Source organism: Acinonyx jubatus, chromosome A1 (assembly GCF_027475565.1).
Source record: "Acinonyx jubatus isolate Ajub_Pintada_27869175 chromosome A1, VMU_Ajub_asm_v1.0, whole genome shotgun sequence".
Lineage (NCBI taxonomy): Eukaryota > Metazoa > Chordata > Mammalia > Carnivora > Felidae > Acinonyx > Acinonyx jubatus.
Window position 1 is genome coordinate 135717290 of NC_069380.1, and position 288358 is coordinate 136005647.

At 36.8% G+C, this 288358-nt stretch overlaps 2 protein-coding genes across 4 annotated transcripts in view; both read left to right on the forward strand.

The window, feature by feature from the left end:
• The first annotated feature begins 48981 nt into the window (after positions 1-48981).
• On the forward strand, positions 48982-139231 carry TNPO1 (transportin 1). 3 transcript variants are annotated; one of them, XM_027040182.2, is made up of 25 exons: positions 48982-49136; positions 85895-86008; positions 88752-88827; positions 92938-93087; positions 96879-96985; positions 98987-99120; positions 102827-102908; positions 106215-106337; positions 108475-108593; positions 114931-114991; positions 115539-115707; positions 119044-119196; positions 119912-120137; positions 122233-122404; positions 123787-123873; positions 124544-124651; positions 124784-124942; positions 125023-125110; positions 127377-127475; positions 127686-127781; positions 130635-130710; positions 131589-131688; positions 134096-134170; positions 135196-135338; positions 137595-139231. In XM_027040182.2, exons 1-24 carry the CDS (start codon positions 49122-49124, stop codon positions 135301-135303), a joined length of 2697 nt encoding a protein of 898 aa, XP_026895983.1. In that variant the 5' UTR covers positions 48982-49121; the 3' UTR covers positions 135304-135338; positions 137595-139231. The 3 variants fall into 3 exon arrangements, with proteins under 3 accessions (XP_026895983.1, XP_053079812.1, XP_014927627.1); XM_015072141.3 differs by lacking the exon at positions 48982-49136 and adding an exon at positions 85625-85761; XM_053223837.1 differs by lacking the exon at positions 127686-127781.
• Positions 139232-175140: 35909 nt separating this feature from the next.
• FCHO2 (FCH and mu domain containing endocytic adaptor 2) overlaps positions 175141-288358 on the forward strand; it is a 120864-nt gene continuing 7646 nt past the window's right edge. Inside the window, 23 exon segments of the mRNA XM_027040156.2 lie at positions 175141-175854; positions 175856-175948; positions 191713-191804; positions 208922-208996; positions 212338-212479; positions 212571-212723; positions 222658-222762; positions 226461-226559; positions 227614-227710; positions 240735-240779; positions 242452-242524; positions 245841-245865; positions 256288-256345; positions 256625-256800; positions 258267-258278; positions 258749-258773; positions 260397-260439; positions 262840-262934; positions 267690-267793; positions 272151-272280; positions 276418-276529; positions 280214-280369; positions 280702-280834. Of these exon segments, the coding sequence (XP_026895957.2) occupies positions 175690-175854; positions 175856-175948; positions 191713-191804; positions 208922-208996; positions 212338-212479; positions 212571-212723; positions 222658-222762; positions 226461-226559; positions 227614-227710; positions 240735-240779; positions 242452-242524; positions 245841-245865; positions 256288-256345; positions 256625-256800; positions 258267-258278; positions 258749-258773; positions 260397-260439; positions 262840-262934; positions 267690-267793; positions 272151-272280; positions 276418-276529; positions 280214-280369; positions 280702-280834 (2208 nt within the window). The 5' untranslated portion in view covers positions 175141-175689.

Sequence of the window (288358 nt, forward strand, 5' to 3'; positions counted from 1 at the left end):
TCTATATCATTGAGCAGAATTTCATCACATAAGCACACTGACACCTAGTTGCAAGGAAGGCTCTTTTAGCTGTGTATATTGTTCCCATCTAAATGCAGGGTTCTGTTACTGAGGAGGAGACAGAATAGATATTGGGGTGTGCCATGAGCAGATTCTGCCACAAATGGATAAATGATGAATATAATTATAACAACAACAATAAAAGTAATACACTCTTTCACTCTACCTATCTCCTCAAAGACACCCACAACAGGATATTCCAAATGCCTTAGGTAAATTGGCACCATTGGACAATTTTCTATTTAGAAAAATTTTAAAGCGAAATCAATTTAGATACTTTTATAGCAAGAACAATGGGAATGGATTGACTATAAAGCCAAAAGTGAGAAAGCTTGAGTTTTGTATTATACTAAAATCATAATATTCCTCTAATCTGGCGGTTGGCTTTTGTCCTCAGGCTGTGATGGCTGGAAGCCTATGATAAGAAACCCTTTTACATTCAATGTCATCTATATTCTCACGTTGTTGCACTGCAGATTGCTTACATTGAACTTGCAGCAGCCCTGTATCCTGCTTAACTATATTCATATTTCAAGCAAACACCACTCACATTTCAAAGGAAAATTCTATTGAAAATGGTATTTAACTCCTATACATTCAAAATACTCTAGGGGTGCCTGGGTGGCTCAGTCTGTTGAGTGTCCCACTTTGGCTACAGTCATGATCTCATGGCTTGTGAGTTAGAGCCCTGCGTCGGGCTCTGTACCGACAGCTCAAAGCCTGGAGCCTGCTTCAGATTTTGTGTCTCCCTCTCTCTGCCCCTCCCCCACTTGTGCTCTGCCTCTCTGTCTCTCTGTCTCTCTCTCAAAAATAAAACATTAAAAAAAAATACCACAGAGAAACTAAATGCTCACCTCTTTCTAAAATTGTATAGAAATAAGCAATCAAAGTAAAGGAGATTATGAAAAAAATAAGATGTCTGATGCATTCCTGTGCAAAAATAAGTGTTCTCTTAAATGTATTTTTATTTCCAGTAATGATAATAATAGCTAACATTTACTGAGTGATTATTATGTGTCACGAGCAGAGGTGAGTACATTATTTTATTCATTCATACACTGTAAGAAAAGCGTCAGGGTATTTTCTTAAACTTTGGCTCCTTAGGCACTATCATTCATTCATCCTTCCATTAACATTTGCCAAACATTTGTTATGTATCTAGCACTATGCTAAAAGATAGGGAGACAGAGATTTAAAAAATATAGATACTATCCTAAGGAAATTCACATTTTTAAAAAGTGAACAAAGGGAGAAGTAAAATGAGTACATTTTAATTCCTACGTGCACGGATTCTGGAACAGGCCTTTGGGATTCACATCCTGACTCTGAACGCCTAGCTGTGGGACTTCAAGCAAATCACATAACTTCTCCAAGTTTGAGTTTCCTCACCTGAAAAATGGGAATACCAAAGTACTGAATGAGATAAACCATTTAAGTACTTAAGTCACTGTTTGGCACACTGTAAGCAGTCAATAAATGTTATTATTATTTGTGTAATAGCACCCAGGGTGTTGAAGGAACAGTAAGAAAGATGCTGAACTCAGACACCAGGCTGAGCAAGCCTTATGAAGATACCTGAGTTGAGTGTTTAAGACTATACAACTCAGGGGTACCTGGGTGGCTCTGTCAGTTAAGGTCTGACTCTTGATCTCAGCTCAGGTCTTGATCTCAGAGTCATGAGTTCAAGCCCTGCACTGAGTTCCATGCTGGTGTGGAGCCTACTTAAAAATAAAAAATAAAAAAAGACTGTACAACTCAGACACTCTCCTAAATTCTCAGCTCTTTGGGGTCAAACTTCTCTTATGCCCAAATAACTCTGACACACATGCCTATAAAAGCAGAAAGTCTCATCTTTCACTGGGCTACCCCTCAGGGGTAGCAGTGAAAACTTGAGGAATAAAGACATATTCCACAAATCCTCAGGCTCCCCCAGCCAAACACTCTCTCTAGACTATTGCTCTACTTTGTGCACAGGTTATCTGCTCACACCTAACCATCCTCCCACCCCCACCCCCCCACCCCCCACCCCCCACCCCGGGCAGTCTCTGCTTTCAGGTTTTACTTCCTCCCTAAGTGTGGACAGAGCTGCCTCCATCAGTGTTTCAAAGCACATCTCAAAGAAGCTGTCCCTTTAAATAAGGCTTCGCTGAAAGATGAGGGAGAACAGAAATACAGTAAAACCTTGGGTTACGAGCAACTTGTTTTACAAGTGTTGCACAAGATGAGCAAACCTTCTAATAACTTTTAATTTGATAAATGAGCAATGTCTTGAAATAAGAGTAGTACCTGACACCGTAGGTCACATGATCACAAGTGAGACACTGGTTATTGAAATTCACTTTGATATACAAGTCCTTTGGATTACAAGCATGTTTCCAGAATGAATTAGACTCACAAACCAAGGTTTTACTTACCCCAAAAGATAGCCCACAACTAGGGCTACAGATGGTTGCCCTGAAAGTCACAGCCCAAACCTAAGTTGACTATCCCTGCCTTGCTAGCCCCCACAGGTCTTTTCCCGATGTGGGGAGGAGCCAGCTGCACCCTTTCCGCAGGAATTTTCAGGTACCTCTATATTCCAGCATCCAAGCTCAATCCCCTTTTTGCCCCCAGGGAAGATGCAAAGCCTCTCTTCCCAGGCTAAGCTCCTTCTCTTTCCCACCTCAAGATGGCAGGTGCACACTCAGGGTGCTGAGGCCCTCATCTCTGGGACAATCATGTGAATCCTCAAACGTTGCCCCAAATCAAGGTTATCCATCTTAACTCTTGGGTACGACACCAGTGGTCCAGTCCATCTAGTGCTGCTTCTTGCTGATCTACACCCACATCATAGACTTCCCTTGGCCTTCAGGTGAAAGAAGGTCCAGGCCTGCATGACCTTCCTGGTGGTTCCCAGTCTTGAATGGGCACTGCTTGGATAAAAATACACATAACTTCACCAAGGCATCATTTCTAGGCAAAGGACAGTACAACTTCAGATTTAGGAATTTTTTTTTTCAACGTTTATTTATTTTTGGGACAGAGAGAGACAGAGCATGAACGGGGGAGGGTCAGAGAGAGAGGGAGACACAGAATCGGAGACAGGCTCCAGGCTCTGAGCCATCAGCCCAGGGGCTCGAACTCACGGGACCGTGAGATCGTGACCTGGCTGAAGTCGGACGCTTAACCCACTGCGCCACCCAGGAGCCCCGTGATTTAGGAATTTTTTATCTTGCAAATATACTACATTTACATTATTAAACAGAACATTTAGTAAGTTACCCTGAAGGTTTTGCATTTGGGGTTATTACACTACTTTCTGGGCTTCCCTAAGAAAAAATGGATAGGTATTTGCCTTACAAATACATTACTAAAAGGATTCATTCAACTGGTCCATTCTCAAACAAAGGGAAGTCTCACCCCAAAGACAAATGTTTACCTGTCAGATGTCTCATTTCCTCAGAGTTCTGCTCTCAACCCGATTATCTGTTAGGTATACTTTGCTTTATATAAGTGTATTCCATCGTTTAGAATGGGAATAGCCCAGAGCACTTTACAAGCAATAAAGAAATGTCTGATTAAAAGGCATTTTAGTATTCTATGACTATTGAACATAATAATACCTCTTGGCCAGACACTCTTTTAGGGATATTAGACCTATAAGGTAAAGTCCCTATCTAGAAACCAAGGAGAACGACTTTTTAAATAGTCAAGAATCCTTTGGCATTTGAACATGTACACAAAAAGATTTTTATTAATATTACTCAAGCAATCATTTAAAAGTTAGTGACCCTAAGGGCACCTGGGTGGCTCAGTTGGTTAAGTGTCTGACTTCAGCTCAGGTCCTGATCGTGTGGTTCGTGGGTTCGAGCCCTGCATCAGGCTCTGCACTGATGGCTCAGAGCCTGGAGCCTGCTTCAGATTCTGTGTCTCCCTCTCTCTCTCTGCCTCTCTCCGACTTGTACTCTGTCTGTCTCTCTCTCTCTCTCTCTCTCTCTCTCTCTCAAAAATAAATAAATATTAAAACATAACTTAAAAAATAATAATAAAAGTTAGTGACTCTTACATTCCTAGAATCATAGCACCCAGGGCACAATTCAAACTGTCTTCCATCGTCTGTTCCCTGACATCTCCCCTCTGCTTTACACAGGCGAGTTTAGACAAGCTTAGCCTTTCCCACCAATATGTCCAGTTTCTGTCTTTCCTTTCTGCAGAAGGGAATTTAAAAAATATTTTTGTTACTATTAAGTGTTACTATTTAACAGAAATTTTAAAAAGAGTGTTTTGCCAGGTATTTCAATGGATTGTTGGAAGAATCAGCTAAAGGAATAGGGTAATGCATAGAACAATTTTTCGGAAACTGTAGACCATGTATAAATGATTATCATTATTGCTGTGTTAAGGTAGGAGGAGGGTAGATAAGTCTTAATTGTACAGATGGCATTTAATACATGGCCTAGAGAGCTGAAAGGAAGAGGAGCTAACTCATACCTAGACCAACTTTGTAATCACTTAGTCTTTCTTAATCCTCACAACCAATCTCTGAATTAAATATTTCTATTTTACTATAAAGGAAAGTGAGAATACGAGGGGTTAAGTGATTTGCCACACAACTAGTAAAAGCCTGAGTGGGACTTAAACTCAAAAGGGAAGGCTCACAAAGTGTTAACAGAAAAGTAGCAAGAATGGAATTGTCCAACCTGAGTCTCACTGTTGCCTGGTCCAACCTCACCTGATTTCCCTGGTAAGTGAGAAATGTGATGGCCTTTCTTCTCCAGCCTTTCCTGCTTAGCCTCAGCCCCTAAGATCACCCAACCAGGCCAGACCCTGGCCAGTCAACAGTGAGAGGAGGACCAGTACCTGGAATTGGTGTGTGGAATTGGTGGGCTTGTTCTCAAACCCCAAGCATCCACAAACCCTATATTGCTATAGTTGTCTCCTGCTTCTCCCATATTGTCCAGGTTGTAGAACTGAGGTTCTTCCAGACTTTCCTACCTCCCCATTTCCCTGCTGAGGTTAGAATCTCGTCCTGAGTTTCAGTACCCTAACTTTTCACAGGTTGAGAACTTTTCCTTTGGATTCCAAGGCAAGTAGATGGGCCATCTTGAACCCATGCATGGCCCCTTACCAGATTTTTAATACTGCCACGAACCAGAAACTCCTGTTATGCTGCCTTACCAATTACAGCATCTCTCTGGGCAAGGATTCCTGGTTATATCAGTTCTGAATTGTTTGCTTTGGCTTTTTCGATGTTGCATGTTGGCCAACAGCTAACTCCTTGGGGTCCAGGCCAACCCTGCCCTTCCTTTACTCTCTCCCCTGGCTCAAGAAGACTCAATGTGCCTCATGGCTAAGCCTTCTGAGTTAGGGAAGGATGAGGCATTGCCTCACCATGAAGTCCCTATAAGGCTTTGCCATAAATGAAAAGTGCCCAAGCTGAAAACAGGTGACCTGCTGAAAACACCCAGGAGTGTCACAATTTGTCCAGACATAGCTTGACTGGAGAGTCACAGATTAAGAACAGACATCTGAAAACAAGTAGGAATGAGGAGTTTGTTCCACTTACAAGCTCTGTGACCTTTAGCCCATGTCATTAGTGTCACTGTGCCTTGTTTTCTTTATAACATAAGGGCAAGGATACCTGAGTCAGTAGGTTTTTATACGGATTAATTGAGAAGGGTCCCTGAATGGCTCTGTCAGTTAAGTGTCTGACTTCGGCTCAGGTCATGATCTTGCAGTCTGTGGGTTTGAGCCCCACATCGGGCTCTGCACTGATGGTGTTCAGTCTCCTTGCGATTCTCTGTCTCTGTCTCTGTCTCTCTCTCTCTCTCTCTCTCCCCCTCCCCCACTTGTGTGTGTGTGTGCACTCTCTCTCTCTCTCTTAATAAATAAATAAACTTTAAAAAAAGAATTAATTGAGAAAATGTTTGTCAAGGCGGGAATAGAACCTGGTATACAGTAGACACTCAATAAAGGCCATATGCAATCGACTGTAAAATGCACATTCATTTTCACATTTTAACAGTCTGAAACTGGAATGAACCTTATATTGTGTCACAGTTTAATCAACAGGGGCCTTTGTCTTCTTTTTTAATGGTACATAAAATAACAGTACGTCTTACAGTCAATGACATCGTAAGTTCTATGAAATGCAGTACAGATGGTTCCCAACTTACAATGGTTCAGCTTACAATTTTTTGACTTCAGAATGGTGTGAAAGCAATACGCATTCAGTAGAAACTGTACTTTGAATTCTGAGTTTTGATCTTTCCCCTGGCTGGCAATAGGCAGGGAAACTCTCCCGTGATGCTAGGTGGCCGCAGCTCTGTCAGCCCGAGAGCACAGTGACAGCCACTCTGTTTCTCACTTTCGGTGCAGTATTCAGTGAATTACATGAGATACTCAATACTTGATTATAAAATAGGCCTTGTGTTAGATGATTTGCCTAACTGTAGGCTAACGTAAGTGCTCTGCCTGTTAGTAAGGCAGGCCAAGCTAAGCTATGATGTTCCGTAAGTTAGATGTAGTAAGTGCATTTTCAACTTACCTTGGGTTTATCAGGATGGAACCCCATCACAAGCTAAGGAAGATCTGCAATACCTCTCTCGTACTACAGTATCCACAACCACATTTTACTCCTTCCCAGACCTGACAAGTCACGTAGCAAAAATAAAAGCAGTGCTATAATGGATGGTGACTTATAACCATTGAGAACAATTTTTTTCCCCATTTCGCCTGACAATTCCACTGTGAAAAGAGCAACTGAAATTTTTGTGAAATAACAGGATCTTTAAAGAGGGCTCTTCATTTTTGCATTTTTCACAGACAGGCTTTGGTTTTCCAAAAGTTTTAATTGCTACCTCTGGATAATGTGACTCTATGAGACGAAATACACTCTCCTTGTTTAAAAATGTCGCACTTAGACTGTCCTGGTCGGTTCTGTCAAATCATCAAACATTTCTAAACAGATCGAATTGTTTTTGTCCAAGTTCTGGTTTTAAAACTGATTCAGCCATGAGCAAATGAGCCCCGCAAATGCACCCACTCTCTCACTGGTCACCGGTCCCTTTCTTCTTGGGAAGCCCTTTCTCCTTGCCTCCCCTTCTGCTGAATTCATACTCAGAGCCAACTAATGAAATAAGAAACCACAGAACTTTAGAGTTGAACTGAAGCATTCGCAGCTATCCCCAACTCAAAGCCAACCGTTCTTCTACTGGGTTTCCTAAACACTTCAGCCTTATTTCCACACCACTACTTATCTGCCACAATTATATTTTTAGGAAATCTGTGTCTCTTTTCGTTTCTCCTCATTGGCTTTGAAAGTCTTCAAGGGCAGGGGCGCCTGGGTGGCTTAGTTGGCTAAGCATCCGACTTTGGCTCAGGTCATTATCTCACAGTTTGTGGGTTCAAGCCCCAGAAGCAGAGCCTGTTTTGAGTTCTGTGCTTCCCTCTTTCTCTTCCCCTCCCCCACTTACACTATGTCTCTCTTTCTCTCTCAAAAATAAACATTAAAAAAATTTTTTTCTCCACATCCTCACCAGCATCTGTAGTCTCCTGATTTGTTCATTTTAGCCACTCTGACTGGCGTGAGATGGTATCTCAGTGTGGTTTTGATTTGTATTTCCCTGATGAAGAGTGATGTTGAGCATCTTTTCATGTGTCTGTTGGCCATCTGGATGTCTTCTTTAGAAAAGTGTCGATTCATGTCTTCTGCCCACTTCTTTGCTGGATTATTTGTTTTTCGGGTGTGGAGTTTGGTGAGTTCTTTATAGATTTTAGATACTAGCCCTTTATCTGATATTTCATTTGCAAACATCTTTTCCCATTCCATCAGTTGCCTTTTAGTTTTGTTGATTGTTTCCTTTGCAGTGCAGAAGCTTTTTATCTTCATGAGGTCCCAATGGTTCATTTTTGCTTTTAATTTTCTTGCCTTTGGGGATGTGTCGAGTAAGAAATTGCTGCAGCTGAGGTCAAAGAGGTTTTTTCCTGCTTTCTCCTCTAGGGTTTTGATGGTTTCCTGTCTCACATTCAGGTTCTTTATCCATTTTGAGTTTATTTTTGTGAATGGTGTAAGAAAATGGTCTAGTTTCATTCTTCTACATGTTGCTGTCCAGTTCTTCCAGCACCATTTGTTAAAGAGACTGTCTTTTTTCCATTGGATACTCTTTCCTGCCTTGTCAAAGATTAGTTGGCCATACATTTGTGGGCCCAATTCTGGGGTCTCTATTCTATTCTATTGGTCTATGTGTCTGTTTTTATGCCAATACCATACTGTCTTGATGATTACAGCCTTGTACTAGAGGCTAAAGTCTGGATTGTGATGCCTCCCGCTTTGGTTTTCTTCTTCAATATTACTTTGGCTATTCGGGGTCTTGTTTGGTTCCATACAAATTTTAGGATTGCTTGTTCTAGCTTCGAGAACAATGCTGGTGCAATTTTGATTGGGATTGCATTGAATGTGTAGATTGCTTTGGGTAGTATTAACATTTTAACAATATTCTTCCAATCCATGAGCATGGAATGTTTTTCCATTTCTTTGTATCGTCTTCAATTTCCTTCATAAGCTTTCTATAGTTTTCAGCATACAGATCTTTTACATCTTTGGTTAGATTTATTCCTAGGTATTTTATGGTTGTTGGTGCAATTGTAAGTGGGATCAATTTCTTTATTTCTCTTTCTGTTGTTTCATTATTGGTGTATAAAAATGCAACCTATTTCTGGACATTGATTTTGTACCCTGCGACTTTGCTGAATTCTTGTATCAGTTCTAGCAGACTTTTGGTGGAGTCTGTCGGGTTTTCCATGTAGAGTATCATGTCATCTGCGAAACCCCTCTTGCACTGCTGGTGGGAATGCAAACTGGTGCAGCCGCTCTGGAAAACAGTGTGGAGGTTCCTCAGAAAATTAAAAATAGACCTACCCTATGACCCAGCAATAGCACTGCTAGGAATTTACCCAAAGGATACAGGAGTGCTGATGCATAGGGACACATGTACCCCAATGTTTACAGCAGCACTTTCAACAATAGCCAAATTATGGAAAGAGCCTAAAGGTCCATCAACTGACAAATGGATAAAGAAGATGTGGTTTATATATACAATGAAATACTACTTGGCAATGAGGAAGAATGAAATCTGGCCATTTGCAGCAATGTGGATGGAACTGGAGAGTATTATGCTAAGTGAAATAAGTCAGGCAGAGAAAGATACCATATGTTTTCACCCATATGTGGATCTTGAGAAACTTAACAGAAGACCATGGGGGAGGGTAAGAGGGAAGAAAACGTTACAGAGAGGGAGGGAGGCAAACCATAAGAGACTCTTAAGGACTGAGAACAAACTGAGGGTTGATGGGGGTCAGGGGAGAGGGGAAAGTGGGTGATGGGCATGGAGGAGGGCACTTGTTGGGATGAGCACTGGGTGTTGTATGGAAACCAATCAGACAATAAATTATATTTTTTAAAAATTTTGGCATACTCTTAAAAAATTTTTTTAAGTTAAAAAAAAAGAAAGTCTTGAAGGGCAGGACATATCGATTGCATGTCTGTATCCCCACAGTAACTTATAAAGTATCTTAAATATATTAGTTGATCTATTTTGGCTGAAATGTATTGAATTGAAATGGACTAAGTACAAGTGCTTTTCACCAAATACAATGGACTTTTGTCAGTATCCTTATAATATGAATAATATCAGGGAGCCCACATGATCACAAACAACTGTGTATCCTGATTAAGGAACTGGACCTTCCTTGAAACTTGGTTGGTCTTACCTGCAAGACCATTCCCAGAAAACCCAAGACCCTCCGTAAATATTGAATGAAGGAACATCTACTCTGCCTTGCTTCTCACTGTCATCCTATTTTTCCAAATATTCTTCCAGGTAGTTATAGCATTTTCCTTTGTCTACTCAAGCAAGAGCAGACTTTCTTTAATCTCCACATCATAACCACTGTTGCTATGACTGTCTGAGCCCGACACCTGTCTGCAGTCCTCCTTTTTCCTTCTCACCCCCAGGTTCTACAGCTTCAGGTTGTCACAGCTACTTAAAAATTTTCCTAATGACCTTGACCAAGCTATACACAGGTAGATGACAGATGATGATAGATGATAGATAAATGATAGGTAGATAGATAAATAGACAGATAGATAAGATACATATTTTTTAAAACACTATAACTAGGAAAAACTGGAATAATAAACCCCAAACTAACATTTTTAAAAAATGATCTATGGGAGGGGCACCAGGATGGCTCAGTCATTTAAACATCCAACTCTGGATTTCGGCTCAGGTCATGATCTCACAGGTTCATGAGATCAAGCCCCATGTCTGGCTCTTCACTGACCGTGCTGAGCCTGCTTGGGATTTTCTCTCTCCCTCTCTCTGCCCTTCTCCCACTCACACTCGCATGCACTCTCCCTCTGCCTCTCTCTCAAAATAAATAAATAAACATTTTTTTTAAAAAATTATCTATGGGTGAGGGAGAAAACAGAGACAGAAGCAAAAGTTACACTAATCCAAATATATTTTATTTTGTATATTAGAATTTGAGGCCCTGTATTTTCTGTAATTATAAAACAGTATTAAATTTAAAAACTCCTAAAAACAAAGACAAAAGTTAAAACTTAATCAAAAATTGTTTCAAGTGAGGGGCACCTGGGTGGCTCAGTGGGTTAAACATCCAAGTTCGGCTCAGGTCATGATCTCATGGTTTGTGGGTTCGAGTCCCACATGGGGCTCTGTGCTGACAGCTCAGAGCCTGGAGCCTGCTTCAGATTCTGTGTCTCCTTGGTCTCTACCCCTCCCCCACTCACACTATCTCTCTTAAAAAATGAATCAACTTTAAAAAAAATTTTTTTTAATTATTTCAAGTGACTTTACAACAAATAATTTGATTGTGCAACGCTAGTAGGATAAAGCCTAGAGACGAAAAAGACCTATACAAACAATTGTAAAATTGTTTTCAGTAAACATATTTTTGGTATAGTGGTGATACCATTATTGTATTAAGTATGTTTTGTGGGACAGAACGGATGGGTAATGATGTTGGTATCACTGGGAACCAATCAATTGTGGCATGGGAGAAAGGAGATAGAGGTGATGTGAGACTGACAGTGTTAAATAAAAACTCTGTAATCCTGAGTTTGAATTGTAAGTATCAGCATGAAGTCACCATGTATGTTATCTTAAAAAAAGTTTTTTCCTAGTTCTGTGCACTGAAAAAGACTAGAAACCTGATTGTAGTTCAGGAATACCATTTTCACTTAAAAGCACAGAGCTTCTTGTAGAAATGGCTGATTCCTGGTGTAGGGCAGAAAATGTGCCAAATGAAGCTGGACTATCACATCGTACCACAAGCAAGGAAGTCATAAAAGAGTAATAGGGTCCTGTCAAAAGGACTCAGAGCCAACCCGAAGATGCTCCCACTGGCCAAAGATGGGACATTTCAGCATCATCGGCAAGGATGGAAACACATCAAATAAGTTTGAATCCAGAAATTCAAAATGATGCTTTACTCACTGGTCACTTTGGAAGGATGCTGGCTAAACAATTCATTATTTTGAAAACTGCAAAATACAGGGAAAGAATCAAGCACAAATTTTCTATTTTACACATATCGTATCTCAGACTACAAGAATCATCTTTTATATAGAGAAATAAGTAAAGAATGATATAATGTAAATATAACCATTTTATAACCCCTCATTAAATAATGGGCCTGAAAAAATGTTATTAATGACTGTTAACATCATGCAAAAAAGAGACATTACTGTGCCGATTTGGAAGTACCCAAGACCACTTATGAAGCAGCCACATACCAAATAATCAAACCTAAATCTCTCAAACCTCTATACTCAAATACCAGGTTACAAGAATACAAGGAACAGCAGAACATGTTAAACAACACCTAAGGAAGCAACTACCAAAATCCAGACCACAGATAATTCTACAAGACAAAAAGACCCAACTTCTTCAATAAATCAGTTGCAAAGGACAAAAGGGGAAGTGGGGCGATTCTATTTTAAGAGGCTTACGAGGCATACCAGCCAGGGAGTAGTACATGGACTTTGTTTGGATAGAGATTCGAACAAATTCTGAAAAAAATTTGAGATAGGGAAATTGAAATAACTATTTCATAATGTTAGGAATTGTGGCTAGATTTGTAGCTGAAAGAAGGGTACCCAAACTTTTCACCATACGTATTGAAATATTTGCAGATAAAATGATATAATGTCTGGGATTTGTTTCAAAAGAATCTAAGACTGAGGAACGTGGGTGGAGGTACAGATAAAGTGAAACTATTGAAGCTGAGTAATAGTTACATAAGGAGAGGTTCATTATACTCTTCTCTCCACTTTTGTCTAGATTCGAAATTTTCCGTAAGAAAGCATGCTTCTAACCTACCCCTGGAAAAAGTGCTACAACTTATTTCACACCCAAGGTGAACGAATCGTGTAGAGGCTTCAAGAAGTATTCGAGATGGCATGCCTGCATATCAGTAAACGCCTGTTTCTTCAAGGAGGTCAGATATTTCTAGATAAAGGACACCACAGCCTGAAGGAAGTACACATTTAGGTCAACATAAACTCATTCAGCTCGACTTTTTATCCAAAAATGCACCTTTGGATACATGTGGCTCCAGACACACCGGTTCTCGTGCGTGATCACTTCCAGAAGATTATCGGTCATCTCCAACACCAATTATGTCATTGCAACATCTTGGAAACAATCGCGGGTCTCCTGGCACTACTAAGGTTTTTCACCAGCGTCCGTAGCCTCAAATGCGAGGCTGCAAACATCTCTTAGGTAATCTCATAAAGAAGATAAATATCCCTGGACCCTCTTCTCTAGTATTTTGCTCATCTTTTCAAGGCCTTAGGCACACAAAATTATTTTCTTCACCCGACCGAGTCGGCTTGGCCGGCACACGGTACCGAACTGGCAGCAGTGATGGTCGCTGCACAGAAGCATTGGCGACGGCAGCAACGGCTGCAGCCACCGGAGGCAGGAGGGGCTCTCGAGGCCGGCACCGCGGGGACCCAGGGTGGGAGGCTGGCTTGCCCATCAGTCCCGGGAGCCTGGCTGTGGCGTCTGCACAAATATTAACTCTGGCCAGACGACAACCGACCGGACAGGAACTGCTGGAATGCGGGCAGTAAACTTGGTCAGTAAATTATTACAAAATAAAAGTTTCCACATCGACACTGCAAGAAAACATGTCACGCGTTCGTAATCCTTTGAAGACTTTAGGATCTCAGTTTTTAAAACTGCTTCAACGTTGCAAAGCACATATCCACAGACTTAGAAACAGAAAATAAATTTAAAGACAGAAATTTAAAGAAAGAGAAAATAAATTTAAAGACATTTGCCAGCAAACCGTGCTACATTCATCTTACCAATTACTAATGTGGAATAATAATTTTACATTATTTTTTCCTTGTAGCTGAAAATTCATTGATAGAATGCATAAACCAGGGTTTTGAATTCTGTACAAATCATGAAGGCACATTTGATTTCTTGTATAACCTCCACAAGTTACAGGAAATGTCGGAGGAAACATTAAAATACCATTGCATAAATTTACATTTAAAATTAAATTTTAACTTACACAAAACTGATTTGTATGAAGAATGAAATATTTTTAGAAAAGTTGTTCCGTGAGAATTATCAGCTCTACATGTACTAAAATTTTTATTTCAAAATAATTTATCAGACATGTATCCCGAATGTTGTCACAGCCTATGAAATACTCTTAACAGCTTTGATAACAATTGCATCAGCAGAAAGATCCTTGTCAAAATTTTAAATTATCAAAAATTATTTGCAATCTTTCATGTTTCAAGAGCAACTAATGTCTTTTTCAATTGCATCAACTAAAAATAAAATTGCTAAAAGTAAATATTTTAATGATCTAGTACATAAATTTGAAGAAAAGCAAGCCACGGAATAGTGATTAATCAAGATATCACATTAATAGTCTTATTTACTTACTATATTATACAGAATTATGACACCAAAAATATTTTTCACACTTTGTAAGTTGTATTGTTACTCATAAATCACTATTACCTCTGTTGTATTTTATAAGTAAAATAGTTTAAAAGGAAAAGCTTTATTTCTAATGCTCTTAATGGCACCGTTTTCCTGCTTTTTCAGCAAGGACCCTGCATTTTCATTTTGACTGGGCTGCTCAAGTTATGTAGCTTGCCCTGTTCATAAAAAATGGTGATTTTATATGTTTCATTTGGTTGGTGGGGGGCAGCTATATTTATAAATGTAAACATGGCCTTTAAGGCAGTTTCTAAGCACTATTACGTGGGAGAAGGGAAAGGTTATAACTGTTACAAACGTTCAACCATTTCTTGCCGAGCCCAGTATTACAGAAGGTGGGCAGGGTGGGGAGACCTTAAATATCAACAATTCCATCATATCTAGCAAAACTGAGGCACCAAACTGTGATTGTTTTGAAGTCACAAGTGATTTAGAAGCAGAGTTGGAGGGGGCCCTCGGTGGCTCAGTCGGTTGAGTGTCTGATTCTTGGTTTCAGCTCAGGTCCTGATCTCACGGTTGGTGGGTTTGAGCCTCACTCTCAGCACGGGGCCTGCTTGGGATTCTCTCTCTCCCTCTCTCTCAGCCCTTCCCCTGCCCTGCTTGTGTACGCGCTCTCTCTCTCTCTCTCTCTCTCTCTCAAAATAAATAAACTTAAAAAAGCAGACTTGGAACTAAATCTAAAATCTCTCAAGTCTACATGGTACAGTTTGTACCAACAGTTCTTTCTGATTATATCATTAAGGGTTCAGGAAATCAGAAAGCACTCTAGGTTATTTCAAATAGAATAATATGAGTGGTGACCACCAAGAAGTATGGCGTGTTCAAAGGGGCCAGAACAACAAAAGGAAATACAGTTATTTCCAGAGCCACCACCAGCAGAAAGGAGAGAGGCACTCTGCCTTCTCCCTTCCTGTCTCCCTGCCATTCATCTTTCCCTACACATTCCCATTAGTGGAACTGAACTGGAAACCCGCAGACAGAAGAGCCTGGAAAACTCAGTCTGTAGGAGTCAGCCTCCCGTGATTGAGCAGTGAAGGGCAAGGGTGAGAAGCGGATTTGAAAGCCAACAAGCAAATGACTGACACTCTGAATAAGCCAGGGAGAGTAACTTCTTCAGGTCTGAATGCCACCTGAAAATCTGAAAAGTGTTGGCAGCCAAATGTCCCTGGCAGGTCTCAACACTGACGATAATGTACATAAAGCCCTTAGCACAGTGCATGGTACGTGGTGAGTGGGGGTTAAACTTGTCATTGTTGTTGTCATCATCTTCATTGCTGTCACTATTAGGACTATTAAATGGGAAGAAGCTTAAAAAATGATAAAAAGAACCAGGAAAGTTTGTCAAACAGTGATGAGACCACCATTCAATGTCTGAAATAAAAAGTTGCAAAGCTTGATTTATTGATTACTATAGCAAGGGGAGCTGTGCTAGTCAGGCACAGTCTTTCCAAGCAGAGCAAACTGCTGACCTTATAAAAGGTCTTTGTGTGGGGAAAGCATGGAGTGCCAGGAATTGACAGACTTTCAGAGGTGTAAGTGGATTGACCTCATCTGTAGCCCATGGTTACTCAGGTGAGACTGTGGTTGATTAGTCGGCCCTCAGAGAGGCGTTTATTGGAGCGAATCTGCCCCTGATTGGCTAACTTACACGAGGGGCTTACTGAGGCAGTAATCTTGATCAATTGAAAGGGTTTAAAATTGGTTCTCATGGCTATTTGTTGCCTATGCTACAGCAAAAATCAGGCTTTTTCTAAGTTCATGGGAACTTCTTTATTTCCATTTTTTTCTTTTGGTCCTTATCCAATCAAAGCTGCAGGAAGGGGGGCACCCGGGTGGCTCAGTGAGTTAAGTGTCAGACTTCGGCTCAGGTGATGATATCATAGTTTGTGGGTTTGAGCCGCGCACCGGGGTCTGGTGCTGACAGCTCAGAGCCTGGAGCCTGCCTCGGATTCCGTGTCTCCCTCGCTTTCTGCCCCTCCGCTGCTCATGCTCTGTCTCTCAAAAATGAGTAAGAGTTAAAAAAAAAAAAAAAAATCTTTTTTTTTTAAAGCTGCAGGAGAGACCTTCAAGAGTTGTGCAGATCTTTACCACTGTTGATTTTCCTTGGAGGGAGGTTTCATCGAGTTTACAAGTCTATTGGCCTGATTCTTTCTGGGCTTGTTTTTTGTTTGCTTCTGTCTGTTTTGTTTTGTTTCTATCTTTAAATCATTGTTGACTCATCCATCAGGACAGTGGCTGCACAAAAGCACTTAAGACTGGGAAACACGCATTGAACAACAGTAAGATAAGTAAGTAGAATGCAAGGAAGTAGAAGATATTTTAGAACCCTGATCCCAAACCTCCCAGACCTGGTAATGAAATAAGTCTCAAAGGTTCTGTGAGTCTCTTTTTATAGCTAAGTCGCCTTTTCTTTTAGCTTAGATATAGATTATCCCAATTCACTTGTAATGTGTAGGTATAATACATAGTGTTAGCAATGGTTCAGAATCCTCCGATTGGCAAAAATATAAATAAATAAATAAATAAATAAATAAATAAATAAATAAATCCAAGGCCATTTTATCTATAACTACTTGGTTTAAGGAATTATAACTGATCTGTTGTACACCAGAGTTTAAGCTGCATTGTTTACAGTGTCAGCCAAAGCAATGGTACAGATTTTTGATGAATGCCTCTCCTAGTTTAACTACTATGGGTAGGATCGTTATCCAGAAGGGTTCTCTTTCCCATAAAAGGTTTATAATTTTGTGCTCTCTGAAAGGAGATCTAGTCCATTTAGGATGTTAGGGAATTTTATTATCTGTTGTCCGTAAAAAATCATCTCAAACCCGGGTAGGTTGAAAACAAGAATACTGAGTATCTCACATGGGTTCTGAGGGACAAGAATCTGGGAGCAGCTTAGACAGATGGCTCTGGTTCAGTATTTCTCTTGAGGTTGCAGTCATGATGTCAGCCAAGTCTGCAGGTCTCTGAAGTCTTGAATAGGGGTGTAGCGTCTGCTCCCCAGAGGGCTCATTCACACAGTTGTTGACTGGACGCTTCAGTCTCTCACTGGCTATTGGCAGGATGTCTGAGTTCCTTGCCACGTGGACCTCTCCATAGGGTTGCACATAACATGGCAGCTAACTTCCCCTAGAGTGAATGATGTGAGGGTAAGGCAGAAATCACAGTGTCTTTTTTAACCTAAACTTGGAAGTGACATACCCTATTACTACATTCTATTGGCCACACAGATCTATCCTGATAAAATGTGGAGAGGTGCTGTGTAAAACGGCATGAATACCAAAAGGCAAGAATCATTAGAATCTATCTTGGAGACTACTCATAATTCAACAGAATAATTCACCTTGGTCCCAGATCGGCATTGAAATGCCTGATTCCTTTACAGGAAAAGAGCAAAAAGCTATACATGAGACACTTCAGTTTTGATGGAGCTGCAAATATATGGTCTCTAACTATTGTGTGATAAACCATTATTATTTGCATTTTGAAATTTCCCGGGTGCAAGGACATTTTCGTTCAGTTATGTATTATATGCAAAGAGTATCATTACTGGTAAAGTTTTTGCCAGGTCTTATTTTCATGGATCCCATAACCGATCATTCCTAGTGTTCCTTTTAAGAATTTCAGGATCCAGGGGCACCTGACTGGCTCAGTCAGTTAAGCATTGGACTTCAGCTCAGGTCATGATCTCACAGACCATGAGTTCAAGCTCTGCATCAGGCTCTGTGTTGACAGCTCAGAGCCTGGAGCCTGCTTTGGATTCTGTGTCCCCACCTGTCTCTGCCCCTTCCCCACTCATGCTCTGTCTCGCTCTATCTCTCAAAAATAAATGTTAAAAGAATTTCAGGATCCAGGTTTTGTGTATCCATCATGGAATTCTTGAACTTTCCCAAAGCACAATAGTGTGCCATTTTGCTAAAATATTTCAGTAGTATTTTTAAAGATCTATGACATGCTGTACTAGCTTCTAGAGTACTTCTTTTACTGTGAGTCTCGACTTTTATCACAGCAGTTATTTCAGATATCAAGAAGCCATCTGGTAATTAATGTATTTATTGTTTATTTGCTTTTTTTTAAAAAAAGTATCTAAGATCTTAAAATCTCTTTTTATAGCAATTTTTTTCATTTTTTAAAATTTATTTTATTTTTAAATGTTTTATTTTATTTCTGAGAGAAAGAGAGAGACAGAGCATGAGCAGGGGAGGGGCAGAGAGAGGGAGACACAGAATCCGAAGCAGGCTCCAGGCTCCGAGCTGTCAGCACAGAGCCTGACATGGGGCTTGAACTCACGGACAGCAATATCATGACCTGAGCCAAAGTCGGATGCTTAACCGACTGAGCCACCCAGTCGCACCAAAAAGAATACTAGCTATTAATTTATATACTAATTACTTTATTTTAGTCATTTGAAATGCCTTAGAAAAGACCACACTTTAGTCATTTGCACAATTTGAACAATTGGTAAGGAATGGGATTTTACAAGACAGCATGATCTACTTATTCTTTGTGGTAACAAATGCATAACCTAGACTTTATCATCTTAACCATTTTTAAATATATAGTTCAGTGGTGTTAAGTACATCCACATTGTTGTGAAACAGATCTTTAGAACTTTCTCGTGGTGCAAATCTGAAACTCTGTCCCATTGAACAATTCCCCACACCCCTCTCCCCATAGCCTCTAGTAAACACCATGCTACTTTCTGTGTAAATTTAAATCATACGTGAAATCATACAGTATTTGTCTTTTTGTGACTGGCCTATGTCATTTAGTGTAGATCCGCAAAGCTCATCCATGTCGTAGCGTGTGGTAGCATGCTGAATAATATTCCATTGTATGTACTTCTTTTTTAAGGCCGAATAATATTCCATTGTATGTACACACTGCATTTTGTTTATTCGTTCATCCCTCAGCGGACCCCTGGGTTGCTTCTACATTTTGGCTATTGTGAATACTGCTGCTATGGAAATGAAGATACAACTATCTCTGTGAGATCCCGCCTGCAATTCTTTTGGATATGTACCCAGGAGTGAAACTGCGGGATCATATGGTAATTCTATTTTTAATTTTTTGGGAAATCTTTATATTATTTTCTTTAGCACTTGTACCATTTTACAGTCCACCAACAATACGCAAGTTTCAATTTCTCCACCTTCTCACCAACACTTGTCATTACATATTTATATAAATTATATATATTTAGTATCATATATATTATCATAATGGATGTAAGGTAATATCATGTTGTGGTTTTGATTTGCATTTCTCTGTGCTGATTGTAAAATTATTTCCTGTGCTTGTTGGCTATTTGTGTATCATCTTTGGAGAAATGTCTGAGTCCTTTCCAATTCTTTTAAGTTTATTAATGTATTTTGAGAGAAGGGGGGAGGGGCAGAGGGAGAGGGAGAGAGAGAGTCCCAAGCAGACTCCACACTCAGTGCGGAGCCCGACCCAGGAATCATTCCCACAACTGTGAGATCATGACCTGAGCTGAAATTAAGAGTCAAACACTTAACCAACTGCCCGTCTTTTCACGAGGTTATTTGATTTTTTGTTGTTGAATTGGAGTTCTTTACATATTCTGGATATTAACTCCTTATCAGATATACAACTTGCAAAATTTTTCTACCTTTTTACTCTGTGCTCTTTGATTCATAGAAGTTTTTAGGTTTTTTGTTACTCATTTGTCTATTTTTTCTTTCGTTGCCTGTGCTTTTTTTTTTTTTTTTTTGCATCATATCTGAGAAACTATTGCCAAATCCAATGTCATAAGGTTTCTTCCCTGTGTTTTCTTCTAAGAGTTTTATGGTTTTAGCTCTTACAGTAAAATCATCAACTCATTTTGTGTTAATTTCTATATGTGGTATTAGGCTTCATTCTTTTGCAATATGGATAGTCAGTTTTCCCAACACCATTTGCTGAAGAGGCTGTACTTCCCCTATTAAGTAGTGTTAGCAACGTAGTTGAGTATCGTTTGACCATATACCTGAACGTTTGTTTCTGAGGTGTCCGTTCTAGTCCATTGGTCTGTTTGCTGGCTTTCTTTTTTAGACCCATCAACAAACAATAGTGTCAGCATTTACTATTAGAGCAACGAAGAATACTAAGTCAGCAGTTAGTAGTGGAGGGTTCAAATATTCTATTCTAAGCATGAAATTAATTATCCTCTATTGGATAAAGGTAATACAGGTGCTGAAATAAGAGTATTCCACTGGTGGCTGATAATAGGAGAAAAAGCATTCACATCTTATAACTAGTGAATTGACTAGCATAAAAATGCTGAGTGTTTTTCATTAGCGATAAGGACTTACTATATATAGTATGAGATATCCAGGTTATCATGGTACAAGATCTGAAGATGTTTTAACATATTTAGTTAAGGCCCATAATTGTTCTGAGGCAACTGAGCTAAGCTTTGGCTACTGAATTAAGGGATCAGCTTTCATAGGCAATAGGTCTTCGCCATGTGCCATGTGGGTGAGTTAAGACCTTTAGATCATGGCCTACCTTTCTCATGTTTGTACAAAAAAATGAAGAGTTTATATAATCCGAGAAGACTTTTAAGGACTCTGTTCTAATTACTCTGCCTGTGTTCATGGAATCTTTTGCCCATTGGCATTCTGGACCATAGTTATTTCTTCAGTGATTTCTTGAATCATACATACTATAGATATATTATTAGCCATGTAAGCTATAATTTTATCGGATATGAGAAAATTTCCGAGATTTGAAAAACGTTGTCTCTTCGCAGTACATTTTACGTAGGCAGTTCCACTTGCAAAGTGAATCCCTAGCCATGAACTTTGCAGGAATGGTTTCACAGGGAGGAAAGGAATGTCCCGATAATGATTTCAAAGTGTCCGCTACACGTCGGGACCTGGGAAATGACTTCGGATTTTTAGAAATTTTCATTATTTTGGTGCTTCCATGAAACCGAGGCAAAAAAAGTCTTGTTTTTCCTGACACCTTCTTCGATGTACCATATACCTTCAAATGTGTCTTTTATTATCTTCTTCTACCATCTGGCACGACGGGTCATTTTTACCGTAAGATGAAATTTCGCTCTTTGTTCTTACTGGAAGTCTTTCTCAGTTTTTAAACACCTTTAAAATTTTGCTCTGAGGGATCTGGTGTTCTATAGTAAAGAGATTAATAGTAGAGTTAGTGACTCCCATAGCAACAAGGAAGCCACATTTGCTCCCCCGAAAGTTGAGAAGGAGAAAAAGGGGGTGTCGGGGCTTAATGTCACACTCATAGCAGCATCAAGGGACATGCGCGGGACACCCTCCTGTTTCTTAGCCAGCATGGAACATCAGTTCTTTCAATTACCATTCTATTTAAATATCCACAGGTATCCTTATCCATAGGCTCCCAATTTTTAGAGGACAGAAGTTTTTAGTTATTTTTTTTAACTAGAGAGACAAACAGTCTTTTGAGTTTCAGCTTCTGTACCTCCAAAGGCTCTGGAAATATCCAGCCACACACTGAATATTTTCTAACTTGACAATTTTACATTTCAATTTCTTTTTTATCATCAAATTTTCTTTTTCAGATTTGATCCCATTTACAAGAGAAGACACATCTCCACTTTAGCTGTGGTTTTCCTCCAGCTTCTAGAATATTTACTAAAGTCTATTTTTCATCCTGGTTTTATTTACAATTTGAACCTTTTCACAATCTTTCTCTTAAAATAATTGTCTCTGAAGTTGTCTTATCTTGCCTTAAGTCAAGTTTTTAAGACGTTACGTAACTGAGTGCTTTAAATCTTTTCTTTCCTATCTTACTGCTTAAATCCTTAAATTTAAATCCTTAAATTTAAATCCCCTTAAGGATTTTTCCTATCTGAGAAGCTAAGTGTTAGCTGAACAGTTCTGCAGTACAGGAAATTAAGAATACAACAAAATATTAAAATCTGTAACAAAATTATGCATGTATTGTGAAGGTTTAGGAAAATCCTTAAGTATGTCCCCTAAGTTGGCTTTAGACAAGAATTCAAATTCAACCTTCTGGTCTAGAAATTTTACAATATCATTGTTCCCCAAATAAAACCCTGAAAAAAGAATCGCTCATTTAGAAGGTCTAGTAAAGCCGAGTAAAAAACAAAATGCAAAGTGAACAGTTTTCAAAAGATCAAAAAAGTCTTTGAGAGAAACTGTCTTGAGTTAGAATTTTTGGAGGGCCCTTGCATATCAGTTAAAGAAACTGACTACTGATTATTTGGTATTTTGTCTCCTATTATTTTTAGTGTTTCTCTTAAAGATAGTAATGTAGAGATTTGGACACTTCCTCGGAAAAGTACAAACGTTAAAATTGCAGCACTTATTTTTTTTTTTAATTAAAAAAAATTTTTTTAATCTTTCTTTATTTTTGAGCGAGACAGAGTGCAAGCAGGGGTGGAACAGAGAGAGAGGGAGACGCAGAATCCGAAGCAGGCTCCAGGCTCCGAACTGTCAACACAGAGCCCGACGTGAGCCTCAAACTCACGACCTGTGAGATCATGACCTGAGCTGAAGTTGGCCCCTTAACAGATGGAGCCACCCAGGTGCCCCAGAGTTGTAGCACTTCTTAAAGGGGATAGAATGCGTTAGCGCTTTGGGGCTTTTGAAGGGCTCTGGGTTCCCCAAGCAGGCAGAAACTAGAAAGGAACTATCCGCTCAATAACCTGACAATCCCTGAGGCTTGAGTATGGACAAAACAAAGTGAGCTTCTTTCACAAATTAATGAGAAAGCGGGCACCTCATGAAAGTTTGGTGGAGGACCCTACACAATGGTTGACAAACCTTTTTGCGCAAATGGATTTCTGATCTATCAGACCTCCAGTCATCAGCCTTCAACACTGGCCTGCCTTGAGCCAGAAACTTTTCAGGCTTATGTTTCAATCTGTTGCCTTACACATTCAAAAGAAGGAAACCAAGCCAGGACAAAACAAAAACACATGAAAGAATAATCTGTACATATAGACGAGCAGCAGCAAAAACAAGGTAAGCAGCAGAATACACAGGTTAATGGCAAAAACATTCCTCAAATGGCATACCTCCAAAACAAAGGCCTGAGGATCTTGTACGAAGAGGTAGGTCTAATCAGTCACCAAATAGTTTACCTATAAACCAAATGGTGTGATTGCTCAGCACAAAGATCTAGGCCAACACAAAGAGCTATTTGGTTACAAATCCTAGACTAACAAAAAACGTTTAGGAATATGAACTCAATAAAACTAGCCAGAGATCATATTGTTATTGAGACTGACTCACTTGAAAACACATCTGAAGAGTAAGGAGAATTTTGGCACAAGATGCCAGTGAGTGCACCTGGAATGCTGGAATCCAGGCTTCCCCAGAATGCCACCAAATGAGGGTCTTTAAAACAATCTCGGTGAAACCTCCAAAAATGTCCAATGAGACCATCATTCAACACATGAAATGAAAAGGCTAAACTATTTGCTTCTTATGGTAAGAGATGCCAGTTAGTCTATTCAAGCGGAACAGATTGCCGGTCTTAGGTAAGAGGGTCAGGAATGGGTAGACTCTCAGAGGCGTAAGTGAGTTGCCATCATCTGTAGAAACATGCCTATTCCGGGGAGGCTTTTGTTGGTTGGGTACCCCTCAGAGGTGTGCTGTTGGAGTGAGTCTGTCCTTGACTGGCTGAGTTTCAGGAGTGAGAGACTGACAGAGTGGTTGGCTTATGAAAGTGTGTTTACCAAAGTGACTTGTTTGATGGAACAGGTTTAAAAGCAGTGTGATGGGGACTTGTTACATGACTTCAGGATCATCAGCCTTTCCTACATATGTAAGAACTTTCTTAGTCTCAAGTTAAAAAACGAGATAAAAGAAGGAAGAGAAAGTAAGAGAAATACTGGAATCTACTCATGATATCAAAAATGGTCCAGCTTACCACTGTTGAACAGGTGCCAGACTTGGAGTTAGACAGCGAAGTCTTTGGTATGAGCAATACTGCTGTGTTTGGGTACTTTATGTGGTTGAGCTAGTAGAAGGAAAAAAAAGGGGGTGCTTTTGGAAAAAGAGTTACGATTTAAATTGGTACATATTTACATAATTTCAAAATTCCATTCCCTACTGTCATCAATGCTTATTGTACATAATATTCCTTTTTGTGAAATATATTTGTAAAAAAAATACATAAATTTTTAGAAAAGAGGAAGAAAAGACAGCATCATTATGATTAACATCTTGATCTTTGGTTTCAGACAGATCTGGGTTTAAGTCCTGGCTCTTCCATTTATGAATTGGGTAACCTGGGGCAAGTTACTCAACTTCCGCAAGCTTCTGTGTTCTCATCTGTAAAATGGCGATAATAAATAACACCGACTTTGCGTGGCTATTGAGAGGATTAAAAGCAGTAAATTATGTAGAGAGCTTCGCATAGTTCCTGGCACAGAGTAGACATCTAACAAATGGGATCTATTATTTTTGTAATTAATAGGAAAAAATATGAAGAACCGCACTAAAATAATTTATGTGTTTTTCTTCTCTTGTTTCAATTTTGTTACTGTGTAAATAAAAATTACTTTTACTACTTTGAAATTTTTTTCCTAACATTTATAACACAAAACACTACTTAGATCTTCATAGCTCTTTAAGGTAAGAAATATGTTGATAACTATGTTAATATATTAATAGTAAGAAAGTGCTTTACTTGGGTAAGGTAACAAGGGTGTGAATAGGAGGTCAAAGAAATGTATGAATTCATTAAATGTAGCTTAAGTATCCAGGGCAGATGGTAATTTATACTCCTAAAGGACCTTCATTCCAGCCACACTTAGTCCCTCTAATGACATAATATGTGGAGGCATGGGCTTCTGCAGCAGAAAATAACAGAGTGGCCAATTAGGACTTGGCCTCCTGATCCTTACGAATGGCTCTAAGATATAGGGACAGTGAGAAGGTTTGCAAAAGGACAAGTAATAGTTTTGTGAAGTTGGTGGCTCGTTCCATTGCCCCCTGGGAGAACAAAACTTCTGCACAGCTCTGGTTGAATAATTATCGATTGAATGAATATACTATAATGTGTTTAATCATTTCCCTTGTGGAATAGGTAATTTTCCCCTAACTTTTTTATATTATACATGATAATGCTGCAAGCATCTTTGTGTATAGAACTTTTTCTTCCATTGAAGCATCATGTTGCCCTGATGATGAGTCCAAACCCTGGAGCTTCAAATCTCAACTCTGCCATTAGCCAGCCATGTGATCCTAAGCAAATTTTTTTTAACCTGGGGCATCCTTCAGTTTCCTCATCTCTAACATGACGAATAATCAAAGTATGTACTTTATATGGCTACTGTGAAGACTAAATGAGTTAATATATATGAAACACTTAGAAACGTCCCTGGCACAAAATAACATTCTAGGTAGTAATAACTACCAATGGTGATATTTTGTCTTGGGATGAATCTGAAGTTGCAAAGGCATTTATATTTTTATGCTCTTAATATTTCATGCTAAGTCACTTTTTAAGAATTCCTGTTATTCCATCGATTTAGGCCGACATAATTTCTTTTTATTTTTCTACAGCCTTTTTATAGTTTTATGATTTTCCTTATACTTTTAAGTTCATTAAATGTGAGATAGTACCTTATTGTTGTTGTTTTTTAATTAAAAAAAAAATTTCTTGGTGTTTTTTTTTTGAGAGACGGAGAGAGACAGAGCACAAGTAGGAAAGGAACAGAGAGAGGGGGAGACAGAATTCGAAGCAGGCTCTGGGCTCTGAGCTATCAGCACAGAGCCTGATGCAGGGCTCGAACTCACGAACCACGAGATCATGACCTGAGCCGAAGTTGGTGCTTAACCGACTGAGCCACCCAGGCGCCCCGTTACTGAAGGTATTTTTTAAGTTTTCCCTTGTTTCAATGCTCCTAGTGTCCTTTTTGCTCTTAGGGATTTGGTGTTATACTTTAGCTTTGACTAAAGACTGACATATTTAAAATGTTATTAGCTTACCTGTCATATTTAGCACAACTCTCTTAGTTTGTTTTCCTCTTTAGCTTCCTTTATTAATTTTCATCTTATAGAGATTTGAAATGTTTCTATAGTCATATAGATCTATCTTCTATTTTTTTCATTTCTGTTTCCTCTCCTATTTTTCTTATTTTCTTACACTTTGACTTGTTAGTATTTAACTTCCTGGAGTTTTCTCCTAAAAGGTAGAGACTCACTTAGTCATCATTGTATCTATATACCTAGCCCAGTCCCAGCACAGGGTGAACAACTGAAAAATACTTGTGGAATGTATGAATAAGTGAAGGGGCAAGTTCACAGACTACACAAAACTACGATTGCTTAATAAGATCACGTTTCCTTCCTCTTGGAGTCCAGAGGGTCCAACCATCTGATGACCAGGTTCTCCAGAATGCCATTGTCCCCACCCAGTGTCTCTCCCAGGACCGGCACTGATTTCTCCCTCAATTCACCAAGGCACAGTTAAGACAAGAGTAAAACAGTTAGGAAAAATGTACTGTAGATTCAGGGACGGAGTAACAGCACAATACGGTATAGGTTACAACCACTTCTAGGATGTATTACTTTCAGAACACCCAGTATGGCAGTGGCCAGCTTACCTCCACCCACAACAGAAAATCTCCAGGCATCTCCAAGCACTGGAATACTGGCCCTAACAACCCATATAGCGGCAATGGGAGTGTGACTGAGTACGTGTTCATCGTTGTATGCATGTGGGTGGGTGTGTACTTGCATATGCAGGAAAAAGAGAGACAGAGCCAGAGATATTCACAGAGAGATGTCTCCTCTCAAAATCCATGCCCTGCTTCATATGATGCTTGTGAAGATTCAGTGAGTAAAATAAATTATACAATTGACAGTGGAAACACCCATTCATTCAGAGTGTAATCTGGTTCCCATGGCTCACACAAGGCAGTGATAAAGGTCAGCAGTGTGTTTCCCAGATCAGAGTTTTTCCATCTTAAATAACACTATGTGAAAGGCACCAATGGTCCAACCCAAGTGTTACTGTACCAACTTCAATCTTGCTGATTCCTTTTCACACTTTTTATCTCTAGTATAAAAAGATCAGGCCTACCCAAAGGTCCAGTATCACAGTCTCCTATAAGCAATCAGTTAGCCAAAACACACACACACACACACACACACACACACACACACGCATGCAAACTAGCTATCTAGCTATCTAGCTATCCAAAAAAAAAAAAAAAAAGTACTTGCAAGGACAGGTCAGCCTAAATCCACATTCTAAGGTGCTATTGTTTGAATATTTGCATTCCTCCCCACCAAAATTCATATGTTGAAGTCCTAACACCCAATGTGATGGTATGGAGCAGGTGGGACCTTTGGGAAAGTACATAAATTAAAAGGTGGAGCCCTCATTGAGGTGCCTGGGTGGCTTAGTCAGGTAAGAGTCTGACTTCAGCTCAGGTCATGATTTCACATTCCGTGGGTTCAAGCCCCACACCGGGCTCTGTGCTGACAGCTCAGAGCCTGGAGCCTGTTTCGGATTCTGTGTCTCCCTCTCTCTCTCCTTCCCTGCCACCACCCCCCCCCACCACGCCCATGCTCTGTCTCTGTCTCTCAGAAGTGAATTAAAAAAAACATTAGATAAAAATTAAAAAAAAAAAAAAAAGGTGGAGCCCTCATGAATGGGATTAGTACCTTATAAAAGAGGCTCCAGAGATACTCCTGGGCCTTTCCACCATGTGAATATACAATGGGAAGTCTGCCACCAGGAAGAGGGCCCTCATTAGACAGGCTGACACCCTGATCTTGGACTTCCAACCTCCAAAACTGTAAGAAATAAATTTGTCTTGTTTATAGCTACCTGGTCTGGTGTTTGGTTATAGCAATGTGAACAGCCTAAGACACAGGGACATATTTTTCCCCCTTGGTTTCAAAAGGACATACACCAGTCAATACAAACAATTTATGCTTCAAAATTAAACTTTTCAGCTTACTGGAGACTTCCGTCTCCTCCAAAAGCAACAATCATGTCCTTGTTCTACATTTATGTAATTAAAAGGGTTTATTCTGATGTTTTTCTCAAAACTAAGAAAGTCTTCCCCAAAAATGAATAGATGACTCCATCTCTACAAGAAAAAAACTGGAAACTTTTCAATAATGCCAGCTTTCAAAAATGGTAAAATCCTGATAGGCAGCCTCTTGAGGAAGGGATAAAAATGCAGTTTGAGGTGAAGGCCTAAGTTGATTTTTATTCATATTAATATCTATTATTCTTGTGAGTTCTTAAATCATCTCCTTTCGCCACCATTTGAGAAGACTGGGTTTATGTATTAAGCATATGTACAAGCTAGGTTTTCTATTCCTTTTGGTTACCCTTAATTTCATTTATGAACTCATATCATATCATTTCCATTCATTTCCTTTAAAATTCTAGTATCTACCAAATATTGTTCCTCCTCATTGTTCTTTTTTTATAGAGAGAGAAGGTAATATAGTTGACCTTTGACCAATGTAGGGATTAGGGGCACTGAACCCCTGCACAGTTGAAAATCCACATGTAACTTTGGCTTCCCAGAAACTTAACTACTAGTAGTCTACTGTTGACTGGAAGCCTTACCCATAACATAAACACTCAATTAACATGTATTTTATATGTTGTATGTATTATATACTGTATTCTCACAATAAAGTAAGCTAGAGAAAGGAAAATGTTAAGAAAATCATAAGGAAGAGAAAATACAGTTATAGCACTGTACTGCATTTAATTTTTTTAAGTTTTTACTTAAATTCCATTTAGTTAACATACAGTGTAATATTAGTTTTAGGGGTACAATCTATGTACTGTATTTATTTTTAAAACTCCATGTGTAAGTGGACCCACCCAGTTCAAACCTGTGTTGTTCAAGGGTCAACTATATTTGATAATTCTGTTCATTTGTTTTGCCAAAACAGTTCTGGAGTCATTTTATTGAACTCTCTAAAATATTCTTTAGTTTTTAAAAAAAATTTTTTTTCAACGTTTATTTATTTTTGAGACAGAGAGAGACAGAGCATGAACAGGGGAGGGGCAGAGACAGAGGGAGACACAGAATCTGAAACAGGCTGCAGGCTCTGAGCGGTCAGCACAGAGCCCGACGTGGGGCTCGAACTCACGGGCCGTGAGCTCATGACCTGAGCCGAAGTCCCAAAGTCAGACACTTAACCGACCAAGCCACCCAGGCGCCCCTATTCTTTAGTTTTTAATGGGAATATGTTAAATTTATATATTTATTTGGGAAGTGCCATCTCTACTATCCACAGTCACGGTATGTCTCTGTATTCATTTGGTTTTTTGAATTCTTTTATTAAAGTTTTTTTTATAATTTATTTTATGTGTCTTACATTTTCCACATTAATATCCATATATTTTACAATTTACTGCCATTGTCAATAAGATCTTTTTAGTTATCTTTTCTAGTTGGTTTTTACTGATTTTTAGGAAAGATATGTGTGTTTATAGATTTATCTTGTGTTTTCCCATCTCATTAAATGCGTTAGACATTTCAAATAGTTCTGAGGAGGGTGAGAATGGCTTAATTTGGGTCTTTTATTTCTTCAAATAACATTTCTGTCTATTTCTCATCCCCCACCCCACCTATATTTAGTTTTCATTTCTTTTGGAGATCCTTCCATAATAAAAATAATTTTGGGGTACCAGGGTAGTTCAGTTGGTTAAGCATCTGACTTTGACTCAGGTCATGATCTCATGGTTCATGAGTTCAAGCCCCACATCAGGCTCTGCACTGACAGTGCGGTGCCTGCCTGGGATTTTCTCTCTCTCTCCCTCTCTCTCTGCCACTTCCCCACTCACCCTCTCTCTGTCTCTCTCTCTCTCTCAAAACAAATAAATAAACTTAAAAAAAAATAACTTTGAGGGGCTCCTGGCTGGCTCAGTTGGGAGAGCAGATGACTCTTGATCTTTGGGTCATGAGTTTGAGTCCCACATTTGGCACAGACATTATTATATATATATATATATATATATATATATATATATATATATATATATAATATGATATATTATATACATATTATATATATAATATGATATATATATGATAAAATAAATTTTTTAACATTATATTGGCAAATACTGAAGACAATTTCTTAAAGGAAAATATTGCTAGATTTGCTCTACATTATAAAATTGACTCAATATTAAATTCTTTTTTTAATGTTTATTTATTTTGAGTGAGAGAGAGAGAACATGAGCAGGAGAGGGACAGAGAGAGAGGGAGAGAGACAATCCCAAGCAGGCTCCATGCTGTCAGTGAAAACCGGATGTGGTACTCAGTCTCACAAACCATGAGATCATGACCTGAGCCAAAATCAAGAGTCAGCTGCTTAACCGACTGAGCCACCCAAGGGCCCCAATATAAAATTCTTAATTTTTCCTTTTTTATGTCAAGAAAGAGTAAGCCTACATCTCACTTTTAAGGTGTTTAAGTCTGAATATTGAATTTTATCAAATATCATTTGGGGCTTTTATTGCTGTGACTGTATGGTTTTATTACTGAAATTATCAATATGTGGCTTTTATTTTGATAATTTCCCTTTGATTGAATCATTCATTAATTCAGAGAGAATGTCTTTGATTCCCCAGTCTTCAGTAGCCTCCCACCTCTCTGTCACATTTCTCACTGTATTCTCTTCATGGCAGTTACTGCTATCTGGAATTATCTTGTTTATATGTTTATGCATTTATTGTCTATCCCCTACATGTAGAGCCCTAATTGGCACTGCTGCTTTGAAATCCTGACTGGTCAGACCATCATGGCCACATTACATTGTCACATACCATGATCTAGCATTACAGTGCCATCTTGGAGCTAATGAAATCCAAAACTGCTTCCTAAATCCTGGCTTTTCCTGAAGACCTATTTGCAAGGCATCTCTGTGCAGAAGTGGCCTTTGACTCAGGAGACAGCACTATGTAGAACTGACAGTTTTCAATTTCTGAGCTAAAGTTCTAAGCTGCTGTTAAGTCTTGCTGCCACTGGACACAGAAAGATCCAGAATTTATATATACACTTTTATTCAGAGATTGTACAAATAAGAAGACATCATCCTTAAATATTTTTAGCAAAATAGAAACCATTTCTAAGCCAATAATAAGATCAAGATATCCGCACTGGATAAGAAGTAACACTTGGATTCCAGCCCAGATATTTTCATTTATTTACCATGTGACCTTGGTCAAGTTATTTATCCTCTTAGATTTCTCCTCTGTAGAATGAGGGAACTGCATTAGATTTATCAATGCCTTCCAGCTGCAATTCGAAATGAATAATTCATTAGAGAAAATTTATAAAATTAATATTAATAAACTACTCTTTTTAAATCTAAGAAGTTAAAATAAACCTTGGTAAACCTTCAGGTACTGCCATCTTACCAGAATATGATGGTAGCTTTGTGGGATTTTTATGCCCAAAACCATCAAATCATCTCTTCAAATTAAATCACATGAAACAAACGATTTAGAGATATATTTCTGCAGTGAAAAACTCTGGTCATCGCCTGGGCCCTAATGCTTATTCTAGAAACTGCTCCTCCCTCTTTTGTCCCCCCTCGCACCGCAGTGCAGTCACAGCAGGGCAGTCCTATTGCAACATGACTCTTCCTTCTGGCCACAGTTAATCACCTGTGGTCCAAGTTGGACACCTCATTCCTAAAGGCCAGGAAGTCCCATTCGCAGGAATTTGGGTCTTAGGGAGGAAAGAAAATGGAGACTTGGTCCCTAATGCTTGAAACCATAAATGTACACCCTGGGGATGCCAGGCAGGCATGTTCTCCATGGGAAAGATGGTTTACAGAAACAGGAGGCAAGCAGAGGATCTAATATTTCTGGTCCATAGACAAACTGTATTACTATCCCTAGAGTAGACTGTTTAATTCTTTTTTGAGAAATACCCCAGTGTACTTTCAGTAAGTTATTTTTGCCTTAGCTGGTGAGAATCTGCTTTGTTGCCCCCTACCCTCACCAAAAATCTAAAGTAATACAACTTCTATCCAAATAGATCTGAATCTCTTGTCTTCAGATAATCTCGCTGCCAGGGATGACTACTTCTCTCATAGCCTTGTTCATCTCTGTGACTTCTCTAATACTGCCTTGAGTTATCTGTTCATGCCACTTCTTTTAAATTGAAGGATTCCCATTAGCTTAACTAGCAAAAGATGTACTTTCTGAAGTACAACTAAAATTGACCTGTATGATTTCGAGATATCTTCACCTTGTTTCTTTCACTACTGAGTCCTTCTCCTTCAGATTATGTTGCATAGAGCACTATAGTTTCCTTAAAAGAAAATTCTATAGAGCAGATCAGTAGATGGTATTTATATCTGCTATCTATATATTTCTGTTGCACTTGTAAGAAGGGCCTTAACTTCATTTACTTAGATCTTGAGGTGAAAGAAAAAAATAAAAGATGTGTAAGAAATCATTATTGAGGGATGCCTGGAGGCTCAGTCAGTTAAGTGTCTGACTTCAGCTCAGGTCATGATCTCACCACTCATGGGTTCAAGCCCAGTGTCGGGTTCTGTGCTGACAGCTTAGAGCCTGGAGCCTGCTTCAGATTCTGTGTCTCCCTCTCTTTCTCTGCCCCTCCCCCACCCATGCTTACGCACGCTCTCTCAAAAATAAATAAACATTAAAAAATTAATAATTATTTGAAGCAAAACAATTCAAGATATACTAGAATCATGGTAAATCATCAAAATAGCACTGTGGTGGCATCCTGCCTCCTCAGCAATCCAAATTCCAGTAATACATCCATTTTTAACAGTGTAATTATGCACTCCATCTATTGGAACATTCTTCTGAGGAGGGAACACAAATTATTTGAGCAGAAATATTACTAACAGGCAGAGAAAAAAGGTTAATGAGGAAATGGGAAAAGTGTTAAGGGATATAAATTAAGGGCTTATCCACAACTATTATTGAAATTTTCCTTTGTTTTGATTTTTTAGACGTATTATCAGCTTACATGGTCTTCATAATAATTCCCTAATGGTTTTCTTTCTAATTGATGTGAATATGCATCCCCTCAGAAAAATCCGATTCCAAGATTAGAAAGCTTTCCTTCTGTTTAGTCCTTAGAGACCATGAGATATGTTTTCCCCCATAGGCAACACACGTCCTGTGAAATGGAAGCAGAGCTTTTATGCCTTAAAATTCATTTATCTGAATGTACAATCATGACCAGCGTAGGCAAAGCAAATCCAAATTACCACTTCCACTTTAAGCCAACAAAACAAGAGATAGCCCTCATTTTAGAATTCTCTAAATGTTCCCCGTCAGGGGCACTAGGAAGCATAACATACGGAATCACAAATGGGTCTTCTGACAAGCTGCCAATCTAGTGACTCTTATAGGAAGAACAACAGTGAACACCAAGGACGAGACAAAAGTAACAGCTGAAATATGCGGTTGAAAATTGAACTAAACAGCCAGAGAAAGGTCGAGGTGGGAAGAAGCCAGTCCAGCATAGATGTAAGTTTAGAGCACCAAGGGAAAATTTCATAAGGAAATCTTATATTGCTTTAAAATTTATGAATAAAAAGAGCAGAAAGTCTCTGTGGTTTGGTGGAATGCTTAGATATTATAACCCCTGAATTGCTGGTGCAGAAATTAAAAGTTAGAAAAAGATTTTCCTATTTTCTGTCTCCACGGAAATGATTTATTCGAACAGATGTGTGTATGTATTTAATTTGTAAGTTTTGCTATGACCGTCTGTGTTTAAAAACATAAATCTGTCTGTGGCCCCCCGGGTGGCTCAGTCAGTTAAGCACCCGACGATTTGAGTTCAGGTCACGATCTCATGGTTCATGGGACGGTCTCCCAGGTCGGGCTCTGTGCTGACGGCACAGAGCCTGTTTGGGATTCGCTCCCTCTCTCTGACCCTCCACGGCTTGCTCACTCTCTCAAAATAAGCAAATAAACATTTTTTAAAAAACATAAATTTGTCTGGATACAATGTCTTCCTTGTATGAAAGGTGAGGATTCACTTGTAAATTAATTTTGAGAAGAATTTTCATGACATACAAAACATGAAAAATTCATTGGGATTGATTTAATGTAATCCCCGATGGGCTATAATACAATCATAACACTGACTCCTAAGATATCAGTGGAATTAAGCCTAAATTTTATTTTCTTAATATTTAATTCTCAGTTGCTAACCTAACCTGACTCAAATTATATACACTGAAATACTTCCTTACTCAAAATATTTAAAAAAAATTTTTTTTTAACATTTACTCATTTTTGAGAGTGAAAGAGACAGAGCATGAGAAAGGGAGGGGCAGACAGAGAGGGAGACACAGAACTGGAAACAGGCTGCAGGCTCTGAGCTGTCTGCACAGAGCCGGATGCGGGGCTCAAACTCCCGGAGTGTGAGATCATGACCTGAGCCGAAGTCGGGCGCTCAACCAACTGAGCCACCTAGGCGCCCCAACCTTACTCAAAATTTAAAATGAAACCATGTCCAGTATCTCATTTAACATTTACTTTTTAAAAGTAGGATCAAACATTCTGAATTAACCTGTTAGACATATTTTTCTCCCTCTTAGGAAATCTCCTAAAAATGGCAGCAAGGGAAACTTTCTAAAAGGTCTATTAAATCCACTGGCACAAAGAGAGCTGGAAAGCCACTACCGCAGGCAAGGAATGTTAACAAATGCGTGAAGATGGAAAGCAGATGAAGAAGTAGAAACCGGCTTAGAAGAACGGAGAAACCTCAAATCTAAGTGCCGAAATACCAAACTGAAGCATGCTGACTCTCCATAGAGCCGAGGAAGAGCTCAAGAATTGGAGGTAGTGAAACAGGCAGAGATGCAGAGTCTGAATGACAACAGGAAAGCCCATTGAAAAGAACTCTGGAATCCTCTCCTGGGAAGCCAGATGACAACTCCTGTCTTACCTTAGAAAAAGGGGGAGGTTTATTCTCTCTAGTAATTGAACTAGAGAGGTCCTAGATTGGGGTATTCTTTTTATTTATTTGTTTGTTTATTTATTTAACTGTTTATTTTTGAGAAACAGTGAGCACGAGTGGGGGAGGAGCAGAGGACACAGAATCCGAAGCAGGCTCCAGGCTCTGAGCTGTCAGCACAGAACCCGATGAGGAGCTCGAACCCACAAACTGTGAGATCATGACCTGAGCTGAAGTCACATGCTCAACCGACTGAGCCACCCAGGCACCGGTAGACTTGAGGATTCTAGAGACAGTAGAGGGCAGGGATGAGGCACCAAAATGAAAATAAATCTGAGTTAGGGTTAATGAACAATGCAAGCTCCCACGTCCATCCCTGCAATCCTTCCCAGGGCCTGGAACACCAGAAACCACGCTTATTCCTCCCAGTCAAGACATCAAAAAAGCTGTCAACGTACAAGTTGTCTCAGAGCCCCACCACCCAATGAAGATGCCCACTTGTCTACAATTTCTCCAGCACAACGAGCTTCCAATTTGCTTTTCAGTGCCTTAGTCTTAAACATGCCTGAATGGTGAGCAAAGTCTCACCAGACATTTGAGGAAAGCTCTGAAGTGAAAAGCTGAAAGGCAGAGAGAAAAATAAACAAAAGGAATCAGGGCAGGTGGTGGGGGGGAAATGCAGGCAGTAGAAGATGATTTCATTTTTAAATTTTGATTAATATCCCTTAAGAGATAAGAGAAGACTAACCCAGAATTTTTCCTACCATGCCCTCCATAAAAGAGCTGGGTTTGAGATCCCTTTAGGTACCACTGTCACTAATTCTGCCACTCTTTGCCACTATTTCTGCCTCGTTGGGACTCGACAATCTGCCCAACTCATCTTTATCTTTACTAGAGTAGAACACAATTACTCAAAACATTTATCAAAACAGAGACATTTAAAAAAAAAGTTTGCATCCCTCTATTATGTGGTTAATAATATTAGTAGAATTAGCATTATTTTCAGTTCACTCGGCAAAGATCATTACCCATTCCAAGCAGTAATAATGATGATGATGGTGATGATGGTGATAGCTGGCATGTAGCGAGTGCTTACTTGTGCCAGGCACTGTGACAGACTGTGTACAAGGACAGTCTCTTTTCATCTTCTCCACAGCCCTAGCAGGTGGGTACCTACTATTATTCTCATCACACTGATACAGAAACCAAGGTTTCCAAAGGTCACTCGACATCTTCAAGATGACAAAGGATTTGAAACCACCTATTCTGGGCATTAAGGCTTTGCCTTTAACCTCTATGTGCACTACTTTTTAAAGAAGAAAAAGAAAATCAAAGTTATATCGTGAGGGAACAAAATGGGGGGGGGGGTTAAATGGTAAACTGGTGATATATGTCATGTATTCCTCAAAATTTTTACAAGTTGAGGATAAACGTAAACCTAGAAATGTTACAGAGGAAGCAGAGCTGTTCTCCTAGGCAAGGCCTCACACGGGCCTCTTCCTTGATATGGTGTTGATAGGTCCAATGTTGGCGGTCCTGACTGCTGTTCTAAGAAAAGGTGTCCAGCAAAATCAGGGGTCACCTGGCAAGACTGTAAACCCAAAGAGAGATCTGCCTCTCGGGAGCAAACTCCCATTAACCAAATGCAGGGAAACCTATGCATTATGAACCAGGATGTCAGTCAATGTCCAAACCTGCCTAGAATGTTTCTTTCTTCATTAACCAAATTTGTGTGGAAAGCTAGGTTATAATCAGAAAGTTGCTTAGTGAGCATGGAAAAAAAAAGCCAAAGAGTTAGATTCTCTTAATACCTAGTTTCACCAAGTGTTAGAAGGTGGAGACGGGGACAGTAAAGTATCCTCCAGACTGAGAAGGCACTTTGAGCCCAAGAAATGAAGCAAGCCATTCCATACCATTTACAAGGAGTTTTACTCAAGGTAACTTACTGATGAAGTAGGGGAGGGGATAGTGTGGACAACAATCTAGCAGCTACACAGCTATTCTCTGGAAAATTTGGACCTTAATCCACATATTTATAGAGCAAAGGGATGTAGTTATCTAAGATGGCATCATCCACGTGCCAGAGGAGAAGGAGGGGAAGCTACCTCTATGAGCCATCTAAACTTTACACAAGATCAGAACAAGCCTTCTTGTATTCTGGTCAAGGCATACATTAACCTCCAAGGAGCTTGGAACATTATAGCCCAGAGGGAGGTCATTGAAAGCACATGAACAAGATGGAGGGCCGAAGTTGGAGACAGCATTGTCACCACTCCTACACCAACCTAGTCATCCACTCATCCATTCGTCCACTCAATTACGATTTACTGAGTACTTACTTTATGTGAGGACGTGATTGTTCTTAATGCTGAGGATGTGATTGTTGATAAGAGAGACAGAAGTTCCCATTCTAATGAAGTCCACAATTGAGTGAAAGAGAGGGACAGTCTCAAACAAGTAGAGAATGCAATTTTAGATACTGATAAGTGCAATGCCTAGAATTTCATGGTAAGAAGATAGAGGTTTAATAGGTTGGTCAAGAAATATCTAACGGGATATTTGGCATCTGAAGAAGTAAGAGAGATTAATTGTCTTAAGTCCTGGGGGACAGCAATCCAGCAGAGAAATCTTCAAGTATAGAGAGTCGAAGGTAGAGGTGAGCTCAGTATGTTTAAGGGACAGTGTAACTGCAGGCAGGTGAGCAAGTAATGGACAGGTGGGAGCTGAGGTCAGAAAGTAGGCAAAGGCTAGCTCATGTAGGGTTTCATGATTATCATAAGAATTTTATTCTGGGAGTTATTGGAGGCCATCGGGGAGGTTTTCAGAAAAATGACAGAATGCAATTTCTGAGAGATAAGCCTTGGACTGGAGTAAGAGATAAACTTGTACTTTCCTTTGGCAGTGGAGTTAGGCCTAGATGCCAAGCTAGGTATGTGACATGTGACAAGTGACAAAGTTTTAGCTGATAACAAAGGAAAGTGGTATGTGCAATTTTTTAAAGGGTGGGTCATGCACCTCTCCTTATTTTTTCTCCTTCCCAGTGGCTGGGATGTGGTTGTAAATCGCTAAGCTGAAACCTAGGAATTCACACTGAACCGTGAGGAGGGAGCTTATTATTAAGGATGGAAAAGCAGCAAGATGGAAGAGCCTACACCCCTCATCAGATTATTTTGAACCTTCTAGACCAGCTGTGAACTGCCTATATTTACAAGAGAGATAAATTACTATCTTGTTACTAGTTTTCCGTCACTTGCAGCAGAATCTAATCCTAACATGCTTTGTTCTTAGCTTGCTTGAGAGTGCATAATGACTAGAAACTTAGGGCCAAGACACTTACTGGAATCTTCCCAGCAGCCCTGATGGAACATACCGAGCCCTATTTCTAGTTTATAATAAAGAGGCCATAACTTGGCAGAGTGCTCATTGGGACACCCAAACTCCACTTAGTAAGCGGCCCTGATCTATTCTATTCTGGTGAACCACTTGAAAGACTGCTGTGTCTCTTTGACATAAGATTTGCAAATACAATCTCTCTCCAACCCTAGAAAGACTTTTGAATTTGATAGAATCTCCCTCTCTTTCTTAATGTAGGACTCCACAACTCTTGAAATATTAAAATATATCCAGTTTAAATTTGGAAACATTTTAGGGGTGCCTGGGTGGCTCAGTCGGTTGAGCGTCTGGTCATGATCTCACAGCTTGTTAGTTCAAGCCCCACGTCAGGCTCTGTGCTGACAGCTTGGAGCCTGGAGCCTGCTTCAGATTCTGTGCCTTTCTCTCTCTCTCTGCCCCAACCCACTCGCATTGTGTCTCTGTCTGTCTCAAAAATAAATAAACATTAAAAAACTTTTTTTTTAATTTGGAAACATTTTGGATCCAATGAAGAAAGATAGGTTGAAGATAAAGGAGAGAGAAGCCTGGAAGGAGATCAAGCAGAGGGGAGTGGTCTTTGCTAGAAGAAACATCAGGTTGTCTTTTCTCACTCACAGTTCTGTGGAAATTCTTCCACGTTGTTGTGCGTATCAGTAGTTTGTTTCTTTTTATTGCTGAGTAGTATTCTATGGTAACCATTCATTCACTAAAGAACGTATGGGTTGTTTCTAATTTGGGGCTGTTACAAATAAAGCTGCTATCAACATACAGGTTTTGTGTGAAAATAAGTTTTCATTTCTCTGGGATAAATGCTCAAGAGTGCAATTGCTGGATTATATGGTAATTGCATGTTTAGTTTTTTTGTTTATTTTATTTTATTTTTATTTTATTTTTTATTTTTTAAAATTTACATCCAAATTAGTTAACATACAGTGCAACAATGATTTCAGGAGTAGATTCCTTAGTGCCCCTTACCCATTTGGCCCATCCCCCCTCCCACAACCTCTCCAGCAACTCTCAGTTTGTTCTCCATATTTATGAATCTCTTCTATTTTGTCCCCCTCCCTGTTTTATATTATTTTTGCTTCTCTTCCCTTATGTTAATATGTTCTGTATTTTAAAGTCCTCATATGAGTGAAGTCATATATTTGTCTTTCTCTGACTAATTTCACTTAGCATAATACCCTTCAGTTCCATCCACGTAGTTGCAAATGGCAAGATTTCATTCTTTCTAATTGCCGAGTAATACTTCACTGTATATATACCACCTCTTCTTTATCCATTCATCCATCGGTGGACATTTGGGCTCTTTCCTTACATTGGGTGCATATACCCCTTCGAAACAGCATACCTGTATCCCTTGGATAAATGCCTAGTAGTGCAATTGCTGGGTCGTAGGGTAGTTCTATTTTTAGTTTTTTGAGGAACCTCCATACTGTTTTCCAGAGTGGCTGCACCAGCTTGCATTCCCACCAGGAATGCAAAAGAGATCCTCTTTCTCCGCATCCTCACCAACATCTGTTGTTGCCTGAGTTGTTCATGTTAGCCAACCTGACAGGTGTGAGGTGGTATCTCATTGTGGCTTTGATTTGTATTTCCCTGATGATGAGTGATGTTGAGCATTTTTGCATGTGTCGGTTGGCCATCTGGATGCGTTCTTTGGAGAAGTGTCTATTCATGTCTTTTGCCCATTTCTTCACTGGATTGTTTTTTGGGTGTTGAGTTTGATAAGTTCTTTATAGATTTTGGATACTAAGCCTTTATCTGATATGTCATTTGCAAATATCTTCTCCTATTCTGTCGGTTGCCTTTTAATTTTGCTGATTGTTTCCTTTGCTGTGCAGAAGCTTTTTATTTTGATGAGGTCCCAATCGTTCAATTTTGCTTTTGTTTCCCTTGCCTCCAGAGACGTGTTGAGTAAGAAGTTGCTGCGGCCAAGATCAAAGGGGTTTTTGTCTGCTTTCTCCTCCAGGCTTTTGATGGCTTCCTGTCTTACATTTAGGTCTTTCATCCATTTTGAGTTTATTTTTGTGTGTGGTGTAAGAAAGTGGTCCAGGTAAATTCTTCTGTATGTCGCTGTCCAGTTTTCCCAGCACTACTTTCTGAAGAGACTGTCTTTATTCCATTGGATATTCTTTCCTGCTTTGTCAAAGATTAGTTGGCCATACGCTTGTGGGTCCATTTCTGGGTTCTGTATTCTGTGCCATTGATCTGAGTGTCTGTTCTTGTGCCAGTATGCATGTTTAGTTTTTTAAGAAAGTGCCATACTGTTTTCCAGGGTGGCTGTAGTGTTTTATATTCCCAAAGGCAATGTGTGAGTGTTTCAGTTTCTTTGAACCCTCACCAGATTTTAGCGTTGTTGCTTTTTTTTTTCTTTTTTCACCAGCCATTCAGATAGGTAGATAGTGATATCTCATCTCTTGTGGCTTAATTTGCATTTGTCTGATGGTTAATGATATTGACTACTTTTTGAATAGTGAATCAGCCTTGCATCCCTGAAATAAACCACACCTGGTCATGGTATACTATTCTTTTCATATGTTGCTTAATTTTATTTGCCAATACTTTGCTAAGAAATTTTGAGTCTATGTTGAGCCTATGTTTGCATCTGTAAGAGATACCGGTTTATAGTTTTCTTTCTTATGCTGTCTGTCTAGTTTTGGTATCAGGGTAACAGTTGCTACATAAAATGAATTGGCATGTGTTCCCATGTCTTTTGTTTTTCTTGAAGAGGTTGTGTATAATTTGTATTAATTCTTTAAATGGTTGGTAGAATTCTCCAGTGAAACCATCTGGGCCTGGAGATTTCTTTTTGCAGACTTTTTAAATTATAAATTCAATGTCCTTAATAGTTATAGGGCTACTCAAATGATCTATTTCATGTTGGGTGAGTTATGGTTATTTGTACTTTTTAAGGAATTTGTGTATTTCATATAAGTTCTCACATTTATGTGTGCAAAGCTGTTCATAACATCCCCTTGTCATTCTTTTGATATCTGCAGGGTCTGTAATGATATCCTCTGTTTCATTCCTGAGTTTGATAATTTGTGTCTTTTTTCTTTTTCAATCTTGCTAGAGGTTTATCAATTTTATTGATTTTTTTCCCCCAAGAAGCTTTTTGTTTCATTGATTTTTCTCTAATGTTTTTCTGTTTTCAATTTCAGTGATTTCTGCTCTTATTTTTGTTATTTCCATTTACTTTTAACTTGCTTTTATCATTATATTTGAAGTGAGTTTCTCATAGACAACATACACTTGAGTCGTGTCTTTAGATCCACTTTACCAGTCAAAATACAATGTTTTAGACCATTTATATTTAATGTAATTATTGACATGTAAAGGCTTTAAGTCTGTCACTGTACCTTTTATTTTTTGTTGTGTTTTTTATTTTTTTCCTGACTTTCTATGGGTTACTTGTATATTGTTTTGAATTCCATATTGATTTATCTATATAATGTTTTTGAGTGTATCTCTACATAACTTTTTGACTTGTTGCTCTAGGTCTTTAGTTATAGTTGTTATAGTTAGTTATATAAATGTAATATACATGTTGTATATATAATATACTTTATGAATGTATAACTTATCCCAGCATACTGGTAGTGTCATTTTACCAGTTCAAGTGAATTGTAGAACCCTTATCCCCCTTTATGTCTCTTTACCTTTTCCATTTAAATACTATAATTGTCTTAAATATTTTTTCTTCATACATTTAGAATCACATTGGACAATGTTATAATTTTTGTTTCCACCATCAAACATAATTTAGAAAACTCAAGAGGAGAAGAGAAGCCTATTATATTTACCCATATTTTTGCTTAGCCTATTCTTCCTAACTTCCCAATGTTCCTATACACTTTCTTTTATAATTTTCTTTATGTTTAGCCATCCTTTTAGGAAAAGTCTGCTAGTGACAAAAATCTTTTAGTTTTCCTTCTTCTGAAAATGTTATGATTTCCCTTCCATTCCTAAGGATATTTTTTCCAGGTACAGGATTCTGGGTTGATAGTTCCTTCCTTTCAATACTTGTAAAACATAGTGTTATTTCCCTTTGGACTCCGTGATTTCTTATGTGAAATCATTGTCATTCAAATTGCTTTTCCCTTATAGGTAAAATGTCATTTTTTGCTCCCTGTTTTCAAGGTTTATTTCCTTTGTGTTTAGTTTTCAGGAATTGAACAGTGTGTCTTGGCATGGATTACTTTGGGTTAATCTTTTTTTCAGTTTCATTTATTTTTTTTAATTTTTTTTTTAATGTTTATTTATTTCTGAGACAGACAGAGACAGAGCATGAGTGGGGGAGGGGCAGAGAGAGAAAGGGGGACACAGAGTCCAAAGCAGGCTCCAGGCTCTGAGCTATCAGCACAGAGCCCGACGCGGGGCTCAAACTCACAGACTGCGAGATCATGACCTGAGCCGAAGTCAGACGCTCACCAACTGAGCCACCCAGGCGCCCCTGTTTATCTTTTAAAATAACAGTTATATTGATATGTAATTCATGTACTATGCAATTTGCCCTTTTAAAATGTACCATAAAGTGGTTTTTAGTATATTCACAGGATTGTACAATCTCTACTATCTAATTTTAATTTTTTTTTCAACGTTTATTTATTTTTGGGACAGAGGGAGACAGAGCATGAACGGGGGAGGGGCAGAGAGAGAGGGAGACACAGAATCGGAAACAGGCTCCAGGCTCTGAGCCATCAGCCCAGAGCCTGACGCGGGGCTCGAACTCCCGGACCGCGAGATCGTGACCTGGCTGAAGTCGGACCCTTAACCGACTGCGCCACCCAGGCACCCCTCTACTATCTAATTTTAAACCGCTTTTGTCACCCCCCAAGAGAAACCCTGTATCTACTGGTAGTCACTCTCTATTTTCTCTCCTATAATCCTTGGAAACCACGAATCTACTTTTTGTCTCTGTCTTTGCCTATTCTGGAGATAGATGGAGATTTAAGTACATCTGTATAGATATATCTATGGAGATATATATTTTACATATGAAAATTATATACCCATATATTTTTGTATATCTCTCTCTATATATTATATATATATATCTCTATAGAAATATAGAGAGATATATAGTAGTGTCACATAAATATAGTCCTACAGTATGTAGTCTTTTTCAACTGGATCTTTTCACTTGGAATGATGTTTTTGAGGTAGCATGTATTAGCACTTTATTCCTTTTTAGTATCAATTAATATTCTGTTATATGGATATACTATATTTTGTTTATTCATCCATCAGTTAATGGACATTTGAGTTATTTCCACTTTTTGGCTCCCACAAATAATGCTGCTGTGAACATTTGTGCACAAGTTTTGTGTGGACACATGCTTTCATTTCCATTAGGAGTGGAATTGCTGGGTCATATGGTAACACTATGTTTAATCGTTTGAAGACTTGCCAAACTCTTTTCCAAAGCAGCTGCAGCATTTACATCCCCACCAGCAATGCATGAGAGTTCCAATTTCTCCCCATTTTTGTCAATACTTGTTATTATCTGTCCTTCTTACTATAGCTATCTTAGTGGGTATAAAGTGGTATCTCGTTGTTTTGATTTGCATTTCCCTAAAGGCTAATTGTGTTGAACATCTTTTCTTATGCTTATCAGCCATTTGTACATCTTCTTTAGAGAAATACAGATCCCTTGCCCATTTTTTAATTTGGTTATTCATCTTTTTTATCATTGAGATGTAAGAATTCTTTATTCCAGACACAGGTCTCTTCTCTGATTAAGTTCTTTGCAAATATTTTTTCTTAGTCCATGGATAGTCTTTTTACTTTCTTCCTTGATAGTATCCTTTGAAGCACAAACATTTTAAATTTTGATGAAGTCCAACTTATCTACTTTTTTCTTTTGTTGTGTGAGCTTTTGATGTCATATCTAACAAGTCCTTTCCTACTGAAGGTCATAAAGATTTATTTCCATGTTTCCTTTTAAGAATTTTCTAATTTTAGCACTTATATTTTGAAATAATTTTTGTATATAATATGAGGTAGAGGTCCAGATTTATTCTTCTGCATTTGGATACTCAGTTGTCCCAGCTCTAATTGTTGAAAACCGTCTTTCCCAATTTAATTGTTTTGGCACCTTTGTTGAAGCTTTGCTCAACTTCTTAAGTCTGTGGGTTTATGCCTTTTGTCAAATTTCCGAAGTTTTCAGCTATTATTTCTTTGAGTCTTTTTTAATGTCACTCTCTTTCTTTCTCCTTCCAGGACTCTGAGGACATGAATTTTAAACCATTTGTTAATTCCATGAGACTCCATCCATTCATTTTTTCAATTTACTTTCTCTCTGTTGTTAAAATGGGCAATTTCTATTGCTCTGTCTACAATTTCACTGATTCTTTCCTCTGTCTCCTCTACTGAGAGAGTTGTTGAACTCATCCACTTAGTTTTTTATTTTGATTATTGTATGTTTTAGTTCCGAAATTTCATTCGGTCCTTCTTTATGTCTTCTATTTCTTTGCTGAGACTTTCTATTTTTTCCCTGTGTTTCAAGTGTTTTTGTAGTTGCTCAGACGTGTTTTATGTCTGCTTTAAAATCTTCGTCAGACAATTCTAACATCTCTGTCATCTTGGTTTTGAAATCTATTAGTTGTCTTTTGTTTTTTTAAGTTTATTTATTGAGAGAGAGAGGCAGAGAGAAATGGAGAGCGAGGATACCAAACAGGCTCTGTGCTGTCAGCATGGAGCCAGACCCTGGGCTTGATCTCACGAACCATGAGATCATGATCTGAGCCAAAATCGAGAGTCAGATACCTAATCGACTGAGCCACCCAGGCACCCCAATTAGTTGTCTTTTTTAATACAGTTTGAGATCTTTCTAGTTCTTGATATGATGAGCAATTTTCAACTGAGACCTAAACATTTGGGGTATAATGTTATAAGACTTTGGATCTTATTTAAATATTCTGTTTTAGCTGGCTTTTTCTGACAAAGCACTGGAAGAGGAAGTAGAGGTGGGCAGCAGGCTCCACCTCATTACTGCCAGGTTGGAGAGTAGTCTAAGTTCCTCCATTGGCCTCCACTGACACCCTAGAAGAAAGTCTCTGTCTCTGTCTCACATTACTGGCCAGCAGGGATGAAAGTCTGGGCTGCCTACTTAGCTTCTCTGACAGCAGAGGATGGGAGGTAGGGTTGGGGCACCTTGTTATATAGTCTGGTGAGGGTGGGAGTCTGGGCTTTCCACTAGGTCTTTGCTGACTTGAGTTGGGGAACGAGGGGAAGGGGGATCCATGATTTTTTTCTGTAGTTTCCACTTTTCCTTAGTTTTAGCAGTTACTGTCTAAATGTTTTTGTTTTTGTTTTATCTCTCATACTGCCTCTTTCCTGGTTCTTCAGCTAAAGAGAGCAGTATTTTGTGGGGGATTTTTTTGGTGTGTCTGAACCATTGGCATTTCCAGGTTACCAGCTCCTTCAGTTTCGAGTCTGGGATATATGAGGCAAAAACAAAACCCTGGGGAACTAACTAGCGTGTTGTTCCTTGAGTCCTGAGGGCACCGGCTGGCCTGCCTTCTCTCCATCTTTCAGAGTCTCCTTATGTTTGTTTTATATGTAATGTTTAGAGTTTTTAGTTGTACCTACAGGGAGGAATAGGGCGAAAGTAGGTCTACTCCACCTTCCCAGAAGTAGAAGTCTAAGTAGACCTTTTCATAAATAGAATCATATTTTAATCAGTAGGGGATATTAATAGTTAAAGGAACTTTGAAGTTAATCCTTTTAACTCCCTAATAACTCTCTAATTTATCTTTTTTGTACGTTCAAACTATATAGGGGGTTTGCTTCAAAGGAAAATGCCTATAGATTATTTACACATTTCTAACTATTGACTATCACTGTCCTCTTTTGAAATTTGAATTACATTCTTCTAAATATCACTTAAAAAAATTTTTTTCCCTTGATGTCAGTCTAAAGATGTTTCAATGGAAGGCAATTCCTTAAACTGTCTACTATTAAAGAATATAATGAGAATTCCCACATCTTTCAGAAGTGTAAGGTGGGAACATTACTCAGAAGCATTCTGTTTTTTAAGATCACCTGTATCTAAAAGATTATTTTACTTCTTTTACTGTGTTTCTATACGCTCACCAACAATTGCCTATTAAAGATATTTAACAATTTTTGGACTTTCAAACTTGTAATTTTTATTCAATCACCGTTCCTCCTTCTCAAACATCTGTTCTTTCATATGTATTAACATCTAGTAATAGTATCTTTTATTGTCTTCTAACTATCTGCCAGGCACTCTGCTAATGAGCTCTTAATATACTTTATCTTATTTAATCCTGTTTAAGACAAGGAAGTGAAGCTCAGAAAGACTGAATTGGAAGCATTCAGAAGTGGTGAAGCCAGTATCAGCATACAAGCCCTGTGCCTCCCAGTTTCATGCTTGTTTGACAATGCTACGCCTGACAGACTGAGCATCTTTTCCTTCCGAGGGGAAAGCTTATAGGTAGGTTTCTCAATGTATTTTGTAATTTCTACCCTTCTTTGATTTTTATCCTCACCAATTTGTTCACCTAAAAAAAGAATTAATAAAGAAAATTTAAATATAAGGTATCTGTAGTAGGGTTGGGGGTTAAAATCTAAGGCATTTACTGTTTTTAATTTAAGTGTACGTCCTTAAAAAATACGGACAAAGTTTTACTACATGAGCTTTGCTGCTTTGTATTCGGGTCTAAAGAGAAAACACTGCTGGGTAGCTGCTATTTCATGTGCACACTGTGCAAAGGATTAACAGGTAACAGGAAAAGTAAAATAAAATAAGCCATGTTAATAAGCCCTTCTTAATGGTAAGAAGATTTACTGTTTAAAACATGTATTTTTAATCTAACCTAGAACGTAGAGACAAAAAGGCTATATGTACAAGCAGCTCTTTATTCAATACAGAGCAATTCATACTAAATTTTAATGCACTTTCATTTAAGTTTCATAAAAGTGTGGATATTTAATTTTCTTAGTCTCAATTTCACAACATTTGATGATCAGTATTTTTTTATTTCAAAAGATTTTGGTCAATAAATCCTCTTACATACACTAAATAATACTTCACCTTTTAAAATTAATTTCATTTACTTCCAAGGTATTATTCAGGTGAATTCCTGACTAATTGCTTTGTCAGTAGTTCTTTACATCTGTCATTATTTGCTAAACCTTTACATTTAAAAAGTATTCCTGTTGTTTTTCCTTAGCAAAGTAAATTGCAGAAACCACACATCCCCTGATTTGCAAGGATCAAGGCTCCCTTGATGTCCCAAAAAAGTCCCATGATGGGACTTTTCAAATGCAGAAATAAGCTCTTTTTGTTATTTGGATAAATATATGTATTCTGGGTAAATTTTCCTGCAGATACACTAAACTACATTTCAGAAGGTTTACATTAAGTTGTTTTCTTAGTAATATACTCCTGTTAGGAGTATACTCCTGTCTGGTGCGTGCTCCTGTATCTAACTGCTATCAAATTAACATTAGAAAATGTTGGAATCCTAATTATGAGTGTCTTAGTTATGTAAAATATTTTTTCTTCGTATGTTCCATTTCCTAATGATAAAAAATAGTCCTTCTAGATTCAAAATTTAAGTGAAATAAATTGTTTTGTAAAATGACTTGTTGCAAATGAAAACTATTAGCAAGTTTGTTACCAAATAAGCTTTATCAATGTAAATAAAAAAAAACTTTCTAGTATTGGTACTATAATTTTACCTCCAATAAGCCTGGAAGGCAACAACTGCTACACATTTTCAAAACATAATATATACAGCACTTACAAATAGGACAGTAAAAACTGCCGGCATTTTACACACGTTGATCTTATGAGGAAGGATATTATCAGCAGCATCATCACCATGGGTTATAATGATCATCTAGCTATGCAAATTTAAAATAATAATACATAGGAAATTTATATATAAGAATAATGTGGGGAAGGGAACTGTTATTTATCAGTTCGTTACCATTATTATAATTGAGTATAAAAACATCTATGTCTCCCATTTTGGATTATGCTCTGTTTAGAAAACAGAAGGCATTTTAATTTCTCATGATGGCTGCTTACAAAGAGGAGGGCTTCTTATTTCTAAAAGGAAGACACTGGTTTTAACATACACCTGGACATGTAAAACTTAATTTTATAAATCCTTTAATTTTGCATAGAAAGCAGTTGACATGCTAAATACAGCATACCTCAAAAGTCAATCATGCAACATTCGCAGGCAGCCCTCTGCCCATTTCCATCTACTGAAGTCGTTCCTGTTTTTTACCAGCAACGTTGGAACTGTATTATTGGGGGATATGCGGCATGTTCCGTGTTAAATAGGCTCCCGGGGCAGGGCTGTCACTTCGGAGATTATCCGGAAGTATGGAAGTTCGTCTAGGGTAGGGTCGTCACGCTTAGGAGGCCCTGGACAGCTCCTAAGCGTCCACACTTGCAGGGCCATTTTTGGTCGAGGCCTCACGGCGCAGAGCCGCCGGCTGCAGCGCGGCTTGAGCCACCGCTGGCGCGCGCCGCCGACCGCAGGTCAGCGGACCTAGCAGGCCCAGGCCGCGGTTTTCCCCGCCGCGCCGCCGTTGCCTAGGCGACCGCCGCCGAACGTTCCCGCGGCGGGCCCCGCCCCCCGGCCAATCGGACCAGCGCTCGTCCGAGCCCAGATTCTCTTTGTTCCGCAGCCATTTCAGGCCCCGGACGGGAGGCAGCGCCGCTTCGGCAGAGGGCCCGAGCGCCGGAGGCCTCTGGGATGGTGTGGGACCGGGTAGGTGGCGTGAGGGTGCGCGGCCCCTGACTGGAGGGCGGGAGCGGAGGCAGGCTGTTCCGAAGCTGCCTGAGGGGCCGCGGGAAGAGGCGCCCGACCCGCCGCCCTCCCGGCCGTTTGGAGCCCGGCGGCGGCGGCGCGGTTCTAAGGCCAACAGCTGTGCGGCGGGACGCCGGCGGCGGTCGGGCAGCGCCTCCTCAGGTGTCCGAGGTCGGCCTGGGGGCCAGTAAGAGCGGCGAGGAGGGGAGCGTCTTCTCGCCGGGGAGCTGTTACGCCGCGGCGTTTGAGGGCCTTGGTGCCGCAGTCGCTGCGCCAGGACGGCTGCTTCTGCCGGTTCTCGGCGCTTTGGGGCACTGCCTGCCTCTGCCCCGGATGGCCCGTCTTTGTCCCCCGCCCGTTCCCCTTTGCCCGGGTGTCCCAGGCCCGCACACGCCTTCGTCTCCACACTCCGCTCGGGCGGATCGCTTTCTCTGGGCGGTTCTTGCCCCTTGTGGCCTCTTGGCCTCACGACATATTTACATAACTTTAATGTTAGTAACTGCACGGGCTTTGCGTGGGCTTGTGTTTTTTTCACTTCCACCCTTTTGTACTTCTCCCACGCGAACACGCGACAGGGAACAGCTGCCGAGGAGCAGACCAGCTACCGCAATTAAGCAAAGGCTTTCTTCCTTTAAAAACGATCGCCTATTTGTCTACTGATGTAAAAACCAGCTGGATGTGGCAAGGACTGCTTGCTACCTAAATCGAAGTCCGTTTTCTTAATCACTAATTAGTTTGGTCCATCAACAGATTTGGATGTAGAAATGTAAACTTGGCGGGATTCACAAATTGGTTTTGACAGTTGTTTTAAGAAGCGTCATAACAATCCTACCTTGAAACAGTGATGACTTCATTGATGAGTTTATAAATGGTAATTTTTTTAGCCTAAAGAAAAGATGTCTATAAAAAAACAAGTTGTATTGTCTAATCGGTATTTGGAAATATAAGGTGGTAAAATGGCTATCCTTGAAAGGCTTATTTTCATTTAGGGTAACAAAAGTTCCTTTTAGATTTTAACTTTCCCTTTTGTATCAAAGCTTTCATACTAGAATGGCAAGTAAGTTCCACTTACTGAAGCAGGGAAGTATTCAGTCTTGGGGGAGAAATGATTTTGTTTTCCACTTGAACCCTGCCCTGCACACCTTTCTTCTTGAACAATGACTCCACCAAGTTGAAAACTTGCAGCCGCAAAAGGGGAATGTTAGTTTGAAGGTGCAGATTTCTCTTTTACTCCCCAGCATATGCATTCATAAATGCCTAACAGTTTACCACACCTGAGTTTACGTCACCTGAGTTAATGTTAGCCTAATGAACTACTAGTGCTCCATTTTGTTTTCCTAAAAGGGCCCCACCTGGGTCACCCTTGAGGTTACTTTTTTGTCCCAGGCATTCAGGGAATTACTAAATTCCTCCCACAGAAATACCTATAAAAATGTTTTAAAGTAATCAAGCTTATTACCAAAATATGTTATGAGCAGGGTAAGGTTTTGGAAAAAAATACACATGATTCTGGTTGTAAATATTTCCATTATCAACACTTGATACTGTATTCATTGTTTTTATGACTAGTTTTTCTTTTTTATATAACGTTAAATCCATCACATGAGCTCAAGTTTTCTAAATATTGTAAATGAACTTCACTGAAATGTAAATGTACTATATTTAGAAGAATTGCTTGCTTTTATCCATGTTGGAATCTGCAAACACTGTTTTTAAAAGAAATTTGATTAATAAAGGAAGGCAAAACAAGTAACAAGTCATGAAATAAATTTATCAAATGTAAACCGCAGAGAGGAACACAGCAGTAAGTGGGAGTTACATTTATTGCCTGGAGTATAAATTGTGACTCTTTTTTCCTGGAGTTGATACTTGAATTTATACTGGTGCCAAAAAGGTCTTTTTCCCAGAAAAACAATTTGGTCTACCAGCAAACGGGTGAGAAAGCTGAAAGAATGAAAGTGATTGATAAACTGATGATTGTTTTCAAAAACTGGAGAATAATGCCATCTTCAAAAATCGGGATCAGAGACAAAAAATTCCCCAAATGTTGGGAGTCTTTCTTAATTGGTCCCGTTCAGCCAGTGTCACGGCAGATATCCAGTGAGTGTTGGCAGGTGAAAGGAGTCTCCTGGGTTGCAGGGTGAACTTTATGATGGAGGACAGGTATAGTGGTAACTGTATAGATTTGTAGTTCTGTGGTTGGGTGTTGGTGTAGGAGAGTTTCTAGAAGCCTCCGTTCATTTGGTTGCCTCGGGACCTCCTTACTAGAATTCTTTGAAGTAGTGAAAGTGGGTGTAATAACTAAGAATGGTTAAATGAGTCTCAGTGATTAAATGAGATATTGGAACAGGGAATAGGGATGCAGATTTGTCTTGGAATTTTCTGGAGTGGATAGAACCCATACAGGAATGGTGGCTACATCTTGTTCCAAAATGGCACCTGATGGCAGAGCAAATAGTTGAACTCAGAACTAAAAGAATGCCTAGAGCTAAAAGAAAGCTGTTAACTGAATGACCACAAGATTGGAGTTGACATTTGGCTTTTTAATAGTTAAAATTTAAAAGCAAAGCAAATCTTCAAATGTAGCGGTTAGGAACAGGAGCTCTAGAGCCAGACTCCTTGGATTCAAATGTTGGCACCTTCTGAAATCATGTGTGGACTTGGGCAAGTTACTTCATTTCACTGTGCCTCAGTTTTTTCATCTCATAATGCTGTGAGGATTAACTGAATTAATTTGGTAAACTCTTAGAACAGGGCCTGATGTGGTAAACACTCCATAAATAATAAGTGCTATTATCATCATGATCATTGATATTTTAGAAAATAACCCATCAAATTATAATCACTAATATCTAGACTTTGAGATAATTGCTGTAAACCCATTGATATATTTCCTTTCAATATTTTTTCTCAGTTTATTTGATTTTTACATAGTTGAGACTTTACTATATGAATAGCTTTTTTTTTAATGTTTATTTATTTTTGAGACAGAGCATGAACGGGGGAGGGTCAGAGAGAGAGGGAGACACAGAATCGGAAGCAGGCTCCAGGCTCTGAGCCATCAGCCCAGAGCCCGACGCGGGGCTCGAACTCACGGAGTGTGAGATCGTGACCTGAGCTGAAGTCGGACGCTTAACTGACTGAGCCACCCAGGCGCCCATGAATAGCTTTTCATTCTGCTTTTTCACTTAGCAACATTAGCATTTTCTCCTGTTAATTTGTTAGCACTTAAAATTTTTTTTTTATTTTAAATTTTCTTTTTTATAAGTTTATTTATTTATTTTGAGATAAGAGTGCACATGAACGTTGGAGGGACAGAAAGAAGGAGAGAGAGAATCCCAAGCTGGCTCCTCACTGTCAGTACAGAGTCCGACACGGGGCTCAAACTCATGACCATGAGATCATGACCTGAGCCAAAATCAAGAGCTGAACACACTCAGCCAATTGAGCCACCTAGGTGCCCCTGTGAGCATTTTTTAAAAATGACCTCATAATGTGATTTTCTCATAATTAAACAATGTCCTAGTGGACAGTTAGCAAGTTTCTAATTTTTTTTTTTTTTTGGCAGTCTAAGAAATGTTACAATGAACATCCTTGTACATCAAACAGCTTCTGTGTTTTAGCTTATTTCATTAAGATAGATTCTCCAAAGGGAAAATACTGGGTTGGAGTATATGAATATCCAAAGCTCCCATATTGTTTTTACTTAAGAAAATTTAATAATGGACTTAAAACTGAGGAGAACAGCATTTATTGCCCTTATTGCTTGAGATGGGAATGAAGAGGGAGTGAAATAACATTTTTTCCATATACTATACCAGGCATTATTTGTAGGTATTTATCATACTTTTTTACTTTTATATACATGCTGCTGGGTATCATAGTTCTTTGTTACACTTGGGAGTTACCTGTAGATAAGCAAGTACTTTGCCCATGGACTCAGAATGTTCAAGGCTGAATCTGAATCTAGATCTACCTGATTGCAAAGCTCATATCCTTTAATTGTAAAATTTCATGTAATATACATATTCAGAATCTTATGAATATGTACACATTGAATAAATACAGAACCTTGTGATGAATCTTATAATTCACTATAACTTAGTGGATCTACACGTTATGAAGATAGTAAACTTGAGCTGGAGGTAATGAATGGGTAAATTACAAAGTTAAACCAGAGAGGCCTTAACTATCTGCATATATTTTACAAAAGGAAAAAATATCCTTACCTGAAAGAAATGTAATGAGGTGTACCTGAATGGTTTCTAAAATGAATGCAAAAAGTATTTGTGGTGAAACACTCTTTGTAAAATGACCTCAACACAGATAGGGGAAGAAAAAACAAATCCATCAAATTTGTGAGATCTGTATAAAAAGTGACAATGGCCTGGGTGACTCAGTCGGTTGAGCGTCTGACTTTGGCTCAGGTCATAATCTCACGGCTCCTCAGTTTGAGCCTCATGTTGGGCTCTGGGCTGACAGCTCAGAGCCTGGAGCCTGCTTCACATTCTGTGTCTCCCTCTCTCTCTCTCTGTCTCTGCCCTGCTCACACACACTTTCTCTCTCAAAATAAATAAAACATGAAAAAAAAAGTGACAATGGCCTATTAAGAAACCAAATTGAAAAATAAACTTAGTAAAACCTCTGCCAAACTAAAGTCTTAGTAGAGAAATAACAAAAAAAATATAATAAAAGATACTCCAGTTAAGGAGAATAAGACTACAAGCTGTAGGGAATTAATTATATGCTAAAAAGTGAAGGGAAAAAGTTAACTGCATTTTATAGTTGACCGTGAAGGACTCTGAAGCCTTTAATAAAATAATATTCAGCAGAGCCTCTTAATCCTCAGGTATAGAAGTGGCTGTCATAGATAAAATGGTCCATCCCAGAAAGGCCAAGTTTCCATTGCTTTTGTCTTTACTAAGGAAGGGATTAGAGTAGAGAAAGACTTCACCAAATCGTGACCGTACTCAATAAATAAACGATTAGGAATAGGTGGTATCCACTAAAACTATAAAGAAACACGTAGAAAATTGATCACTATGCTGTCATTAAAAATAGTATTTTTGGGGGCGCCTGGGTGGCTTGGTCGGTTAAGCGTCCAACTTCGGCTCAGGTCATGATCTCACGGTTCGTGAGTTCGAGCCCCGCGTCGGGCTCTGTGCTGACAGCTCAGAGCCTGGAGCCCGTTTCAGATTCTGTGTTTCCCTCTCTCTCTGCCCCTCCCCTGCTCATGCTGTGTCTCTCTCTGTCTCAAAAATAAATAAACGTTAAAAAAATTTAAAAAAATAGTATTTTTGAAAAATAATGACATAAAAGTAAAAATAGTTACTTTTAGCTGGAGCATAGGAAAACAGGAAAATGATGAGAAAGATGGCAAATTATGAAGGATTGATTTTGTGTGCCATTTATTCATTTACTAAACTTTTTTTAGTGCTGGGATTGTCCCTTGTCGTTTAGGGATTTACATACTACTGGAGAGAGAGATGTGAAGAAAAAAGTGTAACAAAGTGTAGTTACAGCTTTACCGTATAAATCTGTGGCCGTATCTAGCAGGGCTAGTAATAGGGTTCATGCAGGGAATAGGAGCAGCGCTTCAGACACTGTCAGCAACGATAAGGACCTACTGTGTTCTTGAAACTGCAAGCAATTCAGGGGCCCTAAAAGATACAGAGCAGGAGCCCATGAACTTTTTCTGTAAAGGACTAGACAGTAAATATTTTCTGCTCTGTGGGCCAAACCACCTCAAACGTAGTGCAAAAACAGTCATAGTATGGAAACTAATGGGTTTGACCAGTAAGACTGGTGGGCCTTAAATGTCTCTAGTAGATAGTAGAGGGATTTGAGGAAGAGATAACCTACTGGGCCTAGCATGAGCCATAGGAAGATTTGAAACAAGGAATTTGTAACATTTGTGTGAATCATTAAGAGCGGAATGAATTACAAGAAATTTCTTTCTAAGCACTATAAACCATTAAGAAAAGAGAAGAAGGGGCACCTGGGTGGCTCAGTTGGTTGAGCGTCCGACTTTGGCTCAGGTCATGATCTCCTGATTTGTGAATTCGAACCCCGTGTTGGGTTCTGTGCTGACAGCACGGAACCTGCTTTGGATTCTGTGTCTCCCTCTCTCTCTGCCCCTCCCCCAGTCACTCTGTCTCTCTGTCCCTCTCAAAAATAAACAAACATTAAAAAAAAAAAAAGAGAAGAGAAGACAACTTCGTTTCTTAACAGCCAAATTCACAAAAGAGGGGCGCCTGGGTGGCTCAGTCTTGGTTAAGCGTCCGACTTCAGCTCAGGGCATGATCTCGCGGTTTGTGAGTTCGAGCCCCGCGTCAGGCTCTGTTCTGACAGCTCAGAGCCTGGAGCCTGCTTCAGATTCTGTGTCTCCCTCTGTCTCTCCTCCCTCACTCATGATCTCTCTCTCTCTCTCAAAAATGAATACACATTAGGGGCGCCTGGGTGGCTCAGTCGGTTGAGCATCCGACTTCGGCTCAGGTCATGACCTCGCAGTTCGTGAGTTCAAGCCCCGCGTCAGGCTCTGTGCTGGCAGCTCGGAGCCTGGAGCCTGTTTCGGATTCTGTGTCTCCCTCTCTCTCTCTGACCCTCCCTCGTTCATGCTCTCTCTGTCTCAAAAATAAATAAACGTCAAAAAAAAATTTAAAAAAAATGAATACACATTAAAAAGATTTTTTTTTTATTTTCACAAAAGAGAATCTCAATACAGCTAATGCTCTGCCCCACCAGTAGAGAAGTGCAAAGTAAAACGGCGATATTTTGTTTGCCGTCATACTGGCAAAAGTGAAAAAATTTTGCTAGTGTGTATTGACAAGGTTGTAGTGGAAACTCCTACGTTGAGTAAGTCAGTAGAGCCATTTTAATTTTAAAGCAAAAACATTTTGACACAGCAATTTCCATTTCTTAGAGAAGCATGGGAATGAGCGTATCAGGGGTCCTGTGTGTTCGAGAATGTCAGTAGCCACAGAACCTCCAGACTTCCAGCCCACCTTGAATTGCCTGCACTCCAGTTCATAAAAGGGTCTATATATGTCTTTTTAAAAAACAAAACACTAAAAAATCCCTCCTAACTCTTTATACCCTTCTACTGTGCCCACTGGAATTTACAGTCCTTCATCTGCAGAGTCCGGTCTCAACCTGTTCTTAAACATTTCCTTCACTTCCTTGCTCTTCTGGAAAGCTGACTTTTTGCGCTGTGCAGTTGTGGGTGTTGTTTTCTATAGCCCTTCTAATCAGTGTTTCTAGAGGTGGGAAAGATGTCTGCCGTGCAACTCCTTGCTGCTTTCAGACTCTTCTCCCTTCATCCTCCCTAAAAATCCTCAGATTATATAATCCATTACCCCTCATGGTGGTTATTAACTGTTGATAGTGTAATTGCTATCCGTGACCTCCAGATCATTCCTCTTCATTTTTCAATTATTTTAGCTCCAGGTTCATTGCCCCTCTCTTCAGTACTGCCTCAGTCTTTATATTGAAATTGAAAAAAATGTACATAACTGATCTTTCCAATATCCTGGCCTCTCATTCCTAGACCTTTCCTCCAGTGCTCGTCTATCCTATCTCAGTCACTCACTCCCATAGTGACACCCTTCTGCCTTGTCAGTAACTACAGTCCTTACATAGTTACAATTTTATGTGTTCTATTTTGTGGCCCCACTTTCTGTTTTTGTAGTTCACTCCTTCTGGTTAATATCTCAGCCCCAACCATCTTTTGACCCCAGCGTAATCTCCATTGTATCGATCCTGTTATTGTTTCCCTGCCACTCATGCTCTTGATATTTTCACTCCCCTTCTTAACCCGGCTGAAATTTCATGGTTAATCTTTTTTAATTTTTTTTTTTTAATTTAGTTTTGAGAGAGTGAGCGCATGCACGTGAGCAGGGGAGAGGCAGAGAGAGAGGAGGACAGAAGAGAGAGCCTGATGCAGGACTCAAAGTCAGAGAACTGTAAGATCATGACCTGAGCCGAAGTCAGACGTTCAACCAACTGAGCCACCCAGGCACCCACAGCTTATCATTTTAATCACTCCTTTGGATCCACTTCCTTGCTCTTTGCTTGTTTGGTAGAAACACAAGCCTACGTAAAACCAATTCTCTGCTTTGTACCTGCCATTATGCAACTTAGTATAGCTGGAAGAAAACACACAACCATACCTGACCACTTTACTCAAGGGGACCCTTGATGCTGCCTGTTGGTTGCACTGTGTTTTCTTAGTCTGTTCACTCTCCTATTCCCGTATGACTATTTCATATCTTTTCTTTTTCAAACCTTCGAATCTCTTTTCCCATCCTCACTTTTAGCTCATACGTGACCTTGCTTCCTGCTTTGCTAACAAAATAGAAGCAATCAGAAAACGTACACAGACTGCCAGCACCCTGTGTACCTACCAACATCTGTGTCAGTACTTGCTGTCTTCCTGCTTATTACTTAGGTTAACTGTTCATGTTCTTGTGTCTGCTTTTGTACTAGATCCCATCCTTGCCCATGTGCTCAAGGACATTAATTCAGCTTCTCTCCTTCCACATCATGTTTTTCCTTTATTGAATTATGTCTATCAGCAAACAGACATACTATTATTTCTCCCAGTATTTAAAAACAAAAATCTTGATCCACTCCTCACCACCTGTTTCCCCATTTTGGGGGTTTCCTTTGCGGCATTATTCCTTGAAAGAGTTGTCCGTACTTGGTAATGCCAGATTCTTCCCTTTCGTATACTACACCAAACCCACTCTGATCAGGCTTTTGCCTGCCCCATTCCTGCTGAACGGCTCATGTTCTCCAGTAACTTCCATGTTATCAAATGCCATATGCCATCGATTCTGTTCATCTTACTTGGTCTATCAGCAGCATTTGACAGGGCTGTTTGTTCCCTTATCCTTGAAACACTTTCTTCTTTGCTTTCCAGTATACCACACACCCCCTGCTTATCTTCTACCTCCTTCCTGGCCCCTTGTAATTCTCCTTTCAGACCTCGTTTATTGAAGAACCCAGGGCTCAGCCCTTGCTTTCTGTTGTCTTGTTTTTCCTATCACTTCATTCATAATTTTACTCAGTCTCATGGCTTTAAATACCATGTAAATGCCAGCAACAACCAAACTAATTCTAGTCTCCTGTGTACAGCTGCCTCTTCAACATCTCTACCTAAATGTCTAATGATACACATCAAACTCAGCATTTCCAAACTAAACTCCTAAACGTCTCCCCAGTGCCTACTCTACACATAGACTTGCCCCATTTGTATCTGTCAGTAGCCACTCCTCCTTCCAGTAGCTCAGGCTGAAATCTTCGCATTATCCTGGACTTTGCTTTTTCTGTGACTCTTCACATCCATAGTTTCAGGACAGCCTGTTTTTTCTATATCATCAAAATATATCCAGAATTTTACAGTGCCTCGTCCTCTCCACTACTATCACCTTGATGCAAGCTACTACTGTCATAAATACTGTTTAAATAGGTTACTCAGGTGTCCCCATTCTACCCTAGTCCTTCCCGATAGTCTTTTCTTAATACAGTAGCGAGAGCTAGTCTTTTGCAAATTAAGACAGTCCCAGTCACTTCCTTATTCAGAGCACTGCAGTGGCTCTTCTTTTGATTCAGAGAAAATCTAGTCTTTACAGTAGCCGACACAACTTTTTATAATCTGCCCAAACCACTCCCCTTTGTCCCTTACCTTCTTGACCTTATTTCCTATTACCAGTTTCCCTCTTTGCACACTGGTCTCCTTGCTCTGTCAAAAACATACCAGTCATATTCCTACTTTGGGACTTTTGCTTTAGCTACTGGTTCAGCTATCTGGAATCTGCTTTTCCCAAATATCTACTTGGCTCACTTGCTTTACTGTCTGGTCTTTGCTCAGATGTTACCTCCTTTGAACACCTTCTTTTTTTTTCTTCTTCTTCTTCTTCTTCTTCTTTTTTTTTTTTTTTTTAATTTTTGAGAGAGAGAGAACAAGCATGAGCAGGGGAGGGGCAGAGAGAGAGGGGGATAGTGAGAGAACACCGAGCAGGCTCTGTGCTGTTAGCATGGAGCCACATGTGGGGTTCGAACTCAGGAACGGTGAGATTATGACCTGAGTTGAAACCAAGAGTCAGACACTTAACCGGCAGAATCCCCCAGACACCGTTTTTAATATGGTATTCTACCTTCTCCCACCTCCACCCCTTATCCTGGATTCTTTTATTTTTTGCATAGCTCATACTACCTTTTACACTGCTATATCAGGAGTCAGCAAGTTAGAGCCCCACTACCCTCTGGCTTGTTTTTGTACAGCCTGTGAGCTAAGAGCAGTTTTTACATTTTGAAGTGCTGTAAAACAAAAATAAAGAATCTACAACAGACATGTGCTCTGCAAAACCTAGAATATTTACTATCAGGCCCTTTGCAGGCAAAGTTTAATGGTATATTCTGTTTATTTTCTTTCTCTTCCCATGCAATTGTAAGCTCCAAGAGGGCAAAGGTCTTTGTTTTGTTTATTGCTGTATTTACAGCAGCTAGAACAGTGCCTAGAATACAGTAGGCATTCAGTAAATATCAGTTAAATGAATGAATTGCTTGTAGTGGTACAAAATTATAAATAGGTTAAGTATTCAAGAACTCATACTGCAATTAGTAATGAAGTAGTTATATATAATGAGTAGGAAAGCAAAGGCATATTTTAAAAGAATTTTTTAAATTATTTATTTAAGTAATCTCTGCACCCAAAGCAGGGATCATATGCTCTACCAACAGCCAACCAGGCACCCCTGAGTTTTATAAAACAGAAAACATTACTTCTATAGAAACATACGTATTTAGATGCACAAAATAACCGCTCTATAAGCTTATGCATCAGGTGAATATTAGAATACCTCTGGGGAGGAGATCAAGGTTAGGAGAGATACTTGAAGGGAGCTAGAATTTCATTCATATTGTTTCCTTTTTTTGTATACAGTGTGAAGCAGTCACATGTCTATTTTTCATTTAAAGATTTTTTTTTTTTTGAAGAGAAAGGGAAAAAGAAAGAAATAGGTACTAACTAAACCAGTAAGAGGAAATAGTAATGCAGTGGAAAGGGAAGAAAATGTTGCCTTTCTTAAATACTGTATTTTGCCAACAATCTGAATTAGAAGGAATGAGCATTCTGAATACTGAGGAAAACATGCAAAAGTAAAGACTCTTGGGTAGGGATAAGCATAACATCAGGGAACTGCCAGAAAATCAACATGGAACATAGTGAAAAAGGATCAGAGACTACTGGGAGATTAGTTCAGAGAGAGGCAGGAGATCAAATTAGTTACAACTATGTAGCTGTGGTAAGGATATGAGGTTTTATTTTAAGTGTGATGAGAAACCATTGGAAAGTTTTGATGGTCAGAAGATGTGATTTAATTGCAGCTTTAACATGGTCATTTTTGCTGCTTTGTCTCAGAGAATGGGCAGTAAGGGAACAAAACAGAAACGTAGGGAAATCTATTGTAGTAGACCATTCTCTTGTAGAACATGGTGGTTCCCAGACTAGGGACATGAGAAGTGGTCAGACTCAGAGTGTATTTTAGAATATATTCTGATACCCCTGGCTGATGATTTGGATGTGGGATATAAAGGAAATCAAGGATGGTCTCTTAGTATTTTGGCCTAAACAACTGGATGAACACTTACTATAGGCAAGTGGAGGAGAACTAGGTTTGAGCAGGATGAGGAAAAGAATCAAGAGTTGTGTTTTAGCCAGTGAAGTTTAAGATGCCCATTTCACAAACAAATGAGTATGTCTTATAAAATATTGGATGTTTGAGTCTGGAGTCCAGAGTGCTATTTAATGGCACAGACTGGATGAGGTTATGTATAGGTAAAGAAAAGAAAGGGATATTTAGGGGTAGGAGAGCCAGCAAAGAGACTGACAAAGAGTAGCCAGTGATACAAGAAGAAAACCTGGGAGATGTGAGGCTGGGAAGGGAAAGAGTGGTTGCCTGTGTTCAGCACTGTGGAGGGATTGTGATAAGGCCAAGAAATTGTTGGGTTTGGCAAAAAGGAAATCTCCGTCTCATTGGAGTGGAGTAAAGATGGGGAGATGGTGACTGTACACAACTTTCAAGATGTTTCTGTGAATGGAAGGAAGTGGATCAATGGAGTAGTAGTGGAGGATGAATGGAGTCAAAGCTGTTTTTTTAAGACCTTATTTTAAAATAATTTTAAACTTAGAGGAAAGTTGTGAGAATAATTTAGACAGTTCCCATGTACATACAGCTTACCTGGATTGACCGGTTGTTTACATTTTGCCACATGCTTTCCTCCCACTCCTACACACACACACACACACAATTATTTTTTTGATCATTTCAGAGTAGGCTTTATACATCTTGCACTTTTACCCCTTAAGTACTTTGATTTGTGGGTCTTAAGAGCTGGGATATTCTCTTCTAAAACCACATAATAGTTGTCAAATTCTGGAAATTTAGGGTTTTTACAGTCTGTATTACAGTTTTGTTGCTTGTCCCTATAACATTCTTTATAACATTTTTTCCTCCAGTACAGGATCCAGCCCGTGGTTTTATGTTACATATAATTGTCTTTTTTAAACAGAGAGAGTTTTGGTTTGTTTTTTTTTTTTTTTTAATGGAACTTGACCGTTTTATCCTCTTAACTACCCCTTGGTTAATTATTCTTTCTATGACTAATAAGTGGCAAGACAGGAGCTCAAAGTCAAGTAGAGGAACTCCAGGGTTTGTACTCTTAAGCTCTGTCTTAAAATGCCTCTCAAGTGATGCACAGAAAAATGTGAAATTCCCTGTTTGAAGTGGACAAATAAGTCAAAGATACAGATCAGAGGCAATGATCCTTATATTGAAAGAGTGATTGTAACTTTCTAGATCTGGATTATACTGTTTTAATGGTGGATCAAAGTTTAATATATCACCCCGATGAGCATTAGGACAGAGAGAAAAGCAAGAAAAGTGAAGATATTTAAACTTTGTATGTGAAAGTTATCAGACTTTGGTATAAATTACATGTTTTCAGAGTTCTTGGTGCTAATGTTTAGAAAGGTAAAATAAAATGCTTGGATTAATTATTTTGTAATAGAATTCAGTTGGCACTGTCTGGTTATAAAGAGTTCTGATCTGTGTTTCAGAAAGAGTTTATCTAAGCTCATAAAATGCTACCTGTCAACCTTTATTAGAAAATATTATGAGACGTAATTTAGGGAAAGAGCATTAAACAGTGAATCATTGAAACCACAGGTGCTCCAGAACAGGAACTAGAATGCTCCATTGGCTTTTTAGTTGAATAATGCTTTTACATAGTTTCTGTTACAGTTTTAAGGAGATAATGGGTAAAAACTTGTGTGGGATAGAAACCCAAGTTATGGTGAAAATTTTTCTTTGGCATTTTCAATTAAAGATTGTTCTTACTATTGAATGTGATTTCTGTAAGAAGTGACCTAAGCCTGACATGGGAACCCAAGTATTTGCTGAAAGAATCAAATGACATGTAACTTAGTAATCCCGCAACTACATTTGAACAGTTGAGTTCAATACAAGTTTCCCTGAAGGCTTGGAGAATTTCAGTAGCAAGTATAAAGGAAACAAGAAAGTCTGGCTTTTGTGTGTGGAATATGACCAGACTGATTGTTTATAATCAACTAAATGTTTCATTTCTAGAAGCTGAAAGGACCACAGTCTTTAGTTGCTTTATATGTGAGGAAATGAACGAAATGAGTACAAGTGATTTGTACAGGGTGGTCCAGCCAGCTCTTCTTTCTGCAGAGAACTGAGACAAACATGTCAGATCTCTACCACTCCTTTTTTTTCCTGATATTATCTTGGCTCTTCATGGCACAGAAGAGTTAAAAGACCCATGGTCAGGGGCACCTAGGTGGCTCAGTCAGTTAAGCGTCTGACTTCAGCTGAGGTCATGATCTCACAGTTTGTGGGTTCAAGCCCTGCATCAGGCTCTGTGCTGACAGCTTAAAGCCTGGAGCCTGCTTTGGATTCTGTGTCTCCCTCTCTCTCTACCCCTTTCCTGTTCATGTTCTGTCTCTCTCAAAAATAAATTTTAAAAATGTTAAACAAACAAACAAACAAAAACCATGGTCAGAAACAGTTTGTCCCCAAACTCCATGGAGTTAACAGTGGTTTTTTGTTAGCTCCAGAAGGGCTTTGGCTGTGATTCAAGTGTCTATCGCCCATCCTTCTCCTGACCCTTTATCCTTCCATAGGTCAAGGATGAAATAGTGGAGAAACTGTAAAGGTTAGGAGGTTTCTCTGGACTCTTACTTCAGCGTAAATAGTAAGCTCAGATTCAAGAGTGTGGTATAGTAGTTTAAGGTCTGAGGTAGGAATTTGATGGGGAAGCTTAAAAGCCTGTAGAGAAATAAAATGCTGAAGCATAAAAAGGAAAAGACTGTAATAAAAATCCTAGCTTTACTTGCCCCTTACATCCTAGTGGGCTAGAGGCTTTTGTGTTGGTGTCAGTATTTGCTGATCAGGGACACAGCAGGCAATTTTTATTTATAAAACAGATTTGGTACAGTCATACTCCCATGAGATTCTAGTAGAGTTTCATTTGCTCAGCAGGCAGGACAAAATTGTGATCTCAGGTAAAAGTGTCATTTTCTGAATTGTGGAAATACAAACTCCTGGCCATCTCAAATGTTTTGGGTCATGTTCCTCAAATGCCCCACCACACATTGAATTATTGAACTTAATAACATAAAGAAATCTTAGGAATTTTGTTTTTGTAGTTTCCAGCTATAAAACCCTGCATATATCAGTGGTTAGTAAATGTTGGCTTATTGATTTCATTTCTGGAGTTCCTTTCTTCTAGAATATGCATACTACTCCTGTAAGAATACATAATGAAGAGTTGACTGGAGATTGTGTATTTTATTAACTGTAAATAATAATATGGATCATTTGCTGTATGAAATTTTTTTAATTGTAATATCATTTCATGTGACTTAAAGATTTGGTTTCTGTGTACCTAACCCTACTCCAAGGAAATTATGTAGGAAAAGGTTTTTTTATAATAAATAAATAATTTTTTTTTAAGAATCACTTTGGTGTAGGGGTGCCTGGGTGGCTCACTCAGTTAAGCGCTTAGTCTGACTCTTGATTTATGAATTAATTTTAATGTTTATTTATTTATTTTGAGAGAGAATATGCACATAGGAAAGGGGGAGAGAAAGAGAATCCTAAGAAGGCTCCACGCTGTCAGCCCAGAACCAGACACTCAGCTCATTCTCACAAACTGAGGTAATGACCTGAGCCAAAATCAAGAGTCATGTTTAACTGACTGAGCCACCCAGGCATCCCGTGAATTATTTTCTTAAAGAGTAAAATAGTATACGACACAAATGATTGAATAGCAAAGTAAAAAGTACTAGAACTCTAACCTTTATCAGTTTAGTATATGCTCAGTGACAAATTTATTTGTAGAATGTATTTATTTCTGCAGTTAGAATTTTCTTTTTTTTTAATTAAAAAAATTTTTTTTACCGTTTATTTATTTTTGAGAGAGACTGAGACAGAATGTGAGTGGGTTAGGGCCAGAGAGAGAGGGAGACTCAGAATCCACAGCAGGCTCCAGATACTGAGCTGTCAGCACAGAGCCTGACGCCAGGCTCAAACTCACGAGCTGTGAGATCATGACCTGAGCCGAAGTCGGATGCTCAACCAACTGAATCAGTCACCCAGGAGCCCCTGCAATTAGAATTTTCTTATCATACATTAGTAAATTTTGCTTGTAATATTTGTAGTTATGATTAGTGAGGGAATCTATAGAACTTACTGCCACAGAATTTTTAAGAATCATTGTAGAAGAATTATAGACCCTCTTTTCTGAGCTATATTTTAATTTGCTTTTGGCTTTTACATTTTCATGAGATTTTTTTCCTTCTAGTTCAGTATAAGGTTTAATCAAGCTATTCATTGATTTTTTCTTAAGTGGTATTTCTGGAATTATGTGCCAGTGTTTTGAAAAATTATGAAGTTGATGAGAGGTGATTGGAATTTTTTTTAAGGAGTTTCTAGGTCCAATGTGGGGCTTGAACTCACAACCCTGAGATCAAGTGTTGCATTCTCTACAGAGTAAGCCAGCCAGGCACCCTGAAACTTTTTTTATATTAAGCAAAATTTTGGTATTCTTGTTTTAAATTTTGTAGTAGTCTTTTCTGTATATCTTTTCTTAGTATTTAAACAGTTAAAAAAGTTCTAATATTAATTTATCATAACATAAAAAATTTTCCACACATATAAGATATTTAAACTGTAATCAAATTAATTACAAATGTAGAAATCATAATAATTTCCATTATCTAGGTAAAAGTAAAATTTCCGTTTTTTCTCTGAAACTAGGTGTCTGGGGTTATAAAACATCTTTGTTGGTATAATTCTTTTGCTTTGCAGAAATTGAGTTTTTTTCCATTGGTAATAAAGATTTTTTTCTTAATTTCCAATATCCTCTTTATATCATTGTGTCTACTCATTTTAAAGGCATAATCTGGGGGAAAGTTCTGCGAGTACATCAATTTTCTGTAACTAAGATTTAACCCTTTAAGTGCCACAACCTTTAAGCATTTTCATATAAAACTTTCTAAATTATATTTCACACGTTTTTGCCTTTTTAACAAGTAAAAAAGGTGTAATTTAAGCTCTTTGATGATTCTTTTTTTATTATGAATAGCAAGCACTGTATCATAATATGGTAACATTCCCTGGGATCTTTTGCCCTGTCCTATTTATGACTTCCAACACTTACACTTTCGGAGATCATTATTATTTATTTTCATTTTAAAGGTAATTTAACCACAGTAGTGAATTTTTTTTGAATAGAAAGGAAAAAAGGCTTATAATCTTAACCCTCTAATCTGCTGCTAGCTTTTCATTGTTTCCTTCTGGTCTTTTTCATTTAACAATTCTGACTTTATCTTATACATATGTTTTACTTATTTGTTATTGTTCTCTACATACAACTTTTGATTAGTTTCTTTACTTCCTAACCATAAACATTTTCCATGTCATTACAGAAATTAACTTTTTTTTGAATGTTTATTTATTTTTGAAAGGGAGAGTGTGAGCAGGGGAGGGGCTGAGAGAGAGAGGGACAGAGGTTCTGAAGCAGTGCTCTGTGCTGACAGCAGTGAGCCTGACGTGATGCTCGAATTCACTAATCGCGAGATCATGACCTGAGCTGTATAGTTGGATGCTCAACTGACTTGAGCCACCCAGCTACCCCCTGGGATTACTTCTAATTCAACAATAAATATATGGGTAAACATTCAACTGTTCGGTTATTATGCAGTTACTAAAAAGATGACTGGGGCACCTGGGTGACTCAGTCAGTTGAGCGTCCAACTTCAGCTCAGGTCATAATCTTGCTGTTAGGGAGTTCGAGCCACATATCAGGGTCACTGCTGTCAGCACTGCTTTGGATCCTCTGTCCCCCTCTTTCTCTGCCCCTCCCTTGCTCACACATGCTCTCTTTCTCAAACATAAATAAACATTAAAAAATAAAAGAATCCCAGGATTAAATCTTTGGGAAAAACTTTTTTTCCTTTATTTAAGATTCTTAGGATATAGTCTAAGAAGTATAATCATGAGGTCAAAGGTTATTAAAATGCACATGGCTCTTGATACAGGTTGCTGAGTTGATTTCCAATAGGTTATATTAGTTTACCTTCAATAATCTGTTGGAGGTGATTCATATCTTCAGCACCATAGGGTGTTATAAAATTATCTTTGTTAATTAGTCTAAAATTTTTACTTCATTACATTTATTGATTATTAATAAGATTCAGTATTTTCCAGGGTTTGTTTACTATTATATTCTGTGAATTTTCTTTCATGTATTATCTGTTTCTTCTAAAACAGTTTTCCAGATAAATAATTAATATATTACTGTCTTGTTGCATCATCTCACTTTGTATTTCTCTAACATGGGAGGAGCTCCCTTTATATTTGCTCATATAAGACATGTGTTTATCTTCCATACTTGTAAATAGTGGTGCCTCTGGAAATGTTTAAGAGATATTGTAAGTTCTTTGACATGTGGACTGTCTTAGTCTTGGGAAGCCAGTATTACTTGAAAGCTAACATCATAGTGAGGGTAAATTGCCACTATTCCTACATCTCTCACAGGTATAAATATGAATGAAACAAATATGAAGCATTTTTTCCCTTGATGACAGCAGAAGCAGTGATTGCTATTGTTCAGAACCAAAATAGTATAATTTGGAATAGGCAAATTATAGGCAAGGGAAGGGTAGAAGTAGATGAATAAGGAATTCTGTGTCTGGAAAGAGGATGTACACCTGAACTGGCAGCTGGCTTTATTGGTTTTCTCTGTTTTCCTACTCAGTTTATTCTCCACCCATTTTGGTATATTCATTATACTCAGTATCTCCCAGAGACTTCATGTCAGCTCTCAAGTTTACTCTCGTCGTTCAGTCTAAGGAAATTGATTTCTACGATAGTCATCAGCTTCACTATACCAACCCTACAGTTCCTAGAGAACTCCTTAAAAAGTTTAGTTCCTTCCACTTAAGTACATTTTGGGAATAGCTTGTTATAATATAACATTTAATATATAATCATGTGATTATATCTATAACATTTAATATTTCTATTATAATTAAGCTCTTTTGGTTCCAAGGAAGAGAAACTCATTCGGATTGTCTTAAGAGAAAGGGAAAGGTTTAAGTCATTTGTGGAAGTCGAAAACCATCAGAAAACACGACAGCTCCCAGGAGCAGTTACTTCTCACTCTGGTGGACCATGTAATCTTGCTCAGTGCGTCCCTCCTCCTCTGTGTGCTGTCTGTTCTCCTTTCTGCTCACTTAGAATTTCTGCCCCTTTATAATTTTGTCTTGGCATATGGAATCTAATGATGGCCACATCACTGACATTTTAGCTTCTTTGAGCACTGGTAAATGATCCTAGTGCTTTCTGTTCATTTTTCTGAGAAAGGAAATCCACTTGATTGAGCTCACCTTTTTATGCCAGGATTCATCATATGGAAGGTCACGTACCCAATCTTGGTTTAATCAGTTGCATTTAGGAAATGCAAAGTGTCAACCTTGCCTTAGACCCAACACTTAGGCTTGGCCATGGACTATCCAGTTCCCTTTAGAGAAAGGGTTTGAGTTTACTGGTAGATACCTATCAGAAAATTGGTGTAGTATGCAAAAATGAAGGAGGAAAAGAACTTCATAATATAGAACTGAATGTTCTATGTTTTTATTTATTTTATACTTTTTTTTTTTTTTGAGAAAGAGGGAGCAAGTGAATGAGGGGCAGAGAGAGAATCTTATGTGAGAGAGATAGCGGGAGAGAAGCAGGGCTCACCCAAAGTGGGTCTCAAGCTCACCCTATGTGGGACTCAGACTCACGATCTCTGAGATCCTGACTCACGCCAAAGTCAGATGCTTAATGACTGAGCCACCCAGGTGCCCCTGTAACTATGTTTTTAAAAGTTGAAGTTAGGGGCGCCTGGGTGGCTCAGTCCGTTAAGCATCTGAATTCATCTCAGGTCATGATCTCGTGGTCCGTGAGTTCGAGCCCCGTGTCGGTCTCTGTTCTGGCAGCTCAGAGCCTGGAGCCTGTTTCAGATTCTGTGTCTCCCTCTTTCTCTCTCCTCCCCCACTCATGCTCTGTCTCTCTCTTCTCAAAAATAAATAAACGTTAAAAAAAAATTTTTGTTGAAGTTAAATTTTTTCCCTTAATTGAGTTGTAATGTTTCTAGGTCTTGATTTCCCCATTTTTGTAAATAAAAGGATTGGATATAATGTTTGCATTCTGAAGATGTTATGATTGCTATTCCCTAAGGACAGTTAAAGTTGATGAATTCCAATTTCATGGGATGAGGGGGATGGATGGTGATTAGGACATGATATTCAGTTGGCCAATAACTCAGTATCTCTGTTTGCAAGAGGACAATAAGCTTTTTAATACAAGATTCACTTTTAAGGGTATATTCTTATAAACCAAACACTTTCTTAGTATGTATAGTAGATTAGCATTATTCTTTGTGTGTCCAGTATGATCTCAGATTCCCTTAGCTTCGCACATTTCATTCTAGATTTCTATATTCATTAATTTGTTTATGTCTCAATCTTGGTTGAGTCTTCGCTGTCCCAGTAAGAGAAAAACAGACTTGAACACACAGAATATGTGCTACTGTTTTTTGTGCTAAATTGTTAAGTCATATAGTACTATTTGTCATACAACATTATTTCTTGCTATTTTTTTCCATTTGTGAACTATCTCTATAGAATTTGTTTTGTGATATTCTTTTCCTCTCTCTTTTCATACTGCGAAGACTACCCTCAGTCAACTACTTAATTTTTGCCCTTATAAAATTTTTGCAGATTGATTACGTTCATGTCTGATTTAATATTCAACATTTGAGGGGCGCTGGGGTGACTTAGTCAGTTAAGCGACCGGCTCTTGATACCAGCTTAGGTCATGATCTCACGGTTCGTGAGTTCGAGCCCTGCATCGGGCTCTGCACTCACAATGCAGATCCTGCTTGGGATTCTTCTTCCCTCTCTCCCCCTCCCCTGCTTGCACTCTCTCTGTCTCTCAAAATAAATAAGTAAATAAACTAGAAAAATATGTATTTAGCACTTGATTTCTGATACTTTTATTTCTCCTTCAGTATTTCTATTTTGATCTTTACTTCTTTAGACTCTCATTTCATTTAAGTGATTCAAGCAGCCCATTTTGTTGCATATTCTTTGATAATACAAAAATAATTTCATCTTTGGCGTGCCTGGCTGCCTCAGTTGGTGAAGGATGCAACTCTTGACGTCAGGGTCATAAGTTCAAGCCCCACATTGGGTGTAGAGATTACTTAAAAATAAAATCTTAAAAAAATGTCATCTTCATCTTAATGGGTATCTGGTGGTACAAACTGCTGTCAGTAAATCTGTTTTACTGATAATTTTAGTGGGAGGTGAAGTGAGAAGGGAATGAACATTACCTACTATTGCAGCAGTTTCCATTACTCATTTAATCTTCTCTTCAACCCATTTCACAGAAAACTCAACTGTGGCTAAGAAAGTTAAGCTACTTTCCTAAAAAAGACAATGAGGAGGATTGGGATTTCAACCCCTGTGTGTATGACTCCGGAACCCATGCTTCCTGAACTCTATCTTCCTGCTTACCAACAATAAATAGTGTAGAACAATATTCAGCATAGGAACAAAAATTGTAAAAATTGATCTCCTCTCATAAATTGTTTCTCCTGTCTCTGACTTCTCACACTTGAAATCTGAATGATATGTGCCCCTGTTATATGTGAGAAAGATTTCAATCTTTCAGGCTAATAATAATCAGCCTACCAACCACTTTTCTATTTTATTGGCTAAAGGACTCTGACCCTTTTCCACTTCAACCCTTGCCAGTGAGCATACTGCTATGTTCCTTTTTCTGTTTACACTAGAAAATGTGAAATATTCAATCCACTCATTGCCCCATAACAATCAGGGATAGTTCTAGACATGACTGAGAAATTCCTAGGGCCCTGTCACTTGAGAACTTTAGGAGCAATCTAACCACAATGAAACAATATACTTGTAGTTACCATAATGATCTGTAATGGTTGTCCTAATGTGCTCGCTCTAATTTTTCTAAAATTTATCAGCTTAGATTTCTATCAACTGTACAGTCAGTGTCTCACTTTATGAACACATAAAGTAGGGGCACTTGGGTGGCTCAGTCATTTGAGCATCTGACTCTTTGACTTTGAGTAGGGGAGGGGGTGAAGGGAGAAAGAGAATCTTAAGCAGGCTCCCACTCTGCTTGGAGCCTAACCCAGGGCTCATTCCCACGACCCTGGAATCATGACTCGAGCCAAAATCAAGAGTAAGATGGTCAACTGACTAAGCCACCCAGGCACCCCGAGCAATGTTATTATTTTTATTTACTTATTTATTTTTTAATTTACATCTAAGTTAGCATATGGTGCAACAGTGATTTCAGGAGTAGATTCTTTAATGCCCCTTACCCATTTAGCCCATCCCTCCTCCCAAAACCCTTTCAGCAACCCTCTGTTCTTCATATTTAAGAGTCTCTTAACCAAGCAATGTTATTTTAAAACAAGCTACTCTTTTAATTATACTTACATATTTGTGAACCATGAATTAAAGAAACAGTTTAGAGTGGAAGAAACATTGAAATAAGAATAGGAAGGCCTACGTTCCAAACCAAAGTTGTTTTTGGGGGTGGGGGAACAGTGGTAAAACTTGTTTCTTACTCTTATTTCTTATTGACTTATTTATTTAAAAACAGTTTTTTTTTAGGGGCATCTGGGTATCTTAGTCATTTATGTGTCTGACTCTTGGTTTTGGCTCAGGTCATAATCTCACAGTTGTGAGATTGAGCCCCACATCAGGTTCTGCTCTGCGCTGTTAGCACAGATCCTGCTTGGAATTTTCTCTCCCTCTCTGTCTCTCCCCTTTTCACACACTCACTCACTCTCTCTCTCTCAAAATAAATAAACTTACAAAACATTTTTTGAGCTTTATTGAGATAAAATTGCCATATGACATTGCAGAAATTTAAGATGCACACATAATGATTTATGTATGTAAGATGAAATGATTACCACAGTAAGGTTAGTTAACATATCCATTATCTCATATGGTTACAATTTATTTTTGTTATTATTAATATTATTTTGGTGAGAGCTTTTAAGATTTACTCTCAATAACTTTCAAATATAATAATACAGTATCGTTAACTGTAATCATTATGGTATACATTACATCCCGGAACTTGATCAGTTTAGAAGTGGAAGTTTGTATCCTTTGACTATCTTCACTCATTTCCCCTCCCCCCTTTTACTTCTGGCAACCACCAGTTTGCTCTCTGTTTCTGTGAGTTTGGTGGATTTTTTTATTTCTTAAATATGTGATACTATTTTTATATATATATCTATATACATAGATATATATACACACACACATTTTATGTACACACATTTTATGTGTGTATATATTTATATATACACACACACACACACACCCACACATAATGTGTATATACAGTTAACTTTTGAGTAGCATGGAGGTTAGTGGTGCTGACCACTGTGCACTCGCAAATCCACGTATAATTTTTGACTCCCTCAAAACTTAGTTATCAATTGCCTACTGTTGACCAGAAGCCTTACAGATAACATAAAAAGTTGATTCACATATATTTTATGTTACATGTGTTATATACTTTATTCTTACAATAAAGTAAGCTAGAGAAAAGAAAATGGTATTAAGAAAATACACTTACACAGTACTTGTATCAAACAAATTTTTGCATCTAAGTGGACCCATACAGTTCAAACCCAACATGTTGTTCAAGGGTCCAGTATATATCACATTTCCTTTATCCATTTATCTGTTGATGGACACAAATTTATTTCCATGTCTTGACTATTGTAAATAATGCTGCAGTGAATATGAAGGCACAGATAACTCTTCGACACAGTGATTTTATTTCTTTCTGATAAATACCCAGAAGTGGAATTGCTAGATTATATGATAGTTCTATTTTTAAGTTTTTGAGGAGCCTCCATCCTGTTTTTCCATTCCCATCAATATGAGTTCCCTTTTCTCCACATCCTTGCCAGCTCTTGTTATCTCTATTCTTTTTGATAATTGCTATCCTAACAGGTTTGAGGTGTTAATGTTATTGTGGTTTTGGTTTGCATTTGTCTGATGATTAGTGATGTTGGGCATCTTTTCAAGTACCTGTTGGCCATCTGAGTATCTTCTTTGGAAAACTGTTTATTCAGGTTCTTTGCCCTTTTTTTTTTTTTCAAATTATTTGGGCTCTTTGCTATTGAGATGTAGGAATTTCTTATATATTTTGGATATTAGCTCCTTATCAGATACATGTTTTGCAAAACTTTCTCCCATTCTGTAGGTTGCCTTTTCATTTTGATGATGGTCTCCTTTGCTGTGCAGAAGCTGTTCAGTTTGATGTAATCCCACTGTTTATTTTTGCTTTTGGTGCTTGCGCTTTTGGTGTCATACCCATGAAATCATTGCCAAGACTAATGCCAAGGGGATTTTTCCCTGTTTTTTTGTTTTTTTTTTTTAGGAGTTTTTTTTGTTTCAGGTCTTAATGTTCAAGTCTATGTTTAATCCTTTTCGAGTTAATTTTTGAGTGGTGTAAGGTAGGGGTCCACTTTCATTCTTTTGCATGTAAATATCCAGTTTTCCCAACACAAGAGAAGAGACTGTCTTTGCCCCATTGAGTATTCTTGACCACCTTGTCAAATATTAGTTGACTGTACATGCGTGAGTTTGTTTCTGGGCTCTCAATTCTGTTCCATAAGTCTGTGTGTCCATTTTTATGCCAGTTCCATACTGTTTTGATTGCTGTAGCTTTTTAGTATACTTCAAAATCAGGAAATATGGTAATTTTAGCTTTGTTCTTCCTTAGGATTGCTTTGGCTATTCAAAGTCTTCCGTGATTCCATATAAATTTTAGGATTCATTTTCCTTTTTCTGTAACAAAAATGCCATTAGAATCTTGATAGGGATTACATTATCTCTGGATAACTTTGGGTAGTATAACATTTAAATAATATTAATCCTTCCTACCCATGAACATAGGATATCTTTCCATTTGTTTGTACCTTCTTTAATTTCTTTCATCAGTGTCTTACAGTTTTCTGGTGTACAGATCTTTCACCTCCTTGTTTGAATTTATTTCCAATTATTTTATTCTTTTTGATGTTGTATATGGGATTATTTCTTCTTTCACATAATTTAGTGTCACTGTATAGAAATGCAACTGGTTTTTGTATGTTCATTTTGTACCCTGCAACTTTACTAAATTAGTTTTTTTATAGAGTCTGTAGGATTTTCTTTGTATAAGGTCATGTCATCTGTGAATAGAGACATGTCTGTTTTACTTCTTCCACTCTGATTTGGATGCCTTTTCTTTTTTGTTGTCTGATTGCTTTGGCTAAGACTTCCAGTACTTCGTTGAATAGGAATGGTGAGAATGGGCACCATTATTTTGTTCCCATTTTAGAGGGAAGGTTTTCAGCCTTTCACCACTGAGTGTGATATTACCTATGGGTTTGTCATACATGGTCTTTAGTATGTTGAGGTATGTTCCTTATATACTAAATATGTTGAGAATTATCATGAATGGAAATAGAATTTTGTTAAATGTTTTCTCCACATCTCTTGAAATCATATGATTTGTATCTTTTCATTCTATTAATATGATATATCACATTGATTGATTTGTGTATGTTGAATTGTTCTTGCATCCCAGAGACTAAACCCACTTGATCAAGGTGTATGATTTTTTTAATATGCTGTTGAATTCATTGTGCCAGTGATTTATTGAGAATGTTTGCATTTATATTAATGGCCTGTAGTTTTCTTCTAATGTCCTTATGTGACTTCACTGTCAGAGAAATGCCTTATTAAATGAGTTTGGACGTGTTCCCCTCTCTTCAGTTTTTTGTAAGAGTTTGAGAAGAATTGATGTTAATTTTTCTTTAAATGTTTGGTAGAATTCACTAGTGAAACCATCTGGTCCTATGCTTTTCTTTATTGGGATTTAACTTGATTTAGGCTCCTTATTATTATTGGTCTCTTCAGATTTTCTTTCTTCATGATTCAATTTTGGTAGGTTATATGTTTCTAGGAATTTATCCATTTCTTCTAGGTTGTCCAATTTGTTGGCGTATAATTGTTCATAGTAGTCTTTTATGATCTGTTGTATTTCTGTAGTATCAGTTGTAATAGCTCCTCTTTGATTTATAATTTTATTTATTTGGTTCCTGTCTTTTTTTTTCTTGGTTTGGTTAAGGGTTTGTCAATTTTATCTCTCCATAGAATCAACTCTTTTCTATTGTTGATCTATTGATCAAAAGATCTATTGATCTTTTCTATTGTTTTCTTAATCTGTATTCCATTTATTTCTACGCTAATCTTTATTATTCTTTCCTTCCTTTTTCTAACTTTGGTCCTACTTTGTTCTTCTCTTTGTAGTTCCTTCAAGTGTAAAGTTACGTTGTTTGGTATATTTCTTTTCTTGATATATATATGTGCCTATGTCTAAACTTTCCTTTTAGAACTGCTTTTGTTGCATTTTCTAATGTTTGGTATGTTGGATTTCCCTTTTCATTTGTCTTAAGATATTTTTTATTTCTCTTTTGCTTCTTTGATCCATTGGTTGTTCAGAAATGTGTTGTTTAATTGCCATGTACTTGTGAATTTTCCATCTTTCTTCCTGTTACTGATTTCTAATTTCACCATTGTGATCAGAAAAGATACTTGATATAATTTCTATTTCAAATTTATTGGAACTGTTTCAATGTCTAACATATGATCTACTGTAGAAAGTGTTATATGTACTCTTGAGAAGAATATGTATTCTGCCTCTGTTGGGTGGAATGTTTGTTAGGTCCATTTGCTTTATAGTGTTGTTCAAGTCCACTGCTTCCTTATTGATTTTCTGTCTGGATGATCTATCCATTGTTGAGAGTGGGATATTACAATCCCCAACTATTATTGTATTGCTGTTTACTTTTCCTTTTAGTTCTGTTAATATTTACATTATATAGGTGCTTTGATAGTGGATGCATAAATATTTACAATTAATGTATAAACTTTTGATTGACTTTTTTATATTACCATAATGAAGTTATTTGTTTAGAGCATTTTTAGTTAAAAATCTGTTGTGTTGGGGTGCCTAGGTGGCTCATTCGGTTAAGCATCCAACTCTTGGTTTTGGCTTAGGTCATGATCCCACGGTTCTAGGAGTTTGAGCCCTGTATCGGGCTCTGCTGATGCCTGCTTGGGATTCTCATTCTCTGCCTCCCTCCCTCTCTTTTTCTCTCTCTCTCAAAATAAAGAAATAAACCTTAAAAAAATAAAAATTAAGAAATAAAATCTATTGTGTCTAAGTACTGCTGCCCTGCTTTATTTTGGTTACCATTTGCTTGAAACACCTTTTTCTATCTCTTCAGTCTCTGTATGTGTGTGTTCTTAAAGCTAAAATAAATCTGTTGTATGCAGCATACTGTTGGATCTTGTTTTTTTAATACATTCTCCCATTTTTTTGTCTTTTGATTAGAGAATGTAATCCATTTAAAGTAATTACTGATAGGTAAGGACATATTGCTGTCATTTTGATAATTGTTTTTTGACTGGTTTGTAGAGTCTTTGTTTCTTCATTTCTTCTTATGTGAGCTGATGACTTTTTGTAGTAGTATGCTTTAATTCCTTTTTCATAATCTCAGATTTTTCCTCTGTGGTGACCACGAGGCTTACATACAATATCTTAAATTTATAACATCCTATTTTAAGCTGATGAAAATGATGTGACCAAAAGTTAAGCATATGGGAAATATTACTGCTATCAGTCTTTTATTTGATTAAAAATAAAAAGTTTAGGGGCACCTGGGTGGCTTAGTCAGTTAAACGTCTAACTTTGGCTCAGGTCATGATCTGACAGTTTTTGAGTTCAAGCCCCGTGTTGGGCTCTGCACCGACAGCTCAGAGCCTCGAGGCAGCTTCAGATTCTGTGTCTCCCTCTTTCTCTCTGCCCCTCCCCTGCTTGTGCGCTCTCTCTCTCTCTCTCAAAAATAATAAACCTTTTTTTTTTTTTTTTTTTTAATGAAAAGTTTAAACCCTCTGGGCCACCTGGCTTGCTCAGTTGGAAGAGTATGCGACTCTTGATCTCAGGATCATGAGCTCGAGCCCCATGTTGGGTGTAGAGATTACTTAATTAAATAAAACTTGAAAGAAAGAAAGAAAAGTTTAAACCCTGAAAAGGAAGGTGCAGTTATCACACTTGCACTGAAGAAAGTAAACACTAATCAAGAGAGTTGTTGAATTTTGGTGATGCTTAAAATAGAGAGAAGAGAAATCTACCCAGGAATTGTGTTAATGGTTAGTCACATACTCATGAAAGTAGCAGAATGAGAATAATACGACAGACAGCATGGTTCAGTGCACAGGCTCTGGAGTCAGGTACATCGGGGCTTGGGTCCTGCCTTTGTTCATTGTGACCTCTGTGACCTCGAACACTTCATTTAAGCCTGTTCTTCTGTAAAATGGAGATGATAATAGTCCCTATTCATGAAATTAAATGAGATCATGCATTTAAGGCACTTAGTAAATAACTGGCATATAGAAATGCTCCATAAATGATAACAGGGTTGCTGTTATTGCTAGGCACAGTATAGATTTTGAAAATACACAGATTTGGTTTTGAGTGCCTATATCTGCCACATATTGGCCAGGCAAGTACTTAACCTCTCCCAACCTCAGTTAATATAAAATGGAGTTAGTATCTACCTCATAGTGCTGCTGTGCATATTAAATGAGCAGAAGTATATAGGAAGTACCTAGTTGTAGATTGGATTGGATTTTGGGATCAAGTTTTCCTTATTACCACCTGCTTACTGTGATACTAGACTTTTTTTTTTTTAATATTTGTAAACTTTAGCATTTGAGTCAGATGTCTAGTCGTCTTTAAAGGTCTTCTTGAGGGGCGCCTGGGTGGCTCAGTTGGTTGAGCATTCAACTTTGGCTCAGGTCATGATCTCACGGTTCATGGGTTTGAGCCCCATGTAGGGCTCTGTGCTGACAGCTCAGAGCCTGGAGCCTGCTTCAGAATCTGTGCCTCCCTCTCTCTCTCTCTGCCCCTCTCCTGCTTGCGCGTGCTCGCTTGCTCATGCGCGCGCTCTCTCTCTCTCTCTCTCTCTCTCTCTCTCTCAAATGTAAATCAGCATTAAAAAAAATGAATAAAGGTCTTGAAAGAGCACTCTAAGAATATATTTAAGTTTTCCTTAGCGCCCATTTTCCATTGTCTTTTGTTATTTCTTATTAATCTTTTCAGTTTTTAGATGACAATACTTTGTGCTTGAGGATTATAATTTTAACTTGTTTTTTTTAAAGATTTTTTTCAGGTTTATTTTTAAGAGAGAGAGAGAACACAACCAGGGGGAGGGGCAGAGAGAGAGAGAGAGAGAGAGACAGAATCTGAAGCAGGCTCCAGGCCCTGAGCTGTCAGCACAGAGCCAGACATGGGGCTCAAACTCACTAACCATGAGATTATGACCTGAGCTGAAGTTGGACACTTAATCGACTGAGCCACCAGGTGCCCCGATATAATTTTCCCTTCTTAGCATAATTCTTCAGAGTGGTAAACTAGATCATTCACCCTAATCAATCAATCAAGGATGATTTAAAACCAGCTCAATGCCTTCCACCTTGTAACAGCAGAGGGTCCATAAGCTGTGGTCCCTACCCTTCCATCTGAGCTTGGGCTGAACAGTTGGGTTTTGCTTTTTCCGCTTTTCTTTCTTGAGGCTTAATCTCTGATTACTTTATAAATCTCTTAAAGGACTTTCTAGTTTCACTGGTAGCTATAATTTAACAAGCCTGTTGACATTTTGATTCTTTGACATTAAATGGCTTCATTTTTTAAGTTATTATTAATCGACTGCCTTTAGACTTTGTCTTTTTTCCTTTCATACCTGAGCTTTGATTCAATTTCTCATAAAAGTTTTATTAAGTAACTTTAAAAGAAATAGGATCTTTTTCGCCTTTTGGATTATCTCTGATTTTTTTCTTCCTTGTTCATCCTAGCATCTTTTTGTAAAAAGCCGGTGTAAGAGACATTTTCTTCGGAAGTCTACAAATCTGATTCACATTCAGCAAATAACTTAACCTGTATTTTGTTTTATTTGTTGGTCAAATGAAGATAATACTTGCCAACTAGTTCCTGTAAAGGGATGTTCTAAAGATTAGATTTAGGATGTTTTGAACTCATGTACTCAGTGCTATTAAAATATCTCATTTTTATTATATGTTCATAATATACATACTGCTATATTTACTGTTTTATTTATTTTACAATAGTGAAATAGGATTTTTTAAATTTGTTTTGAGTGAGAGAGTGTGGGGGAGAGGGAGAGAGGGAGGGAGAAAGAATCCCAAGCAGTTTCCATGCTGTCATTGTGGAGCTCATCATAGGGTTTGATCCCACGAGCTGTGAGATTATGACCTGAGCCAAAACCAAGAGTCAGATGCCTAACAGACTGATTAACCCAGGCGTCCCAGTGAAATGTGATTTAAAATTTTGTCTTTTACCTCACTACAAAGGTATCAAATACTTGTCATTCTTTTAGAATACAAATGGTTCTATTTATGGTTAGTTTCCTAGTTTACAGAAATTGATGGGTTTTTTTAGAAAGACAGTAATATCAGGTGCTTAGAGACTGGACTCTAGAGCTAGATTAGTTGGGTTTGAATGAGGGATTCATTTATTATGTGAGTAACCTTGGACAAGTAACTTCTGTGTGCCTCAATTTACTGATCTGCAAAATATACATAATATTAATACATGATAAAGTTCTGAGGAATAAATTAGTTGGCATATGTAAGTGCTTAGGACACTGCCTAGTACCCAAAAACATTAGCTGTTGCTATTATTGACAAAATAATAGATGTGTTTATGCCTTTACTATTTAGCCAGATTTTTTACTGGTATTTTTGGTAGTGAAATATGGCAGACTTTCCCCTAACAAACTGGAACTCCATTTTAAATGCAGATTGGACAGTTAGGTCTTCTGTGGCTCCTGCCCCTTCCAGGGATTTCCCACATAGCAGTCTGATGGGTTTTATACATAAGTTATTTTTGTTCTGAAAATATTATGCTTACTGTGAAAATAAACAATCCTGAACAGCAGAAGATTAACCTCTCCTTCCTCATTTCTACTTCCTAGGAAGAGTAATTATTTTCCATATTTTTATTTGGTTTTGTCATCTATTAATTTATAACCCCCCTCACAAGCTCTCTATTAGCTTCAGGATGAATTCCAACTCTTACCTTGGTCTGTGAGGTCCTCCTAGCTCCTGACCTCCTCATTTTTACTTTTTGGTAATTCCTGTTAGATTCTCAGGTAAAAAGTCACTTCCTCAAGGAGGTTCAGCTTAATGTCCCCACAGCCCCTGTACTTTCTCTACCATAGTGCTGTCTGGTGGGGCAAGGGGGAGGGGTCCTAGAATTTGGGAGGTGCTTTTGGTCCTAGAATTTGGGAGGGCAGAGAGATTTTAGATGTTCATCATTTAGAATTGTCTTAAACCCTGAACGACTTTTGAATGCTCCACTACATAGTCACATAGGGGAAAAAAATATCAGCCTAAAACCTCATATAATTTTACATATGCACGTGGAATTTTTTGCAGGATTTTAATTAAATATTGAGGTTTCTGGGAATAAAACTTTTGTATTATTGAAGGAAGAGTATACCTTGTTTTGTTTGGAATTGCTCACTATTTTGGGAAATCATGTCAATGTTAACATTTACCACATTCATAGTAATTCATCATGTCGGTGGAAACATCTGGCTACTCAGTAAATATTTTTTTGAATGTAATTGAAATTAGAAGGAAAAAAAGCTCTGAACCAAAGGGGGGTAAAGTGCTTTTCTCTTTCCTGGCCGAATATATTTGTGTTCCTCTCTCTTCCTACTGTACTTTATTCATACGCTTCATTCATAGACCACACATCTGTCTCTCTCACTAAATGAGAGCGTGGGGCGGGGGGGGGCAAGAACAATATTTTACTTACTTTTGAATCTTCATTGCTCATTGAGCACATGGTAGTTACTCACCTTAATATTCAGTTGAATTAATGGCAACAGCAATAGTATTTGTTCAACAAATATTTATTGACTCAGACTCTTCTGGGCAAAGAGGGCAAAAACACACTGTCCCTCTTCTCAAGGAACACATGATCTATTGCTAAGACAGCCCTGGAAATAATTATAATATGATAGTTTCTGAAATGGAAATAGCTATAAACTTTGGATCTCTAATGAAAAAAACCACTTAAGTCTTGTGGGGAGGTCCTAGAATAATACCATGGAAGAGAAATAGTATCCAGTATCAAGCATAGTGCCAAGGAAGATGCTCAGTAGATATTTAGAAATTGAATAGATGAGCATAGCTCTGAAGAATGAGGAGTTTGCCAAATGGCCAAATGTAAAGAGGACGTTCCAGTGAGGAAATCCCTATTCAAAGGCTCGGAGGTATGAGAGGCTCAGTTGGTGTTGGTGGAGCGTAAAGTTTGAGGTTAAGTCATAAGAGATAAAGCTGTCTGTAGAGGTGATGGACCAGATCATGAAACCAGATCCATTCAAAAGAAGTTAGATTTTATCTTGCAGGCAGTAGAACACCTTTTGTGTGACAATTAAAACTACTATATTTCAAATCATACCATATGCCAGGCAGGTACATACAATCCTATCACAGAGTTGATATATTCTCATTTTAGAGTTGACAAACTAAAGCTCAGAGAGATTAATTAACTTGTCCAGGTTTTTACAGCTACTAAATGGAAGAACTAGGATTTAAACTTAGGTTGGTTGAGTCCGGACTTCCCATCTGCTTTTTAAACTATAGTTTACAGCCCTTCCAGCAGAGAAGAAACTAGATTTATTATTACTTTTTTCAACCAGTCTCTACCTCACATGATTCTCAACTCTAGCAAATTCTTTTATGTTTATTTAGTTTTTGAGAGAGACAGAGCACGAGTGGTGGAGGGGCAGAGAGAGGGGGAGACACAGAATCGGAAACAGGCTCCAGGCTCTGAGCTGTCAGCACAGAGCCCAACGCAGGGCTCGAACTCAAAGACCAGAAGATCATGACCTGAGCCGATGTCGGATGCTCAACTGACTGAGCCACCCAGGCGCCCTGCAAATTCAAAGTTTTTATGTACATTTAAGTTCTTAACAGTTTGGGACTCTTTGGTTTTCTGAAGACCCCAAATAGTATCTTACAGTAACTTAGTATTCTTAGTAACTTTGTATTCTGGTCCATCTTCTGTCTAGCTAGTTCAGATAACTGTCTTGGCTAATGAAATGCCTTTGGTTGGGGGTGGGGGGGGGCGGTTTCACCATGGAATGTTGTGGACTAATCAGCATGATTTGCATACTCTAAAAGAGAAACATTTGAAGTATTACTTCCCTTTTTTGAAACAGTTATATTCCAGTCTTCAACATGCAAATAGAATAGTAATTACTTCAGGAAAATCCAGTGTTCATCTTGATATTGTTTATTACAGATGTAGTTTACTTTTTAAATAAATGATTTCTGCCTCAGAATTCTGGTGTCCTTGGTTAGCTTAAAGTACTTTAGATGTTACCTAAATAATCCTGCGATCCCTCTGGCTACCCTAGCAGAAGACTCTTGCTAATTTTAACGTTTATTTATTTTTGAGACAGAGAGAGACAGAGCATGAACAGGGGAGGGTCAGAGAGAGGGAGACACAGAATCTGAAACAGGCTCCAGGCTCTGAGCTGTCAGCACAGAGCCTGACGCGGGGCTTGAACTCATGGACCGTGAGATCATGATCTCAGCCGAAGTCGGCCGCTCAACCGACTGAGCCACCCATGCGCCCCAGACTCTTGTTAATTTTAATGGCTATTAAAATGTGTAAGTTCTGCAGATACAGGTGGTGATTGTTGCACAACAATGAGAATGTACTTATCGCCATTAAACTGTATACTTAAAATGGTTAAAACACCACATTTTATGTTACATGTTCATTTTACCACAGTAAGAAAAATGTGGTATAGAAGTTCAAAATACTTGTTTCCAATAATTTGAGTAAGTTGTGAGGGAACAGTTTCTCTTCATTATACCTATCCCATCCTCATGGGTGGATCAAATTAAATGTTTTAAATACTAAACTCTTTGAGAAGAAAAAGAATTCTACTTATTTGGGTGCAGGAATAAAGATGGAAGCGTGATAATGATCTTATGGGAGCTCTTATCCTCAGGATGGATGTAATGAAGATGCCTTTCCAACCTGGCTGCTATTGGCCCTGACTTCACTTTATTCAAAAGGGCAGCTAGGGAGTTAAGTAGGCTATCCAAATGTCACCTCCACTGGTGAGATGTGCATGGTTACAGCTCCCATTTATAACTGAAGTCCAAATTTTTAGGTTCCCTCCCTTTAACTTTCCCCTGCCCCCTACCCTAATATTAGTAGCAATTAAGTTTTCACCCATTAGATTCACAAAAATGAAAAGAATGTGTTGGTGGAGATGTGGGAAACATTCGTATTCTTTGTGAGTGTGAATTGCATAACTGTTTTTAGAAAGTAATGTGGTAATAACTGTTAGAAATTTTTAAATGCTCATACTTTTGGCCTAATAATCCCACTGGGGTGCCACTACTGTGTAGAGACATTAATACAAGAATGTTTTTTTGTGTGTTCAAAAAAAAAAAAAAAGCTTCAGCATCCTGGAAGCCAATCAAGAAGGGGTGGAACAAATTATGACCTATTCATTCTAAATACCTATGTGCATCTATTAAAATATATATATATATATATATATATATATATATATATATATATATATATATAGGCCTGGAATGATGGTATATTATGTGTTTAAAAGTTGTAGCATTAATAAAGTGTAGTATGTAGTATGCTTTTAAAACAAAACCAGAATGATGGGAGCGCCTGGGTGGCTCAGTGGGTTAAGCTTCCGACTTCTGCTCACGTCATGATCTCCCAGTCCGTGAGTTCGAGCCCTGCATCCAGCTCTGTGCTGACAGCTCGGAACCTGGAGCCTACTTCGGATTCTGTGTCCCCGTCTCTCTCTGCCCCTCCCCTGCTCTCACTCTGTCTTTCTCTCTCAAAAATAAATAAATGTTAAAAAAAAATTAAAAAACAAAACCAGAACTATATGCATGTTTGAGAATACAGAAAGGTGTAGCAGGATTAATATCATACTTAATACTGATTCTGTCATGGACATAAGCTTGGAGGTAGGATTGAACTAACTTTATGTGTACAACCATATTGTTTGATTTCTTGTCATTTTTGTAATTGTTAACAAGTTTCTGAAGTAAAAAGAAGAGGGAAGGAGAGATCTGTATGATAGAAATTGTAATAGGAATTACTTTGGATGACTTGGGATGGGTACAATGGAAACCTTGGTACTGGTAATCATAATATATTTTGATGTGAGCATTGGTTACACAGGCGTCTTCAGTTTGTAAAACTCCCATTTAGTTGTATGCTTATGATTTGTACAGGTTATGTGTATTTGAAAGTGTATTAAAATTGTGGCACAGCAATACAAGGGAGTACTATCATGTTTTTAAAAAATACTTTCAATAAATATTTAATATATGAAGTTGGGCAAGAAACAGCAATCCCATTATAAAATATAAAGTACATATAAGCACACAGAATAAAGACTGGAATAAAAACATTATAATATTAATAGATATGTTTAGATGATCGTTGTCGGGGGGGGGGGGGGAAGGTTTGTTTTAAGTAAGAACAGTTTTTTGCATTGGGTCATTTAGGAAGTCCATAGGAGATGGTGAGCAAGCCACATTACAGGATATTAACCAGAAAATAAGGGTGAAGGAGAGAGGAAAGTTTTAAAAAGAAAGGAAAAAAAGGAAGAAGGAAAGAAAAACACTGCTAACTAGAGACCTACAGTAAGGTCAGGTAATTTTAACCCCTACTGGGAGGGACTAATTTCAGTTGTCAAACCATCATGTAGTAGTAAAGCCTTATGAAAAATTCTCTTTCAGCATACTCAGTTTGATTTTTACAAATAATTTATGCTTGATACTTAAGTTTTGTTTTTGTCTAAGCATTTAGTTTTGATGAAACTGTGTCACTGATATAATAGTTTCAACTGATTGTAGCAAATGCAACTCTTAGTAGCTTAAGAAACCTATACTCTGCCCAGTCTTTGCTAATTAACTGTGGTAATTTTGCTCAGACCTTTTTGATCCCTAATTGGCACATGGGGTCAAATATACGTCCCCAGGTTGGCTAGAGAATCAAATGAGAAAATGTATGTGAGAACACTTTAATAGAATTAAACACCATCCACTTATAAAATTACGTTACTTGTCTTGTTTTTCCTTCATCCCAACCAAAGCCCTTAGTTGTGAAATGTGGTTATTTGAGATGTAATTTATTTCAGTTAAGAGTTCAAAAGTTTAAGTTTATAAAAGAATGCAGTTTTTTTCAATCACGTGCAAATGTAAATGCAGTATTTGGTGTTTATCAAGATGTGGGTTGTGATTGCAATATATTTTTAATGTTTTAGACTATTAGTGCCAGTTATATCGAGTTGAAATGTAAGCATTTTTATTTTTTCTAAGTATTGTTGAATTGTCGGGGGAATTACCAGGCTTTTCCCTCTATTTCAGTCATTTTCCATTATTCACCATGTTAACTTAAAATAACTAATACCCATATCAGATCTCTTCAGGTGTTTCTCCGGGGTTTTGATAAGGACTCGACTTCTGATTAGTCCTTAAATCAGTAATAAACTGTACGGAACTCTAGTTAGGTTGGGTTGGAGAAAAATGCGTGGCACTAGGACCCAGGGGGCTCCCGTGAGCGGATCTAGGGGCCAGATTGCAAATTCGCGGTGACTCAGTCTGGTCGGCTCCTTGCGCTCGGCGGCCGCGGCGGCAGCAGCAGCAGCAGCAGCACCAGCAGACGTTGGCGGCCGAGCTGCTAGGATCAGTTCCCCCGGGTTTCGCCGTCCGAGACTTCTTTCGGGGCACCCCAAGCAGGTCCGAGGCGCGTGGGGAGCAGAGGGGTCGTTCTGGCGGGGAAAAGGGGGTTGCTCGGCGCGGGAAGCCCTCGGGCCTGTGCACGGGGAGTAACATTTGCTCCGTCTCTTCCTGTGTCTGGCTTTATTTGCAGCAAACCAAGATGGAGTATGAGTGGAAACCTGACGAGCAAGGGCTTCAGCAAATCCTGCAGCTGCTGAAGGAGTCCCAGTCCCCAGACACCACCATCCAGAGAACCGTGCAACAAGTATCCTTTCCGAGGCCTTGCCGACGCCCGCGCAGCTCGCCCCGCGCGGGGCCCGCTCCCGGCGGCCGGGTGGCTCCCGCCGCCCCTCCCCCTCCTCCCGCTCCCCGGATCCCTCCGCCCTCCGACCGCCTGCCCGCCCGCGGGGAGAGGCCCGTCCGCCGCCGCAGCTCTTGCCCGGCGCCTCGCGCACGCGGCCCTCGAGCCCGGGTCCGGGGTGTTGCCGCGGCCGACGGCTTCCGGCCCGCGGGAGGCGGGGGCTCCCGGCCGCCGCCCGCGATCGCTACATGTGCGCCCGCCCGGCCGCCACGTCCCCGCCCGCCCACCGCTGACCTGCCCATGGGGCGGAGAGCGGCGCGGGCGGGCGAGGCCCGGGTGCGGCGCGGACCCCGGCCCCCCGGCTCCACACAATGCGCCCCGCGCCGAGGGGGCAGCGGGTCGAGCGAGAGTCCGGGTGGAGTACTCTGCGTGCCAGACGGGACTCGCCGGCCGAGCGTCCGACCAGAAATGGGGTGGAGCTGGCGCGGGGTTTAAACTGCTGCCGCATTGGGCCTGGGGTTTCTTCAGGGCCCTTGCCCTAAAAGTGCTGGAGACCTACAAGTAGGGGGTCCCAGGCCTCACCCCAGGGCTGCTCGTGCTCACACCTGTTGCAGGCTTCCTGGCTCCCGAGTGAAATAGTCTCTGTGGCTCAAAAGGTTGACTGCTGAGGTACCCAGTGTTTAACGAGTTTGCTGGGGTAGCGGTCATGTTGCTGTGATTTTAGAGACCGAAAAGGTTAAAAGCAGCAGCAAAACCTCTGTTGTGTTTTCTGTGGTGCCCTGAACTGTGGGCAAATAAATATCGGATCATTGGATCCGATAAAGGAGACAAATTTACTCACCCAGTCATAAATAACCTTATCCCTGTTATGTTGAGACCAAAGAAGTGAATTCTTTAAACAATTTAAGTCTGCTTTTTTGCAGAAAATCTCTTGATTTTTATTGTTAGTCAACAGCAAAACTAGAATTTGGTAAGTAAGCCCTTTAGGGCTTAAACCTAATAACACTTGTAAACATGAAATTATATACAATTCCATGAGAAATTCTGTTAAATAAGTGTCGAAGTACTGCATTGCTGTAACTTAAAACCTTTAATAGAGGAGGAAGCACGTAGCTTCTTGGTTAATATAATACTGCTCATTTAAAACCAAAGGGGATAATGCCAGTACCAAGGGAAGGGTAGAGTTTTGGGGTGTGTGGGTGCTTGTATCTGAAACCCTGTGGTGCCCCAGTCTTAATTTGTGTTGTTATAGCTGTAGGAATGATAGAAGTTGATATTTATTGAATTAATTACGGATATTGTATGACACAGTTATTTCTTAAGGGAGCCAAGGCCATAACCACCTTGTAATTTTTTTCTGTAGCACTATAGATTCCTGTTTTGGTACTTATTTATTAAATACCTTTTATATGCCTGGAACTGTGCTTGGGCTAACCATCAAATTTATAGTTTATTCTGGGTGCCTGGAGCATAGTATGCCTTCTGCAAAAGAAACAAGTTAAATTTCAGTAAGCGAATAGTATTTAAAAATACGTATTGCTTTATATTTTCTAAGTGCCTAATGATGGATGATCTTGTTCCTTTGTGACCTTAGGAAAGCATTTATTTCATTGTTGTTTTTGTATAGGCCTAATTACCTCTTGCAAGACCATTAATAAAATTTGGATAGAAAGCTCAAGTAAATTTGGATAGATAGCTCAAGTAAATTTTAGCAGGAAATATTTATGAAAAATTACCACATCAGTATGCTAGTCTTTGCCATTGACTAAAGAAAAACCATTGGTTTTTTTCTTGGTCTAAGAAAGTAGACTTTGGAAATTTTGTAGAGAATGCTTTTGCTAGTTAATCTGACCACTACCTATTGAGGGTATTCTAGTATGTAATAAATAGCTAATACAGTGTACCTAGAGTTTGTATCAGGGATTTAATTTAAAAATAAATTTAGGTCTGCTGAATAAAAACATTTGAATATTACTGTCTAAGAAAACAATTAGTGTTAAAAAAAATTAGAGGTTAAGAGAGCATGAAGAAAGATATAATAGAGTATCATGTCACTGTTGACTGCCAACAGAATGAAATACCTGCAAATTTATGTCACTGGAAATGTTAGATCTTGGGGAGGGGGCACAATTGTGGAACTGTTGCATTACAGTAATTTCATACTGACCTTACATAATAAGATTTGATAACAGACTTGTGTTTAAGTGGCATTTAATATTCAGTAGAATGAGTCTAGTAAAAGCATTTTTGATTTCTAAGTTGAAAAGCCATTTTATAAAGTTCTGTAAATGATCTTTAAAGACCTGTTTTCATTTCTTTGCGATGCTTTTCATTTTTGTCATTATTTCTATACGTAAATACCTTTCTGGTTAAGGTTTTTAAAGTTCAAATAAAACATTCTCTTTTGAAATTTTTTTTTGCTATGTTGAGCGTATACCCTGTTCAGAACTTGGCTTATGTTGTATTGAATATAATTGATATAAAGTATTAAGTTTAATGTTTTAGCCATAAAGCACCAAAGAGATTTAACATAACCATTAGTGCATTCTTGGAATAGTGTATTGATGGTTTTAGTAAGAAAATTTTATTCTTTCTAAGAAAACGCAAGTTTTAAAATATCACAAATGGGATTCCTGATTTTAGATTGAAAATGCTTAATTTCTTCCTTAGTTTATTGAGAAGTTTCCTTAACTACTATTTGTTCTAGAAACTGGAACAACTCAATCAATATCCAGATTTTAACAACTACCTGATTTTTGTTCTTACAAAATTAAAATCTGAAGGTAAGTGAGGTTTGTATTGGTAAAACTACTTGGAAATGTCTTCAAGATATATGAAAATATACTGAGAGTTATTAATTTCAAAGGTTTGCGTTTTATAGTAACCACTGGTTTACAGATGTGGAATGGGCAGAGAGATTTAAGAGTCCACTCTAAAGTTTAATTTAGATCCTTAATAAACATTCCATTGTTAATCGGGTGTTTTTATCATAAACTCCTTCATATTTTGTGAATGAAAAGAGTATTACGGAGTCTACTTTGGTATTTTGCTTGAATCCTTGTACATGAATGTCATAACAGATTGAATGCAGGATTTACTCATTAACTGAATATATGTGGATTCATAGAAAACAATTCAAAGTTCATATAACCAAAATGAAAATCACTTGTCCTGTCACCCAGAGAGAATTTATTATTATTCTTGATTAATTAATTCTACAGTCTTATATGGCTATTTACTATTTTAAAATTTAATTAAAATTGGGATCATTCTCTTTATAAACTTTTGCGACTTTTTAAAAACTTCTAACTGTATATATTAAACAGTATAAAGAAACTTTATTAACTATTCTTTTACAACGATTTTACTTAAAAATTTTTGATGTTTGTTAATTTTTGAGAGAGAGAGTGTGAGCTGGGGAGTGGTAGAGAGGGAGACACAGAATCTGAAGTAGTTTCCAGGCTCTGAGCTGTCAGCACAGAGCCTGACGCGGGTTGCAAACACACCACAAGATCATGACGTAATCCGAAGTTGGACATTTAATTGACTGTGCCACCCAGGCACCCCCAGTCTACAATCATTTTAAACTTAAATTACTTTTGTGGCAATTCAAAGCATGAAAACTAGTTTTATTTTTAAATGATGTGGTCATTTTATTGTATATATGTCAGTGTTTCCCGCTAGACTTTATTCATTCATTTCTCAAACATTTATTGAGCACCATTTCATTTCCAGGCTCAGGGGCAATGAAAGTGAACAAAAAATAAGAATTTCTGCCCTCATGGAACTTACATTGTAGTGAGCTGTTTTTTATCGAGTTACCTGAATATTGAAGATTCTCTTCCTGGAACATTGTCAGACACACAAAAGGCGTGAAAATATTTACTATTAAGCAACTGATTGGCCTCTACTTGAAAGCACTATACCCTGTTCAGTGATTAGTGTTTCAGAAGCCATAGTGCAATTATTTAAAAAACAAACGGGAAAAAAAAAAAAACAGGGCACTTGGAGTTGGGAAGTCTTACACTCTGACACTGATTCTGACACGGATTTTACCTGTCTTTCTTTTTCCAGCTATATAATGCCCTGTGTTAGACTGCCAGACCGTCTTGTCTGTAAGGGTTAGACATCGAAGGCTCTAGTGGGGTTAATTGCCTTCATGTGTAGTAAAATCTCCTAATCTTACAGATTTTAATACTTTTATCAGATTTAATATGTTTATACAGTATAGTAATTTTTTTAGATTAATTTTGAATGTTAATTTTAGGGATTTTAATTTGTGGTTGAGGGATGTAATGGCAACTTTAAAACTTTCTAAATCTGGGTTTTAAGAAACTGAAAATTCCTTCAGCATATCTTGAAATTAAGCAACTAATATTCCTAGTTTGATAAGTGTACTTGATGCTTTGTTTCTTAATATAGAGATTTATTTTTCCCACATACTAATTTGTAATCAAGTCAGTGTTACTCATTTTTTAAAGAACTTTATATTTAGGAAATGAATTTTTCTAAACTAATTGTTTTACTTGAAAATTTTAAATTTGTTTTCACCAGTTCATCTATTCTCTGTCCTGTCCATCTGCACATCCTAAGTTCCACATATTAAAGATGTTTAAAATATTCTTTCTGAAAGCTTTTTTGAGATGTTAAGAATAAATAAGTATTTTTAAAAGCAAACAATTCAAATCACAAGCGGTTGGATATAACTGCCTCCAATTTATTAGTCACCATTTTTCACAGGACACGATAGAAGCTTAACATTTGTTTAACAGTTAATATTTCTTGTGCCTTATTTATTTGGGACATGAGCTTGCTATATTCCATTTTCTATTTAAAGAAAAACCTGGCATTGGGATCATCCTATTAGTGAAGGAACGTAAATAATATCTTGAAGTGGAAATGCTTATTTAGTAATCTTTTCACCATTTCTCTTGTGAATTTGTTTACTCTGAATCATGGAGGAAAATTTTAGATCTGGAAGAGACCTCAGAGATAAGCTCATCTAATTCCCTCGCTGTACAAATCAACAAATTGAGGCCCAGTAAAGTAAAGCCTTAACTTTAAAAAAAAAAAAAGAAATGGATGATCAGTGGCTCTTAATGCATTTAGGAGAGAGGATATTTTTTATGTTAATGAAGATAAATATTTTAATATAGAATGCTTTATATTTTTAATTTTAAATCACTTCTACCTTGTGTTGTGGCCTATTAAAACTTGTATCATTTATTGTAAGAATGATAGTGTGTATTATAAACAAATATGTTATTTGAATTAAAACTATCTGACTGAATTATTAAGGGCTAACAAGACAAAAAGGATTATTGCTTGTCGAAGTTAAATATCTGGCTATTCATTTATTATATGGCAGTTTTAAACTTGCAAGTGAATTTAGAAGTGTTTTTGTTTCATTTTAACTTACTCATTGGAATGGGTTGTAATTGAAACCAGAAAGAAGTTACTAGATGGTGACAAAAGCTTTTAGCCTGTATTACTGTGATGGCCTGAGTGGGGTTTATGAGCAAAGAAATTTTGCTATCCTTTTGCCTCTCCATATGCTTCACCCTTTAATATTTCAGTGCCAATCAGATGATGGCAGCATGCTACAAACTAGAGCAAGCTCGTGGTATTTTATTTATTTTTTTAATGTTTATTTACTTTGAGAGAGAAGGAATCCCAAGTAGGCTTCGTGCTGCCAGCACAGACCTGACATGGGGCTTGAACTCAGGAACCCTGAGATCATGACTTGAGCCTAAATCAAAGTCGAACACTTAACCCTAAGCCACCCAGGCGACCCACGGCTATTTTATTTTTTTAAATAACGTGTGTAAAACAGTAGTGCTGTAATAGCATATTCTACTCACCACAACTTCATGTCTTCCAGTCCTTTGAGGAGGGTGATACTGTAGAATGCATCAAGTGTAGACTTGAGCCAGACTCCTGAGGTTCATATTTTGACTTCCTCACTTGATAGCCTTGTGTGACTTTGGCAGAGCCCTCAGTTTCTTCATTTGTGCAGTGGGATAATAATTCCTGTCTCATGGGGTTCTGAGGATTAAAAGCACACTATTTGGAATGCACTTAGCAGTGTTTAGTACCAAATAAGCATTCAGAAGATCCTAACTATTGCTAATATTGGTGGTGGTGTCAGTTGGTAAAGCATCAATTACATTCTACTAGTGTTAAATTTCTTCTTAAAAATTTGTTAACACCCAGCTTTGGACTAAACATTTTAATGTAAATTGTATTTAACTTCTGGAAATTTTAAAATTGCTTTACCCTTTTTTTTTTTTTTTTTAGCTCAGAGTCAAGTGAAAAACATGATATAAATGAACGTCACTTATTTGTATGTGAAGGTGATCCCATATTTTTTGTCGACTTAATTTTTTTAATAGATATTTTTAGTCACTAATACTTTGAGATCTGTAATTTGATGTTTATATCAGGTCCCAATAAAACTTGTGTGCAGTGGCCCTATGTAAACTAAATTAACTTTTTAAGTCAGTGGTTCTCAACCAAGTGCAATTTGGCCCTCCCTTGCCACCCACCCCACCCCTGCAACATTCCAGACATTATCTGGAAACATTTTTGTTACAACTTGGAAAGGTAATACTGGCATCTATGGTTAGGGGTACTGCTCAACGTCATAGGATGCACAGGACAGCACCCGATAAAGAATTATCTGAGCCACAATGTCCATGCCAAGGTTGAGAAACCCTGAACTACAAATCATGGAGCTAGTCTTTTGATAATTATTTATGATACTTTTTTCCTGGTTATAGCAAAATTATTGGAACGTTGCAATCAATTTTTGAGTAGGAGTATTTTAAAAGTTAGCGTCCTTGATACATTTTGAAATGAAAACTACTTTGAAACTCAATAATATTTTATTACAGACGAACCCACAAGATCATTGAGTGGTCTCATTTTGAAGAATAATGTGAAAGCACATTTTCAGAACTTTCCAAATGGTGTAACAGACTTTATTAAGAGTGAATGTTTAAACAATATTGGTGACTCCTCTCCTCTGATTAGAGCCACTGTAGGTAAGTTATACTGTTACAGTTTTGCTTATTCTGTTTGTAACTGGGTTGTTTTTTGAGATGATAGGCTGTTTTTTTTCAGCTTTATTTTTTATTTTTTTAAATGTTTATTTTTGAGAGAGCGAGAGAGCTCATGAGCAGGGGAGGGGCAGGGAGAGAGGGAGACACTGAATCTGCAGCAGGCTCCAGGCTCTGAGCTGTCAGCACAGAGCCTGACACGGGACTCGAACCCACGAACTGAGAGATCATGACCTGAGCTGAAGTCGGACACTCAACTGACTGAGCCACCCGGGTGCCCCGAGATGATAGACTATTTCTGTAGGAATTTTTGTTACCCATTTCATGTTGAATTGTGAGGGAGGAGGGGTATTTTTCATTGCCACTTCTAAATGCTTTGGAAGTAATATTATTTATTATAGTAAAATCCTTATTTAGTGAGACCATACTCACTGGTGGTTGGTTTAATCAAAGTTGGTTAAAATGGGGCATTAACAAATGGTGTTAAATGTAGGATCACTGCCTTTGTTTGCGTTCCTTGTTACCTGGCTTCCTTGTGTAATGCATGGAAGCTTTCTTTACACGGAAAGGAAATTTTATTAAAACAACGTAAGAATGGGACCTTAAATCTTACTATGTTCTACTCTTGTTTTTAATATTTGCTTTGTCTATTTATAGCAGTTTTTTTAGTCTTTTCAGAGTGTTCAGCTTGAGTGAAAGAACGACTATCCGTTTATTGAATTAAGATGTTTAATTTTTTAATTATAGCTGGTGTAAATAGGTTTGGGAGTGAACACAACTGAATATTGGTAACATCAGTTCGTGGAAGCAGAACTAGGCAGGTGGACTCTAGAGGGGCCTAGTAATGGGCAGTGTTCAGTATGTTATGGGGCTTAAGCAGCTCAATTTTACAAGGACCTAGAAATAGAAAGCTTCTGTTAATCTAGCAGGTTGGTTGAATGGAAATTGGTTACTGAGAACTTCCATAATGATTCAGTCATTTTCATTAAAAGTTCTCTACTTTTGTATTTTTTGTCTCATGGGTTTGAAAAGTGCCCAGTTCATCTTTTACTTAAAATAACCAAAGGCTCTGTGGCTTCTCTCAAAATATTAACGTCTTAATTATGCACATTATGCACACTGATTTTACATGGGATGGGTAGAGGTCATTTCTGTTTTGACAAAAGGGAATCCCTAGTTTATTCTGATGGACCCTCCTATGCCTTTCCAGTGCTCTGCCAGCTCTTGACACTGGTAAAAAGAATGGTGAGTGTATGCCAGACTTTAAAAATTTTTTAAATCTTCACAGTACATATTAGGAATCTTGCCAAGGAAGTTTATTTGAAAAGACTACATTGCACTGACTGTGATAATTCTTTAAGCAAATATAAAATTATTTCTCTTGTTTAAGAACATATGGTTGGTTTATAATTTTATTATTTTAGTGACTGTCATTTGTGTTTCAACAATGTGGGAACGTTTCTGTAGAATAAATTCATAGAAGTAGCATTACTGGGTCAAAGTGTGGTGTTTAAGCATTTAAAATTTTAATAGGTATTGCTAAGTATACAAATTTTCACTCCCACCTTTGCTATATACACTGAGAATTACAATTTTTCGCTTTTTACTGGGATGCTAGGCATTAGAAGATTTTTTGGGAGTGGTTGAAATTATATGGGCCAGTTAAATTTGAATTTGTTGGTCTTTGACCATTTAATGCTTTTCTAGCAGAAGTAACGAATGTCAGCAATCTGTTAGTGCCAAATTGTAGGCTGGCATTTAATTTTTATTACTGCTTGTTTTAAGACATGGTTGGCTTTATTGAGGCAGATCCAGAGCTTTCTCTCTCCCTCACTTACATATTTTAACTTCAGAAAAGAATAAATGGCGAGAAGGAGCAGCTCTACTATTGGCCTTGTTGCTTCTTGATTTTATTAGAATATTTTAAAGGTTATGTCTGAAAATGCTATCAATACATTGATGACCTTACCATATAATTTAGAATTTTTTTAGTGCAGAGTACATATTGACCAACAACTTTACATTTTTTAGCTCTTTGCCATTGAGAGCAACATTCTCAAAACTAACAGTGGAAAATTGAAAAACTGTTTATACGCCCAAACTGTAGAATTTACTACGGTAATGATCATTGAGTACTTACTGTATTTATTATGTGCCAGGCATTTTGTTTGCATATCTCACTTCTTAAAGTAACAAGAGAACACTTTTTTTTTTCTTTACTTTTACAAATTAGTACTTTGAAGTTTGGAGTACTTGTAATTCACCTACTGTCAGTGTTTATACAGATCTAATGGTACTAAAAGATCTAAATCATCAAACATCCTGTATTATCTTATGTTAAATTTGCTAGGGCAGAGGAAAACACTAACACAAAACTTGCTGCATTATTACCGTGTATAACAAAACTTTTCTGTTATGTATTTGTATATTTGCAAGTTCATTAACTATCACAACTGATCTATACAACACAGTTGAAACAGTCTAGTCAGGGTGACATGATCAGTCAGCATGTGCCCCTCAGCCTTCAAGATGCAAGATCACTTTGACAGTGATTCAGTTCCGTAAGTGGGAACTGTTGGAGAAGTGTGTGGGTCTTCCACACCAGAGGGATTATTGGGCACAGGATTGTTTTCACTTGATGGCTCATCTGCTTTCACTCTCCCTACCATGGTCTGTGGCTGAGATCCTAGCTTAAGTCAGAGAGCAGATTGCAACTTTCTTAATGTATTTTTTGTTTGAAACTAACAGACTCCTACTCATCACCCAGTGATTAAGCACATTTTGGTTTATTTCTTTCTACTCTTCTGTAAAAGAGGAACACTTTTGACCCTTGAAGAACACAGATTTGAACTGCATGCGTCTGCTTTTAGGCTAAATTTGTTTTTTCAATAAATACAATAGAGTATTCTAAATGTGTTTTCATTATGATTTTCATAGCATTTTTTTTTCTGTAGCTTACTTGTAAAAACAGTACAATACATGTAATACACAAAGTATATATTAGTCAACTGTTTATGTTATCACTGAGGATTCTGGTTAGCAGTAGGCTATTAGTTAAGTTTTGGGGAGTCAGCAGTTACATGTGAATTTTCGACTGAGGGGAGCCAGTGCCCCTAACCCCCTGCATTGTTCAAGGGTTAACTATAATTTTTTTTTTAAAGGAAGAGGCAAAATTGTTTTTATTCAAAAAATACTATTAACTACATAGAAAGTCCTAAGGAATCTAGGAAAAAAATCTAAAACCAATATGTGAATTTAACTAGATTACAGATTCCAAAAATCAATAATCAATTGTATTTCTGTATATGTACTGGCAAAAAAAAAAAAAAAAATCAAGCCTTGCTTTCTCATCTCTTAATGGTATTATATGATGGGCAGAGATTCTTAATTTTAATGTAGCCCAGTTCACCAATCTTTGTGGGTTAACTTTAATTTTAATGAGGGGAACTACTGGTATTGTTAGAAAAGGGCAGCAGTAGTTGTTGCCCTTTTTGTATTACAAAAAGAGTAGTCTTTTTGTGCAGATAATTGTTAAAATACAAAAGAGGGCAAAGTGTTGGAAAATAAGATTAGAAACATCTGATTTATGCTGTGGTTTTTCTACAGGTGTGCTGTTGTGGAAAGGGGGGTCCTGGGTGAATGTTATTATTTACATGGTGTGGAGGTCCTGGGCTGATTTGAGGTGTTTAAGTGAAAGTGTGTGCATGTGTGCACTCACATGGCGGTATCTGACATAATGCAGTCAGATTTCCTAAATGTGTATGTTTTCTTTCAAGGTATTTTGATTACAACCATAGCCTCCAAGGGAGAATTGCAGAATTGGCCTGACCTCTTACCAAAACTCTGTAGCCTGTTGGATTCTGAAGATTACAACACTTGTGAGGTAAAGAAATTTGCTTCTTACATACTTCTCTTCTCTGTTTTTCTCATTTAGTTGTGTATTTGTAACCTTTGAGAAAAATAATTCTATGAAACACAGAACTTCAAAACTTAGAAGTTTCAAGTTACCCTTTTGCTTTACATTAGTGACCATTTATCTTACTGTTTTCTATAACGACTTTTAAGTTATAAAGGTTCTTCACTATAATTCCTACGAGAAAGTGCAATTGTTTAATCTGTGTAGTAGTTTTCAAAGATAGATTTAAATTTACCAAATTTACCAACCATGATTACTTTTTTGCTTTCTCTAGATTGTTTCTGTGCATCTTATGACGTGTCCACAGTATATGTAATCTAGTTTTTATCATGTAGTAATTATAATCTCGTTTGCCACTCACTAATCAAATTAACAACAACCTTTCCATATGGGAAAGGGAGTCTGTGTGGATTCCTCATTTTATGTATCTCTTTTATTAGCCGGCTTCACATTTGTGTAGAAATCTGTTTTGAATGGGAACCATTTTAGGTGTTTTTGCTTCTTCAAAGGCAGGGACTCCTCTCCCTCTCAAGAAAGCAAGCCTTGCTCGTAGACAGGACAAGCACTGAAATAACCTAACAAAATCAGGTGACCTTTTGACTTGGCGGTTTGTCGCCTGATCTGAAAGAGGAAAAGGAGGGACTGGAGAGAGAGGGAATAAGCAGAGGAGGGGTCTTTAAAGTCACACTTTTCCCTCCCTAAAAACAAAAACAAAAAAGACGTACTTTCCCATATGTACATTTTCCAATAATGCCTTGGAAATACACTGGTAAGATTACAGAAGAACTGAAATAGTAATTGTATTCAGCCATTAAGTAAGAGTTGATTAAAATTTAAATCATGCTTTGGTATAGTGGTAACAACACGAAAGGAGATCAAAATTTTAGAAAGCACTTACCAAGAATAAAAAAATTAAAACTACAGTAATCATGAGATTATGGAGCTTCTATAGAAGTCGTATTTTAAATATTTATTTTGAGAGAAGGGGAGAGGACGTGAGCGGGGGAAGGGGCAGAGAGGAGATCCCAAGCTGGCTCTGCGCTGATAGTGCGGGGCTTGAACCCACAAACTTGCGATCACAACCTGAGCAGAAACCAAGAGTTGGACACTTAACCGACTGAGCCACCTAGGCACTCCCATAAGTCACATCTTAAAGAGAAAGTATTCTTCTATTAATTGTACGAGGAAAGTATGTACCAGGTTTCTGCTCCTGATGGAATTACAAGCAATAAATGAGATGTTCAAGGTGGTTAGTAGGTTGCATGTTGTGTACTGGCAGGAGCTCTAGGTTAACCCCTTTGGTGTAAAATGGATGTAGGGAAATAGTTGCTAATTTGAATTTTTTGCCCGTTTACCATGTTTTGTCACCATTAACCAATGAATGGTTTTACATATAAGTAATTTTTAAAAGATATTAAGACTTCTTTTTGACCTAAAATTGAAAAGAATATTTCAGGAGAAGTGAGCTTTTTCAGTTAGATAATATTTATTATAGTCCCTCCCAACCAAAATATCCTTTAATTTTAAGTCATTAAATACTAGGATAAAAATGTACTATTATGTTTAAGCTAAGATTTTAGATACTTCAGTGGTAAAATGATTTCTGTATTAAAATTGATGACTAAATTTATGGGTTTTATGAGAGCTGAAAACATTCATACAAATTAGTCAATATTCTTCAGTTTGCTTTTAAAATGGCTTCATTTATGGGGCACCTGGGTGGCTCAGTTGGTTAAGCGTTCGACTTCAGCTTAGGTCATCATCTTATGGTCTTTGGGTTCAAGCCCTCTGTCAGGCTCTGTGCTGATAGCTCAGAGCCTAGAGCCTGCTTCGAATTCTGTGTCTCCCTCTTTCTCTGCCCCGCCCCCCCTCCCCCCACTTGTGCTCTGTCTCTATCTCAAAAATAAACTTTAAAAATAAAATGGCGTCACTTTTAATTAATTGTAATAATTTAAATATCTTTCACAGGGAGCATTTGGCGCCCTTCAGAAGATCTGTGAAGATTCTGCTGAGATTTTAGATAGTGATGTTTTAGATCGTCCTCTCAACATCATGATCCCCAAGTTTTTACAGTTCTTCAAGCACAGTAGTCCAAAAATAAGGTATCTGTGTAGCCAGTATCAAATTAATTTGTAAACTGTAAGCCTGACCACTCTCATTTTCCATTACCTAATATTTTTGTGATTGGCAGAAGATGCTGATATTCCACAAAGGTGAACTTCAGTAGTTGAAATGTACTCCTTTCATAGCAAAACACATGAAATGTGAACTTTATCTGATGAAATTTTCATCCAATACGGTAGTTCTCTACCTTCTAGATGGTATGCTTCAAAGATCCTTTGTGTAAGGCTGAAAGTCATTGTGTTTTGGGGGTGTTGTCATGTTGTTTTTGTTTTAATTTATGAATCTTGCCAAGTACAGGTACCTTCATTTGCAGCTTTGTGGTAAAAATTGCTCCAATACGACATCTGAATTATTTAGTAATTTCAGTTTAAGCGTTTTACATCTAATTTAAAACACTTTGAGCGTGAAGGTAGAAGAATTTTTGAGTACACTCAGATCAGTAGGGCCAGTTGGCCACAAGTTAACCTTGGCCTGCTTTGTTTTCCTGTTATATCCCTAGTTCCTTGAGCAGTGCCTAGCATATAGTTGTTGAAATATTTTGGAATATTAGCCTTTGAGTAACTTGATTATCATCACTTGTCCTGTTGAGCTATAATTATCGTGATGCTTTCACACTTTTGAGGTGTGTGAGACTCCAGTAACTTCACCAAAATTTCCCCAGGCTGCTCTACTCGTTTTTTTGTGTTTTTTGTATTTTTCTTTTTGCTTTCTGCAATTAATACTCCTTTTGTCTTTTGCTTATCATTAGTATGGAAAAGTCAGTGCTTTTCTGATTGTCAGTTGCTCTGATTTTTATTGTTTCCCATTGTCAGTGCTTCATGCTTTTAGATAGAATGATCAAACACCATATTACTATTTAAAGTAGAAATTGTGCAGGATCCCAGAGGCAGAGATAGCCAGCTGCATGAACTTTATGCATAGGCTGTAACTGTTTAGATGTTCATTGGAGTTTATTCCAAGATTCCAAGCTGTATTCTGAAGGATTCTCATTTCAACAATGTGACCAGAGGGTAATCAGGAATCTTTTTCTTGCTTAAATTCTTTATTTCTTTTTCCTTTATCTCGATCTAATTTTATTTACTTTTCATCGTAAGTCATACTTAATACAGTGTTCTCACAGTGGAAATTTAATAGATGCTTAATTTATGGTAGTGTCATGCAAACAAATAATGACATTTTACTCTTCCTGACATAGTTAACTAGAGTTCATGTTCCCTAGGAAGTCTTCTCCTCTTAATCTTTCAACTAAGATGATGAAAAAAGGTATAGTTATTTGCATATTTTTCTTTACTCCTAAGAAAGTCACTTTTTTTGTGACCCAATTCTTAACAATTGAAAGAAAAACAGAAAAATCCAAAAAGCATATTCCTGGCAATTGGCATACCATTACTAGATATAACAGTGTTTTGTAATTTTAATACATTTTTGTGGGTGGACATTTGTTTAAAACTTGACTAGGTGGACTTCAGTAATACAGAAATGTTTCTGTTTAGTGACTCTTCATTACTACCCATTTGAGATTCTGTTGTTCATACCATTAAATTTATTTCTTCATTTTAACATGTATTTGGGTAAATGTATTTGCTATGTATTTTAGCAATGCGTTAAGCTTCATCTTTATATTTTATTCTATATTATTGTTTAACGCCTTATTTATACAGTTTAACTGATATTTTTTATGTACTATTAAAAGTGGTTTTCCATCTCAAAATAACTGCTGAACTTTGAGAATATAGAATGAGGCAAAGGATTATAGTTTTATCCATTACAGGATTAAGCAATTGAAAGATCAGAGCCACTTGATTTTTTATAAATCCTACCAGAAATACACAAAGTTGGGTTATCATTCTTAGCTCATGACCTTCTCATCTTGGCCCACTTGCATTTAGTCTTTAGTTACAGATTAGTTATTTTTAATAATAAGCACTCCAACCTACCATCCAGAATGGAAGCTAAGGTCTTGACAGCAACCTACATCTAATCCTGACTTGACCCTTCCCTTGGATTGTTAAAAAACAATTATTGAAAATATATATGATATGTAAAAAAATGTATATATATATCTGTATGTGTTTTTAACTTTATAAATAGTATTTTACTGAACTTAATCTTTGGTGACTTTTTAAATTTAATATTTTGCTAGGATTCGTCCATATTTTGTCATTATAGCTCATTTGTTTTGACAACTGTATAGTACCTCATACGAGGTTTACACAATTTATTCATGGTCTTCCCCTTGAACCCCCCCCTTAGCCTTTGGGTGGCTTCCAGGTACTTGCTAGTGTGGATAGTGCTGTTGAAAACATTTGCTTGTCTCCTTTTGTCTATTTGCAAGAGTTTATAGGAAGATGTAAAGTCTTTGGGGAGGAATTTCTAAGACACTGGGCACATAACAATAAAGAACCCCAAACTGTTTTCCAGGGCGTTTGCATCAATTCATACTTTCTATTAACAAAGGAAAAGTTTCTCTGGGTGCATATATTCTGCATTTAGTATTGTCATGTATTTTAATTTTTGCCAAATAGAAAATTGTGTTTCATTATGAGCTTGATGGTTATTTCTGTGTCATTGGTTATGTTGAATATCTTGTCATAGGTTTATTGGGTATCTGGTACCTTCTTCTGTCGCCTTTTTCTCTTGGGTTATCAGAAGAAGAGGCAGACAGAAAAAAAACTACAGTTTCATGATAAGTACTGTGGAAAAATGAGAGTAAGGGCTTAGAGGTATTTTACATAGAAGTTTCACTGTACAGGTAACATTTGTGTAGAGATTCTGAACAAAGTAAAGTAACACATCTTTGAAAGGTCAAGGGGAAAGACATTAAAGACTGGGAACAAGTATAAAGGTCCTAGAGTTAGGAACAAGCCTTTTACACTGACCAAAAAAGAAAACTTTGCATCGTACTAGGAAACGTAGGGAGTAACCACACTGTAGTGGAATGTCTAAGCCAATAGTCCGCAAACTGTGACCCATGGGGCCAAATTCAGCCCATAACATATGAATTAAGAATGCTTTTATACTTAAAAAGGTTATGTTTGGGGGTGGGGGTGAACGTGCCACAGAGGTCTTATGTGACCCACAAATCTTAAAATATTACCATTTGATCTTTTGTAGAAAATATAGATTGTGTTTTATTGGAGAAATCTGAACAGGGGTATAATGTGATCTTATTGGAGTAATCCTCATAGGAAATCATGGCTTGGACTAGGGAAGAAGTGAAGGTGGTTAAGAAGTGATTGGATTATGGGTATATTTTTACAGGTAGTGCCATTAGGAGTTGCTATGGCATTGACTTGACTATGTCTTTAGTTTTAAAGGAATGTGTACCCATTATATATATCCATTATGCCTCTGCCCACCATCCCACTGTTCAGAGGTATCCACTATTAAAAATATGCACATGTCCTTTTTGAGTCTCTCCACTTTCAGAGAAGTACTAATATTCTGCACCCTGCGTTTTTCACTTAAGATTCATACTCTGTGTGAGCTACACAGAGAGTTTGACTCATTCTTTTCAGGGTGTGTATACATATATGTGTGTGCCATATATATATAAATACATACATTTATGGCTCTACATACACCATAATTTTTTTTATGGAGGAGTATTTAAGTTCTTGTCAATCTTCTGTAAATAGAAAATGCTGCAGTGAGCATGTGTTAAATGTTAAATTTTGTTTCTAGGTCTCACGCTGTTGCATGTGTCAATCAGTTTATCATCAGTAGGACTCAAGCTCTGATGTTGCACATTGATTCTTTTATCGAGGTAAGATTGTCTCTCTCCCCTTCCCCCCACCCCCATTTGCTTTTGGGGAAGTTAGAAAATGTTAAATTATTTGATAGTATTAAAATTGGATACAGTGTAGACTTTGTGATTTTTGTTAACTAAAAATAAAAGCACTTTTCCTGTATTACTGATTTTTTTTTTTTTTTAACGATACAAACATCGATTATGGAATTTGGGTGTTTAATATCTTGAGTATTTTGTTTGTCAAATTTTATCAAATTTTTTGTTTGAATATACTATTCAAATTCCAAATGTAAATTAAGTCTCCCAGCTATTTTGCAGTATTTGAAACATGAAACATTGGTGAGTTTGAATCATCTTAACTTGATAAAGAATCTGAAGGCATAGACTAAAAGGACGGTGCTTCATTTTCCATTGGTTTCCATTGTAAAATTAGAGGTGTCATGGAAAAAATTGACTCTTAAATCTCGTCAAGCATTTCTAAAGGCCCTTTTACCTTTTCGATAAAAGCAGAAAGGCAACAACAGCATTATTTTCTGGCCATGAACCCTAAGGAACAGGATTTTTTCAGAACTGCTACCACTTGATCACCACAGTTGTAAACAAGTTGTTAAAGTTCCTTAAGCATTTCACTTTTATTTTCATTAAATCAGAGTTTAATAGTTCATTCCTTTCCAGCTATTAAAAATTTTAGAGGCCATCCTGCTAGAATTTTTGTTGGGAAATTATAAGAAAGGAGGGGAAAATGGTGTCATCTTTTCCCTCATCACTTAAATTGACAAGCTTTTTTCTGAACATATCTTACCAGTAGACTATGAGTAGTAGCCATAAGGATCCTCTAGCCATTTAAAAGTTGAAACTAAAACACGAGTCTTCAGTGGATATTGCCGAGTCCTGTGAATTAGGCATTGTGCTTGGCGCTAGGGATAGATACATAAATAAATGTTATGCTTCAAGGTGTTTTCAGTCTGGTTTGGTGTAGAAGGTAGTGGATTATCTCAAGGTCTGGCGTCAGCCTGCCTGGGTTCAAATCTCAGCTCCACAGCTGCTAACTTTGGGCACATTATTTAACATGTTTTCCATTACCTTCTCTATAAAATGAGGCTAATAATTTATCTTGTTGGATTGTTAAAAAGATACTTGCTGTAACTAAATTGGAACAGAACCTGCTATTCCAGAGCTATTTCATAGCTTAAAACAGGAACAGGAATAGATACACCAATATCTTATATAGAAATATAATTTAGAATAAAAGATACTAAATTTCCTTAGAAAACAAAATTTCCACAGGACCATACTCAGCAAGTGGAGCAAGAACATCTCCCAACATTGTAAAGTCTTTTCCATTAGTGTTCCATTACCATTTTAACAGTTCTTTCCTACTTGATAATCCTACAAGATTCAACTAGTTCTCCATCCTACGAGAGCAGTCAACATCCATAGGAAGCACCTGACACATAGTAGGCCCTCAATAACCATTTGCTAAATGAAGAAATGGATCATTTATTTCTTGAATTATTGTTTTTATCAGGGGCAGGTGTTACGTCTGCTGAGTCTGACAATATTGACTGAAAAGTGTATTGGTTACTATTATGTGGCTAAGACCTATCTTGGCAAAGCTAAATACTCATACTTAAGACAACATTAAATTTAACGAAGAATGTGTATTGAACCTATAAGCAATGCTGTCGGAGTATTCTCTGTGTAAAATATATATCTATCTGATGAAAAGAGGAACTATAGAGGTTTCAAAGCATCCGATGCAGAGGCAGAACTTGGGGAAATCGAAGATCGAAGTTTTTAAAATTCTACATCAGTACTTCACATACTGTCACATTTGGTATTTGAACTTCTCCATTGTTTTATCCGTTGTAATAAGATTTCAAGTTCATCTGTTTGGAGATGTTTCTCTGGTTTTTGGTTTTGGTTTTGTTTCTTTTTTGTTTTTTGGCTTTTTGTTTTTAAAGATTGTGGGACATCGAAGTTTTCTTAATGTTTATTTATTTTGAGTGGGGGGGTGGTGGCACAGCACGAGTGGAGGAGGGGCAGAGAGAGAGAATTCCAGACAGGTTCCACACCACCAGCACAGAGCCCGATGTGGGGCTCAAACTCAGAAAACCATGAGATGATGGCCTGAGCCAAGATCAAGAGTGGGATGCTTGAATCGACTAAGCCATCCAGGCTCCCCCACGTTAAATTTTTTTAAATAATCTTTTTATTATAATTCATGTGTATGTGTAGATAAAATTCAGGAATGAGATGGGGGAGGGTTACTGTTTCTACTTCTTATATCTCCACTTTGCAACCTCTACATAACACAGCTTGTTGGTATAAGGAAATGAATCTGGACTTAAAATTCCATGAAAACCAAATTCAGATGCCCCCTGGGTAGCAAGTTATGTAACTTCTAAACTTCTTTATCTGTAAAATTGTATAACAACATCTTAGAGAAGACTAAATGAAATAGTCTGTTGTTTATTCAGGCTTTTTGCCCCCTCACCTTGGTGACAAACCTGTTTGGGAAAACATAATCTTGATTGCTACTTTTACTATTTTTTCAGTAGTTGGCTTGGAGAACAATAAGTAGTTTGGGGTTAAGTTGTTGGAAACTCAGCATACATTTCCCAGTTATTGATACTTTTAGAGAATTTGTACCTGTTACTACCCTAAGAATTGGGATTGGTAGAAATAATCTCTTGACAGACCGTAATTTTGAAGGAAAATTAAATTGTATTTTGAAGATTATCTTCTTCTGGGTGAGGGAGATGAATGCCCCATGTCCTAATGACATGGTTTTATTCTCACAAACTAAAATTACCTTAAAACATACCCAATCAGTGGTACCTGGGTGGCTCAGTCAGTTGAGTGGCCAACTTTGGTTCAGGTCATGACCTCATGGTTCATGGGTTTGAGTGTGGGCCTGTGTCATGCTTAGCGCTGACAGCGAGGAACCTGCTTCAAATTCTGTCGCCCCCTCTCTCTGCCCCTCCCCTGCTCATATTCATTCTCTCTCTCTCTGTCTGTCTCTCTTTCTCTCTCTCTCTCTCTCAAAGATAAACATAAAAACAAAACCCACAACCAATCATACTGTCTCCAAAAGAATGGCTTTAGGTCATTTACCAAAGTCATGGGTTTTGACAATTATCATCCTACATTTAATTAATTGTCTTATAACCTAATATTTCAGGCCAATTAATTCCATCTATATTTGTACCTTCTTAGAGTTTCTTTAAATGTTACCAACTTACAGATGACTGGTTATTATGTATAAACCTTTCTAATACATTGAAATGCTTAACAAGAGAAAAATTTCTCATGCAATAGAACCTCTTTGCATTGGCTGGTGATGAAGAACCAGAGGTACGGAAAAATGTGTGCCGGGCACTTGTGATGTTGCTTGAAGTTCGAATGGATCGCCTGCTTCCTCACATGCATAATATAGTTGAGGTAATACAAACAACTTAAAGACACTCGCCTCATTTTTCCCCCAAGAAAATCCTTGAGATAAAAATGCATAATATCAAATTTATTTAACAATTTATTTAACACATTTGTTGGGGATGAATAATGAAAACAGTTATGGCCTTAAAATTATAAGTTATCTTTATGGTGACTTTTCTCTCATGAGATTTAAGATGTGTATAGAGAGGGAAAATTATTTAAAGGAATAGATGGCTTTTAACCAGAATAACTAGCAAATATTTAAATTATTTGTGTTTATCAGATATGGGTTAGACTAAGTGATCACTAAAACTGTGGTACATTAAGTAGCACATTCTTGTGTCATTGGAGTTTGGAATTACAGTGTTTGTTTTCCACCCATTACTGGTAAAATTATTCTGATCCACTTGTGATTTATGGTAACAGTGAAACTTCTGAGAAGACATAATCGCTATAGTTTTTTTTTTTTAAGACTCTTTCAATCCCTATGCAATTAAAATAATTTTACTAGGAAATTCTGAGTATGTTGATCATAGATTAGCCATATTTAAAGGAAGTAGTACATAGCGCCAAGGTAAAATTATTATTAGAACAAAATAACTTGTTTGGGCAGTACTCAGTACTGCTAGTATCAAACTCTAGCACCTAGTTTTCATATTATTGGATATAGTTGTGTGTGAGTAGTATATAGCTTGGCAAGTGTGTGAGAACGTTATTTAGATCCTTTGTATGTTAGAGAGAAAATCTTTTTTTTAAAGGTTGGGGTCTAAGACCTGTTAGGAAAAGGCTAGCATTGATAGTGCACAGCCAGTCCTTTTCTGAAGCGTATGGAAGGGTCGTTGTAGAAATAAAGGTATGTAGCAGTACTAAATGGGAATAAGGTACATTTTCTCTGATGAACTTATTCTCTCTGAAGTGCTTAGAAGAATCAGGCGGAGTTAGTTGAAAGTTTAGTGAAAGCTGGAGCTAACCAGAAAGTTAAAGACCTTTATTTTATCATTTGCTAGGGCCATGTCATAGCTGGGAAGCCAGCGTAGAACCGTAGAGTTCTGCGATTCTTCAGCGATACTGAGCTTGGTAGTAGGACATGGTATGGAATGTAGTAGGGGTTGGCCTATCATATCTTTTGCGTTGCCATGTTTAGCCCTGTGAGATGTTGCAGTCAGGGAGAGAGTGTGTATAAAAGCTTCATCCATCATTTGACGCCATTTCCACGCCCATATACATTGGGAAATGCTATGAGTGCCTTTGATTATATTTATTTTGTTTTTGCATATTTTAAAAGATTTTTTAAAAGATTTAAAAGATTTTTGGGGCGCCTGGGTGGCTCAGTCGGTTAAGCGTCCGACTTCAGCTCAGGTCACCATCTCTCGGTCCGTGAGTTCGAGCCCCACATCAGGCTCTGAGCTGATGGCTCAGAGCCTGGAGCCTGCTTCCGATTCTGTGTCTCCCTCTCTCTCTGCCCCTCCCCCATTCATGCTCTGTCTCTCTCTTGTCTCAAAAATATATAAACGTTAAAAAAAAAATTAAAAGATTTTTTAAAAGAGGGGTAGACACAAAATTTGGATAAATTTTATGATCAGGTGTTCCTACAATTAAGAATGAATTTGGCTTGGCATGTTCAAAGGACATGATAAACCTATTTTCTCGGAAACTATACATTATAGTAGCACTAAGAAATGTCGCTAGTTCTTTCCAAATGAAAAAAAAAATTAACTTTTGTAATTGTATAATATGTATATGTCACTTTATATTCGTGAAAATACAAAAGACAGCTTGAGTTGTTACATTATAAAAAGATTCTTCGTTTTAAAGAAAGGTATAATGGACTTTCTTATTTTGATGTTTCTAAGAAAACGGTGTTTGTTAATACATTTCATAAACTAAAATACACCTGTACAGAAGCAGATAGGCCAGACATGCTTAGGACACTTTTCATTAAGCAACGTTCTATACCAGTGGTTCTTCAGTTTGGCTGCGTTTTAGAATTGACTTAGAAACTTTTAAAAATCCAAAGCCTAGGTTGAGAATCACTATAAAGTTCAAGGCCACAGCAGAGGATGACCATTACCTTGCTGGAAAAAGGTTAGGTTTATTTTAATTGTGTGATTTAAACTGATTAATACTAATGCTTTGTTTGTAGTACATGCTCCAGAGGACGCAAGATCAAGATGAAAATGTGGCTTTGGAAGCCTGTGAATTCTGGCTCACTTTGGCTGAGCAACCCATATGCAAAGATGTACTCGTAAGGCATCTTCCTAAGTAAGTGTTCGTTCTGTTGAATGCTATCTTGTTCTTATATTTAACAGTGAGTCCTCGTTTTTGCATTTTTAGATTGCATTCTTCTGCCGTTAGGGAATGAAATTCTAAATGAGTTAGACTTAATTTTACTTGGTATAACTGTCGATTATAACTAAAGAGATTTTTCAAGAAGCGGTTTTTGGGTTTTTTTTTTTTGTTTTAATTACATGTGAGTGGTTTATTCTAAATCATAATCTTAATTGTGGATAATTTGTGGCACGTTTCTTTCTTTCCTTTTTTTTCTTTTTTTTTTCCCCTTTAATCCTGTTAATTTGACTGGACTTGGGTGGGGTTTTCTCCCCAAAAGTAATTTTCCGGTAGTTGTGATGCTATCGGGTTTTTGGTTAGCCTATTAATCTTTTTTCCACTTTTATTGAGACATAATTGACCTAAAACATTGTATTAATTTTGCTACATAATGATTTGATACATGTGTTAAAGTTAATTACTTTTAAAAGTAATGCTTGGGGCGCCTGGGTGGCTCAGTCAGTTGAGCGTCTGACTTCAGCTCAGGTCATGATCTCACGGTTTGAGTCCTGCGTCAGGTTCTGTGGGTTTGAGTCCTACGTCAGGCTCTGTGCTGAAAGCTCAGAGCCTGGAGCCTGCTTCAGATTCTGTGTCTCCCTCTCTCTGACCCTTATCCACTCATGCTGTCTTTCTTCAAAAATAAATTTAAAAAACACTAGAAAAAAAAATTTTTTTTGAATAAAAAAATAAAAGTAGTGTTTAACTTTCTTTTGAAAAATTTTTTGTGTATGTTAGTGCCATATGCCAAATAACATTTATTCAGAGTGTTTGGGGAGAGTTAAATTTGATAGTATGTAAAAGCACTTCACATGGCATCTAGCTCTCTTCAGTACTTAAAATTTTGATTATACTGTTTTGTGGTTTGCTGTTTTCAGTTGTATATTGTGCAGTTTCCCTTTCTCAGTTTTTAAGCTTTGAATACTATTCCATCATGTTGTGCATACTGTTTTATATTCGACCCTTCTATTGTTGAATATTTACATTTGCCTTTTTTTTTTAAATGTTTTATTTGTTTGTTTTGGGAGAGAGTACAAGCAAGGGAGGGGCAGAAAGGGAGAGAGAGAAAGCATCTCCTGCAGGCTTCATGCTGTCAGCTCAGACTCCAGAACCATGAGATCATGACCCGAGCGGAGATCAAGAGTTAGATGCTTAACCAACTGAGCCACCGAGGCACCCCTGCCCTTTTTTAAAAATTATAAGTAATCCTGGAGTCAGCGTCTTTTCTTTGTCCATAAGTGGTTATCTCTTTCAGGTAGAATTCTTACAAGTGATGTTTACCAAAGTCAAAGGATCATAAATACTCCACAAATTGTTCTATAGTGAAGTTACACCAATTTATAAGCCACCACCAGCATCCCATCCTGTCAACCTTCTGCTGGCCATTACCATTTCTGTAATCTTAGTCATCTGGATGAGCAAAACAAAACCACTTGTTTTAGTATGTTATGGTATCGGTGGGTTAACTTTTTTTTTTCCAGATGTTTATGTTACTTGGATGTTCTCATTTTCGTATCTGTCGCATTTTTTTTCTTTTTCCACCAAGAAAGCAGCAGTTGTACCTATATTTTATTCTAGTCAGTCTGGAGTTTATTAGGGAGTAAAGTGCAAGGTGGTGTGCTAAATGGATTTTCCTCCTTTAGGAAATCCAGATAATTAACTTTTTTTCTCCTTAACTTGTGATGCCACTTTTATGATGTGCTTAATTCTTACTATAGGACCATATAATTCAAAAAGTCATATAAACGGGTGCCTCAGTCAGTTAAGCATCTGATTGTTGATTTCAGCTCAGGTCATCTCACGGTTGGTGGGTTGAAGCCCCACATCAGGCTACCTGCTGACAGTGCAGAGCCTGCTTGGAATTCTCTCTGTCCCTCCCCAGCTCTCTCTCTCCCTCAAAAATAAATAAAACTTTTTTTTTAGTGTTTTATAAGCAGACATTAATTCATACAAAGACTGAAGAAATTCTATCACGAAAACCCAAGCTATAACATTAGGAAGTATTGTTAATAAGCAATTATAACTTCATGCTCCAACTTGGTTATTACACTAATAAAACCTAAACATCCTTAAAGCAAGGAAGAACTTGGTATCAGGCTAAAAGAGCAGAACTTAATCTTTTTTTCTATGCTAATTGTTGCAGACTTTAAATAACCTAAGGCAGCCATAACTGGGTTTGATACATATATCTTCCGAACCATTGGTTTGGGAACCATATTTATATAAAACAAGGCTACTTTTATTTTTTCATTATAAAAATGCATTTTGAGGACTGGAGAATAAGCACACTTACCTGATGCTGAAATAGGAAACATAATAAAAGCACTAGTTTTTCCTAGCACTGTTCATCAGCCCCATGTTTATTATGAGCAAAAAATGTTTGCTTAGGAGTAAAAATTGTATATGTAATGAGAACTGTGTTGTTATGAACTCATATAGAAAGCACCAGAGTGTCAAGGGATGACAGTAAATTCTTTTATGTGTTTCTGGGCTTTGTAAAATCTGTTCCTTTTTTTTTTTTCTTTTGTTTTAACCAATATTATTCTCTTTTGATTACTGAATATTTGATGATATATTTTCTTATCTGGCAGAGCAATTCTTCATTTTTTTTTAATGTTTATTTATTTTGAGAGTGAGTGCATGCATGTGTGAGTGAGCGGGGCGGGGGGGGCGGGTGGCACAGAGAGACAAGGAGAGAGAATCCCAAGCAGGCTCCACACTGTCAGTGCAGAGCCCAACATAGGGCTTGAACTCAAACTGTGAGATCATGACCTGAGCTGAAATCACCAGTGGAATGCTTAACTGACTGAGGCATCCAGGTGCCCCTCATTTCATTTTTTATTCCCAGTTATTTTGGCTTTTCGCCCACCTTTATTCTTATACATTAATATTAGTACCTCCTGGCACTGTTTGGATTAATCTGTGTAAAGCAAGTAATGCTAAGTACGTATTTAGGGACTCAGTAAACATTCATTGTTGGTATTGACGTCGTTGCCTTTCCGTGAAATTGCATTAAAAATTGTCTCTTGGGGCGCCTGGGTGGTTCAGTTGGTTAAGCGTCCAGCTTCAGCTCAGGTCATGATCTCTCAGTCCATGAGTTCGAGCCCCGCGTCGGGCTCTGGGCTGATGGCTCAGAGCCTGGAGCCTGTTTCCGATTCTGTGTCCCTCTCTCCCTGCCCCTCCCCTGCTCTGTCTCTCTCTGTCTCAAAAATAAATAAAAACATTAAAAAGAAAAAATTTCTCTCTTTACTGGGGTGCCTGGCTGTCTCAGTCAGTAGAACATGGGACTCTTGATTCAGGATCATGAGTTCAAGCCCCATGTTGGGCATAGTGCTTAATTTTTTTTCTAAAAAAGAAAAATTCTCTTTTTTCGGGCTACATGAGGCTTCAGGAGAAGGCTCCTTAATAATTAGACCTAAAAATAGTGGTCTGCCTTGAAAGATGGGAATTCTTCAGACAAATGCCATATTGCTACATGGTCACAGTTAATGTCCATATCTCACTTTCCAATTTGATTTGCTTACCCAGCTTTATAAGTCCCTTATTGCCTGCATATCTTTTCATTCTGTCTTTCTCTGGCACAGACATCACAATTCACAAAGCAACTATATTGACCATAAACTTCTAGCTACCCTGCATCTCCCCTGCTCTGGATTAATAAACTGTCTTTGCTTCCTGTCAAATGCTTTTGGGAAGTCACACCACCAGGATTGATGGTTGTAGAAATGCATGGTTTTCGATGTCAAGCGGCCCCTTCACACTGCCAGTTTTTCTTATTCCAGGTCACTTTTTATCTTCCATTGAGTAGAGCAGCCATTCAAACCTTTATCACTCTTCTGAATTCTATTCATTCATTCTGAGCACTTCTGCTTTATAGGAAAAACAAGTGACCCTTCATCTTGCCCCAAAACTTAAAGATATATTTTCACGTGAGTGGTCTTGGACAGCATAATTTTTTCTTCAGATACCTCGTTCCATCGAATATATACTTTTCTCTGTTTGAACTTTCTTTCTCTTTCTCCATAACTTGAATTTTTTCCGTCTTAAAAATGATTCAGAAGAACAGATGAGGCTCACTGTCCTTACTTCTTTACCTCACCTCATGTTATTTCACAGTCTGCCATCTGTCTCCCCACTTCCCCCAAATTATTGACAGAGATGACTTAATTGTTGGTGATCCAAATGGATCTGTCTCTGCAAAATGCCTGTAGCTTATAAAATAGGGTTTTATTTGTTATAAATTTTATATAGCTGTGTTATATTAGCTGTAATGTTAAATTGATATTAATCTGTATTTTAGAATTTGAAAGGATTTAAACATGAAAGTGTGGCTGGCCCATATTTTTTCTACCTGTCTAGGAAATTTTGAATCTTACTGCTTTCTTTTCCCTATTATTATTCCTTTAGTTAATGAGGGCTTACAGAATTATCTCATTGATGGTAGAGTTGTACCCAAAATTAGTTGTGCACATGTTTATTTAATTGGTGTCAGATGATGTAACTCTTTGAAGTAAGGCCTCTACAAAGGCCTAAGACATTATTGTAGAGAGTGAGAATTTCTTAGATCTGTTGTAGGGAAACAAAATTATTTTTGGAGTCACGCCAAACTGGTTTTGAATTTTGACTCTCCCATTACTTAAAATTAATGACCTTGTGGAAATAATGTAACATCTCTGAGGCTTAGCTGACTCATCTGTAAAAAGGAGATCATAATATCTTTTTCACTAGATTATAAGGAAAGTGCTTACTAATAAGTCCCACAGCTGGTAGTCATGAGTATGAGTTTCTTTTGGCTATTCACACTTCCCAAGCCACCCAGAACTATTAAAGGTAGAATTCAGAAGCAGAGAACTGTGGACTTTTTTAATGTTTCCAAAGTGTTCTCATAACCTTTTATCCTCAGTAGACTCTTAAGTGTGTAATGGGCCACTGAGAAAGGAAATCATCAAAGCTTAAGAAACCTATCAAAGCTTAAAATTCTCATAGCTACAAAGGAACTGTAGTGTTTTGACCTTTTTATTATGTTTTTTGATAATTTTTTAACTATTCTTACATACCTGGGATTCCATATTTACAAACATCTTGGTTCTGATTTAATAAGTACATTAATACTTTAGATTGGATGTGATATCCTGATTTAACTATTTTCTTATTGGAAATTTGAGTTAATTTCTTAAATTAAAATTTCCTAACTTTTTTATCAAAGGCTATGATCTTCTTGATAGAGCTCTTTTTTTTTTAAGTTTATTTATTTTTAATGTTTACTTTTGAGAGAGACAGAGAGTGAGAGCAGGGGTGGGGCAGAGAGAGAGGGAGATACAGAATCCAAAGCAGGCTCCAGGATCTGAGCTGCCAGCACAGAGCCCAACCGCGGGGCTTTTGAACTCATGAACCATGAGATCGTGACCTGAGCCGAAGTTGAACACAACCAGCTGAGCCACACAAGTGCCCCTAAATTTTTTTTACTTTGAGAGAGACCATATGTGCACAAATGGGGGAGGGCTGAGGTGAAAGGAGGGGAGGGGGAAGAATGCCAAGCAGGCTCTGTGCTGTCAGTGCAGAGCTCCATTCAGGGCTCCAAGTCATGAACCATGAGATCATGACCTGAGCCGAAACCAACAGTCAGACACTTATCGCACTGAGCCTACCTCATGTCTTTTTTTCTTTGTTTTGCATTATTTCTTTTGGATAACTTACTTTAGACTTAGTATGTTTAACATTCTGAACATTATCCTCTCTTTTATTAAAAGAGGTACAAATAATGTAGGCTCATTGTAAAAATGTCACACTATTTAGAAATAAATGATTAATTTTATCCCTTTTTAGTCTGTTCAGCTTCTTCTCCAAAGATACCATTTTCTTGTATATCTTTCCTAGATAGTCTCTTTATACAAGTAATTACATAGTTAATCTCAATACTTTTAACTTAAATGGAAACTCAGATGCTATATGTGTTTTTACACGTTTTTGTTTCATTTTAACTATACTGTAATTTATTTTGGTGTCTCGTTCTTTTTCTAACCACTGTTGACAAGCTACCTTATCCTAAGATTCCATCCAGCAGATCCCATGCATGAGTATGTAAAAGGCCTGGGATATAAATGAGGAATACTTGTCATTTGAAAAGGACAGACATCACAGAATATGCCCTAAGACAGTACTGGCAGGGATGGTTGGCTCTTCCGTATTACTAGTATACAAAAGGTCATTAAGGTTGCTTAAAAATTCTTATGAAATCTTTAGTTCTTTGTTTCATGAATTTCTCTCTTTATAGATTGATTCCTGTGTTAGTGAATGGCATGAAGTACTCAGATATAGATATTATCCTTCTTAAGGTAAGGAAACTTTTCTGATAAATAGGGAAGCTTTTTTCTTTTGACTTAGAGAATCTTTGAAGTTGACTAATAGAACATTTATTTAAAATAGACCCTGTGTAAATCTGTTTCCTGTTACGTATAATGTGCTGCAAAGTGCAGAGAAGCAAACGATGAATTTGAGTGATAACATAGGCTAACTTCATTGGAACCAGATGGTGACACTAGTAGAGAAATTTCCTCTTGATTCAAATTATTTGTAGTTTATTTTAAGCTATATTGAATATGATCTCAGTCTTATTCAGGTACTCTAGATTATACCAGTTGATGGGAGGCAATACTATAATGAGATTAAAAGTGCCTGATACCTGACATGTGTTACATCAAAGTTCCTTGTCCCCTTAACACAGAACTGTTTTCTGCACAGGGGAGAGTGGTTCTTAACAAAGAGGTGTACTTCAAAACCATGTGCATGGCACCATCTCTCCTTATTCTGATTGTTTTATGCATGTACATGTTATTAGCTTATAATGATGTTTGAGTATTATCAAAATTTTTCTTAAAACAGGGTGATGTTGAAGAAGATGAAACAATTCCTGATAGTGAACAAGATATAAGGCCACGTTTTCATCGATCGAGGACAGTGGCTCAGCAGCACGATGAAGATGGAATTGAAGAGGAAGACGATGATGACGATGAAATTGATGATGACGATACAATTTCTGACTGGAATCTAAGTAAGTCAGAGGGAAGAATACAGTTGCCTGCTTTGATAGCAACTTCATTGAGAAATCATACACATAATTGTACAGTGCCCTCATTAAAGGGTACAATTCAGTCGTTTTCGTATATTCAGAGTTATGGAACCATCACCCCAGTAAGTTTCGGAATGATTTCGTCACCCTAAAAATAACCCCGTTCTTATTAGAGGTCGCTCCCCATATTTCTTCCAGTCACCCAGCCCAAAGCAACTACCAGTCTCTATTCTGTCTCTCTGGAATTGCCTGTTTTGGACATTTCCTATAAATGGAATCATACAATATGTGGTCCTTCATGACTGCCTTCTTTCACTTAGGATGTTTTCAGTATTTGTTCGTGTTATGGTGTGTATCAGTATTTCATTTCTTTTTAATTTTTTTTTTAATGTTTATTTTTGAGAGAGGGAGAGACAGAATATGAGTGGGGGAGGGGCATCAAGAGAGATGGAGACACAGAATCTGAAGCAGACTTCAGGCTCTGAGCTGTCAGCACAGAGCCTGACACGGGGCTTGAACTCACAAACCGTGAGATCATGACCCAAGCCGAAGTCGGATGCTCAACAGACTGAGCCACCCATGCGCCCCACTTCATTTCTTTTTAATGTGGAAAAATAATTCATTGTGTGGATATGCCACATGGTTTTTATCCATTCATCACTTGATGGACATTTTGTTCTCCCTTTTGGCTATTGTGAGTAATGATGCTAAGAATGTTAATGTAAAGTTTGTGTGTGGACATATGTTTTCACTTGTGGATATAGACAGAAGTGTGATTACTGGGTCATATGGTATATCTTTGTGTTTAAGCTTTTGAGGAACTTACCAGGCTGTTTCCCACAGTGGCGCCATCATTTACTTTCTTACCAGCATTATCTTGCATTATCTTACGGTTGTGGTTTCTACATATGCTTGCCAGCATTTGTTGTCACTTATTTTATAGCCATTCTAGTAGATGTGATTATGCTTCTTAAAGACTTCTTACCTCAAACTGCCATTTTTCAAAAAGCCGTACATTTTGTTTGACATTATAAAATAGGAACATTGGCTGCAAGATTTTCCTGTTTTCTTGATATAAACTTATTTTTCATGATAATTTGCCTGTTGATTATCAAGGATAACGCTAAAATAATATAAATTGTTTTCTCATTCTCAAAGTTACAAATGAAGTTTTTAAAACTTGTTTATTTTCAAACTTAATTGCAAATCGAAATCATCTATTGAGCCAGCATTCCGCCCCACACACTAATGAAATGAGGAATCTAGACACCTGTGTTTTGTTTTTGTTTCTGTGCTGGTCCTTAAAGTTTCATGCTCTAGTTCAAGGTTTCTCAACCTCCACATTGTTGACGTTTTGCCACATGGTTCTTTGTTGTGGTGGCTGTTGTGTACATTGTAGAACGTGGAGCAGCACCCACCCCCCCACACACACACAGTTGTCATGACCACCAGTGTCTCCAGACATTGCCCATTGTCCCCTGGGAAACAAAATTATGCCTAGTTAAGAACCACGGCTATAATTCAGAGTGTTGGGATTTCTAATAACTGATGAAACAGTTAAATCCATGAATTATCAGACTGAACTGTGTAATTCATTTGGTTAAATAATGCTAATTCCTCTGTTGCCCATTTAGTTTTCTGTTCCTTAGAGTGCCCAATGTGCCCAGCACTAGGCCAGGGACTTGGCATGTGTATCCCATTTAATCTTTACAACAGCCTTAGGTTGGTAAGGAAACTGCAAAAAGAGAAACTTGCCCAAAGTTGGTCAACATAGCTAGTACTAATGGCATATTTAATCTTGGACTCCAAATCTCCCACAAGAGAACTGCTGCCACAAATTATAGTAGCCCCCTGTAATCCACAAGGGGATATGTGCCAAGACCCCCAGTGGGTGCCTGAAACTCACAGATAGTACCAGACCCTCTAAGTACTATTTTGTGTGTGTGTATGTGTGTGTGTGTGTGTGTGTGTGTGTGTGTGCGCGCGCGCGCGCGCATGTACATACATACATACCTATGATAAAGTTGAATGTATAAATCAGGCATCATAAGAGATTAACAATCATAATAGTAAAATAGAACAGTTATATTGGGTGCCTGGGTGGCTCAGTCGTTGAAGCTTGTGGCTTCAGCTCAGGTCATGACCTTGTGGTTTGTGAATTTGAGCCCATGTCGGGCTCTGTGCTGACCAGGTTAGAGACTGAAGCCTGCTTCAGATTCTGTGTCTCCCTGTCTCTCTGCAACCCCCTGCTTGGCGTCTGTCTCTCTCTCTCAAAAGTAAATAAACATTAAAAATTTTTTTTAAAAAGAGGATCATCTGCTTTTAGACTACACTTAACCAAGGGTAACAAATCATGAAGTACAAAAAACTGCACAGTGAGGTGCTACTCTACCTCCTCCCAATATATCCCTGTTGGCTGGGAGCAGGATGGATTCAGATTATAATGTAGATAACATTATAAAAGTAATAATGTTCATTGAGTTGGGGGAAAGGAACTACTTCCCCTTCACATCCCACCCATTTTTGTATCTTTCCAGAAGTTTTTCTGTGTACCTGTGGAAAAAACATGTATACCTTTCCCTGGAGAGGAGGTTGACTTTACAGCAGTGAAATGAAATTGATTTTGTGTACTCTCTTGGTTCTTTTCCATTTATTGTATAACTCATTCTATATCAGTATATAAAGATTTCATTCTCTTTCATGGTAATTTAATACTCATTGGTATGGTTCTGCCATACAGTGTAACTAAGACTCTTACTGTTATGTAAGGTGTTACTTGTAGCCAGTTTAACAGCCTTTTTTAAAAAAGGATTTTACTATTTAACAGTTTGTGATCAACTATTTAGTATGCCTAATCACATTGGGAAAAAAATTTTATACTTAATTTTTGTTACCATTTTGTTTTCTTAATTATTGCATTAAATGAAATCTGAATTGATACATAGTTCCTTGGCTAATAGTTCTTTGTCTGGAGAGAGTGCTTTCCAGCATATTTTATGCTTCATGCGCTGGTGATTTGTTCAGATTTATTTGCTTAACCTCCCGCTAAGTCATTATGTATTTGATTCTGAATGATCTAGCCCTAAGAATGTTAAGTAGAAGTAATAAATGTACACATTTTGCTGCAGGTTAGTTTGCTCATTCTTGGTCATAAAAAAGTATTTCTTGTTTATAGAGATAGACTGTGTCCTATTTAATTAAATTCTTTGAAACGGTAAATGTATGAATAAAGTGTCATGCATGTAACCAGTAGTCATGATAATAGAGTTAATGATAATAGAGTTTAATATAAAATTTTTGAATTAAATATTTCTTTAGGAAAATGTTCTGCTGCTGCCCTAGATGTTCTTGCAAATGTGTATCGTGATGAGCTTTTGCCACATATTTTGCCCCTTTTGAAAGAATTACTTTTTCATCATGAATGGGTTGTTAAAGAATCTGGCATCTTGGTTTTAGGAGCAATTGCTGAAGGTAAGTCTAAGTCAGAACTGAACTGTGAAGTCCTTACAGGCACTAATGCAGATGGCCCACTTTAAAGAGTGTTACCCTATAAGCAGACTCTTCAGTCTGGAATTCACATACTCTCTTGTGTTGCTGATGTGAAATAGACAATACTGTGATCTACATTAACTTAAAAAAGATATTTGAATTCAGAAGCCATCTTAGGATAAGTTTTACCTTGAACAGTGAACTATTCTTTAACAGCCATCAGCTTATCTCTCACCCCACCCAGATAGTTCACAAATGCTTCTGTTACAGTAAAGGGAACAGAATGAGAGGACTAATGTCAGAAGCATCCCCATTGCTAGAAAAATCATGTTCTCCGTAGGTAAGTGTAAGAAACATGGTAGGACAGTCTCCTCATTCTCTGCGAAGCGTTATTATGTCCTAGCTGTAAGCCTGTATATACAAGAAATTGAAGTATTTTACAGGCACTTCTGAAAGCTGTAATTTGTGTAGCAGAAGTAAAATGAACTTTCCTAACCCTACTAGAAGATACTTAGGAGCAGTTAGCTCTCATTCCTTTTTTTTTTTTTCCTTAATTTTGAACAGATTATTATAGTATATTTATTGTAATGGAGATAATAGTGTTTTTGATGGATGCTTGTATGATTTTAGTATTCAATTGAAATAATTGTAACCGAATGTTAGCACTTTCTGCAATATTTGTTACTTTTTATTCCAGGTTGCATGCAAGGCATGATTCCATACTTACCTGAGCTCATTCCTCACCTTATTCAGTGCCTCTCTGATAAAAAGGCTCTTGTGCGTTCAATAACGTGCTGGACTCTTAGCCGCTATGCACATTGGGTAGTCAGCCAGCCCCCCGATACGTACCTGAAGCCATTAATGACAGAATTGCTAAAGCGAATCCTGGACAGCAACAAGAGAGTACAAGAAGCTGCCTGCAGGTGGGACAAATCCATAACAGTGTTCATTGTGGGGCATTCGAGTGGGTATTTCAGTGAGAAATTAATTATCAACTCCATGATGGAATGTTAGTATTAAACCATTAGTGGAGCTTTTGTCATCTATAGGTTTTACCTGGTGGTTTTGCAAATTCAAATGTAAAGCAACTAGACCTCATTCTTTGCTGGTTCTTCAACTCATTCTTTTTTTCTCAGTGGCTTTGATAACAGTAGAATTCTCTTTTACCCTGATTCTCACAGACACCTGGAGTGGTGATGTTGGGAGTCTTGCTTTTGAAGGAATAACAAAAGTTTGGGTAGATTCACATCATTAGTTTAAAGGTCAACAACTCCATAGAAAGTCCCACAGTGCAGTCACGTATCATCTGTCACTTAGTGAATCTACCCCAGTAGCTACTCTGTTGGTCATGTTTGGAGCTGTGTTTTTATATCACATGAGCAGTTAGTTTCATTACTATAAATATTCCAGTTTTCTGGGACAAATCTTTGTGTTCTAAAAAGGCCTGACATATTTATAGGTCTTAACTTTTTAATTAGAATTTCTTTACTGTTGACTTTGTTTATAAGAAGAAACAGTTGTTGAAAAAGTGTAAATTTAAGTAGAGTTGGACTTTACCAGATGTGAAGCAGAAATACCTGGGAGATACCTCTAATTCGTAATAAGATGAAAGAAAGTTGAACCAAAGGGAGTTGGGTGATGAATAGCACTCTTTTTCTTTTTCTTTTTTTTGAAGTGAGGGGAGGATACAAATTATATTTGCTTTCCTACAAACATAATCTGTATTTTTTAAAACTTTCTACTAGTTGTTAAGCATATATTAAATGCTGGGTTTACATTCCCTGCCATCTTTAAACTTAGAGGCTAGTACAGAATACTAAATAACTATATAATTATAATTCCTGGCAAGTGCTGTAAAGGAAATACATAAACAGTTTATAATTTAAGATGGGGCTTTCACCAACAAATGGTTTAAGCCTGTCATTTTAGGAAATCCCTGAGTGGGTAGAATAGAAGCTAATACAAACTTTAATTTTAGAAGTGAAGAGCCAGGTATACTTTAAGAGTCCAGACAAATTTAGGTCTAAATTGAGGTAACTACTCCAACTCTGGAGTTTTTTCCTTTCTTGTACATTTGTGTTAATAGATAAGCCATACATAAGGTAAATTTGTAGTAATAAACGCACTATGCATTCTGATGTATAATGTAGAACTTAGACCAACATTTTTAAGAATTGTGGAGGAAAAGTTGGCAAAAATAACCCACATATTTAAAATGTACAGTGGTATGACTTGATAAAAATATACATTATGGAACAGTAACCAAGATCAAGATAATTAGCACATCTCTCACCTCACGTAGTTGACAAAGACTTTGTCTTTTTCTGTGTGGTGAGAAGGGTTAAGATCTATGCTCAGCAACTTTCAAGTATACAACACTGTAGTATTAATTATAGTCACCATGCTATATATTAGGTGCTCAGAATTTATTCTTGTAATTGCAAATTTGTGCTCTTTGACCATCTGCATCATCCCATTTCCCCTCTCCTGCTAAGAGAAACATTTAAGAGGTCATGATGCTCTGTTCCGATACATCTCAAACTAACTGTTAAAAATGTCATTTTGTGACTCTTGGTATGTAATCTGAAGGGTAAGGTGCAAGTTAGTTTAACATTTTTAATTCTGATTTCATTCATCTGGACCGGTCACTAGAATTTAAGCTACCTGAAAATGGGGACATTGTTTTCTTCATTGTTCATTGCTGCATTCCCAGCACTAAGTGACTAAATAGTAAATACCAGATGAATTTGCTGAATGTCTGAATATAAGAACCAACGATAGTTTTAGATTTTACCATTGTAGTGAAGCAGATGCACATAGGTGACAGCCTCTTTGAAGGAAATGATAAGAAATGGGGGAGAAACAATAAAAATAAGCCTCTGTTTTGGTGAGATAAGGAGATAGGCATTTAAAGTGTAAATAGATACTGTATAAACTATAGAGGTAGCTTCCTATCTCTATTATAACCTATTCCTTTTCTACAACAGCAGTAATCTCTCTCTCTTTTTTTAACTGTAGTGCCTTTGCTACCCTAGAAGAGGAGGCTTGTACGGAACTTGTTCCTTACCTTGCTTATATACTTGATACCCTGGTCTTCGCGTTTAGTAAATACCAGCATAAGAACTTGCTCATTCTTTATGATGCCATAGGAACTTTAGCAGATTCAGTAGGACATCATTTAAACAAACCAGTGAGTATCTGTTCGTAACTGTTAAAAAAAATTCTAGCATAGTTAAAATCAGTAGGTTAACATGTATGTGGAAATGAAAATGTTTGGGGAGATGTGAACACTTAGTTACTTTAAGAATGTATATATACTGTTATATCAGTATATCACATGAATGCACCAGCACGTTTTAGAAAAGGGATGGGATGCCTGGGTGGCTCAGTCAGTTAAGCGTCTGACTCTGGCTCAAGTCCTGATCTCACAGGTCATGAGTGCAAGCCTTACATCAGGCTCCGTGCTGACAGCGCAGAGCCTGCTTGGGATTCTGTCTCTGCCCTTCACCTGCTCTCTTTCTCGGTCTCTCAAAATAAATAAATAAACTTTATTCATTTAAGTAAATGAAAATTTTTTTATAAAATAGAAAAGGGATAAAGGATTTCAACTTTTAATTCCAAGTATTTTTCTATCTACCACTTCATAAATATTGTAGCTTTAGATACCATATCTAAATGTCTGTGTTTTCTTGCTGGAACTTAGAGGTATGGGGAATATATACTAAGGTAAAACGACGAGAAATTGGATAAGTTAAAAATGCTAAATAGCAGTATAGAAGAGGAGGTATGTTTGGCTAAGAATCCAAAGTCTTGTTTCTAGCAGTGTTAAGAAGAAGGTGATGGAATTGGATTTGTTTAAATAGGATTAAAATAATAGAATTTCATTATAGCTCAAAATTCCCAGCAGAAGAATAGATTACATCTTTATGATTGCTATATAAGAAGTCTTGAGAAATTGTCTGTGTTTATAAGTTATACTTAAAACGGTGCAAGACATTTGGTTCATGGGTTTGCTTTGATGTTGGTTTTGCTTTGTGTGCTGGGGCGTGGGGAGTGTTTCTCTGAATGTCTTAGAGCCTTTAGAATCTGTGCCTCTTGTTTACATGATTACTATTGTTTATTTAGTATTTAGCTGTTTATGGATTCTAACGTTTAAAAAAGACACGTAAATGACGATCTTTTTCTACAAATGCCTCTAAGTTTACGTATCATTTATAACATGCTGTACAGCAAGAGCCATATTACATGTTGCAAGTTCCAGAACTAAAAAAATTCAGAATAAAATTTACAGGAATTATTCCTTATTTTGATCAAAGGATTTTTCTGTAGTGGTGTATTTTATTTCAAGAAGGATAGAAGATGACTTAAGAATAGAGTAAGATTATATAAATTAAAAGATAAGGCAGAAAATAAAAATTTTAAAGGTGCTAAGAGGAACAGACTCAATCTTACAAGGCATTCTGTAATGATTTTACACAATTACTCTAAGTGGATTTTAATTTTCATAGACCCAAAATGGACTTATTTACATATGATAGTGGAGCTTTGTGTGTTTTTCATCATTATAAATAGGAATATATTCAGATGCTAATGCCTCCACTGATCCAGAAATGGAACATGTTAAAGGATGAAGATAAAGATCTCTTCCCTTTACTAGAGGTATGCTAAGCTGGCAACCATTACTCTAATAGTAGTGTTTCAGCAAAAACAACATGTCTAAATATGAAGTGTTGAGTGTACGTGATAAGTAAAATGTTAATACGTTTGCATTCTTAACCATTTCTGTTAAAATGCTGAATAAGTATGTAACTGCTCTTACTTTAATTATGTTACAACCATACTAAGAAATACTGTTAAATAGAAAAAGCGTAATGGATCCTACCACATCAGCATATATATATATATATGTCATGTGAATTTAGCTACATTTCTTTGTATGGATACAGAGCTATACCATGATAATTAACATAGTTCAAATTATTTTATGTGTTAATGTAATGTATATACACACATACTCAGACTTAGGTGAAGTAGCATTGGGACTTGGTGCTAATAGGAGGGACTTTACTTCATACCCTTTCTGACCGGCTTGAGTTTTGATATTTATTTATTGATTGGTTGATGGGTGGGGAGGGGGGCTTCCCCTTACCAGCAGCAAACGTAAAGCCATGGCTGGCATCCAAAGGAGAGGTTTGAAAAGATAACCTGCTAATTATAGAATAGTAGAGCAGGCTAATAAATGACCAGAATTATACCGAGTACACTCCTAAAGCATTTATCATAATTTTATGGTACCCAGAAATTTACTTCTGTACTTTATTCTTTCTAGTGCCTATCTTCAGTTGCCACAGCCCTGCAGTCTGGTTTCCTTCCATACTGTGAACCTGTGTACCAGCGTTGTGTGAACCTCGTACAGAAGACTCTTGCACAAGCCATGGTATTTTTAAAAAATACTTACATCTGCCCTCCGGGCATCATAAACATTTTTCTGTGGATAGGCATAATGTATACACATTTTTTTCATGTAATTGATTCTAAGTAAGTCTTTTAAAACTTTGTCTAATTTCAGCTGAACAATGCTCAACCAGATCAGTATGAGGCTCCAGATAAAGATTTTATGATAGTGGCTCTTGATTTACTCAGTGGCCTGGCTGAAGGACTTGGAGGCAACATTGAACAGCTGGTAGCCCGAAGTAACATTCTAACACTAATGTATCAGTGCATGCAGGTGAGACTCGTTAAATTAAAATTAATTAAGACCTGATTCTCTGTGTTACATTGGGGTTAATATCTTCTTATTCCTTGTAGGATAAAATGCCAGAAGTTCGACAGAGTTCCTTCGCTCTCTTAGGTGACCTGACGAAAGCTTGCTTTCAGCATGTTAAGCCTTGTATAGGTATGAATATTTTCTACTGCTGTGATGTGATTTTTAACAATAGTTTTACATAAGCTATGTTTTTGTATTAAACTGAAATGTCATGGAATCCCAACATTCATAAACATGCATTTTACTGGTAAAAGGTGCTCTGAGTGAAGCAGGTGGGATGGGAACCCCCTTGCTCCTTTGAATTCATCATCAACTACAGCAGCTCATTAGGCACTTGTGTGCCTGGAGAAAAGCTGGAAAAATATTTAGTATAAAGGACATGCCACCTGTGAAGCCTTGGGACTGTATGCCAGTTTATGGACAATTTTTGAAAGCCTCTTTTTGGATTAGAGGTAATCAAAAATAATAACAATCAGGTTTTCTCATGATAAAACAGTGTACTTTCTCGGATATCCTAGGGGACTTTTCAAACGGTTTACGTCAAAAGTAAATAATGATTTGTTTTTATTTTAGTAGGATAGCATTTGTCTTAGCCTTTTGTGATGATAATAAAGGATTCCTTAAATAACATCAACTATGACTTGACTATCAAAATCATGGGGTTTGGGTTTTCTTTCATTTCTGTATCCCAATGTTTTGAATAATACTTATTTATGATACACTTTTTTGGGGGTTTTTTGGCATTTCCCCCCCCCCCAGTTTTATTGAGATATAATTGACATATAACATTGTATAACTTTCAGGTGTACGACATAATGATTTGAAATAGGTATATTTCAAATGTATATTTGCAAAATCACAGTAAGTTTAGTTAACATCCATCGCCTTAATATAGTTAAAGATTTTTTTTTTCTTACTGAGAACTCTTAAGATCTGCTATCTTACAATTGGAAGTTTGTAGCCTTTAACCAGCTTCGTCCAATTCCCAATTGTGCTTTTGAATAACAACTATATTTCTGAACTTTGAATAATATTCTGTATTAAACCCTCAAGTTTAAGCCTAATTACTCTAAATGAAAGTGTAATCAATTCTTGTTTTATGGAAAGCTTGTTCTACAGATATTTACCACCTGATTTAGTTTTTATGAATTTAAACTTGTATGAAGGGTTTCATTTCTTTTCTTTTTAAGAGTATATAGATGTGTATCTTCTTCAGGAGGTACACCATGTCTAGTTATCTTTCTCTCTCTCTCTCCGTGTTATCAGCTATGATTGTTTTCTAGGTTAGGGTTTCTCAAGCAGGGGCAATTTTGACACCCCCGACCCTCCCAAACATTTGGTAGTGTCTGGAGACATTTTGTTTACCACTGGGGGTGTGTTACTGATATCTAGTAGGTAGAGGCAAATGATGTTGATAAACATCATACACTGCATGATACAGTGCCCAGCCCCTCACCCCTGCCACGACCCCTCCCACCCCTTGCCCCACAGCAGAATGATCTGGACCAAATGATTGGTATTACTGAGATTTAGAAACGCTGTCTCAAATCCATGAGTTTATTGGGGGTTTAAAAAAAGGATGATACTCTAATTCTTCATTTAATAGTGAGAATACGGACATAGAGTCCTTTTTCATACCGGTATATTTATTACCGAGAGATACAAACCTTATAGGGGAGGCAGGATAATTACTTGATTCTTTCTCTTTGTTTACCAGTTTTCAAAATAATGAATTGATTCCCAGCATCTTCCACAGGTATCTATATTGTGTTTCAGAGTTTAGTTTTTGTTTGTGTTTGGTTCTTTTTTGAGTGTCAGTATGAATTCATGATGCTCAAATTGTCCTACCACTGGCAGTGGAAGCTTAATCAGATGGGCTCCTTAGTCCTTCCTGGTATGACAAAATAGTCCAGGCTTGTTTTGTACATTTCCTGCCTTTAGCCTGCAATGAGATGTTTCTCTGATAGCCTTTATTCCTTTCAGTGGAAAATGATATTTAGAGACTATAATCTGAGCACTAAGGTAAAAGTTACTTTAAAAGCCAAAACCATTGATGTAAAGAAAAAAAAAAATTTGTGTGTGTGAAAAATGAACTTTGAAGAAAGCTGTATCATGTTTTCCTCATTTTTAATTTGAATTTTCTGTCTCATGATGAGAGATTTCTTGACCAACTCTTTTTTTAATAATATCGCAAATAGACCAAAACTTCTGTTTCCTCTTCTACTTCATAGAAAGTTCAATGCCCCTTTCACTTTATTAAAATAAATGCTCTCCATGCCTTTTAGAAATTATTTCTTGCCTAGATTTCAGTTTCCACCTAGTAGATTTCCTTTAAAGCACAGTACACTACTGTTGAGAAGTTTACTACATAGTTGTTAAAAAATTTTTTTTCTAGCTGATTTCATGCCTATACTGGGAACCAACCTAAATCCAGAGTTCATTTCAGTCTGCAATAATGCCACATGGGCAATTGGAGAAATCTCCATTCAAATGGGTAAGATCTTTTTCCCCTTTAAGCACTGTATAAATTGTTAGATGCCTTAGTATATTTAGAATTGCTTTTTCTTTATAATTTAAATGAATTTTATATACATATATTTATTATTAACTTGTGTCACAGTGAATAGAGGGAGCAAAGTATTTTCCATTGATATTTTAACATTCAAATTTTTCTTTTTTGTTTTCTCTTTTGGGGATGATTTAGGTATAGAGATGCAGCCTTATATTCCTATGGTGTTGCACCAGCTTGTAGAAATCATTAACAGACCCAACACACCAAAGACGTTGTTAGAGAATACAGGTACCATATGACTGAACTGTTATGGTGAAGAGAAAATTATTTGCCTTTAAGGTTAAGATGCGTAGAGAAACCAAAGCAAAGCTAGCTTTAGAAACCCAGCTTATTAGTAAGAGCTATTTTAGATTCTCCGTAATGATACGTACTGTTTTAACTGTATTCCATAACCAGTTTTCAGAGACTTTGAAAAACACTTCTCTCCTATTCTGTGTGTTTAATACTCCCTAAAATGGACCCCAGCTAAAATAACTACTGAACAGTATGAATTTTAATTTTACATTAATTCAGAGAGTAACTGGCAGCTGGGAAGTAATTTTTCTTTTTAATCTATAAAAATGTGGCCAAAAATATCCTTCACTGTAGTAGTGGCTAACTGGTTAACAATGGCATGTGTATTTTGTATTTTATTGTATATTTTCCTTCAAATTGAGAACTTAGGCAGTACCTTGTAGGATTTTTATTCAGGAGGCTTGTTTCTCTTTTGCATTTATAGAGAGCATGTTGATACTAAAGAGTACCTTCCATACTATAGAACACATTTCTGGGTGATTTTTTTTTCCCACCCTCCCTAATTTTTGCTAATAGTGATAAAAGGTGTAAATTTTATTTTCAATCAGGCACATCCTTTTCTTTTATATACCTAAGATAATTTGAATAAATATAGCCAGTGAGGGTTTTACCGAAATACTGGACAAAGATTAAAATAAGGTTTTCTAAATAAGGAAATTTGTTTTCAAAGGCATTTTAACTTTATATGTTTTAATTATAGAAAGCTTATATTTTAATGTGATGAAAATTTATATGTTTATTGGTATGGAAGGAAATCTTTCAATTATGAAACAGTTATATAGCTGTTTGGCTGTATGGGTACTGTTTATTTGATAAAGCGAATTAGATTTTTCTTGCTGTAAAGTACAAAAATGTATGTATTAGGATGGTTATGAAATCTTGTCGGGTTTTTATCTTTAGAATGCAGTACCTATACATGACATTCAGATTTGGAACACTTACCATTATAAAATTACTGTTGAACCTAAAGAAACTTCCTATTTATTTTTAAATGTGAATGCAAAACAGCAAATAAATGTTGAATGTAATGTATATTAAAGTTTCTTGTGGGATATCAGCTTGTGAATTTGTTACAGCTCCATTTACAAATTGGCTTTATTATAAGTTTATGTTCTAAGTATGATTCTACTCTAAGTAAACCAAAAAGTAGTTGATTATGCTCATCAAGTTGATAGCTTAAATTGATAAGAGATTCAGTGGATTCATTTTATCACAAATGGCTGCAGAAAATGTTTCCATTATTCCTTATCCAAAGGGCAGGGGCTAATTATTAAAACCACTGTCAATGACTGAGGTCAATAGATTTTAGCAATTTAATTACCATTTTCTAAATATTTCATAAAGCCAATTCCTTAGTGTATGCCGTTATTTGCTCTTTTTCCAATTAGTATATCCTACACTGAACTTTCTCAATGGACCATCATCTGCTTTATCGCATGTTTCATTGGATCGTTCATACTTGCCTGTTTAATGAGAATGTTGCATAGTTTGTGTCTTTTGAACATAGGTTTTCTTTCTCTTGCTTCATTATGAATCTGCTGGATTTTAGTATTATCTGTGTAGTTTGCTTCAAGTAATCCTTAAACATTTTTCTTTACCCCCCCCCACCCTTTTTTTATGAAAGGTTAACCTGTAAGTTTTTGAGAGAACACCATTAAAGCACCTTATGGTTTGTTTTCTGTTTGTATTTTTTTTCCCGTTGTGTATAAATGTATTTATATGTATGTACCTTTGAATTGCAGAATGCAGTTCTGAGTTGCACTTCTTTTAGCTCTTTGTAAGTTTAAGGACTTCCTGAATTTTGATGGTGAATATGTTTGAGTAATTCCCACTTCGAAATTTTTTATTTTTAAGTAAAATATTAGCATGTAATCAGTATGATGTCTATCTATTTTGTGCTATTGCCTTTTATAGCAAAGACAGATTATTTGTTTATTCCTTTTGTCCACATATCACCTCATTACAGTGGACTATCAATTTCCTTCCTGTCAAATACGGTTTGAAAATAGTGGGCTATTATCTGAGTTGTTACCATTATCACCATCAGAGGATTATTGGAATGGGATTTGACACAACACAGCAGTTTTCCAGTTCCTTCATTTAGTGCATTATTGCAAAACCTAAAATTTGACCACTGATTTGAAATTAGGCAATATGGCAATTTGCTATCAGTCCACTGGTTTTAGAAATCTTAACAGACAAAAAAATCTACCTAAATTGGAATTAAGTTCCTCGATTTTCAAAGATTGGAAATCACTTATTTAAAAAGACATAGAGAAGTAAAGAAATTTTAACTGTTTTAACTTCTGAGAACTGTGTTTGAGTGAACAATTCAGAAATGTAATCTTTCACATTTACTAATATTTCTTGGGGGAAAAACATAGATTTCATTATTAAATTCTGAAATTTCAACTGGCCTTGAATGGAGAATCTCTAAATCCATCTATTTAATCGCTCATCTTTTTATTAACAGAATGTCTTCACACTTGATTGAGCGAGAAAAGCAATTCATCCTGGTTTTTGGTGTTCTCTCAATCTTTAAAGTTTTTTTTAATTCCTTTCGTTTTCCTTTTTCCAAGAGTATGCCATATATGTTGCTGCCCCTTACTTTAGGGGGTGGTAATAAACAGCACTGGTGAAATCTTATGTTTATTATCATACACAAATTCTGTTGGTTTCTGTTTCTGAGTTATTTGTTGTTTTTTCTTTATTTTTTCTCCTTCCCCCTCATTTGCTCATGTCTTGGTTGGCGTTTGGTGGTGTATAACCGTGATTGCGTTACCTTAGCAATAACAATTGGTCGTCTTGGTTACGTTTGTCCTCAAGAGGTGGCCCCCATGCTACAGCAGTTTATAAGACCCTGGTGTGTATTATTCAATCTTTTTTTTTTAATTCATTTTTCTTCACTCTTTCTTTCTCTTTCTATCTCACTTTTAGATATATTTTCAGTTGGTTACAAAAATCACAATCCTTAATCATTGCCAACCATGTGACTAATCTTGTCCTATCAGGTTTGTGAGGTTTTTCAGTAGCATCGTCATGTATATTTATTTTTATGTTGTGGCTAACGACTAATTGATGCATGGGATAAGATTGTCACATGCTTGCTGTGTTAAAAAGCTTGATTATACATGAAAAGCATTTAAATATCCACCAGTAAAATAAAGATGCATGCAAATTCTATAAATTTAGGTTTTTGCATTGTTTCTTTTTTAGAATTAATTTGAAAACTTGGATTGCATTAAGAAATACATGTTTAAATTACGTTATGTATAAAAACCTTATTTGCTTGTTAATGTTAAAGATAAACATCTACACCATAAGTTGTATAATAATAGTTTATATTGTGGCAGTATATCCTATGTTCTGCTTCTTTCGATTGATAATCTTTCAATTCAAGTCATTTTTAGTAGTGTTTAATGGAATACAAGTCATAATACAGTTTTAAAAATTAATAATTTACTCTTGGCTCACCCTCCTTAATAGTTAAATGGGGGATTAAAAACCAACTGTCCATTTTATAGATGCAATCTATTAATAAGAAAATGTGAATTTCGAGGTTTCCACTATACTGAGATTAGATGGGCCCAACATGCAGGAAGTATGAGAAACTTAAACTGTGAAAATTCTTTGAATATAAACATTATACTGTGCTGCTTATTCCATTAAATACTGTCCATTAGTATTGTGATTGAACTTGCTTTTTACTTAAATGCTAAACTCAATTCTATAATTTAATAGGTGCACTTCTCTGAGAAACATAAGGGACAATGAGGAAAAGGATTCAGCATTTCGTGGGATTTGTACCATGATCAGTGTGAATCCCAGTGGAGTAATCCAAGTAAGATGTTCATAAAGATTTTTTAACTTTTAATATTCTGAGTAATGAAACTTTTTAAAGGGTCACCTGTTTTAAAGCTTTAAATCATGAAAACATACCATATATTACATATATTTTCAAAGGTACTAAAAACAAATTATGTTTTTAAAAAGATGTGTTATTTCTTAATATCTTGAAATGGTAATGCTTGTTTGTGATTTCTTAAATCTTTTTTTTATGAAATAAATAGATTGAGGTAATAAAGTCAGATTCTTGTCTCAAATTAAGCCAAAGCATCTTTCATCTACGTCCACTTTGTACGTGCCTCCTATCATTGAATATCAGTTTGTTGAGTTTGCAGATACCTACCCTTAACAGTGACCCAAATAGTTTAGGTTACTCTTTCTTAAGAGTAGGTTACTCTTTCTGTTATTTAGAACTAAACTTAGAAATTCAGTAGTGAACAAAAGAGAATAGTGAATTAGCCATTAAAACTGCTTTAACTTGGAGAGCTTATGATTTATTCATCGTTATTTTGTTTCTTATCTTAGTTTTATATAATATCTAGATATTTTTAGCATTTAAAAAAATTATTTGGCAAAAGTATAAGATATGAGTCTGATAACTTCGGGACCCAAGTGTCAATTTGCAAGACATAAAACAGGAATGTGTTGATTGACACCACGTGTATGAAATTAACAAAATGCAGGCTGTAGAATTCTAGGTTAAGTATCCCAGGTTCCTCAACAGATGAATTGTAAGGAAAAGTATGGGAGGGGTTTTCAAGAAAATACCCTTTCATTTCCAAGAGATAACATGCTTTGAACATCTTTTAATTAACACTTTTTGATATTTCCTGTCTTGTGTTAATGACTGTTGTTTGTTCAAGTTTAGAAACATTATGTGAATTACAAGTTTATAAGATTCAAATTGATATAGGTGATCAGCATTGAAAAGTTAGAAATGGAAAAAATCTTTTGACTAATTTCTCATTCATAAAACAATAACCTAGTATTAAAATAAGCCCGTACTATTTTTGGAAATGGTCCCTACTTACAAAATAACCTCCTGGCATTAAGTTTCTGGTTATTTTTTTTGTTTTTTGGGGGTTTTTCCCCTCAATACCAAAGAACTTTATGTCATCTTTAATGTGTTTAGAGTTATATGATGTATACTAACATTACAAAGAAACATTTTCCCATCAGAATTTTGTTGTTTTTGTTTGGTTTTGAATTCACATTTTAATACCTTAAAACTAACACATATGTATGTGGTCATGAAATCACTGCCAGTTTAAGAGCTGGTAGAAATCTCTGCTTTTTACATTCTTCCCTTATATGTGGTTAAAAGAAAATATCTTAAGGTTTATTTTTTATGTCTAAGTTTTTAACAACAGAGTGATATTTGGAAGACAAGGAATCATAATTCTAATAAAACAGATCCTCAGGCACATGGAATTTTATTTGCTTAAATATGTGTTTTATGCACATATTTCAGTCAGTAAATTTTGAAATTTAAAAAAGTGCCCTGAATTTAATAGCAGAATTTTAAATAGTTGACATCAGAACATAAGCAATATCTTAAATGCTATATATTGAACTGCTGTTGAAGTATGCTAGTCAAGATTGAAAAATACTTAAACATTTAAAGCCTATACCTTTTGTCACCTTGTTTTCATAGTGAGAATAACTCAATTATCTTTCAAATAATAGAGCATTGGATATTCTTTTTTGCTTGGGTTGGGCTAGGTTGGATTGGGTATTATAACTTGATATATAATCAGTTTTTCTTCTAACTTTTGGTCATTTTAAGTTTCGACCTGAAGTTTAGATCTGCTAATTCCTATACTCCCAAGCTTATTTGGCTTCTACTTAGCTAGCTTTAAATTATTTCTAGGCCAGTCAGAACTGTAAGATTATTGAATTTATGTATTTCCCTTTTTTTTTTTTTTTTTTACTCCAGTTTATTTATTTTGAGAGAGAGAGGGGGAGAGAGAATCCTAAGCAGGCTGCACACTGTCCATGCAGAGCCTAGTGTAGAACTCAATCACATGAACCATGAGGTTATGACCTGAGCCTAAATCGAGTTGGATGCTTAACTGACTGAGCCATCCAGGCACCCCAATTTATATATTTAATTCATTGAATGAAGGTTTTTAAAACTGGTGTTCATTTAATATTTTCAGTCCATTGTTGATGCTCATTAGACTGGGGTTTTGGAATAGGAAATCTAATACAAAGGGGCATTACATTCCAGTATAAACTGAATGAGTAGAGGTTCCTCGATGGTGGAATAATAGGGATACCCATTAAGTAATCCTTTATAATTCCTTATCATAAAAAAACTTGAGGTAGGATTTGGTCGTGATAGGTATGTTTTGCTGTGTTTGACAGATAACAATCTAAGATGTGTTTCCTGCTTGTTACAGGATTTTATATTTTTTTGTGATGCTGTTGCATCGTGGATTAACCCAAAAGATGATCTGAGAGACATGTTCTGTAAGGTAAGGTAACTAAAAAGTTTTTATGGTAGATACCTTGGGACTGTTACAATCCTGGTTGGAAAGTTTAAATTACTTTTATATTTCATATGAAACTTGGACTCTTTGAATCCGTATTGATTGGTAGACCATATAACCTTTGGTCTTGGCAAAAAAGTTGGCTTGATCTTTTCTTAAGGTATAGCAGTGACTCAATAGAGTACACACTCCAAAAATATTTTCTGAAGCATTACCACTGATTTCATGTGGTCCCCCTATATCACCTGTACAAAACAGCATATATTTTCAAAGATGACTGACTGAGATTTGAAGTATAAACTGTTGAACAAAGTAAATTTTAAGTGTTTTACACAGGGATTAAATCTATATAGTTGTTCTGGTAGTGTCCCTCTGGATCAACTCCAGTCAGTACTCAACCATTAACAAAATAAGAAATACAGTGTTACACATTTGAATCACCTATTACTGAAATTAGTGAACTGTGGTTGCAGATGTGAACCCAAAAATTTATATATTTTCAATTTGAAAAAACTTAATGTGCATGGGAATTTTATCCCTTGATTGAGTTCTGTACTTTCTTGTATTAGGTCAGAGTTTATTTAGTATATATCTCTTACTAGGTCACTTGCTGAATTCTATCTAAACTTCCAAAGCCAAATTTATGTGGTGCTTTTATTTTTTATTATTTTTTTAATGTTTATTTGAGAGTCAGAGACAGCGGGAATGGGGAAGGGACAGAGAGAGATTGAGAGAGAGAGAGACAATCTGAAGCAGGCTCCAGGCTGTGAGCTGTCAGCACAGAGCCCAACACGGGGCTCAAACTCAGAAACACTGAGATCATGACCTGAGCTGAAGTCGGGTGCTTAACCGACTGAGCCACCCAGGTGCCCCTTTTATGAGGTGCTTTTAGACAGGATACACCAACAAAGTTTGAGAATCACTGCTTTAAAATGGATAAAATTTTTAAAAAAGATTGGAGTTTTTCTCTTGTTAGTGATAAATTAATGATTTTTTTTCACTTTTTGCAGATCCTTCATGGATTTAAAAATCAAGTTGGGGATGAAAATTGGAGGCGTTTCTCTGACCAGTTTCCGCTTCCCTTAAAAGAGCGTCTTGCAGCTTTTTATGGTGTTTAATCTCATACACTTAAGCTGCAGTCCCATAATTAGGGGTAAGTTGTAAGAAGTTTTGAGTTTTTCAGGGTGAAGAAACTTAGGTCTGCAATCTAAACCTACTGAGTGAAATTAAAGCTATATGTTTTTCTGCAGAGGTTGAGTAAAACATTCTTAAGCTATATTAGACTTGAAATTTAAAATCCTTAAGGCTAGAGAATTTTTTTTTTTAACTGACCAGCAAGGGTTAACAAAATGCATGATTTTACTTTCAGTCCTGAGTAGAAGGAAATCTAAGTTGGTATGCTAGTTAGACTACTTGACGTAGTAATCCTTCTTAAATTTTTTGCCCTGTAAGAATTCTCCCCACATTCACTTTGGCACAGGGTAGAAATGATTTTGAAGTAATGAATTTATCGTCTGTGATATATGAAGGACTTCTGTGGTTGTGAGCTTCAGGGAAAGCCCACTAGAATTGGAACTAGTGTAGGGCTCAGTAGATAGGAATATTTAATATTCATTTTTCAAGGTTGTATTTTACGGAGCACCTGCCATGTGACCAGCACTGTTTTAAAATGGACAATGGAAGAGTGTATTTCGCTTTGGGGTGGTAGAGGGGTAAGTCCATTTGGACTCTTGTTCCTCGAGTTTTTCTTTACTTATGTAGAACTAATAATCCTGATCTCTTAGCTTCAGTTCCATCATTGAGTTATTTTGAAGATTAAATAGTAAACTGTATGCGATGCCAGAACTTAGTGTATATTGCTTAACACACTAAGTTGGCTCAGTAAATGTTAGGAATATGGACCAGTACAGGGAACGAGAATACCCTTCTTTAGGTGTTGAACATGAACTGAGACATATTTGACTGGAGGGCCAAGGAGTATACTCACTGGTGTCCAGAAGATGTCCACCAACTTCAGTCACCTTTTCTGTTGGGAGTTTTTGTCGACTTGCTTGTTTACTTTGAACTAGATTTTAAACCTGGAAAGATTTCAGCTTCCAAGTTGTCAAAGCTGCAGGGCAGTAGAAATGGACTTGTAGTCTCTGGAAGATCTCAGAGCCCTGTATGCATCTTATCCCCCTGTAGTTTTGAGTCCTTGGGGCTATTTTGTGGCTTTAGCATTTTGGAAAAGTGCGTAATTCACTTTATGTTAAATCGTGAAAATGTAATAGATGCGAATGATTCTTAACATCAAGGGTAGAAAAATAGAACAGTGAGCTGAATCTTTAGCAAAGACTTTTCAGATTTAATATCTTCTGTGATCTCTGTCCTGTCACCAGTTAGGAATTAACTGAGTTGATTTACTCTAAGACAATGTATGATGAAAGTATTCGTTATCTAATTAGAGATAAAAGTGGATCAGTATCTTTATTCCTGCCTTTTTTATAATGTTCCCTTTTTTCAGAGGCAGAGAAAAGGTGTTGCATGTACTTCTCCACAGATGGGCTAATCACACCCTGAATTTACATCAGTCTTCATAATAAATGTCCAGTGTTTGGTACGAGTGGTTAGTAGATTTTTGTTGTGAAGACCACTGTCAGGCACTGGTTACAATCTCCTAGGAATCTGTTTTATTTCTCAGTGTGCTTATCGTTAAAACTGCTAGTGTCTTTAATAGGAAAATCAAGAGGTCTGAGAACATAGGAAATGACTGAGCAGGATAGGGCCCGAAGAATTATTAATAAGGAACATCAAGGAGGCAGGTGTTAAAACTTACTTTCTGGTATTTGCTGAATGTAGTAACCTTAGTACAGTTCAAACTCCATTAGGGCCTCCTAAGCTAAAACATCAGACAACCAAAAATAAGTAATTCTTTATTTTTTCATGGATTGGATTTTCATGTGCATAATATTGGGCATAGTGGCCCCCAAAAAAGATCATGTATTCATTCTCACTGAGGAAAGAATTATTTTAAAGCAAGTGTTATTTGACTTTGAAGAAGGTAAGGCAACTTGTTACATGTGGAATAACCGATTCCCATTGGGGCCCATTGTGCAAAGGGGGTTAAAGAATTAGATTGATAGCATCCTACAAGATGTCCATCTAAATTTTATCTATATGAGGTGTTCCACACCTCTCTGCATGTCTTCAGCTTGGTGTCACTTCTCATACTTGATGCAGATGACAGTTGAAAGCCATAGGAGAAGGCAGTGACATAGGTTATCATTGACTACTGGCATGATCTTAGACAATTTATCCTGTTTGTCATTTTCTGTAGTTAGAAGTAGCGCTCTCACTTGATTAGTTATGTGTTTCACTGGCTTTAAAAGAAACAGTTGTTAAAATATAAAATTGTTTTCTTTTCTTATAGGTCCTTCAGTCTTGGAGACTATGAGGGAGCCTCTGCACCCAGGGAAAATGTTACCCTTTACAGGGGGGAAGGGTAAACCAGTAGGGAATACAGTACAATCCCAACCCTACTGGGAGGGGCGGGAGGGAGGTGTTGCCGTCACTGTATTAAGTCGATGTTGGGAAACGTTTTAACATCTGGAGCCTTTGTGGGTGGAAATCTGTCTCCAATTACAACTCCGCACTGGATGTGAAGAAGCAAAAACAAAAAACAAAACAAAACAAAAAACAAAACCTATTCAGTCTACTCACAAAACAGTACATCCTGGAATATTATGGGGAATTGTACCAAAACAAGAACCACATAAATGATGCATAGGGATAAGAAAGAGGAAAAATTCTATAGCGCACAATAAAGGAAACCTAAGAATGGGGTTACAAACAGTAAAGAAGCTTTTTTTTTTTTTCTTAATTTAAAGATTTTTATAAATTTTCCCACATGATGGGGCCTTGTTTTTGCATGCTGATGAAGAACTACACAAATGAAGCTAATAGAATTAAAATCAGCTTGCCTACCCATAGTAGAAGCAGGTTCTTGGAAGTTACAATTTAAGGTACCCCAAAAAAGTTGGAAATAAAACCAAGCAAATTTAAACAATGAAGCACCCTGTGAAATGCCAAATGAGTCACTCCTTTTACCTTTGTGGGATGGGCAGGGAGGGAGGAATAAATGGGGTTGGGCATATCAAACTAAAGATTGACATCTTGATTTTGCATTAAAACATTAATGTAGTGGATATAATTTGATGGTTGTACTTCATTAGATTTAATTTCTAGGCCAAGACGTTCTTTTTAAAGTGCAGTTTAAGGTTCAGGCATGCATTCTGGCTCATAGTGATTGAAAGTACTTTAAATTAGTGGGGAAGTAGCATGCTTGCATCACATAGAGTGAGATTGGTATTCATTTACCTCTGGTGCGCCAGTGTGTGTTGCAGTTTACCAATTCAATATAGCCCTGCATTTAAAATTCCTTTTTAAGATTTGTGGATTTTTTATTTTTATTAAGAATATAGATATAAACTACTGTAGTTTACAGCTAGGCCTTGAAATATCTTTTTAGGATCTTGTTAGGAGTAAGATTGATATTGTATTGTGTGTAACCTGCACAATGTGGAAAGCTGATATACCTGTGCAAAATCTTTGCCTCCGTGCTGTCAGTGTGATGTGCTTTCTGCATGGTTATATACTACTAGTGATTTTATCAAAACTTCTAAAACATAAAATACATGGTAAAAGATCTGTAAGAGGCTGCATAAATGTTAGTTGGCACATAAAGACAATTGTAGAAGTTGAAAGACATGATTGCTATATCTCAATGTTTATTCCCACTCAGCATATTGCCTTCTAAGCTTTCTTTTTTTGTTCAAAGCATGATCTTAAAGATGTTTAAGTTAATGGATGTAATGCAGGGTTCCTACACTGTATTGGCGCATGTTGGTGGCCCTCTGTGCCCTAGACAGATGCACACAGGGTGCAAGTAAAAAGCTACAGAGTGAAAGTTGGTTTGGATCCTCTTCATTTCATTTGTTTAGCTTTTCTGTTATTTTTCTCTACTTACATGTATTCCTGTGAATAAATCCTTGTTAAGTTAACCCTTTACTTTTCCTTCCATGTGTATTTTCTTATATACTGTGAATGTGAAAACCTAACTGGTACACTTGATCTTGTGTCCATATGAAAGTGCAAGTCTTTATTAATTTGGATTGCCTGAACAGTGTATCCCATGATGATGAAGGAAAATGGAGAGATTTTTCTTTTTAACTCTGCTGGTCAGAGATGAAGCCACACCTTTCCATTTTTCAATGCTGCATATTTAATCTGCAACAAAAATGTTAAGCCATAACAACCTTTTTATATTTTAGTTTGTCACCTTTGCATTGCAGAATAAATCCTGAATAACCATTTTTATAAGCAGTTGCTCCTCTTTGCATGGTTCTGTTCTTCTAAAGGTGTTGAATGATACAGCCATTGCACTGAAGTTTGAGCTGTATGCGTGTGAATTTAAAAATACCGTTTCAAACAACTTCAAATGCATGGTAGCATGCAGAAAGGTTTTTGTTACTGTGTGTGTGTGTGTGTGCGTGTGCGTGTGTGTGTATATGTGTGTATTTTTTTAAACATGTTCTTTCACCTTTTTCCCTCTACTTTGGCTTTGCAAATTTCAGTCTGTAGAACCCAAAATTAAGTCCTATTTTACAAATGTCCAGTTTGTTTTTTTGTTGTTTTTTTAATTATAAAGTTGGATCCAAAGGGTATGTAGCATTTTGCTTTCTAGTACCTTGCTTCATTGGGAGCTCCAATTTTGCTTCAGTCTTCAAAACCTGATTAGTATAGCCATTTTATCCTTAAATCCTAGTGACACTCTGTAGTTTGTCAAATACTTCTTAGAATTTAGGGTTGGAGATATTTTAGTATTCTGGAAGAAGTAAAATATAGATTGCAAGAAATGGCAAAATTCTTCCCTAAACACTTTAAAACAAACCTGTAGAAACAACCCTCAGTAAAATTATCTGGACCTGTGATTGACGATTCCACACTGACTGAAAAGCAATTTGTTACCTCTTTGATTAAAAATTGGTTTTTAATTAAGCAGATATGTAAGATGGAGTGTGCCCATTTTTGTAGTCACTTAACCTGTTTTAAATTTAAAGGAAATTTAATTTAAAAATAGTCAAATTAAGGAAATATGATTGGCAACCTGAGATTGGGTTGGGTTTTTTGTGCTTTTCTGCCCTTGAGGTTATTGTTTCTCCCTAATTTATATTTCAGATACGTAGTATAGCCTAGGAATTTGCAGAAGCCATTTAAGTTCTCTTTTGAGGTAAGCTCTGATTTAGCATTTATTATTCTGATAAAACTTAATACATCATGGGATATATATAAAGCAACTTAATTCTTGTGGTGTAGTCTTAATAGTTTTGAATGTTGACTGAATGTCTATGAAATCGTGTTTGTCTTTGTTACATTCCAGTGTTTCTGCCTCTTGGCATGCTTAAAGCACGGCTTACTTCATCTGCTCCTTCCACACTAAAGTGCTGTTAGTGTGCTCAACTACAGAAATAGCCGCTGCTAAGTGATGTAGATTTTCTACTTGAATATTTTTATGTTGTAGGAACCTCAGGAGGTCAGTGTTTACTGTTTTATATATGCCTTCTTTTTCCTGTTCGAGCTTCTCTCTTTGAAGGATTCTAACAGAACAAAAGCTGCTGATCAACCTAAGTTGGAAACAGAAAGTGTATTTAATATAATTTAAATGCATGTTTGGCAGTTCAGTGTTGTAGTCGGTTCATTAGCAAGTGAACTTAGTGCCACAGAATTCATTTATTCAGGAAAGAATTTTGCTTTTTGTATTGTCTAATCTCTTTAATAACTTCATACCGTGTAAAAAAAAAATCACTTTTTTATATTTTTTAGTTGGTTATTTCCCAAATAATCAACATGTAAATAATCTTTTAGAGCCAGTTCTGATGCTTTACATTATTGCTACTTGATTTGTGACGCAAGTTAGGTTTCAGAAGAATAGATTTTAAGACACTTAACCAAGCCATTACATCTTAAAAACGAAAGAAGTAGCATACATTTTGTAATTAACATATTGATAAACACTGTGATTTTTTTTGTTAAGACTTTTTCATTGATCTGAATTGCTTAAATTGCATATATTGTAAAATAGGATCAGATGTATATTTTAAAATAATTTGAACTGACTTTTCCTCTCTTGAAATGCTTTGTCTACTCAGTTATGAAATATTCAGATACAAGTTTTATCTCAGGTGAATACTCTTGTATCCTTTTTGCTTTGGTGACATATGCTATAAAGGTTCATCGTACTTAGTTTGTTTTTTAGTGTATTTCATGAAGAATCTTCGCATTTAGTCAGATTTTCCAATCCTTACTCTAGCAGACTAGGGTGGTATAGATCCCTCCTGGCAAGCCTTTTGCATGCAGGTTTACCTTGAAAGTGAGTTCAATTTGGTCCTCCTTTTCTCCAAACCCTCAAGATAGGAAAAGGGGTTTTTCTGTCCTGTACTGAATTACCCTGCATAGCTGAGATGCCAGAATTAAACTAATTATATCTTAAGCTCTTTAGTCTAAATTTAACTTTAAATCCTTTGCCATAAAGAAAAAAGTGGTTTTTTTGCTTCATATAATTAATCTATATTATTCATATTGAATGTATTAACAGATAACGGTGCAAAAGACATTCTTCCCAAGAGAAGAGTGTACCATGCATAACTGCAATTTAAATCCTTCTTTAGTAGTACTTTAAAATACAGCTTTGCTTATTGAGTTATTTTTGCAAATATTACAAGGGGGAAAACACTAACTGTTGCTACTAGTACTGTTACTGAAGTGTAGGCATTGAAATCTTAAAAACTAGGGTCTTCAGATTAAGGGATAATCTAGGTGAAAAATCAGATCGATAAAGAGCTGTGTAACAATATCATCTAGTAATAATACCATGCAAGAGCATTGTATACTTACTTAGTAGACTTCATACTGTATTAAATACGGAGATATTTCTAATGCCTCTTAAAATTAAATTTTGCATAAAAGTTTTCATTCACTTGTACACTTTCCAGGTGACTTGTGACGAATTTTTTCAGTCTTAATTTAGACCTTTCCCCCATTGGTATTACTTATCTGTAGAGGATTCTTTACCTTTATTCCTGATTCTTATACATGTTAATTTTAAGGTATACATTTAAGTTAATAGGAACTGTTTATTGTGATTTGTATCCCAGAATGTATTGTGTTTTTAAAAAAAACTGTATGCATGATTTTAAGGGAAGTTAAAATGGTGATTTTTTTTTTCTCACCTCTTGTACATTTTAAAACCAAACCAAATCTTTTTGCCAAGCACTGTATCACTAATTAGGAAAATAGTATTTTCCCTTTTGTTGAAATTTTTGTTCATCTACCATAGAATCCTCTTTTACTATGGCTTGGTATCATGCAGAATTAGCTATTTTGCAAGTCTAATTATCTTCCTCAAAGCCTGCTATAACATGGTTAGCCTGTAAGGCAGTGTTTGTCCCCTCCTAATACCAGCCTCATAAAGGGGTTTCGCTGTACTTTCCCCATATTACCTTACTGATGTTTTCCTGTGTGGATATATAACCAAATTAAGATTGGATGATTTCTATGGAGATAATAATTAGACAATACTGTATAATTAATTTTACTTAGTAGATGATCATCTGTGAGAAGAGATGTTTAAACGTGGTTAATGACTTCACTTCATATTATAAAGCAGTTTTACAATTAATATTCATGTTAACATTGGGTGCAATAATTTAGTAGTTTTAGCGTTAGTTATAAATAACTGGATCTTTCTGCTGACAACTTAGGTTGTATGAGTTATGCTTAAAAGCTTTAAATCTGATGTTTCCTGTACCTGCCACACTATGTTAGAATGTGTCCTTCAAATAGATCCTCCTGCAACTTCTCAAATTGTACTAAATTGATATTTCTTGAAGTCTAACTCTGTGCTAACAGATCTTCATTTTAAATAGAATATGGTTTTAATTTTTGATAAGCTGCTGAATTTTAAAGAGAGTTTTTTGGGGCCACCAAATATTTTGGATCATGCAGAGAATATATATTGTACTGTAGTAATTTTGTATTTACATTTGTATGATGTGACATAATAGATGTGAATGTTAATCACTGCTTGACTATGTTAATAAAGTTGTTTAACTATAGATGTTTCACTCTGATTTTTAATGAAAGGAAATGAGCTTTCTCTCCCTCCCTACCCCCCATTTTGGGTCCAGATCAGTCTTGTTGTGTTGTTTTTTGTTGTTTGGAGATTTTTGTTTGTTTCAGGTTTTTTTCTTAGCTTACATATAGTGCACTCTTGTTTGGCAACCATTTTTAAATTGAAGTATTTTTTATTTTTATAGTTCAGTAAAAATATTTGTCCCACATTTAACTGCTATTGTTGGTGTATTTTCTAAACAGATTCTAGGTTCAGCTTTTTGTGGACAAGGAGGGAAAAATAGTGCTCTGCAAAAGGAATTGAAAAGATGAAGTCCTGAATAAAACATCATGAGGATAGATTGCATGAATGTGTATGGATGTATGTCCTATTAAGGCGAGATTCCAGGGTTTAGGACTTAGATTGTGGGAGAAAATACTCAAAGGCAGCCTAATTATTGGTCATTCAAGATCCTGATTTGCTGCTATAATCTCAAAGAAACTGTGCCTGAAAGTAAAAACCTTTGGGTTTTTTGGTAAGTCTTTTAATATTTTTGTGAAACTAAAATACAAATGTTAGGATGTTTTCACTTGATCCTTCTTTTTTTAAATGATGGGCATTTTTATCTTGTGATTACTTCATAATTCATGTTGTTTTAAGTAGGTTACCTATGATTCTTTAGGAGTGATTGGAAAAGAAGCTTTTGAACTAGACAGCTCTTGAGTTTGGACTTGTTCCTTATCATACCAGTTGAATGTAGAAACTGAAGCTGTGACTGTCATTTTGTAATCCTTAATCTCAGAGTCGTGTTAACTGGATGTAAGACAACCTCTTGAAACATCCACATTGATTTCCAGTTCAACACAATTGCAAATTACAGTTCAGAAATTCAACACCATTTCGAAACCATTGGCAGTAACACTCCTGGGGAAATTGGTATACTAAGAACCTTAAGGTTTTTGTGCTAGCCGTTAATGTGATTCATTCTATGCCTCTTATAATGATCTTTCTCTGACACTGTTTTCAGTTCCAAGTATTCTTTTTCAAGCCTTTTGAAGAATTTCATTAAACAATTTAATAATTGACCATTTCTGTGCACCTAGGAAGATAGTGAATTGGTGCATTGCTTTTAGTATCCAAATTTACCTGTTAATACACATTGACATGATAGCTACACTCTTTCCATGAACAGTTTTACAACCATCTTACTACTTTTGGACATTCAGAAGTTCTCATTTTTCACTCTTAGAAATAAAGTTGTGGGGCACCTGGGTAGATGGCTGTTGGTTAAAGTGTCTGATTCTTGATCTCAGCTCAGGTCTTGATCTCAGGATGGTGAATTCAAGCCCTGCATTGGGCTCCATGTTGGGTGTGGAGCCTACTTTAAAAAGAAGAAAAAAAGTTGTGATGAATGTCCCTGTGCTGAAATGTTCGTATGCTTGCAGTGATTTTCTTGTTTTTAGTGGAATTGCCGTGTCTAAAGGAGACAGCTGCAGCCCAATTTCCTTTCAGATAAAGTTCTAATTTTCATACCCAGCAGCAATCTCAGTGAATGATGTTGTATGCTGTGAATTATAATTTAATAGCAAGGTTTTCTAACTTTAGGAAATTTTATATACAAAATTCATCTTCATGTTACATATTTAACATTTGTCTAAGTCTTCTGTCACAGGCACATTCCCTGGTTTCATGGAACTTAGATTCTCTTGTAGGAAGGCAAATAAGTGAGTTACATGGTGGCAAGTGCCAGGGAGAAAAAGCAGATGAAAGGTATTGATGGTCGGAATGAGGCTTGCTATTTTTAATGAGATGAGGGGAGATAGAAGAAAGTCTAAAGGGTGTCTCTTGAGCAAAAACTTGAAGGAGCCAGCCCATAGATGTCTGGGAATGAGTATTTAAAAGTAAAGGGGGCAAGAAAGACCAATACCTTGAGACAGTAATAGGTTTGGTATGTTTTGCGTGCAAATGAGAAGAGTGTAGCTCCAGCACTGGGTGCAAGGGAGAAGAGTAGTTAGATATGATCCAAGAGGTAACTGAAGGCCCAATGGTATAGGTCAGTTTTGCACTTGTGAAGTAAGGAACCATGGTTGGATTACCTGGCTGTATTTTAAAGGAGGAATCCAGATTTGCCAACATGAGGATGGGTTGTGTGAGGGAAGAAATCAAGAGAATTCTTAAGGCTTGGTCTGACTTGAGCAGCTGGAAGAATGGAAGTGTCCGTAATTAGAATAGAAATAATCCAATATTTGGGTTGAGACATCCATGGGTGGGGCGGGGGGAGAAGTAGAGTAGGCAGTTGGAGGTCAGTGGAGATAACCTGGCTAACAAATGCAGAAAAACTGAGAGTGTATAAATGGTGCTTCAAACCATGAAACTGAATGAACATCATTAGAGGACTAGGGGAAAAAAAGGAAAGAGACACTCCAACACAAGTCTTAAGAATTGATAAAACTATAGGGGAGCATGGTATTCTGATGAACAGAAAAAGAATTTATATTTAACACAACGGAGGTCATTTTGACAAACTTAGGGCTCTGGAAGACTCAATAGGAGCTCTCTTTCTCCAAGGGTTGAAAGCCTGTAGGTTTTCCTTTTCCTCAAGGCAAGGTAGTTTTATGTTCTAGAAACTAAATTGTTCAAGAAATGTGGAAGCTTGTGAAGAGTGAGCAGCCCAAAGTGGCCAGAGATACAGAACTTCCCTAAATGATTAGCAGCTTGTAGTGTCGAAAGTTAAAAACTTACCCACAAGATTAGCAGCCAGTTTTTTATTTAAGATCTGATTAGCCCAGAGTTCATGTGCCAAAGCAAGAGATGGATGCCAGAGAAATTATGAGAGAAAGGTAGTAAGTATGGGGCAGTCTCATTCAGATATTTTCTTTCCAAATTATGGCTTCAGAAATGAAGAACTGCTTCATGAACAGGTAGCTCAAAAGAACTAAATCCAGAAACATCTAAATATACATGAAACTAGTATATGATACTAAAGTGAAAAAAGATGAATTTGACAAGTGTTGGCAAATCTGGGTAGACATCGGTGCAAAAAAAAAATATTCCTATCTCACACTAAGAAAATGCTAGATCTAAGTTGAAACCTTAAATTTTATTATATATATATTTTTTTCCTTAGCACGGGGAAGGCATTTCTAGGTATGATACCTCAAAAGTCTTGAAAGAGGAGATTCTTTAACAAGCGTAAAAATTCTGCATGGCAAAGTAAAAACCTGGAGGAAACTTTGCAGCTCCTTTCACAGAAAATGGTGAATTTCCTTAACTTCTAAAGACAAGTCAGTAAGGCAGCTCAGTAGGATATTAATAGTTCACAGAGGCTAAATACAGCTTTATACATATATTCAACTCCATCAACTGAAATTCATACTTGAGTTGCTTTCACATTAGCGAAAGTTAGAAAGCCGTGGTGCCGGTGCACTCTTCCCTGTGGAGTACAGAAACGAATTTGTGCACTGCTAGCAGGAGTGAAATTCATAGGATATGAAGGGCAATTTAGAAATATCAAAATTTAAAATATGTATATCCTTTGGCCTATAAATCCTCCCCTAAGTAACTTAGATGATAGCCCATAATGGCAAGATGCCACACATCTTTTCACATTCCTAAATGAGCAAAAATTGAAAATACCACAACAGAGGAACAGGAACTCTCACAATACTGATTTAATACAACTACTTTGCAAAACAATTTGCCATTACCTAGTAAAGTTGAACGTTTGTAGATGCTAAGACTCAACAATTCTACGACTATCCCTTAGAATAACTCCATGTATGTGCTAGGAAACCTACAAAGATCTTCATATCAGCTTTGTAATTGTAAAAATTAAAAAAGGAACAGTCGAAATGTTCCACACAATGGATGAATTTTAAAAGTAGTACTGAGCAGGGGTGCCTGGGTGGTTCAGTCTGTAGAGCATGTGGCTCTTGATCTCGGGATTTTAAGTTCCGAGCCCCACATACGTTGTAGAGATTACTTAAAATCTCTCTTTTTTTTTTAAAGTGTTACTGGGGCTACTGGGTGGCTCGGTCTGCCCAAGTCATGATCCCATGATTCGTAGGTTCAAGCCTCACATCCAGCTCTGCGCTGACAGCTCAGAGCCTACTTAGGATTCTCTCTCTCCTCTCTCTGCCCCTCTTCACTCGCTATTTCTCAAGTAAACATTTAAAAAAGAGTGCTGAGGGGTGCCCAGTTGGCTCAGTTGGTTGAGCGTCTGACTTCGGCTCAGGTCATGATCTTGTACTTTGAGTTTGAGCCCCATGTCGGGCTCTGTGCTGACAGCTCAGAGCCTGGAGCCTGCTTTGGATTCTGGGTCTCTCTCCCTCTCTGACCCATCCCCGTTCATGCTCTGTCTCTCTCTGTCTCAAAAATAAACAAACATTAAAAAAAAAAATGAGTCCTGAGCAAAATAAGCTAGGGTTTTGATAGAATACCTATAGAAAAACCATTTATATAAAATTCAAAAACATGAAACTGAAAAATACATGCGTAGGAATGTATACGTGTATAGTGCAAAACACATGTATAATACAAAATTAAGATGTTTACATCTTGGAGAGCTGAAGGTGCAATGAGTGAGTTGTGGCTACATTTTATGCTAAAGCTTTAAATGGTACATAAATATGTACTCATGTATGTTTCACACAAAACCTTTTTTTTTTTTAATTTTTTTTTTCATCGTTTATTTTTGGGACAGAGAGAGACAGACCATGAACGGGGGAGGGGCAGAGAGAGAGGGAGACACAGAATCGGAAACAGGCTCCAGGCTCTGAGCCATCAGCCCAGAGCCTGACGCGGGGCTCGAACCCACGGACCGCGAGATCGTGACCTGGCTGAAGCCAGACGCTTAACCAACTGCGCCACCCAGGCGCCCCTGTTTCACACAAAACTTAATAACAAGGTCATCTTTTATAATCAGACCTGAAGGCAAGTTACTTCTGGTAACACTTCGTGGGTTAGCTCAAAGTCATTTCAATCTAGTATACTTAGGAACTAGAATTTTGTTAAACTTCTGAGGTACTCCATACTTTCTAACAAGGCCAGGTAATACACTTCTCTATTCACCTTTCTGGCATCTTTACTGATAAGTTTTTTCTAGGTATTTTATTTTTACATTTTCACTTTGAAGACACATTTTCCCAAATAAGAAAGTTCATTTAAAATGTCTTCTTGACGCAATTGGGTGGTTCCATCAGTTAAAAGTCCAACTCTTGATACCCAGGTTGTGAGTTCAGGCCCCGCGTTAGCCTCTGAGCTGGGCATGAAGCTTACTTTAAAAAAGCAGAAAAAAAAAAAAAAAAGATGTCTTCTTAACACTAATTTCCTTATCACAACTTAGACTTTCAAAAATTTAACTCATGTTCAAAAGCCTCTTTATTTATATAAGGGAAGGAAGAAATTAACAGTTACTAAGCCTTTCTTCCATGAACTTTGGAATTTTACAATAATTTGTGGTAAACCTCATCCTTTTTGTCATTTGTGGGCATGCATATTTTCTTTAAGGTTCTTAACACTAATTTTAATTTTCTTGAGATCTAAGACTAGCTTAAACTATACCCAAGTAATGTATGTCTAAGTCAAAACATTTCCACTAGATGGAGCCATTTACCTAGATTAACTCTGGACTGTAAGTACAATATTTTGTAGGAGCATAAGGCACATACATAGAGATTTCCACCCCTTAGGCCCACCCCCAAAATGTCATTTTTACATTAAAATAATCTCAAAATTTTTTTTCCTGATTGCGATTTTTAAATTTCAATGTTACTCTCTCGTAGAACACAGGGAAACTTCAAGATGTTTCCTTAAGTTCAACTACAGAGTTTATGGTCTAGGCAGGACATCTCAAAGTTTAGCATGCATGCATGTTACTTGACAGTCTTGTTGAGGTGCAGAACCTGATTTGTAAGTCTGGGTGGGGGCCAAGATTCTACATTTTCTTTTCTTATCCTTTTTTTTTTTTTTTTCTTTTTTGAAAGAAAGCGTGAGTGGAGGGGGACAGAGAGAGACACAGAATTCAAAACAAGCTCCAGGCTCTGAGCTGTCAGCACAGCCCGATGAACCATGAGCTCGAACCCATGAACCATGAGATCATGACCTGAGCCAAAGTCAGACACTTAACCGACTGAGCCACCGAGGTGCCCCCAAGATTGTATGTACATTTCTAGTAGATCCCCAAATGTTGCCGTGGTGCTTGTTTATGGACTTTACTTTGGAGTACCAAGAACCTAGAGAGTTCTTGGGAACCTGAAGTTCCCTTATGACATAAGAGAATAAACAGTTAACATGTATGTAAACTTTACAAAAGGGTAGGGACTTTAAGTATTTTGTTCACAATTACTTGAGTAATTCCTGAAACAAAATTAGCTGTCCAATAAATGTTTCTTGAATGAATGAAGGCAAGGTCTTAAGTGTTTTTTTGTGCGATGACTCATTTAATCTTGACAGCCTATGAAGTCAGTTTTTATTATTACCATTATTATTCCAGTTCACAGACAAGGAAATTAAAGCCATATGTAGTGGAACCAGGATTTGAACTCCGATACATGGTTGAACTTGTCAGTCTGGATCTGGAGCCCGTGTTTTTGACAAAAATACTATGTCGCCAGTCATTTTTAGGTAACCCATCACCAAAAAAGAGACAAAGTCCCAAAGTGATATAGGCACTTACTGTCCAAAGGCTTTGTAATGTATCACTTTATGGTCACTTGTTCCTGCCAGATTGGGGGCCGTGCTACTACATAGAATCCCAACAATGGGAGTCAAGACTGTATGTTATCAGTGTGCACACCATTTCCCCACTTTCTGAGTTGGCTTACAGATTGGGGTGGGAAAGAAATAGACATTCAACTAAGACCCACTCTGGGTTCGCAAAGGAACAGAATGCCACCAGTCCTTACCCCATTAGCTAATTTGGTTAAGTCTTGTAGTTTTAGTTTCATTGACTGAAAGAATGAATAATGATCGCAAATTGCAGATGACCAATAGGGACTCCCTAAGTGCCGATTGGTATCCAGGCACATGGGAGTCATTTAACATCTATCTTGCAGGTGTCTTGCTGAGCCGGGATTCTGTGTTGGGTCATCTCTGGCTTCTTTTGGGAATTGTTAATCCAATTATATCATCATATCATCAGAAGAAACTTTTACGTTATATTGTTATTTTTTGTTATTTTCTAGTCTTCTAATCTTTGATCTCGTTTGCAAACCTGGCAAATAGGAGACAGATCGACCAGAAGTCACTCCTTATTTAAGTAGTTGTGGGCTGGGTTGTACTAATTAGGTTCATTCACTATTACTTGAACAAATTTCCTACAACAAATTCTATTTTATGTGCTTTCCGGTTGAAACTTAAAATTTCTGCAGCTTTGCATTTTACCTTGAATTAATATCCCAGTAAAACCATATTTATTAAGCAGTTTATAAAGAAAGCGCTTATCTTAGGACACATAAATGGCAGAGCCTGTATAAATTCAAATTTCTATAAAACCTTTTCCCTATTTTGGATGTTTTTGTTCCCTTTGGTCCAAAGGTCCCATCACTGCTCCAGTCTTCCCTCCGACAATGAATAACTATCCTAACTCAGTACTTTGAAGAAGTACTTACTATATTAAAATTGTTTTCTTCCTGTGGTTCTTAGGGGCCAAATCAAATTTTCACAATTTTCTGTGTCCTCTGGCTCTTGCTACATTTCCCAGCTCACATTCACATCTGTCTTGAAGCTCCTGCCACACCTACCTCATTGTTCTCAGACATGTGAAGTGAGGGAAACCTTAACAGCCTTCACACCCTCTATTTCCTACATCTCCCTTTTGATTCACATGGCTGGCTCCTTTTGGTCATTCATATTTTAGATTGAATATCACCTCCCCACAGGGGGCCTTTCCTCATCACGCAGTCTAACCTGCAAGTCCCAAGTCATTATCTGTCATATCTCGGTTTTATTTTTCTTCATCACTGGTTTAGCTCATCATGTCTCTTTGAATCTCCTCCAAGCTTGGAGTTTCTCAGTCTTTCCTTCTTCCTGACCTCGACAATTTTGAGGAGTATTTGGTGTCTTATAGAATCTTATTTTATATTTCTCAAATTCTGGATTGTCTGCTATTTTCATTTTAAACTGGGGTTATGGTTTTTTTTGTTTTTTTGGGGGGGGGTTGGTTCTTTTTTTGAAGAGTACGGCAGAAGTGAAGCACCCTTCTCACTGCATAGTAACATCAATACGAGCTTTCACTGGTGACTCACATGGATCACTTTGTTAAGGTATGATCAGTCAGGTCCCTCCGGAGTGATGTTACTGGTTTTCCATTTCCATACGCCCTTCTTTTTGGAAGCAAATCTTTAAAACCAGCCCATACTCAGACAGAAGAGAATTAAACCTCACCCCCTTGGAGGGGGAGTACGTACATAGATTATTTGGAATTCCTCTCTAAAGATGTGTCCCTTCTCCCTTATTTATTTGTTTGTTTATATGAGTATGAACTCAACGATATTTGTTTTATTCTTTGAGTTATAGCCTAATAACGTCACTATTTCTTACTCAGATTTTTCCAGCTTTGATGACTGGCGACACTTTCAGGTTGGTTTCTGTGTACTCTTGACATGTCCCCATCCTTCTTTATTTTTATTTTTAGCACTTGCTTACTTTCTGGCACTAAGTAATGCTCCAGGCTCATCTTGTGTATTCCCTGCTCCAGGCCTAGACTCAGCTATTTTCTGAGCCCTGCTTCCTTTTATTGGAGAACAGAACTGAAAAACCAAGATCTGGGTGCTGGAGGCACTAACTGCTGCTGGCGTATAACTGTCCTTACCTCCTCTTACTGGACAGAGCAAGGAAATCAATGTATATATAGACTAACCCATGTACACCCACACATCTGCACTTATTTCTGTACCAGTATGTAAAAATGAACACCAATTTATACCGGTATTTCCAACTCGAATCCATTCTAGTCTTCCCTTCTGCCCCTACCTTGTTGATTTAGAACTTCTTCCTCAGAAAATAATAAGCTGGCACCACTTATCTTCGATGGTTATTTATTCACTTACTTGTTCGACTCCAATAAAAGTAAAGCAGTTTCAGAATTATTGACCGGAACCACGCTAAGAAACAAATTTGCCACCTAGGGCACGCTGCTCAGGTACAGTTCTCCCTTTCACCTTGCTTAGCTCAGCTTTTTTAACCCTACACTTAGATATACATACAGCTAGATTCACTTGTATCAGTCTGCATTTCATACTTTGAATCTCTATCTCCCCCATCTTTGTGGTTCGTTTCTTAAAATCAGCTTCCAGTAAAAGGTCTCTGGGTTTTGACAAATATAACCAATCATTTCTCCACCACTTGAGAACCAGCACAGAACAGCTCAGTACCTAAAATAATTTCCTCATGCAATTCCCTTCTAGTCAACTACTCTCCCTTTGCCCAACCCGTAGCAGCCACTGATCTGTTTTCCATTCTTTCGTTTTTGCCTTTGCAGTAATATCATATAAACGGAATCATACAGTGTATAGCCTCTTGAGTCTGGCTTCTTTTACGTAGCAAAATGCTTTTAAGATTCATCCATACTGCATGAATCAGTGACTCGTTTCTTTTCATTGCTAAGTAGTATTCCATTGTACGAATACCCTAGTTTATTTATTCTTTCATTTGTTGAAGAACATCTTGGTTGTTTCCTTCTTTGGAAATTAGGAATGATGCTGCTATAAACCTGCACATTCAAGCTTTGGGGTGTACAAAAGGTGTTCCTTGGGTAAATATTAATGGGTAAGTATTGTTGTCTTAAATCTTTAAGTTTGGGCATAATTTGTCCCAGAGAAATAGATAACTAAAACTCTTGTTTCTCTGAACCATTTGAGAGTAAGTTAGTTGCAGATGTGGCTTTGTCCATAAATACTTTAGTATGTATTTCATAAAATACTCTCTTGTGTGACCACACAGAGAGATCACAATTAGAATCTAATTTGTATGCTTATTCAAATTTTACTCATTGCCCCAATAATGTCATTTATAACAAAATGAAATGTCCATATCCTCATATTATTCAGGCAGGTATGTGTCTCTTTTTATCCTTTATTCTGGAAAGATTCCTCAGTCATTGTCTTTCATGATACTGACATTTTTGAAGAGGATAAGCCAATTATTTTGTAAAATGTCCTTCAATTTGGGTTTATGTACTGTTTTCTAACTATTGGATTCAGAAATATGCATTTTTTGACAGAAACACTGTTAGAGCAAGAGGCATATGTCAATTTGTGCTGTTATAGTGATGGCAACTTTGATCCCTTAATTCAGGCACTGTCTACCACATTTCTCAAATGTAAAATCACTAATTTCTTCTTTGTAATTGGTAAGTATTTTGCAGGCTAATACCTTAAAATTAGGCAAATATTCTGTTTCTCTTTAAACTTTCACTCATTCATCTCAGCATTTATTGATTATTCTTGTTTGAGTCAATTGTTACTATTGTGTATTTCCACATTTTTTAGGTGGCATTCTATTATAGGAGACGGCTTTCCTTTGTCACTATTCATTTATATCAGTATGACTAAATGGATTTTAAAGAACTTTGACTTTAAGGGCACCTGGGTGGCTCGGTTGAGCCGCTGACTTCAGCTCAGGTCATGATCTCATAGTTTGTGAGTTCTAACCCTGCATCAGTCTCTGTGCTGACAGTGCAGAGCCTGCTTGGGACTCTCTCTCTCCTCTCTCTCTGCCCCTCCCCCACTCGTGCTTTCTGTCTCTCTCTCAAATAAATAAATAAACAAACAAAAATAAAGAACTTTGACTTTATATTTGTGTCAGTATAAAATTTGGTGATACTAAGCATAGGCTTTTCCTTTCTCCTCTCTTCTCTCTCCTTTCCCCTCTCCCCACACATAAAGTTCAGAGCCTCAGTGGGCATTCGTGTGTGTGTGGAATTTTTTCACTTCAGAGATGGGCTGAAAGAACTAGAGTGAACAAAAAATCCAATTGGATTTCTGAACAGATTTTTTTATTTTTAACCCACGCTATCGACCGTAACTTCATATGTTGTTATCCCAAGGACAAAATGTTGAAAGTATCTACTACTGATTTATCTTGTATTGAATAGCAGTGAAAAGGGGAGGGTGGAGAAAATCGGTCACTATGATATATTAATAACAAGGCAAGGGAGAGGCCATGATAGCTGCTACAATCTTTTTTTTCTTCTTCAACTAGTCAGAGCACTAGTTGAGACGTATAACATCCTTCCCCCCTCTACTCATTTCATGTTTTCTTGCTCTCAGCCAGTACCTGAGTGTATTTGTGCTCTTCAGCTGATGAGGTGAACAGAACCTTTTCTGATGCTATACTCAGTGCTCAGTACAGTAAGACACTGTTCGTGCCCCTCCAGATTCTCTTTCCAAAGTCCATGAGCCAACCATCCCCTAGCTGGCGAAAGGTAGGCTGACAGCAGCCCACAGCTGCATGCTCCTCCTGAACATTGCCCTTGGCTGCTGGGCACTGCCTAGAATCCATTGGAGCAGCCCCACACACATCACTCCCAGTGACCCACCTGGGGAGTTTGTGCTTCCTGTTCCCACAATTTTAGGCTCTGTGGGTCTAGAGATACTGTTTCCCGGAGGAAAGATGCTTCTGCAGGGATCACAGGAAGAGTCTTGCCACACTTAGAAGCTGCTTGTCGCTTAGAGCTTTTCGTACCAGCAGACCGGCAGGCAAAAATCGGGGCTTATCTCACTGGTAGGCGTGATTGGCCCTGATAATCATCAGGAGGTAGGACTGCAGCTAAACAGCTGGAGCCGGAAGGGGTAATTTGGCCATTCAGAGGATCCATTCAGAGGATCGTTCTGATGATCCATTCAGGGGATCCATTCAGAGGATCGTTCCGATGATCCATTCAGAGGATCCATTCAGAGGATCGTTCCGATGATCCATTCAGAGGATCCATTCAGAGGATCGTTCCGATGATCCATTCAGAGGATCCATTCAGAGGATCGTTCCGATGATCCATTCAGAGGATCCATTCAGAGGATCGTTCCGATGATCCATTCAGAGGATCCATTCAGAGGATCCATTCAGAGGATCGTTCCGATGATCCATTCAGAGGATCCATTCAGAGGATCGTTCCGATGATCCATTCAGAGGATCCATTCAGAGGATCGTTCCGATGATCCATTCAGAGGATCCATTCAGAGGATCCATTCAGAGGATCCATTCAGAGGATCCATTCAGAGGATCGTTCCGATGATCCATTCAGAGGATCCATTCAGAGGATCGTTCCGAGGATCCATTCAGAGGATCCATTCAGAGGATCGTTCCGAGGATCCATTCAGAGGATCGTTCCGATGATCCATTCAGAGGATCCATTCAGAGGATCGTTCCGATGATCCATTCAGAGGATCCATTCAGAGGATCGTTCCGATGATCCATTCAGAGGATCCATTCAGAGGATCGTTCCGATGATCCATTCAGAGGATCCATTCAGAGGATCGTTCCGATGATCCATTCAGAGGATCCATTCAGAGGATCGTTCCGATGATCCATTCAGAGGATCCATTCAGAGGATCGTTCCGATGATCCATTCAGAGGATCCATTCAGAGGATCGTTCCGATGATCCATTCAGAGGATCCATTCAGAGGATCGTTCCGATGATCCATTCAGAGGATCCATTCAGAGGATCGTTCCGATGATCCATTCAGAGGATCCATTCAGAGGATCCATTCAGAGGATCGTTCCGATGATCCATTCAGAGGATCCATTCAGAGGATCGTTCCGAGGATCCATTCAGAGGATCCATTCAGAGGATCGTTCCGAGGATCCATTCAGAGGATCCATTCAGAGGATCGTTCCGAGGATCCATTCAGAGGATCCATTCAGAGGATCGTTCCGGGGATCCATTCAGAGGATCGTTCCGATGATCCATTCAGAGGATCCATTCAGAGGATCGTTCCGATGATCCATTCAGAGGATCCATTCAGAGGATCGTTCCGATGATCCATTCAGAGGATCCATTCAGAGGATCCATTCAGAGGATCGTTCCGATGATCCATTCAGAGGATCCATTCAGAGGATCGTTCCGATGATCCATTCAGAGGATCCATTCAGAGGATCGTTCCGATGATCCATTCAGAGGATCCATTCAGAGGATCCATTCAGAGGATCCATTCAGAGGATCCATTCAGAGGATCGTTCCGATGATCCATTCAGAGGATCCATTCAGAGGATCGTTCCGAGGATCCATTCAGAGGATCCATTCAGAGGATCGTTCCGAGGATCCATTCAGAGGATCGTTCCGATGATCCATTCAGAGGATCCATTCAGAGGATCGTTCCGATGATCCATTCAGAGGATCCATTCAGAGGATCGTTCCGAGGATCCATTCAGAGGATCCATTCAGAGGATCGTTCAGACAGTTCAGTTGCTTCTTTCGCTGCGCTCACGTATGTTGATTTGAACTCAAAATCTGGAAAGGTAACTCTGGTAGGTATATGGATCCGTTGGGCCTACTGTTTGGCCCATCAAGTACTGAGGGAGAACTACTAAAATCCCTCACCGTGATTGCAGACTTGCCTATTGCCCTTTGTAGTTCTGTCGATATTTGCTTGACACACATCGAAGAAAGGTTGTTACCTACATATAAATTATAAGTCATTATAACTTCCCAGAGAATTAAATTCTTATCATTTTAATAAATTTAGACAAATGACATTGTTAAATGAATAAATAAATAAATAAATGTGTTAATGACACCAGCTTTCTTTTGGCTGGTATTGCTTAATGTATATTTTCCATCTTTTTTTCCCCTACATTTCTTTATGCGCATTACTTAAAAATGGTAATTAGAAAGCATAATTGGGTTTGCTTTTCAAATCCAGTCTGACAGTTTTTGTCTTATAAGGAAAAAAGTTTAGTTCTTTTACATATATGATGATTACTACTGTGTATGGATTTATCTCTATATCCCAACTTTTCTTATCTTTTTTGGAGGGATTGATTAAACTTGTTTCTTCTTTCTTTAATCTCATTTTTTCCCTATTAGTTTGAAAGTTATATTCTTTTATGGTGATCTCAGCTATTTTAACATGCATTCCTAATATGTCACTCAGTGCTGTCTACAGTTAGCCAGTGTCTTTTTTTTTTTTTTTTTTTTGGTGGAGGGGTACAGCACCAGGACATTAGGATATTGTAACTTTGGTCATCACTCTCTCCCATTTAGGTGCCATTATTGAATTACTTTAGTTCTTGCTCTTTGTTTTTTTCTTCTTGGTTTTTATTTATTTATTTAATTTTATTTTTTATTTTTAAAAATTTACATCCAAATTAGTTAGCATATAGTGCAACAGTGATTTCAGGAGTAGATTCCTTAGTGCCTCTTACCCATTCAGCCCATCCCCCTCCCACAACCCCTCCAGCAACCCTCTCTTTGTTCTCCATACTTATGAGTCTCTTCTGTTTTGTCCCCCTCCCTGTTTTTATATTATCTTTGTTTCCCTTCCCTTATGTTCATTTTTTTTTAATGTTTCTATTTATTTTTGAGACAGAGCATGAGCAGGGGCGGGGCAAAGAGAGAAAGAGACACAGAATCCAAAGCAGGCTCCAGGTTCTGAGCTGTCAGCACAGAGCCTGATGCGGGTCTCGAACTCACGGACTGCGAGATCATGACCTGAGCTGAAGTCGGACGCTTAACTGACTGAGCCACCCAGGCTCCCCCTTTTTTTTTTTTTTAATTTCTTTTTGTATCTCAAATCTTTTGTCTAAAATCATAAATCACAAGGAGATAGACTGGTTGTAAACCTGCCTCTTTTTAAAGATTTTTTTAAAAAGTTTATTTATTTATTTTGAGAGAGAGAGAGAGTGCATGAGAGAGGGAGGGCCAGAGAGAGAAGGAGGGGGAGAAAATCCCAAGCCAGCTCCACTGTCGGCATAGAACCGGACAGAGCTGGATCTCATGAAGCATGATATCACAACCTGAGCTCAAGTCAAGAGTTGGACACTCAACTGACTGAGCCACCTAGGTGCCCCAGCCTGCCTCTTTAATGTGACCTGGGATTTAGCCTGCTGAGCTCCTGGGTGGGCCTACACACCTGAGAAGGATCTGGGACCTGCTGCCACCTCTTTGGTTCAGTGCTTTGGGAGTTTTCCATCAGAGGGGAAACCACAACATACCTACCCATACACACACCTACCTGGAATCCACCACCACTGACTCACCACAGCTGTCATAAGACTTCCCGGGTTGAATCATGCCTCAACCACTTACTGACTGTGTGACCTTTCTGTGTCTCAGTTGCTCCATCTGTAAACTCAGCATAATAATAATAATACCTACTTTAGAAGTTTGTCATGACAATTAAATGAGTTAACTCATATAAAGGCTTAGAACAGTGACTGCCATATAGTTAACCGGAAGGAGATTGTACCCCAGGGACAGACTCACTCTGTTCTATGCCCACCTGCCCCTGTTTCCAGGTGAAGTAAAAGTTGTTCCTGGCCAGAGCGGGCCTTCCAAGTGTTGGGGTCCCAGGTGCATCGACCAAAGAGTCACATGGAGGAGATCTGGGACTGACTACCTTCTGAATAAATCTGGGCAGCCATCTCATTTGGCCTGTAAGCATGGAAAATGTTCACCTGGATCCTTCTCCTCTGGCCACCTTTGGAAGCCACCTGCCACTCCAAGCCACTAGCTGTCCTCCACCCTGGAGGTAAGACACCTGCTAAACTTCTCCTCTCTGGCCATTGAGAACGGCCTCTATGAGCACAGCATTGTGCTCCTCATTGGGAGCCCACGCGGAGAGGCAGATAGCCTCAATCAATTACCCCTGTTCCTTAAAACTTTCCAGCAGCCAGTGGCCCTGGTTAGTCAAACCATCATTCAGGGCAATGAGCTTACAGGAAAACCAGTGATCATAGCAGATCAGAATCAACCTGAAATAAGAGGACGTGACTTCTAATGAAAACAAGACAAGACATGATGAAATAGGAGAGGGACTTCTGCTTTGTCACCTCTTTTTCAAATCCCAATTAAGTAGCAAAGAAATAGAAAAATAAATTCAAAAAAAAAAAAAAGGAAAAAAGAAAGAAATTCAAAGCAACACAGGAAAATCAGGGTGCTTCTAGCAGACCAATATAGTAAGGAACTTTTGAAAAGAATAAAGGAGGGGCACCAGGGTGGCTCAGTTGGCTGAGCGCCCAACTTCAGCTCAGGTCATGATCTTGTGGCTCGTGAGTTTGGGCCTCACCTTGGGCTCACTGCTGTCAGTGTGGAGCCCACTTCCAATCCTCTGTTTCCCTCTCTGTGCCTCTCCCCCCGCCTCAAAAATAAACATTTCATGCATGGAACTAGAGGGTATTATGCTAAGTGAAATTAGTCAGTCAGAGAAACACAAATATCATATGACTTCAGTCATATGAGGACTTTAAGACACAGAACAGATGAACATAAGGGAAGGGAAGCAAAAATAATATAAAAACAGGGAGGGGGACAGAACACAAGAGACTCATAAATATGGAGAATAAACAGAGGGTTACAGGAGGGGTTGTGGGAGGGGGGATGGGCTAAATGGGTAAGGGGCACTAAGGAATCTACTCCTGAAATCATTGTTTCACTATATGCTAACTAATTTGGATGTAAATTTTAAAAACTAAAAAAATTTAAAAAATAAACATTTTTTAAGAAAAAAGAATAAAGGAAATAGGAATCGATTGACAGACAAATCTAGCAGAGCAGAAGAACCTAAAACAGAGAACAGGGCACTGGAGCAGTTAATGAACTAAAGAGTTGAGCCATACTTCTAAAACCCTGCCAAGTCACCAACTCCTGGAGCTGCTCCTGCAGCAGCTAAGTCCTTTGCATGGGTCACCTGAAGGCCATAGGTATAGTTTTCTGAAGTAATTATTTATCACAGCAGACCAAGGCTCTTGGAAGTCTATGTGCACATCTTTTTCCAACTCCCAGATAATATATCACTAGCTTGAAATTGGCTGGGGAAGGAAGATTTATAACCTGGAAATCAGCAAATGCTACAAATCAAGGTGTGCTCCCTTCACTCTAGAGATGGTTGTTAAACATTTACCAGCATACCCCTGCTCCAGTGTAAGCTAAGATTAGAGAAAAAGGACAATGCCCGGAGGGTCAGAGAAACTATGCTAAGAAGAGAAGTTACCCACATAGTCTGCCTATCCCTCCACAATCCTATGAGGCAGATTCCTGTAATCAAAACATGCATTCACTGCCAGGTAAACAGGAGTTCTTATTTGAAGTGAGCAAATGCATTCCAATTATGAAAGAAGTTCAGTTTAGACCTGCACCAACAAATAGGAATTTTGGATTCAACAAACATTTTGGGAAAACCAAGATCATGAAAGAGAGTAGCAAATTCAACAAACAGAACTAGCCTAGGAATAAAAATACAGAGTTAATGGAAACAGATTAAACATGGTTAATATCCTCAGAGTAAGCTGAAAGAGCTGCTATGAAACACAACCAGAATTGATGAAAAATTAAAAATATGATTGTTAAACATAATAGTTGGGGGTGAATATGCAACAAATGAGTTGGAAAACTGAGTTGCAAAAACTATTCCAAAATGGTATGCCAAAAAATGAAAAGAAAAAAGAAAGAAAGGGAGAGAGAAAATGAAGGAAAGATGGGATAGAGAGAGAGAGTAAGAGATAAAAGAAAGAAAGAAAGAAACAGAACGGAAGAAAAAAAGAAAAAAGTAATGTTAAGAGACTTGGAAGAGAAGTACAACAAAAATTGTAGGTATAGTACTGTGAGAATGCAAAGGAAGAAATTATTAAAGAAATAAGAAAAAAGCATTTCCCAAAACTAGAGGGACTTGGACAGAAGAGGCTTATTATATGCCAAGCAGAATTAATGCAAAATTATCTTCTAAAGATACCCAAGTATTAACTAACATGACAATGAAAAGTCTTTCCTTCCTCTGTTTCTATTATTTAAAAAAAAATTTTTTTAACGTTTATTTATTTTTGAGACAGAGAGAGACAGAGCATGAACAGGGGAGGGGCAGAGAGAGAGGGAGACACAGAATCTGAAACAGGCTCCAGGCTTTGAGTGGTCAGCACAGAGCCCGATGCAGGGCTCGAACTCACGGACCGTGAGATCATGACCTGAGCCGAAGTGGGACGCTTAATGGACCGAGCCACCCAGGTGCCCCTCTATTATTTTTTTAAAAAATTTTAATGTTTATTTTTGAGAGAGAGAGAGAGAGAGAGAGCACAAGCAGGGGAGGGGCAAAGAGAGCGAGGGAGATACAGAATCTGAAGCCCGCTCCAGGTTCTGAGCTGTCAGCTCAGAGTCCAATCAATGAGGGGCTCAAACTCACAAACTGTGAGATCATGACCCGAGCCCAAGTCAGATAACCGACCAACTGAGCCACCCAGGCACTCCTCCTTCCTCTGTTTTTAGAAACCACCCATAAGTAATCAGAAGAATTTTGCCAACTCCATATCTGATGAAACTAGAAGGCATCTAAAGCTAAAATAGGAAGAAATACTGCCAACCTGGCAAAGGTCAAACAGAGGTCAGGGAAGCATGGAACCCAGAGCTGCATATCTGAGAAAAAGCCAGTTGAACCATGACTCTAAAGTAAAGTGCATTGCTTAGGGTGAAAATTAATAGTCCCTCTTTTGTAACAATGGAGGTGGTGAGAACTTCCCTGGAATCAGTTTGTTACTGAGAAAAAGCTAAGGAAGTTGATTTAAGCAAGAAATATCATAGACTAATCATATTTTTCAGGAAGTTGTTGAGGGAGGAGGGAAAGGGGGAGACTGCATTGTGTCATCCCTTTGGTGCAGACCTTAAATAGGCTACAGAGAAGCAAAATCCAAAGGAACTGATACACACACAAAACCAACCATGTGTTATGGGGAGAGTTTCTTCTGACTATGAATGTGTCCTGGCATCTCTCACACAAAATTCCAGTAAATTGCTGTCTTAATAGTTCATTTAAAGCTGCATAAGTTAAGAAAAAAAAAAGAGCTAGCATAGAACTATAGAAAGAGACAAGAAAGAAGGGGAGGGGGGTGGACAGGCAAAACAAATGACAGATGAAGAATTTTCACCACGGAGCAGATAAAAACTGAGGCCAAACAAATTAAGTTTTAAAATTTTATCTCATTTTTGTTTAATGCTTATTTATTTTTGAGAGAGAGACAGAGTGTGAGCTGGGGAGGGGCAGAGAGAGAGGGAAACACGGAATCTGATGCAGGTTCCAGGCTCTGAGCTGTCCACACAGAGCCTGACATGGGCCTCGAACTCGTGAACCACGAGATCATGACCTGAGCTGAAGTCGGATGCTTAACCAACTGAGCCACCTAGGAGCCCCTAAAATTTTATCTTTATTAATCTGTATAAAACAAGAGCATAAAGCAGATATATAAGATTTAAGGGAACATAACATGAAAACACGGAGATAAGTTTTCTTTATGTTGATGACATGAGACAATTGGGCTCATGAAGAAATGAAAAGAAAAGAAAATAAATTGCAAAGAGGGGCCTGGCTGGATCAGTCAGTAGAGCATGTGATTGCTGATCTCAGAGTCCTGAGTTGGAGCCCCAGGCTGGGTGTAGTGATTACTTTTTTTAAAAATTGGGGGGAAAAAAGCAGCTGATAGTGTGGAGCATGCTTGGGATTCTCTTTCTCTCCCTCTCTCTCTCTCTGCCCCTCGACCACTTGTGCTCTCTGTCTTTCAAAATAATAAATAAATAAACTTTTAAAAAATTAAAAGAAAAGGAAGCAGCACAAAGGAAAATAGGTATTGCTGAAAACACAGTTAGGTAGGTACACAGAGGACAGGTTTTAAAAAAAAGAACAAAACAAAATGAAAATTTTTTAAAATTTAAAAGGATCAGAGAGAAAAATAAGAATTTTGGAAAACAAGGGATAACAAATCTATGTATGCATGATTGGTGTCTGTCAGGCTTAAACACTGCAATAAGATAGTTAAGATAACATTTAAATGAACATTTAAGAAGCATTTAAGATATAATTCAAAAGGACATTCCAGAGGCACCTGGGTGGCTCAATCCGTTGAGCAGTTGAGCGTCCAGCTTTGGCTCAGGTCATGATCTCAGAGTTCGTGAGTTCAAGCCTCGAGACGGGCTCTGACAGCTCACAGCCTGGAGCCTGCTTCGGATTCTATGTCTCCCTCTCTCTTTGCCCCTCCCCGCTCATGCTCTGTCTCTCTTTCTTTCTTTCTCTCTCTCTCAAAAATAAATAAACATTAAAAACAAGTTTAAAAAAAAAAAGGATATTCCAGTAACAAAAGACTTATACCAACTGATCAAAGAGACACCACATATCATTGGCCAAATCTGCTTGCCAGATACCAAAATTTGTTTTTCCCTTCTTCCAAAGAGCTGGGCATGGCTGGAGTCCCTGCATCACTGTGTGGAGGAGAGTTGTTCTATGATCTGGAACACCTAGTGTAGACATTTATCCTAGGGAGAAATAAACTTTATTTCGTTACGGCCATTTCATTTTATTTGGGATCTATTATAGTAATTTAGCCTATCCTAACAGAGTCACAGACAAAATGAATGTGGAACATCTCCAATAAGATATATTGTAATAAATTTCTTTAACTTCAAACAAAAACAGATAACCTTTTGAACAGACAGATTGAAAAAACGATGTAAAAAAGGAAAACTAATTCAGGCTTACTTCAGATTTCTCTATGGGATATTTACTTGTAGGAGACAGTAGAACAGTCCCATAAAATCGAGAAAATCAAGTCGGACACAATAATTTTACGCAACTGAAGCAGTCAAATAGTCACTGAAGTGAAAAATTAATAGAACATTTTACTTTTGTTCTGTTTTACATACTCGTACCTTCGGTGGTAAAATGTCTGTGTTTTTTGCTCCCAAACATCCAATTGGTTTCTGTAACTTTGCCTGGTGCCCTAACCCCAAACCTAGTTTCACTACCATTTTTTAACATCGGGGGAAAATTATTTCGATTTCTTTCTTTCTTTTTAATGTTTAAGTTTTTAATCTATTTTTATTTTATTTATTTCTTCTATGTCCCACATGGGGCTCCAAATCAGAACCCCGAGATTAAGAGTCACATGCACTACCAACTAAGCTAGCCAGGCACCCTGTGAGTTCTCATCTTTTTTAAAATAAGTAGTACATTCACATGCAACAAAACTCAAATTTGTAAAAGCCAGGTCTCTCTCTCTCTCTCTCTCTCTCTCTCTCTCTCTCTCTCTCTCTCTCTCTCTTTCTCTGTATGTTTCTTATGTGTGAGAGAGAGAAAGAGGGAGGGACAGTGTGAGACAGAGAGAATCCCAAGCAGGCTCCACACTGCCAGCACAGCCCGACTCAGGGCTTGAACTCATGAACCATGAGATCATGACCTGAGCTGCAATCAAGAGTTGGATGCTTAACCAACTGAGCCACCCTGGCACCCCCAAGATATAAACTACTTAATCTAAAGAATAGATCTGTGAATACATGGAGGAAAGATGCAATATAAGTGAGATTACCCAGAAGGTAATGGTTTAGCTGTTTTCTTTTTTTGGAGGAGTTGTGCTTGAAGACAGCTTGAAGAAAGGGGTGGTTTCAGCCAGCATATGGGAAGTGGGAAGAAAAAAAAACCATACATCTTCTGGATTTAAATGGAAAAAAAAAAACAAACTACTTGGTGACAGTTTGTTCTTGAAACAGTATTTTTAAAAAAGCATATTAAGGCAGATGTCATCCGGTGGAGTTGTAAGGCTAGAAATGAAATTTGGTTGTGTCACCTTTGGATCTGGCCAGTTTGGCCAGTCCAGTTGCCTCCCTGCAAATAGTTCATCAGGATTTAGTGGTTTTTCTTAAGGATTTGCTAGAGAACATTGCAGTCATATCTACAGACTCCTTTGGTTGCTGTTCCCTCTGCCCATCAAAAGTGACTTTTAAAAATATATTTATTTATTTTTGATAAAGAGACAGAGCACAAGCGGGGGAGAGGCCAAGAGAGAGGGAGACACAGAATCCGAAGCAGGCTCCAGGCTCCAAGCTGTCAGCACAGAGCCCGATGCTGTCCTCGAACTCATGAACAGAGAGATCATGACCTGAGCCAAAGTTGGACACTTGAACCACTGAGCCACCAAGGTGCGCAAAAGTGGCTATTTTTTTTAACTTGTTTTATTTTATTTTTATTTTTTTAATTTACATCCAAATTAGTTAGCATATGGGGAAACAAGGATTTCAGGAGTAGATTCCTTAGTGCCTCTTACCCATTTAGCCTATTCCCCCTCCCACAGCCCCTCCAGTAACTCTCAGTTTGTTCTCCATACTTATGAGTCTCTTCTGTTTTGTCCCCCTCCCTGTTTTTATATTCTTTTTGTTTCCCTTCCCTTATGTTCATCTGTTTTGTCTCAAAGTCCTCATATGAGTGAAGTCATATGATTTTTGTCTTTCTCTGACTAATTCCATTTAGCATAATACCCTCCAGTTCCATCCACGTAGTTGCAAATGGCAAGATTTCATTCTTTTTGATGGCTGAGTAATACTCCATTGTATATAGATACCACCTCTTCTTTATCCATGCATCCACCGATGGACATTTGGGCTCTTTCCATACTTTGGCTATTGTTGATAGTGCTGCTATAAACATGGGGGTGCGTGTGTCCCTTCAAAACAGCACACCTGTATCCCTTGGATAAATGCCTAGTAGTGCAATTGCTGGGTGGTAGGGTAGTTCTATTTTTAGTTTTTTGAGGAACCTCCATACTGTTTTCCAGAGGGGCTGCACCAGCTTGCATTCCCACCAGCACTGCAAAAGAGATCCTCTTTCTCCGCATCCTCTGTCAACATCTGTTGTCGCCTGAGTTGTTAATGTTAGCCATTCTGACAGGTGTGAGGTGGTATCTCACTGTGATTTTGATTTGTATTTCCCTGATGATAAGTGATGTTGAGCATTTTTTCATGTGTCAGTTGGCCATCTGGATGTCTTCTTTAGAGAAGTGTCTATTCATGTCTTTTGAAAAGTGGCTGGTTTTTGATACATTTGTCAGACATCCTGTTTGGGGTGGGACAGCTTTAGGTTTTGATTAGAATCTGAGTTTTTGGACAATTATATTTTTTGCATGTTTCAGAACTGACAGTGAGGACAGAAAAGGGTTTTTTTTAAAGAATAAGATGTAAATATATTTGTTTGAAATTTTTATGGGATCCTTATTAGTTAGCATTCATATTCATTCAGAGCACCTGGGTTAGAAAGACAGTAACCAAGGAACTGTCTGACGAACACCAGATCGTGAGTTAAAAAAACAAACAAATTGGGGCGCCTGGGTGGCGCAGTCGGTTAAGCGCCCGACTTCAGCCAGGTCACGATCTCGCGGTCCGCGAGTTCGAGCCCCGCGTCGGGCTCTGGGCTGATGGCTCAGAGCCTGGAGCCTGTTTCCGATTCTGTGTCTCCCTCTCTCTCTGCCCCTCCCCCGTTCATGCTCTGTCTCTCTCTGTCCCAAAAATAAATAAACGTTGAAAAAAAATAAAAAATAAATAAAAAACAAACAAACAAACAAACAAACAACCATAGGGCCACCTGGGTGGTTCAGTTGGTTGAGTGGTTGACTTTAGCTCAGGTCATGATCTTGAGATTCATGAGTTCTAGCCCTACCCATATCGGCCCCGCTGCTGTCGGCCTGTCGGCACAGACCCTACTTTGGATCCTCTGTGCCCCACCTCTCTGCGCCTCCCCCTCTCACACTCTCCCCAAAGTAAATAAATATTAAAAACAAATAAATAAAAATAAAAGCCCTGATTCGATGAATTTAACTTCCACCCTTGACCAATCACCTTTTTTGACCTCTTCTGTTTCTTGTGGCCTCACCTACCTTCCTTCCTAACACTTTCTTCACGCTTCTATGAACAGTAGTTTACCACTCTGTGAATAAGTTTTCCACAGTTAACAGTAGTTTACCACTTGCTAGATTTTTTGACCTTGGCAATTGATTTAATTTTCTGGAGCATATTTTCTCATCTGTAAAATTGGGACAATAATAGTAATGGCATCATAGGCTTAATGTGAGGATTCAGTGAGGGAGATTCATGAAAGGGGCCTTTCTGGTGCAAAGCTATGACTGCACATGCAGTTAGGGTTGTTTTTTCCAACTAAGTGATTAAGATCCTATTAGACCTAGACAGGTCTAATCCAGAAGCACTCTTCTCTTCTGTAGCTCCAGTTGTACTTTCCATCTCATGTCCTTTCCTCTAGTTAAGGACCACATTTCTACCATTATCTTCCCTTTCTATCACTTTGGCTCAACCTTGTGGCATCCCAGCATGACTTCGCACTGCTCATCTTAACACGCCCCGCTTTCGTCACCGTTCCCTTTCACAGCAAAACTTCTTGAACGAGCTGTCTTTACTTGTGGTCTTTACTTCCCCTTCTCCCTTCAACCCATTCTCACCATATTTATATCTCCACCACTTGCCAAGGCTCTCTCCATTGGTCATTTCTCAGTGTTTGTCCTCCTCTCACCAGCTCTTAAAACATTCTCCTGGCTTCAACGTCATCCCTTTTTTCTCTTTTTTTTTTTCTTTTTCTTTTTCTTATATTGTTATAAATTTTTTATGTTTATTTATTTTTTAGAGATAAAAAGAATGCTAGCAGGGGAGGGGCACAGAGAGAGGGAGAGGGAGAAACCAAAGTGGGCTCTGTGCTGACGGCAGAGAAATGGACACGGGGTGTGAACTCACGAACCGTGAGATCATGACTTGAGCTAAAGTTGGACGCTTAACCGACTGACCCACCCAGGCGCCCCGTCATCCCTTTTTTTCCTGACCTTTCTTCTACTTTGCTTCTCTTCCTTAATCTCTATTGCAGGCTCAGCTACTTCCCCTGACCTGAAAGTGCAGAAGTGCCCCAGAGCTTTTTGTTCAGTACCCCCTCCTCTCTTCTCTCTCTGTGATCTCATCTATATTTGTTGTTGATCCTCAGTGTTGTCTTCAATGCAGCCTCTGTCCTGAGCTCCCAAATCACACATCCAGGTGCCTGATGGACATTTCCACTTGGATTTCCAATAGGCACTTCAGCCTAACCTGGCCAATCAGAACACTTGGGTCCTCCTTCCTTTCTCCAGAACAGCAGCTCTTCCTATCTTTTCCACCTCTGTGGCACCATTTTACACCTACTGCTCAGGCATAACTGCTAGATCATCCTTGATTTCTTTCTTCCCTTCATATCCCATGCCCAATCCATTAGCAAATTCTGTTAGCTTCACAATCAAAACAGATCTTAAGCTTGACTGCTTCTTCTTTTCACTTCCACTGCTGTCAGCTAGTTCCTGCGTGTCCTCTCTTGTCAGGACTATTGCATCTATGTTTTGAGTGGCCTCCCAGTTACCACCCCCTCATCCTTTCACCCAGAGCAGTCAATGTGATCTTTTAAAACATAAACCAGGTATCTCTGCAGCTTTAAAACCCTCCATTGGCTTCCTATGCCACTTAGACTATGAACCAGTCTCTCCGTCCTTGACTCTGCTTTCATCTCTTATCATTTCCCATTGACCACCACTCCAACTATGCTGGCCTCCTTTCCACTTACTTGAACACATCAAGCTCATTGCTAACTCTGGGCCTTTGCATTGTTTGATCCTTCCACATGGACCTCTCTGCCGACATTTGCACGGCTGTTTCCTTTGGTTCATTCAGTTTGCTGCTCAAATGTCGCTTCCTTAGAGATGCCACTCCAGGTGGAGAAGAAGTCCCCGCTCCCTGCCTCAATCTATCCCAATTATATGTCATAGTATGTATCACTATCCTTAGGGCTTGTCTTCCCACACTTAGTGCCATGAGAATAATGAAGTTGTTTGTCTCTTTTACTATTGGACTGCCCAGTATTTAGAAGAGGGCTTATATGTGTACGGTGAATGTTTGTTACTCTTCCTTCCCCTCATTTGTCCAAGAAACTCAGGGACTATCCTTCTTACCAGTACACTGTGTTACTGCTGATATCTAGCGCTACACAGTTGCACAAGGTGCACTGAGGTCTCTGCTCAGGCCTCAGCAGATCTTCAAGGGAGACCAAGCCCACCCCCCTATATTCTTAGCTCACCCAAAGGTGCCTCTTCTCTTGGGCTCCTATGGTTATAATCCCTAGTGCTCTGTTCTCCCAGTTCCCATACGTAGCCAGCTCCTAGGGGGCTAGCTGCTCCCGGAAGCCCTGAGTTTTATAAGTGGCTCTGGAATCTACTCCCCCAGGGACCCAAAGACCTCTGTGCTAATGGAAGAAACATCCTGTGAATCGAGGTCAGTTTCCTGCCTGTTCTTTGACGTGGCATCATCTCTTCCTCCAGAATGAGATGTACTTTCCAGTGGACTCTCTTATCATGCTGTGAAAGAAACATAAAACACCTGACAGGTTGTTGAAGGGTTTACAGTGCTAGTGATCACAGGGAACCCAACACAGTTTTCAAAAGTAAGAAAAGACAGGGGTGTCTTTTTTTTTTTTTTAATATATTTTGAGAGAGAGAGAGAACAAGTGGGCAGGGGCCATGAGAGAGGGAGACAGAAACCCAAGCAGGCTCCCTGCCGTCAGCACAGATCCTGATGTGGGACTTTGAACTCACGAACCACGAGATCATGACCTGAGCAGAAATCAAGAGTTGGACGCTTAAATCATGGACCTGAGCCACCCAGGCACCCCTCTTGTCACTTTTCTTGAAAAGACCGAAAGAGACAGAGACAAAGAGGGGGTAGGGGGAGAGAGAAATAGAAAAAGAAAAAGAAAAAGGAAAAAATTGAATTTCTTTGAGAGGTTCAGAACAAACAGTTCATGTATTCATTTAATAAATGTTTATTGGTTTTCAGCTATATGCCAGGCACTCTTCTAGGTGCATTATTTTGCAATTGTCATTGTCTCTATTGTTTTCTTTCTTATGAGTCTATATTAGATTGCGAATTTCTTAAAAGCAGAGGTAGTCTTTTCATTGTATTAAGTGCCCGATAATTGTCTATTGCCTGAATAAATGAGAGGAGAGAGTTAGTGAAAGACTTAGGGCAGATTTGGCCCAATTACATCTATATTCAAATGAAAACAAAGAACAGTGATTGCTCTTTAAATTGTACTATGTTATTACATTAAAATAAATTTAGATGTTTAGTAATTGTCATAATCTCACCACCCTAACACAGTTTTCATGCTTGCTTTTGATTTTTGTCCATTTGCACTCATAGTTTTTTATACACATAACTTTAATGTATTTCCCATGTCATCTTCTGCCTTTCCACTTATTAAGGACAAACATATTTATGTTTTTACATTATCATACTTTGTACATTTATGACTTTCTGTAATTTACCAATTTCTCTTTTCTTACTTTATAAAAATTTAAAGGGGCGCCTGGGTGGCTCAGTCGGTTGAGCGACTGACTTCGGCTCAGGTCATGATCTCGCGGTTTGTGAGTTCGAGCCCCGCGTCGGGCTCTGTGCTGACAGCTCAGAGCCTGGAGCCTGCTTCTGATTCTGTGTCTCCTTCTCTCTCTCTGCCCCTCCCCCACTCATGCTCTGTCTCTCTCTCTGTCTCAGAAATAAATAAACATTAAAAAAAATTTTTTTAAGTAATCTCTACACCCAATGAGGGGCTCAAACTCATGACCTCGAGATCAAGAAATGCATCCCCTGTCTCTTCTTTTGAAAACTGTTTGGGTTCCCTGTGATCACTAGCACTGTAAACCTCTGAACAACCTGTCAGGTGTTTTATGTTTCTTTCACAGACAGCATGATAAGAAGAGTCCACTGGGAAGTACATCTCATTCTGGAGGAAGAGATGATGCCACATCAAAGAGCAGGCAGTCAATTCCAGGTACACTCAGGAGAGAAAAAGGGTGTGCCTAGCAAGCCGCTCTGAAATGAGAAGAGTGTGTGCAGGGTGATATTTAGCTCCATTCTGCACTTTTGATTAGCATGTTTCTGTCTCCTGGCCCTTGTATAGCAGCCTGCCTGGATACCATCTGCCAAGCTTTTGCGTTTCTTTCTGTTTTGCGTAAAGTTTTTGCTTTCAGTATGCTGCTCTTGAGTAAGGAAAACCAAGAGAACACCAGACTTCAGGGATCTACTTCTTTCTCTTCTGCCTTTTAATGACCCTCAGTCCTTTTGCGGCTTGTTATCATCAAGTCCAAGATAAGTACAGAGGACTACCGCATCTGACACAGGATGCTCCCCTTTCAAGAAGTTAGGCAATAGGAGAGGTTTATAAAAGCTTCTCATTTGCAAAATGGGAAAAATGTGTTTTACTTTATAGGCAACTCTTCTGAAACAGAACTAGTTTTATTTATTTATTAAAAAAAATTTTTTTAATGTTTATTTTTGAGAGAGAGCGAGCTAGAGCACCAGCGGGAGAGAGAGAGAGATACACAGAATATGAAGCAGGCTCCAGGCTCTGAGCTGTCAGCACAGAGGCTGATGTGGGTCTTAACTCATGAACCATGAGGTCATGACCTGAGCCAAAGGCAGACACTTAACTGACAGAGGCACCCAGGCACCCCTAGAACAGAACTAGTTTAAAGGAAGTAATGAGAAAGCGGCCTTTATAACTAACTGTTGATTAAGGGGGTATGAGCTGTGAAACCAAGATGGGAAATAAGAGATCAAGCTAAGGAATGAAAAGGGGATGTTCTCTGAGTATCTTGTCCTCAAATGTTGGAGACAAAGTCATATTTTTGTAAACCAGAGAATGTAGATTTATTTTGTGTTAATTTCTCCTGTCTTATTTGCTACCACTTGTCAAATTATATTATAGCTGTTATGTTATAGCTTTGGATTATAGCATACATGTTTGGGGCAGAGTTTAATGCCGACCAACAGCGTCCTCTGGAAGCATGTTCATAGGAGGTATAATTAGAGAGAGATCCTACGAGGAAGATGAATCTGGTGGTGGGGACACCCAAAAGTTGAAGGCCAACTTGTTTAGAGGCCCTTTGCAAGAGGAGATCTCCTCTGGGAGCCAATCTTGACTTTATGATCTCAATTTAATTTTATTTTTATTACAAAAGGCAGCTTATCCTTTAAGAAGTATACTCAAGTATACTCAAGCCCCAAAGAATTCTTTCGAAAATATTTAAAATAATGTGAGAAAATTAACTCAAGTAGAATGTCAATTATGCTATTTTTATAAGCTCTAAGATCTAGTACCATATGCAATTAAGAGTATGAGTAACAGATGAATGGGTTTACTGCATATTCAAAGTCTTATCCACCTTGACATTTCTGTGGTAGGTTCAATCATTCATCCATTGTTTCGCCATTTATTGAGTGACTCTTAAGTGCCAGGCAAGGAGTGGAACACTGTTATTTGTGTCAGTTTTTTTTTTAAGTTTATTTATTTTGAGAGAGACAGAGAGGGTGCAAGTGGGGGAGGAGGAGGAGGAGGAAGAGGAGACAGAGAGAGAGAGAGAGAGAGGGAGGATCTCAAGCAGGCTGCACGTTGTCAGTGCAGAGCTTGATGTGGGCTCAAACTCATGAAACTGTGAGATCATGACCTGAGCTGAAATCAAGAGTCAGATGCTCAACTGACTAAGCCACCCAGGTGCTCCTGTGTCAGTTTTTAACAGTTTTGGAATGTGTTTGGATGAGTAAGGACTAAGTGTTTGGGTCACAAATACTTAATGGCACATATAAGTGAGCTACCCTCTCAGGGCTTTATGTATGCTCTGCCAGATTGTATGTGCATCCCAGGAAGCTTCACTTGAGAGAACAGAATGTAGCTAATACCACCCACATTTTTCTTCTACTTCACCGTCTTGTCTGAAATTTAGTCACCTTAGTCACTGTTTACAATAAATTTCCACAATTTAAATATCAGGCAATTATGGCATTTTGGTGTTTTAGGTACGGTGTTTTGGCCCCAATGAACCTTGTAAATACCTAAAATACACAGAATATTTATCTTTGTGGTAAGCCTGCCTCTAATATTTATGGGACCAGAGGTAGGAGTACGAACGGAGACTAGCGTACCATGCGCAGTTATTTGAGTACTGTGCTAAATTGTCAGTGTTGCAACACTAAAAAAAGGAAAATCTGTGCTTGATACCACTTTGTTATGTAAAACGGTACTTTGTTATGCAAGAATCTATTGCATTCATGTTGGGAGGAATAATTCAACAAGTTAACTAATTTGTCTTTTAAGCACTTCTGTTGCTCAGATTCTGTCTGAACTCCAAAGCAGTCTCTCTGTGATATGCGCAGCTATCCCACCCACAGATTTTCACAGTATCTTGGAGTTCTACCTTTTGTTTTGAAGACAGCGCAAGGGCTACGGAGAAGTGTTTCTCACGGGCCTGAATAGTGTTGGTCATGGGAGAGGGTATATGTAGTTATGGGCCAGAGTTCAGCCTCAGCTCGAGAGTGTCAGAGGCACCTATTAGTTTTTTAATAAATAATATGTTAGTAATATGTAAGGTCTTTTAAAGTATGGGTCCAAGATAAGACTTCTCCTCCCCAGGTCTAAGCTGGGTAGTGCCTAGGATTTTAATGCCATGCTTACTTGTAGAGTGATCTAGATGGTTGTATATATTTTTAGAATTTCTTCAGGATGAAGAAAGACAGTGCTAGACTAATGGTTTAGAGAGTTGTAGCAAATTTCTAAGTTAGACTTATGTTAGACTTAAGTTAGATGCAAATGATAGTTTCATGAAGACTTTTTAAAGAAAAGGAAATAGCAAACATATACAAAAAGAGTATAGTACTGTATAGTGAACCACCATATTTCCATTACCTAGCTCTCAACAATTATCAACTCGTGGTCAATCCTGTTTCATCAATACTCCTATTCGTTGTTTCTTCTTCATGGTTATTTAAAAAAATTTTTTTAATGTTTATTTTTGAGAGAGAGAGAGAGAGAGAGAGAGAGAGAAAGCATGAAGGGGAGAGGGACAGAGAGAGAGGGAGACCCAGAATTTGAAGCAGACTCCAGGCTCCGAGCTGTCAGCACAGAGCCCCTCACAGGGCTCAAACTCACAAACCGTGAGACCTGAGCCAAAATCAGACGGTCAACCGACAGAGCCACAGGGATCCCCCTCATGGTTATTTTAAAGCAAATCCTAGATGTGTTATCATTACATCCTATATATTTCTAAAAGATATTCTTAAAAAAGATACCATCACAATACCATTATCCAATTATTCCCAATTCAACAAATACTTTACAGGTTCACCCAGGTGCAAGTCGCTATGTGATTTTTGCTTTTTTATTTTTTTGTTATCTTTTTTTTTTTATTTGAGAGAGAGAGTGCAAGTCGGGGAATAGGGCAGAGGGAGAGAGAGAGAGAGAGAGAGCACGAGGCGGGGTGGGGCGGGGAAGGGAGAGGGAAAATTCCAAGCCGGGTCCACGCTCAGCACTAAGCCTGAAGTGGGTCTCTGTCCCACCAGCCTGGGATCATGACCTGAGCCGAACTCAACAGTCTGACACTCAAGCAACTGAGCCATCCTGGCACGGTGGTTTTTGCTTTTGAGGTTGAAAAAACACTGTTGTAGTGTTCATTATGTTTCAATCGCAAGATCTGAGGAGGTGTAATATATGTATATAGTTAAAACTACACTAAATCTATTAGTGGGGTTTGGCTTCAAGAACTGTAGACTTTGCATCTAGCTGACCTGGTGACAGTGAACTTGAGGCCTATCCACGAGGATTTCATTTTTTCCCCTAACCTCTGGAAAGCAAGGTGTGGGAAAGGGATTTAGTTTATGTTATGCCAGGACGTGTTTAAACTTGTTTCTTTTCCCAAAATGTACAAGTTGCTAAGAGAACTAGGGGCTTAAATGAACAAGTCCTGGAAGAGACTTTTTTTTTAACTGCCTGGATCAGGGAAATTCCTTCCTTCGGGGCCACGTTCCTGCTGTCACCCGGACTGGCTGGTTTGCTCCTGGCGTGCTAGAGGTCAGCGGTTTGGGCAGGGGACTTCGTGCTTGGGTCTCCCGCAGCTCCAGCGACTCTCAGGCGACACTGGGCGTCTCCTCCTTTTCCGGCCTCGGAAGGTTTTGTTTTGGTTCTTAGTTGCTTGTTAAGGAAAGGCACCCTGTTGACCAAAGGTTTCCCTGTCTCCTCCCGGTGGCTAGACGCCAAGTTTCTCCTATCCCAGCTCGACCAGACTTGGGTTCCTTCAAGATCCTCGAAGGCCGGGGAAGCAAGTCTTGAGAAGAGGAAGAGAGCAGGCAGCCAGGCTGTCGTACCCAATGCCATTGGCCAGCTCATTTCTTCGCTCCGTTCCTGGGCCAGTACCTATTGTACCGCAAAGGGTGCGGGCAGTCTCCCAAGTGACTCCTCAAGAACCTGGTTCTCCACCATTCCCAAGAGAATACTCAGTTTGGCCCAGCCCGCGCTCGCGCGGGATAAAAAGGAAGGTGACCAAATCCCAGGAATGGGACGCGGGGCGCATGCGCAACTAAGGCGGTGGCATTCAAGAGCTCGCCCGCGACGGCAGCCGCTAGGTGGCGCATGCGCCCTGGAGGGTGCGGGCCGGTCTCCGGGAAGAAGGCGGCGGCGGCGGCGGCGGCGGGGAAAGGCGGGGGCGCCGTGGGGGCCGGGCCCGTGTTTACACAGCGGCGGGCGGACGCGGACGCGGAACCCGGCGCGGTGGCGGCAGGATGGTCATGGCGCATTTCGTCGAGAATTTTTGGGTAAGAGAGGGAGGTTGGAAATTGTGTGCGTTTTCGGGTGTGAGGCTTTCTGCGCCTGACGTCGGCCTGTGTGCGCTCCGGGCGGCGGCGGCGGCGGCGGCGGTGGTGGCGGCGGTGGCGGCTAAGGCTTCGCGGGAAGGGCTAGCGTCCTCGTACCGCCGCCGGCTGGGTCCCGCCTGGATGAAGCCAGGCGGGCGACGGGCCGCCGGACGCCGGGGCTCACAGGCTCCCAGCGCTTGCGGGGGCGAGGACTGTCAGCGCGGCCCCTCAGCCCACGGTGGGGGCGCCAAGGGGCCGCTCGCCGCCCGCTCTGGGACAAAGCGCCGGATGGGGCGGGAGACGGGACCCAGCCCCGCCGGAGGCTCTGGGCGCCGGGCGCGCCCCGCCGCTCGGACGCGGACGCCGGGCCCGTGGCGCGGCCGCCTCCCGCTGCGCGCTGCCGGCGAGCACCAGCCCGAGCCGGGCGGTGGGGGGTGCTCGCTTCCTTCCCGCACCGCAGCCCCCATCTTAGCCCTTTTGCCCCCCACCATTTCCATGCGAAATCCTTTGCGGGCTTGGCCTGGATCAGCACTTCCTCTCGGCCTCGCAGCTCCGCTCTTCGGTTTGCGCCCAGGACTTTGCCTCTGGGCCTGTTCACAAAGCGTATAAAAGTTGAATTTAATGTAACTGAATTCCTTGGGCTTAAGTGCACGAAAGACTTCCCCTTGTGCCCTGTGCTCTTTCCCCTTCCTCATTCTTTCCACACCCCTCCTCTTAACTCAGTATTATTAGGTGGTTCTTTGAGAATGACTTCCCCGGCTCCGTGTGGAGTGTTTTTCTGCAGTTATTGTTTGTTGTAATGGGAAGTGCAGTTCGGCCGTGTACCGGAAAGTAACATGTTTACTCAGGTATCTTGGGTGAATTTCATTTTTTGTCCTAACATTTGCAAATACTGCAGTTCCATTTTAGTTAAAATTTGTGAATATCTAAAGGAATCATCTTTCAGTGACTAGGAGGTGTGTCTTAAATTCTTATTTTTAAGTGTCTCACATAGACTTAGTAATCAAATCAGTTCAGAGTTATTTGTTTTGAATATTTCTTGTTTTCTGCAAGTGATATAAACACTAGACAGGGTTTTCTTTAAAAAAAAAGCATTAAGTTACAGTGCACATACTGTATATACAGTGCACTCATTTAAGTGTATAATTCAGGGGTTTTCATATGTTCAGTTACATCACCATCAGTTTAGAACAGTTTCATCACCTTAGAAAGAATCCCTGTATCCATTAGCAGTCATTACCTCTTTCCCCCCTAACTTAGCCCTAGGCACTTTATTAATCTATAAATTTCTACCTCTGTAGATTTGTCTCTTTTGGACATGTCATATGAATGGGATCATATGTGTTCTGTGTGACTGGCTTCTTTCCTAAGCATGTTTCCAAAGTTCATCCATGGTATAGCATGTATCAGCACTTAATTCCATTTTATGGCCAAACGTTCCATTGTATGTATATACCACATTTTATCTGTTCATCAGTGATGGACGTTTGGTTGTTTCCACTTTTTTTTTTTTGCTATTTTGAATAATACTGCTATTTTTTGGTACAAGTTTTTGTGTGGAAATATGTCTTTATTTCTTTTGGGAATAGAATTGCTGGGCCATATTGTTACTCTTTAACATTTTGAGGAATTGCCAACCTGTTCTCCAAAGTGGGTGCACGTTTTACAGTCCCAATGTCTGATGTTCCAGTTTTTCTACATGCTGGGGAATGCTGTCTTTTTTTATTATACTGGATGAGTGTGAAGTAGTATCTCATTGTGGTTTTGATTTCCAATTCTCTGGTGGCTAATAATGTTGAACATCTATTCATGTGCTTATTTATATATTTTATTTGGAGGAGTATCCGTCGACTCACTGCCCATTTTTAGATTCAGTTATTTGTGTTTTTATCATTGAGTTGTAAGAGTTCTTTTTATATTGTGGTTGGTCTTTTATCAGATAGATGATTTTGTTAATATTTTCTATTTTGTGGGCTGTCTTCTTCATTTTCTTGAAGGTGCCTGTTTTAAACATGTATTTATTTGTTTTTAAAAATTATTTTTAATTGAAGTATAGTTGACACATTAGTTTCAGGTGTACAGTATTTGATAATTACATGTATTATGAAATGCCCACCAGTGTAAGTGCTCTTACTGTCTTACAGTGTTGCAGTATTATTGATAGATTTCCTAAGGTGTACTTTTCATCCTCTGACTTACTTTTTAACTGTAAGTTTGTACCTCTTAATCATCTATTTCACCTATCTCCCACCCCCCTCTTTTCTGGCTACCACCAGTTTTTTTCTCTGGATTTACCAGTGTTTTCTGTTTCTTTTTCTTCAGTTGTTTTTAGATTCCACATATAAGTGAAATCATATGGTATTTGTGTTTGTCTGACTTGTTTCACTTAGCATAATGTACCTTAGAGATCCATCCATATCACAAATGGCAAAATTTCATTTTTTTTTAATAGCTGAGTAATAGTCCATTGTGTATACATATCACATTTTCTTTATTCATCTATGGATGGACACTTGGGTTCCTTCCATATCTTGGCTATTATAAATCATGCTGTAGTAAACATAGGTGTTCATATATCTTTTTGAATTCATGTTTTCATTTTCTCAGGTATGCACCCAGAGGTGGAATTACTGGATTGTATGGTATTTGTTTTTTTCATTTTTTGACGAATAGTGTTTCCACAGTGGCTGCCCACAAATACACATTCCCACCAACAGTATGCGACTGTTCCTTTTTCTCCATGTCCTTGCCAACACTTTTTGTGTCTTGTGTTTTTGATAATCACCGTTCCATCTGGTGTGAGGTAGCTTGATACTACCCTTTGAAGCATTGAAGTTTTAAATTTTGATGAAGTCCAGCTTAATTTATTTGTAATCATTTATGCTTTTATTGTTTTATTTAAGAAGTTTTTCCTAACCCACAGTCACAAAGAGTATATACACAAATGTTTTCTTCTATGAGTGTTATAGTTTTAGCTCTTACATTTAGGCCTGTGATCCATTTGAGGTCAGTTTTTGTATGTGGTGTCAGAAGGAGGTTCAGCTTCATTCTAGTCCCAGTGCCATTTGTTGAAAGGCTCTTCTCTTTTAGTTAAATAGTCGTGGCTCCCTTGTCAGAAATCAGTTGACCATAGGAGTATGGGTTTATTTCTTGACTTTCACTTGTATTCCATTGTCCATCCTTGTACTAGTTCTACACTGTTTTGATTATTATAGCTTTGCAGCAAGTTTAGAATCAAGAAGTGAGAGTCTTCCAGCTTTGGTCTTTAGCAAGATTTTTCTGCCTATTCTGGGTCCTTTGCGTTTTTTCATAGATTTTAGGTTTAGCCTATCAATTTAATTAATTAGTTATTTAATTTTAGTTGATATGTATAACCTGTCAATTTTAGACTTTAGGTTTTACAGTGGCAATTTATAAAACTATTGTGAGGATCATTTAAAATTGGACATTCTTGAATGTTTAGCATGGTTTTTGATAGGTGAATGTGTTCTTGAAGCTTGCTGACTTAATTCCAAATTGTTCATTAAGATTTAAAAAAAAATTATAGTTTACTGCAAATTGTACATTAACATTTTAAAGTTATTTTTTGTTTCTGTTAATTGAGCTTTGAACATAGCCTTGTCTGATGTTTTTCGCTATTAAGAATAATGCTTTCTGTGAACATTCTTTGTATTGGTTTTTGGGTGCCCCTGTTTGTCCCTCGTAAGGAAGGGACAGGAATAAATTTGGATATGAAATTTAGACAGAATTCCTAGTTTAATTTATGGTTTTGTCTTTGCCTTCACTTCCACTGTTGAATACAAATAGTAAAAAAAGATTGCATTTTATTTTACTTTCAAGCCTGGAATTGGGGCTGAAAGCTCTAAACTGGAACTTTAAAAAGCTCCAAAGGAGGACTAAATGAACTGGGCAAGACTAGGAACAGGAACTAAAGCACTTCTGAGAATTTGATAGTTGTCTAAGACAACTCAAAAATGTACATATTTTAGGACCATTTATAATTTCTTAAAATAGAGAAATTGTAATATTAATTTCACTTTTCTCCCCTAGTATTTAAAGTGGCACTGTCAGAATAAATGAAACTTGTCAAAGTGAGGTAATGGGAAACTCTGAATTTTTAAGTTTCTAATCAAACAACCTATTAATTATTGTTTTCCCTACAAAGAAAAAGACAAACCTTTTTGTTGTGGCATTTGTTAGAGGAAAGTTTGAATCATTCAAACTATTTTCAAGCCCTTTCGAAAGCAGCACATCCTGCCTTTTTCTTTAAAGTGTAGTTTTTCTTAACTAAAACTGTATCCTATGTTACGGATTACTTAATTTTTTACTTTGAAGAGAAAATGTATTGAAAAGTTCCTACAGAACAGGTGTTTTGTTGCTGATTAGTCATTTTTTGCCACGAAGTGTAGTGCCTTTGATAATCAAGTTGAAAATGTTTTTCTTTTCCATTAAAATTGGATAACAAAATTAATTTTGATAGCACAAATCCACACCATTGCCTTAATATGTAAAAACAGTTGTTAACCCTTCAAAAGATGTCAGTTTAAAGAGTTATTGCAAATATTATAGTGAGGAAGTGTTTATGTACACTGCTTTTTCAGAGTAAGAGTAAAATTTATAATACTTTTGAGATAGTCTATGTCACCATTGATGGCTCCATAGTCATTAAAATGGCTTTATATTTTTATATAAACCCAGATTATTTAATTCAGGATTTAAATTTTTAATTTTTTTTTAAAATTCCAGTATAATTAGCATGCAGTGTTTTTTAGTTTCAGGTGTACAGTGTAGTGATTCAACAGTTCTCTACAGGGGTTCCTGGGTGGCTCAGTCCATTAAACATCCAACTTCAGCTCAGGTCATGATCTCACAGGTTGTGAGTTTGAGCCCTGCGTTGGGCTCTGGGTTGACAGCTTAGAGCCTAGAACCTGCTTTAGATTCTCTGTCTCCGTCTCTCTGTCCATACCCCTCTCATGCTCTGTCTTTGTCTCTCTCTCTCAAAAATAAATAAACATTAAAAAATAATTTTAAAAAACCAGTCCTATACATTACTCAGTACTCATCATGGTAACCGTACTCTTTAATCCCCTTCACCTGTTTCACCCATCCTTCCACCTGCCTCTCCTGTGGTAACCATCAGTTCGTTCTCTATAATTACGGGTCTGTTTTTGGCTTGTCTCTTTTTTTGTTTTGTTTCTTGAATTCCACGTATGAGTGAAATCATATGGTACTTGTCTTTCTCTGAGTTATTTCGTTTAGCATTATACTCCCTAGCTCTATCCATGTTGTTGCAAGTGGCAAGATTTCATTCTTTTTTATGGCTGCGTAATATTCCTGTGTGTGTGTGTGTGTGTGTGTGTGTATGCTACTCTTCTTTGTCTACTCATCTATATAGATGGACCTTTGGGTTCTTTCCATATTTTGGCTATTGTAAATATTGCTGCGGGGCTCAGGTGGTTAAGTGTCCAACTCTTGATTTAGGCTCAGGTCATGGTTTCATGGTTCATGAGCTTGAGCCTCACCTCAAGCTCTGTGTTGACAGCGTGGAGCCTGTTTGGGATTGTCTCTGTCCCTCTCTCTCTGCCTCTGTCCTGCTCCTGCATGCGTGCACATGTGCTCTCTCTCTCAAAATAAGTAAACTTAAAAAAATAATGCTGTAATAAGCATAGGGGTGCATGCGTCTTTTTGAGTTAGGTTTTTTATATTCTTTGAGTAAATACCCGGTAGTGGAATTACTGGATTATATGGTAATCCTAATTTTAACTTTTTGAGGAATCTCTATAGTGTTTTCCATAGTGGCTCCTCCAGGTTGCATTCCCATCAATAGTGCCTGAGTGTTCCTCATTCTCCAAAACGTTATATTTTTGCTTGATTATTTAATCTAAATATAGTATCCTAGATGAGAGACTCCAACTATACATGTGCCCACACACGTATTTTGGTGGGTTATATCCATATGCAAATTTAAGCATATATGTTTTTGAAAATTAGTTGAGGTGATTGTAGAAACCCAGAATAAAGACTTTGTTTTTATTACTTGAAATTTCCAAATACCTTGAAATTTCCAAATACCTCCTTGGGATATGATTCCATTCCATTTGGTGATATACTGAAATTTAAGAAGTGTATGTGTATCCATATTTGTGTATAGATTAGTTAACAGATTTGAAAAATTTACATGGTTCAGTAAATTTTCAAAAGGTACCAAAAGGAATACAGTATAAAATTTCTTTTTTCCCAGCCAGTAAGATCTCCACAAAGGCAGTCACTGTTAACCAATTTCTTCTGTTGCTTTCCAGAGATGATCTCTGTATATACACAAGCAAATTACATACACTAAGTTAAAATGTGTTATTGTATAATTGTTAGCCAGTTAGCCATGCCCAAATTGTTTTCAGCTGCAACAAGCTATGAAAATGCAAAATACAGATTCATCTAACTCTGTTTAAGTAGACCTGACAGGTAGACATTATAAAATCATAGTATTTTATTTTATTTTTTTTTAAGTTTTTTTTTTTAATGTTTATTTTTGAGACAGAGAGAGACAGAGCATGAATGGGGGAGGGGCAGAGAGAGAGGGAGACACAGAATCGGAAGCAGGCTCCAGGCTCCGAGCCATCAGCCCAGAGCCTGATGCGGGGCTCGAACTCATGGACCGTGAGAGCGTGACCTGAGCGAAGTCGGACGCTCAACCGACTGCGCCACCCAGGCACCGCAAAATCATAGTATTTTAGATGACATTAAATTTTATTGTGAGGCACTTAGAATTTTAGGGGGTGCAGTGGTGGTCTGTATTTTTGCCTTAATTGTTGGAGAAATTTGAAAGTGAGACATTTACTGATTTAGTCTGTATAAGTTCCGTTCAGGGGAAAGATTTTAGAACATTGACATGGAAAGGATAAAATTTTGCTGTCTGGATTCTTTTCTAACACTGCACACTAAATCCTAAATGCTCTAATCCTTTCAGAACTACTTGTTTAGGCGAAAGCATGGGAGAACAGGTATTTTTTTTATCATCATGCATATTTGGTTAGCATAAACCCCGTGGAAGTAGTTTTTGAGTTCTTTTTCTTGAGATTATCCATCCTGGTTTCACAATTCTAAAACATTTAACAGAAGCACCCTAAAAAATCCGTATAGGAATATGGTGCCATGGAGACTTAAAGGGAATAAAAGTTTGGTTTTCACTTTATCTAGTGTGGAAAATGAAAGAATACTAGAGTTGGAAGAATGTTAGTAGCAGTTTGGTCACCAGATAAGCATAAATAGGTCAGATGGGGGGGGGGGGTACAAAAACAGTACAACAGCAACTGAGGCCTAAAATGATATCTGTTGGTAAAGTCGCTAAAGAATATTGCTGGGATAGCCAGATTGAGAGGATTAAATTGCGAAATGATTAGTGAACTGTGTGTTGAAGTTGAGGCATACAAGTCCATCACTTCTGTCAGGCACATGCTCCTTGATGGAACTGCAGAAGTAAAAGTTATGAAAGATATGACAAGCATATTTGCTTGACTTCAGGGAAGAGATAGGAAGGTACAGTATATGTAAAGCAAATTGGTGATGCTGGATCTTAAAACTACTGAGTGTTAATTTTTATTTGGTTGAAACAAGAACCAGTGAAGATAGTTTTCCTTTTTAATTATATGACCATTATTATGGGATAGGTAGGACACAGAATACAGAAGAAAATTAAAATTATGTATCGCTGTTCCCTGTATCCTCTAAGATTTTCCTTCCAAATACAACATTCATTGGGTGCCTGGGTTGAGTTTCAGACTTCGTTCGGCTCAGGTCATGATCTCCCAGCTCATGAGTTTGAGCCTCACATCGGGCTCACTGCTGTTATCGCAGAGCCCACTTCAGATCTTCTGTTCCCCACCCCCCCCCCCGCCACCCCCCGCCGCCCACCCCTTCCTTGCTTGCACTGTCTCAAAAATAAATCTAAAAAAAAAAATACATATATATATATATACATACATACATTCACAATAGGTTCTGCTGTATTGTTCTGTAGCTTGGTGTTTTCAAATGAAAACAAGTATCAAGTATTTTTCTCATACGATTAAGTATTCTTTGAAAATACTTTGCGGTGACTTTCATAGGTTTTCATGGAATGCATAGGTAATTTTTAAAACTACTCCCACTTTGAATATTTAGGTTATTTTCAGTTTTTTTTTCATTTATGAATTATGAGGACTGAAGATTTAACAACATGAACGAGAGATGTCATTTTAAGAATGCCTTCGAATGCACAGAGTGAAGAGTTTTTGAGAAACCTGAAATTGTTTTATTTTTTCATGTTGAGGGTAATTAAAATTACATTCTTTAAAGAATATTACAGAGAATTTGAAAATTCTAAAAAAATTATCTCACAACTGTTTGCTTTTGTTATTTTTGTTGAATCCCTATAATATCTATTAGATGGCTTTAAGGATTTAACTGGAAAAGGTGAATTATAACTGAAAAGTTTAGGGAGTATCTGAGGAGTAGAAAATAATTTTTTTAATATAATAAGATTTATTTCCTTCAGCCAACCAACAGATGTGTTTGAGTGACTTTTGTACCTGCCTGCTCTGACTGCTGAGCAATGCTCATTTTACATCTTTAATCACCGTTTTCTTCTTTAAAAACATCTTGCCAGTAGTTCTGTAGAATAGTTCTGATGATCATGTGTGAAAATTTCAACGTATAAATAGAAGGTTGACTAAAAGAGTTTGTAACTTGTGGTTAAATGTGCTATTTACTTATAGAAAAACTGCTTACATAAGAGCTAATGCAAAAGGAAAATGTAGAGTGGTAGGAAGTGATGATATTTATTTATTACTTTTGAAGCGGTTTGAGGTTGAGAGGAAGGTTAGGCCTGTTATTTGCTATTCACGTGATAGCACCTCCTGACCCTTTCATCCCCTTCCAATTTTTTTTTTTTTTTTATAAAAAGGAACTAGGTAAAATCAGCTTTTTAATCAATAGCCTGATTATACACTATCTTCTGCCTGTTTTTTTTTTTCAAAAAAATTTTTTTTAACATTTATTTATTTTTGAGAGATAGAGAGAGGCAGAGCATGAGCAGGGGAGAGGGAGAGAGAGAGAGAGATACAGAATCCGAAGCAGGCTCCAGGCTCTGAGCTGTTTGTTAGCACAGAGCCCGACGCGAGGCTCAAACTCAAGAACTGCGAGACCATGACCAGAGCTGAAGTGGGATGCTCAACTGACTGAGCCACTCAGGCACCCCATCTTCTGCCTGTTTTCCAGATCTTGGAGTCATCAAAAGTGAGAGATAATCCAGTTTTTTTATTTTTAGTTTTTAATTTACTGTTGCTCTTAAAAGGTCTTTGAAGGAGAAGTTTCAAACCATTAGCTAAAATCTATAGGACTTATATAGCTTTGTACTTTTCCACTATTGCTGTTCATGGATCTTAAAAACCCAGGTACATTAACAGTTCTATTTTTTCTTCAAGTGGAAAGATGTTAGATTGTATTTCATATCTCCTTAAAAAAATTTTAAAGTATAAAGTGATGTTATAAAGTCAACCAGAAAAAGATGTCTTTGAGTTTCCAAAGTAGGTTTGATGACGTATTCAAACTTTTTAACATGAAATTTCAAGTATGTCTCACTTGTAGATTCTAAATTAGACTAGAAAAAAACCTAAATATTTCCAGTGACTTGGTAACCTTAAGTGCAAAACTATGCATAATGTGATCTCATTTTCATGTTAAAAAGTAACATGGGGCCCCTGGGTGGCTCAGTCAGTTAAGCGTCTGATTCTTGATTTCTGCTCAGGTTGTGATTTCATGGTTCATGAGATCAAGCCCCGTGTCAGGGTCTGCTAGGGATTCTGTCTCTCTTTCTCTCTCTTTGCCACCCCCCCCCCCCCGTACTCTTTCTCTCTTTCTCTCAAAATAAATAAACTTTAAAAAAAAGTAACATGTTACTATATGTATGGGAAAAGGAATCTGGACTGATAAACTGTTAACTGTAGTCAGAGTGGTAAGAAGAGACAATAGGTTCTGAGAAATTTGTGGCTTTTGTTTTCTTTGTTTTTTTAAGTTAACTTATTTTGAGAGAGAAAGAAAGAAAGAGAGCATGAGTTGGGGAGGGGCAGAGAGAGAGAGGAAGAGAGAGAATCCAAACAGGCTCCGCACTGTAAGTGCAGATCCCAGTATGGGGCTCAAACCCACTAACTGTGAGATCATGACCTGAGCCAAAATCAAGAGTCGGTCACTCAACCCACTGAGCCACCCAGGCACCCCAGAAGTTTGTGTTTTCTTTCTCTTTTCTTTCTTTCTTTTTTTTTTAATGTTTATTTATTTATTTTTGAGAGAGAGAGAGAGAGGAAGACAGAGCATGAGCAGGGGAGGGGCAGACAAAGAGGGAGACACAGTCTCAGGCAGGCTACAGGCCCCAGCCGTCAGTACAGAGTCTGACGTGGGGCTCAAACCCAGGAACTGTGAGATCATGCCGTGAGCCGAAGTCAAGAGTCTGAAGCTAAACCGATTGAGCCACCGAGGTTCCCCAGAAGTTTGTGGTTTCTTAAAGGACTTGTATGACTCTGGACTAAACATCTTCAAAGGGTAATAAAACTTTTTTCCTTCTTCTTCATGTTAAGAATTAATTCAAAGGTTTTTAACACTTGTTTATACCAGATTATAACAAGATTTTGTTTGCCCCAGGGCACAATCATTAGACTTTTATGAATGTGTCACCTCTTTGTAAAGTGCATTGAGACCAGCAGATTAAAAAAGATCCTATCTTAGCGTAAATATTCAAAAGAATTGTCTTCCTTGTACTAGTAATAGTGTTAATAGTTGGTTTTGTCACTTAATACTGAAAATTTCTCTGCAAGAATTTGATTGAAATGGATAAAAATATTTGCCTAAGCTTTTTGATGGCTTTATTGTGATATATTTTATTTACTGTATAGTTCACTTATTTAAAGTGTACAGTTCAGTGCTTTTTGACATGTAGTCCTCATCACAGTCAATTTTAAAACATTTGCATTACATCACAAAGAAAACCTGTACCTCTTTTCACCTCCTACTTCACAACCTCCCCTTCCCAACAACTCACTAAATCTTTCTATCTCAGCAGATTTGCTTATTCTAGACATTTCATATAAATGGAGTCATGCAATTTATGGTCTCGTGTCTGATTTCTTTAAGATGATTATATATTCATAAAGTCACATGCATCAGTGTTTGTTTCTTTTATTGCTGAATTATATTCCGTTGTATGGATATACCTTATTTTGTCTTTTTATTCACTGGTTGCTGGACATTTAAGTTGTTCCTTACATTAGGTTATTTTGGACTGTCATGGTAATTGTGTCTTGCTTTTTTCCATTGACAGTGTATCTGTCCGTTTTAAGAATTTTAAAAATCTGCAATTTTTTTTTTACTGTACTCTTTTAAAAAATACTGTATTTTATTGTAGGATATACTGTCATCTACTTAACCAGTTTTATATCTTTTAAGTTTTATTCATTTTGCCAGAGAGAGAGAGAGTGAGCATGCACGAGTGAGGAGAGGCAGAGAGAGAGGGAGAGAGACAATCCCAAGCAGGCTCTATGCTATCAGCACAGAGCCTGATGTGGGGCTTGATCTTGTGAACTGTGAGATCATGACCTGAGCCAAAGTCGAGAGTCGGACTCTTAGCTGACTGGGCCACCCAGGTGCCCCTATGTAACCAGTAATATTAATGGGTGTCTTTGAGTTTTTTCCATTTTTCACTATTATAAATAGTACTTCAGTAAATATTCTTCCACATGTATCTTTGTGTGTGTGTGTTTCTGTAGTACAGATTTCTAAAAGTGGGATTGCTGAATCAAAGGGCATGAATATTTACGGTTTTAGTAAAATATTGAAGATACGAAGACATCTTTAGACATAATTCTATTTGATAATAAAGGTCTGTTGTCAAATTATTTGTACATTCATGTATTTGTAGTCAAGGAAAAGCCAGTTCTGCTTGCTTAACAGATTTCGTTAAGAAAAAAAAATTTGTATTGAAAATGAGAAGAACATATCCACTTCAAGGTCTAAGGTGATAAAATGGATATGCAGTTCAGAAATACTTCTTATTTTACTTTTCTTTGAATTAGAGCCATCTACTGAAAACGTTGGTGACTAATATAAAATTTCAGAACCTGTGTGGAGGTACTTCTGGTTAAAAAAAATTGGGGTGATCTTAAATGGTGGCAGAATTACAATGAGTTACAATTATCTTTTTCAAGAGTGGTCTCTCCCTGTTTCACCAGAATTTTCAGTTTTGTGCAGGTGAAGACACTGAAGCCAAATGGGCCTAGACCTCAGCTCCAGGGGTCTTGTCTTCTGCTGTATTTTTTGACATATAAATGTCTATGTATTTAGTATTTATTTAGTCATCTGTTATCAAAGCTGTAAAGTAAGTTTTTGGCAAGGGACAATACAATTTGGGTTCTTTGTCAGACACGTTGAAAATTTTTTTTTTTTTTTTTTTTTTTAGAAAAAAGGTCTATTTGTATTTAAGTGTGTGTGTGGAGTGAGAGAGATCACCCTACACACTAGCGCCATTTGAAGTAGTAAAATTTTTGTTTAGTTTGTGCTAAAGTTCAGGAGTAATAAATATTTGTGTTAATAGGTTTGTGAAATTGTTAATGAATAGTGCCTGGAGTTAGACTCATGTTTTCTGACCTCAATAAATGAAAAATCCGAAAATAAGAAGAAATGACAAATGGATTTGTAATCATGTGTTTATGCATATTCATTATATGTGAATATATGTTTATATTTAGTTGTTAGTGCATTTTGAGGCAGGGTTCTTCTGTATCACATCCTTATTAGAATGAATTTTCCTTGTCTTTCCAAGTGAAGACCTGAGGGATGGAGTAGTTAGTACTGTTTCTTAAGGTATATTATTGATACTGTATTAATATTGTATTGCATATTAAATAGATTAATATTCATAATTTCCTCTATTAGGATTTTTAACTAGTAGGCTATTTGGATATCTGAAGTTCCCAAAAAAGAGCTTACTCTTTAAAGGACTTTTTGATTAAAACCCAAATTTCCAAATGTAATTTAACCTTTACTTGATTCCTAAATGTTTATAATACTATAACAGTGAGGGGTGCCTGGGTGGCGTAGTCAGTTATACATCCTTGGTGAAGTGACTTCTAGTTAAGTGACTCTTGGTTTTGGCTCAGGTCGTGGTCTCACAGTTCGTGGGTTTGAGCCCTGTGTCAGGCTGTGTGCTGGGATTCTGTCTCCCTTTCTCTCTGCCACTCTCTTACCTTTCTCTCCCTCAAAAATAAATAAATAAACATAAAAAAATACTGTTACAGTGAGGCAAAACGCTCAGGACCTTGTTGCCCCAGTTACTAGATGGTGTCCAGTTTCTTATCTCTTTTAAAAAAAAGTTTTGTTTTTTTTTTTTTTACCTTGTAATCCTGGTAGAGTATTTCTTTTTTTGTTTGTTTGTCTGTTTATTTATTTATTTTTAATATATGAAGTTTATTGTCAAATTGGTTTCCATACAACACCCAGTGCTCATCCCAAAAGATGCCCTCTTCAGTACCCATCAGCTACCCTCCCCTCCTTCCCACCTGCCATCAACCCTCAGTTCTCAGTTTTTAAGAGTCTCTTATGCTTTGGCTCTCTCCCAACTGGTAGAGTATTTCTAATAGTCTGTGTGTCTGTTTGAATAGCCTTTTACTCCTAATTCGCTTCTAATTTGAATATGATAATGAATATGCATAATGCATATTGGGAACCCAGGTAACCTGACTTGTTAGATTTATATGCAAATGATAAGTAGTAGATGTCTATTGAGAACTTTGGGGCATGAGAGCTTCAGACTTTTGATTTTATGGTTTTAGAATTTGTTTCATTTTGTTTTTAGAGTTCATGACTATATTTTGGAAGTTGGTAGATAGGTAATTATGTGTAATTTATGCATTCAAGTAATCAAATGAATCCCTTTGAGGATTCAGGTCCTTCATTATTTTGTCTGTAATTGTACTTACTAATCTGCATGATGATGTTATTTTTGCTTGCCATAAACTAGGGATAATGGTTATGTCAGAGAATATTCTTCTTATGGTTAGAATAAATTTGCATGAAAAACCCATGGAAAGTAAAAAGCCAAAGTTAGATAATAACTTTTTTCTTTATGTTAAACATAAAAAATTATAGAAACCAAATGGGTATCTTTGGATTCATTAAAGATATTGGTTTTATGTTATATTCTTACTTGTAAAAAGAATTTGATGTTCAAAATGTTGAGTATATTGTTTTTTATTTTTTTATAATTAATTTTTTTAATGTTTATTTTTGAGAGAGAGAGAGACAGAGTACAAGTGGGAGAAGGGCAGAAAGAGAGAGAGACAGTATCTGAAGCGGGTTCCAGGCTTCAAGCTGTCAGCACAGAGCCCGACCTGGGGCTCGAACTCACAGACCATATCATGACTTGAGCCAAAGTTGGACGCCTAACCAACTGAGCCACCCAGGCGTCCCGAGTGTATTGTTTATATTATCTCATTATAAATAGGACATTTTATTGTATATGTGGCAAAATAATACTTTCTGTATTAGTCTACAACTTTGGTAGGGATCATTTCAGTATAACAGGAATTCCAGTTTCCTGTTTTCAGTGAGCTGTAAAAAAATTAGGTTTCATATTGTGTAATTCTTGCTTACTGTATTGCTTTCTATTTCCAACAAATATAATCAGTTCTTTATTATTTTATTTTCACTGGAGCAAAATAAAAACTAATTGTAAAGAGAGTTGTTGAGCTAAGTTTATTGAGTCTTTTGTTTCATCTATAAAATTGGTATTTCTAATGTTTTCTTTGCTGTGACTTGCTAATTTAGCATTTATTGGATTAAATGGCAGTAAAGGTTTTCTAGGATTGTGTAGTGGTCTGGTTCTGCTAATTTCCCATTAGTAGAGGACTAGCCAATGAGTGTTACTACTCTTTTATTAAAATTTTAAAATTTCTCACCTCTCAAGTTGTTTAAGTTTACTGAAAGATTTACGTTAGTGATTATCAAGTATTCTGTGGTATTGAATGGTTATGTGATTAGTAATAGGCTATCTTGACCCAGAAGTCGTTTAGTTATTTATTTTTTAATTTTTAATTTTTAAAATTTATTCATTTTAGGGAGAGAGAGAGATTGTGAGCAGGGGACAGGGGCAGAGGGATAGAGAGAAGGAGAGAGAATCTCTGCACTCAGCACGGAGCCTAACCCAGGGCTCCATCCCACCTGAGCTGACATCGAATCAGGCACTCAACCAACTGGGCCACCAAGGTGTCCCAGGATTTAGTTGTTTTAAAACAGGGACTCTTTGTTACATAATCAGGAATCCCTTAGTGCGTATTAAGGGAATTGGGATTTGGTGATGTATTTAAAAAGATACATGGTTATCTTTTCTAAATTAGGCTGCATGTTATTTCTTAAAATTTCAGACTTAATTTCATTTAATATACTTTTTTGAGTGATTATACAATGTGTGCATGTGTGTTTAATGTGTGTATATGTATAATAAATTGTAAACTTCATCAAAGTGTAGAGTTTTCCTTTCATATAATTTGAAGTCATACAAGGAGCGGCAATGGTTCATTTAGGGAGAAATAGCTCACCTGAGCATTAGCATTGCATATTAGTTAATGGAGGGTTATTCGTAAGTCGTTTTGGTCATTTTGATCTTTTTTGTTTGTTAAACTAAAAATCTTTTTCGATTTCAGGGGGAAAAAAATAGTGGCTTTGATGTCCTTTACCATAATATGAAACATGGACAGATATCAACGAAAGAACTAGCAGATTTTGTGAGAGAAAGGTATGTATTTTTTTAGTAAGTCATTTAACAATTCATCAAATTAAATTTTAGAATAGAGATGGGAAAATTTTAGTTAGATTTGCATTAAAATAATCAAGTACACTTCTATAGTTATATTTTAAAGTAGTAGTTACCTGGCATCTACATGCTGAGGGCTAAATAGTGGCTCCAAATAATATTGCTACACTCCTGGTTTGCAAATCACTGCTTAAATATATATACCTGTTTCTCGTTGAAAGAGCTAGCAAGGTGGTACAATAGAAAAATTGAGAAATTTTGTGGGATAAAATATTATCATTTCTTTAAACAAACATGTCATTAAACATACTAAAATAAATTGAAAAATTTTCTGAATTTATAGTTTAATTATGTATTATTATAACTTTTAAAACATTTGTTTATTTATTTAGATTTTAAGTAGGCTCCATGCCCGACATGGGGCTTGAACTCATAACACTGAGAGATCAACAGTCCCATGCTCTACTTACTGAGCCAGCCAGGTGCTCCTGTAATTTTATTTTAAAAAAATATAAGTATATATTTTTCCATTCTGTAAATTTGTAAAATGTGATTTTCTTTAAGACTCTTAGAATATAATACTTTAAAAACTGTTACAATCAATGTATTTTGGTTTGATTAAAGCTATTTTGTGGCTAGGCCCAGTTTGTGATTTTTATACGAGCACGTGTTTTTGTTTTTTATTTTTTTATTTGAGAGAGAGAGTGCAAGCAGGGAGAGGGTCAGAGGGAGAGAGAGAATCTTAAGCGGGCTCCGTGCTTAGTATAGAGTCTGACATGGGTCTCAATCCCACGGGCCTGGGATCGTGACCTGCGCCGAAATCAATAGTCCGACGCTCAAGTGACAGAGTGACTCCAGCGCCCCTATATGAGCACATTTAAAATCTTTATCTTAGTAATATGGGGCTATTTTGCCATTATTTATTCATTTGTTTGTTTGTTTTTAAAGCTTTTATTTTTTAAGTAATCTCTACACCCAACATGGAGCTTGACCACACAACCCTGAGATCAAGAGTCACATGCTCCACCCACTGAGCCAGCCAGGTGCCCCAATATTTTGCCTTTTGATATAATACTCCATTCATTGGGGTTTCTGGCTGGCTCAGTGGATGGAGCATGTGACTCTCAGTCTCGGGGTTGTGCATTCAACCCCCACATCGGGTATAGAGGTTACTTAAAAAAATAAACAATACTCCATTTCTTCTTTCAGTAATATATATTCCATGCTTGCTGTGTGCCAGGCACTTGTCTGGATTCTGAGAATATAGGGGTAAAGACATAGCTTTTGCTGTCATAGAGTTTACCAACTGATAGGAATTGGGGAACAAACTATTTTATGTAAGACCAGTCCTCTTCTGGCTTTCACTTCTGTTTTGGAGGTAAGAGAGAATCTAGAAGCTCTAAGTGCTATGGATAAAACTGTCCTTCACTAGCTTCTGCAACATCACTGGCAGGAGTAAAGAAGAGGCCTCAGAATGCTGCATCTCCTGGCATGTCCTCTGGCCTTCCTTTTCCCCCAACATTTGCATCACTACTATAACTACTTTGAGACATTCAGGGCAGTTGTCATCAGGCCTTTTAGCCTATTTATGTCAGTTACCATAAGATGTCCAGAATCTACCATTTCTTGTCCAGAATCTAATCCCTTTATGATTCTTTGGGCAGTGAGACAACCAACCCTTCTTTCCACTAGTTCCCTACTTTAATGTTTTCTTCATAGCACTTAAAACCATGAGGTGTGTGATATTTTACTTATTTATTTGTCTCTCCCCTCTGGAATATAAATCCCACAAGGCACAAGGGCAGGGGTTTTGTTTTGTTTTGTTTTTTGTTTTTGCTTATTACTCCATCTCTTGAGCTTGGGAGAGTGCTTGGCTCTTAGTAGGCCCTAAGTAAGGATTTTTTGACAGAATAAATCTCTGACTTTACTGCCCTGATCCAAGCTGTCATTGTTGCCTGAACTGCAACAGTAGCTCCTTTTTTTTTTTTTTCTCCTCTTCTTTAAGTTTATTTATTTATTTTGAGAGGGAGCATGAGCAGGGGAAGAGCAGAGACAGAGAATCCCAAGCAGGCTTATGCTGTCAATACAGAGCCCAACGCAGGGCTCAATCTCACAAACTGTTGAGATCATGACCTGAGCCGAAATCAAGACTTGGGCGCTTAACTGACTGAGCCACCCAGGCGCCCCAACAGTAGCTCCTCTTTGATCTGTCTACATTCGTTCTTATTCCCCTGCACCTTATTCTTTGTACTGTAATTAGAGTGCTTTTTCTAAACTGCAATGAGGTTTGTTACCTTTCTGGTTTGAGTGATTTAGAAATCTTCCCATTACTCTTAAGGTAAGTCTGCCGACATCTTGGTCTGATCCCAAGCTACCTTTCAAGCTTTAGTTCATGCCAGAATCCTTATTCTTTCCTTTCCAGAGACTTTGGCCATTTATTGAAAGACGTCTTCCAGTCCAGGCTTTATACATGCTTATTCCTGTTTTTGCCTAATTAACACCTGTTCTTTAGAGCTGAGCAATGTGGTCACTTCTCCAGAGATGCTTTTCCTCATTTCCCTGACTAGGTCAGAAATACCTATTGTAGTATTTCTCAACATCATATATCTCTTTGCAGTATCTATAACATTTTATAATGATTCATTTTTTAATTTGTCTCTGTGTTTCCCTATAAAGGGAAAAGTATGTAGTATTCTTCTTTACCCTGGTGCCTAGTACAGAGCCTGGCATAATTAGATACTCATATTTCTTGAAGGAGTGAACGAGAAAGGAAGGAAGAAAAGATAGACACATAAACATATACTGTGCAGTATGGATTTTGCATACATTAGTTACCCCCTTTCACTATCAAAAGTTTCACTTCCATTTTAGAGATAAGAAAATCGGGGCCCAGAAAGTTTGATTTCCTAAGTCAATCATTCAGTTTCTCTCCTCCCCTCAGCCCCTCCTCCCTACTGGTTTGCTCCCTTCTTCCCTCTTGTATTCCTCTTTGCTCCTTTCTTCCTTTCCTGTCTTCCTCCCTTACTACCCTCGTCCTTCCTCTCTTCTTTCCAACAGCTTTATTGGAGTATAATTGACATACAGTATGCTGCATATTTGAAGTGTATAGTTTGATAAATTTTGACATATACACATACTCATGAAACCCATCACCACAACCAAGGTAGTGAACATATTCATCATCTCCTTTGTAATTCCTTGCCCCTGTCTCTCCCCCTCATTGCTAAACACCCACTCATTTGCTTCTGACATTTAGGTTAGTTTGCCATTTCTAGAATTTTATATGAAAGTAATCATACAGGGTATAGTCTGTTATCGAGTACTTTCACTCAGTATAATTATGTTGAGATTGATCCATGTAGTTGCATTCATACCTTGCTACTGTTGAGTAGTACTCCATTTATAGATATCACAATTTATCCATTCATCTGTCAAAGGAAGTTGTACCTATCTTTTGAACTTTGTATTAATTATATCAGTTTAATCATATAGTAGTTATTTTGTCTTCTGTTCACTCAGCATGTTTATGAGATTAATTTGTACTGAGTTTAGTTTAATTCATTTGCAATGCCATGTAGTATTAAATATGCCAAAATGTATCTACTACCATTGACAGAAATTTGGGATGTTTCCAGTTCTTTTTGCTATTACAAGTGATATTGCTTTGAATATTCTGGCACATGTGTCTTGGTATACATATACATATATTTATATTAAGTATATACTCTGGAATAGAATTGCCAGGTGATAGAGTAATGTGTATGTTTAACTGTAATAGGTAATGCCAAAGAATTTTCCCAGGTGGTTGTACTAGTTTACAACAGCAGCAGCCTTGTTTCAGAGTTCTAGTCATTCCATGTCCTCATCACCACTTGGTATTGCCAATCTTTTAATTTGAATCATTGGATAAGTAGTGGTAAAGGTATCCCCCACTTTTCAGAAGCTTGTGTTATGCCAGTTGGCTTTTATGAAAGACGTACGTTAGTACCTGTTTTTGCTAACCCAAGAAAAATTCGAAGAGGATTTTTGCTGTTACAAAAAATGGCAAAATGCGAACATAGCGTTCGGTGTTTGTTTTGCAGTGAGTCCTTCCTTCCATAAGGAAGGAGTGTGCACAGTGAGGGTGGCACTGCCAAGCTCCTTTCCCGGGACCTTTACTCAGCATCTCAGCATCAAGCTGCCATAGTGTTGAACTGTGTCTTTGAGCATCTGTACTTTATTTCAATTTATTTTGTGCATCTGTTAGCAAGATGTGTCCTACAGTATCAGAAAAGCCTAAGAGAGGTTATTTTTGGGGTCTGGGAAAACTCAAAATAATTTCCATATAAATTAATGGTAATTGTTTCTTTGCTTTATGCCATTTGGCTTATGAAACGTTTCCTCAGAAGGCTTTACTTTTGGATAGTGAGGGATACCTGTATCTTACTGTGGTTTTAAAATGCATTTCCCTGATGAATAATAAGCTTGGCATCCTTTCATATGTTCATTGGCCATTTGCATTTTCTTTGATGAAGTCCCTGTTCATGACTTGTATATCTTTTTAGTTTTCTCCCCCTTTTAAAAAATAAATTGAAGGAATTTTTATATATTTTGGGGGGGATGCAGTTTGTTGGTAAGGTGTTACAAATTTATATATAAATGCCCTTGATTTTTATATATTGATTTTGTGTCTAGTAACCTGGTAATTCTTGCTTATTCTGATAATTTATCTGTAGATTGTTTTGGATTTTCTATGTGTACAGTCGTCTTGTACAAATGACAGTTTTACATCTCCCTTTCCAATCCTTATACCTTTGTTTATTTTTCTTGACTTCTCATACTGGCTAATACTTGAGGTATAATGCTGAATAGAAATGGAAATGGCAGGTGTCCTTGTCTTATTATTCCCAGTCTCACATTTCACCCTTAAATATGATATATTTATTCTGTTTTTTTCTCTACTGTTAATCAGATTATAGGAATTTCCTTGTTTATATTGTTTTGTAAGGTTTTTCTTTCTTTTTTTTTTTTTAATTCTGCATGGATGTTGAATTTGGTCAGATACTTTTCCTGTATCCATTGATGCGGTATGTTTTTCTTCTTTCTTTCTTTCCCTCTCTTGTTAAAATCTGAATTACATTGAATTTTTTTTTAAGATTTTATTTTATTTTTAAATTTTTATTTATTTATTTTCTAGAGAGACAGAGATAGGGCGAGTAGGGAAGGTGCAGAGAGAGGGGGAGACAGAGAATCCTAAGCAGGCTCTGTGCTGCCAGTGTAGAGCTTTGCACAGGTCTTGAATTCACAAAATTGTGAGATTGTGACCTGAGCCAAAACCAAGAGTCAGACGTTCAACCAATTGAACTACCCAGACACCCCTATTTTATTTTTTTAAAGTAATCTCTACACCCAGCATGGGACTCAAACTCACAATCCCAACATTAAGAATTGCATGCTCTCCTGACCGAGCCACCCAGGCGCCCCACATTGAATTTTGAATGTTAGACTAACTTTTCATTCCTCATATAAACTCAACTAGGTGGAGATGTATTATCATTTTTGTATATTGGTGGTTCAGTTTGCTATTTTATTTAGGATTTTATCATCTATATTTGTGATTGAATTTGGCCTGAAAAATTCCCTTTATCTAACTATCTTTCTTAGGTTTTGGTATTAAGATTTGTTGGCCTTATAAAATGAGTTGGGGAGTATACATCTTTTTTTTTTTTTTTTCTGAAAAAAATATGTGGCAGGTTATGGTTTCTTCTTTATGTGTTTCATTAACTTTGCTGGTAGACCCACTGGGACTTGAAATCACCTTTATAGGAAGGTTTCAATTACATATGTAATTTCTTGAATAGTTACAGGACTCTTTGGATATTCTAGTTCTTCTGTGAGTTTGATAAGTTATATTTTTAAGGAACTTTTTTCATTTATGCTTTCAAATTTATAGGCAAAAACTTATCCTTTTTTTTTTTTTATGTTTATTTACTTTTGAGAGAAAGAGAGAGAGACAGAGGTATGAGCAGGGGAGGGGCAGAGAGAGAGGGAGACACAGAATCCAAAGCAGGCTCTAGGCTCTGAGCTGTCAGCACAGAGCCTGACGTGGGGCTGGAACTCATAAACTGCAAGATCATGACCTGAGTTGATGTTGGATGCTTAACTGTGACTGAGCCACCCAGGTGCCCCAAAACCTTATTCTTAATATCCTTTTACGAACTGTTTTATTTTTGTTTTTTTAAAAAATGCTTATTTATTTCGAGAAAGAGCATGAGCAAGGGACGGACAGAGAGAGAGGGAGAGGGAGAATCCCAAACAGGTTCCATGCTTTCATCACAGAGCCTGCTGTGGGGCTTGATTTCATGAACTGTGAGATCATGACTTGAGCAGAATTCAAGAGTTGGCCACTTAACTAACTGAGCCAGCCAGGCCCCCTGTTTTGTAAACCTTTTAAATATCTGATGGATCTGTACTAGATGTCCCCTTTTCATTCCTGACATCAGTTATTTGTACCTTCTCTGGATTTTATCAGTCTCCTTTGTCACTTGTTGGTTTTAAAAGTTTTTATAAAGAAGCAACTATTTTGTTGATCCTTTTTGAATATTTGTTTTTTATTTCATTAACTTTGTGTTCCTTATCTCTTTTGACTTGGTATTCAGTTTGCTGTTCTTTTTCTAACTTTGACATAGATGTGTGACTTAATGATTTTCAACCATTTTTACTTTTTTTAAGATAATTTTTTAAATGTCTATTCCTGAGAGAGAGACAGACAGACAGACAGAGACAGAGCATGAGCCAGGGAGGGGCAGAGAGAGAGAGGGAGATACAGAATCTGAAGCAGGCTCCAGGCTCTCAGCTGTCAGCACAGAGCCTGTCGTGGGGCTCAAACTCACGAACAGCGAGTTCATGACCTGAGCCGATTTGGACGCTTAACTGAGTGAGCCACCCAGGTGCCCCAAGATTTAATTTTTTTAGATAATCTCTTCACTTAATGTGGGGCTTAGACTCCAAACCCCGAGATCAAGACTCCCATGCTCCACTGACTGAGCCAGCCAGGTGCCCCAACCTTTTTTCATTTCTGATATAGTCATTTAAATCTGTAAATTTCCCTGAAGCATTGCTTTGTTATGCTTCACGAGTTTTGAGTAATAGGATTTTCATTATATTTAATTTAAAGATATTTTAAAGATTAAAGAATTTAAAGATAATGTGCTTTCTTCGTTGCCTCCCTGGGTTATTTAGAATATATAAATAAATATGTGATATATATATTTATATTGTTTGTTTTTGTTACTATTTTTGTTTTTGAGAGACAGCTTGAGCACTGGAGAGGGAAAGGGAGAGAGATTCTTAAGCAGGCTCCACACCCAGCATGGAGCCCAACATGGGTCTCAATCTCATGATCATGAAATCATTACCTCTGCTGAAATCAAGAGTCAGATTCTTAACTAACTGAGCCACCCAGGCACCACTAGAAGTATGTTTTTAAATTTCCAAATATGTGATGATTTTAAAGGTATAGTCTAGCTCATGCTTAATTACATGTGGTTAGAGAACATCCTTTGTATGATTTCAGCATTTGGGAATTTGTTCACACTTGGGTTATGGACCAGGATAGAGTTGGTATTGGTAAATATCTGCATATACCTGAAAAGACTGTATTTTGCATTTGTTGTCTATATGTATTTGTTAGGGTAAGTTTGTGCATTCTGTTGTTCAACTGTAATACATCCCTACTGGTTTTTATTTTTTTATCCTGCTTGTTTTATCAATTTCTGAGAGAGTTATACGGAAAATCTCATTCTGATTGTGATATTTCTGTGTATTCATATAGTTGTGTCAATTTTTGCTTAATGTATTTGAGGCATGTTAGTAGGGGGCTACAAAATCTTTTTTTTTTATTTTTTTATTTTTTTAAATGTTTATTTTTGAGAGAGCAAAACAGTGTGAGAGGCGGAGAGGCAGAGAGAGAGAAGGAGTCACAGAATCTGAAGCAGGCTCCAGGCTCTGAGCTGTCAGCACAGAGCCTGACATGGGGCTTGAACTCAACGGACTGAGATCATGACCTGAGCTGAAGTTGGACGCTTAACCTACTGAGCCACCCAGGCGCCCCATTCTTTTTTTTTTTTTAATGTTTATTTTTGGGAGATAGCATGTTCATGTGAGCTGGGGAAGAACAGAGAGAGGAAGATAAGATCCAAAGTGGGCTCTGCACTGACAGCAGAGAGCCGATGTGGAACTTGAACTCACGGAACCTTGAAATCATGACCAGAACCAAAGTCAGATGCTTAACTGACAGAGCCACCCAGATGCCTCCAAATTCTTTTTTTTTTTATTGAAGTATAGTTGACACACAATGTTAACATTAGCCTCAGGTGTATAGCATAGGTATTTCACAACTGTATACTTTATGCTATGCCTACAAGTTTAGCTACCATCTATCATTATACAGTGCTATTACTGTACTGTAGATTATATTTCCTATGCTGTACCTTTCATCCCCATGACTTATTCATTCCATAACTGGAAGCCTGTACCTCCCGCTCTCCTTCACCCATATTCCTCTCCATCCCTTCCCTCCAGCAGCCATCAGTTTGTTCTTTGTATTTATAGGTCTGTTTTTGTTTTTGTTCGCTTGTTCTTTGTTTTGTTCTTTAGATTCTACATATAAGTGAAACCATATGGTATTTGTCTGACCTATTTCACTTAGTGTAATACCCTCTAGGTCCATGCATGTTGTTGCAGATGGCAAGATTACTCATTCTGAGTAATTATGTTTTCCTTCCTTCCTTCCTTCCTTCCTTCCTTCCTTCCTTCCTTCCTTCCTTCCCACATTTTCTTTATCCATTTTATCTATCAGTGGACATTTAGGTTGCTTCCATATATTGGCTATTGTAAATAATGCTGCAGTAAACATAAGGGTACATATATCTTTTCAAGTTAGTGTTTCAAGTTAGTGTTTTCATTTTCTTTGGGTAGATACCCAGTAGTAGAATTACTGGATTGTATGGTATTTTATTTTTTGAGGAACCTCTATAATATTTTCCACAGGGACTGCATGAATTTACATTCCTACCAACAGTGCATTAGGGTTTCTTTTTCTCCACATCTTCGCTAACAAGTGTATCTTGTTTTTTTGTTTATTTTTTTGTTTTTGATATTACCTTTTCTGACTGATTTGAGGTAGTGTCTTACTATGATTTTGATTTGCATTTCTCTCATGATTTGTAGTATTGAGCATCTTTTCATGTGTCTGTGGGTCATCTGTATGTCTTCTTTGAAAAAATGTCTTTAAATTTTCTGGGTTGGTACAAATTTAAAACTATTACATCTTCAGGATGAACTGCACTTTTTATCATTATGAAGTGTCCTTTATATCTGTGACATTGTTTTTTGCCTTGAAGTTTACTTTGTTTTTGTAGGGTCATCAGTTTGCTTTTGGTGAGTGTTTGCATGATATATGTCTTTTCTTTGCTGTTTTCTTGTGGTGTAGTTGTGTTTCTTATTTTTAAAGGCACTTTGACAGTCTTTATTTTAATTGGAGCATTTAGTCTGTAACGTACAGTAGAATTGCAGATATAGTTGGGATCAAATCTGTTGTCCCAGAAGTTGTCATACTTTTTATGTAGAGGTCCAGAAAGTCACTATTTTAGGCTTTGTGTGTCATCTGATCTCTGTTGCAGGTATTCGGCTCTGCCATTTTAGTACAAAAGTAGTCATAGCCAACATGTAAATAAATGTGCTTGGCTGTGCTAATAAACTTTATGGGGACAAAAATGGGCCATATTTGGTTGATGGTATTGTAGATTGCCAAACTCTGTGTTGTTTTAGTATTTGCTATTTGTCTTACTTGTTTGGTATTTTTTCCTCCTCTTTCTTGCCTTTTGGCCTGTTTTTTTTTTTTTTAATTCTTGTTTTTTTTTTATTAGCTTAGAAGTAAAACCCTCTTCTACTGTTCTTTTATTAGTTATCCTAGAGATTATAACATACTTAATTGAGCTGTTAACTTACAATAATAATTGATCCTTTTACCCTCTTTCTGAAAATGTCGGAACCTTAAAATACTATCACGTCCTGACTTAATGCCTCATAGGACATTTGTGTGTATGTGTTTAACTTTGTCCTATGAACATTGAAAATTTTCCATTAAAAACTTTTTTTTTATTGTGGAAATACATTTCTTTAACTTTTTATTATGGAAAAATTCAAACTTAGTACAAAATGCATTAAATATATAAACCACTAAATAATGAACTCTAATATAGTGTCAGCAATTTTTGCTATTTTGCTAGTCTTGCTTAAACCATTTCCCTAGCATCAAATTGTTATGTTCATGGATACTTTTTTTATATGTATCTCTAATACCTAAGGACTTAAAGAAGAATGATATTATTAGTCATCTAATAAAATTAGCTGTAACTTAGAAAATATTTTCTAATATCTCATCCAGCTGATTTATTCAAATCAGATTGTTACATATTTTATTCTTCTGTATTCTTAGTATTTTGGATGGTCATTATTTAGATTTATTACAATTATTTACTTTTTCTCTGATAATTTGTCCTTTTTCTCTTTTTTCACTTCTGTTTAAATTTTTTTTTTTAACGTTTAATTTATTTTTGAGACAGGGAGAGACAGAGCATGAATGGGGGAGGGTCAGAGAGAGGGAGACACAGAATCTGAAACAGGCTCCAGGCTCCGAGCTGTCAGCACAGAGCCCGACACGGGGCTCGAACTCATGGACCGCGAGATCATGACCTGAGCCGAAGTCGGCCGCCCATCCGACAGAGCCACCCAGGCGCCTCTTCACTTCTGTTTTAAAAACATCTTAGGGGCGCCTGGGTGGCTCCGTCGGTTGGGCGTCCGACTTCGGCTCAGGTCATGATCTCACAGTTCATGGGTTCGAGCCCCATGTCGGGCTCTCTTCTGACAGCTCGGAACCTGGAGCCTGTTTCAGATTCTGTGTCTCCTCTCTCTCTCTGCCCCTCCCCTGTTCATGCTCTGTCTCTGTCTCAAAAATAAAAAATAAACAGTAAAAAAAAAAATTTTTTTTTAAACATTTTAAATATTTCTTTAAAAAATTTTTTTTACATTTATTTATTTTTGAGAAACAAAGTGAGACAAAGCGTGAGTGGGGCAGGGGCAAAGAGAGAAGGAGACACAGAATCTGAAGCAGACTGCAGGCTCTGAGCAAGCGGTCAGCACAGTGACTGATGCAGGGCTCGAACTCACAAACTGTGAGATCATGACCTGAGCCGAAGTTGGACGCTCAACCAACTGAGCCACCCAGGCGCCCCTTAAATATTTCTTTTAATGAGTATTTTCTGTTAATGAATTCTCAGTTTTTATTAGTCTGATCATATCTTTATCTTCATTTTAAAAACTTTTTATTATCGACAACTTCAAACACATATAAAACTTTACTCAGAAGTCATGAACTTAATGTAATGAGCTTCCATGTTGTAATCACTGAGCATGAATACTTAGCAAAACACAACCAGTCTTGTTTCATCTGTTTTATACCACTGAGTTGTTGTGAAGCAAATCTCAGATTCAGAAACCTTACGTTACATCCATTAGTATTTCATATGTATCTGTAGAAAAAATCTGTAGAAATATGAAGCAAATCTCAGATTCAGAAACATTACTTTTCATCCATTAGTATTTAGAAAAAATAAAAAGAGCTTTTTAAAAAATATAACCACAATATGTTATCTAAAATTATATATTAACTTCTTAATATCAGCAAATATCCAGTCAGTGCTTTGTTTTCCTCAGTTGTCTTATATACACAGTACATGTGGTTGATTTCCTCCAGTTAGGATCCCACGAAGATTTACACATTTTGTTTGGTTGATAGGATTTTTGAGATTTTTCAAATGCTAATCTGTAGGTCTATCTCTCCATCACCTTCATAATTTTTAATTTCATTTTAGAAACCAGATTTATTTTTTTGTTCTATAGAGTGTCCACTATCCTGGAATATGCTAATTGCATATCCATAGTTTTATTCAGTATTTTTCTTTGCTCATTTCCTATAAATTGTCATTTAAACCTAGCAGCTTGATCAGACTGAGTTCAGTATTTTGACAAGAATACTTCGTAGGTGGAGTTGTGTACTTCACTGGAGTCATATAATTATCTGGTTATATCTGTTTTATTATGTTAGTAAGTATTGATTGTCACCTAGATCCATGATTTCATTAATGTTTTTTATTTCCAGTCATGTTTTTGCTAGATATTGGATTCTAGTTGGCAGGTTTTTTTTTGGTAAGGTTTTTTTTTTCTTAGAGCAGCTTTAGGATTACAACAAAATTGAGAGGAAATATGGAGATTTCCCATTTGTTCCCTGCCCTAACTTATGCATAAATAGCCTCCCCTGTCATCAACATCATTTACCAGAATGGTATATTTAAAAGATTTAAAAAAAAAACTATTTATTTTTGAGACAGAGAGTGAGCAGGGGAGGAACAGAGAGAGAGAATCCCAAACAGGCTCTCCATTGTCATCACAGAGCTCATTGCAGGGCTTGAACCCATGAACCGTGAGATCATGACCTGAGCTGAAATAAAGAGTAGAGCGCTTAACTGACTGAGCCACACAGACGCCCCTTAAAAGACTTCTAAAATTTTTAATTGAAATATAGTTGACATATGAATTTGTATTACTTTCAGGCATACAATATAGTGAATTGACAATTACATACGTTACAAAAAGCTCACCACTGTAAGCGTGGTTACAGTCTATCACTATACAGAGTTTTTCCAGTATTGTTGACTCCTGTTCCCTATGCTGTACTTCTCATACCCATAACCTTTTTATTTTATAACTGGAAGTTTGTACCTCTTACTCCCCTTCACCTGTTTTCTCCATTTCCCCACCATCCCCTAGAATGGTACATTTTTTACCAAGGATGAACCTGCATTGACACATCATAATCACCCAAAGTCCATTGTTTCACCTTGGGGTTCACTCTTGGTATTGTACACTATATGGGTTGGACACATGATAATGGCATAGATCCATCATTACAGTATTATGTAGAATTTGTGAATTTATGACTTTGCTAAGAATTCTTTGCATTGTTTTGTATTGTTTTCATAGTTTGGCCTTTTCCAGATGTTATATAGTTGAAATCAGACTGTGTAATAGACTTTTCAGATTGGCTTCTTTCACTTAGGAATATGCATTTAAAGTGCCTCTGTCTTTTCATGGCTTAGTAGCTCATTTCTCTTTAGTACTGCATAATATTCCATTGTTTGGATGTATCATAGTTTATCCATTTACCCACTAAAGGATATCTTGTTTGCTTCCAAGTTTTGGCAGTAATGAATAAAGCTGCTGTAAGCATCTGTGTGCGGGTTTTGTGTGTAAACTTAAGTTTCCAACTCCTTTGGGTGGATACCAAGGAACTCCATTGCTGGATTATATAGTAAGAGTATGTTAAGTTTCATAAGTAACCCTCAAACTGTCTTCCAAAGTGGCTGTATCATTTTGCATTTCTGTCAGCAATGAATGAGAATTCCTTTGCTCCACATCCTTGCCAGTATTTGGTTTTCTCAGTGGTTCAGACTTCAGTCCTTTATATCTTGTTTTAATTTATATTTTCCTGATGACATGATCTCTAGCATATTTTCATATGCTTATTTGCCAACTGTATATCTTTTTTTAGGGAGATGTCTGTTAAGGTCTGTGGCCCATTTTTTAATCATGTTATTCTAAGAGTTCTTTGTGTATTTGAGATAACAGTCCTTTTTCACATGGTGTCTTTTGCCAATAGTTTCTCCCAGCCTATGACTTCTTTCTCTTGACATTGTCTTTCACAGAACAAAAGTTTTTAATTTTAATGAAGTCCACCTTATCATTGATTTCTGTCATAGATTTTATCTTTGTTTATCTAAAAAGACAGTACCTAAGATATCATACCCAAGGTCTTCTTAGGTTTTCTTATGCTTTTCCTAGGAGTTTCAGTTTTGTGTTTCATTGGATTTTAAAAAAAAATTGAAGATCATTCTAGTATCTACTGTTGAGATGTCAGCTATCAGTGATTATTGCTTCTTTAGAGGTAACATTCAGTGGTTGGAAGTGTTTAGCTGCTTTTAAAATCTTTTAGTCTTTAATTTTCAGCAGTTTTACTATGACTAGGTGTAGATGTAGTTTTACTATGTGATGAGATGTACATATCTTTTTATTTATCCTCTTAGGGTTTGTTGGGCTACTTGGATCTATGGTTTGAAACCTTTTGTCAGTTTTGGAAAATTGTCCGTTATTATCTCTGAAAATAATTTCTTCTGACCCATTTTCCCCCCTTTACACATATGTTAGAGTTTTTTACTTTGTCCTTTGTCCTTCTGTTTTCCATTCTTCCATTTCTCTTCTGTTTTCCATTCTTTTGTCTCTCTGAGCTTTATACCAAGATAGAGTCTTCTCATCCCTCTTCTGGTTTATTTATACTCATTATAGTGTATTGAATCTGCTGTTTAACCCCATCCATTGAGATACTAATTTTTGATATTACATTTTTCAGATACAGAATTTGTATCTTTTTTCAAATTTGCTATGATTTCCTTTACTTTTTAAAAATGATTTCCGTTTCTCTATTGAAATTTTTGATTTAATGTACTGTCTCCTTGAACATAATACATAAACTCATAAAGTCCAAGCTTTGTAATCTCAGCATTTGAAACATTGCTCATTTGTTCCTCCTGGTTTTCGTTCATTTGTCATATTTGCCTGATGGTTTTTGAATGTATGTTAAGACATCCATACAGGATCCAATATCAAGGTTTGAAAAGGTATGGTTTGCAGTCCCTTTGAGAACTTGCCTACTAAACATTCATCCTTACTCTTTGAGTCTCAAAGGGTATGGGATTTCCCATGCTTAACATCTTTGGCGAGTCTCAATCTAGTTTTGTCTCCCTTGCTCTGTGAGAGTTTTTCAACTCTGCTCCACTTCTCAGTCTCAGCTGCTGCTTCTAGATGCCCCCCAGGGAAAAGCTGACCGACATATCTGACTGACTTTTCCGGATAGCCTTCTCTTAAATCTTGGCTTACTCATTGCTCTTTTTTTTTTTTAAATGTTTATTTATTTTAGGGAGAGAGAGAGAAAGTGTGAGCGGGGAGGGGCAGAGAGAGAGGGAGACACAGAATCTGAAGCAGGCTTCAGGCTCTGAGCTGTCAGCACAGAGCCCGACGCAGGGGGCTCAAACTCGACAAACCATGAGATCATGACCCGAACCAAAGTTGGACGCTTAACTGACTGAGCCACCCAGGGGCCCTATTGGCTTACTGAGTCTTAACTGCCTCCTTAGCTTCTGTTGCCTTTTAGCCCCCTTTCTCCATATTTTTCTGGCTTTCCTCATCAGGAGGTTTTTTTGTATCAGTTTACTATTGCTGGAGATTGAATCACTTTTTTGTGCCGTTGAACTTATCCATTGAGATAGTAATATTTTTTTTTCTGTATTAACTCTTTTTAGATGATCAAAGTACCGCCCCTGTGATATAGTATATTAAAAAGACACACAGAAGTTTAAAGGAGATAAAAAAAAAAGTCACAGTCCCATCAATGAGAGGCAATTACTAATAATAGTTCCTTTTTGTTAGCTGGTTTTTGTGAGCAGGGCGCTGGGGAAGAGTTTGAAGATAAGCTTAGTTTGAATATTCTGAGTTTGAGAGGATTAAGGTACCTAAGTAGGGTTATGCTTGAGACATTTAGATATTAAATTGATGGTTTGATGTAAGAACGGTGTGGAGATCTGGATTTGGACATTAAAAGCAGAAAGTTTCAGGGCACCTGGGCAACTCATTCGGTTAAGTGACTGACTTTTAGTTTCAGCTCAGGTCAAGATCTCACAGTTTGTGAGTTCAAGCTGCATGTCAAGCTCTGCACTGATGGGGCAGAACTTGCTTGAGATTCTCTCCTCTCTCTGTCCCTTCCCTGCTTTCACTCTCTCTCTCAAAGTAAATATTTAAAAAAAAAGTTAGTTGAACCTGTCAAAGTAGATGGAAGGTCTTTGGTGTTTTGTAGATTATTTCACTGTTACAGGTTGCACAGATAGAGAAGGGACAGGGTAATTTTGGGAGAGATAAGACAAAACTTAACTTTTCTAGTGTTAAGAAGGCCAATACAGTCTCATATTTTGTATTTGAGATTATGTGTTTAAGGGAATAATTGTTTTCTTCCATATTTAATGGTTTGGTTGATTTTTTTTTAAAGCCTAAAATCCTATATGCTAAATTAGTGGTTATATAAAACACAGTTTTTAAAACAATTTTTTTTAACGTTTATTTATTATTGAGAGGCAGAGACAGAGTGTGAGAGGGGCAGAGAGAGGGGGAGACACAAAATCTGAAGCAGGCCCCAGGATCCAGCTGTCAGCACAGAGCCTGACGTGGGGCTTGAAATCATGAACTGGAGGTAATGACCTGAGCCGAAGTCAGACGCTTAACTGTCTGAGCCACCCAGGTGCCCCATAAAACACAGTTTTTTAGCGTGAAATACTTATTTATTAGTGTTTTAGATTTAATCACAAAATAGATTAAGCCTTGATAACTTATGTTTGGCTTGTCCAAATGACAGTCATCAATCTTTTGTTCTATTAAATGTGCATAATAGTGAAATCACAGTATTAAAGAATAATAAATCTATATTAACTATACTAGAGAAGTATTAAGTGCAAATGACTTTCACACTGAATTAGTTTACAGAGAGATAAAGAGAGACAGTCAAGAAGCAGTGCTGTTGTACTTGTTCAAATAACCACTGATACGTTAAAATAAAAAGAGTAATGATTTCATTTAATTTTTGGGATACAAATTTTTTTAGTTCTATACCAGACCAGTTCTTTAAATATATGTGTTCAAAGGGCATTTAAGGATAGGCCTGAAATTTATGACCACGTATTTGTTTATTTTTAAGTAAGCTCTGTGCCCAACATGGGGCTTGAACTCACAACCCCAAGATCAGGAATAGAATATTCTACTGACTGAGCCACCCAGGTGCTCCAGTACCTACTTATTTTTAATATATATTTGAGTTTTTTGTTTATACAGTTTTAATTGTATTTTGATAATTTTTCTGTGTTTGAGAGCTCTTATCATCCGGAAATTTGATTTAACAGAGCTACAATAGAAGAAGCATACTCCAGGTCAATGACAAAACTAGCAAAATCCGCAAGCAACTATTCACAGCTTGGGTGAGTTAATGTCTTTGAAAAACTCTTTTTCAATGTTGATTTAGGTACAGTTCTTGAGAATGTTAGGTTCTTATTGAAGATTAATTGTTGGTAAATATAATAATATATAATGTACTGAAAAATGTTTTTATATATGAATATATTCTTGACTTGATAGAAAATAGAATTGAACTAATCAGTTAATGCAGTCTAAGTAAATGAAACCCATTTTCCCCCTTTATTTAACTACCTAGTCATTTGGTAGTATAATTTTGAGATCATACATGTTATGTATTGTGCATGGTTATTCTAGTTTTCTGTAAGTTCACTTAAATTATGTTGAATAGCGATCTTTACAAACTCACTTAAACTTGACTAAAATGATTAAAATTTATTAAAAAGGTCTCATGATTTTATAGACTATTAAATATTTCTCTTAAAAATTTGTGGTGAGAAAATGTGTTCTTTGAAAAATGAATATTAAGAATACATTTTAGGGGTGCATAGGTGGCTCAATCAGTTAAGTCCCAACTATGGCTCAGGTCATGATCTCACATTTCGTGAGTTCAAGCCCTGTGTCAGGCTCTTTGCTGACAGCTCGCAGCCTGGGTCCTGCTTCAAATTCTGTGTCTCTCTCTCTTTCTGCCCTTCCCCTGCTTGTGCTCTCTCTCTCTCTCTCAAAAATAAATAAACTTAAAAAATAAAATAAAATAAGAATTCATTTTAAATAAGATATACTACATGGCTTTCGTAGTTCTGGGAGGAGATATTGTATAATTTATACCACAAAAACCCTGGGAGGAATATTTAATCTTTTTTAATTATCTAAGAATTGGGGAAAGGCTATACTTTAAGATAATTTAACAAGTAATTCACCTGTGAATCCCCTGAAATTTTAATAGGTATTAGTTCATATTTTTGATGAAGAGGGTTTTTTTTTTTCAGTATATGGTATTTATTGTCAAATTGGTTTCCATACAACACCCAGTGCTTGATGAAGAGGGTTTATACCATCTATTAGATTCACAAACGGTTCCCTGAACCAAAAAACTGGTTAAGAATGAAAATATTCTTTTGTGTGGTTGAATGAGTTTAAATGAAAATCTTGCTAAATTGTGGCCTAGGTAGAGAGTTGTACTTTCAGTTCATCCTCATCATGGTGACACTGTCCATTATATTAAGTGTTGATAGTTGCAGCTAAGAGGACCTTCTGTAGCCCTGTACTATGGCTAGGAAGGCTGGGGAGCTGCTACCTTTTTCACCCAGAGGAGAGTGGGGACTGTTAGTTGATGACCATCTAGTGTTGTTTTTCTTCCAGTTGTCTTCCAATTCTTTCTCCCACCCCCCACTCCCTTGATATATCACTTTTCTGGCAGCTTCCTTTTTCTAAAGCCTTTATGTTGACATGCTTCTAAAACATTATTTATTTATTTACCATTGTAGAAGGGCTAGAAAGTAATTGTAATAGCAGGAGCTGGCTTTAAACAGTTGGTTGTGGTTTTATTATAGGAAATTCTACCCTATTTTTAGTTGTCAGGTGGGAGATACAAAAAACATGAATTAACTTCAACTGTGTTTATGAATAAGATATTGACAACATTTCTGTCTTTGGAATGTGTGCTTCTCATAAATAATAGATGATATTTTATGTGTTAGTGTCATTACTTAAGGTCATAAATATTTTAAATATTAATATTTTACTGATGGATATTTAAGCAATTGAATTTTCTCTTTATTTTTTTTGCATTTAAAAATACTTTGGACTTGTCAGTTTTCTTTCTTACTGCTTATTATATATTAATATATATTACTTGACCAGAAAAAAAGGTTTGTATATCAAACTTTTAAAATGTAAAGAAATTTGACATTCCTTAAGGAAACCTGTATTTAAAGAAATCTTATGTTGAACCCCTTTACAGTGTAAAGAATCCTTTGGTAAAGGTACACTCCCATCTTTCTGCTTTGTCCAGTCCGGACTACCATGTATCAGGTTTACATGAAGTGATATATATGTATTTTGGTGCTGTAGTGAGTGGATAATTTTCAGTTTCTATTTTTATTCTCAAACTCCTCCTTTTAACTCCTTGCCAGCTGATTAGATTTTAAAGTTTAAGTTGAAATCTAATCGGAACAGCCTTATTCTAAGCATGTTAATTTTCCTGTTTGAACTTTTTTATTATTGCTTAAAATGATCATTATGTGTTAGCATTCCTACTGGGTAGGAAATGTAATAATTTGAAATGTAATAATTGGTAGGAAATGTACATAATAGGATAAGTAATTTATTTCTTTACCCTCTTGCTTTGTGCTGCTATTTGTTTTCTAGAAGTTTTGTCATAGAGTAGAACAGATGCTGTTGAAAATATCTTAGGAAGTACTTGAGGAAAACATAGGGTAAAATTATCTGTAGATCATTTCTTATTGACTAAATTGGTTTAAGCTAACCATTGACATCCTAAATACTGTACTATCCAGGATGCAATAATGTAGTAACTTTTGGACATACTTGAATGTACTGAAAATACTAAATTCTCAGTATTGAGAAAAAGTGGTAGGAAAGTATGTCTTGCATCACGTATCCTGTACTAGAAAGGGACTGTGTTAGTGTTTTTTAAAGTATGCAGATAAAATTATCTGAAATAAGATTTCAGGTTAACAGTTCTAAAATATTTTCAAATGATTATTAAGGTGACTAATCTTAAAAAATCCTGTGAATTTGACTTTTGCGTGTTTGAAATCAAAGGAACTTTTGTTTATTAAAATTTTTTTTATTAATGTTTATTTGTGTGTGTGAGAGAGAAACAGCACAAATGGGGAAGGGGCAGAGAGAGAGGGAGACACAGAATCCGAAGCAGGCTTCAGGCTCTGAGCTGTCAGCACAGAGCCTGACATGGGGCCCGAATCCATAATAGGTGAGATCATGACCTGAGCTGAAGTCAGACACTTAACCAACTGAGCCACCTAGGTGTCCCAGAGGAACTTTTATTTTTGATGAGACATTTTAGATGAACACTAAGTAGTCAAAAATTAAAATTTGGAAACAAGTTAATTTTATAATAGACAAGTCTAACCAAATCAACTCAGAAAATAGTATGATATGGTTAATAGAGAGCCATGGCCAGACCTCTGATAAATATTTAACTGATTTCTGTGTACCCGACTGAGGTCCAAAAATATTTTAATTAACCACGGATTAAAAAATCAGCATCAGTCTGCCAATCATTTCATTTATGATTTATTTTAATTTCCTATTTTGCATAATTAAAATTGCTGAACATAATATTGTTTCTGTTGGTTCTGTTTTGGAGCCTTAAACTTTTTTTTTCTTTTATTAAATAATTCCTGTACTTTCTTTCCCTTAGAACATTTGCACCAGTGTGGGATGTGTTCAAAACATCTACAGAGAAATTAGCAAACTGTCACTTGGAGCTTGTTAGAAAATTACAAGAATTAATAAAGGAAGTTCAGAAGTATGGAGAAGAACAAGTAAAATCTCATAAAAAGGTATCACTTTTTTCCTGCTAAAGGATTGATCAATCAGATATTGAGTGCTTTACAGTTTGATCATTTTGATGAATCATTTCATACCGTACAGACTAAAGAAGAGGTTGCAGGAACTCTGGAAGCTGTTCAAGCCATTCAGAGCATAACTCAGGCCCTTCAGAAATCCAAGGAAAATTACAATGCCAAGTGTGTAGAACAAGAACGTTTGAAAAAGGAAGGAGCTACACAAAGAGAAATAGAAAAGGTAATTGTAATAAAAAATAATATCTCTGTGGTTTCAAAGCACTTTCAAACATAAGACTGCATTTGATCTTCAGACACTTAAGAATGACCTCATATTAAAGATGAAGACACTGTGACACTGAGTGTTAGTGATTTACCTAAGTGAAACAGAACTGGGTTTGCAGAATATGTTGTGTATAGTAAATAGATTAGCAAATACTTAAAAAGGAATGATATCTATGTCATTGACATTTGTAAGATATTTTTGTAAGATAATTGATAAGATACTGCTTGGTGTCAGGTTTAACAGTGAGGTAAAATTTTTTTTGAGGCAAGAGTGGTATATTTAGAAAGGCATAGATACTTGAAGATAAGCTTTAAAATATGTGTTGTGGGTGATTTATTGCTGACTTTGAAGACATTTATGAGGTAGTGCGGTAAACCACAACCCTTTCCCCCACTCGCATTTTAATTGAAAGTAGATTTTTCCCCCTTTCAAAACAGTTTAACCATTCACTTGTTTGATGTGTTGTATCTCATTTAGGAATGAGCCATAGGGTGTGATAATTTTGAAAGCTTTTTAAAGTATTTGAAATATCCAGTAAAAAAAGAAAACCAAATTGTAACTATATTATAGCAATTATAATAATTATAAAAGTGTACATACATGGGCAGAAACTAGAAGAGAATATGGAAAAATCAAAACAATTGATGGAATTTGGCATAACTGATTTCCTTTAATGTATGTGTAATAAATAAAAATTGGGAGGGCGATAAGAATAAGAGTAAGTTACTAGTTTAAAAGACCATTCCAGACAACAGCAATTACGAATAAAATACAAGAAGGGAAAACAAAATAACAGGGTCCAAAAAAGAAGAATAATATCTCTATGAACCAGAATTGGGACAGATACCCAAAATGGCCTGTAGAGATTGATTTTGCAGGTTTGTTGCACTTCAAGCTCTTGTGTGCTAAAGGGGACTGTGTGTTCCCCATTTGCAGTAAAGCACAAGGAGCCCACTCACTGGGTGAAGCTATATAGGTAGGAAAAAAGAAGACTCTTGGGCTGCTGGCTAGGGCTAAAGCTTTATTGGAAGATGGGAATTTATGGACACAATTTTGAGTGCGAATCAAGCTAAGGAACCATTTAATGACTATTTTAGCCATATTCCCAATATTCTTCCAAGGAAGTAAGACTTGATAAGACTAAATTGGGCCCTTGGAGAGCTGCCATGAGGTAATCTGAAAACTGTTGGTGGGGATGGGTGGGCACAAAGGATAGAACATAACACAATTCTAGGTGGTAACATATGCATTGTATTCTCTGGAACTGTCACACAGCACTTGTGGAGGGAGAGAGAAAAAGAGAAGAGGAAATGAACGAATAACCAAAATTCTAAAGCCCATCTAAGAAATCTGAGACTAAGACAGCAATAAATTTAACAATTAGAAAAAAAGAATTCTCTGCAGATATAATTTAAATTTATAAAACAAAAGAACAAAATGTTATGTGGTTGAGGATGTTCAGTGAGAAAAGTGAATATAAAATATTAAATAAGATTAAGAAATATAGAGTCATAATGGAATAAGATTTACTAGATAGGAAAACAGCTAATTACAAAACTTGAAAATGAATATGGTTATTGAAAAAAAGTACTAGAGAAGACAGATTTTAAACTTGATATAGTCAGAGACTGAATTTGGAAGATGGTACTGAGGGAATTGACCATAATACAGAGAAGTAAAGGTTACCAACATTCATCTAATGTGAATTCCAGGAGAAAAATGGAAAGAATGGTGGTCTAGTAATATTTGAAGAGTTAATAGCTCAGAGTTTTTCATACCTGAAGAAATTCAGCAGTCCCAGATTAATATAATACTGCATGTTAATTAGAATTAAAAACTTACAAAAAATAAATGTGCCTGTATAAATATAAAGAAAAAAAAAAAGAGTCCCCAGATTGAAAGTACATTCTTGGTATTAAGCAAGTTATATAAAGGTCTGTGCAGACCTAGGCACTAGAAAAAAAGCTACCAGGTATTTCTTGTTTTCTCACATCTTTGAAGTCAGAATACATCTTCAATTGATGATATCATATAATTGCTGTTGGTGAGGTGGCTTTTGTGTGTAGTTTTATTGCCTATGTGAACTTGGTTATAGTACCTGGTGGCATGATTGGACAACTGCAATATTTTGATGTACAACTTAAGTACAACTTAAGATGATGAATATCTTAAGACCATTTGAGGAAGGAATTGTTCTGGTATTGACTGAAAATCATTTGTTGAGACCTGGTAAGATTAAGAAAATGTGAGCACCAGTGTTTAGAAGAAACTGGGAGATAATAATGGAGCATTTTTAAGAAGTGCTATATCAATAATGATCTTGATGATATTGAGGATAATGTTGTATGGGGAAAAAACAGACCTCAGCAATCTCCCAAGTGGAAAGCAAGTGAGAAGGGTCAAAATCTGAATATGAGGAAGATTTAGGAGTATGTCAAGAGAATTAATTCTTTTTGCCTTCCTTTTTATGCTGTATCTCATAGGAGTGGTAATAGAATAAAAATGTACCCCTAAGTAAGTCTAAAAGAGCTCTTTTAAAAGCATAAAATTAGGGGTGCCTGGTTGGCTCAGTGAGTTGAGCGTCCAGCTCTTGATTTTGGCTCAGATCATGATATCACATTTGTGGGATTGAGCACCCCATCAGGCTCTGTGCTGCATGTGGAGCCTGCTTGGGATTCTTTCTCTCTCTCCCTCTGTTTCTCCCCTACTTGCTCGGGTGCACTCTGTCTTGAAACATAAAATTAGAATTTTAAGTGATAAGAAAGGATTATTTTATGCTTTAGTTGATAGCATTTTTCTATTTTAATGGTACACAAGAGGATGATGTATTTTATAAGTTAATGGTCTGTTAGAGTTAGTAGTAATTGACTGTGTACATTAAACATAACTTCTAAAAGGACTGAAGTATATTTTAAATCTTTTAAAAATGGCAAAAAGAAAAGATATTAAAATTTACTGATAAGGAAAGGAAGGAGGATATAGGGAAAAAAAGAATGGTAGGCAGAAAGATCAACATAAGTTGGAAGAAGGTCACATATACCTAAACCATAATATGTATAAATGAATTAGCTTCTAATAATAGTTTGATTTTCAAATTGAAAAAAATTATTATTTAAAACACTGTTAGTGTTTAGCAACAGAAGACTTTTTTATATAATGGGACTATTCAGTTCAAGTAAATTATATAGGGTAAAATAGTAGATCTGGGATTTAAAATATTCTAGCAAAAAAAAAAATGTTGGAGGGGGAAGAATGGATGGAATCTTGAAGTTATGTGATAGGTTAATGGAGTACATTACACTTCTTTTGTGTGCTCTAAAATGTTTATCATAAAAGCCAAAAAGAAAAAAAAGTGAGCTAGAATGACATGAATTAACATTGACTTGGGTGAATCTAAAAAGTATAATATTGAGCAAGAAAAGCAAAGTTCCAGAAGAATATGTAGATTTTGATGCCTTTTACATAGTCTTTAATTTTCTGCAAAAAAAAAAAAACAAACCCAAAAACCAAAACCAAAACCAAAACAAAAACAAAAAACCCTGAAACAAAAAAGAAACAAACAAGCCTTGAAGTATAATTAACTATATTAGGGACATACATAGGGACAGTAAACACTGTGCCACATACTGGGAGTTACCTTTGCAGAGCAAGTGGGGAATGGGCTTGGTAAGGGCAGGGGGCTCCCTTTGTCTATGTAATAATTAATTTTTTTCCAAAAAATAAAAAAGATAGGAACAAAGACAGTAAAAAGCCAATTATATTTCATTTTATTTTTTTTAAGTTTGTTTATTTTGAGAGAGTGAGAGTGAGGAGGGGTGGAGCAGAGAGCGAGAGGGAGGGAGGGAGGGAGGGGGAGGGAGGGAGGGAGGGAGAATCCTAAGCAGGTTCTGCACTGTTAGCATAGAGCTGGACATGGGGTTTGATCTCAGGACTATAAGATCATGACCTGAGCCGAAATCCAGAGGCAGATGCTTAACCACTAAGCTACCCAGGTACTCCAAGCCAACTGTAGTTCAAACTAAAAGAGTTATTTTTTATTTATTTTTATTTTTTTTATGTTTATTTAGATTTTGAGAGAGACAGAGCATGAGTGGTGGAGGGGTAGAGAGTGGGGAGACAGAATCAGAAGCAGGCTCCAGGCTCTGAGCTGTCAGCACAGAGCCAACGCAGGGCTCGAACTCACAGCCCATGTGATCATGACCTGAGCCAAAGTTGGACGCTCAACCAACTGAGCCACCCAGGTGCCCCTAAGATAATTATTTTTTAAAATGTGAGCTATAGGAATAGTTCCTTACGGTACGTACTATAACGTACAGGTCAATAAATTGGTATGGATTCCATATAATTAATGCAAAAGTGTACTATCTCAGTTAGTTGAAATTTTCCAGAGGGTTAAGGTACTCGTAGGCTAAATTCTGCTCTTTGCTTGCTTTTTTTTTTTTTTTTTTTTTTTTTAATGAAACCCACTGGGTTTAACATAGTACCTAGTGTGTACTGACCACTTGAAAAATGGTAACTAGAGATTATGCTTAAAGAAATGATTGTCTGAATCTTTTGATATAAACCAAAAAAGGCTTCATATAAGGTAATGATTTAGATTAAATTAAAAGATTTCTTTTTGATTAACAAATGGTAGCATACAGTTGTGTCCAAGGGTTGTGAGTTGGTGGTCTGTGCTTCACTTGTCTTGTGGCATGGACCCACAGAGAAGGGGTGCCTTTTTCTCATTGTTTTGCTCAGAGGTGGTATCTTTGCTTGTGGTACTAAATGTGTTAGTGGGTGTCTGATTTATATATGTTCAAATCCAAGTTTAAGTAAATCATTAATTTTGACCTGTAATAAGAAGCTTTTTATTAACATGAATATAGATTTTTAAAAACCTAAATCTTTGAACCATTTTCCTTTAATAAATTTGAAAACAAATACTTATGGCTATTATGACATAGTATGCTTCTGATTTTCACTTAAAAGCTCTTAATTTTTTATAAAACACTATTTAGAAGGCACTCATTTGTGGACTATAACTAAATATGACTTAATTCATATGTGTATATTTGCTTCTTAGGATTTTACTATAAAAAATTATAGACACTTAAATATTTCTTGTAGTATATCAGTAAATTTATTTATAATGCTAAGGAAATCAATACAATGTAGGATTTGTTTCATTATCAATAGGTAATGTGTTAAAGCCAATCTTTTATTTGTGAGAAGAAATGTAGCTGTTTTTTTTAAAGCATAATTTCCTCATTTAAGAATGTTCCAACTTCCCTTTTTAATAATGACTTTATGAAACTTGTCAAGTTCATCACTACTAGGTTACTCAGTTTTTATAATTCTACCCTAGAATTTACAGCATTTCTAAGTATATATATATATATATATATATATATATATATATACTATTTAGAAAGTTGTTTTGACTTAACTACATACTGCTATATAGTTGTTTCCTGTGAGTACTCTTTCTTGCTTTAAAAAAAAAAGTAAAGGGGCACCTGGGTGGCTCAGTTGTTAGGTGTTGACTTTGGTTCAGGTCATGATCTCACAGCTTCTGGGTTCAAGCCCCGCCTCGGGCTCTTTGCTGACAGCTCAGAGCCTGGAGCCTGCTTCAGATTCTGTGTGTGTGTGTGTCTCTCTCTGCCCTTGCTCCATTCATGCTCTGTCTCTCTGTCTGTCTCTCAAAAATGAATAAACATTAAAAAAAATTTAAAAACAATAAGGTGTTCCTAGTACAATTACATTCTAAAATTGCTTCTACATAGTTTTATATAATACCCTTATTTTTCTTTAAATTTGTTTTTGTCATTACTTAAAATACTTTATGAGTCAACAGTTTCTTTTTTCATTTTATTCCTTTATGATTAAGTACTGCTTTTGTTAGTTTTCCGGGATACTTCTTTAAGTTGGTATATAATTTCCTTAAGATTGTGGTATATTATTTTTACCTTTGAAGAGTGAGGGCTGATGTAAAAAAAAAAAAGTTAGAACTTTAAAGGCTATCTTCTCTCTTCTTTCATGCCTCCAAATAAGAGAAGTGAAATTTTACACAGCTTCCTGGTATCAGAAAGTAGGCTCCAAAAGACTTATCTGTTTACATCCTGAATTAGATCCTGCTCTGAACTTTTGAGATGAAGATAATAATATTATGGTTGGAAATAATGGACAAAGAAGTTAGTATGCTGAGTTGAATAGCTAGACCAAGATTTACAGTGAGAAAATTCTGGGAGGAAAAAAGAAAGTTAAGTATGATGGTTTAAACTTTTAAAATTAATTATTGCTAACTCTGTCGACTCAGTAAAATTTGAGTACCAAAACTAGTTTGAATTCTAGAGACTGAGTTTAGGAAGAGGAAATGATGCTCCAGGAACTTTTTTCCATCTCTTAAAGTCCCATAAGTGTAATGAATAATGTAAAATAATTGCTTTGTTTACATTGTAGAAATATGATAGATCTTCTATAAGCAGGAATTGACCCCCATGCAGTGATCTTTTATTTCTGTTAGATTATAAATTTCTTGTGTGTGAGACACTATCATTATATTTTTGCAACACAGAATATATGTTTACTTGGAAAAATAATCATTATAGCAAAATATTATTTGAATTTTTCCTGTTCTTAATACAATAAAGTTTATTTTATTTTAAATACAGGCTAAAGATTAGGTTCTTGGCTTTTTAAGTGGCTTATTCAAATACATGTATATATTTTTAATGTTCATTTATTTTTGAGAGAGAGACAGCGTGCATGCTGGGGAGGGGCAGAGAGAGAGGGAGACAGAGGATCCAAAGTGAGCTCTGCACTGGCAGCAGGGAGCCCGATGCTGGCCTTGAACTCAGGAACTTTGAGTTTATGACCTGAGCCAAAGTCAGACGCTTAACCCATTGAGCCACACAGGCGCCCCTCAGATTTTTCTGATTGTTGCATTATAAAGTGATAATATGCGTGCAGTAGGTAGGTAATGTTTTAGGTAAATGTTTTAGTTCCTACCATGTGCCTGTCATTATGCTAGATGTTATGAAGTTTATTAAAGGCTAAAATACATATTCCCTCCTTCTGTATTCAAGAAACTTCCTTCTTTTGGGGGAGCCAAAACATATTGAATAGTGCAGAGCAAGAGGTTAGAGGTTTTAATGGTAAGTTTAGAAAGGGCAGAGTGACCTATTTTGTACAGAACCTGTAAAAAAGAAAACAGGAAGATCTCATGAAATAAATCACTTTTTAAAAGTATAGACACAATCATTGTAGTCCTATTTGGGGAAATTTTCCATTTTTGTGATTTGTTTTTTCAAATTGCATATATCTCTAGGAGTGATCACAACTCAGATCTTTCTGTGTAGCTAGCACATAAATTGTTAGGCAGTAACTTAATAGGCAACAGAAAATAGGAATAGGTGTTAGGATAAGGAACAAGCAAAGAAGAAGGGGCTGCCATTGAGACTACATTATTTTGCTAAACTCTGTCATTGAAAATCACTCCACGGACTGTAAGTTGCTCATTATTCTTGCACAGACTGAAACTTTAGGTAGCTGGAAGAAGAGACAGAAGTCTGTTGGTATTAAAAAGATCCAAAGGAAACTCGGATAATCACACCATTGAAATGTTTTCTTAAATCTGGGCTTCCTGTAAACATACTTAGTAAATTTTAAATATCTATGTCATTTAATTGTTACGTGTTTGAGCAAGGCCAGGATGTTACAGCAACTATACTGACCATAGTATAATTAATGTCAAATGGCCTGAGACAATGGGAAAAGGGCAAAACAAAACAAAACAAAACAAAAAAAAACCCCACAACAACACTCATAAAGCAAACTAGAAAATCATTATAGGCTTTAACTACTTACTCTAGGGGTGGAGAACTAAGTACAACTACTAGATACAATAACCATAAAATTTACAATGATATATCTTCCTACTGGTATTACTTTTAGAAATCATAATAATAGCAAATACTGTTTATTTTGTAGATTTAACTATATGCCAGACCCTGTCCCACTAATTTTACATTTCATCACTGCCAAAGCTTTAAAAACTAGGTGGTATTCTTCCCATTTTAGGAATGAGAGAACTATATAAAGCTCCAAGACAGAGCCTTCTGGCTCCAAAACCAGTTTTCTGTATGCTACAAGATAAAGTGGCATCCTATATTATTTATTTAAGAATGCAGGAAAGCATGGAGCATCTGTCTTTAATATAATGTATGATGCCATAATTTAAGGAGCATACATTGGGCCCTTTTTAGAGAGTAGGACTGTCTACATCTCTTGGCAGTCCCAAACCTCCAGGTAAACCCAACTTTCTGTTTCTAATCCTTATTCTTGAACATAGTAGGAGATAATTTCATGTTGATTCAGATTAGCTTCATACAAATTCCATGTTTTCCGGCTTTGCTTAGCCCTCAGTGGCTCTTAGTAATACTTGTACTCATCTAGTTATTACCTGTTGTATCTTCCACAACCCTGGTGTGAATTTTTTGTTTGTTTTCTTGAAGCTCTCAGCCATATCCTACTCTACTTTTCCCCACTCTTTTTTTTTTTTTTTGAAAAAATTTTTAAAAATTTTATTTAGAGAGAGCATGCCAATGGGGGAGAGGAACAGCAGGAGAGAGTCTTAAGCAGGCTCCATACTCAGTGCAGAGCCCGATGCAGGGCTTGATCCCATAACCCTGGGATCATGACCTGAGCTGAAATCAAGAGTCAGACTCTCAACAGAATGAGCCAACCAGGTGCCTCAGTTCCTCCTCTTAACAGACAATCTCTTAATTCATCAAGAAAATTCATCAAGATATTTGTATCTTGAAATCCTTATCTTCTCCTTTTTTGATCTTCTCCCAAACTTCCCATGTCCAAATTGATCAGTCCTTTGAGAATGGTTGTTTCTTGATAGCCATATGTCTGCTCCACCCTACAAGTTATACATAATCTTTCTTTTTCCTGAATGTCTGTCTTCTATAGCATTTATCTTTACTTCTGTGGCTTTGTTGCTTTCTACTGATTTCTAGGTAAAAATAGGTTCTACTACTTTTATGAAGTCCTTGAGGAAAAGATCCCTGTGTAATTTATCTTCATATTCTTCACTGCCTAATATTCAATATATCAAGTTTTTATTGAGTAAGTAACTTTGATAAAACTAGAGCTATAATAATGTAATAACAACTTTTTAGAAATAGAAATCTTAAGGGGTATCTGGGTGGCTCAGTCCATTAAGCATCCATCTCTTGATTTTGGCTCAGGTCATGATCTCACAGTTTGTGAGATTGAGCCTCACGTCAGGCTCCATGCTGGGCCTGGAGCCTGCTTAAGATTCTCTCTCTCCCTCTGCCCCCCACCCCCCCTCAAAAAAATAGAAATCTTGAAAAAATGGGCAATGATTAAAAACAAATTTGTAGATTTCTTAGAGCATAATGGAAACTGAGAAACAAATAAAATTGATTTTCTCAACTTTTGAGCTATGTTTTTAGTTATTAATTAGACATTAAATGGGATATGTGTGTATTGTGGGAGGAAGGAAGACTCACAGGTGTGGAAGAGTCAAGCATATTCTGATGGTATTGTCACATTTTGTTCATTGAATTCTTATTAACACAATAGAATGTGGTTATATGATCTTACCCTAAGTTATGTAGTAAGAGTATTTTAACTTTTCAAAGCCCATTCTGTCAGACAGAAAGGAGAATCAGTGTTTAATTTCTGTGTTATTCTGTGACTAAACAAAAAATATTGCCAATGAGGACTTGAAAAAAGGTATTAAAGTTAGTTTATGTCCTATTGAACTCACCTTAGGCCTCACCCCTTAAAATGCATTTAAATAGTTATTTCATATGAACTTACATCAGGAAAGAAAACAGGTCATTGTATAGTTAAAAATGTTTTTGTTTTATTACAGGCAGCTGTTAAATCTAAGAAAGCTACAGATACCTATAAACTTTATGTGGAAAAATATGCATTAGCGAAAGCTGATTTTGAACAGAAAATGACAGAAACAGCTCAGGTTGGTATTTTTAAGCTTTAAATCTAAAACAGGATATTTCATTTACTGATATAAATAAATGATTTTTGTGTCATATAATTTTCTAGTATTAGAAATGTTAAAATACACAATCTGTATGTTTTTTTAATGCTGTTTTAAAGATACACATCTTATTTTGGAGATTGAGAACCAATGATTATGGCAATTATGCAATAATTATGACATGATAAGGGGTTATTCAGATACAGCAGAAAAGGCTGTTTACAGAGAACTGGGGAAAAGTGAGGAAATTGGTAGATGATGAAGACAGTGCTGATTGTTAGCCTCATGTATGAATTTTAAAATTGACTTCTGCTTAAGAGAACTGGAAATGATTCACCGCTGAGAATATAGCCGTTAACAAAAGAATCAAGAATCCCTGCTCTCATAGAACTTCCATTTTAGTTGAGGAAAACAGACCATTAAAAAAAAGTCTCCCATAAACTTGGGATAATTTATACCCTATTCGATGTTCTTAGAACCTTAATTAAAAGCCTAGGTTTAAGATGGGCGCCTTTTATGAATCATACCTAAAACTTCTATTCCCACTCTCTCGTACTCTTTTCTTGTTTTGTTTTGCTCCTAAGCACTTTGTCAGGATAGGCTGGGTATGCTGAGATGACAAAAACCCACATCTCAGTGCTTACAGTGGCAAGGGTTTATTTGTTATGTTGTTACTCATCATGGGCTGGTGGTAGCTATTCTGTGTCTTCTTCAGTCTGGTATTGAAGCTGGTGAGCTTTTTTTTTAAATGTAGTTTTTATTTTTTATTTTTGTTTATTATTTTGAGAGTGAGCAAAGAAGTGGGGGAGGGGCAGAGAGAGAGGGAGATGGAATCTCAAGCAGAATTCATGCTGTCAGCATAGAGCCAGATGTGGGGCTTGAACCCATGAACCATGAAATCATGACCTGAGCCGAAATCCAAAGTCAGATGCTTAATTGACTGAACCACCCGGGTGCCCCAAGGAACCTCTTCTTAGAACATTATTCTTAGTCATCATATTTGAATGTAGTGAAGCACACTAGTTCTTCTACCTATATTTTTTTTATTGTTCATCTTCCTCCACTAAAGGATAAGTTCTATGGTAAAAGGGATTGATTTATTATTTCCTTAGCATTTAGAATACTTCCCAGCGCTTGGTAGGCCTTCAGTAAGTGTGAAGAAGGACTTTATATTAATCTGCCTTTTTGGATTCTAGGGAGTCTTCCTGCTTGGAGAGATGATTGATAGACATCTCAGAAATCAAAAGACTTTCATGCTTGTGTGCAGGCATATGTGCATCTGTCTTGCGATATTGTAGGCACTGTGCTAATTGCTGGTGTATACGGTATATATGTAAACGAAACGAGTAACTCCCTGCTCTAGGTGGAGTGTACAATATAGAGGAGGGAGGCAAACAAATACATGGTTAAATATAAAGTTACGAGCTATTATACCTATTACAAGGAAAAGAAGGATTCTATGAGATAGAATAATAGGAACAACCTAATTTGGATTTGGGAGTTAGGAAAGGCCTTTTTGGAGAAGTGGGATTTAAAACTGAGACTTGAATGAGTAAAGGGATGCATTCCAGGGCATGAGTGTTCCAGGCATTGGGGACCCATGGGTATAAGACCCAGAAGTATGAAAGAGCTGTCACATTGTAGAAAGCAAAGAGTGCTTAATAAAACTAAGTGAAGAGAGATAGTGGTAAGAAGTGAGGTTAAAGAAATAGGCAAGGAGCAGGCTGTAGTAGGGTTTACGTTTCCTTCTAAAAAGGAGTCCCATTGCTGCATTACTCTGAGTTTAGTAGTCACTAATTCTGAGCAGTTGCGATATTTAGCACATTCCCCACCCCCTAAAAAAACAAAACAAAACAAAAAACAACCCAGCAGAATATCTAAATGTGAATCATACTTTTGAGTTTTTGTGTGACTTCAAGATATTTTTAAGTCATTAAGGATATGTCTTATTCAGTGTAGCTGTTTTAAAAGAGAATGAGAAGGTGGCATACTTTTATTGCAATTAGAGATTATCCATATGAAACTTGTGGATGTTTGACGTAGGTTTTCTGGATTTGGGTCTGTCTTAAGGAGAAAATTTCTGATTAATTGCAGAATATTAAGCTGAGGGCAAATTCTTAGAATATGAACATAAACAAGAATCATGCTTCTGCTGAATATTCCTTACTTCCTAAGAGAGTAATTCAGAGTTTTGAAATATTGATATTCTCATTGATTTGATCAGAATTAGTCAAGATAAGACATTTTAACTCTGCCATTTTTATGAATAAACTTGATTTAAGTTTGTGAATTTGGGTTGCCTTATTGCCAAAATTATAATTTCACCATTATTGATTCTTTTTAGAGAAGTTCAGACCCTTTATATGTATGATCATTTGGCTTAGTGATTTTCTGGTCCTATGACTCACTGCTGAAGAAAATTTTATATTAAATATAGGGTAAGGGAATTTAATTTGCTAAACTAACCAGAGAAAAATGACATGGCATTTAGGCCTATTTCTTAGAACTGATTTAATTTGGCAAACACACACACACACACACACACACACACAAACCCACAAAAAAACAAAAAAAGAAGGGTAATCAGGTTTGTGCAGTAGAAATGACAAATATATTTTGTTTGAAGAAAGCTAGTTCAGCATTTCCCAAATCCTGTTTTGAGGATTATTATTGTTCTTTGAGATATTAATAGATATTAAGAGAAGAAGAAAAACAAAAAGGGTTGTGTGGTCAAAGAAATTTAGAAAACACTGGGTTAAGCAAAATGAAAACATGTTTTATTTCAGCATTTCTCGGGGTTTTTAATCTGTGTGTTGGAAGCCAAGTCTAGCCAAGTTTTCTTCCTGGGGAATAAATACTCAGAATGACCCGGGGAATTTTTCCAAAAAACATTTTCATCTTTTTCCACTTCCATTCTGTGGGTAGTTGTAGAAAATCTATGTGTTCTGTAGTTTAAAAACATTTTCCAGGTGATTGGATATATCCCACCTTCAGTTTAGAACTGCTGAGATCGAGTATACAGGCTTTTCCACATTTCTTTGACCATGAATTACTTCTTTTGAAGGCTACATGTTAACATTTCAAGGATTAAAAACATACTGTTAGAGTCTTTGGGTTAGATTGTAAAGTCTTCAGAAGTAAACGGTAGTTTTTGCTCTGTCACCTAATTGCTCTTTGGTTTGAAACAATTCTACCTTGGCTTGGCTGTTGTGACACTTTTCATTTAGGTCTCCTTCTAATTTTCTGACCATGATTTTAGATTTTAATTTGTGGTATCTTCAAAATCAAGTTCATATGTGCCTGAGAAATGACATAACAAAAAATTAACATAATAAAAAGTTAAACATTTCATTATGTTTACTAGACCCATTTGTCTAGAAGTATTGTTAAACATTACGTAATAATGGTAACTCACTAAATTTGGTTAGCTCTATTAAGATGACTTAAAAGGTGTTTTGATTTCAGGGTCAGTTGGTAGAGCATGTGACTCTTGATCTTGGGGTTGTGGGGTCATGAGTTCAATCAAGCCCCACATTGGGTGTAGAGAGTACTTAAAAAAATAAATTATATAGAAAAAGTTCTTTGATTTCAGAGAGAGAGAGTGTATATTTCTTTTATGTGTGTGTATATATGTGTGTGTGTGTGTGTGTGTATAACTTTTCATATTTGTTACCCAGAAATTTCAAGATATTGAAGAAGCTCATGTCATTCACATAAAGGAAATTATAGAATCCTTGTCAAATGCTATAAAGGAAATTCATTTGCAAATAGGCCAGGTAAGTTTTTCCTTTTGTTGAACAGATTCATGAAAATTTTATGTTCATATATGACTCTTTAAAAAATGCAGAACTCAATATGATACTGACTTATTGCATATAAAGAATATGTACTTACATGTGTTAAATATAAAATAAAATGGATTTTTGATTGGCTACCAAGGATGATAATTCAAATTAATTGTTAAAATTAATTATAGCTCTGGGGCACCTGGGCAGCTCAGTTGGTTGAGTGTCCTACTTTGGCTTAGGTCATGATCTCATGATTCATGAATTTGAGCCCTGCATCGGGCTCTTACAAAGCCTGCTTAAGATCCTGTCCCTCTCTGTTTGCCCCTTCCCTGCTCACGCTCTCTCTTTCAAAAATATATAAACATTAAAAAAGATTAACTGTAGCTCAGTCTTTTACATTAAAACTCTGAAGTTACCAGTTTAAAAAAATTTTTTTTTTAAGTTTTTCTGTTTTATAATTTAGAGCAGCAATGAATTATAGAACTTGTGCTTAGAAATTTTCTAAAAATAGGGATGCCTGTCTGGCTCATTTGGGGGAGCATTCGGTTCTTAATCTCAGGGTTGTGATTTTAAGGCCCAAATTGGGTGTAGAGATTACTTAAGAAAATCTTTAAGAAAAAAATTTTTTTTCCAAAAATATGAAAGCAGTTTAATGATGACAGTTTGGAGTGCATTGAAATAGAGAAGGATGAAGTCTGTTATTTTTTATTAAAGATCTAAAAATTATTAGAGATCTGTATAAGTTTTAGTCTTAGGAATTATGTGTCTAAAACATTCAAAGATGAGAACAGGAAACTCCCTGGACTTCTAAGGTTGGGAAGCTATATCTTGAGGGATTCATGTAAACAGTGGTTGGTACCCACGGGTTTACTAACACTGTGAGGTAAAAGAGCATGCTAGGTAAATGAAAGTTCTCAATGGCTTTGGATCGAAAAAACCACATATTTTGGTGTAATGAATATTAATTTCTTTGTGGAAGTTTTGTCTGAAGTATAGTAAGAATTTTTAGTGGAAAAAAAATTTCTTTATTTCATTTTAATAGGTCCATGAAGAATTTATAAATAACATGGCTAACACTACAGTTGAAAGCTTGATACAAAAATTTGCTGAGTCAAAAGGCACTGGGAAGGAAAGACCTGGTAAGATGATAAAACTCTGTAAGGAAATGTATTCAAATTTCCCATCTAGGAACAAATATATTTGCTTTTGAATTCCCAGCCTGCAAAATGTAGCTTGCAAGGTATCTAAAAATATGTGTAGAATATTAGATATCATTTATTTTGTGTCTGATAATATATTAAGTTAATATTTTTATTCTGGCCTTTAGTGGTTAATAATTTAATATTAAAATGGTTATTATAACCTTTAGTAAATTAATATGCTGCAGTTTATTTACATTTTTCAAAGAGTAACAGCTTATTTTTATTTTTTATTTTTAATTAAAAAAGTTTTTTGAGTATCATGGTCATTGACACATAATGTTAGTTTCAGGCATGCAGCATGGTGATTCACCTTCTTTATGGCTTTTGCTGTGCTCACCACAAGCATAGCTACCATCTATTGCTATACAATGCTATTACAATATCATTGTCTATTTTCTCTATGAACAGAAGGCCATCTTAGTAAGAGGACGAATAGGAGAGAATATTGAGCCCTCAGAGCATTGAGACCAACAGAAAACCTTTTGTAAAATGTAATAGCTTTAAAAATTTTCTTATTGACATACATGTTCAACAAATATATTTGTTGCTGCTAAAAGTATTTCAGACAGTGTTTTAGACATTGAGGTTATATCCTGAACAGATGAATACAGGAATTCTGGTTTCTGTCTTATGAATGAATAATTATAGTATCCTGAATCTTACTTTTAATAAGCATGTTATGATATGTGAAATGTAGTCAGTAGCCCATTCTCTTGCCCTGCTCAGCATAGAGTCTTCCAGATTTCTTGATTTTATTACTTACTATACCATGTTCTTGTAAGATATTTGTTTTACTCTATAGGTAAAAATAATTAAATCTACTAAAGAAAATGTGGCTTGGAATTCAGGAGAATGGATAAGTGATTTGTAGGGAAGTCTGGGAGCTGGTATTCTTTAGTGCATTTACCAGAACTAAGGCTTGTAACCTAAATCTTCTTCACTTTTTCTTTTACATTTTATTAACTTTAAAGTCATTCGTCCACATATGTTAGTATTTTTCCCTTCGTACCTTCTTTTCATGCTTCTCTACCTACCTGATCAATTGCAGCAGATTTCTAAATACTGGCACAGTAGACATTTCTGCTCAAATCCTTTTTACATGCATTACTCATAAATCTTTGACTTTTCATTATAGACAGAATGAAATTTAGACTCCGGATTTAGATTCAGAGCTTTTCAGGATCTGGCCCTGACTAGTCTTTGGTCTTTTTTACCTTTATTACCCTCCACTGCTGTCAGCTGGAACTGCTTTCTGTTTCCTATACATGTCCCTTTTCCCCTTGGTGCTTTAGTTGTCCTTATGTTCTTATTCTAGGAAATGCTATATCCTACTTCTTTCCTGTCTTTCCCCATATCTTTCCATTTATTTGTCGAGTGAATGAACTCTTAAAGACCCAGGATACTTGCTACTTCCTCCATCGAAAGTGCCATAGAACTTTAACTGTACTTTTTTTCCTCCTTTTTTTTTTGGCATTGTTGCTGTCTACCTTAAATTTTAGTAATTGTGCAAATGTGAAGGAAAGCTCTATATTTGGTTCATCTGTTTATCTTGTTTATGTGTAATAGTACATTTTTGTTGAGTGAATGAACAAATGGTCATATACTAGTAAAGGATGTTAAGGAGGTTGCAGTGGATGAATTTGCTGTTAGAAAAGTCTTGGTGAGGAATAGTAAATAATGGTTAAAATGTAGTGCCTTACTCTCTGCCATGTACCGAGCCAAACACTTTGCAGGAAAACTTTGATCTTTAGCAACTGTTGAAGTGGGTACTATTATTCTCATTTTAAAGATGAGGGAATGTTGAGAGGTTAAATGATTTGTCTAAGCTAGTACATGGTAGAGCTGATACTAAAATACCAGGATTCTTGACCCCAGGGCCCATGCTTTGGAGAAATTAGACTAGAACTGAGCAGGTTTACAAATATAAAGAGAATGAGGATGTTGAGACATATAACTACAGAAAAGTATGAAACTATAAAATTCTTTATAAAGAGATTAAATTAGAGGGAAGATCAGTTAAGAGAGGTTAAAAACAATTGGAGAACAAATACAGTTTTTATATAGAGCATTTAGAAGTATTGATAGATAAAAGCAAAGATGTATTGGCTGGTTAAAAGTGCCTTAGAACACTAAATAAGATTGGTAAATTGTACTATTATCAGTATCCTGTTTGTGATGTTACATTGTAGTTTTGCAAAATGTTATCATGGCAGGAAATTGGGCAAAGTATACCAGGAGTCTCCCTTTAACTGTTTTTGTTTTGTTTTGTTTTGTTTTGTTTTGTTTTGTTTTTAACAACTGTATGTGAATCTGTAATTATCTCAGTAAAAATTTCAGTTATTTTCTTATCTGTGATATAGCACAGTACTTAGCCCTGTAGTTTGTGGTGGTTCTTTACTAGCAGCGAGACTTTTAAGCCTTATTGCCGTCATCTGTAAAGTAGGGATTATAATAGTATTTTGCTTCATGAGGTTGTTGTGAGTGAGGGTTACATAAGATAATGTAACATTTGTTGAGTACTTAATAAATGTTACGTTAAAAAATTAATACATTTTTGATTAGTGTGTGGCTACTAATGGATATTGTTTCCTTTTAAATTTAAATTTTCTGGTCTTAAGATATACTATGCCATGTAGAAAATTCCTATGTAGCTAAAGTGTAGGAGGTAAAACAGAGGCCACATCATGGTGATGACATGGGCTTTCCTAGGAATAATCACTAAGTCCAGAGTTAGGTGACAGTAGTAGGGTTGACAGTGACTATAAATGACTAACTTTCAAAAAAGTGGTCCTAGAGCTAACTATAAAAAAAAAAAAAAAAAAGAATGGTGTCGGAGTGGAGTGGACGAGATAAATATTACTTCTCTAGTTGGCTTGCTATGGGTGACTAGTCACAGCTCTTTCTCTGTATTTGTTCAGCTTACGGGCACCTGAACAAATGAGCCTGGGGGCCCATTGCAGTGATAAAAATTTTGTGTTTCTCAGAAAAATAGTGTACTCAAAAAATTTACATGTGATTGTATGGAATTCATAGACTTCTGTGAGATGTATTCTAACCTTGAATTGTATATACGGCTGATTGTTGTTATCATTTTATTTTTCCTGTTTTGTAAGGGCCCCCTCTGGTGGATGAATTCCTTCTTAAACTAGTTTTTGTCCTATGGGATATATTATTTTATAAAGAAAACAAGAGGCCCAGTTTTGTAAAAATTTTGTATATCTAAAAATTAACCTGTTATTCTTGTGCTGAAAAATGACCTTTTTTTCCTTTAGCAGTTACCTGTTGAAAGATACAACCTCTAACTTTGTGTCCAGTTATCCTATGTAAATAAGCACTGAGAGCATTACAACTTTTTCACTATTCATTGAGACTATTTTATACTACTTATTATATGAAGTGGCTTTTTTTGTCATTACCTTTTTAAAAATTAAGATATGATCGACATATAGTATTATTTTTAGATGTGCAACATAATGATTTGATATATGTATATAAGAAACGATTACCAAATAAGTTTAATTAGCATCCACCCCTTGTAATGAGAACTTTTAAGAACTCTTTCTTAGCAGCTTTCAAATATACAGCATAGTGTTGTTAACTATAGTCATCATGCTGTGTATTACATCTCCAGGACTTACTTATCTTGTAAGTAGAAGTTTGTACCTTTTGCCATCTTTAACCATTTCACCTACCCTTCACTCCCAACCCCTACCTTTGGCAACCACCAATCTTTTATTTGTATTTATGAGTTGGGTGTTCTTTAGATTCCACATATAAGTGAGGTCATGTAGTATTTGTCTTTTTCTGACTTACTTCATTCAGCATAATATCCTCAAGGTCCATTCATGTTGTTGCAGATGGCAGGGTTTCTTTCTTTCTTTTAATGGCTGAATAATATTCCATTGTATATATACAACACATTTTCTTTATCCATTCATTCATCAGTGGACACTTAGGTTGTTACCCCATCTTGGTTATTGTAAATAAGGCTGCAGTGAACTTGGGCATGTAGATATCTTTTTGAGATAGTGATTTTGTTTTCTTCAGATAAATATCCAGAAGTGGAGTTGCTGGATCATATGGTAGTTGTATTTTTAAATTTTTGAGGAACCTCTCTACTCTTACTATCATTACTTTTTGAGTGTAATACTGCTTGACTTTTCTGGAATTGGAGTCACCACTGTAAGCAGATGCTTTGAATATCAAAGCACCTGTGGTCTGAAAGGGTTATGAATGAACAGGTGTTTTCTAACTGTGAATATCTTTCTGTGTTCAAATAACATCCTAGTATTCCTGTCAATTCTCATGTGTTTTAATTGCCAAAGGAGATTATAACCATATTTGGAGTTCCCTGTTTTACAGTCATTCTGCTGATTTTGCTATATACTTTTTATAATTCATAAAAGTTAAACAAGTTTCTTTTTATAAGAAACAAAAGGATAAATACCTAAAAAGTTGGTAGGCCAGTGTATAATATGTTTAAATAAAACTTATCTGTATTTTCATTATATGATAATATAGGTTTATAGCTTTCATTTGAGGACTTCCAGGAATTATACTGTGTTTAAAGATAAAAATATGAAAATCTTGAGAAAGGTACACATGAAAAACAATCAGCCACAAAGGAAAAAGGAAAACTAAGATTCCTATGGTCATACTGCCTAAATGAAATTGATGGGATATTTGGAAATTTTTAGCTTCTACATTATGTGTATTATTTTATTTTTTATTTTTAAAAATTTTTAATGTTTTATTTATTTTTGCAGGAGAGACAGAGCATGAGCAGGGGAGGAGCAGAGAGAGAGAGGGAGACATAGGATTTGAAGCAGGCTCCAGGCTCTTAAGCTGTCAGCACAGAGCCCGATGCGGGGCTCAAACTCACGAGCTGTGAGATCATGACCTGAGCTGAAGTCAGACGCTTAACTGACTGAGCCACCCAGGTGCCCCTATGTGTATTATTTTGAAGTATAGGGTAAAACAAATAATTTTTTAAAAATCTAAAATCATGTTTCTAGAGCTTTCAAGGATTTGGAATAATGTCAAATGCACAAATAGAGCTTCCTACCACTCTTCCCTACCAAAGTTTGTTTTGTTTTGTTTTGTTTTTTTTTTTGAATCAGAGAAGAAACTCTAGTGTCAAAAGCAAAATTTAAAAAGCCGAGAAGAGACATAGACTCATAAACTACACCAGCTGTGATTTCTTGGTTTTTCTATTTGATAGCAAAAGCAGCTGACCTTTCAGGATGATGATTAGGGAAGAGAATAATGTAGATTAGCACAAATAGAAAGTAAAAGAGGAGAGCTCTCCAAAAAAGTAACATAGAAAAGGTTATATGTGAAGAAGTACAGCTTTACCTGTTGTATCCTAGTCACTCAGTGCAGTGACATAAAACTCAGCCCTATGGGATGTACATGGAACCTGATACTGATCCTCTTCTATATTTTTTAGAGCAAGAATCAGCAAACTATGGCCATTGAGTCAAGTTTAGCTCTGCTTATTTTTAAGTTGGGTTATAGCAGCTTGTAGAGGCCTACAAGCAAAGACTGGGTTTACAATTTTAATTAATTAATGTTTGTTTATTTTTGAGAGAGAGAGACTGAGCACGAGTGGGGGAGGGGCAGAGAGAGAGGAGAATCTGAAGCAGGCTGAGCTGTCACCGCAGAATCCGACGTGGGCTCGAATCCATGAACTGTGAAATTATGACCTGAACTGAAGTCGATGCTTAACTGACTAAGCCACCCAGGCGCCCCTGGGTTTACATTTTTTAACGATTGGGGAAAAAAAAATCAAAAGAAAAGTAGTATTTTATGATACACAAAAATTAGAAAATTCAGATGTCATTGTTGATGCAAGTTGTTTTGAACAGTCACGTTTACTTATGTATTGTCTATAGTACTTTTTGCACCACAGGAGCAGAGGTCAGTAGTTGTGACAGGACGTAGGGCCCACAAAATCTAATATATTTACTGTTTTACTCTTTACAGAATTGTTAGAAAATATACTTCCTGTGTAGTATAGTAGCGGGTATGTCATATAGTTCATGAGAATTGTGTGTCCCACAATAGTATATAATCTTTCTTCAAAAGCTGATTCTGCTCTTCTTCAGAAAAAATTTATTCTGACACCCTGCCCTAACTACATCTGCAGTCATGTCACAGCATAGTAACCGATTCTCATAATAATAATCCTAAATTACGAAGTAAAAATTAAGCTGTTTTGAGCAGGCTTTGTCTAAGGACAACTTATTTCATTAATTTGAAGTAGCCGTTAAAAATGTTAAATGTATAACACAGGCAACAAAATAGAGGTAAAAAAGTAAAGCAAGCTGATTATAATTTTTACATGTGCATAATAACAAGAACAGAGTTTTAGCTTTTTCTGCAGTATGTAAAAGAAGCTAACTTAAACCAGTTTGGACTAAAAGGAGATTTATTAGAAAGAAACAGATATCCCAAGGATCCAAAATCAGGAGTGTAGCCAGGCTGCAGAAGGAAACTCAAACCTGTAGTAATACTAGGAATAATTTTTCCTTCATTTGATCTATTTCTACTTCTTTATTATTATTATTATTATTATTATTATTATTGCACAATGGTTTCTTTGCTTTTCCAGGCATAGGACATAAGGTGACCTCTCTGTAATTTCTAGGTATTTTTGCTGGTTCTTTAATTGAAGCCACAGCTCAGAATTAACCCAGGTTTTGTTCTCTTTACATATTTCTCGGAGAAAGAATCTGGTCCAGGTAATCTTTCTAATCTAGTCATTTCTGACTAGATCACGTAGTATAAACAGGCTTCTTCACCACTGGTGGTGAAGAGGGAAGTTCCCAGGGAAAAGAGATTTAGTGAATTGGGTATAATCATGTAAGGTTTTATCAGTATCACAGAGGGTGAAAAAATGACTCAATCTGGAAGTATAGAGGTAGTGTCAGATTTTGGATGTAGGTGATTATACTTCAGTGTTTAAGATTCTTTGTTTGGAGAACTAAATGAAATTTTGGACTTTGAAGTTTTACAGTGACTGAAATTTCATAGTGAAAAACCTGCTTTTTTCATTTAAGAGCATGGTTCCTAAGTTTGCCTCATCACTGATTCTCAAGCCTTGGATATATATAAGAATCAGCAGTAGAAATTTTATTCTCTTTCCCTTTCATTTCTCTTCCCTTCTCTTCTTCCTCCATTCCTTCCTTCCTCTCTCTCTCCCTCCCTTTCTCTTTCTTTCTCCCTCTCTTTTGCTCTCTCTTCCCTTCCTCCCCCTCCCTGCCTCTCTGTCTCTTTTTTTAAAAATGTACAGACAGTTCCCTGTCCCAGAAATTCTGACTGCAGTGGTCTAGGGTGGTTCCTCAGTACCACTATATTTTAAAACTCCTCATCTAAGTCTTAGGTACAGCCATTGTTTAGTAACTAGAGCATTTTATCACTGGATGCTTGTTATAAATGCAGGATCTCAAACTCTACCCTAGGCCTACCGAAATAGAATCTGCATTTTTTGTATTTATTTAGCTTTAAGAATCTGCATTTAAAAAATTATTTAAGTAATCTCTACTGCCCAATGTGAGGCTTGAACTGAGATCAAGAGTAGCATGCTCTTCTTACAGAGCCAGCCAGGCACCCCTTTAAGAATCTGTATTTTAATAAGATTGTAGTGTGAGAAATAAGCCCACTGACCCGGTCAAAGGAGTGATGGAGACTTGGAGCACAGTGAAACTCGGCTTTACTCAACGTTCTTGCAAGAGCGGGTGTCTGATGGGCAGTTACAGCAGGCAGTTTATCTCATAGTATGCAAGTCCTTCCCCTGATTGCTCATTGACTGAGTACTAAGAGGTTACAGCCTTACCAGGAGGTTGCCTTTGCTCATGTAAGGGAAAAAGTAATCTGACTGGAACAAATGTACATTCCTTGAGGTGACACAGAGACTTCAGTTCTTTGGTGCATGCTTATTGCAAAGCCTGCAAAAAATAAGCCTGCGAAATGGAGAGGGGAGGAAGAACCAGGAAGTGAAGTGTCTTAGGGTTTGGTACTCCATCATGGCAAGGGGGCTTCGTACATATTTCCAATAGGTTGTAAACCCATTGCTAATTAGCACAGCTTTTGTTTGGTTTTCCTGAAAATGAACCATCTCACTTCTCACACCTAGGCAGTTTGTATGTAGAGTAAAATTGGAGAGGTACCATCTAGAATTAGTGAGTATCTGGCAGTGGACCCAGGAGTTCCCTAAGAGTGTAGTTCTCCAAGTGTGATTCCAGGACCATCTGCAGTCACCTGAGAGTTTGTGAAAAATGTACATTCCTGATCACCAACCTAGACCTTCTGTATAGGACACTCTGGGGCTGGGGCCCAGTGATTTGTGGTTTAATGAGCTCTCCAGATGATTCTTCAAAAAAAATTTTTTTTAACGTTTATTCATTTTTGAGAGACAGAGAGACAGAGTATGAGAGGGGAAGGGCAGAGAGAGAGAGAGAGAGAGAGAGAGAGAGAGAGACAGAATCCAAAACAGGCTCTAGGCTCTGAGCTGTCAGCACAGAGCCCAATGCAGGGCTTGAACTCATGAACTGTGAGATCATGACCTGAGCTCAAGTCTGATGCTTAACGCACTGAGCCATACAGGCGCCCCTCTCCAGATGATTCTTAAGCAGGAAGCATTGCACTAGGAGATTGAGCTAGGCACTGGGATTTGGAACCTTTGGATTGAGATAATTCTATCTTCAAGCCCTTTATTAAAATAAGTACCCCTGAAGTGAAGTAGCATTGACGTTGCAACTTACTTTCAAATGATTTAGCAAACTAAAAAAGAAAGAATTGTATGTGTGTATGGGTATTTGTAGAGAAAGGGAAAGCAGGTATGCAAAAGGTTTTCTTCTGCCATAGCATATTTATAAAAATGATATGACTTAGGTTCAAGTAGAGAAGGTAACTAAAGTAATTAGCCAGCAAACAAGTGGCAAAACCAGAACTTGAGCCTGCATGCCCTTTGCTCATTACTACAGGCTGGAGTTTGATGTTCTTTTTCATGTTAGCTTGCCTGGTTCACCCTCCCAGACACCCAGGAATGTGGCTGTGTTGCCCAGGAGCAAGCTTGAAAATGTAGTCGTTGACTTCCATTGTTATGAGTCATTACCCCCTTCTCCTCCGCTTCTTCCCTCCCTCTTTCCTGTGTCATTACCCCCACCCCTCCACTCTCCCCAGTTATCACCATTCTTTTTGTTAGACTTTGGGATCTGGGCATGTTCATATGTTTTATTTTGGCTTTTAATTAGAACCAAGTGTTCTGTTCTTTAAGTTGGGTAAATACAGAGATAGGCTTGATTTGCGTGGCCCAGACTTACTATTTCAGTTTTGAGGCCACTTCTTAACTAGACTAAGTTGCAGATTTGCCCTGTTGGTGGCCTGAGATTTAGAATTGATTCACAATGATGGCAACTATTAAATGTTTTATATTTTTTAATACTGTACTTCAACCACAGAATGTGTTGATTAAATATTGCTATTAAATTGTCTTTCTTCCTGTAGCATTTCCTAAAAGTTTTGATTCAAAGTAGAATTCTTTACGTTGTTGACTCTTTCTCTTTCTCTTTCTTTTTCTTTCTTTTTCTCTTTCTCTTTCTTTGTTTTCTTTCAGCAATAATTTATTCCTACCTGATGATTAAAGAAAGCGTCCTCTGTAAGAATTGTTTTACTTTATTGTTGACCTCTTGGAGGTCTGCCTTTAATTTCTTCTGCTTTTTGAACTCATGATGGCATTTTTATATAATGTGTAAAAGAGCATCAGGAGACAGAGCCAAAATGGTCTTTCTTGCTTTTATACAAATTAAATTGCCCTTGTGGCCCAGTATAAAATCTGAGCGCTAAGAGCAGTTATTTATTTTGACAACAGAATTAATTGAGCCTAAAACAGTTGAAATTCCAGTTGTAGCAAACTATTCTTTCTGACTCTTACCCTGGCTTTGGGACTGTCAAAAAAAGTAACTTGTCTTAGGATTAAATAGCAGAATGATGGGCAGTGGACTGCATTTGAGGAAGATGCTGAATAAACTTTCTACTTGTGAAACATTTCAGAAGTGACGTGATGCAAGGGGGTCACAGTGTGCACTGATATCCAGCTGAGCTGTCAACTGGCACAGAGCCAGGCACGCAAAGCTTTGCCATGGGAAGTGGCGTGTGGAGCATATGCCATTTGGAAATCTTTTTCATGCATGAGTTAATGTTTCTTTTTAAAGGGCATATTTAGTTTTATTATACCAGAAACTGTTAATATTTCTGTCTTTAATAGAAAAGCTTATGTGCTGAAGGTATTCAGTTTAAAATTTTTATATATATTTTACAGTTTGAAAGGATCTGGCATCTTCGGTTTCAAAAGTGTGATTTTGAATAGTTTGTTTTTATTGGACATTTTCCTGTTTCAAATAGATTTTAAGAGGATGTTTAGAAAAGAGAAAGGGAAAAGCAATCGAGCTATGTGTGGTATAGGAAAAAGATTTTGAGAGAAAAAAATGTAGAACTTTGTTTGAGGGAATTTTTGTAGAGTTAAGAGATGCCTTTGGTATTTTCACATATATGAAGGCATCCAAAGATCTTAAAAGAATAATATATTTGCTAAGGTGATGTTACAGAAGTCTTCTTAGATACTCTATTTTTATGTATTTTAAAATCCTGCAGTTTGTTTGGCATTGATGTTTTGTTTTTCCTCTCTAAGCCCATAGCTTGATTATTTGAGATTATGTGAAAAGTTACTGAGCACAGATTATGCGACGTATAGCTGTAGGAACTCTCAGATTTATTTGACAGGTGGTCATAGTCTCTTAAGGTTTATTAGTAAGTTATAAAGCTAATGATACATAATAAACTATTGGTAATTTCGGTGGAAATTTTTCATTCTTTTACACCAAGTAGTTGTTAATTATTAGACGCACATACTAAAATTCTTTACCTTTCTTGATCTTTCATTTCTAATCTCTTTGTAAACTGTTAATGCATGCCTCTAAAGAATTCTAACAATGAGTTCATTACCCTTTCATTTAATGAATTTTTAGCTTCCAGATTTGCAAACCGAACTTGAAGTCTTTTAAATTTTTAATTGGGTCATTTTCTGATTTCAAGGCTTTTTGGGGTGGAAGTAGTAAGTGTATTTTATTTTTTTTAGTCACATGTGTATTATAAGAATACTTAGAAAGGTATCACTAATTAATCAGGACCTTGTTTATCAACTCACTTTTATGAGTTTTTTTTTTCAGTTGTTGTTGTTATTTTGCTTATCACTAAATGTTAATGTACTCTATTTGAATAGAAACCAGAACTGAAGAAGTAGATCTTAGATTTGGGGTTAAGAAGGACATTTTAGCCAATTGTTTGTGTTTTTTTTGTTTTTGTTTTTTTTTGTTTTGTTTTTAGAGAGAGAGCACATGAGTGTCAGAGAGGGACAGAGAGAGAGAGAGAGAGAGAGAGAGAGAGAGAGAGAGAGAGCGCAAGCCCTAAGTAGGCTCTCTGCTCAGCATGGAGCCTGACGTGGGGCTTGATCCCACAACCCTAGAATCTTGACCTGAACTGAAATTAAGGGTCAGACGTTCAACTGACTGATCCACCAATATTTTTAGATGTTCTTTCTTGTAGAGAAATATTTCTTACTAATTAGTGGCTTTCTTTTATAATTAGACGATCAGTGAGAACTCTGATGATGAACTTATTCATAGTTTTAGTTTAGCTTAATGTCTCAGAAGAACCAGTAATGAAATCTTCTGTTTTCCACTCTTCAAGCTTTGTTTTTATTTTTTTTATTTTTTTATGTTTATTTGTTTTAAAAGAGAGAGAGTGAGAACAAGTAGGGGAGAGGCAGAGAGAAAAGGAGAGAGAATCCCAAACAGGCCCCAAGCTGTCAGCACAGAGCCGACGTGGGGGTCCATCTCGCAAACCGTGAGATCATGACCTGAGCTGAAATCAAGAGTTGGACACTTAACTCAGTCACCCAGGTGCCCCCAAGGCTGATTTTTAAATTTTTTGAAATAGCATGTTGAAACTATTACTATTAATAAAAATTTATTTCACAAAAATGCTGAACTTGCATAAATTTAAGTATTATAAAACAGGGGTAAAATGACTGTTTAATAGAAGATATTTTTTAGTCTGATATTTACTTTTGGGGACATTTTAGCAGAACAGTGATTCATGCTTTTGCTAGTTTCTTTACTACCTAAATAGTTTAGTATCCCATGTACATGAAATCTATTATATGACATTTAAGGCTAGTCTTAGCAGATCTGTCATTTTAGAGCTACTTAAAATGTTTTTCAACTGATTTCTATTTTATCTTCTTCCTCTCTTTCTGTAGTCTGTCCCTCATACCAGTGCTAATTTTCTTTTAAGACCACTTTATAGGGGCATGTATGTATCACCTCTCATGAAAACTCTTCCCATTACCTGCAAACTAAAAGTTCAGATTCCTTGACCTGCTTTACAGTTAGAGGATCACCACTTAGCTACGATGTAATTAATGCATTTATGTTTATTCGCCAGTTCACAGTGGTCTACGAGAGGGACAAGTTCCCAAGCTGACATTCTAGTAGTATTTACTATATTGGTCCCCCATCCTCCCCATGAACACAACCAGGGATTCAGCACCTGCCTTTTATTGTGCTTATTTTTTTCTTTAGTATCCTGCAAGCTCCTTGAAAACAGAAAGTACACAGTAGGTGTCTCCAGTTCTACAGTATCATATATAAAGGGTTTTCAGTTAACTGTGATCATAATAATAGACTAGTGTCAGTTTTTGTCAGTGTTAGGGTTATTTGGTTTTTAAAATTATTGATATTTTAATAACACTATCAGATAACACTAGAACACATGTCAAGTCGATTAAAAAGATGTAATGTGATTTGATCTGATTGTTTTCCATCAGCTTTAAATTTTTTTTTTTTTTTTTTTTTTTTTTTTAAACTAAGAGCTGTTCATCTGTTTTGTTTTGTTTTAGGCCTTATTGAATTTGAAGAATGTGACCCTGCTAGTGCAGTTGAAGGTAAGTTGACTAGTTGTAATGTGTGGTAACTAGCTAATATCTTCTGTTTATTGAACAAATAAAGAGTGGCTATTATCCATTGATGTCAGTATGTTTGTGGAGTGATATAAAAAATCTGAATGTAGTTTGAAGGCCTATAGATTTTTAATCTTTACTTAATAAGTAAACAGTAGGTTTGCCCAAAGGAATATTAGTGTGTTAGAATATATATCTTAAAAGATTAAATATAACATGTATTTATTTTCAAATACACATCGAGATTGTTTTCTTTATTGACATCCATCTTTAAACATTCTCATGTCATAAATATGAAAATCCTTGCTACACGTTAATGTATAAGATTTATTTTAAAGTGAGAAACATTTCAGTAATTAATGAAGGTTATATATTGATGTTAATATTCCCCTCATTCAGGAGGAGTGATGATGTGACTTGGAGAAAGGGTCTACAACCCTTCATGTTTGTTTATTTAAATATTCTATTTTTAAGTAATCTCTGCACCCAATGTGGGACTCAAATTCACAACCCCAAGATTAGAGTCACATGTTCCACAGACTGGACCAGCCAGGCACCTACCTTCCTGTTTAAGTACTTTGTGACTACTAGAAATAATTTGGGAAGCAATCTTTTCTATTTATTTTTCTCTCAACATTTATGTGAGAATTCAGAGAAAAGGTTTACTGTTGTGTGTAAAGCTATCATTGGAGGAGTCAGGCTCTCGTGCCTAGATTTCTTACAGTTACTAGCTGTTTGAGAGCAGTAACTATGCAAGTTCTCTGTTCTTTAGCTTTCTTTATTGTAAAATGTGGATAGTAAGTAATACTCTGTGAGAAAAAAATGTATTTGATATAACATGCTGTACAAATGTATGGTTTAGTTTTGCATGGAAGCAAGTACCTTGTTCTAAAACAGCTGGTTTCTAATCCTGGCTATAGCATTTAGTAGCTGGATAATACTGAGATAAAAAAACAAAACCAAAAAATACCCTTGAGTTTCCTCATCTGTATGGTGAGAGGTTATCTTAGGTATGCTCTGTAGTTGTCCGAGTAAGCAGCTAAGCTTTGTGCTGAATTCCAGCAACAATTAATAGTATGGCTGATTTCTAAGAAATAATTTGTCATGAAGGAAGAGGAGGAAGAACTGCCATATTAGGCAGAATAAAGATGATACTCATTTATGGTACAATCAACTTACAACATTCATTATATTAAAGATAATATGTGTGTAAAAGAATGCCATAAGTTTTCTGTGTTTACTGTTAATGGATCTGTTGTGTCATCTTTTTATTTAAAACACCGCATTCGTATTTTTTGATCTTCCAGACAGGAAACATGATTTGACTTGGATTTATAACAAAATCTAATATAGTGAATAATGTCCCTTCTTTGAAGTTTTAAGATTCTCCAAATGTTTATGTTGTCTGAGGTAATTTAGGGGAGACTTAGAGGAAAAGAGAATTTTATTAATCAAGTGATAAATCTTTATTAAATTAACATAAGAAAAATCTAAACAGACTATGACTATGACTTAAACATTAGAGTTTACCAATTGATACTTTTATTTCTTTCATCCAGATTTAGTATTGACATAAGCAAATTATGTGTCAGGATACAAGTGTAATATATTTATCAGCAGCAGTTAAGTTTCTGTGACAATATACATTTATTTTAAGGTATAAAACCACGGAAAAGAAAGACTTTTGGTTTGCCAGGAATAATTAAAAAGGAAAAGGATGCAGAGTCTGTGTAAGTATATTAAATATTGTCACAATTCTTTGTTATTAAGTAACTAAGAATATGACTGTTGTTTTGAATGTGAGAAGAAAAATTTCTTCAGAAATAACTCAATGTATGTATGTCTGAGGTGTAAAAAATACACTTTTCTGAATACATTTGCTAGCTCCTTTGGGTTAAGTTAAAAGTATTAGATTTCTTACTATTTTAAAATATTAAGATAAAGGCTTCTCTGTTTTGAAATTTAAACTTTAAAGACATTCTTTTTACAAAATGATACATGCATATTTTAAAAAAAGTGCAAAGGAAACTAAAAATTTTTCTAAATCTTAATGCCTAAGAAAAAACCCATGGTCAACAATTTGATGAAAATCCTTCTAGACAACTCTAAACATATAGGCTCATAGCGATATATGCACACGTAAACAGAAAATGGGGAAGAACAAAAGCCCTAACATGTTTTAAACATTTATGCTAGGTCATCAGCTTTTGATAGAGGATGGAATATAAATCTGATTTACCTTTAAAAAAAATTAAGTTAGGATACAAAGAATATATAATTAGCGTATAGTAAATTCAACAGATATTGGGTAAGTGAAATTTTCTGTCTTGGCTACACATTAGAACCACATGGAAAATTAACATAAATATATCTATGCCAGGCCCCACCTCAGACCAATTATTACAGATTTGCAGGGTGTGAGACACAGCATAATTTTTGTTTTGTTTAGTTTGGTTTGAAGCAGCCTCTGTCATTCCTAATATACACCTGGGGTTGAGAAGCTCTTAAGAGGTATGATTTACCAGACACAAACTGGAATTAAAGGAATCTTTGTTTCTGTAATTATTCAACCTATATAGATTGACAAGACGCTAATCAAGTCTTAAATGATTTGTTAAGCCAGTAACACTGGCTTGAAATTTATTTAAAATCCCTGCTTCTCCAGAGTAATTAGCAGAGCTTTCATCGCCACTCATATTTTCAATGTAAGAGAACAATTTGTGCTTTGGGTTGTTCTTACCTCCTGTCTAGTTAAATTCATTTTATCTGAGTTTCTACCATTCTAAATGTCTGTTTCTAACCCCCTCCCAAGTTTAGTTTCACTTGGTTAACAAATTAAGACTGATTGGGAAGTGATTTATATCTGTGGTTACCATCTCATCTGCAGATGTCTTTTCAGCTTTATGAAGGGAGTATTTTGCTAAGGAGATGGAATCAAAACTATTTTTGTAACATTGGAAATACTTAAGGAAGTCTAAACAGTTGATTCGTACATGAAATTAGAAATGTAGCCACTTTGTTAGTATATTATAGACAGAAAGGCTTTAAATTCAATTATTTTTATAATATGTGGTTTTCACAGCTGGTAATTCAGGGAGCTTATAATATTTTTGTGTATTCTGTGTTTTTAGAATTGTTTTGCATGATCAGTAATTTCCCAGTACCATCGTTAGGCCACTTGGATATTGGAATATTTTTCACCACTGAGAATACTAGGGCAGAAAATCAGTGCTTTAAACAACTGCATCATGATTGTCTTCTTTCAACACTTCCAGGCAGGAGAAATATTAGAAACCTCTTTGTTTGAAATGCCCAAGGCTCTTGGCAGTGCTGCTTCTTAAACAGCCTGAAGGCTTTTGAAATGCCAGTGATTGTGGAAGAGGGGTCCTGCTCAGAGCTTGCTCTTCCTGGGGCTTCATCTGCAGGTCTCATTACAGCCCACTGTGAAAGCAAACAGATGAGTGCTTTCCCACAAAGACTGGACAGTTCTGGCTTAAAGCCAGAGAATAAACTGTTTGGAACTTTGACACTTTGATATTTAAACTTTATCTTTAAAAAAAGAAGAAAGTAGAAGTGCTCTAACATTTTAAATGATTCTGTAGAGGAATTGAATTCATTATTATATTGTCTTTTCTGGAACATTTCCTCAGAGTATGCAGTAGGATTTTTGATAAATACCCCTCATATATCAGTAATAAGGGAGCTCTTTTTTCAAAATTGGCAATCTTAAGTGACATTTAAATGGCTATAAAGACACAAGAGGTTTGCATTTACCTGCTTTGGTGCTGGAGTTTGGATTAAGAGCAGTGTGGTCATCTCCCTCTTTTTCCGTTATTTCAGTCTGTTCCATTTTGTCTTCCCCTAACAGAATTCTTCACTCTGTAGATTTTTATTTGTGCTTAGTTTTTGGGTAGATAGAGATGACCTGCATATCCTGTTTATTAATTTAGTACTTTTTATTGTCCATTGGGCTCTCAAGGTATACCTAATGTGTATGTTTTTAGTCTGTTGTTAAAGTGGCAGATTCTGATACTGCGTGCATTAACTGTCTAAAGTCAAAGAATTACGCAACTAATCTAGATATGTTTTCAGTATGCACTCTGATTTTTGTGAATTTGATCTAGAATATGTACACAGAAATTCTTCTAACCGTATTCTTCATGGCCTCAATGTCTTTAATTTTATATGTTTAAGTCTTTATTTGATTATTTGAGGTTGATCTTCTTTATGTTTTGGTTTTGCATATGAAATACTTTTTGGAGGGGGGCATTCACTTTCGAATGCCCCTCTCTGTAAAGAGAGCTTTCTTACTATTCTTACTTTCTAATTTTATACTCTGATAAAGTTCTTGCTTCCCGCTCACTTAAAAAAATAAATAAAATATATTTTTGCTAGTTTACGTCCAAATTAATATTTATCAGTTAAATAAGTGATAAAATTAACAATTTTCAACAACTTAGTAGACTAGAAAGCTTTTTCAAGTGGAAGTCTGGCTACTCATTTAACATATATGGAGAAAAATAGCTTTTTTGGCTTTTGTTTATATGCTAGCTATGGAATGTACTTCAAATGAAACTGAAGTTTTAACAGAAGTATATTGTAAAATGTTATTTACTAGTATTTACCAATTAATACAAGTACAGACTTAAAAATAAAAAGTCGAGCTTTCCTCTTAGAAATTTTTTTAGCTTTCTCTGCCTAAAGAATTAAAAGCCACTAAGAAATCCTTGTAGGACTTATAGCTTCCTTTATAAGATTTGTGTGTGTGTTAATGCAAAAGAAGTACTTGTGAAGTACAAGTTTTTAAAATAATTGTAAGCTGTGTGAGTTTCATTTTGTCATGTATTATGGATATAGGAATGCTTTCTTTTGAATTTTAAAATCATTTAGTATATTTTAATCTTCATGATTTGGTTTTTTCTAAATATTTTTGTTAAGTTTAAATAAAAGTTACATTTAAATACCAAGATGATCATTTTCAGTATACAGTTATTATTGGATAGTTGTAATAATTAAGTATTTATAATATTTTGTTTATTTTAATAGGGAATGCCCTGATGCAGATTCACTTGTAAGTAGATTTTACTTTGATATAAACCATGTAAATTAGCTATTTTGATTAGGAAATACCCAGCATATTTGGGTTGAGTTGTTCACAAATCTTTCTAAGAAAAATACTAACCAGTTTATTGTAAATTCACTATTAAAGTCACAGATAAAATTTTGGCCTTATATTACTAGATGCTTTTATATTAAATAAAAGGTAGTTCTACCTACCTTTGAAAAGTGGACATTTTAAAAATTTGAATGGTACCATACCATATTGCTTTTTCTTGAGAAATATGCCAGATCTCAAATCTGCATACTTTAAAACGTGATGCTCTTAATTGTGTATTCCTGGGGCACCTGGCTAGCTCAGTTGGTTAAGTGTCTGACTTTGGCTCAGGTCATGATCTCATGGTTCTTGAGTTCGAGCCCCACATGGGGCTCTCTGCTGTCAGTGCAGAGCCTGCTTTAGTTGCTCTCTCTCCCTCACCCTCTCTCTATCCATTCTCCTCTTGCTCATGCTCTCTCAAAAATAAGCATTAATAATAAAAATGTGTTCCTGATTATTAAAATTTTATTCAAGTATTTGAGTTTTGTTTAGAGGTTATCATTTTAGAAAACATAGCAGTAATAATCATGGTTAGTACTTCTCTGTGCTTTTTGTTCTGAAGAAAGTTTGTTTATATTTCGTATTTAAATATATTTCTTTATATGTAATTAAAGAAGACATTAAATGGAGCTCCTTGTGGTTACAGTGGGAGAGTAGATTTACCAAATGGTATAAGTATTGTATAGACAGACACACTTTTCAAGTTGTTCATTAGACAGTGATCATGTTGCTAAGTGCAGTAGGATCAAGCTGCCTGTCTCCTTTGCTTATTGTTCTTGCTTGCATAATTACTCTTTTTTTTGGCCCAAAAACCTTTTGATCTTTTACAGCATAATGGTGTATATACCAAGATAAAGATATTTTGTGAAACATTGTGTTTTATGTAACTTAACTAAAATAAAATTAGTATTTTTGCTGTCTATTTCAACTTTAAAATAAGAAGATTATGATTTGTTGATAAATGTAGAGTAAAAAGAAAGAGATTTCTAGTGTCATCCAGGGTTAAAATCTCAGCTAATTGATACTGTTCTGTAATAATCAGTGTTAACCAATTTTGAACTGTTGTCAGTACTTGTCTGGAATTAGAAAAGCACTTATAAAAAGGATGCATAAGTCTAATGTCATATAAGAAATGACTCATAAATTTGTGTTGAAAGAAAACAAAACAGTATGTTTTGTAATTTTAATTACCAAAAAAATTTTAGAAGAATATGAACCAGTAAAGATAAATTGGCAGAGTATGTTTGTAAGACATATAACAAGGGGCTAATTAATTTCCTTTGTAAAATTTCTATACAGATCATTTTTTTTAAATGTTAACCGATTTTATTTCAGATTCCACACTGCAATGAATTTCAATAAACCATCACTTCTTATGCTGTGATTTAGTACCAAAAATATATATCCAAATTACAGTAAAGCCTTGGACTGTGAGTAACTTGTTCTGCAAGTGTTCTGCAAGACAAGCAAAGATTTTTAATAAATTTTAACTTGATAAACAAGCAATGTCTTGCAATAGGAGTAGTACATGATGCTGAATGTCACGTGATCACAACTGAGCCAGTGGTTCTTCTCTTCTTCTTCTCTCTCTGTCTCTGTCTCTGTCTCTCTCACTACGGGATTGTGGGTGATCATCTCCCATTCTCAGATGCTTGGTCTCAGGCTGTGGTGTTTGGCACAAATCAGTGATTTTTCAGAACGTTGGAAGGTGCTCACAGTTGGCCCTAGTGTATTTTTTGTCACTTCAAGGCACCAACGGACAGTCCTTTGCTTTTCCATACAAGAATAAGCTTAGGGATGCTTTGCTTCACTCTAGATTAGGCTGCCTGCAGATACAGATCCTCCCCTCCACTGTCTTATTGTCAGTTACATTAAGTACAGTATATGACAAGAGTTTATTAATATGCACTGTAGTCAGCATCCCTGTGAGCATATATAATGGCCCCCATGCAGCAAAAGATTCCATTGAACCAATAGATAACAGTGATTCCGTTAGTGATATTATTGAAAGTCGTCCTACACAATCACCCTCCTCTCTCTTGTCTCCCTCAAACCAGCCATGAAGGTTTTTAAAGGTAAATACAGATTAATTTGTTTCTTTTTCTTTATATTTTGCATTTTATTTATTATATTATATTACAGTCATTTTTATATGAATATTTTTGGGTTGTGGAATGAATCATCTGAGTTTCCATTATTTCTTATGGGGAAATTTGCTTTGATATACAAGTGCTTTGGATTACAAACGTGTTTCTGCAGTGAATTATGCTCACAAACCAAGGTTTTACTGTATCTGCAGAAATTTTAAACTACTTTTTTTTTCAGTTTAATAAGTGAGATGAGTTATAAAGTCATGTTTTCTTTATATGTTTCCACCAAAACAAAATGTCTCACAGATTGAAAGCAGAAATATGTGAGAATCATGTCCTCTTCTAAACTCGACACTAAAAAGATTTTCAAAAATGTTAAACAATGCTGCTCTTCCCATTTTTTTATTTTAAAAATAAATTTATTTTTCACAAATATTTATGTTTAACACAATACTTTTATCACTATTTTTAAATTAATAAATATTTTAATTTTACTTTCAATTTCGTAATATATACTCAGGGAATTTTCAATAAATGTTCATGGATTCTGAAACTAAGGTGATTATATACTACTGAGCTCGGTCATCATCTCTAAGAATAAGGAGTCTACACCTTGCTGAATTCTTACATACCGTTCTCAAAAGGATGAACAAGTATAACAAGCACACCAATCCATGTATCTTGAATATTTTTAATTTCATCAATAAGGAACCAGTTTAACATTTACTGTGGTAATTAGAAAATATCTAACTCACAAATTAAAACCATTCATGACATTCACTATGTGATTAGAAAAGCCTCATGTGCTGAGGAAGAGGGAGACGTAAGCATGTATATAATAACATTAGAATTCCAGCTGAGGACACCTGGAGTTTGAATTCTCTATTAGAATTCAGAATTCAGCAACAGAGCTTTAACTTCATCATAGTAAGAATCATGTAATACTGTACCATCAATTCTTATACAGATCATTTTTAAAGGTGAGCAAGCATCTCAGTAGGAAAGGGGCATTATGATAAAAACAGGCTGTTTCCATAAAAAGAAATAAAAGTGGTAAATAACCATAAGAAATGTTGCTCAGAATGGTAGTCTCATTCTGATGCAAATTAAAATAAAATTATTTATCTATCATATTGGCAAAAGTTTTGGTTTGCTTGTATTAACAGGAATGTAAATTGGTACAGTCTGTCTTGCGGATAGTTTGGCACTATCTTCTCAAATAAGAAATGCATGTTCTTTTTGACTCCCCATTCCTACTGCTTGCCACTTACTGTTAGGGTTTTATATGTACTTGGTCAAGATATATGCATATAGTAGCCCTCCCCACCATCTGCTGTTTCGCTTTCCATGATTTAAGTTACTTACGGTTGATTGTGGTTCAGAAGCAGATGATCCTCTTTCTGATATATCATTAGAAGGTCATTAGTAGCCTGACACTACGTCACAGTGCTTACATCATTCACCTCATGTCATCTTATCATATAGGTATTTTATTATGTCACATCATCACAAGAAGACAGTTGAGTACAGTAAAGTAAGATATTTAGAGAGAGAGCGAGAGAGCACATCCACGTAACTTTTATTATAGTATGTTGTAATTCTTGTTATTGTTGTTAATGTTATGGTGTCTAAAAAAAATCTCTTATTGTATGTAATTTATAAATTAAACTTTATCATAGGTATGTATGTATAGGGAAAAACCTAGTATACATAGGGTTCATTACTGTCCTTGGTTTCAGGCATCCACTGGGGTGTAGGAATGTATCCTCCATGGATAAGGGGGACTACTGTATGTAGAGGGGGAGGGAGAGAGAAGTAGAGACATGTTTATTCCAACATTGTTTATATTAACAAAAAACTGGAAACATCTATCAAAATGGAGATTGGTTAAATAAATTATTAAACATTCACTCTAATAGTCACACGTTACAGAATTAGGTTGTTGTGCCTGCTGATATGGAAAGAGAAGCAGCAAGTATGATTTTTAAGTAACTGCTGTTTTAAAAATATAAATGAGCAGATATCTTTGGGTGTTTTTTGTTTCGTTTTTTAAAGAATGTATTACTGGACACATAATTGTGGTTACTTTTGGAGAGCAGCATTACAGTGGTGGTCAGCAGGGAGAAGAGGCTTTCTTTTGTTGTTTTATTTATAGCCTATTATTATTTATTTATGGCCTATTTATGACTTTTTTATGGCTAGTCTTTTTTTGTTGTTGTGTTTTGTTTTTTAAGTAGGCTCTATGCCCATCATGGGCCTTGAACTCATGACCCTGAGATCAAAAGTTGCATGCCCTACTGACTGAGCCAGCCAGGTGCCCTATGGTACTCTTAATGATTTCTTTAAAAAGCATCCATGGTCTAGTCGTCTTGGTAGGGAAATTACCATTTAATTTCTGTTCCGTTTCTAAATGGTCTGTGTAATTAAATTATTTTGAGGGACTACATCTTTAGTTTTTCTTTTTTTTAACCTTTTTTAACGTTTCTTTATTTTGAGAGAGAGAGAGAGAGTGAGCGTGTGGGGGCAGGGGCAGAGAGATAGGAGAGAAAGAATCCCAAGCAGGCTCCACACTGCCAGCTGGGAGCTGGAATGTGTGGCTCCAACCCATGAGATCATGACCTGAGCAGAAATCAAGAGTTGGATGCTTAGCTGACTGAGCCACCCAGGTGGCCCTCCAATTAATTAATTATTCCAATATATTTTTTTAAAATCACTACCACCACTATCCAAACCTGTCTTTTAAGATTAGTGGGTTAAGTTATCTGCTCTTTTTTTCATACTGCTTTGGCCTCATGCTTTGCTCCAACAGTGTGGGGCCATAATATAGAAATCATGGATTGAATGAACAAAGATTGTAAACAGGTAATGTCTAAATTTTTCTTAATCCCAAGTTTCTATGAATAGTTTCAACATTGAACATCTAATATACTGAGAATCCTAATTTATTTTGAAAGAATTAATTTACAGCAAGTTGCAAAGATAGTACAGAGCAGTCTCGTGTGCCTTTCACCTGTTTTCTCCTCATAACTTCTTGCAGAAATACAGTATCATGACTGGGATGATGACATTAATGCAGTCTGAGCATTTCCATGACCACAAGGATCTTTTGGTCTTTTGTGCTGATTGCCCTTTTACAGCCACTTTTCTTCCATCACCACCCTCCTTAGCCTCTGGCAACCAATAATCTTTTCTCCATTTCTATAATTCTGTCAATTCAAGAATGTTTTAAATAACATTGGAATCCTACCATAACCTTTTCAGATTTTTTTTTTTATTCAGCACAGTTCTCTTGAGTTCCACCCAGGTTCTTGCATGTATGAATAGTTTATTCCTTTTTGTTGTTAAATAGTAGTATTCCATGGTATAGATGCACTAAAATTTGTTTTAACCATTCACCTATCATAGGACCTTTAGTTGTTTCCAGTTTTTGGCTATTAGAAAAAGGTGCTTTGAACAATCATGTACAGGTTTTTCTATGGACACAATGTCCCCTCTGACCCTGGTAATTTTCTTTCTGAAGTCTGGTTTTATCTAACAAGAAGACAGTCATTCTGCCCTAATTTTTTTATTTTAAAGTTTATTTATTTTAAGAGCGAGTGTGCATGAGCTGGGGAAGGGGCAGAGAGGTGAGAGAGAATTCCAAGCTGACTCCACACTTTCAGTTTAGAGCCCAGCGTGGGCTTGAACTCATGAACTGTGAGATCATGACCTGAGCCGAAACCAAGAGTTGGATGCTTAAGCCACTGAGCCACTCAGTTGCCCATCTTTTTTTTTTTTTTTTTTTAATTTTATATGGTATATTTTTTCTATTTTTTTTTACTTTCCCCCATCTATGGTGTTATATATGAAGTGAATTTCTTATAGACAGCATATAGTTAGGTCATGTTTTTTAATCCATTCTACCAATCTGTATTTTGTTATCTTTGGACAGTTTATATTTATTTATTTATTTATTTTTTAAATTTACATCCAAGTTAGTTAGCATATACTGCAGCAATGATTTCAGGAGTAGATTCCTTAATGCCTCTTACCTATTTAGCCCATCCCCCCTCCTACAACCCCTCCAGCAACCCTCTCTTCTCTATATTTAAGACTCTCTTATGTTTTGTTCCCCTCCCTGTTTTTATATTATTTCTGCTTACCTTCTCTTATGTTTATCTGTTTGTATCTTAAATTCCTCATATGAGTGCAGTCATACGATATTTGTCTTTCTCTAATTTTGCTTAGCATAATACCTTTAGTTCCATCCACATAGTTGCCAGTGGCAAGATTTCATTCTTTTTGATTGCTGAGTAATACTCCATTGTGTGTGTGTGTGTGTGTGTGTGTGTGTGTGTGTGTGTGTGTGTGTACATACATACATACATACATATACACCACATCTTCTTTATCCATTCATCCGTCAGTGGACATTTGGGCTCTTTCCATACTTTGGCTATTGTTGATAGTGCTGCTGTAAACGTTGGGGTGCATGTGCCCCTTCAAAACAGCACACTTGTATCCCTTGGGTAAATACCTAGTAGTGCAATTGCTGGGTCCTAGGGTTATTTTCCGTTTTTTGAGGAACCTCCATACCGTTTTCCAGAGTGGCTGCACCAGTTTGCATTCCTACCAGCAATGCAAAAGAGATCCTCTTTCTCTGCATCCTCACCAACATCTGTCATTGCCTGAGTCGGTAATTTTAGCTGTTCTGACTAGAGTAAGGTGGTATTTCATTGTGGTTTTCATTTGTATTTCTGTGATGATGAGTGATTTGAGCATTTTTTCATGTGTCTGTTCACCATCTGGATATCTTCTTTGGCCCATTTCTTCACTGGACTGTTTGTTTTTTGGGTGTTGAGTTTGATAAGTTCTTTGGACACTAACGCTTTATCTGATATGTCGTTTGCAAATATCTTCTCCCATTCCGCAGGTTGCCTTTTAGTTTTGCTGATTGTTTCCTTCGCTGTGCAGAAGCTTTTTATTTTGATGAGGTCCCAGTAGTTTATTTTTGCTTTTGTTTCCCTTGCCTCCGGAGAGGTGATGAGTAACAAGTTGCTGTGGCCAAGGTCAAATAGGTTTTTGCCTGCTTTCTCCTCTAGGATTTTAATGGCTTCCCATCTAACATTTAGGTCTTTAATCCATTTTGAGTTTATTTTTGTGTTTGGTGTAAGAAAATGGTCCAGGTTCATTCTTCTGCATGTTGCTGTCCAGTTTTCCCAGCACCATTTGCTGAAGAGACTGTCTTTATTCCACTGGCTATTCTCTTCTGCTTTGTCAGAGATTAGTTGGCCATACGTTTGTGGGTCCATTTCTGTGTTGTCTGTTCTGTTCCACTGATCTGAGTGTTTTTGTGCCAGTACCATACTGTCTTGATGATTACAGCTTTGTAATACATCTTGATGTCTGGGATTGTGATGCCTCCAGCTTCGGTATTCTTTTTCAGAATTGCTTTGGCTATATGGGGTCTTTTCTGGTTCCATACCAATATTGGTGTTATTCTAGCTCTGTGAAGAATGCTAGTATTATTTTGATAGAGACTGCTTACCATAATTATTGACATAACAGGGCTTATGTGTGTCATTTTATCTTTGGTTTTCATTTTGTTTTCTTTTTCCTGCCTTCCCTGAGGGTTATTTGAACCTTTTTTAGAACTGCATTATGATTTATTTATAAAGTTTTTGAACATATGGCTCTGTTTTCACTCCACTGCCTTCAGATAGTTTTTTTTTTAATTAATTTTAAATTAAATTTAAATTAATATTTTAGAGAGCACAAACTGGGGAGAGGGGCAGAAGGAGAAAGAGAGAATGTTAAGCAGACTTCATGCTTAGCACAAAACCCAATGCGGGGCTCTATCCCACAGCCCTGGGATCATGACCTGAGCCAAAACTAAGAGTTGGATGTTCAACTGAGCCACCCAGGTGCCCCCCGGTAGTTTCTCTAGCCAGAATTTATAGTTGTAATCTTTAAGAGGTCAGTCCAGAAGCAGCTTACTCAGTCCTGTAGAAAACAGCTCGGCATTATTTTAAATTATTACATCATACTGTATAGTGTATTGTAAACAAATTTAAAAGTGGTATCAACAAATTCTTACAACTTCTAGGAGATTACATATGTGTATGTTTTTAGGGTACTGGGAATAAGAATAAAGTATTTTATAAAAACTTTCTGATTTCTAATGGATCCAATTTGGTAAAGCTTAAAGTATTTTAAAGTATTATTTACATATTAGCAAACAATATGCAGAACTTAAAGTGCTCTATTTCTAGGGGTTATAAGTGTATCACTTGTCATCATTTTCTTTTAATGTTTATTGGGGAGAGAGAGGGCCCTAGCACACAAGCAGGGTTGGGGTAGAGAGGGAGTGAGATAATCTCCATGTTGATAGCTTGGAGCCTCGCCCTCTCAAACCGTGAGATCTTGACCCGAGTCAAAATTGAGAGTCCAATGCTTAACATACTGAGCCACCCACATACCCCTTTTCATCTTTTAATCTATAGAATCTACTCTTCACTCTGTATTAGATTTTTCATTTCTAGATTTTATCCAGTCTGTTAACTCACTGCTGGCTACAGTAGGCTTTTTATTCAGTTTGGAAGCTATAGCCATGTTAATTCTGCTCTTTGTTCTCCTTGACCTTATGCTGTGACTGAGATCATCTTTCATACTGTTCTTGCTGAGCCTTAGCAAGTGAATGGACGAAGAATAGTAAACTTTACCAGTACAAGAATATTGGCTGTCCAGTTCCAACTGGCATTTCTTGGCGATCTTTTTTATTTCATATAAAAATTATTTTGGAACTATTTTATTCTTGTATATTTTTTGTAAGTTAGAAGTTATTTGCATTCTCCCTACACACATGTGTTTATGTATGTGTATATAATTCTTTTTCTGATCATTTTAGTATAAATTCTATACATTATGGTCCTTCATCCCTAACTTCCTAAATGTGTATTTCTTAAAAATGGGATTATTCTCTTAACATAGCATACTTAGAGAAGTGTTCCTCCATCCTTTATCTCTTATACTTCATCACCCTCCCTTGTAGGTAACCAACTTTATTATATTCTGATTGATCCTTCCAGTGGCTTTTATTCCCCCATAAAGAAGAGATCTGTGTTCTTAAAATTTCCCTTCTTTCTTACTTAAAAGATATATATGTTCCTTTATATGCTTTTTTCAGTTAGCAGTTTTTCCTGGAAGTCATTCGCTATGAGTTCATAGAAACTTCTGATTTTTTTTTTATTAAAAAAAATTTTTTTTTAATGTTAATTTATTTTTGAGACAGAGAGAGACACAGCATGAGCAGGGAAGGGGCAGAGAGAGAGGGAGACACAGAATGTGAAGCAGGCTCCAGGCTCTGAGCTGTCAGCACAGAGCCCGACACGGGGCTCGAACTCACGAACTGTGAGATCATGACCTGAGCCGAAGTCGGATGCTTAACTGACTGAGCCACCCAGGCGCCCCGAAACTTCTGATTTTTTTAATAGATATATAGTACTCTGTTTTCTGTGTGTACTGTAGTTTATTCAACTATGCTTGGACATTAGATGCTCTCCATCAGTTCTGAGTTACAGATCATCTTTGATCTGTTATATACATATTTTTAAATTGTTGGAGGTGTATCTTCAGGGTAAATTCTTAGAAATTGAATTCCTGGGTGGGAGAGTAAATATGTTTCTACTTTTGTTAGATAATGCTAAATTTCTTTCTGTAGAGATTGTACTATTTTTTATTTATACCAGCAAAGCCTAAGAGTACATTTTCCCACAGTTATGCCAACAGAATATATTTTCAAGCTTTTGAAATTTGCCTGGCTCATGGGTAAGATGATTATTTTAGTATAGTTTTAATTTTCTTGGTCATCTTTAATTTCTGTTTTTTTCTGTATTTTTGATAAATATTTCCATTTATTGAGACTGTCAGCCCTCTGATTTCATCATCTCTCATTTCCACTTTGAAGACTGGGATGAAAATTTGGTTATCTACAGAACTGTTGGTGTTCCTGCTCAAACACCTATTTTCTTCCTTTCAGTGCTTCTCCTACTTAATTTTATAGTGCTTTTCTCTTTCAGACATCTGAAGCATAAAGTGTGATCTGAAGCTAACTTAACCAAAAAGATGTAACTTTTCCACTTAATTATTGTATGAGCCTGTTGGTATTTGATAAATGACATAGCCCCTATAATAGTTGAAGCTATTTTGCTAATCTTTTGTATTTCTGTAGTAGGATCCATGATTACAGTTTTTATTTTTCTTCCCATAGAACATTCCTGATGTAGATGAAGAAGGCTATAGTATAAAACCAGAAGCAAATCAGAATGATATCCTTTCATCATTTGGATATTCCTATGGATTGTGTTAGCATATAAGTAGACAGTTATAACAAAATGATCTGTTGTTTAATAAAAACTTCAAATTTTTAATTATAATAAAATGTGACTCCATAATAGTTTGACATGTTTTTACTAATGAGTTAGTAGTTCTGTTTCTGTGAAAGTCTACCTTATCTCTTAAAGGTTTTATATTCCTTTTTGTAAATGTATGAAAACTGGTTATGCATTAAGATCACTTAAGAACCGAATTCTTTAACTGATACTCACATACCAAAGAAAACCATTTCTACTCATCTAGTGATTCTGATTCTGAAGATGAAGAACCAAAGAAATATCGGATAGAAATCAAACCTGTGCATCCAAATAACTCACATCACACAATGGCTTCCTTGGATGAATTAAAAGTATCTATAGGAAATATCACACTGTCCCCAGCAATATCTGTAAGTAAGAATAAGAGCAAGTTCGTACTCTTCATGTAGAAGCCTTATTTTTTTTTAACCTTATCTACTTGCATCTGCTTAATTTTAGGAATAATAAAATAAAATATCATTAGGAATAGTTAATTAAGCATATTGGATAAGGAAATATTTTATAATTTGTCGTCAGTTTTATTGAGGTCTCCAGTGTCTGATTTTTATATAGGCAAATGAATTTGAGTTTGGCTTAGTTTTGTTTCCTTTTGAAAGTTTTACTGGGAAACAAAAATGTAGAAAATCTATTTCTGCCATTTATTTTATTTTCCAGTCTGTATGTTTCAGAAATTTGAACTGGCAGTATTAATCTTTTCCTCATCTAATTTTAAAGTTTTTCATCCATATTTTATGAACTTTATATGAACAGGAATTCAGTAAAAATGGATTTAAACATTAAGTTATGTGTCTGCATGCTTTTGCAACTGCAATATTTGTTTTTTCATACTTTTTATTAAAAAAGGCAAATATAAGAATTCTTAGTGATAATGGTTAGTTCCTCAATTCTAAGATCCCATATTTAACAGCTTTTGGAGGAGAAAAAAATCACCATAGCTAATCTTTCCATTGATGTCATAGTCTAAATTCAGGAATGTTAAACAATGAGAAAAAAGCATGTCTTAGAATGACAGTTTATCTGTACATGCTCATCATAACTGATATTATACCTGTTGTCCTTGATAATACAGAATAAGTATTACCCATTTCATATTTTTTTATTATATACTGTTATTGTATATTTTAAGAAGTCTGTATTTGGGAAAAAGTTTTTTTCTCTCAGTCATGCACTTTTAGAATTTATTTTTTTGTACAAAAAAGACTGATTTCTGAAGTGAGGTTTTATTCTCCCATTGCTATTTAACCTTAAGATTAACACCCAAATTAAATTATGATATATATATGTACACATATATACATATATGTATACACATACATATATATCTACACACATATATATATGAAGTAGGCAGCTATGAAATGACTAAAAATTTTTATTATATAAGAATACAACTAATTTTAAAAATATGTGTAAATAAAACAAAAGCCTAGAGGAATATATACCAGAATGTTAAGCACCTTGCTCTTGTTAGTGAAAGCATTAGTGGTTTTAAATTTTCTTTGTACTTTTCTCTCTCTTCTATTTTTTAAAAAACTGAACATTCTAGTTTCATACTGAGAAAATAAATAATAATGAGAACAGTTTAATAGTTAATATTGGGTTTGAAAAGAGGATATTTTGAGTATATTTTATTGAGCAGTGTGCTCATCTAGCTCATGTCCCCTACCCCAAACAATGCTCTGCATGTGTTTTAAGGTGTATAGATTTTTAGGTATGGTTTAGAAGGTAATAGACCAATTATGAAACCAAGAAAATAAGCTGTTTTAAATTCTAAAATGTACACTATGTCTTTCTTTTTCTTTCCATGTACTACTAGAGACACAGCCCAGTAAGTGCAAGATTTTATATTATTACCTATGGACTTAAAAAAATCATTTTAATGTTTGAACATTGTTTTTCAGAATACTTGTGTTAAGTTTTTTAAATTTGCAGATCAAAGTATCTTGCTGTAGGCACTAACATTTTCATATTTTAAAACTTATGAGTGTTAAAGATACATGTATTATCTTTTACTATAAAAAATACTGCATTTTTAACAATTTTTATGTAGTTTACAGTTGAGCAGATATACCGAAAACAACTTAAAGTTAGGTCCCAGTAATATTTTATGAAGTAGGCTCCTGGCTGGCTCAGCCAGAGCATGCAACTCTTGGTCTGCATTGTGAGTTCAAGCCCTGTGTTGGGTGTGGAGCCTACTTAAAAAATAAAAAATATATTAAGAAAAATTTTTATGAAGTATTTCATTACCAAATTAAATTATTTGTTTAACAACTTTTAGTTTTTGCTTTTCTCTTTTAGGTGCAGATGAATAGGAATTCATCTAGTAAGTTTGACATTTAAATTGATTATTTTATATCTATTAAAATTTATCAGGCAATTTGCTGAGCTTATGGTAGCTATTTATTTATTTATTTATTTATTTATTTATTTATAGAAATAAATGCTTTGTTCTCATCATGACTGTTAGCAACAGACTAGATGGATACTTACTTTAAACAGGAGACAACTTAAGTATACTATTTATTTTAGCATTTAGACATGCCTTTAAATTTAACACTTGGCTACAACATTTTTCAGAAATCAACAAAGCCAAATAGTAGCTTCTGTTTGAGAATGTAACATACATAACTCAGCCTCATGAGCCAGAAGGCACTATGAGAATGAGTAAGCTTTAGCTTTACTTATTTGTCCTATCACAATTGCAGTTTCTCTTCCATGGTTTTTACAAGACCATTGCTCTAACCTCTGAGCTATGGAGCCACCCTACTTCCATGGTTTTTAGTATAGTAACTTAATTATACTAAAAAAATTTAGGGGGTTGTTAACATCTTATGCAGAGTCATGCATTAAAATAACAAAGGTGAGAAAAATGGAGTTAAGGCATCCTACTCAAAAGTTATGCAATTTGTAAACAAAATGGTTAATATAAACCGTAACATCAATCCTATTAAAAATTCTAGCACAGTGAAAAAGACCTATTAAATGCATTATATCAAACTAAAAGTAGGATTTTACTTTAAAAAAAAAATGGTGAGTAGCTTGATGATAGGGGATGTGGGGAAAATGAGGATAAAAGTGGGCTCCTTTTATGGAGTTATGGAGATAAGGGCAAATTGTAGAAACATGGAGGAGAACAGCACAGTAAGTACTTTGAGGCCAAAAAAAGGGCCACATTGAGCCAGATGGGACATTGTGACATGAAGGGGCATCATATACAGTGTGGTATTCCTTGTAGTTTGCTGCAGTTACCTATGTTGATACATTTTGCATTCATCAACTACATGTTGGTGATTCAAGACATCAAAGTACAGGGAAATTTGCTTATGAACTAACATAACTTTTGCATATTACTGATGCTTTCCCCTCTGTATAATAGTTGCTAATGAAATGGTTCACATTACTATGCAAAAGGGAGCAAAACACACTATTTTATAAAGACTGTTGCTTTAGAGTGCTATAAAAATTTTAATTTTTCGAGATACGACATCCTTCAAGAATTAACTACTTTTGGTCAATATAATCATTAATAATATTCTTACAGCTTGAAAAAATGCTTTCATGATTCATCACTTATCATTTTTGAGTAATACTTAAGTATTTGAACATATATGTTCTAATTTTTAAAGTTCTAGCCCATATTTTTTTCATCTGAACACCAATTTTATTTTCATGAATATGACAGTTTAGTTGACTTAAGTAGTTTCTTACCAGAGGTGTTAAATGAAGATATAGCAGGAGTTCAGTTATTATTTTGATATTCTTAAGTCTGTTAGAAAACTTGCTAAAGGCTTATTTTCCTTTTCTTCATAATTAAAAAAATTCGATTTATGTTATCAATTCCATAATTTTTAAATTGTTCATAGTAATGAGATATATTAGTGTCTCTTTCCATTTAAGTATTTTATTACTCAGATTATGAATTGTTTCATATTTTGATTTTAATTAGGTGAAGAGCTAACAAAATCGAAGCCATGTGCTGGATCTAATGAGTAAGTTTCACATTTTTTTATTTTTAAATAGACTATATTTAGAGCAATTCTAGGTTCATAACAAAATTCAGGTGAGGATACAGTTTTTGCATGTATATTCTCTGCTCCCACATATACCCAGCCTCCTTCACTATCATAATCCCCCATTAGAATGAAACATTTGTTAAAATTTTTGAGCCTACCCTGACACATCGTCACCCAAAGTCTGTGGTTTACATTAAGATTCACTCTTGGTCTTGTATGTCCTATGAGTTTTGACAAACGGTCAAGGACGTGTGTCTCCATACATTATAGTGTCATACAGAATAGTTTAACTGTGCCCTCCACCTATTCATCCTTCCCTCTTTAATGTGTTTAGATATCATTCTTTTATACTTTTTTCTTAGAAAATTTTACTATCTTTGCAGTTTCAATTAGAGTACAGTGTTGTTTATCCTCTAAGCTGTGAATTATTCTTTGGGGTTTCTGGTTGTTTTAAATTATTTCTCACTTGACCCTATTTTTTATAATTTTTAAAAAAATCCATTTAACTGTATTTGGCCTTGGTGGCTTTACTACTTCTAAATAAATGGTAGTGTCCCAAGTTCATATATGTCTGTATTTTAACTAGTTATTCTAATGGAAATTTTCTCATTTTTTTCCTTCAATTATTGGCTGTAACCCTGTAAAATATACTGCACTTTTAATGAACTTCAACAAGAAGATGTCTCAAGTTAAAAAAGGAGAGGGCTAGAAACCATGTTGCTAGCTCTTTTTAAAAAGGAAAAAATACTTTAAGCCAGTGTTTCTTTCATGCGTTTTTTTTTTCATTTCTTTATCTGTCAGTAAGAATATATTCTTTTAATGTTTTTTTTCTTTTGTGTAAGTAAAAGTAGTCTTCATTAAATGGAGAGTTTAAAATTATTTAATACTTTTAAAGTTAGGCATTAATTGAGCACAGTGGTGGTATTCATTTATCATTTTAAAAGGTAAAGTTCAGTGTTTTAAAATTTTGTTTTCAGTAATTTATGCAGTTGTGATCCTAGGTTTTAAATACAAGGTGTGGTATGCTTCCATGTAAGTGCGTGTTGAGGTACTAGATATGTGCTTATAGATAACTGTACCATTTTTATTGTAATGAGCCTGTTTTCTAAGATATGAGAACATAATGTTAAAAATTAATGGCTGTTTGATACGTTAAAATACTGTTTTAATGGGATTAATTTTTTTTTTATATCTTATATATAATTTTTACTTGTCAGTCATATCTCTGTAAAGCTAGAAAAAAATTTTAAAAAAGAGGTAGTGGCAAAGTTCAGGTACTATAGGATCTTAGAGATGAGACATCTTAAAAGGTGTATGACTAAAATGAAAAAAAAGAAACATTGATTTAAAAGTTTTTATTAAAGTAAAGAGCTGCAAGTTCAATCTTGAGAGTAACTAGGCCAGTGGATTCCAAGGGGTCAGTAGAGGGAAATCTTTGGTATGCAGCATGTTGACTTTTTTGAAACTTGAATTTTGGTGTTCTTGATGCTTTTGTCCATAGTCTTGGTTACCTTTCATAAAAAGACCTGAGTGACCCAAACATTTCAGTAGACTGCCTCAGTGACCCAGGCTGTGGATTGCCCAGGGAGAGGTCCTGCCCTTGCATGATCTACTATAACAATCAGGCCTTTGAAGGTTATATCAGGGTTATATCAAGTAAGCTGTTGGGCTTATTTCTGTACTTGACAATTTCAAAGATGAAAGAAGAGGATAAATAGATATTTTTTTAAATTATTTTTGGGGACGGAAGGGAGAGAAAGAAATCTGCGCTGTCATCTCAGAGCTCAATGCAGGACTTGAACTCAGGAAACAAACCATGAGGTCATGACCTGAACCAATATCAAGAGTTGGATGCTTAAGCGACTGAGCCACCCAGGCGCCCCTAAAGATTTTTTAAAAAGTACTTAAATATGACCTTATAAAATTTGTACCTGATTTCCTATCACTTAAAGAAATTTTCTATCCATGACTTGGGGCTAGGACACTATTGTAGGATTAATTAAGTACCTTTCTGTCCGTAGGCAGCTGTTTTAGACCCTTTTATTCCTTTGTTGTAAAGCTGAAATGATTTCTGTTCTTAGAACCCCAAAGATTGCTAGAGTATAACAAGGTGTGATTGATGGGAATTAATCTTCTCTATTCCACCCTAGCGATTTCACATAATGTTATTGGAGGGTCTGCTTATAGCAGTTAACGAATTATTTATTAATATAAAATTTTAATTTAAACTTTCCTCACATATTCCATTGGTAGAATGCCCAACTTTTAAATCATATATATTTAGCTATTCCAATTCTGTGATATAAAAATAAGTGACTAGATTTTATACTAATAAAATATTCCTTAATTAAATCTGTTTTTTAAATGTTATGGTAGGAAGGGGACCAGCGATTTACTTGCTTGGGATCCCCTGTTTGGACCATCTCTTGATTCATCTTCTTCTACTTCACTAACTTCGTCGTCATCATCAGGTAAATGTATATAAATATATATGTATATATATATATATATATTTAAAGTGAGGAATGCATTACTTTTTTCCTAATTGATTTGTTCATTACTTGTGTGTTGTTCTTAACAATCAAAAGTATTTTTAACTTGTCCTCGCATATTGCCAGGTAAAAGTGATTTTGTACTGGTTCTCTTAACTTAGCTGAAAGACCCTATGGCTTAAACAAAAATACATCAAACCAGTTTTTTTTTTCATTCATGTATTTACTTCTATGCATCATTCCCTTATCTGTGCCCAAATAATTTTTTTTCCCAATATTTTATTTTCTTAAGTAATCTCTACTTCCAGCATGGGGCTCAAACCCACAACCCCAAGATTAAGACTTGCATGCTCCAAACACGGAGCCATTCAGGCACCCCACAACATGTTTATAGATAATTCCACTGCATGAATGTGCATTAATGTAACCAGTCCTTTTTTATTGGACATTTGAATTGCATCCAATTTTCTAGTGTTGTGAACATCCATGAATAGAACACATTTTGTGTACATGTTTCATAATATCCTTATAATTTATCAGTACAACGTTTGAATCCCATTCAAAAGATATCAAAAGATATACCCATTGATATTTATTGCCAAACTGCTTTCCAGAAAGGTGTTAGTGCTTCCCAAGCAATATATAAAAGAACTTGATGAATGCTTTTTAGTTGGTGTTTTGACAAGAATGTGTTCTCTTTTCTTCAAAATATAAAATCCGATTAGCCAACAATCAAAGCAAGCATCCAAATGCTTGTTGAATAAAATCACTGCTTGTTCAAAGCAAAAAAATAAAACAAAATTCACTTTAAGTTGATCTTCTGCCTTCTCTGGGATTTCAGAAATGCCATTCAGTATTTGAGGTTAGGAGAGTGGTAGAATGGTTGGAGAGAGCTTGAATTGACTGAGTTCCTGTCATGTTGCTCTGCTAGGAGCTGCATATCGTCTATTTAAGTTCATTAACTGCTCCATGAAGTCCATTTTATTGTCCCTGTTTTGTAGATGAAAAAACGTAAAGCTCGAAGATGATCAGGAACTTCTGTAAGAGCATATAAATTGGAAATGATGAAGCATCTGATCAGATCTGGATCTTATAATTAGAAAGTCTTTGTTCATTGCACTCTGACATATTAACTAAACAATAATCCATGCTGAATCATTTTACTACTAATGAAATAAACACTAGTATTTAAAATTAGATTATTTATAAACCAATTTTTAAAAGAAATTATAGATTTTAGGCAACCTTAACTCCAATTTGGAATTTTGAAGGGAAAGTGCTCTGTATCTAATACTTTGTAAAATAGCAAGAAACAACAAAAGACAGTTGAACGTATTCTGAAGTGGCATTACAGCCTTCCTCAGTGGGCTTGTTAGTAGTTTTATAAAACTAAACTTAATAGATTATATAAGGAAGGTTAATTGTACAGGCAAAACTGAAGTTGTCATGAAGGTCTCTTTTTATTTATTTATTTATTTATTTATTTATTAATGTTTATTTATTTTTGAGACAGAGAGAGACAGAGCATGAACGGGGGAGGGTCAGAGAGAGAGGGAGACACAGAATCTGAAACAGGCTCCAGGCTCTGAGCTGTCAGCACAGAGCCTGACACGGGGCTCGAACTCACGAGCCATGAGATCATGACTGGAGCCAAAGTCGGACGCTTAACCGACTGAGCCACCCAGGCACCCCTAGGTCTTGTTTTTGTTTAGTAAAAATGTCAGAATGGTGTTTTGTATTTAGAATGAAGAAGGTCATAAGTAGTGTATTTTAATTTTGTTAATACACTTTTATGAATTATTTTTCAGAATCCTTAATGAAAATTTTCACATTGAAAATCAGAGGCTTTAGTGATACAGAAATTTCTTCCTAACTCTGCCCTTAGTTTCTCTTTTTTTTTTTTAAATTTTTTTTAATGTTTATTTCTGAGACAGAGTGACAGAGCATGAGTGGGGGAGGGGCAGAGAGAGAGGAGACACAGAATCCGAAGCAGGCTCCAGGCTCTGAACTGTCAGCTGCGAGGCTCGAACTCACAGACGGCGAGATCATGACCTGAGCCAAAGTCAGACGCTCAAGCGACTGAGCCACCCAGGCACCCCTCTCTTTTTCTTTAACACAGTTTCTTACTTTTCAAAAAAGTTCTCTTTTCCTCTTGCTGTCTGAAGAATGTTTCACCCCTATCACTTTTAATTTCAGACAAAAAGGATTCATTTTCATTTAGTGGCCATTTGATGTGCAGTAGCTAGGAAATAAAACATTTATTAACCGTTTGCTACTTTTTAAGTTCACTTTCATATGCATTTTTAAACCTTTCTATATAGTCTGAAAAATGATATCAAATTACTTTGCCTTTCAGGGAATGTTAGTCGTGTTGAAAAGAGATGATGATACGAGTCTAAAAAGGTGTAAAGGTGATAGTGCTGTGTTACGCAACAAGTGCCTAACTGGCTAGTAGTAAAACTCCCAACATGTTAGGAGGTAAGACAGACTAAATAAATCAGTTTTGGAGTTAATACAAAAAACCAGCCTTAAAAAAAAAAAAAAGCATAATATTTTTCAAAATGTTATTTTCAGGGATTTTTGCTGAGCACCAGAGCTCAATTAATCTACAGGCAGAGAAGATATAGTCTATAGTAAGGTTTATCAGAGGAGGGGTTTGTTTATATATAAATATTTATACTTTTACCAGCTGTTAAGAGTTACCTTTTACTTCTCTGGGCAAACAGGAATAATTGTGGCTTTATATATTTTTGACCTTGAGTTTTACTCTTATGTTCTTTAAGTTTCTTATGGTCATACTTAATTTCCTCGGTTAATAGAAAGTTTGAGCTCCTGCTTTTCTTCCTGTATTACTATATTTTTCTAGTTTTGAGGGACTAAAATAACATTAACCGGAAATGAGAAAACTATTTGGCTATGTAGATTCATATTTTTGTTCTAGAATTTTCCTGTTGCTTCTGGTTTTCAACTGCTTTCTCCTTCTTCCACTGAACTTAGAAAGAACGCATCACAAACTCTTTGTCTCCCACTGATTTGAGTGTATGGTAATTGAATCTTTCCTTGAAACCAGCATGTTTTTGGACTTTGAAAAAGCAAATTGTGGTTATTTAAAAGAGCTGAATGTTAACAGTTCTACCAGGCTTGGTTTGAGTCAGTCTTAATACATTGACAATCCATTTGTCAGTCATGAAGCTCAGGTATACATACCTATCTCTACTATGTTACATTCTCATAAGCTTGAAATGCCTTGAGTAGTGATGAGTGCTGGTTTCATTGATAACGAACCTGTCTTTAAAGTAAGTATGTCATGGGGCACCTGGGTGGCTCAGTCGGTTGAGCCTCCGACTTCAGCTCAGGTCATGATCTCACAGTCCATGAGTTCGAGCCCCACGTCAGGCTCTGCTCTGACAGCTCAGAGCCTGCAGCCTGTTTCAGATTGTCTCCCTCTCTCTCTGCTCCTCCCCTGCTCATGCTCTGTCTCTCTCTGTCTCAAAAATAAATTAAAAAATAAATTTAAAAAAACATTTAAAAAAAAGTAAGTAGTATTCACTGGAAGAAGGCAACAGCCTTGGGACCTACATAGGGGTTCTTAGCAGCTTTTTATTGTTTTCTTCAAGCAGCTGGAACTATGCGTGTATCTATTATCCCTTCATTGTATGTGCTTTCTGAATGATTCCATACCCCTCATGCCTTTACTTTCACTCCTGTGTGACTACCTTTTTCTTTAGCTCTTTTCCTGTCACCTCTATTCTCCTTCCTTTCACACCTGCATTCCTCTGACAGTGACCATGGATCCTCAGCCTTTTGTTTCTCCATGGATATACTTAGGCCCATTCATATATTTTTAACTTTGCACATCTGCAAACTTAACTTAATGAATTGTATTCTTCCCATCCATATTCTCTTCTTCAGTTTGAATTACAGTCCCATCTTTTAGATTGAAGCAAAGGGATTTGAAAATCATTTAAAATACCATGATTTAAACATATCAGCTTCCATTCTTCACTTTCGTTTTGGTTATGCTAATACATTTGTGAATTGTGATGATGTACACTTGAATTTCATTAATTTCTACTACGATGGAGTTATTTTTAATTAGAATTACTCTGGTTAGTATCTGATTTATAAAATGGCAAAATTTGTAAATGGCATTGAAAAACAGTAAACATTAAATTTATGTAGGATTTAAGAACAGGAATTTTTTCATAAATAAGGTATTTTTAATACTTTTAATTATCACCAGAAACTTTACAGTGTAGTTCAACTTGTAATTTGACCTTTAAGTTTAATTAAGGTAAGTGTTTTATTTAGAGTTCATGTGAAGGTGTTGCTTCAAAGGCTTGGTCTTGCATTTCTGTAAGTAGATGTATTGGCAATAAACTAAAGACCTTAGGCCTGAAATTGGTGTATTTTTACTAGCTAATTTATCATTTTATCTTTTTATAGGTGTAAAGAATTGAAACAGGAATACACTTTATATCGTGTGTGAATTCTACTGAAAAGTCAATGTTTTGTTTTTTAGGAATATTGTTAGCTTCAAGAAAAGCATATTTGATAGACTTCCAGTATTTCAACAAGTATCTATAATTATATTATAGATATATAATATGTATATTACAAAACTCCTGAAAAATTAGCTTTGAGTCCTAAGAATTCCTCTATAATAGAATGTATTTATGTAAGGTTTGTTACATACTAATGGTTTTCTTCAAATTCTCTTTTTCCCCCTACCAGCCAGGCCCACAACTCCTCTTTCTGTAGGCACCATTGTCCCACCTCCAAGGCCTGCTTCCAGACCAAAGCTTACTTCAGGCAAACTCAGTGGGATTAATGAAATAGTATGTACTCAGGTTTTTTTTTTTTTTTAATTATAACTGTTTGATTTAAGATGCAAATAGTTTTCTATATACCCCTTTACCATTAAATGCTTGAAATTATCTACTTGAGTCTTCAAATTATAGGAAAATTTTTCTAGCCAACACTTCCTTTACTTCCTCATGTTACATGGAGCAAGACATTGTTCGGGAAGAAAGGAGATTTCCTGAGAAAGTTAGCACATTATAAGAATAACCATTTAGTACCCATTCTTTCACAATTAAGAAGCAATTTTCATATAATTCTGCTGTAAGTCAAATATTATGGAAGAGATGGTGACCTTTTCCTAGGGTTTAGAAGTGTACTGCCAGGAGAATCCTGGAGGGAATCTAGTCCAGCTTTATTTTATGTATAAAGAGACTGGAGGTGATGGTGATGTTACTTAACTGGCTTGTGAAAGTACATGTTGCTTAAAGAAAAAAAACATTGGTCTACAAAAGTTGTCAGATAACTAAAGAAAATGTATGAGTTATATTCAGAGAGAGACTTTCCCAAACCAGTCTTCTTGCTTCTTACCTACTGTGTGTCATGTTTTACACTAATTGCCAGTATTAAATTTCTGAAAGTCAAGCTTAATCTTCTTTTTCTCTAGATAGACCTCTCCATTGGTTGCCTGTAGTCCATGTGGTTGAATGTACAAGGCTCTTTAAAAAGGTGCCTCAGCAACCTGCATTATTACCAGACTAACTGTCCAACTTTCTCCTCTTTGCAACTTAACATTCTAGCCATTTGAAACTTTCCACTGTTCCCCAAACACATCATGCTCTTTTATGTATCCACGTCTTACTTTGCAGCCTTTACGGAAATGCCCCTCAGTTGTTTATATAGGAAACTGCCCTCTTTTTTTTTTTTTTTTTTTTTAAGATCCAGCTAAATACCATCTAGCTAAATCCCTCTTTGATCATTACTTCTCCCCAAGTGGATTTAATCACTCTGTTCCTTATACCCACCCATGTACTTTGCTCATATTTCTCTTAGTGCACAAATTACATTGTATATACTTTCTTTGTGTGTGTTCCCCTCACTGGACTATGCCTTTGCCACGTTAGTACTTTGCATAATGCCTGTCACATAGGAGATGTTTCATGAAAAATCTAAAAGGCTTGAGCACCAAGTGCTGAAATAGTGACCTCTTTCTTTTGTTACCCTAACGAACAGACTTAAGGAAATGAGATCAAAGACTAGATACAAGCTGGTAAGGAGATAATTATTTTTCATAGAATATAAAAATGACTACCTCTTAATAACATGGGATTTTTTCCTGATTACAAAAGCAGTACATGATCATGTGAAATTTGGGAAATAGAGAAAACAAAATTAAAATCCCTTCCATATTTCATGACTCAAAGATATGCAGTTAACACTTTTATATATATCCTTTCATTAAGTTTTGAGTGCTTAAATATTCAGACTCAGTAAAATATAGTTGTTAAAAGCACAAGCTTATTAGTCAATAGTTACCTGAGCGACATTAGTCAAGTTATGTACTTGGAGTCTCTTATTTCCTTATAGGCAAAGAAGTATAAAGATAACAGGTGGTATGAGACTTCAGTGAGTTACTGTGTGTTAGATACTTAGAACATTGTGGAGTGGAAGTAATTGCTCAGAAAAGTTACTGTGAATGATATGTGTACATTTTTAATGTCAAACATACTTTTTATTCTTCACTTGAAAGTATTTTGGGAACACCTTTCAATTTCATGAATTACTCTTTATATTTCAAACTTATTTCAAGTGGTAGAATCTTTTGTCAAATAATCTTAAGTTGCAAGTGTATTAAATAAGTAAAATTGGGACTTTTATACTTGAATCTTTCATCCTTTACTCCCACCGCAGCCTTGAGAGCCTTCTAGAAACCACCCTTTGAGGGCTTCAGGGAGCACCATTTGAAACAGCTGCAGAGCATAAATGCTGTATCTTGTAACACCACTGTCAGCATTAAATTTCCAAAGGTTTTTAGAGACGTGATTTGACATTTAGTTTATTTCCAAGTTTTCATTAGTCAGCACTGTCTTAATGATTTCATTATAAACAGTGTCTTAATATCCTTTTGTTCTTCGCAGACTTTATGTTTAGTAAATTTTAAAGTGAAATTCATGAACTAAAGGGTATGCACCTTTTTTAAGACTCTTGATGATTATTACTGTATTGCCCACCAGAAAGTTTATGCTGATTTTAATTCTCTCCAGCTGTACATCGAAGTGCCCTTTTCCTTGCCTGCTTGGATGTGCACTTTTTTGGGGAGAGGGCACCTACCTTTCACTAGATGCTCAAAGGGTGTATAATCACACACCCTTTTCACATGCCTGTTGGGATTGCCTCATTGTTTAGAGCAGTGGTTTTCAAAGTTTGGTCCCCAGACTAGCAGCATTACCATCACCTAGGATTGGGAGAAATGTAGTTTCTCTGTCTCCATCCCAGACAAATCAGAAATTCTGGGAAGTGGCCCTCCAAGTGATTCTGATGCATGTTTAAGAACTGCTGTTTTTAAGTAGTGCTGTTCAACAGAAATATAACGCAGCAGATACTGAAGTTTTTCTAGTAGCCACATTAAAAACAGTAAAATTAACTGATTTTACTCAGTATATTAAAAAAAACATTTTACAGTGTAATCACTATAAAGATGGAGAGTTTCTTTTCTGTGTGTGCTAAGTCTTCAAAATCTGTCTGTTTTATACTTAGAACTCATCTCAAATTTGAACTAGCCACATTTCAAGTGCTGTGGCTACTGTACTGGACAGTGCCATTCCAAAATCAGAAAACCACTTAAGAGCTGTTTTTGTCTTTTCCTAGAAAGTTATAAAATGTGCATTCTAAACTGTAAATTGTAAAAATGTAGCCACATGGTATGGTCATGAGGCCATGTTGCTACAGGAGAAATTTCTCCTACAGTACATGGTCAAGATTTTTTCTAAGCTTATAGATTTCACATAGCTGTTGAGTTTAATATGTGTTTGACTTCATGCCTTGCACCACTTCCATCTGTATACAGAGCTGCATTTTTATGCCTTGCTATATTTTTTAAATCTAGTAGTTATTATAATCAGTCATCAAAAAGCTATTCTCTGGAACTAATAGTTCAAAAATAGTTAATTGAGGGAGTGGGAGGTTACTTAGTATAAAACACTTTGGATGGTACCTAATTTTTATGTGTCTATCTGTAAATTTATATTCATACAATAGAGAGTTGACTAATTTTAGTGTAGGAGTGCTTATAGGGTGTTTTGTTTTTGTTTTTTTGTCTTTAGTTTTTCATATTCCTCAAATAATTGAAGACAGGAACAGGATCTTTCTTGTTCACTGCTTTGTATCTAGTGTATCTAACCCATGGCTTGACCCATAGTGACACATAGTAGGCATTGAATAAGTATTATATTCATTTACGTAATACTTTCACAAGCAGGAAAATGTTATTTTTAACTAAGTTAAATATGCCTTATTTAAAAAAATGAAACCCTTTAGGAAGTGTTGCTCATGTATTATTGGAACACTTAGGAATGTGGAAGGAAAAAATCCATTCACCCAAGTAAAAGAAATGAACAGAAGTTCAAATTTTCATATGTATTTTTATGTTTAGAAAAGTGGGAAGGCAATAGAATTAAGATTTCCTCAAACGTCTTTTTTGAGTGAACTGTCTCAATGAGAAAGCGTTACAAGGAATTATAAAGGCAAATGTGGACAGATTTGTAAACACCAAAAAATAAAGGGCGAGCAAGATTTAGGGACAAAGTGTTTGCAGCAGATAAAGCAAAGGGTTAGTGAAAGCTCAGGTAATATTAAGCTCCCCCTAAACTAAATTAGACAAAGCCAACAAAGACAACTCCTAAAAGGTAAAATGCCCATCTTATTTTTATCTATTTTAAAATTATTTTTCCATCTAAGGCTCATCCATTCATTGCTGACAAAGGTGCAGAGAAATATTCTATTTATAGGGAGTAAAGTGAATAATCCTTTTGGGAAGCAGTTTGGCAGTATGTATGAAAGAAAAGCCTTCATGGTGTTTAAGCTTATAATTTAACCTCTGAAACTCTGTCTTAAGTATACTTATTGAAATAGAGAAAATGTTTAATGTATAAAGCTTCTCTTGACAGCATTATTTTAAAATAGCCTTCTCCGCCTTTAACATATTCTTGAAAATGATTTGACTTATGCCATCTCTATTTTTAGTTAAAAGAAACACTTTTAACTCTTCTAACTTTTTAGTTAAAAGAAAATAAATTTGGTTGATTATATTAAAATTAATCTTAACATACCTAAATATCTTTTCTAATAACAGAGGAATGGTTTTACCATTCTGGTAAATAACTTTTTGTTTTTAAGCCCAGGCCATTCAGCCCACCTGTAACTTCCAATACCAGCCCACCTCCTGCAGCTCCTTTAGCCCGGGCGGAAAGTTCTTCCTCTATCTCCTCTTCGGCTTCATTAAGTGCTGCCAATACTCCAACAGTAGGTAAGTGATTATCATAGATTATATGTGAAAGTTAGCATCCAAAGTATGATCAGGCTGAATTTTGTTTTTTAATGAGCTCGTGAAAAATTTAACATTAAGAAACTTCAGTTTTCTGTAGACACACCTGGCATTGTCAAACTAGCCACATTTTCCCTATCTGAATAGGAGAATTTTCTAACACTGTTAAGAATGCATCAAATTTATAAACTACTGACCAGTATAAATAATTGAAGGCTGTATATAATGCAGGCCTTTCTAATGTGAAGTGATGCTTACACTCCTAAGAGCTTTTAATAACGATTCAATTTAAGGAAGGAGTTTTGTGCTTGCAATTATATATTTCTATAAGAATTTAAATCCTCAAGATTTAAAAGTAGTAGATATCAGGACATAGGTATATAAACCTAAACCTAAATATTTAAAAGTAGTAGATATTAGGACATAGGTATATAAACCTAAACCCTAGCAAGTAAGTCCAATATTTTATTACATCTAGATTTTGCTCAAGACATTTTTTTATCTTCACTTTTATCTAATTTCTACAAATTCTTATTACTTTTCTCACCCACTGTTAGTATAACAAAACAGCTATAATGAGCACTTTATTCTTGTGTTTTGTTTGTATATGTGATTTTGTTAATTTTGGTTTTTGCAAACTGTATTTTAGTCATAAAAAACGTAGATGAATCTTTTTAGAAGTAGACATGTGGTCTGAGTAAACAGAATTAGCGTTAGGTCTCCATTTTCTCTAAATTATTTAAAGGGATTTGAATTTAATAGAATATATTTTTGATTGAGTAGGTACATACTTGTTTTTAGTCTGGGCCAGGGCAGGCAATAGTAGAACCACAGGTGAGGGAGGAAACAGGCAGGCTGGATATAATGTGGATCTTGTGCAACAAAGATACTTTAAATCTACCATAAAAGTTCCCTTTTTTAAAATTATGATGCTTATTCAGCTCTCTTTAAGTTTTTGATCCTTCTTATTTCTTGCAAATATTTTCTTTTCCTACAATATTTTATTTAAATATGATAGAAGATGATAATTTGATTGGGACACTCTCTGAAATTGAAAAGCACTGTGAGACTTCACAAGGTATTGTATCAAAAGCAATATATGTGTGTTGACTAATGATCCTAAAGTGTATCTAAAATACTTTGTTATCTCATTTTTTTCCTTTTTCAGCAATGTATGGTGTCTCAGAAGTCAAGAATAACTCTAAGGTTTAACTTTCTCAGTTTGTACTAATTATGTCCAGTTGCTGTATAGGATTTATTGATATCAAATCCCCAATTATAAAAACAGTATTTTTGCATTTTCTTCATCTCCTTGCTTTTTTTTCCTTCTCAACATTAAGAAATGTCCATAAATCTTACCCCTAAAGTTGTCAGAATCAGAGAAAAAGTGGTTAGAAAAGCAGCAGAAAGACTATGTTAGTTTAAATACTACCTTACCAGAGCAAAGGCTCTCCTAGGAAAGCCATCCATATAGTGAGGTGAAGTTAGAGGCAAAAAGGTATCAAATAGTTGGGAGTGTTTTTTACTCCTGGCTGTAAATAATTCTCCAAAAATATCCACTGATTATTACAGGAAGGTACCTCTTTCTTCAACTTTATAAGCTCTGCATTTTCAGAACATACGGTTGTTTAAATGTAGAACAATTAAACCAAAATTAGAACACATAATATCCTTATAAATACAGGTGATTTTTTTATTTCTAAGAAATTATGTATTTGGAATAATACATTATAAATTTAGACTTTTATACTTAGTTTAAGGACTCGATACAGGAAATATGCAAACATTTTTTTGAACGATGTATGTGCAATATAATCTTGAAAACAAGAATAGAAAATACGCAAGGACATATGCCAAAATATTAAGTGGATTTTGACTTTTTCCCCCCCTCCTATTCAGTACTTTTTTCTTCTTGCCAGTATTTCAGTAATGGGCTTAACAATTCATACGGATTATTTCAAGAATTCTCATTTTATATGCCCAGTTGGATAAGTGAAAACAGTAACATGTAGGCTTCTTTTGATTTTTAATGTCACAGTAGAAGCAGATATTAGTGTTACCCATGACTGTGTGTAAATATCCATTTATCGTAGGTGGTTTAAGGGGAAAGGTTAATTTCATAATTGAGAATATAGTTTTCTTTAATAAAGAGTATTATAGCTTTCATCTTCCCCTAGAAAACATATGCTTTTATGATTTTCTAGTGAGTCTCTATATAGAACAATATATTTTTTTAAAAAATTCACTGAACTAATTCACACATACAGTGAAATTTTCCCATTGTGCAAACATGTGTCAGCATAGATATATTCAGTTAATCTCTACTTAGTCTGCTTTTTTCACTTAACATTTTCTTATGCATGTACATGAGTCTTCTGCCTCTTGGTCAGCCCCTTATCTTTCACTTCATCATCTGTCCCCTGATCCAAATTTGAATCCCTGACAACAGACACTTTTCTCTTCATTCTAGGATCCACTGTGTTCAGAGTGATCTCACAAAATGAAAAATGTAACCATGTTTCTCTTGAACATTTTTAGTAGTTTTTAGTGCCACAGAGATAAAATTAAATGTCCCCTGTGCTATGATCTGGGCCTTAAACATTTCTCTAGACAGATTTTCATGTCCTCTCATCTTTCCAGCCATCCCTTACCCACTAAGTATGTTCCCGCTTTGCAAAACTACTTGTGGCTCCAAAAGGCAGCATTTTTTTCATGCCTCCTTATGTCAGTACTAGACATTTGTTGGAATTAGTAAATAGTAGCTGTTGTGATTTTCTGAGTAAATTTTTATATTTATTGAGTTTTAAATTTTCGTATGAAATTTTAAGTTTTTTTGCAGTCAGAGGGAGCACTTACTTTTCCCTTTGGCCTCGCAGCAGTTCTTGTTTCCATGTACTTTTAATCCCTGAGCTATTTTTCTAACTGTGAAGAACCTTCCAAGTCAGAATTCTTCAAAATATTAAATACCACAAAATCTTCCTGGCCTTTACAGCTAACAAAAGCTTTTTCTCACTGTGTGTAGAATCTCGGGCTTACTTGTGAGGCAGAGAGAACTAGTACTGATTTTTGTCAGGCCTAGTATCTTAGGTATTTCAAAAGTAACTCACCCTTTCACTATAGGTAATCTTAGCTGAAATAGAACTATCTGGTGGCTATGAGCATTGTGTAATATTTATAGAAAAGCATACATTCAAATTTCAGAGCTGCGTTGACCTAGATTATTTATTCTTATGAGAAAATCTGAATAATCTATGCTATTGGCCTTTTTTAAAATATAAAATTGCATCATTTATTGTATATTAAATAAAATGCTCCACTTTCCAGTCAGTAGCCGTTGTGGTAACCTTACCACATGAGAAGAGTGGGAAGAGTACATTTGTCAAGAAAGACAATGAACTGCTTTGAGGGATTTTTCTATAATGAAATAAACTAGAAAGTTTGCTTAGGTTAAAAAAACCTGAATACATGCATAGATTAAATTTGTTTACATTTTATTATGCTTTAAAATAACTGATCTTTATATTATTTAACTCTAAAGGTGTGTTATCTAAGTGAACTTTGTGTCAGGAATGTTTAAAATTAACATTATTTGTCCTGTTTATCAAGATAATGGGAATATATGGGAATATAATATATGCATTAGACAAAGAGGTAAAAGAATTCTAGTGAGTAGTGTCCGAAACATTATGTTATTCAGTTAGAAATAGCTGACGGATGGAAATAGCTGAAACACAAAAATCCAGCTTAATGCCCTGAAGTATTTGAGTGGTAGAACTTGAAACAATATAGCATCTGAATGGTTGTGAAAACATATTTTAGTAGTTTTGTTCTTCAGGTGAAGGGCTTTTTCCTTCTGACACTCCTTAACCCAAGCGTTTAGTGTCATTTCATTTAAAAGAAAAGTCAGTAAAACATGTTTTCGTGATTTTTTTTGTCCTCTGTATTATGTTCCAATTTGTTTTCTGCCCTATTTTTTAACCTCCAGATTTATACCTGGGCCATCAATGGAACCAGTAATAGAGTCATTTGTGACAAGCTAACCTTGTGACTTTACCTGTCTTGATATTTTATAAAGCTCTTTCTATAGGATTTAACAAATAAATTGCGTATGTATTCTAGGTGTGTCACGAGGTCCCAGCCCTGTCAGCCTTGGAAATCAGGACACCTTACCTGTGGCTGTTGCCCTTACAGAATCTGTTAATGCCTACTTTAAAGGAGCAGACCCTACCAAGTTAGTTTTAAAAAAGAGTGTGTGTGTGTGTGTGTGTGTGTGTGTGTGTGTGTTTGGTGGGGAGGGGGCTTGGTAATATATTTGCAGAGTTACATTTTGATTCTCTATAGGTTAGAGTTTTCTATTATTTATTTACCTGGTTTTTTTGCTATCAAATATAGTCATTTAGCAATTGTCTTTCCAAACAAAACAAAACAAAACAAATCACTATAATCAGCAGTGGTGATGGCTTTTCTCCCCAGTTTATTTACATTCTTGCCCAAGCTTTGTGCGCCATCTGCTGTGTGATATATCTGTAAGATCAGGATGATGGCAGCTGACCTAGAAGTGGGATAGAACTTTGAATATTGGCTTAATGTGTATCTTTGGGGAATGTGTAATGTTTGCAGGAGAGACCTAAAATGTATGTTTCATTTATGAGACTCTTGTAGAATTGGTTTAACCTCCTTCTTTTAAGAAAGTGTTTTGGTGGGGATCCCCCCCACCCCCAGTTTATTTAGATAGAGTGTGCATGAGCAGGGGAGGAGCAGAGAGAGAGAGGGAGAGAGAATCCCAAGCAGTCTCCACATTGTCAGCGCAGAGCCCAACACAGGACTTGAACCTACAAACTGTGAGATCATGTCCTGAGCCAAAATCAAGAGTCAAGCTTAATGGACTGAGCCACCCAGGCACCAAACTAATTTTTTTATTCTTTTTACGATCAGAGAAAGCCTTTCTTTTTGAAAAAATATATTTTTAAATTTTTGTTAATGTTTTTTTATTTTTGAGAGAGAGACAGAGTATGAGGGGGGGAGGGGCAGAGAAAGAGGGAGTCACAGAATCTGAAGCAGGAACCAGGTCCTGAGCTGTCAACACAGAGCCCGACGCGGGGCTCAAACTCAGGAAATGTGAGATCGTGACCTGCGTGGAAGTCGGATGCTCAACTTATTGAGCCACCCAGGTGCCCCTAGAAAAAAAATATTTTTGAGAGAGCACGAGCACGGGATGGACAGAGAGAGACAGGGTACAGAGGATCTGAAGCAGGCTCTGCACTGACAGTAGTGAGCCTGATGTGGGGCTCGAATTCATGAACTGAGAAATTGTGACCTGAGCCAAAGTCAGGCTCTTAACCCACTGAACCACACAGGCGCCCTGAGAAAGCATTTCTGATGTTAAGTTTAAGCAGATATTTCAAAGACATTGAGGAGCCAACCATGCAGATGTCTGAGGGAAGAGCATTCCAGTGAGTGTAAAAGACTGAGGTAGAAGCGTGCTTGACATATTCAAAGGAAAGAGAAATATGTCACTAAGTTGGAGTTAGCAAGGAGGGGAGTGATCAAAGAGGAGTCCTTTGAGGGGCCAGATCAGGTTGGGAATTAGAGACCATGGTAAAGAGTGTGGAGTTTATTCTGCGCAGGGTGGGAACCAGTGAAGGTCTTTGAGCAGAGAAAGTTACTCTGGCTGCCATATGGAGAATAAACTAGAATGAGCCAGAGTACAAGCAGAGAGAGAGAAGGTTAACTGCAGCAGTCCAGGTGAGAGATGATGGTGGCCTATATAAGGTTATTAACTGAGGAAGTCATGAGTAATAGTGAGATACTGAATTCATTTTGAAAACAGAGTTGTCAAGATTTGCTAAGGGAGTCGGTTGGTAACAAATGAATACAGGGTGCCTGGGTGGCTCACTCATTTAGCGTTTGACTTCAGCTCACGTCATGATCTCCTGGTTCATGAGTTTAAGTCCCATACTGGGGGGACTTGAGCCCTGCTTCAGGTGAGCTCAAGCCCCACTTCTCTCTCCCTCTACCTCTCACTCACTTGTGCCTTCTCACTCTAAAAAAAAAAAAAGACAACTGAATACATGATACTGGATTTCAGGGCCTAGGTCATAGGCTAGAGATGAAATACTTAGTAGTCATTAATTTGTATATGATACTTAAAACCACAAGGCCTCGGAAGAGATCTGATGAGGATTGTGGCTCCCTTCAGTGGTTAGAAAACAGAAAGACAAAATGATTGGGTAAAGGAGTTTGAAACTGCAAGCAACAAGAGAGGTGAGGAGAGAATCAGAAGAGCAGTGTACCAAAACTAGGTGAATAAAACCCTTTTGTGAAGGATAGTGTGAAGCTGTATCAGATGCTTCTGATTCGTCAAGAAAAATTGAATTTTGACATTATGGAGGTCATTGGTGACCTTCACAAGAGCAGTTTGTCAAGTGGTAGAGATGAACTCCCCCTAAGCATGCTTTCAAGAGTGGGAGAAGAGGGGGCATGTGGGTGGCTCAGTCAGTTAAGCATCTGACTTCTGCTCAGGTCATGATCTCCCTGCTCTTGAGTTTGAGCCCCTCATCAGACTCTGTGCTGACAGTTCCGAGCCTGGAGCCTGCTTCAGATTCTGTGTGTCCCTCTCTCTCTCTCTGCCCTTCCCCTGCTCGTGCTCTGTCTGTCTCCCTCAAATATAAAACATAAAAACTAAAACAAGAGTAGGAGATGATGCAGATACAGCTGTATTTGGAAGGAGCAAGTATAGAAAAATTTAGGATGTTTTGCTCTAAGTGAAAGCAGAGAGGTGTAGTGATAGAGAAATGATAGAGTCAGAGGAAGTTTTTATTAATTTTAGTGTGAGTTTTTTAAAGATACACATTTCAGCATGTCTATACACTAATGGGGAAGATCCAATATTTTTGGAAAAAATTGGGTAGGAAATTTCAGGAAACAGGGTAGTTGCATTAGAGAAGTCTCTGGTATGTAACAGATGAGCTTCAGTGCAGAAGCAGTGAGATCGGCCTTACATGCATAGACTGAGCTCTTGAAACAGGAGGAAAGGTATGGATACAGAGTCAAGTAGGAGTTCACCTGTGAGACTGTAAGGAAGTTTTTTACTGATTTTATTTCCTCAGTAAAATTTAAAGTCGATGGCTGCGAGTAGAGGGAAGGAATATTTCAGACTGGAGAAGAAGGAAGGTATGAGAAGAGGTAGAATTGCATGATAGACCAGGAAATCCTAGGAGGAAAGGAGGGTTTGAAGGAATGAGTGAAGTGAAAAGGTAGTAGGAACAATGGATTGTGGAGGCTTTGATGAGAATTGTTGGAGATGTGGTACTAGACAGAGTAAGTTGGGAAAAGAGGAAGTGGCCAATAGAGGAATGGGGAGGCTGAAATCAAGATTATGGAGGGGCTGCTGTGTGACTGAAGTAGGCTGGAAGACAGGATTGTTTGGAGACAAGGGGCTGAGAACTAGGTGCCCAAAATATCAAGAGCATTATCTGTGTGGATATTGAAATCACTACAGATTGTGATAGGAGTAATGATACAGAGACAGACTGACAGCAGGCAAAGAGCTAACATTTTCAGAAAAATCAAACAGTGTTGAAAGGGATGGAGTAGCAAGTAGTATATTGAGTTAGATAGGAGGCTGGAGGTTTTTAGGAAGGATGTAGGAATATAGAGTTGGAAGAGGCAATGAGGAGCTAGGAAGACATCTCCCACTGCAACTCAGGCCTTGTATTTAGTGGGGTTTCAGTGAAAAATAGCTCCAACTGAGGATGGTGTTACCAGGGAAGCAGTCTCCTTAAGGGACAGCCAGGGGGTGGTTTTTCTAAACAAGTGAAGAGATGTGATCTTTACTCTTACATTTGTGTTTGGAGTTTAATTATTAAAGCACCTTATTTAAACCACTTAAAATTTTCCAAATCCCTAATTTCAGGTGTATTGTGAAGATCACTGGTGACATGACAATATCGTTTCCGAGTGGAATTATTAAAGTCTTCACTAGCAATCCATCTCCAGCTGTGCTGTGTTTCAGGGTGAAACACATCAGCAGACTAGAGCAAATTCTTCCGAATGCTCAACTTGTGTTCAGGTTCGTGTACTCTTGTTTTGAAGGTGGAGTTAAATTTTTCCTGCTTCATTGAAGCAATAATTCAGTTGGATGACAATACAAAAGTTATGATTAAACAGCCTTCTGCGCTCTGTGGTTTTGCTGGTGATGGTATTTGTTAAGTCCTTCTCTTCTGTTACCTCATTTTTCAAACAAGTTTCTGCTATGTTTTATTCTTTATCCCCCTTAGTTTTCCCTCATCCCACCTTTTGGTTTATTTCTACTAGTCTTTCCCAGGTCACCAAATGACAATACAGAGGCAAAGGATGAAGCTAAGTTAAATAAAATAACAAAAATATTTCTTATGCATACAGTGATCCATCACAGTGTGATTCTAACACAAAAGATTTTTGGATGAACATGCAAGCTGTTACTGTCTACCTCAAGAAGCTATCAGAGCAAAATCCAGCTGCTTCTTATTATAATGTAGATGTATTAAAGTATCAGGTAAGTGTTCTATCCCTGTAAAATTCATAAATTAAAATATTAATAAATAGATTCTCATAGATTAAGTGAGTAATGTGTTATGGCCTCATGAGTTTTATTCCAGGAATTCAAGGAAACTCATTGAAGCCAAAGGAAATTGATGATCAAATTCACTATCTATTCCTGATTCAAATACTGAGTAAATATACATGAATATGTCCTTAACCTGGAAAGACCAGCAACATCAGTCTTACTAATGAAACACACAAAGCAGTTAAAGTCTGGAATAGCAAAGACATCTATTATTCTCATTAACTGTAAGAGATTTTTCTGGATGTGTTAGTACAGTTACACAAGAGAATAAAGCAGTAATAGTGGAAGGAGGAACCCAAATTACTGTTACTTACAGGTGATGTTATATTCCTGGAAACCTAAGAATGAACTGAAAAACTATTTGCTGTAGGGGTTTTTAATAAAAAGGTGAGTTTAAAAATTAATGCAAAGATTAGTAGCTTTCTAAATATCCAGTTAGGAATATTAATGCAGAAAAATTTTGACAATTAAACTTATCAGACTTGGAGAGGTGCTAGAAGATGGCAATATAGGAAGATCAGGAACTCTCCTCCTCCTATGGACACACCAAAGCTACAGCTACTCTGGAACAGTTTCCTCTGAAAAAGACCTGAAAACCACCTGAACAGCTCCATCACATTAGCAAACAAGCAGAGGGTCACATGGAAGCATGCAGGAGGGGTGAGACCCATTCTCCCCACAAACTCCACCACCAGCACTGTGACCCACAATCAGAAGGGAACCTGCAAACCTGGAGCTAATTCCCAAGTGAAAAGTTCATACCCCATATCAGGCATCCCACCTTTTAAGATCTGTACCTGAGAGAAGAGCCCCCAAAACTTCTGGCTTTGAAAAGCACCAGACCCCATGCCCATGATACCCAAGGGCTATGGTGATCTGAAAAACACCTTCTAGAGGATTCTCACACAGACGCACTCAGTCTAGGGACCAATGCAGAAGCAGCCAATCAAAAGGTGACCACAATTATATGAGAAAAGAGAGTCATTAGGCTTATCATAAAGTGTGAGCCAGTGAGGCAGAGGCCTACTGAGATACTCTCCAGGGATAGAGGAGCTAGTAGGCAGCACTTTAGTGCCCAAAGCTGGCAGGTGCCATACACACACACGCACACCCCCCCCCCCAGATTTTTAATATGTATATTAAAATAATTTATATATTATATATTAACTCCAGATTTTTTTTTTTTCTTTAAAAGGGTGCCTTTATGATCCAGGGAACATAGGCTGAGCGATGTCATTTTTTGTGCTCTCCTGCCTTGCTGCAGCTTGTGGTATCTCCCAGAAGGGAGCTTATACACTTGTCTGGAGCCCTGATTTTTTCAACTGTTGCCTAGCGGGACACCTCTAGATTGCCTGGTCTGGTGGCCAGCAGGGCTCATGCTTGTGGTCTTGCAAGACCAGTTATATTTGCATTCTTTAAAAGCTGCTGCCTGATGGTTTGGCTTCCAGTCAGTCTCAGTCTAGGTGCTGACAGGTCTTGGCACACCCTCAACAATTGGGAGCTATTAAAGAATAGGCTTCTTTGGTAATCACAAAGTTTCAAAAGACAAGCAACAGCTAAGGCAAGGTTGAATGATAAAGGGTCATGTGCATGAGGCCACTCTTTCAAGAGTGGGAGAGGTGGCTGTTTCATCTAATACATAGAAGCAAACAGGGTCTAACAAAATAAAGGAACAAAAGAATATGTTCCTAATCAAAGAACAAGATAAAACCTCACAAAAAAGCCTTAATGAAGTGGAGGTAAGTAATTTACCTGATAGAACATTCAAAGTAATGGTCATAAAGATGCTCATTCAACTCAGGATAACAATGGATGAATGCAGTGAGAACTTTAACAAAGAAACAGAAAATATAAGAAAGTATCAAATAGAAGTTACAGTGCCAAAGAATATAATATCTGACTGAAAAACTAGTGATGTTCAACAGCAGGTTAGATGAAGCAGAAGAGATTGGTGAACTTGATGACAGAACAGTGTAACTCACCCAATCAGAGCTGCAAAAAGAATGAAAAAAGTGAGGAAAGCTCAAGGGACTTAAAGGGGCAACCTCAAGCAGACTAACTTTTGCATCAGGTGTTCCAGAAGGAGAGGATAGAGAAAAGCACAGACAACTTGAAGACCTAATAGCTGAAAACTTCCCTAACCTGGGGAAGGAAACAGACATCCAGATCCAGGAAGCCCAGACAGTTCCAAATTAGATGATCTTAATGAGACTTCTGCAAGACATAATTAAAATATCAAAAGTCAAAAGTAAAGAGGTCTTAAAAGTAGCAAGAGAAAAACCACTTGTTATATATCTGCTGAGGCTATCAGATTTTTTTTGGCACAAACCTTGTAGGCCAGAAAGGGGAGATCAGGATACATTCAAAGTGCTCAAAGAAAACAATCTCCAACCAAGAATACTCTACCCTGGAAAGTTTTCATTTAGAATTGAAGGAGAGAGAAAGAGTTTTCTGGAAAAGCAAAAGCTAAACAAGTTTATTACAAATAAACCAGCCTCACAAGAAATGTTAAAGGAACTTTTTTAAGCTGTAAAGGGCACTAATTAAAAAAGTATAAATCTCACTGGTAAAGGTAAACATATGGTAAAGGTGGAATGGATTAATTACTCATAAAAGGTAGGATGAAGGTTAAAAGACAAGAGTAGTAAAATTAACTACAATAATCAGTTAAGGGATACACTAGATAAAAAGATATAAAATGTGATCTCAGGGGCACCTGGGTGGCTCGGTTGAGCCTCTGACTTTGGCTTCAGGTCATGATCTCTGGTTTGTGGGTTTGAGCCCTGTGTCAGGCTCTGTGCTGACAGCTTGGAGACTGGAACCTGCTTTGGATTCTCTCTCTCTCTCTCTCTCTCTCTCTCTCTCTCTCTCCCTCCCTCTCCCTCTTCCCCCTGGCTCGTGCTGTCTCTCAAAAATAAACATTAAAATGATTTAATGTAACATTAAAAACATAAAATGTGCAGTGGAGGGAGACTAAAAATGATGTAGAGCTTTAGAATATGTTCAATTTTCAGTTCTCAACTTAAAAGGTTGTTATATGTAAGCCTCATGGTAACTATAAAATAAAAATGTATAGTAGATACATTAAAAAGTAAAAGGAATTTAAGCATATCAGTAAATAATGTCATCAAACCACAAAGGAAGAGCACAGGTGGAAAAAAAAAAAAAAAGATGAACTACAAAAACAGCCAGAAAACAGTTAAGATGCCAGTAAGTACATACCTGTCAATAATTAACTATGAATGGACTAAATTATCCAGTCAAAAGAGAATGGATGAGTGGGTTAAAAGTATCACCCATGTATAATGCTGTGCATAAGAGACTCACTTCATATAGAAGGACAGAGTTAATGGGGTGCCTGGGTGGCTCAGTCGGTTAAGCGTCCAACTTCGGCTCAGGTCATGATCTCACATTTCGTGAGTTCGAGCCCTGTATCGGGCTCTGTGCTGACAGCTCAGAGCCTGGAGCCTGCTTCGGTTTCTGTGTCTCCCCGTCTTTCTGCCCCTCCCCTGCTCATGCTCTGTCTCTCTCTCAAAAATAAATAAAACATTAAAAAAAAATTTAAAAAGGACAGAGTTAAAATGAAGGAAGGGATGGAAAAGGTACTCCTTACAAATAGAAATCAAAAGCTGGGGTAGGTTAGGGGTGCCTGAGTGGCCCAGTCAGTTAAGCATCCAACTTCGGCTCAGGTCATGATCTTGGGGTTTGTGCATTCGAGCCCCGTGTCAGGCTCTGGGCTGACAGCTCAGTGCCTGGAGCCCGCTTCAGATTCTGTGTCTGCCTCTGTCTGCCCCTCCATTGATTGCACTCTGTCTCTCGCATTGTCTCAAAAATAAATAAACATTAAAAAAAAAAAAAATCTGGGGTAGGTTAATAGACAAAATAGACTTTAAAATTAGAGGAATCAAGAGAAAAGGGCATTATATAGTGATAAAGGTGTCACTCCACCAAGATGATGTCATATTTGTAAATATTTATGCACCCAACAGTGGAGCACCTAAATGTACCTTTTAAGAGACCTTGAAGGGAGAAATTGAGAGCAATACAAAAGGGGAATACCCTACTTACGTCATCTAGACAGACATCAATAAGAAAACGTTTTTCTTAAATGACATGATAGACCAGATGGACTTACAAGATATATACAGAACATTCCATCCCAAAGCGGTATATACCTTCTTTTCAAGTGCACATGGGACATCTCTAGAGAAGATCATAGGTTAGGCCACAAAACAAGTATTAATAAATTTGAAAAGATAGAAATCCTGTTAAGCATCTTTTCTGACCAAAATGATACGAAACTAGAAATCAATTATGGGAAGAAGACTGGAAAATTAAAAAATTTGTGGAAATTAAACAATATGCTACCCAACCATTCGGTCAATGAATAAATCAAAAGAGAAATTAAAAGTTATCTTGAGACTAATGAAAATGGACATATGCCAGAATTACTGGATGTAGCAAAAACAGTGCTAAGAACGATGTTCCTGTCAGTAAATGCCTACCCAGCAAACAAAAATCTCAAACTTCCTTTACACCTCGGAGAACTAAGAAAATGAAGAATAAAGCCACAGTTAGTGGAATGGACGAAGTAACTAAGAGCAGAAATCAAATACAAATTAAAAATACGATAGAAAAAACTAAGCTGGTTCTTTGAAAAGATAAATAAAATTGATAAACTTTTAATCAGATTCACCAAGAAAACAGCAGAGAGGGTGCAAATAAAGTCAGAAAGAAGAGAGGAGACCTTACAACTGATACTATGCAAATACAAAGGGTCATGAGAAACCACCACGAACAATTTTATGCCAACAGATTGAACAGCCTAGAAGAAATAAATTTTTAGAAACAGACAGCCTTCTAAGACTGAATCCTGATAAAGTAGAAAATCTCAATAGACCAGTTACTAGTAAAGAGACTGTATCAGTAATCAAAAACCTTCCAGGAACAGAAGTCCAGGACTACACTGGTGAATTCTGCCCAATTTTCAGCGAAGAATTATTACCAATCTTTCTCAAACTTTTCAAAAAAAAAAAAAAATAGAAGAGGAGGCAGCAAAATTCCATTATGCTAAGTGAACTAAGACAGTGAAAGAGAAATACCGTATAATTCCACTTCTATGTGGAATCTAAAAAACAAAATGCCAAGCTCAGAGGCAACAGAGAACATACTGTTTCCAGATACAGGGTTTGGAGGGAGGTAGACAAAGTGGGTGAAAGGATTCAAAAGTATAAACTTCCAGTAATAAGTCATGAGGATGGAAGATAGAGCATCATGACTAAGGTTAGTAAAACCGTATTGCATATTTCAGAGGTGCTAAAAGAGTAAATCTCAATCCTCATCACGAGAAAAAGTAGTTGTGATTATTTTGCAGTATATAAAATATTGAACCTTTATGTAGTCCACCTGAAACTCATGTCAATTATACCGCAATAAAATTAAAAAACCATGTTAAACTATCCTTTCCTGTAATCACAATGAACACATAATAAAAACTAATTAGGAAGAAACCTAACACTATTTCTAATGAGTTGAATATAGTTATAAAGGTATACTTTATTCAGATGAAGAGTCATGTTGTAAAAAGCTTAGGTGTTTCTAAATTAACTTAGAAATTTAATGCGATCCTGATCAGAAATCCAGTGGAAGTGTGTATATATTGGTGTTTTGGACAGTCATTTTCAAGTTTTCCGGAAGAATAAAGCTTGGAATAAAAATGTTTTAAATGGTAATGTGGAGTAATGTTTTAGTTTTAATGGGGTAAAGTCATGGATGAATATAAAGTGTGCAAGTGTGTGTGTATATTTGTATATTTTTAATATGTATATGTTTTTACATATTTTGATCTTGAAGTGTCAAGACCTTTTTAAGTGTAATACAGAACCCAGAAGCCATGGTATGAGAGGGATATTTGACAATAAATAAATGTGTATAAATTCTTTGTTAAAACAAAGTCTTAAACAGAATTGGTATCTAATCTGAGGGAAAAGTTTTCATAACATAATAAGACAGACCAAAAGGCTTACTCTGAAGAGCTCTTTTAAATAAAAGATGGTTAACTCAAGAGATAGGTAACTTATGAAAGATGTTTCATGTCTATAGTAATCAGAGCAGTGGATACTAAGGTGACAATGAGATAGCAGTTTTAGCCCATCAGATTAACAAAAATGGGAAAGACTGTATTAAGAGAGCTGTGACCACTTGTTAGTAGGCATACAAATTAATGGAACTTCTTAGAAAGCAGTTCTGTTAGATTGTTGAATAGCTGTTGGATTAAACTGCTGAATAGTCAAACCTTTAATTCCACTTCAAGAAATCAGTTTGTCAAAAATAGCACACATGGCAGGAAAAAAAGAAGATAAGGTGCAAAGGATCTTCACTGCAGCACTGTATGGAAACCATGTGAGCACACATCTATAGAAGACAATGATTAAATGAATTACTACAACCATTAGAAATAATTAGGGGCGCCTGGGTGGCTCAGTCGGTTAAGCGTCCGACTTCGGCTCAGGTCATGATCTCGCGGTCCGTGAGTTCAAGCCCCGCGTCAGGCTCTGTGCTGACTGCTCAGAGCCTGGAGCCTGTTTCGGATTCTGTGTCTCCCTTTCTCTCTGACCCTCCCCCGTTCATGCTCTGTCTCTCTCTGTCTCAAAAATAAACGTTAAAAAAATTTTTTTTGAAAAATTAAAAAAAAAAAAGAAATAATGAGATCTGTGCATGCGTGCCTACAGTGTTAACAGTGGGGAGTAAGAATGCTAAGGGATAAATTTCCTACTTCATATACTTAATGTATTATGTGAAATTTTAATAGAGTAATTGTATTAATATGCTTACATTTTTGGGAAATAAATAAGGAGTAGGAAGTGGTGCTACTTAAGTAGGCTTAGAGTTTATTCCGGGTATTCATTATTCTTAATTCAGTAAACATTTATTATTCAGTGCTTGCTAATTGCCAGGAATAGCATGAGAGGTAGTATGTGTGTATGTTTTGTTATCTCGAAAAAAGGCATAGTGTTCACAATAAGGAAAACTGAGGGGTTCCTGGGTGGCTCAGTTGGTTAAACAATAAGGAAAACTGGAAATGCAATGTTAGTGTACATTTAAACAGGGTGATCAGGGTAGGTCTCATTAAAAAGGAGTTAACTTGAGCAAGGATCTAAAAAATGGGAAGGAATTGCACCATTTACTAGGGGTCATGTGATTAAAATTAAACACTTGAAGTACGGAAGTATTCTAATTCCAGACTTGCAGTATTGCCTGGTGACTTATCCTTTTTTTTTTTTTAATTTAAATTCTTTTAATTCATAAGGAATCTTAGAATTGAATTCTGTGTTGGATGTTGAAAGGGATTCTTAAGTTAACATGCATAAAGAAGAATCACCTGATGACATACTTCTTTCTGGACCTAGCACCTAAGCAGTTGAGTCAGATTTTCTGCATTTGGACCTATAG

What these genes read in the sequence shown, in the direction of transcription:
- TNPO1 (XM_027040182.2), top strand. An exon ending in CAGCAGTTTATAAGACCCTG is followed by an intron (nt 130,711 to 131,588) that starts GTGTGTATTATT and finishes ATAATTTAATAG; the next exon opens with GTGCACTTCTCTGAGAAACA. An exon ending in TGAGAGACATGTTCTGTAAG is followed by an intron (nt 134,171 to 135,195) that starts GTAAGGTAACTA and finishes CACTTTTTGCAG; the next exon opens with ATCCTTCATGGATTTAAAAA.